Consider the following 242,770-nt stretch of genomic DNA (forward strand, 5'->3'; position numbering starts at 1 on the left):
TTTGACACATGTCATCGTACCCCAATTGCGTAGATCGACGTTCATGCTGTTGATCACTGGATTGTCTGGTCCAGACTCGATTATTTACAGACCGCCGATACATAGCTGGAATATTGCTGTGCGCGGCGTTAAACAATAAACCAAACAATACTGCGTGGTACGGTTGAATGTCACGGATTGCTGGGGCGGTGGGTAGCCTAATGGTTAAAGCTTCCACTCGTCACGTCGAAGGCCCGGGTTCGATTCCCCCAAGGGTACAATGTGTGTAACCCATTTTTGGTGTCCCCCCGCCGTGATATGCCGGAATATTGCTAAAAACGGCGTAAACCTAACTCACTCACTGACTGTTGCATCAAACAACAGCCAATCGCTTTCTTACAAATTGAGAGTGATCACAATCTGATGCGCACGTAAAATATTTCACTTCACCAAGACATTGCATGTTGGTCAAGACTGTCGTCGTCGAATACCACCCCCGTGTTGTCAACATGGACCGTCTTTTGTGTGGCATGGTGGGGGATCGAATTACCTGTCAGCTCTCACGACAGAAGTATTTTAATCGAAAATACAATTTTATACCAGATATTTCCCGGACTCACTGTAGTCATGTCAGCCATTTGGCTTTATATGGACGGGGCTGCTTACATAGATGAAATTTAAACGGGAACTTATACCGTGTTGGTGTAACTGTAGTTACCACATTCTTGTGAACCCGTGAAGATCCGGTTAGAACTGGTCTTCAGCAACCCACGGTTTTCCTAAGAGGCGACTAACGGGATCGGGTGGTCAGGCTTGCTGATGTGGTTGACACAAGTCATCGTTTCTCATTTGCGTAGATCGATGTTCATGCTGTTGATCATTAGATTGTCTGATCCAGACTTCATTATTTCCAGACCGCCGCCATATAGCTGGAATATTGCTGAGTGCGGCGTTAAACAGCTAACCGACCAAATGTCCATAACCGCGAACACCTCATCGTTCCAGTCGAAATAGGTTCTGGCTGGAGTTTTCTTCATATTTTGTGATCCTGGGAATAAGTGTATTTCTTTTAATGATCAGAACAGAGGCGTCAATCACACACTGGTCATATTTACGTCGAGACGAAAGTGTCTTGTGAAACGTCTTGCTTGAGGCGCTTGATTGACAGAAGAGACTATTCTTTGGGGACCCGTGGCTACCAAAACAACTATACTTTGTTCAAGGCGTCATCTAAAAAGGATTTTCTACCTGTATTGGACTGGATCAAATTGGCTCATCTAATGTGCTCATGATAGAGTCTGGAGCAGTCCAACTGGTTACTTATAAAATGGGGGCGGTGGGGTGACCTAGTGGTTAAAGCGTTCGCTCGTAACGCTCAATACCCGGGTACGATTCCACACATGGGTACAATGTGTGAAGCCTGTCCCCCTTCGTGATATTGCTGGAATATTACCGAAAGCGGCGTAAAACCATACTCACTCACTACTTGTATCCCTCTATGATGTCTCTAGAATGTCCACATCGTAACCGTTCAACTGATTTCTGTATCAAATGGATAGCGCACTAAAGTGTTTGGCCAAGAGTCCCTTTGGGTCTGTTTCTGTAAATTGTATTCATGAATCGGTAGATAATACAATAATGTAAAGCCATTGGTGTTCTTAGTGCGTCAGTAGAGTCACTTTACCAGCATGTCAACCTTAGCATTGCAAGTGATGTCTCGAATTGGATTTACACATTATATCCATGCGGGAACCGAACCTCGGTCTGGAGTTTGACGAGCAAAGGCTTTGACCTTTAGACTTACCAAACGCCCCATCAGGAAATGGATAGAAAGACACAATGAGAGAGCGAGTGTGGTTTTACGCCGCCTTTAACAATATTCCAGCAATATCACGTCGTGGGACACCAGAAATGGGTTCACACATTGTGGCTAATCAAACCGGGTCTTCGGCGTGACGAGCGAACGCTTTAACCTCTAGTCTACCCCACAGCCCCGGAACAAAACAGGGCACTTCCATAAACAATGTTGAACTTCCATCGACGAAGGAGGTATGTATTATTTATCATGAAATAACCTTCTCGATGACCTGTGGATCTCACCGCCGACCAGTTGCCTTCCTACTTAGGACGTCCTTCCCACCAGTCATCGCCTCCAACCGTGTACACAGTCCAGCATGAACCAGAAGCAGCTCAGGCTTTCGTTTCAGGTCTCCCAGAAGCTTCCCTAAACCTTTCGCCGTCCTCTCCACCTCATAGGTTTCTACATCTTTCAAAATGTTCACAGACGGAATGAGAAACGTCCGCAAGTACCTGCCAGAGAAGCATTTGGCCATATTGTCAAGTATGTCGAGAAGTAACGCATCCCGTGGACACCCCTCTTGCTGGAACCTAGGCATTGAGTTGAGGAGGCTCTGAAGGAGCACCTGCTTGGTCAGGGCAGACAAGGGAACAGAGCTGTTCTGGACGAAGCTCTCTACCAGAACCAGTAAATCTTTAGCGTAACAAGGGAATGAATTTTCGTTTATTAGTTTCAGAATCTCTCTGTCATATTTGACTGAACTCATCCTCCAATGAGATGCTTCATCGGATTCGGCGAGTTTGATCGCCTCCAGAACCAGGGCACATCTGTCTCTCTTACCAACTTTTTTAATCATCTCCTGTAGGTTCGTCTTCAGTCGGGGAAAAGGGTGGCACGGTGATGTTGGGAGGGTTATGTGTCCTGGCGGGACTTTCACCCAGTCTAAGCATGGGACGAACTTAATGTTGAAGCAGACAGGAGATAGCTGGGTGGAACCATCTTGTGGCTTGTCTTGTGATGGAGTTGCTGTGACACACATGATGATGACACCAGCGGCGGTGACGAGGTGCTGAACCTCCAGGTGATTCCAGCTGCCTGACGACGCCATGTCCTTAACAGCCCTCACCAAACCTGGCAGTAGAAACACGTGAGTGAGTGAGTGAGTTTTTGGGTGAGTGAGTGAGTGTATAAATGAGTGAGTGTCTAATATCTCACGTTTTGTCAACTGGTTTGGGGTGCCGATGGAGGTGTATGTTTGGCATTCTTTGACATTTACAGCTTACGACATGTAATACAACAGCCTTAATGCCACGTTGATGGCCGAAATATATTTTTAATATTCTAATTACTTGTTATTTGTTTTCGATTTTTTTTCGAAGTTTCGAGAATATAATTGAAATAACAAGTAAACAATCGAAGCATGGCCTTCTTCCATTTGTAATTGCGATATGCTCTCCATAGGCTATTCTAAACTATGCTCAAACCCTAAAAAAGGCATACATAATCTCGCTATTTTAGTATCAGTGGGTCATCCACCCATAGGTCTTTGTGCAAGGTGTTTCAAACAAAATCCACATATATCCTGTGTCAATACAGAATTCCTCAGTGACATATGTAGATCACAGCCTTTTGATGCTGCTCGGTGCCTTTCTTTACACGTATTAACGTCGACGGAAGATGCGTGCTATACAGGATGCTTAGGTAAACTTAAATTGATAAAATGTCGTACCCTGGAAATTACTCATACCTTTATTGAACCACTTCAAGACACAGTCCGATCTGAGATACCCCTCCTTGTCCACGCAATCCCGCCATTCCTGGAGCACAGACATCTGCTGTTCTTTGCTGTCGCGGGCACTGACCTTGACCTTTCCATAAATCGACGGCAGACGACTGCCTTCAAACTGGAAGAATATGCAAGTACGATAGCATGTCGCGGTGAACATGTCAAACCTCAGTCCAATTAATACTTTTAATCGGTACACTGCGTCTGTGACCTAATTAATATTTATACTGATAATACAGATAGCGAGTGTTCTTGTTTTTTAGCATTTGAGAAATATGCATACAGATTCCGTCTTTTTACTGGACGAAAATTGGGATACCCCCACTGCTGATAAGTTACATGGCATCTTATTTGTTGAAAATGAAAACTTAAAACGACGTTGCTGCATGGTGACTGACTGACTGACTGAGTTTGGTTTTACGCCGCTTTTAGCAATATTCCAGCAACATCACGGCGGGGGACACCAGAAATAGGCTTCACACATTGTACCAATGTGGGGCTTCGAACCTGGGTCTTCGGCGTGACGAGCCAACGCTTTAACCACTAGGCTACCCCACCGCCCCGCTGCATGGTGAGATATATATTTTTTTTCTTGGACGTCTGGGCTTAGTAATTCGCACAAATTGTAAACAATGTGTTACTGACCGCCTTGGGATCTAGTGGATACGGCATCTGAAAATCTGTCTCACAGTCCCTGAACCATATTATTTTCCCTTCGAAACACACACACACGCACGCACGCACGCACGCACGCACGCACGCACACATACATCGCTGAAAATTCCTGGATCCGCCTAAGCTCTTAGAGGTGTTCTGGGACCCATTTAGATTATATTTTGTAGATACACTTCCAAAAATAATGTTTCTGGGACTAAATGTTAGTTTTCTGAGATTATGAAAGTGGTAATCTGGGTTTTATTCCACTTACTACAAATGGAGAGAGTCGTGTTGGTCTCCTGAGGTGTACATGACAGACGAAGGAGCCAAAGTCTTCCTGAAACAGCACTGCCGTCTTTTCATATCTGTTAGGCGTTGCTACGTAACGCCTCCAAGAGGGACAAGACGCCATTACTCTCTCCACCAGCTGATTCGTAAAGGAAGCCGCCATTTTATATTTGAGGGCATTAACCGTCTTTAGTCGTGGCCCGTTTGTACAAACCACATGCTGTATGCATTCATCCAGAGTTGGTAAAGCTTTACCATCCTTATCCTGTATAGCATCTTCTAATAACGTTGACATCAGAACAGCGGTTTTGCTATCTCCGGTATCGTCTGCTCGACGCGCCATCTTGCTTGCACTGTCATCTGTCTCGTTTATCATGATTAAAACCGGATATTTCGCAACGAATGACGTTAGATCGATCTCTTTTAGATTCTACCTGGCAGACAGAGTTGTGAAAACACAAGTTAATCTGCTACGTCTAAGCCAGGCTATTAAATCTATACAGTGAATACCAGGATCGTCCTGATGACAAAGTGGCTTTAGAAGACACCACCACACAGGAATACAGTCTCAACTCTTCCCTAAACGATTTGTAAATAGATAGCACATGACATTCTTCCATTTGTAACAGCAGTTCCTCAATAGGTCAATCTTGAAATATCACCCGCGGCGTAAATCGATTTGTCTCCATTATCAACAAAATAATGTCTGTAAAGGTTCCTCCACAAGTGTTTACACCACCAACCATTCAGCTATATATGTGGGATCAGCGTATATGGCAGTTTTCTTTGATGCCTGAAACAGAATTACATAGATTTATACATCTCGAGATTAATCCACTGACGTTTTGAAATATACTTCAGTTTATAACATTTATAATAAACATTTAAATATTGAGTATATATTTTTATTATTAACCTTATGGGTGAGTGAGTGGGTGAGTTTAGTTTTACGCCGCAGTCAGCAATATTCCAGCTTTATGGCGGCGGTCTGTAAGTAATCGAGTCTGGACCAGATAATCCAGTGATCAACAGCATGAGTGAGTGAGTTTAGTTTTACGCCGCAGTCAGCAATATTCCAGCTATATGGCGGCGGTCTGTAATGAATCGAGTCTGGACCAGACAATCCAGTGATCAACAGCATGAGCATCGATCTGCGCAATTGGGAACCGATGACATGTGTCAACCAAGTCAGCGAGCCTGACCACCCGATCCCGTTAGTCGCCTCTTACGACAAGCATAGTCGCCTTTTTTGGCAAGCATGGGTTGCTGAAGACCTATTCTACCCCGGATCTTCACGGGTCATTAACCTTATGAAGTGCATTGAATGTATTCAAATACAAATGAAATTTAATTATATATCCTGTTAGTTTGTCCATATGGAAATCAGAAGACGATGTCCTCAGTTACTACTACATGAATCATCAAAAATATGTTTTAATCACTTGAATCATGTTAGCAACAAAAAGTGTAAAGCGCATAAAAACTATTGCTGTATGTTTGGATGTAAATCTACCTGTTTAATGCAATAAAATGTTGTTCTGAGGTATCATAATGTAGTACTGTTATCTTATGTTTTGTACTCTCGGCCATTGATCCTTTGAACAATTACCTGCAAGTAAAATGTTTGAGTGGCATTTTAGAAGTTGAGACGTACAATATAGAACAAATATTTCGCTTGACAACGGTACAAGAATCTGTATCGAAACGTCGCACTCACAAAATAAAGAAGTTGTTATCCATAAAAGTGTTCTATAAAATTACCTGCAAGTAAATGAATTTCAAATAAGGATTGGAAGCTACACATCCTCGTCGTTTTTCTAGGTTGACTGCATCTTCCGATGCTCTGTTGAGTGTCATGTTACAACTTTGTCTTATCCACCATCACTTGATGCCTCTTTGTGTTCTCGTAATTCGTCATTTCATATAGTATGACCAGAAATTATTGAGAATTTTAGGAATATGTTTAATTGGATTTCTAGTATAAACAACCTTGACCAGGTACCAAGTGCTTGGTTTCATTCAAGAGAGACAACACCGTTAATCCTTTTTCATTAGTTTGTGAAGAGTTATCCCCCTTTGTTTACTTGCTAGCAGACGACATTTTCAGTGATCCTCAGTATGGATGATTTAGAGAAGAGGAAGTTGATTTTAGAGTATTATAACAAGGACATCAGATCAGCTAAAGTGATTTCAAGTAGAACAGGCATCCCTTTGTCCACTATTTATCGTGTTTTGAAAAATATTGCAAATGGGTATGGCATTGAGCACCAGGGAGGCGCAGGTAGGCCCAGAAAATTGACTGTAGGTGGCAGGAGGCGGTTTGGTATTCTTGTTTCTAAAAACAAACGAAGGAGTTTAGAAAACTTAAGGCTGGATATGATTTATAGAGGAACTGTGGCTGTCTGTAAGGAGACAATTAGAACTGAGCTGCATGCAATGGGTTGGCAGAAAAGTCGAGGAATTCCATCACCGATCATGAAACCTGAACAAAAGGAGCGAAGGTTGAACTGGTGCTTACAGCATAGAAATTTTAACTGGGACAATGTGATTTTCTCGAATGAAAGTTCTGTTTCCTAATACACTGAAATTCTGGACCAAACAAACTGAAAAACCTATGTATCAGCGCCCAAAGTACAGTCCGAAATTTAACGTGTGGGGTGTCATATCTGTGTTAGGGGCAAAGCCCCTCTGTGTATTTGAAGGGAATATGAACAGTGAGCGGTACACAGATATTCTCGAGGGACATTTACTTCCATATGCTCACGTGTTCTATGGAAAGTTTTGGATTTTCCAGCATGACAACGACCCAAAACATCGTTCAAAGCATTCACAGGCCTGGTTTCGGACCAAAAATATGACATTATTAGATTGGCCAAGCCATAGCCCTGACATAAATCCAATAGAAAATGTTTGGGGACTTATGAAGGAAAGTGCCAATAAGAAAAATCTGACAAATATTGCTGAAATGAAAGAAGAGGTGGTCCGATATTGGGACAGCATGGACCACGACTTTCTAACGTCTTTGATCAGTAGTATGCCCCGCCGCATTGAAGCCTGCATTGCTGCCCATGGTGACTTGACAAAATACTAACTGTTCACATGTCTTTTGAGTTATGTTCTACTAATATTCACATTTCGAACTGTACACTTTATTATCAAGAAAATGTAACATTAAGCGAGTCATGACAGTTTGTGTTTTCTCGAGTTCCGCTCGTAGCCCCTGAGCAACACTAACTAAAATCACATGATCACGCATTGTCTTTAAGGAAAGTTTATATTTTAATGTTCTGCCACAGAGAGAAGGGGAAAACAAAATAAAGACATGATGGTCTCTCATAATTTGCATTTATACTTTTAGCACACGTACAGCAGTTTGTGTCAATATAATTCTGTGTATATTATCCACACCCCGTCTAAACGAAACACACAATAATCGACAAATCTATGTATAAGAACCTCTACATTCTGAAATGCTCCACAAACCACTGCTTCTGTTCGAAAATAGAACTACATTTGTGACAGCGTTCGTTTGACAGGGCATTGAATCACGTGATTCATGACTTATTTATTCTGTCAGAATACGTTTCAGTCGGTAACGACAAAATCTGAGTAATTGACCGATTCAGATAACATAAGGTAATTCATCGCTTATTGTTGTCAAATTCCAAGCTGGCACAAACCACGAACGGTTCTGAGTAGGTCGCCGATTACCGGGACGGTGATCGTGGAGATATACAAACGTGTGTGGAATTTGTCTGCAAGTATATCCAGCACCACAAGAGAGATATATGTATCTATACGTGTCAGGGTTCCTATAGACAAATTGAATAAACACTATACACTGACCTCGTAATAAGGCTGTCCTTTCGTTGTGGACAAAGCTTCGTGGCGTTATGAAAGGGTTGCATGGTGAGAATACACTGCTCCTTTATCATACTGTAGCCATCGGTATGTTTTAATGTAATCAAGATCATCACAGAATATATTTACCATTATTACGAAGTAAAGGTTATTCATTCAGGGTTTGCCCTGAACATGTAAAAGAGAAAAAAATAAAATGGATTAAAGACCAAAAGTCAATTTAAACATGAATACAGCTCTCTAGAAAAATTCATGATCAATATCCAAAAATGTAATGATCATGATGTAATAATGTAATAAACAGGAACGCACAGGCACTTGAATATAAACTTGAAAACTGGATTTGTTAAAACATTTGCAAACGTCATAATGTCTTCGGTTCCGAATTGCGTAGATCAATGCTCATGATGTTGATCACTGGATTGTCTGGACCAGGCTCGATTGTTTACAGACATCCGCCATATAGCTGGTGGTGTAGTGGTTAGCATGCTGGCCTCTCACGCCAAAGGCCCGCGTTCGAATCCCGGTGGAGACACCAAAATTTGTGACCTGGGTCTAATACTGTGTTGTGTCCCTGGGCAAGGCACTTCGTCCACATTGCACTTAGTCCACCCAGCTGTTCAAAATGGGTACCTGAAAAGCGGATGTACGGACCTATATGGTCGCGCTTAGCGCTTAGATAGCAGCTTTGAAAGGTTGAAATTCCGTCAGGGTAATAATGTAACGCCAGAGAACAGCATCGTGTTGGATTCTAGGCGCAAAAATTGGCAATATTATTATTATTATTAATATTGCTGAGTGCGGCGTAAAACAACCAACCAACCAACTAACCATCAACACGCCCCTAGTCTGGAAACAGTCACGGAAACGCGGTGAGAATTCTAAAACACAACTGTGAAACACGTATCAAATAAGACACAATTAACCTTTTCTTGTCACAGTTAAATAGATGTGTAGTTTCTTTTGACTGTCAGTTTAGATCCTTATATTTAACCTGTCATCGTGAAAGAAGAAAGATAACCAAGTACCTCTGAATCTGAACATGTTCGCAGTTGTGTTCCAGGATATATGATATCTGTAGGACTATGTGTTTATGTGAACTATACATATTTATAAAGTAAAACTTATGTAAGGAACATATGTCGGTAAGTACAAGTTTTGACATACGTAACTTCACGATCAACAGAAATCTTACTTGAAGCTCGACCTCGCGTCCCCGATGTGATCTCAGCACGAGCGGCGGTCTACCCTTGAATAGCGAGGTCCCAGTGCAGTAGTTTGTACAAGTGGATAAAGCACAGTGAATGTAATTATTGGCAAACGTCTCACTGTAAGGTTTGTTGACACCTGTACACGTGAGCACACAATGACCCCCCTTCATTGGCAGTGAGGTAATGCTGGTCTCTCTCGCGTCACTGAGCTATATAAATCAGGGAAATAAATAAGTACGAGGGTGGGCGTGGATGGGGTGGGGATAGAGGTATCTACATTACGAGGGTAGGCGTAGATTGGGGTAGGGTGGGCGTGCATGGGGTGGGGATAGAGGTACATGTATCTACATTACGAGGGTAGGCGTAGATGGGGATAGGGGTGGGCGTGCATGGGGTGGGGATAGAGGTATCTACACTTCGAGGGTGGGCGTAGATGGAGGTAGGGTGGACGTACATGGGGTGAGGATAGAGGTATCTACATTACGAGGATGGACGTGCATGGGGTGGGGATAGAGGTATCTACAGTACGAGGGTAGGCGTGCATGGGGTGGGGATAGAGGTATCTACAGTACGAGGGTAGGCGTAGATGGGGGTAGGGTGGACGTACATTGGGTGGGGATAGAGGTATCTACAGTACGAGGGTAGGCGTAGATGGGGGGAGGGGGACGCACATGGGGTGGGGATAGAGGTATCTACAGTACGATGAGGGGTGGGTGTGCATGGGGTGGGGATAGAGGTATCTACAGTACGAGGGTGGGCGTGCATGGGGTGGGGATAGAGGTATCTACAGTACGAGGGTGGGCGTGCATGGGGTGGGGATAGAGGTATATCTACAGTACGAGGGTGGGCGTAGATGGGGGTAGGGTGGACGCACATGGGGTGGGGATGGAGGTATCTAAAGTACGAGGATGGGCGTGGATGGGGTGAGGTGAGGGTTGGCTTACATGGGGTGGGGATAGAGGTATCTACAGTATAGAGGTGTCGACGCACATGGGTTGGGGATAGAGGTATCTACAGTACGAAGGGTGGGCGTGCATGGGGTGGGGATAGAGGTATCTAAAGTACGAGGGTGGACGCACATGGGGTGGGGATAGAGGTATCTACAGTACGAGGGTGGGTGGACGCACATGGGGGGATAGAGGTGTCTACAGTACGAGGGGTAGGCGTAGATGACACACATGGGGTGGGGGGTAGGGTGGACGCACATGGGGTGGGGATGGAGGTATCTACAGTACGAGGGTGGACGCACATGGGTTGGGGATAGAGGTGTCTACTGTACGAGGGTGGGTGTGCATGGGGTGGGGATAGAGGATGGAGGTATCTACAGTACGAGGGTGGACGTGCATGGGGTGGGGATAGAGGTATCTACAGTACGAGGGTGGGGTGTGGCGTAGATGGGGGTGGGGGTGGACGCACAGTGGGTGGGGATATAGGTATCTACAGTACGAGGGTAGGCGTAGATGGGGGGTAGGGTGGACGCAATGGGGTGGGGATAGAGGTATCTACAGTACGAAGGTGGGCGTGCATGGGGTGGGGATAGAGGTATCTACAGTACGAGGGTGGGCGTGCGTGGGGTGGGGATAGAGGTATCTACAGTACGAGGGTAGGCGTAGATGGGGGTAGGAGTGAACGAATATGGGGTGGGGATAGAGGTATCTACAGTACGAGGGTGGGTGTGCATGGGGTGTTGATAGAGGTATCTACAGTACGAGGGTGGGCGTAGATGGGGGTAGGGTGGACGCACATGGGGTGGGGATGGAGGTATCTAAAGTACGAGGGTGGGCGTGGATGGGGTGAGGTTGGCTTACATGGGGTGGGGATAGAGGTATCTACAGTACGAGTGTCGACGCACATGGGTTGGGGATAGAGGTATCTACAGTACAGTGTCGACGCACATGGGTTGGGGATAGAGGTATCTACAGTACGAGGGTGGACGCACATTGGGTGGGAATAGAGGTATCTACGGTACGAGGGTAGGCGTAGATGGGGGTAGGGTGGACGCACATGGGGTGAGGATAGAGGTATCTACAGTACGAGGGTGGACGCACATTGGGTGGGGATAGAGGTGTCTACAGTACGAGGGTGGGCGTGTATGGGGTGGGGATAGAGGTATCTACAGTACGAGGGTGGGCGTGGATGGGGGTAGGGTGAGCGCACATGGGGTGGGGATGGAGGTATCTACAGTACGAGGGTGGGTGTGCATGGGGTGGGGATAGAGGTATCTACAGTACGAGGGTGGGTGTGCATGGGGTGGGGATAGAGGTATCTACAGTACGAGGGTGGGTGTGCATGGGGTGGGGATAGAGGTATCTACAGTACGAGGGTGGGCGTGCATGGGTTGGGGATAGAGGTATCTACAGTACATTACAAATATTACAAAGTCTTTGGTGCCTCGGAACTCCATCAGTATTTTTATATATTGGAAGTGCACCGATTCGTAACATTGTTATTCGACGCCTCGCATCTTTAGATTTCAATAAAGTTAAATATGGTTCAATGCAAAAAACACTTTTGATACTTTTGATGAAGACCAATTCTAGCCTGGATCCACTAACTGATCATAATACATAGGTATGCCTTAAGCGAGATATAAAAAATACACAAACCCGAAATCATATAACTCATAACTGGTAAAGGTTAAAATTATGCTATGTACAAAGAACCCATTTATGAATTATCCTCTTATTTGCGGACAAATTTCTCAACGTACCCTCTTCCGTATGTAGAAGGAATTATCATCTAGAGCCCCGCGAATAAGGACAATAGTGATACAACAGCACCATGGCATGCGGAACGTGCTCGAATATCTCGCAAGGCAAACACGCACTGTTACCGTAGTCACCATAACATCCGAGCCCTTATTACCTGCCCTTGCCTGAAGGTGAGGTGAGGTGAAATTGGGTTTAAGAATATTTCGCTCATATGACGACGTGCATGCGTGTGTATGTGTATGTGCGGCTGCTTGTACTAGCCCAGACTGAAGCTGGTTTTATAGTGCTAGCCCACTGAGATACGATGCCGCAGTGAAGCATGAATACCCCACTCAGACACATTATACTGACTCCGAGCCGACCAGTCCTTGTTGTACCCATTAATGCCGAGCGCCAAACAGGGACCAACAAGTACCACATTTTAACGTCTTTTGGTATGACGCGGTCGGGGATCGAACCCGCGACCTTCCGCTCTCCGGGCGGACGCTCTAACCACTACACCACGGAGGCGGCCCCTTGCCTGAAGGACGTGTGTTGTGTGTCAACACTAGTGCATATAACCAACTTTAGTGCAGACAAACCCTTGGTTTATCACACAAGCACCATGCCATGATGTCGGGGTTCATTGTGGCTGGCAATCAACCAACAGCTGTGATTAGGATCGCATGCTCAAGACGGAATTCGTGCTTAATCTCAGAACTCAGAGTTTGAGTATGATTTTACACCGCTCTTAGCAACATTCCAGGAATATCACGGCAGGGGACACCAGACTTTACACACTGTACCCATGTGGGGAATCGAACCCGGATTTTCGGCCCGACGAGTGAACGCTTCAACCAGTCAGCTGCCTACCGCCCCACTCAGAACTCAACAGCCCACAAGGATACAATGTGTGAAGCCTATTTCTGCTGTCCCATGACGTGATAGTGCTGGCTGGAATATTGCTAAAAGCGGCAGAAACCATACTCAGTGGTAGGTTATAAATATCCTACGTTCGTTTTCGAACCACACTTGAGCATGGAGTGCATATGACTTCAAGCACTTGTTTGAGCAAACGTAGATTACCCAAAGAAGAGCACACGGCAAAGGCACTTCCTGGACCTACGGGAGGAAGGCCAACCCATGCACAGGGGAAACTGATCATACACAATTAATAGGTTTCAAGCGACTCCGTCACTGGCATATATCTAACAAACCATTTGATTTTTCTCCACTACAGTAAAATACATATTACGTCACATCAAGTGAGTGAGTATGGTTTTACGCCGCTTTTAGCAATATTCCAGCAATATCACGGCGGGGGGACACCTGAGAAGGGCTTCACACATTTTGTGTGGGGAATAGAACCCGGGTCTTCGGCGTGACAGCAGGCTACCCCACCAAGTCACATGAAGGTTAAATGACATTTGTTTGTTTCAATAACATGAATGTACGAAAAAACATCCGTCGACATTCTAGGATGTTGTTTATTATATCCACCCCTAGCCCATAGTCGCTTATGGATGAGTGAGTGAGTGAGTTTGGTTTTACGCCGCTTTTAGCAATATTCCAGCAACATCACAGCGGGGGACACCAGAAATGGGCTTCACACATTGTACCCATGTGGGGATTCGAACCCGGGTCTTCGGCGTGACGAGCCAACGCTTTACCCACTAGACTACCCCACCGCCCACTTATACACGAGCCGCCATCATACAGGTGGAATACTGCATTACACAGTAACCGGCAATAAACAGTAAACAAGTAGTCAGCTGTATACTGTTGCTAAACAGATTTATTGCATACATTACGGTATGATTAAGCCACAAATCCCAATGTTGTGTTATTTTTCCTGTCTACACAGCGGACAATTTGTAATTGCAACACGCTGAGTTCAAAGTCAACACTCACGCGCTACACTGAAGGCCAATTGCTGCGATCACAATATACGTCAAGCCAGGACTATAGTATGTCTGGGTCAAAATGATACCGATGAATCAGAATCTAAAATCGGTTCATGGTCAAACATTCATTTGAGGCTGTGAGTGAGTGAGTTCAGTTTTACGCCGCCTTTAGCAATATTCCAGCAATATCACGGCGGGGGGACACCAGAAATGGGCTTCACACATTTTACCCATGTGGGGAATCGAACCCGGGTCTTTGGCATGATGAGCGAACGCTTAAACACTAGGCTACCCCACCGCCCCCATCTGCATGGGTCCCTTCGAGAATTGAACATCGACCAAGAGAAAGTTGTCTTTGAGGCTGTTCCTGCAACAGTACAACTGTTACTTTACCCTCGTAAAACTTCACACGGAAAATCAAAACAAAATGATGATAGTTTGTTAAGTAACTTTTATATTTTGGCGACAAACGTCCTGAAACGTTTTTCCAGAGATGGTCTGATGTTTCCATTACATTCTGCGTTGAAATGAATGTTTGATCATGAACCCATTTGCAGTTAGATTGTGATTCATCGGTTTGACCCAAACACCATTGTAGTTCCAGTTTACAAGGGCAGATAATCCAAGCACTGCCTCATTTTTCGGTCGGCCTATTTCTGTTCACCTACCGTTTTTGATGTCTGGATGTCCCGATGGCAGGCTTACCAACATGTACAATTGAATGGGTGTTATTCAGAGATGTATCTGGGCTGTTTCATAGGTGTGATATCTGAGCCCCTTTCTACGAAAATATAAACATTGGGACACTATTTTCCAGAAAACTACTAATAAACATTTACATACTTCCGTAAACCAGAGTGGCTGACTGACTGAGTTTGATTTTACGCCGCTTTTAGCAATATTCCAGCAACATCACGGCGGGGGACACCAGAAATGGGCTTCACACATTGTGCCCATGTGGGGATTCGAACCCGTGTCTTCGGCGTGACGAGCGAACGCTTTAACCATCAGGCTACCCCACCGCCCCTTAAACCAGAGTAAGGCGAGTTGAGGTATACCAAGCAGTGCAGATCTGCCGTTATGATATCTAAGGCTACGTTTAAGGCGCGAGTGAGAGAGTGAGTGGATTGGGGTGTGGTGGTTTCAGTGGGTGGTCAGTGGATGGGTGAATCTGTGAGTGAGTTGGGTTTTAGTTCCAATCCAGACAAATCACGACAAATGACCTTGCTGTTTGGTTTTATTGCACCAAATCTTGGTCTGGACGAACAAAAACGTGACCCACACAGCTACCTGGTCGCCATTGTGAAACTGTACTCATATCATGACCTACAGTTCGGCGAAATGGTGAAAACAATGGCTGTTTGGGTTTGGCACTGTATTGTATTTTACATTGCATTACAAGGCAGTGTCCATTGTTCCGCATTTGTTTACAGTGATTTATAGGTGCTTAGAGCAAGACAAATGGCGTGGCTGTTCAATCATAAGTTATTACAATTCACAGTTTCATGAAAAGTTTAAATATATGGCGCTTTTAAAACCACAATCTGTAGACGGTAATCTGGGAACGCAGCACGTGTGTGGCAGGCAAAGTGTATGAACCCCGAACTTGATGATGTTATCTCCCAATGTTTTGTAATTAATTGTTCAACGCCTCAATCAGCAATACTCCAGCTATTTCATAGCGGCCAGTAAATAATTCAATCTAATTGAAATCAGATCTTAGTCATGGATGTACAGGTAAGGGTCACCATAAGATCTGCAGTTAATGAGCTACCGCATAAACTCTAAAAGGAGTAGGGTAACGAAGAGTATGACTGTTGTGACAGGCCGTCCTAGGAACGATCAGGAATGAAAAATGACTGTAACATTTAACGGACTTTGAGCAACTATTATTGATTTTCATTATCAACGTCATCACGTACGCCGTCTGCACCTGTTTTAAGAAATATTTGTGGTCAGATAACGAACACGTCCAGAAGGGTGATACACGCCTAAGGGATTGGGGAGGTAGATCTCAACGTGAGGTAGCCTATATTTTCAATGTGTCCCAGTTTGTAATTTGCAGACTTTGGATCTGGTTTCTGCAGACGCCAAATTTTATATTCAACCCTGCAGAGGGTACCTGAGTTCCTTAACACAAAACCAGGATCGATTAAACAGAAAATCAGAAACCAGGCCTAAACAAAAGGAGCTAAAACCGCCAATCAAATCGCTGTTGATATGGTCTAGGCCAAGTGACTGACCAGACGGAGGCGTGGAAGATTAAAAAAGTTTACATACATGTAATCGGCATGTTCGGCGACCACGTGGTGCACCACCGTCGACAAATCGACACATCATCCAAACGTGGACACTGTGGGAGTCGATGATTGTCTTATTGTTTCCTCACTGCCCAGATTCACTCAGGTCTTTTCTGGAAAGGTGTGGAAGTGTCTAGAGGTGCCCTAACGAACGTCGTGGGAACGTCAACCTGATCGAACATGATAGAATTGGGAGTTGGGTCTGTATTATGTCGGGCGGGGTCGCTATGACTGCCATACTGACATTGGATTGATCGATGGACATTACTACCGAAACAACACAGTTGTATCGTTAACGCGCCATGCTGGTCCAGGTTTAAAATTTCAAGATGGTGACGTTCGTGATGACCGTGTTTATGGTAACTAACGACTCCAGCAGCCAAACATCGCCAGAATACACCGGACTGGCATGGGTCCTATCATATAGCAGCGTTCGAAATACCTGCCTGCCCGACCGCCCGGGACGGGTTATTTTCAACAAGGACTGCCAGATTCTCAAATTCACCTGCCCGACGGTCGGGTTAAATTTAGGCATGTATATGAAGATATTCATCATATTTCAGGATAATAAATCATTATCAATTCACTCGTAAAAATGAAGATGAATTCCAATTGGATGATAAACTACGTCGCTTGTCAAACCTAAATGATTTGCGGACAGGTAAATTTTGGTCAGGGCTGGCAAGTTTTACATCTAACCAACCCTGTGGTTTGGCTGAAATGTTTGGGAGTTTCATAACCTGCATATAGGAAAGGCTTAACCCCTACTCGTCCCGACCCTATCCCCAACAGAACACGAGTGGGTCATCCAAGACAACGTCAGCCGAGTTGTGCCAGGCGCTACAAGGTTGCCAGGACTTCTTCATATCGTCGCTGGGAGATTGATGCGGGCCATACCGAATGGTACAAACGCATGTTTGATCAGGCGTGGGGGCATGATCCATTACTGATCTAAGCAACCATAACGCTACGACTGTCGAAAGTCCGAGTTAAAGTACGATATCCTTTAGAGCTAAGAACGCTTTGTACAACAGCATCCTGGTCGTCTTCATATTGTTTCCTTCACAACCGTGGTCTTCCTTGATTATTGGCACCCTTACATTACACTGCTAACAGCCATGTTACTCAAGTCCGTTTCCCTTAATCCTCCATTACCATCAACCGACACTTCATTATATTTCTGTGTTTAGCCACTAGTTTCGAAACTACAAAATTACAAAGTCTAAGTATTCATCATAGGTCTTGGGTGGTTACTGTAACAGTGTGAGGGAGTTTAGTTTTACGCCCAACTCGGCAATATTCCAGCTATATGGGGGCGGTCTGTAAATAATCGAGTCTAGACCAGACAATCCAATGATCAACAGCATAAGCATCCATCTATGCAACTGGGATACATAGACACCTGTCAACCAAGTCAGCGAGCCTGATCACCCGATCCTGTTAGTCGCCTCTTACGACAAGCATGGGTTACTGAAAATCAATTCTAACCCGGACCTTCACAGGTTACTGTAACAGAACACACATCCTGCTCACCAACGATGCTAGAGTATCACCAGATTGCAATAATCTTTGTTGGTCATCTTCAGTGTATACAGCAGCATGGTTCGTTTTGGTATTTTTCTTCCAGGTAATAAGGCAGCAAACACAGTTTTGTAGCATAAATGGTTTTATTAAATTCAGAAGAAAACATTTCAAGATAAAATCTCATATAGCATTTTGCAACATCGACATAACATTGACAAAGCAGCTGAAGGCACATACATGAAGCAGAGTTCCCTACCTTCTTCACCCAGGTACAGCCATCACTCACAGCTTGTACCTGGTTCCCTATCCTCTACACCCAGGTACAGCCACCACTCACAGCTTGTACCTGGTTCCCTACCCTCTACACCCAGGTACAGCCACCACTCACAGCTTGTACCTGGTTCCCTACCCTCTACACCCAGGTACAGCCACCACTCACAGCTTGTACCATTTTTCTCTACACAGCTTATCAGATCTAGACAGAGCCGTATTGCAGTCAGTACCTTGTTCCCTACACGTCTCTTCAAACCTGGGCAAAACAAGCAGTCAAGGCTTGCACTTGTTCCCAAAGCAATCCTTCTGACCGAGCACACGGACACAGTCATGTCTGGTGAGAGAGAGAGGGGTAACAGGAGGAGATGAGTTAATGTAAAATGGAGTTTAATGACACAGTAAATGAAAACGACCCCACCCTCCCCACCCTAAAACACACCCAAAAAACACCCCCAACTTATTTAACTACTCTCCCATGTCTATTCCACCTTAAAGTGACCATCTTCCTTTTTATCATCAATCCAATCCCCCGCCCCATGTAACCTGTAACTAACCACCCCTTTTACAATGTACAAGCTAACTGCCTAGCTCATCACCCGACAGTGAAGCAAGGACTATTTAGTCTATATATGTAAAAGAATCCACTAACTTCTTGATATTATTTATCAGATTCTCAAAATGCAAATTACGTATATGGAAACACCAACATATTAATATACATAAAGCTCAATTATATTGAAACTGTCACAAGTCATACACAAATATAAAACATCAAGTCACGTAAACGTCAGGCACTCAGTTGGTATCGTGAGTAATGAACTTTCCTAAAATAGTTATATGGACTTTGAGCATGTGTCAATGAAACGTCAAACTGACAGACTTGAGTCTACATTCTACAACGGAACTTCTAGACGAATCATTACACAAACCGTACGTCACATGGACACTTGTCAGTTTACAGAAAAAATCAATTAAATGCAGGATTTCAGTTTCTAGAAAATAGTTGTATAATAATCATTCTTTCTCACAATGATTATGAGGTTTTTTTTTACTACATTATGCAGTTACTCTTGTAATAACGACATCCATGTTTACTTCAGAAATACCAGGAAAACTATTGATAGTGGCAATGTTAGGCATGAGGTGGTGATTCTTTCAACCTATTTTTCATTACATCTAAACTAGTCACATGCATGCTTACACTTGCATAGCATCTGTCCCTGCATCAACAAGTACAATGTTTTATTGTCTTTAGCTTGACACTTGTCTCTCTATTCTCCGCGCAGATGTCCACTAGAAAAGTGGCTTGATTTGTAGGCTAAATACAGCACTGCATGTCAATCATATGTCTTCACTTGCAATACAGGAACATGGTGTAAACATGCCCGTGAAATGACGGTTCGTGTTAAAAGAGATTAAAACCAGAATTTTACAAAAGTGGAATAAAACCACAACAGTCATGTCAGTAGCTGTGTAGTTTTAAACAAAGATGTGATTATCATATTGGATGGTCAATTTGTCAACTGAACCTATAACTAACAAATAAAGTAGCAACAAACTAACGAAATCTGTGCAGTATATGGAAACATTGAAGCTGATTACATCACTATATACATCTAGAACACAAACTGAAAACACTCCTGAACACTACTGAGATGTCATGATTCTTGAAGGACATCTGGCTCAGGACACTGTCCATGATGAGGCAAGGACAGTCTCTTTGGAAAGTTAGTGAACAAAATTATTTATGAAAGTCAGCAACACTGAAGCAATACCACTACATCTCGGCTGGACAAATCAAAGATTGTTGCATGTAGTAATATTTTATATATCTGATTCTCACATTTCACCATGTTGACTGGAAATATTTTGTAAACAATATACATAATTACATCATCCATTGTTCATGTTCATGCATAACATTATATATGTCAATGTAGATAAGAAAGCCATGTTTGGGTGTACAGTGTGCAAGGCAATATTTCAATGTAGATATGTTCATAAGAAGCCATATTTGGACATTCAGTGCGCATGAAAACAATGTCTGGATATAGAGTGTTTAAAGCAACAATGTTTGAATGTATAGTATGCAAGACAACAATGTTTGGACATACAGTGTACAAGACTGCGATGTTTGGATATACAATGTACAAGACAGCAACGGATACAAGAAAAAAACAGATAAAGTGTATATAATTCAGTGATCACATGGGGTAAATATATAGCTATCAACTCCCTGTCTCCTCAACAGACATCACTATATCATCCTCCACACTTCCCATCATGACAACACAATGCTTCATCACTACAAGACACTGGTACATAGAATTCTGCTCTGGGCACATACATACCATTTTTAAATAACATCTTTACAGGCCTAATGAACAATTTGGGAAACAGAACATGAAATTTGGAAAACTATTATTACTCTGGACAAGAACTTGACAGATTCATTATGAAGATGTAATCATCTGAAACATCCTTATGAATATCACTTTTGAATTTACATAAAACACCTTGTGATTATATAACATAGAAATGATGCAAACATCAGACACGCCAGCCCCAAAGTGTTGCGAATAGTAGTTTCAAGGATCAAAATAGTAGTTTGACCATAAAATTAGTAGTCAACTAAATACTTAAAATCATGATGGATTCTGAGAAAGATAATATGACACTAATCAAGAGTGAAGCTTTAATTTCACATGCCTCCAACAGCAGATTTCCAAATTATCAGCATTACATTTCTTCTTGTCTCTTTTTGGGAAAAATGTATTTAGTCAACGAAAATATATGGTTTAATCTATATATCAGAAACTTAATAAATTTTCTTCTCATTTCGTAGAATTTTAAGTGCAATCGTATTGGCGTAGTTTGAGGCTAAAATTCGTAGCGACTATGATAAAATTGTAGAGGTTGGCATCTCTGAAATATTCATCCAAGCATACAATCCTATGTTGACAGTGACTTGCTGTGACATAGTGGGGAGATGAAAACAATGTAGACTATCACAATGTGCTACAACGTTGTCACATTTCAACACACCCAATGCAGCTTTAGCATTGCCTCAACATGCAATCACATTTTTGCATTGATAAAATATAAAATAATACTCAAGACTACTTAAAATATCTTGTCAAAACACAAGTGTGCAAGATACAAGTGCGTTCTGTTTAATGTCACCTTGATGTTACAGCTTAGCGATGCAGATTACTGTGGAGAAAAGCCAAACCATTACACACTCTCCTGGTTGCACAAGGCGATGTTAGGATTAAGGTAATCATAATCCCAGGGTGGAAATAACCCATTGGCCGACGTCCGAGTCCAGTGGTTATTTCTGTCCGGCAAGCAAATTTGTATATCACACTGTACCGGTGTCCAGTTGACTTTCCAATGTTAATTATGTTGTTTATTTAAACAATCAGCAAGAAAACGGTCAATATAGTGGACAAATTATCAGGGCAAGTGACTTTACATGTGCCACTGTACCAGAGTACACTATCAATTTTAAAGGTATTTCCACCCCTGATCCCCATACTTTAACATACACCTATGATGATCACAGCGCTAAGATCACAGCGCTAAGATCACTCTGTAGAATGGGTACCAGGTAGATGTATACAGAACACAAGCCTGAATCTGGCACTCAAGCCTCAACCAGCAGATCCTGGCTTCCTAGGGGATGCAACTTTACATATCACATTTCACTGACATATGTGTTTATATACTAAAGGTCTATGATCAATATTGAACAAATCTGGTATACAACAGGGTGATATGTTGACAAAATTGCGTAGAATCATAACCAGCTACAAAAGGACGCTTTGTATGCAGGATTCACAATAAGTTGTGTATATCACATTGCAAGCTGCTCCTTGTGGAATGTGCACATATCAGAATATTACAATCACGACATCACAGCTATGGTCTTTTAGCTACATGTCAATCACATACTGATACTACAGTCAACCCAACTGATCATTTTGCTCCCAAATGGAACATAATATTTATCAGATTATACTCTTGATGCAAGCCAGCACCTCCTGAAAGGTCTACATCCATCTTCAAATATATTTGTATTGGTGAGCCACTTCTATACTGGACCCTGATACAAGCAATTCATACATTGTTGCAAACATTAGAATAACTATCCTGGCATATAAGAGATCATTTCACTGATGGGGCAGAAATTCCCCATATTAGTGTTGATAAAATGATTTGCTAGACATAAAGATCAGTACTGGATGGATCATAAACATAGACATGGTAAACAGGATAAGCATATAATGGATAGTAAACATAGTAAACAGATCAGTACACAAAGGATAGTAAACACAGACATAGTAAACAGGATAAGCATATAATGGATAGTAAACATAGTAAACAGATCAGTACACAAAGGATAGTAAACACAGACATAGTAAACAGGATAAGCACTTGATGGAAAGTAGACATGGACAGAATAAACAAAATATTACAATAAACAAGTAAAGTGAATGACATCGCAGACAACCCAGTATGTTATGTCTCTGGTCTAATACTGTAAATACTTTGGGCTCATTCACTGCAATAGTCTTCCAATCAGTGAAGCTTAGTTTTACGCCGCTTTCAGCAATATTTCAGCAATATCACAGCAGGAAACACCAGAAATGGGCTTCACGCATTGCACCCATGTCAGGAATCAAATTGGGATCTTCAGCATGACAAGCGAACGCTTTAACTTCTAGGCTACCCCACCGCCTCATCTTCCAATCAAGTTACTCTCAAGAGATCTGTGAAGATCCGGGTTAGAATTGGTCTTCAGGAAACCATGCTTGTCACAATAGGCCACTAGTAACATTGGGTGGTCCGTCTTGCTCACTTGGTCAATGTATGTCATTGCATCCAGATTGTGCAGACCCATGCTCATGGTGTCAATCACTGGATTGTTTGGCAGATTATTTACAGACTGAAGTCATGTGACTGGAATATTGATGAGAGGGGTCCTTACACAACAAACAAGCCATCAAGACTGGACTTGATGCAAGGAGAAATGTCCTGTTGTCACTTCCAAAAGGAATTAATGGTGAATGGGTCGAGTGAGTGAGTTCAGTTTTATGCCGCACTCAGCAATATTCCAGCTACATGGCGGAGGTCTGTAAATAATCGAGTCTGGACCAGGCAATCCAGTGATCAACATCTTGAGCATCGATCTACGCAACTGGGATACGATGACGTGTCAACCAAGTCAATGAACCTGACCACTCGATCCCGTTAGTCACCTCTTACGACAAGCGTGGGTTACTGAAGGCCAATTCTAATCAGGATCTTTACGGGAGAATGGGTCCAAAAACTGTATTACAGTAGACACAGCAGAGACATCAACACTGAATAACCCAAGCTGACTAAAATATACATGCTAGAACATAGACACACCCAAAGCAATCCAGCTAAAATGGACAAAAGTCATGGATAAGCAATCAAGGATTTCACAAATGCAGTCAAACAGTCACACATATACATAAATGTACTGCATAGCATGAACAAAAATTTTCATCACCATGCTAAATGCCAGCATGGAGTTAAGACTTAATCATGAAGGGCGAGCTTGATTTGAGAGAAAGCCTGAACTTATGCAGGTCACAGACTTAAATCGCCAAAACCAGCTGTTTGTAAACCTAGACACATCATCACGACCATGTTTGATTTGAACTCACGATCGTGGAATCTTAATGAATGCAACTGTGGCATTTTAAGAACACATGGCTCTATGGGTATCTCACCCCCACAACCCTCCTATCTCTCTGCAACAGAGGACATTTGACCATTTGTCAACAAACTGTATCCTTCTCATCCCTTGCCAATGCAGGCCTACAGAAGTCTAAACTGCACTTTGCTACAAGTGTTGTGTGCGTTTCATGATATTTTTCTATGGGTCTGCACATTAATAAGTATGTCTGATACTACCTAAACACAAGAATGTTTACTATTTAAGAGACATGATGTGCCTGCCCAATGAAGGAGGCTGAAATGATTAAGCAATGGATTGGAGTACTGAGATATTGATTTCAATATGATACACGACAAGCTACATTCTCCATCATTCTGCACTATCTCACACATTATGTCTATTTTCACATATTTCATCACGGACACTGGTTTTGGTTGACTATTCTGTAACACAGCTGGTGATCTAGTGAACACAACATTTAGCAATTCTGCAAAATAAATCACCTCCTTTCCTCTTGCACTGTACATCAACATTAGACCAGTAAATATTGGTTACAACCAACTCAAAGGGACAGCTAGTTGGTCATAACGGGAGTTTGGTGTATGCAACTACAATATACAGTAAGCGGACAGTAACAAAACTACACTTCTCTATATGTTAGTTCACAATAAAGAATGTTCATCATAAGACCAGACCAATTTTATTTCTTGTTTTATGGATCCGCCGGTCATATTTTGTCAAGAATAAGGAGTGAGTATAGTTTTACGCCCTTTTTAAGCAATATTCCAGCAATATCACGGCGAGGGACACCAGAAATGGGCTTCACACATTGTACCCGTGTGGGCAATCAAACCCGGGTCTCCAGCATGACGAGCAAACGCTTTAACCACTAGGCTACCCAACCGCCCCTTTACAGACAAGAAACAAATATGAAAACCAAGAAACAGAAATCAGTGTTCTGTAGGTCATGTGTATATGTAATAGTTTGATTTTGAAGAGGAAAGTGACTTTCGTAAGTGTGTCAGATGTTTTGCTGTTATTAATGTGGTTGGCAAGAAAATGTCCAAAAACTCATAATATATCTATAAATATTTAAATGAATTTGTAAAATATTTATGACATTTGTGGTAGATTTGGGAAGAATTCTGGCCCCAGATAGATCCCTGTTTGTATCCAGTTTTGATTGCATGTGTACAATGTAACATCTACACGATCCATGATTACAAATAACAACAATACAAAATTGTTACCATAGAGATTAAACAAACAAAACATTGCCAAGGTAGTAAATTAAATTCAACCATATTTCATTACTGGCCTGACAGTTTTCAACTTTGGAGCCATATTCATAGATTTTCCTGTAAAAGAATATGACTGTGTCCATGTACACTTCATCTCATAATTTACAGCCACATCAACATTCTGACTATGATTGTTCTCTGGGAAAGAATTATCCTCAAGTAATATAGGAGAAAAGAATTCAGTCATGCAGTAAACTGTTGAAAACTTTGTTTTCATTTTGTTTCCTATCACTTTTGCCTAATTATGTATTTAAGGAAATTGATAATATTTCAGTCTGCCTTAGGAACAAATAATGTGTGTAAAAGTCTCCAAATATTTTACATCAAAGAGATAAAAAGTCATAAAAGTAAATAGACTGAGCTAGGGCTTATTCTATCTTTAATGAATTAACAAGTAGCTAACATTTATCTAACTTGCCCTGATTGTTTATAGATGTCAGAACGAATCAGTTTAGTGTGTTCCTACACCTAGCCTTACTATCCTTTAAGCAAAACTGTCAGCTGAGATCCCGATAAACAGAATTAACAAACTGAAGTAACCATGGTAACTAAAACCTTTATATTCCTATTGAATTACATACTAGAAAGAAGTGGTAAAGTTTATCAGTCTCTGTGAATCAGAATAAATAATTTTCTTCTCTCAGGTGATGTGAATACTGCATAAACTATACACTATAGACTTTTACCTTAAAAATGGTCAAGTACTGTGAAGAATTAACACGTTGAAGTAGTGTACTTACTGAAGTAGTGAATGAGTGTGTGAGTGAGTGAGTTGTGTTAAACGCCACTTTAGACCGAATATATCAGTTACAACATGTCACTTTGATGGTGGAGAAAAGTCAGGTTATCATGTATGATTAATTAACCCATGAACAAACCAATGATAATAATCAGAGTGAAGTTAGGATTTAATTCACTTATTGAAGAAGTAACATTTTCCACTTGATGTCAAAATGTCACTTACATGTAAAGTATAAGAAAACAATGAATAGCTCAGATTATTGAACACACTTGTAGTGTCATGATATATGATCTTTCCTTCTCCAGCAGTCTCAGATCTAATGGTTTTAGACAGTTATTTCAGACTTAAATAAAATACCTAAAATGTCCTAATCTAGACATGTCCAGTGTATCAAGTATCAAAATACCATGCTTCTCGACATGAACACTCCCAAGCCTAGAAAAGGAACTTGTGACCAGAAATTATTCAGGACATATAAAATAGTAATGGCCTTTACATTCTTTATTCTTATCATATTTACTGTCATGATATCTAACTACAGTACAGGGAAAGGAACCCTTCAAAATTTCCCTCTAGACCACAGGACCACTGAGTGGACAATAATTAGTGGTCCTGTCTGCACTTCACTGATCCAAAATAACATTCAAAGATTTACTTAACTATCAATACAAAATTCACTGGCCACCAGCACCACTGCAAACTTTAGTGGTCCTGATGAATTTTTACTAGCCAGGGACCACAGGACCACTGAAGTAATAGGAAAGAACTTGTTGGTCCTTAATGTTATAGTAGCATGTATGTGACAAGAAATCTCTGAAAAAATGATGAAGACCTGCCTTCATCTCTTGTCAGTACATGACTCATTATACAAATATCACGATGCAATATAATAATTAGAAAGGAAGACATAAAATACGGAACACAAATATGATATGAAGTAAAGCTATGAGATACTAGATACAGCCAACACACTGTTCAGCTGATTATGCAAGTAATGTCAAGCAAGTGCTTGCCTCAGCATGGCCCAACCCCTGGCGAATATTTATATTGTCAGAGTCTGGACATTTAAACCAAGCACCCTTACGTTCCTAAAAACTGGTACAGAAGCTAGCATCTCTTTTATGTAAAGTGGGAGACACCAGAAATGGGCTTTACACATTATACCCATGTGGGGAATCGAACCTGGGTCTTCAGCATGACAAGCGAACACATTAACCACTAGGCTACCCTACTGCCCCTTTAATGCTAGAGACCCAGCACCACTTTAAACTGACAGTCTAATACGTCTATAATTCTAGAATAGAGAATCTCGTAACACTAGAGCTGTGTACTTCTTTAACACTACAGTTGTAAACCTGTGAAGATCCTGGTTAGAATTGATCTTCAGTAACCCATGCTTGTCTTAAGAGGCGGCTAACGGGATCGGGTGGTCACGCTCGCCGACTTAGTTGACATCGTATCCCAATAGATCGATGCTGATGATATTGATCATAGGATTGTCTGGTCGAGACTCGATTGTTTACAGACTGACTACATATAGCTGGAATATTGCTGAGTGCGATGTTAAATACCAATCTACCATCTACAGTTGTGAACTCCTTCGACACTAGAGTTATGAACCTCTATAAAACTAGATCTGTGTACTTCCTTTAACACAAAATGGAATAAGTTTCTACATGAGTTACCATGGTCACATTAAAACAGGAATGTCTCAGCTGTGATGAACAAACCACATGTCAACTAAAAATGCAATTAATGACTACAACTTATTAAATGTCTACATAAAAATCAAAGTCTACATAAAAAGCACTAAACATGTCATGAAAATATCTGGTAAGGTCTCTCCCTCATGGGTCGGAAACATAACAAAATATACTGGTAGATATATCATCTAAAAAACACATATTTCTAACCTAGCAAACTTAAAATCTCTCATAACAAACACATAAATGATCCCAAGCTAACATTTCCAGAAAAAAAAACACAACATGAACAAGACATAAATTTGCAATCAGATTTTGTTCTTTTTCAGGGCAATATATTACTTCAACATTTCCAATAAAATATAAAATATCCAAACACATTTAATGAATGAGAGATATCCAATCTTATGCGGTTTATATGCTAACACAAATTGATAGTTTTGTATCTATATATCTTCACGTAGCTGAGAATAGCTGGACACACTCTTCCCGCTGGATTTTCCACGATGTTTTTCATAAAATTCTAAATCTTGGACATCAGCCGGGTTGTGCTGTTGGTATTCATGTCCGGGGACGGCACTGAAGTTGACGCCATCATGATCTTCCTTCAGCTCCACTGTCCAGAATGGTTTCCTTGGCGGGAAGATCTTCCAGCGCCGGTACACTGCAAACCCTACCACTGCACAAAGGGCCAGGATGACAGCAATGCAGATGGCGGCAATCAGACCTTTAGAAGGACCTGCATCCTGGGCTCCTGCTGATTCATCTAAAATATTCAAAATATAATTATCAAAAAAAACACCCTTACAGTTCATTTTCACGTTCACTTATTATAAATGCATCTTCCTAAATTTTGTCCAAAATTTACTTTAAGTATTATCTAAAAAGCTACTTTGCAAACTTTGATACAAGACAATTTTTTTAGCTTCAGTCAGCCCATAGTTTGGGGTTAGGTTTTATATCAACCCAGGGTATAAATTCAGGTTTGTAGCTCAACACTATAACAAGAGTCATCAGAAGATGACATATCCCCCCGGCCCCCACATATTTGAAAGAACAAATCATCTGACATTTATAAAAGACCAAATCATTTCCATGGAAATCATGAAAAATATAAATGCCAAAAATTTGTTAATAGCAAAAGGCACCACTTCAAGATCTGTCTCATACATCTGCCAAGTTCTGTTGAAAGATGTTGAACAGTTTCAGAGTTGTGCTCCGGAAACGATGCCCACCCCTCCCTTTTGAGACTAAGTCCGAATCGTTTCTATGGAAACTGGGAAAGATAAAAATGCCAAAAATTTGCAAATAGCAAAAGGCACCACTTTAGGTTCTGTTTGATATATCTACCAATTCTTGCAGAAAAAAATTGAACGGTTTTTGTGTTATGCTCCAGAAATGAAGCCCACCACTCCCTTTAAGACTAAGTCCAAAATGTTTCCATGGCAACCAAGAAAAATAAAAATGACAAAATTCTGTAAATAACAAAAGGCACTACCTTAGGTTCTGTTTGATATATCTACCAATTTTTGCTGAAAAATATTGAACGGTTTTGGAGTTATGCTTCGGAAACAAAATGATTACAGATGGACGGACAAGGCGTCGACTATATCCCCCCACATTACATGCCGGGGGGCATGTGATCAGTAAAATTAATTATCCTTATTTCTCTCAGGCACAAATAATAAGTTGGTGGATTCGTAAGCCAGGTTGTATATACGTCTGCCCAAGGCCTGACCATGATAGTAACCCCCATGTTCTACCCTCCAATGACTATCATCTGAAGTGGTACTCACGGTACAGAATGCAGTGTCTGTCCTGAGTTTTGTTCCTGACGAAGCCCGGGAGGCACTTCTCGCAGTTAAAGCCGGTGGTGTTGTAGGCACAGTGGGTGCATGCACCTGGGGAAGATATCACAAGCAGTCAGTCAGTTGGGTTGGAACGAATCTTTGAACAGAATTCAAAGATGAACATTCTGGTTCCACACATGAGCATGGCTACGTCACTGACAAAGCGTCATAATTGGGAAGTATCAAGGAACAAAACAACGAAAAAGCAGATCCTGGCACTACTAAGGGAAGAAACCTAAGATAGCTGAGCCACTTGAGTGAGTGAGTGAGCAATATTCCTGCAATAACACGGCGGAGGACACCAGAAATGGGCTTTACGCATTGTACCCATGTCTGGAATTGAACCCAGGCCTTCAGATTGAGGAGCGGACAATTTAACCTTTAGGCTATCCCACCGCCCCCTGCGCCACTTGAAGCAGAAGACACAGACACGCCGCTGGCACAAGAACATGATCTGTTAACATGGGAGTGAGGTCTGTTTTATGCTGCGGTCAGCTATAAGAATGTTGGTCATACGTTTTGTCGACCATGACACCTCTCCATTGCCAGCTGATTAAAATGTTCGTAATAATACAGTACGTTTTCATTGATTGTTGTTTAATGCCGCACTCAGCAATATTCCAGCTATATGGGGGCAGTCTGTAAAAAATCTAGTCTGGACCAGATAATCCAGTGATCAACAGCATGAGCATTGATCTACGCAATTGGGATACAATGACATGTGTCACCAAGTCAGAGAGCCTGACCACCTGCTGAATACTAATTCTAACCCGGATTTTCATGGGACAATAATACAGTAACAGTCAACCAACAGGTCTATTTGTCCATATCTCCTAAAGTATGGGAATATATGTATGCATTGGTCAACACACCTAAAAGGTATAGGCATATATATGGCATATAGTGTCATGCTTAAGTGCAATGGTCTACAAGGGGGTATAAATAATTTCTAGTTATCACCAAGACGTATTCAGGATAGAAACTTTATTTTGATTTCTTGTCCTTTAGACTTCTCTACATAATCACCATCCAGAGTGACACATTTCTCCCAACATTTCTTTACCTTGTGCAGACAGCTTAAATAGACCCCTGATTTCATGGAAAACCAACCCTCCACCTCTTCAATGACCTCATTGGTATCGTTAAAACGGAGTCAACATCTTGGCTCAACTGTGAGGGACATATGACCAGTTTGAAAATTCCTTTTCCATCTCACAACAATATCATAAGATGGACTATCTTCACCACAGATTTCATCTCCTCGTGAATGTGTCTGGCAGTGCAACCCTTCAAGTGCAAAAACTTGATAACGCTGCGTGCCTCAATTTACTCCATACATGGGGTTACTCATGTTTTGGATCAACTAGCACAAGATTGAATAAAGTGATGTAAATAGTTTTTGGTCCATCAACTAGATAAGGATCTCTGATGTTACCTGAAAATTTTCGTCATAATTTCTCAATAAATTCATGGTGATATAACTTTTTGATATCCCCTCATACAGGCCTTGAAAAGTATGGGTATATATGTAGGTGTATTGGTCAATAGACCTTGCAGAGCCTGGGCATACAGAAGGATGAGACAAGCCGTGGAGTCTCCACTGTACCTGTGTATGGGTCGCAGATTCTGTGTGCTGCAGGGTCGTTGTTGCCGTTGCAGTGGCAGGGAACACATTGGCCGTGGTAGCGGTAGTAGCCGTTGATGCACGACTGACAGAGATGCCCTGTGTAGTGGGGTTTACAAGCATTGCACACCAGGTAACCTTCACCTGAAACACAGCACACACCTGGTTACATTCACCTGAAACACACAGCACACACCTGGTTACATTCACCTGAAACACACAACACACACCAGGTAACCTTCACCTGAAACACACAGCACACACCTGGTTACATTCACCTGAAACACACAGCACACACCTGGTTACATTCACCTGAAACACACATTACACACCTGGTTACCTTCACCTGAAACACACAGCACACACCTGGTTACATTCACCTGGTTACATTCACCTGAAACACACATTACACACCAGGTTACATTCACCTGAAACACACAGCACACACCAGGTAACCTTCACCTGAAACACACAGCACACACCAGGTTATATTCACCTGAAACACACATTACACACCAGGTTACATTCAAATGAAACACACAGCACACACCAGGTTAGCTTCACCTGAAACACACATTACATGCCAGGTTACCTTCACCTGAAACACACATTACATGCCAGGTTACCTTCAGCTCAAACACACATTGCACGCCAGGTTGCCTTCACCTGAAACAAACATTACATGCCAGGTAACCTTCACCTCAAACACATATTACACACCAGGTAACCTTCACCTTAAACACACATTACACACCAGGCACCTGAAACACACATTACACACCAGGTTACCTTCACCTGAAACACACAATACACACCAGGTTACCTTTGCCTGAAACACACATTACACACCAGGTAACTGAAACACACATTACACACCAGGCAACCATCACCTGAAACACACAATACACACCAGGTTACATTCACCTGAAACACACAGCACACACCAGGTTACATTCACCTGAAACACACATTAAACACCAGGTTACATTCACCTGAAACACACAGCATACACCTGGTTACATTCACCTGAAACACACAACACATACCTGGTTACATTCACCTGAAACACACAACACATACCTGGTTACATTCACATGAAACACAGCACACACCAGGTTACATTCACCTGAAACACACAACACACACCAGGTAACCTTCACCTGAAACACACAGCACACACCAGGTTACATTCACCTGAAACACACATTACACACCAGGTTACATTCACCTGAAACACACAGCACGCACCAGGTTAGCTTCACCTGAAACACTCATTACATGCCAGGTTACCTTCAGCTCAAACACAGATCGCACGCCAGGTTGCCTTCACCTGAAACACACATTACATGCCAGGTAACCTTCACCTCAAACACATATTACACACCAGGTAACCTTCACCTTAAACACACATTACACACCAGGCACCTGAAACACACATTACACACCAGGTTACCTTCACCTGAAACACACAATACACACCAGGTTACCTTCGACTGAAACACACATTACACACCAGGTACCTGATACACACATTACACACCAGGCAACCATCACCTGAAACACACATTACACACCAGGTTACCTGAAACACACATTACACACCAGGTTACCTTCGCCTGAACACACATTACACACCAGGTAACCTTCACCTGAAACACACATTACACACAAGGTAACCTTCACCTGAAACACACATTACACACCAGGTAACCTTCACCTCAAGCTCACACATTACACACAAGGTAACCTTCACCTCACACATTACACACCAGGTAACCTTCACCTGAAACACACATTTTCACCTCAAGCTCACATTACACACCAGGTACCCTTCACCTCAAGCACACACATTACATGCCAGGTAACCTTCACCTTAAGCTCACATTACACACCAGGTAACCTTCACCTCACACATTACACACCAGGTAACCTTTACCTGAAACACACATTACACACCAGGTAACCTTCATCTCACACATTACACACAAGGTAACCTTCACCTCAAGCTCACATTACACACCAGGTAACCTTCACCTCAAGCTCACATTACACACCAGGTAACCTTCACCTCACACATAACACACCAGGTAACCTTCACCTCACACATTACACACCAGGTAACCTTCACCTCACACATAACACACCAGGTAACCTTCACCTGAAACACACATTACATGCCAGGTAACCTTCACCTCAAGCTCACATTACACACAAGGTAACCGTCACCTGAAACACACATTACATGCCAGGTAACCTTCACCTCAAGCTCACATTACACACCAGGTAACCTTCACTTCACACATTACACACAAGGTAACCTTGACCTTAAACACATATTACACACCAGGTAACCGTCACCTGAAACACACATTACACACCAGGTAACCTTCACCTTAAGCTCACATTACACACAAGGTAACCTTCACCTTAAACACACATTACACACAAGGTAACCTTCACCTGAAACACACAGCACACACCAGGTAACCTTCACCTGAAACACACATTACACACAAGGTAACCGTCACCTGAAACACACATTACACACCAGGTAACCTTCACCTCAGGCTAACATTACAAACAAGGTAACCTTCACCTTAAACACACATTACACACCAGGTAACCTTCACCTCAAGCTCACATTACACACAAGGTAACCTTCACCTCAAGCTCACATTACACACCAGGTAACCTTCACCTCAAGCTCACATTACACACCAGGTTACCTTCACCTCACACATTACACACAAGGTTACCTTCACCTCACACATTACACACCAGGTAACCTTCACCTCAAGCTCACATTACACACCAGGTAACCTTCACCTTAAACACACATTACACACCAGGTAACCTTCACCTCAAGCTCACATTACACACAAGGTAACCTTCACCTTAAACACACATTACACACCAGGTAACCTTCACCTCAAGCTCACATTACACACCAGGTTACCTTCACCTCACACATTACACACCAGGTAACCTTCACCTCAAGCTCACATTACACACCAGGTTACCTTCACCTCACACATTACACACCAGGTTACCTTCACCTGACACACACATTACACACCAGGTAACCTTCACCTCAAGCTCACATTACACACCAGGTTACCTTCACCTCACACATTACACACCAATTTTCCTTCACCTCACGCTTTACACAGCAGGTAACCTTCACCTCAAACACACATTACACACCAGGTAACCTTCACCTCAAGCTCACATTACACACAAGGTAACCTTCACCTGAAACACACATTACATGCCAGGTAACCTTCACCTCAAACACACATTACACACCAGGTTACCTTCACCTCACACATTACACACCAGGTAACCTTCACCTCAATCTCACATTACACGCCAGGTAACCTTCACCTCAAACACACATTACACGCCAGGTAACCATGGTTACTATTCCTTACGGTAGTAGCATGTTGGACCGTTGGTGGCCAGGGAGCTGCAAGGGCACCTGTTGCAGGGGAAGTAGGGGGCACTGCGGTAGTATCCGGGTCGACACATCTCACACAGGTAACCAGTGTACTGCCGACTACACTTGCACTTTCGGCCACTGGCAAAGTCACAAGAGGAATTCGGAACAGATCCCAAAAGGGAACAGCGACATTCTGAAAGAAATTTAAATCTGTCTTAAAACATGTCACTATTTTGTCCAGCATACTTTATTGTGGGGAGGGGTGGGGCTGGATGCATGTGTGGATGATGTATGAATAATTGTGAGGGTGCAGGTGTACGACCTAATTTACATGTTTACATAAGATATGTAAGATAAAATAGCAGCACGAGCTAGGATGTTTTTGAACGGACCTTTTTGAACACTGAAAGAGACAGTCCGTTTACAGAGGGTGAGTGAGTTTAGTTTTACGCCGCAGTCAGCAATATTCCAGCTTTATGGAGGCGGTCTGTAAATAATCGAGTCTGGACCAGACAATCAAGTGATCAGCAGCATGAGCATCGATCTGCACAACTGGGAACCGATGACATGTGTCAACCAAGTCAGCGAGCCTGACCACCCGATCCCGTTAGTCGCCTCTTATGACAAGCATGGTTTACTGAAGACCAATTCTAACCCGGATCCTCAATTTGTGTTGGAGATATACAAGGTGAACTTGTGTTGGAGATCTACAGGCTGTAATGTGTGCCTACTTGTGTTGGGAGACATACAAGGTGTAATGTGTGCCTACTTGTGTTGGGAGACATACAAGGTGTAATGTATGCCTACTTGTGTTGGGAGACATACAAGGTGTAATGTATGCCTACTTGTGTAGGAGATCTAAAGGCTGTAATGTGTGCCTACTTGTTTTGGGAGACATACAAGCTTTAATGTCTGTCTACTTGTATTGGAGATCTACAACCTGTAATGTGTGCCTACTTGCATTGGATGTCATAAGCTATAATGTGTGCCTACTTGTGTTGGAGATCTACAAGGTGAAATGTGTGCCTACTTGTGTTAGAGATATACAAGGTGTAATGTGTGCCTACTTGTGTTGGAGATCTACAAGGTGTAATGTGTGCCTACTTGTGTTGGGAGACATACAAGGTGTAATGTGTGCCTACTTGTGTTGGGAGACATACAAGGTGTAATGTGTGCCTACTTGTGTTGGACATATACAAGGTGTAATGTGTGCCTACTTGTGTTGGAGATCTACAAGGTGTAATATGTGCCTACTTGTGTTGGAAGATATACAAGGTGCAGAGATGCCAACCCATATGATTTTATCATATTCGTTACGAAAAAACAACACAAAATACGCGACTTTGATAGCAGTAAAAATATACAAATTTTAAAAAACCCACATTAAATGAAATTTTGAAGTAGCATATGTACCATACACAATAAATTTCGACCACATATTCAGTATCAAGCTATATGTAGATACTGACTACTGATTTAGGTGCATACAGTGTTAATTACAACATTACCTATATATTTCTTTATTAAATATGAAAATTCTTTAGAAAAGTTAATAGTAATTTTGGCCCATAAAATACTGATTATTGCATCAGTTTTGGCCAAAATACTAACTGGACTAAATTAGGGTTGGCATCTCTGAAGGTGTAACTTGTGCCTACTTGTGTTGGCTATTACAAGGTGTAACATGTGCCTACTTGTGTTGGAGATGTTGGTGGGGGTTGTCTCCTCTATGGTGGTGGAGTTGAGGATGTCTCCCGATGTGAAGTGTGCCGAGACAAAGATGCTATACGTGGCGCCAGTCTCCAGTTTTGTTAGGTTGTACTCCGTCTGATTGGCTGGCACGTCTACTGTCTTCACTTCTGCACCTGACGACAGAAACACACAGAGTGAGAGGGGATTCAGATCACATGGTTCCAGCTTAAACAACCTGTAAATAACAAGGCTGAAATTGAATGGTCTGCAGCTCCATGTTTTCAGTCTATTTATCAATAACATTAATATTGTAACATGTCACCAAATGTTACCAGCTATTTTCAGTTGCTATTAAGTAGCGCTGCAATGAATACACTATGTGGCGAATATGATACGTATCATGAATATTGGATAACGAATACGAATAATTATTCACGAATACAATATTGTAGTTAAGTGATTGATGTACAATATGGAACGCCCATGTTGACAGTTTTGATTTGTCACAGCAATAACCAGTGATCTCATGACACTCAAATTTGGTATATAATAGTTATAATTGACAGTACCGTGCGGCTTTGGCAAACTAACATGACTTGCACTACTGCAATGCTAGTACATGTTCCATTCTTGCATATCTCACTTTGGAAAAGGACATAGGGATTCAAGTAAAACATGCTCCCTTAAAAAAATCGTAAATATTTGTAGATATTCGGTTCTGGTGACCATGAATAACGAATTGAATTCATAAAGGGCTACTGTTCAATTCACCGAATATGCGAGTGAATCGTTACAGCCTTACTATCAATGTACTGACACATAGGTCATGGGGTGAGTGAGTGAGTTTAGTTTTATGTCTCTTTTATCAATATTCTAGCAATATCACGGCGGGGAACATCAGAAATGGGTTTCACATATTGTGTCCATGTGGGAATCGAACCCGGGTCTTCAGCGTGATGAGTGAACGCCTTAACCACTTGGCTACCCCACTGACCCATACGGTCATTGATATCAGGAAGCATTGATAGTTTTATTAGCATAGTTGTATCCTGCTTTGGACAGTATTTTCATTAAATCACCAGCGTGTCAGCTTGTTATGGGAAGAGAGCCAAACGTTAAGCAGGTCTTAGACATTTATCAGTGAGTGAGTGAGCTCAGCTTTACATCGTACTCAGCAATATTCCAGCTATATGGCAGCGATCTGTAAATAATCGAGTCTGGACCAGACAATCCAGTGATCAACATCATGAGCATCAATCTGCGCATTTGGGAACCAATGACATGTGTCAAGCCGATCACATGTCATTACATGACCACCCGATCCTGTTAGTCAATTGGGAGGAAACAATACACATGGTTTGTGTTATACTTATATATGACTTCAAACTAAGTGCCTTGATTACATAATGCCATTTAGAAAGTGGTCAAATACAACATATGTTATAAGTGCCTTGCTGTGCAAATTTGGAACAAACATCAGTTTCTTCAAAATCTTGTGGTTCTTTCTTTAATTGCATTTCAACACTGCATTTAATGAAAATATAAACCTGGGCCCTGTTTCACAAAGCTCTCGTAAGTCTAAGATCTCGTAACTTTTCTCGTATCATTCATACTCCCTATGTTACAGTATAGGAGGTATGAATTCTACGAGAAAAGTTACAAGATCTTAGGCTCACGAGAGTTTAGTGAAACGGGGCCCTAGAGAATAAAGTCTTCTCTGTGCAAAGTCATGGCATTATTAACTATTGTGAAAACATAAGATATGAAACTTCAAATTCCAGTTTGGGAACATTTACTAAATCTGCTGCAGACTTCGGTCAGTTAAATCCCTTCACTTATGGTGACAAAAAACAAGGGTCAAATTTTCTACCCATGATCTAGGTTCCTGGCATGGCAAAGGGAAGTCACTCTGCTCAGCCAGCTGTCTCCCACTGCCATCTTATATGATTGGACTTCCCATGCCCTTGCAATACACCCGTAGAGATCTGGGTTAGAATTTACCGTCAGCAACCCATGCTTGTCGTAAGAGGCGACTAACAGGGTTGGGTGGACAGGCTCGTTGACTTGGTTGACACATATAATTGTATCCCAGTTGCGTAGATCAATGCTCGTATTGTTAATCACTGAATTGTCTGGTCCAGACTCGATTATTTACAGACCGCCACCATACAGCTGGAATACTGCTGAGAGCGGCGTAAAGCTAATCCAGAGGTACAGATAAACTGCGTATCTGTGTAAATTACGCAAATATTTATGTAAAAACTCAATTCTCATTAAGTCAATTGTGTACAAGTACGCTTGAATGTTTGCAAATACTCAATAAATTTTATCTTACGAGCGTATACACAAAAATGTCAAATCTTAGCCTGCGTAGCGGTGCATAGATAAAATAACTGAGGTAAATTGAGAGGTTCTATTTCAACACATGAATTTGGCAAGTTGCAACTTCTTATCGTTTCTCATATTACAGATCCAATATAAATACCATTTAAACTTTGTTATATTTTAAAAATTATACCCAATTGAGTTTGAGCGAGGTGGGTACAATTTATTTGGTTACTCAAAGGAAAATTAGGATACCCAACTGAGATGAACACAAGCGAGTACATAACTCAATGACCCCAAAAGTTATCTGTAGCTCTGCTAAACCCACCCTTGAAATTAACACAAAATCCAGTATCTCAAAATGTCAGCATCCTGAAACACCAAAGGGACATAACTCTGCACAATGTATTGTCTACTCTACAATTAAGCCACCATTAACCTTAAGAATCAACACAAAAGACACAAGAAAGTAAAGTAGAAAAGAAATTTGCGACAACTAACCATCTTCTTTCTTGACGTAGCTGACAACATACTTCTCAACACAGCCTTGTTCAAAAGGAACATGTATCAAGTCTGTGGGGGCGTCGGAAGAATTAGTGTCAATTTTCTTATTTACAAAATTGACAATATTGTTGACAGTGTTCACTAGATGCTCCATTGTGTCAATGCTTTTAAAGGCTTCGTGTGACAGGCACTTTGGCTTGTACACCAGCAATTTACTCCCTGACGGCTGATCTGTCTTGGACGAGTCATTAACTGGCATAGACACTTCAACTGTTGCCGTGCTGACGTCCCCAGTAGGTGGCGCTAGGGTGGCAGTCACAGTCTCGTTGACTATATGGCTTGAGTTCCAGTATAAAACGTCTCTACTGTACCCAGTGGTGACATTGCTGTCAACTTCATGCACTGGGTACACGGCGGGTGCATCCCATTCAATGAAAATGTTTGTCCTTGATACAACCATGGCTGTCAGGTTCGCTGGGGGCTTTAACTGAACGCTGATCTGAGATTCATCTGCAACATACAATTACATAAAATTAGAAGTAGTAGTAGTTTTTGTTGTAGTAGTAGATGTAGTGGAAGTAGTAGTTATAGTAGTAGCAGTGGTGGTGGTGGTGGTGAGTGAGTGAATAATAGTAGTAGCAGCAGAGGTGGTGGTGGTGGTGGTGAGGAGTGAGTGAGTGAGTGAGTGAGTGAGTGAGTGAGTGAGTGAGTGAGTGAGTGAGTGAGTGAGTGAGTGAGTGAGTGAGTGAGTGAGTGGGAGTGAGTGAGTGAGTGAGTGAGTGAGTGAGTGAGTGAGTGAGTGAGTGAGTGAGTGAGTGAGTTTTATGCCGCACTCAGCAATATTCCAGCTATATGGCGGCGGTCTGTAAATAATTAAGTCCAGACCACACGATATGTCGTAGTAGGAGTAGTCACTAGTAGTAGTAGTAGACAATGAGGATGGCAGCATCAGCAGTGGCAGTGGTGATGAAGATGATGATGATGATGATGATGATGATGATGATGATGATGATGATGATGATGATGATGATGATTACAATGGACATGCGAGGGCCTAACATAAACCTTACATGAGTCAGAGACCAATAAACCTGACAAAAGGCATTGTTTTATTAACTTAGCATGCTAAATGTACTGTCTTATAAAGATTTCATACCCATTGGTTTAGATGGTTATGAGGTGTGATCTTATGCCTGCTTTCAGCCATGCTTGACGACCATGTGTACGTTAAATATGTAACAAGTTATTTCATTGGCTGATAAACTGCAAATCTGACGATGGATATACAACGCATCGAATCTGATAGGTCAAGAGTTAATGCATTCAAAAATGGCGTAAAACATCGTGGTTGTTGGTTTGTCGAAGTATTGCAGGCAAAAATAACTTTAATCTAATATTAATAAAATGTCAACTTTATGTGAAGGTAGGTTTCTTTAGAAATAGGACGGTTAAGACTTCCGCCCGTATTCCCCTTAAGTTTTAACGACGAGAAACATGGCATTTTTAGAAGTTGAAAATGTGTTTCAGTATGTTCAGATACAGTTGAAAACATGTTAAAACTCATCCTTATCAGGTGAGGAATATATGTTAGATTCTGGTGATATGATTTGAATGAAGTCTTTCCATAGGACGCGCCGATGAGGACGAGCTCTGAGAAATTTTATGGGCCATGTGAAAAATTATATTGGAGTGAGTGAGTGAATCAAGATTTTAAGTCACATTGACAGTACTGGAGCCACTGAATATGAAAATATGGTTATACATATTGTTTAAAGTAAAACTAGTTGCCATGGAAAAAATGCCAAGAAATATTTGGTAAAGTTTGGTAAAGAAATATTTAACGGTTTAAAGTTCTGTTCCAGAAAAGAGCACAACACCAATTTCACTATTTTCAGTCAAAGTTAAACTTGTTGCCATGGAAATGCAAAAAATATTATAATCAGAAATTCAAAACTACTAAAAGCACCAGTTCATCACCAGACCTATCTATGTGCCAAGTTTGGTGAAGAAATATTGAACGGTTTAAAAGTTCTGCTCCAGAAATGACAAATGTGCATGGATGCACGCATGGATGGACGGAGTGCATTTTAATATACACACCCCACCCCACCCCACCCCAAATTTCCAAACTTCGTTGCATGTTCATTTTCGGTGCGCTACGTGTGTTGGGATGAGTCATCTGGCACTTTTACAAGGGACCAGTCATTTCCTGATTTATTGAAAGAGAAGGTCAACAAGAATACAGGAAGGTCATCAAGAGTCATAACATGCCATATACAGTGGAAACCGCCTAAGTAAAGACTGCTTAACTAAACAGACCTGATAAGTAAACACTTTTGTTGGGTCCCGGCAAATTTCTTCATTAATTATCACTATTAGAGTCTGGTTAACTAAACTCGGATAAGTAAACAATACCGCTTAACTAAACGTCTTCTCATGGTCCCTGGAAGTAAATTACTTAACAAAAGAGACCGGATAACTAAATTAGCGATCACCACATAATCCGACATGAGGGGCAGTCGTGTCAGTCTCCAGTCAAACAAACATCCTACTTACAGCTCGCTGGCGTCAAGCAGTTGACAATACACTGCCAGCCCTGATTAGTTGTTCATTGTAACATATGCATACATATATATGCATACGGGTGTCATTTGCAGGTTTTGTAAGTTTGGATAAGTAAAATACCTGATAAGTAAACAATTTTGGCGAGTCCCTTGGAATTTTACTTATCAGGTTTCCACTGTATAATATGGATGCATTCGAAGAAGTAACAGAGCAATGTCTTACACTTGGGACATCTGGAAGTCTGTTCACAGGGTGAACAGCATGTGCTTATGCATATGCATACTTAAATCAACATCTAGATCCAGACAAGAAACATTTCTGAGCATACATACTTGTGATCACTGTTGCCACAGGTACACGTGAGTGAGTGAATATAGCTAAAGCATGGCAAGCCGCTATTTGCAGCTCTTTCAACAAAGATATGAAATACTAAGGGTCACTATTGAGGGGGAAACAACATTGCGATAGCGAAAGTCTATTGTGACCAACTATTGCAATAGTTTTTTTCTCCTTTGTCTCATTTAAAGTCATTTCCCAAATGAATGTATAGTTTGTATGAAATAAAAACAAGTTGAAGTAATTTCAGTCTCTTTAATATCTGACAAGAAACTTGAAACCCAGATCAAGTTAACAGTTAACATGGAACAGACGCGGATAACTCTAAATCAAAGTGAGCGAATCTGGAACTAACTGTATTTTGCGTTGCGCGCTGTGCACTTATCAACGGAAGTCAATTAATAAACTATCCATAGTCACACAAACTATCGATGCATCGATAGTTTTTCGTTTCTAGCATCGATTAATTGCTATCGGAGACTCAACAATTGCAATCCATCGATAGTTTGATGCATCGTTACAGTCCTATGAAATACTGCATGAACCAATACAGTCTAAGTAGCTGCTAGCAAGTATGATACAAAAAAAAATGAAAAAAGGATAAAATAGATAACAATCTGAATATTGTAACCATGGAAACAAAATAAATATTATATTTACATTAAAAAGACATTCATAAGAAACCAAGAAGGAAGGTTTTATGTCACAACAATCGCAAGGAATAGGCCTTTACCATGTTTACCTCCAGGGAGAAATAAACTCAAGAGTGAGGTGAAGTGAAAGTGGGTTTAACGTCGTGCTTGAGAATATTTCGCTCATATGACGACGTGCATGCGTGTGTGTGTGTGTGTGTGTGTATGTATGTGCGGCTGCTTGTACTAGCCCCGACTGAAGCTGGTTTTATAGTGCTAGCCCACTGAGATACCATGCCGCAGTGAAGCATGAATACCCCACTCAGACACATTATTCTGACTCCGAGCCAACCAGTCCTTGTTGTACCCATTAATGCCGAGCGCCAGGCAGGGACCAACAAGCACCACATTTTAACGTCTTATGGTATGACGCGGTCAGGGATCGAACCCGCGACCTTCCGCTCTCCGGGCGGACGCTCTAACCACTACACCACGGAGGCGGTATAAACTCAAGAAAAAATAATTCATCGATGAGTGTGTGAGTGAGTGAATGAATGAGCTTAGTTTTACACTGCTTGTAGCAACATTCCAGCAATGTCACAGTGGGGACACCAGAAATGGGCCACACACTTTGTACTCATGGAGGGAATCAAACCTGGGTCTTCAGCGTGACGAGTGAATGCTTTCACCACTTGGCTACGCGCCAAAACCCCAATTCATTGATGATACAAAATATACACTTAATACTGGCACCAATCCTGTTGACTTAAAACTGGATGATTAGTATCAGGGTATGAAATAAGTCCTGTCCGACCGTCCGTGACGGGCTAGATTTCTGCCGGACGGTCTAATTTTACAGCTAGCGGACGGGTGAAAAAAAATGTGTCCACTGGCACTGTCTATTAGTATTTAAGAAGGACTGGTTAAATCTCTTCTGGGCTTGTAAGTTTGTTAAGTTTGGCTGTTTTTTTGGCATATTTTATACACTGTTAGTATATTGTGATATTATACTACTCACACTTTGAAATTCTTATCACTATCCACCTGACGAAGGGGCTAGAACTAGCCCAGATACGTTGTGTAAAATAAATCAAGAAGTTGTCATCCATAAGATTTGTCTTGTATTACTCACACTTTGCTAAGGATCACAAAAATTCACAACTTTACTTAAACATAGAGTTATGATTTGAAATTGTATTCATTTAAAAATAGTTAAACGATAATATGGTAACCCCTCTTTAGGCAAACAGTCACTTTAATCTAACCTTATGCACCTGATACATGAGTAACCATAAAAAATGGTTTTCATGGCATCAATCAACCATTTTGCAAATCATGGAACGAGTCATTGACAAGTACACAACACCTGTCAATAGCAGGTATGGGATCCACAAGATGAAATGACACACTGTATGATCCAGGCTTACAATAAGCTTAGATATTTAAACCAAATTTGACCCAACATCATAGTTTTCTGATGAATCCATGATTTGATCCTTAGCAAAGTGTGAATAATGTACAACAGGGGTGGAAATAACTTTAAAATTGCTAGTGTACTCCGGTACAATGGCACATGTAAAATCACTTGCCCTGATAATTTTTCCACTATACCAGCCGTTTTCTTGTTGATTTTTTAAATAAACAACATAATTAATATTGGAAAGTCAACTGGACACCGGTACAGTGTGATATACAAATTTGCTTGCCCAACAGAAAAAAAACACTGGACTCGGGCGTCGGGCAATGGGATATTTCCACCCCTGTACAATACATTAGCTTAATGGGCCAAAGTTGAAGTCATAGCCTAAGTTTAGTCAGAAAAACGTGATGACACTTATTAAGCAGATCATGGCAATTAATAATACAAAGTAGACATAACTATCCTAACCATTGCTAACTATTGCTTTGTTGAATGGCATGTGTGGGAGATGGGATTTTGTACCTTAGGCTAGTATTTTATCTATAGCTATAAGTGAAACTAACATTTTACTTGTGCGTTTTCCCTAAATCCGGATATGTTACTTGTTGTGGATCTGTAAATGATAATGAAAATTTACATACATGCTAAAAATTGTCATTTCTCGAAACTATGATGATAATCGGCTACACTTTAGACACATCCGCTGCCATCAGAATATAAACCAAACAAAGTGTAGTGTCTTATATTACTGAACACTTCGCATGTCAGCTAGCTGTACCAGCATAACCCTAAGAGAGGGCCCTGACTGGGCATACTGTTTAAAGTAAAACATATTAAAAACATAAGAAGAGTCAAATATTTAACATACCAAAAATTAACATAAAATGTCAAAATAAAAATGCACTGTGTCAATTATATTTTTACTGTTGTCCATTATCATGCAAATATGTTGTAAATCTTACATGTATTTAGGTCTAACAACACGACAAAAACAACCTGCTTGTAATATTGGTAAAACACAAACGGTAAGGTAATGAAACACAAGCAGAACCATATGTCTCCATGATTCCCTATAGATAGACTGACAATCCACATTTGCATAGAAATGATTTTGCGTTTTAGTTTCAACTTGACAGCTTGCCCTCTAATCAAGTGTTTTAACCAAGTTGAGAAATGATGATTGACTAAAAGTCCCTAATTTTAGTGCTACTGACTGGAAACACCCCCCATCAAGACCCTCTCTAACACTGTCAACACGAAACGTAACTGTCAAGTTAGGAAACGTCATAATCCAACACACGGCACTAATCATGCTAATTACAACACCTACTACTAACGAACTAGATATTAACTGCAAACAGTCAATAAGCCATAGAAAGAGAGTCTAAAGTATATTGGCCATATTGGCTGAAGGAAGACTCCATGTTGTCACTCACAAACACCCATCAGAACTCGAGGCTCCGAATACTTTTGGAGCTATTGACTACTTCTATGTTTGATCCCCAGGGATTGAAACAGTGCTTAATTTGCATGCCATGGTATATTAAATATTGAAATGACACGGATGAAATATTTTAATGTGCCTCAAGGGCACAACTCAAAATTAAATGATAAAAATAGGTTCTCATCATGATTCATTTATTGGAAAATGCGATAAATTTCACCAAATGAAATCCTTCAAAACTTAATCGTGAGCCCCATCAACAAGAGGAAACTGTTTATCGGTGGCGCTCTCAATCTGACAATCCATTTTGATTGCCATTGTGCAGAAAAGGAAGTAAATGCTTGGATGAAAGCATAGTTTCTGGGTCCGGGACAAACAAAGCTGATCTATTCTTGCAGTCACAACAGTGTTCAGGAAATCAATCTTTTAAGTTTAAAGGTTCACATGATGCTAACTGATTTAATAAACAAACTGAAATGAATATATTAGTGTGATGTTCTAAGTCTAACTAGATCATCCACAGACATGGGCACACTTATTTTCACAAAGGTAAAACTAAACTATCTGGCCAGTGCCAAATGCAACCCATCAACATGATAAAGGAATTACATTTCTTTCCCTGCTCACAAATTATTGAAGCTGTTTAAAAATGTAATTTTTATGATAAAATGCTATTTCAGGTGACTTTATGTTTGTTGTTTGTGTGCTGCCCAAGTCTGTAACACATGGCATAAACTCGACCCAGCAATGTCTAGTTAACATAAAGCGAGATGTTGTAGCCATTATACACATTAGTCACCATAGCAGAGTTCATATATAATACCTTAAAATAGGATTTCATAAAAATACAGTATGCACATTGAAAACTCTACAATTCATCTAAAGCTATGTGAAATGATGCAGCTTCCAGATGACAGACCAAGTCATCACCATGTAGACAACTAAACATATATCACTACCCAACACAAATGGCCAATAAGGTCGTACAGAACAAGTTTCTGACACTAACAGAGAGGGTACATTTCTGTATTGTGATGTCAGAGGGAGAGGGTATATTTCTGTATTGTGATGTCAGAGGGAGAGGGTATATTTCTGTATTGTGATGTCAGAGAGGGTATATTTCTGTATTGTGATGTCAGAGGGAGAGGGTATATTTCTGTATTGTGATGTCAGAGGGAGAGGGTATATTTCTGTATTGTGATGTCAGAGAGGGTATATTTCTGTATTGTGATGTCAGAAAGAGTATATTTCTGTATTGTGATGTCAAAGAGTGTATATTTCTGTATTGATGTCAGAGAGTGTATATTTCTGTATTGTGATGTCAGGAAGAGTATATTTCTGCATCGTTATGTCAGAGAGGGTATATTTCTGTATTGTAATGTCAAAGAGTGTATATTACTGTATTGAGATGTCAGGAAGAGTATATTTCTGCATTGTTATGTCAGAGAGTGTATATTTCTGTATTGTAATGTCAAAGAGTGTATATTACTGTATTGTGATGTCAGGAAGAGTATATTTCTGTATTGTGATGTCAGGAAGAGTATATTTCTGTATTGTAATGTCAGAGAGTGTATATTTCTGTATTGTGATATCAGAAGGAGTATATATTTCTGCATCGTTATGTCAGGAAGAGTATATTTCTGCATCGTTATATCAGAGAGGGTACTTCCGTAGTATCTCATGGATTAGTCATCCACTCAGTCATCGCCATAGCCACGACAGGTCCTAAGGTCAAGGCATGACCCTATATCAGCATGATCAGGTCATGTCTTGACTGCAGGACCCCATCACTGCTCTCATGTAAGTCAGAGACACACAGGGTATACAAGTAAAGAGAAGACAACTTGCAGTTATTAGTCTCACTTGCACCAGGTGCAAGTCATTTTTTGAGAAATAAATCAACAATTAATCTAACAATATAAGCATAAATATGTCAGCTCCATTTTGTTCTAAACTTTGAATAGCTATGGCAACGAAACATTGCTATTCATAGACACGTCGCGGCTATGATAGCTCAAGATTGTAAACAGGGATCAGCTGTGTCTCTGCGTTGCTATGGTTTCAATGGTACTACATGACATAAATATGTTTATGTGCACCGAAACCCCTGATGTTTTAACACACTACGTTGCAACTGGAATTTGGCTGGTGCAACTAGGTTTTTATCTTAGGTTGCACCTGGTGCAAGTAGGTTAACATCTTTTAAATCAAGCCCTGTATTGTCAAGCGCCAAACATGATAAACATCAAGTCTACTTGATAACGAATATGAATATTGGGTTATGAGTACAAAAACAAGTATGCAGCTGAATCATTATTCATTATATTCAGTTAAGCAATAACAAAATATATTCTATGACAAGATTTGACCACAGTGACAGTGTAACATATGTTATATTTGGGACTACACTTTCTTAGTAAAGAACAGATTCTAGTACTTTTAGGGTTGAGTCCCATCCGGGATTCGAACCCACACCCTCAGAGTCAGGCACCTAATCACCAGCACACAAAGTCTGATGCCTAGACCGCTCAGCCACTGCGACTCCACAGATGGGTACACAAAGTCTGCAGTCAAGACTACCAGTTGCCCGACTTCCATTTTGTGGAAGCCGTGTGGCTGAGCTTGTGTTCCATACAAGATAATATACACACTAATGTTCCATACATGATAATATACATACAGGTGTTGAAATACCCCATATATTAGTGTGCCATGGCACGGTAAATATAGAAATGGCATGGCTAAAAAAAGTTCTCGGTGCCCTTTTGACACGACTAATTTTTTAAGAGACATAACTCACATTTAGTCATTTAATCCCCAAACAATTATTTTTTTCCAAATTGAATTATACCATACATATCTGAATGTTCATAAACCCATTTCTTTATTTAACAATAAATTTCAAATGATGATCATCATTGTCATTTATTCTAAAAACTTGTGGGCATACTCAATTTCAGAAAGGCACACCGAAAATATTTGTCTGGTGCCTTAAGGCACACTTAGAAAAAAATGTATTTCTATCCCTGACACAGTAATGTTCCTTACATAATTTACACACTTGTATGTACCATACATGACAAACACACTTAAGTCACAAATACATTACACACCTATGTCCCATTCATGAAAATACACACGTCTGTCGCAGGATAATCTACACACTTCTACTCCATACATGATAATTTAAACACTTATCTCTCATACAAGCTAATATAAACACTTATGTCCCCTACATGATAAGCATGATAATATAAGTATTACAATGAATGAAAACTTGTCACCTTATTCAAAATGGTATTCCAATCTACACCATAACATCAAATATATCGTAATTGAGAAAATGCATATCGATTATGTCCATAGAAGTACCTTCCTTGTTCACAAGACCAACTTCTAAATGCCAGTCAAAGACCAACACTTGTTTTGGTCATAAAATCCTCAAAAATGCCAGACAAGTTTTTTTCCATGCTATTCTTAAACATGATGCAACATTATCCTAAAACCATGTACAAGTAATCAACTGAATTCGTTAAAATATAATCCTCATTTCTCACAAGTGAGTAAATATCTTCATCGCCGTATATTTTAGCTATTGGGTTTTTATATGTTTCGTGGAAGTACAGGTAGGTAAGCCAAAGATCCTAATGATTAAAACATCATCCAATTCGACAATATTCAAGCATTAAGCTTTTTTAAAGCTGGTGAAAATGTAATTAACTGACAGGTATGTGACTATGCTAAACTTCGAGCTTACAAAAATCGTAGACCAATAATTCATGTTATCAAATACCGTGGACACAAATTTACCACCAGAAATTATCCATAAAATCGTCAATTTGAAGGCTACACACCTGTTCCGTTCGCTTTCACCTGGGGTTGCTCGGTGCTGACATCTCCCCGAACTGCCTGAAGACAACACAGTATCACCAACCAATATATTGTTGTCATTTTGTAATCACCAGGCGATCAAACGTATTCCGTATGTGACAACTTGATGATATTCTTGTGATTCATCTGTTCAATAGTTCAGCTGGTTTTCAATGGCGCACCTCGTTGTGAAAATCAAAGGGAGGTAATTCCGATTTACAACGGGAGGTAACCACTCAAATACAGCTGGACCTATGGGATTTGGATTTCATTGACTGTACAAGAGACCCGAGAAGATCCGGGTTAGAATTGGCCTTCAGTAACCCATGCTTGTCGTTAGAGGAGACTAACGGTTTTTAGGCTCGCTGACTTGGTTGCCACATGCTATCGTATTCCAGTTGCGTAGATTGATGCTCATGCTGTTGATCACTGGATTGTCTGGTCAAGACTCGATTATTTACAGACCGCCGCCATATAGCCGGGATATTACTGAGTGCAACAAACCAAATACTACATTGTTGTTCTTGATTCAGCAGCAGACATTGATGTACAAACTACTCGACGCGAAGACTTGCAGTAAAGAATCATTTGGAAGCTTCTAGGGGCGGTGGGGTAGACTAGTGGTTAAAGCGTTGGCTCGTCATGCTGAAGACCCGGGTTCGATTCCCCACATGGGCACAATGTGTTAAGCCCATTTCTGGTGTTCCCCGCCGTGATATTGCTGGAATATTGCTAAAAGCGGCGTAAAACTAAACTCAGTCAGTCAGTCAGTGGAAGCTTCTAGAGCGACCGGATTTTTTTTATTAAAATTAGCAAAGAAATATTTGGGTGATTCGGGTGGGCACGATCGCTGACTTAGTTGACACATGTCATCGGTTCCCAATTACGTAGATCGATGCTATTGCTGTTGATCACTGGATTGTCTGGTCCAGACATGATTATTTACAGACCGCTGCCGTATAGCTGGAATATTGCGGAGTGCGGCGTGAAACTCAATTATCATACATTGCTGCACGGGACCTGTGCTAATAATAGTCTGATTATATTTATAAGAATGTTTGTAAATACGGCTTCAAGCACTATTTTAGTTGAATCACCCCGTATAGACATGGCGGAGGACAAGTTTAGATGTGATCAAATGTGTCAGCATCTGATACATTTTAGCCAGTTGTCCGTAGAAATGGAATCGATAATATTCCATTATGAGGATTTCTGCAAATGAGTTTCCACAAATGATTTAATTAAAAACTTCAGTTCAAATATTAACATCAGAAATGTGAATATGTTGAATTATATTACAGTAGTCTATCAAGTGGTTCATTGCTTTTAGGTTCTGCGAACCGCCTCCGTGGTGTAGTGGTAAGAGCGTCCGCCCAGAGAGCGGAAGGTCGCGGGTTCGATCCCCGACCGCGTCATACCAAAAGACGTTAAAATATGGTACTTGTTGGTCCATGCCTGGCGCTCGGCATTAATGGGTACAACAAGGACTGGTTGGCTCGGAGTCAGTATACTGTGTCTGAGTGGGGTATTCATGCTTCACTGCGGCATGGTATCTCAGTGGGCTAGCAGAGATGCCAACCCTTACGCTTTGGGCGTAATTATTACGATTTTGACCATTAAATTACGCCATTACACTAAATCTGTGAAAATTACGCTTTTCTACCCGTTTTGCGAAAATCAATAAAGTGGTTAAAATTTCACAGGGAATATTTTTCGTAACGCACTAGTGCAGGGGTTCTGAATTGGCCTTACACCGATAGGAATCGCTTACTCTTAGCAATGCGCTCATTCAAATTAACTTGTAAGGAATTAAAGTATTTTGTGTCACCTGACCAACAATTTCTGATGTATGGAACTGTATAATGATTGGTCACGTGTATTTCTGTCTAGAATCTTTCCTATTCATGTGAATAAACCTTTTTAAAAGTAATTTTTATTAAGTTATCACCTTTCACTATGTAAGTGTTTTAAGTATTACACTTTTTAGGTCCAAATTACACTTTTTGACCTCCAGTATTACACTTAGGCCCAAAATAGTGTTGGCATCTCTTTATAAAACCAGCTTCAGTCTGAGCTAGTACAAGCAGGCTGGGTACACACGCATGCACGTCGTCATATGAAATATTCTCAAGCACGACGTTAAAGCCAATTTCACCTCACCTCACCTTAGGTTCTGCGAGGCAGATATAAAGAATGGAGATTTTCCTAAGTCTAATTTTACGATGAGTGTGAGGCTGGGTTTACTTTGCTGTATCACAAGTGGCAATTTTATATCAGAGAAGAGGCCTACACGTTGATGACACCCATGAAATCTGTGGGGCGGTGGGATAGCCTAGCGGTCAAAGCGTTCGCTCGTCACGCCAAGCGTGCCAAGAACAATTGCTCCAGCAGCCGTGACCTAGAACATGAGCTGAACCACCTGCAACATGTCTTCACGAGCCTCACCCAGTATCCCACCAACATAGTCAAAAGGACCATCTCCACCACCCTCCATGACAAACCCAAACTGACCAAGCCAGAATCAGCCCCCATCAGAATCACCCTATACCCTTCATCGGCAAGACCTCCCATCAAATCAGCAGACTACTAAAGCACCAAGCAGGCACAGACACCATCTTCAATGGCTCTGCAACCCTCAGGACCATCCTCCAAGCCAATGGCCGCAACCTACCCTCCAAAAAGCAGCCCCCCAAAAGAGTGATCTACAAACTTAATTGTGAATGTGGTGACTCCTATATTGGTGAAACCTCCCGTCCCGTTGATATCTGCATTAAAGAACATAAAACCTCGACAGCAAAATCAGACAGCAAATCAGCCCTCTCCGATCACCAACAGAAATTCCCTACCCATCAAATCAAGTTTGACAAATTTGAAATCCTATTAACCAAGAATCAGGACTTCACAAAAAGAAAACTCTTGGAAGCAATCGAAATACGCCGCCACAAACCTTTGATCAACAGAGACCAAGGATACTACATACTAACGGCCTATGAAGAACTAATCCAATCAGCTTCTTAATCCCCCTTGTTTATTGGCTTCGTTCCCAGTCTCATTTGTTGTTCTTAGTCTCCCACTGGCCTCTCATAATTATGTACCAGTTGTTATTCAATTACATGTTGTTGTTAATGTTAATCTGCTGTTGTCAAAACATACTCTGTATATACAGTGAGACCTCGGATATCCGGACACAATCGGTTTTACGTAAATCGTCCGGATAATTGAATATCCGGATATCTGGATTTTTGGTTTTCATACACCTCAAGGAAAATCCAAAACGTTTATGATCATCAAGCGTTTATTGTACATGAATAGACATTCAAAAACAGCATCACAACATAACAATCATACCTTTACAATTATTCAGTTTTGAAAAAGTCTTTCATTGAGGACTGCTTACACTGGGTGCGGTTCCTTTGCAACACGACGGACAACATTTTGTCCAGGTTTTGTACCTGTATACTCCTCTACACCTGGTTGTATTCACTTTTAGCTTGATAACATGTAAGAATCTACATCGAAACGTCGCTTTTTGCAATAAATAAGAAGTTGTCATCCATAAAGTTGTATGTTTCATTTCCGGGTTCGATTCCCTACATGGGTGCGATGTGTGAAGCCCATTTCGTGTGTCCCCCCGCCGTGATATTGCTGGAATATTGCTAAAAGTGGCGTAAAACCCAACTCACACTCACTCACCCATGAAATCTGTACGAATCTGGAATGACAACCATGATATCGGGTCCGGTCACTGCTATAAGGGAAACAACTCTCCACATTGACGTTCTCTTTCGCGACAATCAGACCCGTTTATCCATTTATATACTTGGCTGAATAGAAGTGGCTGAAGGAGTAATGCATTTGCAGTAATTATATTTGACGTGACTGGAGTGACTGGTCGAACCTGGATACCCTGTGTGGCCAAGAACTTCGTATGAATCACCGGATTATCTACCAAATCATGTAACAACCTATTGTCCGTTACCGTGTTCACTGCCACGATGAGTTACCTCCCTTTGTTAAGGACAACCAACAACGTGAATCGTTCTTGTTTGTTTTCTATTTATGCTCAATATATTATTTATACTTTCATCGGAAGACGTCTGTTAACATGAGATGTTTATTCAACGGACTGTTATTTTAGTCAGCTACGTCCGGATCTCAAAGCATTGTTCTCATAGCAAGTTGATTGTCGGGACTGTTATTTTAATCTGTAATCCGTAATTGAGAGAGTCCGGATTGTAAAGTACGCTTCAATGATAAATTAAGAACAATTTTGCCATAACTCAGAGAGTAGTCCGGATTATGGAGAAAACCGGATTACACAGAGTCCGGATTTGACAGATTCCACTGTACCTCGTTTTCTATATACTTCCTAACAATCAGAACGTAATATCTTAGATGATGGATTCTTGGGTTTAGACAACGCAACTCCAACTAGACAGTTCTGTGTCGTCTCCATGTTCCAACACAACGCAGTCGGCGGCAGTATCAACACGACACAGCTGTCTGACAACACCGTCAGTACACAGTCACACAGGACCGCTGAGGACAGCCAGCGTGCAGCTGCAAGCATGAATAATTGATGCTCCGCGACAGGGAGCCTGGAGTCATGTGACCGTGGCGTGTCAGTACAACCAACCACAGTGTTGGCGGAGGAATATTGATGATGGTTTTCAAGCACACGGATGTTGTGCGGTTACACATTGAGACCACTGTGGTGGTGGACAAATCACATCTGGCGATGGCTGATATGAAGTATATATTACACCTCAAACACTGAGACTGTTGTTGTGGTGTGTACATAAACCCCACATCTGGAGACTGTTGTGGTGGTGTGTACATAAACCCCACACCTGGAGACTGTTGTTAAGGTGTGTACATAAACCCCACACCTGGAGACTGTTGTTGTGGTGTGTACATAAACCCCACACCTGGAGACTGTTGTTGTGGTGTGTACATAAACATCCCACACCTACATAAACCCCACACTGTGGTGTGTACATAGACCTCACACCCGGAGACTGTTGTTGTGGTGTGTACATAAACCCCACACCTGGAGACTGTTGTTGTGGTGTGTACATAAACCCCACACCTGGAGACTGTTGTTGTGGTGTGTGGAAACTGTTGTGGTGTGTACATAAACCCACACCCAAACTGTTGTTGTGGTGTGTACATAAACCCCACACCTGGAGACTGTTGTTGTGGTGTGTACCACCTGGAGACTGTTGTTGTGGTGTGTACATAAACCCCACACCTGGAGACTGTTGTTGTGGTGTGTACATAAACCCCACACCTGGAGTTGTTGTACATAAATCCCACACCTGGAGACTGTTGTTGTGGTGTGTACATAAACCCCACACCTGGAGACTGTTGTTGTGGTGTGTACATAAATCCCACACCTGGAGACTGTTGTTGTGGTGTGTACATAAACTCCCACACCTGGAGACTGTTGTTGTGGTGTGTACATAAACCCCACACCTGGAGACTGTTGTTGTGGTGTGTACATAAATCCCACACCTGGAGACTGTTGTTGTGAGACTGTTGTTGTGGTGTGTACATAAATCCTACACCTGGAGACTGTTGTTGTGGTGTGTACATAAACTCTACACCAGGAGACTGTTGTTGTGGTGTGTACATAAACTCTACACCTGGATACTGTTGTTGTTGTGTGTACATAAACTCTACACCTGGAGACTGTTGTTGTGGTGTGTACATAAACTCTACACCAGGAGACTGTTGTTGTTGTGTGTACATAAACTCTACACGTGGAGACTGTTGTTGTGGTGTGTACATAAACCCCACACCTGGAGTACATAAACTCTACACCTGGAGACTGTTGTTGTGGTGTGTACATAAACCCCACACCTGGAGACTGTTGTGGTGTGTACATAAACCCCACACCTGGAGACTGTTGTTATGTGTACATAAACCCCACACCTGGAGACTGTTGTTATGTATACGTAAACCCCACACCAGGAGACTGTTGTTGTGGTGTGTGCATAAACCCCACACCTGGAGACTGTTGTTGTGGTGTGTACATAAACCCCACACCTGGAGACTGTTGTTGTGTGTACATAAACCCAACACCTGGAGACTGTTGTAGTGTTGTGTACATAAACCTTACACCTGGAGACTGTTGTTGTGTGTACATAAACCCCACACCCGGAGACTGTTGTTGTGGTGTGTACATAAACCCCACACCCGGAGACTGTTGTTGTGGTGTGTACATAAACCCCACACCTGGAGACTGTTGTTGTGTATACATAAACCTTACACCTGGAGAGTACCCGTGAAGGTCCGGGTTAGAATATTGATCTTCATTAACCAATGCTTGTCGTAAGAGGCAACTAACGGGATCGGGTGGTCAGGCTCGTAGACTTGGTTGACACGTCATCGGTTCCTAATTGTGCAGATTGATGCTCGTGCTGTTGATCACTGGATGGTCTTGTCCAGATTCGATTATTAACAGACCGCCGCCATATTGCTGAATGGGGCGTAAAACTAAACTCACTCACTCACTCACTACACTTGGAGACTGTTTTTATGGTGTGTACATAAACCCTACACCTGCAGACTGTTTTTATGGTGTGTACATACACCCCACACCTGGAGACTGTTGTTATGGTGTATATATCACAGCATACACATTGATTCTACTATCATGGTGTGTACATCAAACCTTCCACCTGGTGTAATTACCATCATAACAAATGGACAAACATTCAAGAATCACCCTTTCACCCTACCCTCATCAATTTGCTCACTTAGTGAGTGCGTTTATTTCTATTTATTTTTTATTTCAGCAATATCACGACAGGTGACAGCTGAACTGGGCTTCACAAATTGTACCCATGTGAGGAATCGAATCCACTAGTTGGCATGACGACCAAATGGTTTAACCACTAGGCTACCGCACCACCCACATTCAGGTTTGAGACTAAAGCCTTGCTTACATGCACCACATTTACCCCCATGGGTATTTTGCCCCTGGGGGTTAATTTACCCGCAAGGGCAAATGGCAAAATTGTGCCTGCGTTACATGGTGGGAGGTATTGATATTTCTTGTCACTTCTCTATAACCATGGATGAATATAGACGTTTGTCCAAATCTAGAAAACGGAAGAGATTCGTCCAAACTTTGTGCGTGGGTTCATCACTAGAGAACGCCTTGTTTTGGAAAGGAGTAGATATTGGTGGGAAGTAAATGTACCACGTTTTGATGAAACTCAGTGTAAAGAAAACGTCAGAATGTCAAGGGACATGTGCCAGCGCTTCTGTGAAAAGTTCCAGCTTCACATTCAAAAAGATTCGAGTAGCAGTGACAATATACTACTTGGCCACAACAGTAGAATATCGCATTGTTGGTAATCTGTTTAGGATTCACAGGTCAACAGTTTCTTGTGTAGTACATGAAGTGTGTTATGCCACTTGTACACACGTGTTTCCAGATGTTGTGAAGTTTCCTATAGGCGAGGAAAGCTTCAAAGCTTACCACAGACTGGAAGGAAAGAGTGGGTAGTGCTAATGATGGTGACATGCCTGGCGTCATCATTGCAGATCCGGCCTGACACGTCTCACTAGCTCTTTACACTTTACGGCAACGGAGGAACCCAATCGGATGAGAAGTCTTACTTCAACTTCCGCTTCATAAGTGCCCGGATGGTCATTGAAATACATTTGGACGCTTCCAAAGGAAGATGTAGGCGCATAACATGTGTGAATCAGACCACATGTTCAACCCTGACTGCCTGGATGAGGTTGATGAGATACATGATGGCGACCAAGGACCACAAGGTCAAGTTGATACCACTTGACAAGAATGTTGGACATTGGATGGATGATGGATTGGCATATGGTTGAGGAGTGTTCATGATGAACTGTAGCATACGCAATTGGTGTTCTCTGTCAGAAGCTTTCTGTCTTTCTCCTTTATCCAGTTTCCTGAGTGCAAGCTCTCTATTTTCTTTCTCTCGTCATTTTTCTCATTTCCAGCTCAATTTGTTTCTTTTCCAACTCAATCTGCCTTGCTTCAATATCTTCATTAGGTTTAGCAAACTAGTCCATGACAGTTTTCAAAGTTGTTTGCAGTTTGGGTTTTCTTTGTTTTCCTTTTTGTTTGTTTTCATATGACCATTTTGTTGGCCATTTTTAACACATTCATAATCTCCTGGCTCAGCAAGTTCGACATCATCAGCAATGTTGTCGGTAACATGATCATCAGTAACTTCAAGATCAGATATGTCTGTATCTGATGCAACTGACTGCTGGAGACTTTGAATGCCCGTTCCAGGTGATGTCGCAAAATTTCATTTAGCTGTTCATAAAATGTGCAGAATTTTCGGGTCTGTCCACTCCTCTTAAGTGAATCCCTACACTGTCTATATGATTTTTAAGTGTTTTCGTTCGTTCTGTGCATTGTATGGCCGTTTTCTCAAAGCCCAGTTCATGCATTACTTTGTTCACCTTTGAATAAACAGCTGTATCAGCTTTTGAGGGGCTGTCCAGTTAGGACTGGATGGGCATGTCTCCGCAGATACTAAGCAGACCCTTTGTCTCATCATCTGTCCAGGCTTAACCACGTCGTAAACGCTTGTTTATCGGAGGCATGTTGTTTCCAGTGTAGAGCTACAGATTAATGACAGGGTGGGTAGTGCATACCAACAACATACATTCCAACAAAATGCATGTCTAGATTTCCTGGAAAACCATTCCATTATAAGCAGGGATGGATGGTTCCACAAATGTACTCCTGTGGCCGTATGCACATGTCGGGCGTAAATTCTAGTCCGGGCGTAAGTCAGATGTGCGCCCGGGCGTAACGTTAAAACGGTATGCATATCTTAGACGTAGCTAAAGTTACGCCAAGCGTAGTGCTCTATATTTACGCCACCTACCCAGCAGGCGTAGCCTTGTAATGGCGGCACTGGATGCCGAGTTTTTTATCATGCGCACATTTTCAAAAGTTTTTAAAAGTGAACGTTGTGCGAGAATTGCGCTCGCGTGGTCCTGGATCTGCGTACGGCTATAAAATTACACAGAAATTTAGAATATTTAATTTCATATCCGTTGGTATAAATATAAGTGCGACTACCTCGGCGGTTTGAGAAATAGACACTGCTAAATGTTGTCTAAAGTTTTGTTACGCGTTAAGAAACTGTCAATTTCTCCGCTTTTTGTTGTGCACCGATAAAAGCACTCTGCTACGATTTTTTTAATTTGGCATCTTTACAGAAAGTGTGAGCGAAGAAAATACAGCCTTATATCTGAACGACATAAGTGTATATGAATTGGGTTTATGTGCTAATGCATAACGTTAGACGCTCAACATTAAAAATGACTCGCAATAAGTGTCAAAAATGGATTTTCTTCTATGACGTCAACTGACGACAGAGAGGTCATACACGTATAAAAGATAAGGGGGCATAACTGAGTTATGCTTAACACTAGGTCAATGTTACTCAGATCACTTGAAGAAAAGTTGTTGTGGATACTTACGCTATATTTTCGTTATGTTGTGTTCTCGGTGAACCAACCTATTCCATTACAAATGTCCCCAATGTGAGCGGATACGTTTTGGTAGTTTCACAATTTATAAGAAAAGATGGCAAGGTACTACTTGAGAAAGCAGAATAGCGATAAGGATGGCCCTATCCGATATGTAAGTTAGTTTTAGATTCCCATATTGACTAATTTTGCATCATTATTACATATCTTCAAATGTACTGAAATTACTGATAATAATACAACACTTTAGTTGACGTCATGGCCTGTTTTATGCATTTTGCGACGTCGGAAAAAGACGACATTGGTTTGCTGATAAGTATATATCTTACCTAAATTCCATTAATTGTATGAAAGGTCTCGGCTTCTATGTCAGAATTTAACACTCTTTAGACCAAACATAAAATGAATAATTTTACCAATTAGATAGTGTCCTGAATATATCAACAATTAGACGGTTTGACTGCGTATCTTATTGTGAGCAACACGCGCACCTGTTTGGCATCAATTTAACGTAAATGAAAAATAATATTTCACAACACCCAAATATTTTGCAGTTATGGCTACGTGTGCCAATTTCTTATGTAAATATTATTCAAACAATCAAAAAACTTTCAAAGAATAAAAAAACGCCTACCCTATATCCAGGTATAATATGGTATTGAACAAGGCTAAATGTATATACTGATAATAGTTTGATGAAAAACATATCTGAACGATACGCAAAGTATACATCATAATACTGAAAGTGTAATCGGAAGGATAGGGCGAATGTGTTTACACTTGTTCAACCGACCTTCACCTCAAAGAAATTGTCTAACATGTACAACAATGTTGACGTATGACATCACTACCGCCGACCGATTTCTTATAAAATGGTGGCCACGCTGACAAGAGTACACAGGATTTCGCGAGGACCCTTCCCTTGATTCAGGGATCGTTTGTACATAAATATGAGATGTAAGTAATCAGAATAATTCTAACTATATGTATATTGTTATATGTTTTATCGTTTTCATTGTTAGTAAGAGAAGAAGCCAGGAATTCTGATAAAAACCTTTGTCGTTCTGCGTCAGTCATGGCGTCACGCTGCACGGACACTTCGACAATTTCTTATCAAATATCAAATGATTGCATTGCTTCTGTTTTTAATTTCCCATTTCTTGCTACGATACTCTTTCCATGCATATTCTAAAGCTATTGAGCCATTGCAAGCAATGAATAGACGGCTGCATGTCGGAAAATTTCAGAAAATGCTACGTAGTATAAAATCGGAATTTTTCTTTCTTTACAAGCGCAGCCTTTCGAGCACAACGTTCGTTTGGACTTTTGACCACAGGGGCTTGTAACGCTAAAAACTGCCATCAAGGTATATACTGTCACTGACGGGGTCTTAGTACTATATAAAAGGATAGTACTAAGACCCCGTCAGTGACAGTATATACCTTGATGGCAGTTTTTAGCGTTACAAGCCCCTGTGCTTTTGACACTCAATATCTATCGTTTCATTTTATCAAGACAGTTGATATTGGTGACAAAGACCATTTGTAATTTGATTCTAAAATGTATTGGGAATTCAGTGATGCATTTGTCGCAGGTAAATGTGATATAAACGTGATGTAATTGGCGTCTCAATACCGGCCTCCGCGAAACGTGATTTTGTAAACACTATCCAATATGACGGAAAGCGCACTTCGTGTGTATTTTCAGAATTATCATTAGTGATTTCATGAAAACCTGATATCAGTGATCATTAATATGCTATTTTTGAAATGCAATACATCTGAGTAGTAATTATCCGATTTGAACATTTGAAAACATACACCAAATAACGCTGTGAATCGTGATTTCGTAATGTGTCAAATATGGCGACATTTATGGTGAAGCCCATTTTGAAAGTCCATGTTATTTCTCCATCAGGATCCATCGGTAAAGTTGGGTTTTCTCGGTTTTCTTTGGCTTTCCGTGATTACGGCTGAAAGGGATGTACCGCGAAGTTGTTTCGCGCCTTTTACCGGTGGTTTAAAAACGTTCGAAAATCTAAAAATAGCACACTGCGCCTTGACGTAAATCCGTTAAGCTGGGCGTAGTAACGCCTAGGCTTAACCGACGTTGTGCATGACGTGTAAGAGGAGGGCGCTGCTAAGCCCGACGTAGTGTGTTACGCCTGACGTTAGCTACGCCCAACATGTGCATACGGCCACTGGTTGTATTTAGCTTGATAGACCGTTTACATGACACTTTTACCCCCAGGGGGTAGAATATCCCCGGGGGTAACTGAAGCTGCGTTTACATGACACCTATTTGCCCCCGGGGTATTTTACCCCCCGTGGGCTAATTTACCCCAAGGGGTAAAGGGCAAACGAATTTGCGTTTACATGGGTTTTAAGACAGGGGTGGGTATTCATCATTCTCATTTCAATCTGACCATGGACAGGTACAGGCGGCTGTCAAAGAAAAGGAGAAGAAACAGAATTTTGCAAGTTATGGTGTTATGTGTGACATCCACATTACACAGTGAGCGAAGTGTATGGGAACGAGAAAGAAGTCGACACTGGTGGGAAGTGACAGTACAGACATTTGATGATGATCGGTGGAGAGAGAACTTCCGGATGTCAAAGGCAATGTTCAATCTTCTCTGTCAAAACATCTTGAAAAACAATCAAGAATTCGCCAAGCTCTTTGTCTTGAACACAGAGTCGCAGTTGCAGTATATTTTCTCGCTACAACAGGAGAATATCGCACCATCGCCAATCTTTTTTGGAATACACAAGTCCACTGTGTGCTGCATTGTGCATGAGGTGTGTAATGCCATTTACACACACATATTCCCAGCTGTGGTCAAGTTTCCTCAAGATGAAGAAGTTATTAAAGTTATTAAAAGAGTTATTTCAGGGTTCCAACAGAAATGGAACTTTCCAAATTGTGGAGGTGCTATAGATGCAACACACATTCCAATTGTGGCTCCGCAGCAGTTCCACTCTGATTATGTGAATAGAAAAGGGTTCTATTCAATTATCATGCAAGCTGTTTGCGATGATAAGTACAGGTTCACTGATGTCTGCATAGGCTGGCCAGGTAGAGTTCACGATGCGCAGGTGTTCTCAAACTCTAAGCTGAGGGCTTTGGCAGATAGTGGTGAGATATTACCGCAAACAGCAGAGATGATGGACAGTGTAGGCCCTGCTGATCATAAAGTGGATATGCCCGTTGTCATCATCGCAGACCCTGCGTACCCTATGTGTCCTTTGCTACTGAAACCATATAGCAAAAGAGGGGCTCTCACAGAAGAACAATCTTACTTCAACTACAGATTGAGCAGTGCACGCATGACTATTGAAAACACATTTGGCCGCTTTCAGGGGCGATGGAGACGTTTCTCTAAGCGCATTGATGTACATGTGGAGTTTGTACCAGTACTTACTGCAGCTTCAGTTGCCTTGCACAACATGTGCGAAAATGAGCACGAGTTATTTGACCCAGACTGGCTGCAGGACGTAGATGTTGGAGCAGGAGTGTGTGGACAACAAGTTCATCCAGATCCAGTCACTGGATCAGCTCTTCGAGAAGCACTGACTTCCAGTGAAAGACAGTGACGCTTTTCTGATGAGCATTTGAGACAGTGATTTCTCTATTCTTGTTCATTCAATTAACAAATAGATGTCATCAAAACATTTCTTTATTTGAAGCTTTTAAAAGAACATTACATGACTTGAGAACAAGAGTTTTGTTTTGCAAACATAATTAAATTTAAGAAATAAACTGCAACCTGCAAACAGAACACTGTTATTATTTGTTCTTAAACATTAAAGTAAGTGAAAAAGTCAGTCACAAAGTATTATTAAAAAACTACTGACATTAGTTATATAGATAGTATTTTCCCAATTCAGTCAAACAGTGGATAGGTAAAGTCGACTTTCGCAGCTTGAAACATACGAATTCCTTGTTTACCAGAATTCAAAATTAAGTTGTGATCCAAACATTACTTCAGCCTTCATTTGAAAACAAGAGTTAAGTTGCATTCGGAACAAACAGAAATAAAATCTAACTTGCATAAACACACTGCATTCTTAGCATTTTTCTAAAAATTCACACTCAGTGAGCAAGTCAGTCACAGGTTATAAAAACTGCTGCCTTCAGTGTTGTGGGTAACACTACCACGGCTTCTCCTGGGACCTTGGATGGGGGTTATGTCTACCTCTGAGTAATCTGATATGCGGTCGCCTGGTGGAGTTGCAGTGCTTGTGCTGGGCACTGGCTGCTTGTAGTCATCCGAACCCTGGCTGTAAGATGGCACTGGGTGGACTGAAGCTTGACCTGGAAGCATAGCTGCCTGCAGAGGAACTGTGGTCTGCTACTCATGATCAGTTGGAGCATTCGCAGTTGGTGGTCTCTGTCTGCTGTTCGCTGTTTCTCCTCTCTGTCAAGTTTCTTTAGTTCAAACTCTCTCCTGTGAGCCTCGTCATGTATTTTCTTCATTTCAAGTTCAATCCTTTTCTTTTCTAATTCAACTTGACTCGCTTCAATACTTTCATTTGACTTATTGAATCTGTCCATTACAGTCTCTAAAGATGCTTGAAAGCGGCTTTTTCTTTGTTTTCCCTTCTGCTTTGTTGTTTTAGTTTCGATTATTGCCTCTTCTTTCGTTTGTGGTTCAGCATATGATTTATCATCCTTGTTTTCGATTCCTATGACATCTATGTCCAAATCCTCACCCTCGAAAGCAGAGGTATGACATCTTCCATCTCCTCAGAAGCAGGATCACCACCATCAGCAGCAGCATCAGAGTCTTCTGCATCTGATACTGGTGGTTTAAGACTCTGGATCACCTTTCCAGGAGAGGTGGCTGGCCTTATCTCCAGTATTTCATTCATTTCCCTTGTAGAATTTACACGTTCGCTCTATGATTGTCCACTTTTCTTCAGTGCATCACGGCATTGTCTGTAACGACTTTTGAAAGTTTTCATCCCTCTCCTTACACTGAAACCTCGCTCTCTCATAACCCATGTCATGTAAAGCATTGCTGATTTTGCTGTATACAGCATTGTCTGCTTTCGAGGGACTATCCAGTTGGGATTGTGCTTTCAAATCACTCCAAATACTTAGAAGGCACTTTGTGCTATCATCGCACTAATGAAGTTACCCCCTGAAAGTACTTCTTCTTTGGTGGCATTTTCACTTCCTCAAAGTGCACAAGAGCGTTGGTAATGAAGCAACCTATTGCATAAGTGCTAAAAATAGATTTCCAAGAAAAAAGAGTCCATTTTCTGTACAGGGGTGTTAGATATTTGTCATTTGCCCCGTGAAAAAATATAAAAGCTGCTTAGATGACATAAGTTTACTCCCGGGGTATATTTACCCCTCGAGGTAAACAGATTTGCCCTACCTTTGACCTGGGGCAAATTTTGCCTCAATACCCCCCATCGGGTAAATATTTACCCCCTGCATGTACCGTTTACATGATGAAATTTACCCCCTGGAGGCACATTTGCCCCTGGGGGTATTTTACCCCCGGGGGTAAACGGTGCATGTAAACGCGGCTTGAATTTGCTCCACCTCTTGACCAGGGGCAGAATACCCCCTGGGGGTATAATTTACCCCCCCTGTTAGACCCGTTTATACGACAAAATTTGCCTCTCAGGGGTATTTTAACCCCATGTGGTATTTTACCCCCGGGGGCAAAGGGGTGCATGTAAACAAGGCTTAAGTGAAACATTCAAAACACTTCTACAAGGTGTAAGAGGATCCCACATTCCTTCATCATTATTAAAACACAACAAATAATCCATTGTACATCTATATTTAATTCATAATAAGATGATGTAAATTGCTCACAAATTGTAAGAAATTGGAAAATATGACATTTCTGTAGTCAACATACACACAAAAGAGGTATACATATTTGAAAAACATAAGAAGGAAAACATTCAAAGCTGTTGCCCACATGGCTGGTTTCAGAGAGGAACTGTGAAGCATTATGGTGCCATCAGAACTGGAGCCAAATTGTAAGAAAATTCACAAATGGTTAAGAAATACATTTCTAAAATTTAACAAATAACTAAAGTGCATTGATTGTATTTAACACACCACTTTACAGGAGATATTGTAGATAATAAAGCTGTGTAATTGGCGTAATTAATTGATTGCCAGCTGCGAATGTTAAGTCTCAGGCCTATTTACTGGATCCATGTACAAGTCAAGGGAGACAACTAAATGTGACCTTGATTTGTGAAAAGTGTCTCTTTGGTGGTATTCAGAGTTACTCCCAGCCATTAGCTACTTGTACCTGTTCAGGGTTCAAATGATTAATACTGAACCACACACTGTGTAGTCAGCAAATAGTTTCATACAGACTTAGTTAATTACTTGTCTCAAGATCTGCCTGTGTGTCTGTAGCCAATCAACAACCCCCTTCAAAACTGTTACAGGGAATTGCATGTTGTCAACCTATGAACATCAACACTTATATATCTATTTGAATGAATTCCCTTATGGAAATGAAAATACTTTTTGAATGATTTAACTGTTTTTTACTATTTAACTGTTGTCCATGTTTTTCTGAATCTGTATTATACATGTGAAAATACCAACTGTTTTGGGTTTTGAGTTTAGTATATAAACATTACCTGCAGACTGAATTAGATGTTGGTCTGGGGAAGCATTTTGGAATTGGATGCTTAATATAGTGACAACAACATTCCATTTAGACATGGATTTCATTATTCTGAACCAATATTGAAAGTTCAACTCTTTCACTCACTGTCTTGGGAGACAAATCTGTGGAAAACAAGTAATAAATTTGGTCTGCTTGTACATGGTTTTAATGAATACACCTTCCAGATCACCAGGCACGATGCCATGTCATCCTGCTACACCAGTCAGCTGTATAATCTGTGGCGATCATACAAACAACATCCCATACCTCATCACTCCTACAGTTTCATCATATGAAATATAACCATCCTACTGACTGTCACAGTCAGTACTGCGTAGACATAAATTGTATAATTAATTAAAAATGATTAAAAATGAATCATGAAAATAGAAAACATATATCCACATGACATGAATAAAAATCTGCTGAAAATGAGTCAAAATGGACTGAAATCTTGAGAGTTGTTGATATGATGTGATATGATTTACCATTAAACACTGATAGAGTAAGCTAGTAAATCAGCCAGTCCTTGTAATATCTACAGCTAATTAAAGGATAATAAAATTATTAATAACTTGTCAAAGATGAATTTTTTTCAATGCAGTGTAATCTGCAGTTGTAATTACTCAAAATATCATAAAATCCCAAACTATTTAGTTCGTGTAGGTGGAGACACTAAACCCTATCAGTATTTTCAGGCTAAATTTAGATTCGGATGCAAATGTATTATGATAAAGATGCCATGGCTGACCAATTGCTTTGATGAAACTCAGATTCCATGGAAATAATCTTGTTAAACACATAACAACATGGAATGCATGTTGAGCAGGTGAATGTTGTTTTATGCCAGTCAGCAATATTCCAGCTACACTATGGTTGCACAAGCATGTTGCAAGTTCCATGTTTCAATCGACAATGAATAAAAATAAAATAAATTAAAGTGTGCCACCAAAATGACATATGCCAGAAGCACTAACAAAATATAACTGCTGATTTGTCCCAAATATGAACTATATATATATACATACATAACAGTTGTTATACATACATAATCCTGTTAACAGAAATAAAAATTCTTTTGAGTACTAACAAAATAAAACATATTTTATAACAGTTCTACAATATAAACAACATATAAATTTCAATATCAACAACTGATCGAATCAAGAAAACAAAACATAAACACTATTACGCACCCACATTGTATGATATGAACAGAACACAAACAATACATGCCAAGACTATGCAGGATATATCCCTTAGCAACAATACCACAGAAAAAACATATCAAACAGTAGCTGTGGAAATTGTATCTGTTCCCTACGAACAATTTTGATTTTTCTTACACGAACAAAGACAATGGTTTGTTTTCCCTTTATATGTATTAACACATTGTAACTATCTTAAAAAAAAAAATCTTGTGATTCTCCGTGATTCCATTTCATATGGCAAATACTATACATCTAATTCATCCTTAGCTACTTCCTAATTTTATTTGGAATCAAATCAACAATGACTTCTAGCAAATGAAAACACAAAATAATATATTCATCACTTTCATTTTCAGCAACAAGCGTGCATCACACCAAAACTGCTTTGCAATAGCTCTCAAAACTAAGAAATACTTAAAATTAAGACAAAAAAAATAGAAGCAGACAAATACAACCTTCCTATGGCTTCTTTCTAAATTTCAGTACAGACATTGAACAATTTGAACTCAAATCCCCAAATTCATTGAGCTTAATCACTGTGATAGGATATCTTCATCTGAATATCAAATTGAGATTGTGCATCTTTCTAAACCTCTACATCATAGTCAAATGCATGATCTGATATGAAATGTGAAAAGATAAAACCACAAAACATCAGCTGATGTCATCCCAAATGGGAAACCCTCAAGCTGGAATATACAAAAAAGTGGGACATTATCAAAACAGTTCATATGACAACTTCACGGTCTCATTGTGCTTATCTAGCTAGATTGTAAAATATATTTATGAAAAAAATCACAGACATTACACTTTATGCAGTAAGGAATGCAGATTAAAAATAAACACAGTAGATTTATGCTCATGAAAGACAAATAAACGTGTTTTTCAGAGATGGCAAGAGATTCCATGGATATACAAATTTGAAGGGATATAGATTTTAATCATATTTCACCCACAAACATCCTCAAACTCCATAACTTTATGCGCAGCTGCAGAATATACTGATGGAAATAAATAAAGGAACATCTAGCAGCATTTGTATCAAATTCATAACACCAATGTTATTTCTAACAATCAAAACTGCATGAAATTCATTTTCTGTTCCTTGGGGGAGTACACAACCAAGTTGGTTGCCTTGGCAACAAAATAGGTCAAGAAGATGTTTATATCAAGCACAAAAGACATTCCCTAAACTTTTGGGATACACATAGAACATCATAGGTAAATAAACTTTCCATCAAATGTTCCCTTATTTCTAGCCCTCAGTATATATATATGAATCATGTTGGTAATTAGCTGTTACTGACATCAAATTGGAATCATTTACTGAATCAATGTTTTTTAAAAGTATTTAAAAACATTTTTTTGTTCAGTGAAAGGGAATGTTTGGGCGTAGTCAGGGACTGTGTTGATGGAGTGGTTGCCACCTCTGAAGCACCAATCAGCATACTTCACAAGAAAGGCAAAGGTCACAGGGATAACATATGTCCACTGGCTTCAGTTCACATGAAAAATGTTCTAGAACCACTCACTCACAATACACTATTTATGGTGCACTGGCAAATTGAATGAATATAGGTGTTAAGAGTAAAAATTAACACAGAAGAAGAACACTTGATCATAAATCCATATTATAAATTCATATTATGCTGCACACGTGTCTCAAACGGCCATTACGAGGTACCATCCTCTTTTCACCATCTGGATGCTGTGTCTTGTCTCGGAGACATGATCCTGCCCTTTCATTTCAAACACTAGCGACCACAATATTATGATAACTTTCATCAAGCAGAGAATGCTGTAAAACACAGCTATTCCATGGCAATAATACTGAGATATATCCACTTAAACTCAGGCAACATATAAAGTCATTAGAGAAGGGTTGACATACATCAAAGATACAATACTGTAGCATCCATACCATAACATCAAATCGTAATAGCAGTTAAACAACAAGCAACATGTAAAGGAATGCTATATTTGTTCAACAAGTGTAAACACATTCATTTATTCAAGCCACTCATGCATAAATAATATATATGTATAATGGGTAACAAAAAATGTAACACCTCAAAGATATGTAACTACACCCTAGTACAAATATGCAGACTAACACACTCCCTTGAGTAGTTGTCAGGCAAACTGTATGAAAGATGGCTGAGCAAATTGGCTTGATTCATACATTCTTATAAGTACTTTCAAAAGTTACCTGCACAAACCGATACATTGTGACCTGATAACTTGAGGTCATCAACTTGATAGTGACACAGTAATACCATAAACTCACACACATTTTGTTTTATCACTGCATCAAAATAATTCATCACCATTCAACTGATGAGAGATTACCCTGATCTGTCGGTGACGCGTATAATATCATCCTCACTATGAGATATCACTAACATTGAGTTTATCAGGTATTTAGAACTTAACTATTGGGTAGTAAAGCATATGGTATTATCTATGAACAAGGAATCGGTTCTGGTTTCGCTAATTATCCAAACTATTTACATGAAAACTACTTAACAGTCAAACAACAAACAGGAAACGTACAATTCATGGAGGAGCTATCTACATATCTTTCATGAACTAAATCAATATCACCCATGACTTAACCACACAATTAACATCCCTCAAATGTAAAATTCATATTTCCAAAACATGTCAACACTTTGAAAGAACACAATCTCTCCAGAGCAAAGCGAGTAACAATCCTGAGTGTGGGGATGTCAACGCTCTGTCAGGACGTCAACAGAAAGACACACTCATGACCAGACAGACCTACCCATCCTGCCTCTATCATGCTCACAGACACAGGTAGCTATCACATGGTACATGCTATGGAGGAAGGGGGTACCACCACTACATCATGTAACTCCTATAACAATGGATAACTTGCCACCAATAGATCCAGATGATTCCATACTGAGGCACTGAGTGAGCTTGATAAAAAGCCACTCTGAACATTAATAGTTATTAGTATTATTATTATTACTATATGGGTATTCATATAGTGCTATATAGTTTCTCTCGATCATTGGATGTCAATATCAACAGCACATCATATTTTTCAATCTCAACTACGTAGGGATCATACAACTCGTGCAGCCACTAGGCGCACCAAGTTAATGTCACTTTCTCATCCTAACGAGGTACCCATTCACAGCTGGGTGGACCTGGACACATAGTCACAGTACTTTGTCCAAGTTCACTGCACGTTGCTGTACCCACAACTAGGTGTTTGCACGTATTCATGTGGCCACCATCTGGTCATTTACCAATGGATTTGTCGGTTCTTTTAAGTGCACAGGGTTGTGTACTGTACACTAGGGGTTGTAACAACACTGAAAGAGTCTGCACACAAAGCTGACTCCAAGGTTTTTACACCCGGTCACAGGTGGGCTCTATCCCGGCACCTCAAGCTCGCTAGATCACTAGCCTGGCGCCTTAGCCAGCTCGCCCACCACCACCCCAATTACCAGTATGTTAGGGTCTGTGGAAGTATGGTGATGCAGGTCTCACACCTTTACCACTGTGGTGAAACCCATGATCATGGTGCTGACTAAACAAGTAACAACCATGGTGAACAGGGATTCTAACCTCCAGCCACAGGTTTCTGAAGCACTTAGGGGGCTAACTCATGTCAGGAATTCCAGAATTGGTGAACTATGCTGAAATCTCAAAAGTGATTACCCCATTCTTTGAAAGGCAATTTTTAAAAACCTGACAGTTCTGTCAAATGTGATATACAGGGCTCCAGATAACTTTTGGGTGTGGGAGTGTACTTACACATCATATTGCAAGTGGAGGTGTATTGAGAATTTTGAAGGAGTACTGACATGTTTTTGTGTGAGCGAGTTGATGTGGTTTGTCTGGACGATTCATCAATCACTATTTCCAACCATGTATTTGTATTTGAAGACGCTAACGCGTGAGAAATAACTGGCGACTGTGTAATCAAGACGTGAGAAATAACTGCGTAATGCGCGTAATGTCGGGTCCGACTGGATATAAATAGGAACAGTGTAGTTTTTAGCCAATCGAAAAACAGTGACGCATATCGTTGCATGGCAACGCAAGGGATTCCTACTGTCAGGCTTTCCTTATGTGTCAAATCGTGTTTCTTAAGGAAACTCTTGACAACAAGTATTTATCCGAAATAGATTTCAATTTGCACGATATGCACAGAAATTAAATGTTAGACGTACGAAAGTATTTATGTGCGTACAAGATACGCTTGAAATCTTATATTGTGTCGTACTAAACTGATTTTGAGGCGTACATTACGCCTGTACGCCCGTTATCTGTAGCCCTGTGATATACCTAGCCTCAAGGAGTTACAGAATGATTTCACTAAAGGGGAACAAACTTCACAAAGTATCCTTCAGGATTGGACTTAAATGTAAATATGATGTAGCAATGGTCTACCCAGACACGGTAGAAACATAACAAAACACAAACATCAACATTCAAAGTAACTTGTGTACCCTAGTAGTATCTGTTTAAAAATGTGATCTTGGTGCCATGATTGTCTCTCCCACTCTTTATAGAGAATAAAGGCAGCCTCAGCACCAAGATTGCTTTGTGGAATAGGTACCAGGGACCTGTCATTGAGTGTGAAGAAGAGTAAAGCTATTACAACCCCACAGTCTCTGTATGGGTGGAACTTGGTAAAGTAATAACCATTGTTGACTGGAAACCCAGTGTTCACGAATAGCGTCTGACCGTTGACAAATCCGGCAGATTCGCCAACGGTCAGACAGAAGTCTACAACCCTCCGCCCCCATTGTCTGACTGTACATTTCACAATGACTTTGACTGAAGTTGTTTTATGTGACATGTGACACTTGTTTGCTGTTTATAAATCTTATGTTTGTTAATAATTTCAATGTCAATTATAAGAAATATTAAATCTGAAATGTGTGTTTAATTTTATTCTATGGGTCCTGTGCATTTTTAATGGGTCAGACAGACATCTGAAACTTACAGGACCCAATGTCTTGTGACTTTGAAACACCATTCGTGAACACTGGAAACCATCATCAACAATTACATTTTATCGTCCTCCAATGCAAGGTGTCATTAACAGTCTTCCAAAAAGAAATGAAATCACTTCTTCAAGGTGTTGCTAGCCATTTTGTCATACTATACAAGGTGAGTTTAAAAGCATTTTATAAGATTAGATTATCATTAGCAGTTTATCATACTATGCGAGGTGAGTTTATCATCCATCTGGAAGACAGATGATCACTTCTTCAATGTGGATCCTGCCATTGTATCATACTATACATTGGGAGTCTATCTCACCCAAGAAATAAATTATCACTTCTCAAAAACATACCAGGCATTTTACCGTACTATGCAAGGTGAGTTTATCATCCATCCAAAAGACAGATGACCACTTCTTCAATATGGATCTTGCCATTTTATCATACTATGCATTGGGAGTTTATTATCCAATAAATTATCACTTCCCAATAACATACCATGTATTTTATTATACTATGCATAGTGAGTTTATCATCTGTCCAAAAGATAGATTATCACTTTTTCAATACGCTTGACATTTTATCACACATGCCCAACTCCGGGAAATTGCTTTAACAGAGTATAACACTCAACCAACAGTTCCCATGTTATTGAACCTTTTGATGGTGAAATTTATCTTCTCATTTCATCATGGACTTAACGAATAACATATTATCCCTTAAGGGAATGTTCATTCATCATTTGGTCTACCGATCAAGCAACCCAGCATTTCACAAAAGAGGCATTATTTAAACATTGTTTTCCCCTGCTTATGCTGCCTACGTAAGGGATGTAACTCAGTTCCTCCTTCACTGAAAGGGAAGTAACTCAGTTCCTCCTTTATTGGAAGGGAAGTAACTCTGGATCTTGTTGGAGAAGAAACACTTAAAGTTATATATTTCATTATTCCATTCAAGCAAATCTACCGTAAGAGATTACTATGCAACACATGCTGTGTAAACTAAGTTATAAAAACACTCTGTCATTTACCCATCAATTCAAATAAACAGGTCAAAACAATGAACACATATAACCAAGTTTTCCAAACAACCATACTTGAGGTCATTACGGACACAATGGTTGGGACATACGAGAGTCAGATTGACCTGCCAGAACTGAACTTGGCTGAGAGATGGTGGTTACTGTCTAAACAGCTTGAACATTACAGAAGCACTCGTCAGTCTAGTCAAGCTGCTGAAACAGATGAAAGATTGTTGAGGCAGACGTCACGTCACACTTCTGGAACAGACTGAAGATGGTTGAGTGAGTCTCGTCACACATCTGGAACAGACTGAAAATGGTTGAGAGAGTCCGGTCACATATCTGGAACAGGCTGAAAGTGGTTATGAGCCTGTTCACACATCTGGAACAGACAGATGATGGTTGACAGAATCTGGTCCCACTGGCAGAACAGACTGAAGTTGTTTGAGAGAGTCACGTCACACTGAGTATTGTAGAGAACTGAGATCAGATATACAGCCTAGGACCCTGTCATGCAACAATGTCCACTTCCCCAGGCTCAGCAAACAGGCCTCGAACCTCCAGAATGCTTGCCAGGTCAAGGACTATTTTGTACAATGCTGGGTGCTCGAGGATCTCGTCAGTCGGCAGTGGGGGGTGGGACATCGGATAGTAGCTTGGGCCCTGTAACATGGACACACAGTTAAACTTACTTACTGTAGACTGTCCTCCACAGTCAGATTAGTAATCAGTCAAGATATTCACTTCCAGCTGAGGTGTTGTCTGGTTATGAACCACCTTAATACTGACAAATCTAGCATGGTTTAGAAACTTCAGTCATTACGTTTGCTGCAAGAGTGAGTCAGTAATTTTTAACACTGCTTTTTGCAATATTCCAGCCATTTGATGACAAGGGACAACACACTTTTGCCCTACACACATTGTACTCATGAGGAGAATCAAACCTGACCTGAATATGGCATGAACTTATCACATACAATCTAGCTGAATTGGATCTAGTTGAGTTGAATTGTTATTTACTTAAGTTGTCTGGAAAAATATTAAATCACCTCTTAATCTCACAAATGTTAATCTCCACTTGCAGCTGTTCACCATGAAGCCTCCAAATATCTCATTCTGATCCTACTGTCAAGCTTTTTCAAAGATTGTCTTACCTTGAAACCTCTGTGGAGGATGAGAACAATATAACAGAAGACGAATCTCAGCAGAATCAACCGGAGGAAGTCATCCCCAAAGAACTGCATGTAGGAGTGATCTGAAAACACACATGAAATACATAACTTCAAAAATTTTGGAGTATTAATCTTGCAACTGATTGTTATTGCAAGGCTATTGCTAAATGCAATACTCAGCAAAAAAATGAAGTCAATTTGAAACAAGCGCTTTTCATTTCAATTAAATGAGCTCTGACATGTCTGTTAATGTCCTGATATTACATGGAGTGTTGATAAATAATTGACCAGCACGTTACATCTGCAACATTACTTGCAGCTACATTCTCATGACTAATTTGGATGGAGTTTTAGTGAAAGAGAAAGGCACAGATTCACTGTTACTAAAATTACCCAGTTTCCGGGCCCTGACAAACAGCTTGCTGGACTCGGACATGAACTTGTCTATCTGGGCCTGGCACTTGTCCCACAGCGTGATGGGGATGTCGATGATGTTGCACACGTGACACAGAGCCATCAGCGGCGAGTGCATGAACAGCGTGAACAGGTTCCCTTTCTGGTGCTGGTCTGTGGAGACAAACACCACTAGTCAACGTGTTGATATTCTTGCTGTGTGGTGCAGTGAGATGCATGTTTCAGTGTTGTTAAATGGGTGACCCAACAATGTTTCTTATGCATCTCAAAACCCATCATACAACGGCATGTACAGTGAAAACTAGTGTTGGGAATTGGTTGAAATTTCTCAATTGATGATTGCTTCATTACCAACGAACAATCATCGAAAAAAATTGGTTAGCATCATTTTTCAGATTTGCCTATCCAGGTTGTTATTGCTGATATGTATAACATGATGCAACTTGCTACTTTAAAGTGATGACTAATATATCATGGACATAAACTTCCTGGAGTCTTAGAGAAATATTCAGTCATGACTTTTCAGTTAGTGAAGTCAGTTTTCTAAGAATTAAACACGTTTTCAGGCCCTGACAACTTCTAAGATATGTTCCATTGTCAAGTCTTGCAAAGACTAAACAGTAGTTCCAAAATCGTTTAATATCGATTATGAGAAAATGTGATCGATTGCTTGGTCGTTTGGTCACTGCGACCAATCTTCGATTATTTCAATTAATCGGAACACCACTAGTGAAAACTGTTTTCAATCCGCACTGAATGTCGCTAGTTTACAATACAACAAGCATTGTCGCTAAGGTGACATAATCCCCCGCTGCAAATTATCAAATCAAACTTAAAAAGTAATGAAAGTTTAAGATGAAGTTAAATGTCAACAAAAACATGACCAGTCAACCTGTCTTGATATCTTGCTCTTTAGTTGTTCAAACACACAAATATTTTCAAGACTGACTTTGACCTTGACATGAATGTCATAGTGTATGAAATATGCCAAAATGGTACTAAAGAAATTGCTTATTGAAAATGTAATTTTTTGAGTAAAATTGATATTTTATACTTATCCTGACTCATGCTCTTTTGCTTGTCTCCTTCCTCTTGCGAACATAGTGGAACACTTGTATCTCCCTAATTGAAGTTCTCTTCAATGTAAAATCACTAATTAGTACACCACGAGTTACCTCCCTTCCACAAGCGCGGGAACGAGGGCGCCACCTCTACCCATGTGCCTCACTCTCTCCTCATATACTGAGCCCAACATTTGAATTTACAGGGAAATCCAAAGTGTTATTTGGGGAGGATGGGAGGGCTGACCTCATGAGTCAGGATAAGTATAAAATATCAATTTTACTCAAAAATTACATATTTTTTCCTTATCCTGACTCATGCTCTTTGTTTGTAGAATCCAACAGAGCGGAGGTGGGAATATATAATACTTTGGATTTTAATAATTAGTGATTTGAACTGTGATGATTGTAATAACCCTATGAGAACTTCATAAAGGCATTGAACTGATGAATTCCTGCTGCCAGCTTATCAGCTGCCATATAGAGGTTATTACAATGTACTTATTATGATAAGTATATATAATATTAATACAATGCTTAAGACTAATAGACTTAAGCTTGTTAATATGCTAGTATAAACTCCTTAGAGTTTGTTAGCTAAAATACTTTAAGATATAAACATAGCACTAAGCTTAAAATATGATTAATTTTAAGCTAATTATATAATAACAAACCTCTTTAGGGTTTGTTAGTTAAAATATTTATATGATATAGACAGTGCTGAGCTTAAGATATGAATAAGCTTAGCTATATATATAACAGCAAACTTTGTAAAGTTTGTTAGCTAATACACATTTTACAATATGAGTATAGTATTGTGCTTAAGATATAATTATCTTAAGCTACATATATAATAGCCAAACTTAGTAGAGTTTGTTAGCTAATATATTTTACAATATGAGTATAATACTGTGCTTAAGATATAATTAACTTAAGCTACATATATAATAGCCAAACTTAGTATAGTTTGTTAGCTAATATATTTTTACAATATGAGTATAGTACTGTGCTTAAGATATAATTAACTTAAGCTACATATATAATAGCCAAACTTAGTAAAGTTTGTTAGCTAATATATTTTTACAATATGAGTATAGTACTGTGCTTAAGATATAATTAACTTAAGCTACATATATAATAGCCAAACTTAGTAAAGTTTGTTAGCTAATATATTTTTACAATATGAGTATAGTACTGTGCTTAAGATATAATTAACTTAAGCTACATATACAATAGCCAAAAACTCTGTAGAGCTTATTAGCTAATAGATTTATAATGTAACCATAGTACTAAGCTTAAGATATGATTAGACTTAAGCTAAATGTATATAGCAAAAACTCCTTAGAGTTTATTAACTAATATACTTTTATGTTATAAACATAGTACTGAGCTTAAGATATGATTAAACTTAAGCTATATATATATAATAGTAAAACTCCGTAGAGTTTGATAGCTAATACATTTTATTATGTTGATTTAGACCTAGTATTGAGCTTAAGATATGAAGTAAACCTTAAGCTAAATATATAATAGCAAAAAACCTTTTAGAGTTTTAATAGCTAATATACTTATATGGTATCAACATAGTATTGAGCTTAAGATATGAAGAAACCTTAAGCTACATATGTATAGCAAAAACTCCGTAGAGTTTGTTAGCTAATACATGATATAATGTAACCATAAAGCTTAAAATATGATGAAACTTAAGCCAAATAGCAAAAGCTCTTTAGAGTTTGTTAGCTAATATAGTTATATGATATAAACATAGTACTGAGCTTAAGATATGAATGAGCTTAAGCTACCTATATAATAGCAAAACTCCGTAGAGTTTGTTAGCTAATGTATTTTTACAATATGAGTATAGTACTATGCTTAAAATATACTTGACTTAAGCTACAGTATATAATAGCCAAAAAAAACTCTGTAGAGTTTGTTAGCTAATGCATTTATCATGTAACCACTGTGATGATAAAAAACGAGCTTAAGCAAATTATATATAGCATGAAGCTATTTAGTACTGTTATAAGATAAGTAAAAATCTGTAAGATTGACTTATCTTCTCCGAGGAACTGTCAACTGTTGTGCAAGGACCATGGGATCGAATTGGTGGATACCTGAGATGTCCTCGGTGGTGATATCTCTCAGATAATGGTTGGCAACCACCATATCGGATCTACAGTAATAAACCCTCCATTATTTCAAATAACATTTGTGTAGATGAAATTGTAGAAGTTAGGGCTCTAATATCAAGAGTATTAAAGCTCATGGAGGGTCGGATTAGGTCCATCTGTCTTGTATGCACGTAGTATGACAGTTCTGATCCAAACGGAGATATAGTACATTGAGACTACACTCTGCGTGAAGTTGATGATAGAGGAAAAAATCTGTTGTATTTTTCTTCCTGTTTGGTTTGGTGGAGATAAATTTACAGTGCTCTTGCTGGCCAGCGTGATAGCATCATCGTATCATGGAGTCCAAGTATGTCATCCAGGCATGTTCATAACCCTCACTTGTGAGGTGTTGTAGCACTATATTCATATCCCCAAGTTGGTAATGCATTGAAACTTCCGTTTATTCTCCAAACAGAAACTTAGTAGGTTTACTAACCATCTAGTTGTGTTAGTAGCTTGATGATGAAATTCAGGTGTAGTCTGAAACGCTGTGGATTTCGATCCACTTGTATCACGTCGTCTAGGTAAATCGCTGCGATGTCCTTGACGATGTATGTGCACAACCGGAGTTTGTGTCCTCGATGAACTTTATGTAAAATCGCCTGACTGCTGTGCCCTTGTCTAAACTTGACAGGGGAGGTCTCTAACCTGAAGAAAGCAGCCTAATCATGAAGGTTCAGGTTAACTGGGCTGTAAGGAGGCTTGCTCGCTCATTGATATAAAGTTGTCACTTGCAACCTATGTCTTGAACTGTGAACTATGCTCGACCTCTGTGTAGGCGTTGTTCATCGGGTCCAATCAGAATAAGGCATTTTGATTCTGTAGAGTACCGCTGTGATGTCACCGTGTAGCAGGAAAAGGAACCTTGTATAATATAGTGCCGTCGTTGATATTAGAACAATCATCGGTCTTCATCGTAACTTCGAAGTTACCCGAGTGACCACGGTTTCGAGGATTAATGGTAAACGCTTGAAAGCTTGGTAGCAAAAAATACCTTGCTCTGTAATATTAATGCTGGGTAGGTTATTTTCCTGGCTGTCGTGAAAGTACTTCAGTTTTGAATATAATTCGACTTCTTTTATATATAAAGGTACAATAACTTGTAAGTTGTCAGCTTGTAGACTGTATACATGAATGTATCGTCATAATTGTAGAATTAAAGCTGAATTTGTTGTACATATTTCTTCTCAGAAATGTTGACGATTATGAGTTATACTCGCTGTAACAAGGCTGCTGTTCAATTTCGATATTGAATTGTCTGCAGATATGCGTAATGGTCACGCATGTAGATAATCGTGATCGTCGTCCGGGATTGCATATACTAGCAATTTATAACGGAATAGTTGATTTCTGTGAAGATCTATGAAACGCCGTTGACAAATTAATACAGCGACGTTCTGTGTTGTAAATAGCCTGTGCAATTGTCTTCGTGAGGGCTTATAGGCGGCATCTGGCATACAGTTGATAGACAACTTATGCGATGTCTTGAACGGACTGAGGAGTAGCTATATATGACGAAAGTGGCTAGTATATGGAGACCTTGGAGGAGACTTCCTCGGTGAACGCCGGAGACTTCACTTTAAGCTCTCAAGTATCCCTTCTAGATCTACTGGTGAAGTAGACTTGGAGCCACTTAGCCTTCGCGACCTTCGCGAAGGTATCGAATCAAAGTCCGATTAGAATATATATATATATATATATATATATATATATATATATATAAGAGCGCTTTTGCTTCGCGAATGGCCTCTGTGTTTAACAGGATGTGGGGTCGGCGAAGCGCTACTCCTCCGCCGACGCCCCTTGTAGCTGGTGAGGCTCTAGCTCCTTCAAGGAGGCTGCCCGGGACTTGCTGGTTCTGCATAAGTAGGGCCGAGTGGATCATCTTATCATTTTCAGAAGTCGCGTGTTACGAAATCTGGTGATAAGTGTCTCAATGATCGCTCTAGATCTATTAGGCCAACGCAACATACGCCTCGGCCATGGATTCAACTGAACCAATTCTACGATTGTAGTTCTTATTGTTGATATCGATGATCAACTTGTAGTTTTCATCGATGTCTTAAGCCTTGAAGAAGGGGTCCATGTTGTGCGTGGAAAACTTCTAGGCTGGAAAGTTCGGCAATTATGGTGTCTGAACTTTGTGGCTTTATGGGATGCTATGTCTAGATTCTGTGCTACCGCAGCAATCGGGTCGATCGGAGGTAGGGTGATAGCATCTGGCGCCGCCTTCCTTCATCAGGTATGTCTGCGTCGTACTGCCACTCTAGGAAGGTGATGTAGACTTGTGTGCAGACTTGTGTGGTAACCTGTGAGGCGATCGATGTGGTGATGTAATGAGGAGATCGGAGACTATTGACAGCTTCGCGAAGCTCTTGAGTAGTCCCTTGACTCTGTTAAATGACGATCTATATTCGGTGTCCTTCCTCGAGTGCCTTCGCTGAATGCCTTCGGCGAATGCCTTCACTAACGCATCGAACGCCGTGAAGCTTCCTTCCGCGCTCGTGCTGGGGAACGGCGATTTGAGCTTCGCGAAGGCTTCCGTGAGGTCTGGTGGCTGAGTCTGCATCTAAGGATGAAGCCGAGGAATGTGATGATCTATCCCGCCTTCGCGAAGGCTGTACATCTGGGTCCTTCGTCAAGGTGGTCTGCGACTTCCTTCGCGAAGGCTGCATCGTCTTGGCTGCTACGTTGACTGGAGGTGCCTCTAGAGTGTTGTCTAAGTTGGAGCCTTCGCGAAGGCTCGTACTCTGGGCTGGCTGCTTCTCCAGTCTGTAGTGACCCTCCATCACGACCATGATTTGCCGTAGTAGCTCGTCTGGGATGGTCTGCGACGAAGTAGTCGGTGCCATCTCTGCGCTGTTAGTGGTGGGGCCCTCAGGTAAGTCGTCTGACATCAGTGTAGAGACATCAGGCTGCATGACGCATCTCTGCTGATGTCATTGTAGCTGTCACCGGTCGCTACTTGTCTCATACGCCGAGGATGATGATCGGCTGATCATCGTAGAGGCCAAGTTCAGCGGCTGGAACAATCTCGCTGAGAAAGTCCTAGTAGACTTCGTTGAATTCCCTCAGAGGTCGATGTAGCTGCCCTGGGGTGCGAAGTCTGGCGTTGAGTGTTGGTAGCGACGGGACCCTCAGGAAGATCATCGAATGTTGATCTGCGCGCTGACATCACTGTTACCCGACATCAGTCATTCTTTGATGTACATCAGGAATGATGATCGGCTGATCATCATACCCGCCCAAATCTCGCGATGAGAACAATCTCGGCGAGAAAGTTCTAGTAGACTTCGCTGAATACCCCTCAGTGCGACGAAGGGATGTCTGGGGAAGCAGGATGCTTCTTGGAGGCGGCGGACTACGCCCCACGCTCCACCATTCTAGCGAAACCCAGACGGGGAGGGGGTCGACCAACAGCAGTAGACTGGCTTAGGGGTTCAGGTGTATCAGTCATGCTAGACTCTGCATACGTGACCTATCTGCTGCGCTGCGTCTCAAACGCCAAAAGTAATTATTTATTAAAGGTAGAATTGGATAAATTAGTATCGCAACTGCAACGCGTGAATCACATGAAACATGGCAGTACAGCTAGGGCATATTAAATGCGGATCAGCAGCAGAATAAAACGTAATGTGCAACAGTACAGAATTTTATCAACGTAATCCACTGCAACAGCACGGGCCCGATGCATAAACAGTAGAAAAACGCGACTAAATATCAATATATAATTGTTGAAAGATACTAGCTAAACCTCTATAGATCTCTATACGAGGTAACTAACTAAATATAATCAAAGGATATAGTGTGTCGGGAGACACAGGCGCTCTCACGTCCAGCTCACTGGGCGAAGAAGGAGAGAGTGAGGCACATGGGTAGAGGTGGCGCCCTCGTTCCCGCGCTTGTGGAAGGGAGGTAACTCGTGGTGTACTAATTAGTGATTTTACATTGAAGAGAACTTCAATTAGGGAGATACAAGTGTTCCACTATGTTCGCAAGAGGAAGGAGACAAGCAAAAGAGCATGAGTCAGGATAAGGAAAAATAATTATTCACGGGAAGTATTGAAAGACTATATGAAGAAAATCCAGTGAATTCAGGTTAACATGTTGAAATCTTGAAAACTATGTGAAGGTCACCAAAATCAACTGGGTTCTGCGCCTTCCCTGGATGAAGCTTGGTGTCATATATGAAGAAAATCCAGTGAATAGTTCTTGAGGTATCTCACTGACATGCATAACATGTAGGTTATTATGCTGATATCTTCAAAGTGTCGCCCTGACCTTGAAAATTAGGTGAAGGTCACCAAAATCAACTGGCCCATGCGCCTTCCCTAGATAAAGCTTGGTGTTGAACATGAAGAAAATCTAGTCAACGGTTCTCGAGATATCTCGCTGAAAAGGGTAAAACGTTACCCTTGTGACCTTGAAATTAAGGACAAAGTCACCAAACCTGACTTGGACCTTTCTTATACTGTGATGAACCTAGGTACCAAATATGAAAAGAATCTAGTCAACAGTTCTTAAGATATTCCAATTCATACATACGTACGTACAGACAGACGGACGGACGGAGCCTAATACTATATCCCCCGCTTCGCGCTAAACACGCGGCAGGGGATAAGTAATCTGCGCCAAAACAGCCGATTTGTTGATATGCTATTTCTGATCATGTGAGTGAATGGTGGACAACTTTGTTTTATGGGAACCACAGATTACCTTGTGGTTTAACCGAATCCTCGTTATTGCAAGGCATGACTATCTGCTGAGTGAGTGAATATTGCTTTACGCTGCATCAGCAATTTTGGAGCTGTTTGCAGCAAATGTATGCTGTTAAAGTACTGTAAAGTGTCTACAGTTTATAAATGAATGTGGAAACATGCACATTTTGTGGAACCAAATATTGGATACCTTTGCAAGCTTGTGCAAACCGTGTATCATTAGGTTACTAAAAATTGGCTTCAACAGTTTTTAATTCATGGACGTATAAATGTACACTGTGTAAAAAAGCTTAACTGATACCTCTATAAATGCTAAATTTAACTGAAATCAATCCGTAAATAAATAAATCAATCAATCAATCTATTCTTAAATCAATTCTTAAATAAATAAATAAATAAATAAATAAAATAAATAAATAAATAAATAAATAAATAAATAAATAAATAAATAAATAAATAAATAAATAAATAAATAAATAAATAAATAAATAAATAAATAAATAAATAAATAAATAAATAAATAAATAAATGATTCCCCTTAGATCATCAGCCATTAAGAAGACAGTACTTCATTAGTTGGTTGGCCAACAAACTTTCAGCATATGCAAAAACAATTGTTTGGTAAGCAAATCAAATGCTACAGAATCAATTCAAAATTGTCTTTTCTGCAATAGGAAGTGTGTGGAAATAAGTACCCTGCATTGTAGTGGGCACTTGTTCTGGGGAGAGGAGGCACACCATCGGTTGTCCAAACAAGTTGGGGAAATTCTGAAACAAGTTTCACATATGTCCCTAGATCACAGTGCAAAACATAGTATGTGATACAAACCCTATACAAATACAATACAGCCCATGCACGTCTAGAATAGGTAGCAGGTCTAATTACTGCAGGGTCTGAAGATGAAGGTTATATCACAGCTCAATTTTAATCTATTATATTGAGATAACTTAACAGCTGTTTTTTCTCTAAAACATTTTGGTTTGTGTTGTTTGTTGTTGAACGCCGCACTCAGTAATATTTCAGCTATATGGCAGTGGTCAGTAAATAATTGAGTCTGGACCAAACAATCCAGTGATCAACATCATTAGCATTGACCTACCATGTGTTAACCATGGCAACAACCTGACCACACGATACCGTTACTCACTTCTTAAGCATGGGTTGCTGAAGACCAATTCTAACCCTGATCTCCACACTATATTCTTTTCTTCAATTCAGAGACTAAATGTAAGTCTTCAAAAAACATATAGTTGGAGTACTAAGATTTTTACCATCACCTGGTTAAATACAGAGCTATACCAAGGAGTCCTATCTTATGACTGACGATCAACAAGGGACAAACACATTATATGTAGGTCATCATAATTTTTTCGGACAGAGAAGAGTGAGCACTATAAACCCGACTCACGGGGAGGTGCTGACATGAGAAAGAAAATCTCTTTTATAATTCATCCAGTTCAAACAATTTCATGTCTGCAAGGGATTCACCATTAAAGGAAGGAGGATGGAGATATTATTTTATATTTTGGTCAGTGCTTATAGACAATGTTTTTATTTTGGTTATTACTATTAGGACACAAATCATATGCAGTCTCAGTATGTTTTGAACCCATGTTCATCACTTGTCTTAACACTACTTCACATTATTTTTCTTGGTACTGTCTGAACTGAACCAACATGAACTGGTTGGTCACTATGAAAGTTCAGGTCATTGACCTACCTGGAAGGCTGAGCTGTTATCACTGTCGATAATAAGGAAGAGAGGCTTTCTTGTGTAGGGGTAAAGGTCACCGGGGTGAAGGCTGCAACACATGGAATAACGGTTTTACATGACAGACACAAGACATAGTTGCTGTCTGTAGAGACATTTAAAACACTTAGATTTCACTTCAGACAATAATTAAAGTTACTTCTTGAACAGTACTGCCAGCAATCTGGAGCAAATGGCAGATGGACCTGGTTTTGTTATTAAGGGACCGTTCATAATTTATGGCTAGGGGGGTGATGATGATTTTTATGGAGAAGCATGTACAATGTGAATGACACCCCCTAAAACTTATGTACAAAGTAAGTGGCCCATGCATGTCATGTACAAACTCAATGACCCCCTTTCCTATTATTTTTAAGCCTAATTTTTTGAGTATATTTAAGTACCCCCACCCCCCAGTACATATGTACAAAACTGTTGATCCCCATACATACATAAGTATTAGCATGCATAAGTATTTTGTGATACGTGTGAGACTTACCAGTGCATCTCTTTCAGCAAGCCTGGTCTTTTTCCTTTAATGGGGGCGTCACCCTCTCGTCTACTGTTGGTGATCACACCTCCAAGGTCATATGCAGCTACAAGCAACATCCCAGTTAGCAAAGGTAGTTATTGGATTCATTACCCAACATTCATGATATGTATCATATTCACCTAATCGAGGATTTGCTGCAGTCCTACTGTTCAGTCTAGTAGTGAGTCAGTGAGTTTGGTTTTACGCCGTATTTGGCAATGTTCCAGCAATATCATGGTGGGGAACACCAGAAATGGGCTTCACACATTGTACCCAAATGGAGAATTGAACTTGGGTCTTCAGCGTGGCAAGCGAATGCTTTAACCACTAGACTACCCCACCGCCCCAGTCTTGTAGAACCAAATGCACCCTACTTCTGACACATGAAACCTATATTATAGCACATCTGCTTGATATTCATAGGAACAAAGCATGAAGCAGGATTTCAAGTTACAGATGAAATGTGCCAAACGGCTCATTTTGAAAGCTTTTAATGTTTTTCAAATATCTGAACATTGGAATCTTCTTTCTAATATTTCAAAGTTTTACACAAGCAAAATTTTATATTTCCAGTGGGCACAAAGGGCCCATATCCTACCCCTTCTTTAAGAAAACAGTTTTCAGCTGAAAAGTAGTATAAAGATTACAAACCAACTCTCTTTGTTGAAAAATTAAATAATCTATAAAACAGTCACCATCATCTGTGTGTTTAGCATTTCCATGGCAACCATCAGCAGATATGTACAAGAGACTGGCACCATTAGGAGGCAGTTCTTTAAACGCAGATGCGAGAAAGGTGTTCAGCTGTCCGTATGTTGGTTTGTACAACAGGTACTTGTGAGGGTTCTCATGGCGCCGGTCACCATTTTCCTGAAGAAAAGACCCTCCTTGTCACGAGTAAAGTGATATTTTTCACAAATAAAATACAAAACTTGATTAGATGATGATGGAATTAATAAAACAACTAAATAGGTAACATATAGACATTGTATCTGAATGTATACAACAAATACATAACTAAGGCTAACAATACATTGATCATGTTCAACAAAAATATTACGGAATATAAAGAAGTAATGTTTTCATTTTAAATATGGATCAATTTAGATATAGTTGGCAAGTGAGCCAAAGGTTTAAAGCAAACAAACTGTATATATTTGTAAATATCTCTTGTCCCCAAAAGATACATTTGTTGTGGTAATTGTGATAAACAACACAATGTTGCTCACATACAAAGCAGTGTAACAGAAAACAATACAGGCTACTTACAAACAATGTTACTTGTTAACCATACCATGTTACATCAAACAATGCCTTTGACGAAGAATACAATCACTATGAACAATCACACTACTGCATATGATGCACTGAGTTTCAAGACATGCCACGCCATGTATAATATAGGTATAATACCAGAAATACATTCACTATTATTCTAGGCTCTAAATCATAGATAACTGACTAACAGGTAGTTCAAGGTTTTGCTTTGTTCATGGATCTGTCAATCATAAAATTGAAAATTCAAAAGACCACAAATTTGGCTAAAGCTAAAAGCAGCCTGACAAGAAAACAATTCAAAGGGATTTTTGTATAAACTGCAGAATTTTACCAAAGATAAATCATCATCAGATGCCAGACGATAGATTCATAAGGAATATTCCTAATCACCTACAAATCCAAATCAAACTTCAAAATTATCAAAACATCCTGTAAGAGTGAGTGAGTGAGTTTAGTTTTACGCCGCACTCAGCAATATTCCAGCTATATGGCAGTGGTCTGTAAACAATCGAGTCTGGACCAGACAATCCAGTGATCAACAGCATGAGCATTGATATGCGCAATTGGGAACCGATGACATGTGTCAACCAAGTCAGTGAGCCTGACCACCCGATCCCGTTAGTCGCCTCTTATGACAAGCCTGTGTTACTAAAGATCAATATTCTAACCTGGACCTTCACGGATAACATCCTGAAAGAGCTTAGGCTGCCTGTTTAATGCCACACTAGGCTGTGTTCCAGCTATATGGACCAAAGAGCTTAGGCTGCTTGTTTAATGCCACACTAGGCTGTGTTCCAGCTATATGGAGTGATATTAGAATAAATTTTATGGAAAGAGCTTAGGCTGCTTGTTTAATGCCACACTAGGCTGTGTTCCAGCTATATGGACCAAAGAGCTTAGGCTGCTTGTTTAATGCCACACTAGGCTGTGTTCCAGCTATATGGATATCAAGGCAAGGACACCAGAAATGGGCTTCATACATTGTACCCATGTAGGGAATCGAACCCATATTTCGGCGTGATGGGCGAACTAAGCTACCCTACCACCCACAATGTACTCAGATCTCAGATACAAGGTACCAGTGAAGATCCGGATCAGAATTAATCTTCAGAAACCCATGCTTGCCGCAGGCAACTAACAGGATCGGGTGGTTGGACTCACTGACTTGGTTGACACATTTGTGTAGATTGATGCTCATGTTGCTGATCACTGGATTGTCTGGTCCAGACTCGATTATTTACAGACCGCCGACACATAGCTGGCACATTGCTGAGTGCCGCGTTAAACACCAACCAACTCAGAAACATGGACACAAACTCAGCTAAGACACCGGGCCTGACCATCCAATGAATCATTTCTTACCACATGATGTTGTTTGTTTGGTGTTTGTCGTTTGTTCAATGTATAACTCAGCAATGTCACAGCTATGTGGTGGTGGCATATACAAAATCAATTTCAGACCAGAGATCCAGGGGTTGATATTATGAGCAATAACCAACACCATTACGGTATCGTGACAACCAATCATGTTTCTTGGGGAAAACAACTCTACAGGGTTGATCGTGGCACTTTACGCGGTAAGATCAAAAGAATTTGCATCAGGTAAAAAGACCAGTGTAGTTGATTGGTAAGTTTTGAGCCTCTCTCAGAAAAAAGTGCATAACATCTTAGAATGCTTTCACTATGATGCAATACATTTTAAGCGAGGTTCAGAAGTTTTCAATCAATCCTTGCATGTTTGGCGAGGGGCAGACATGGACACATCATGCAAGAGCCATGCTAAGCTACAGAAGGCTACTACTACAGGCTACATCCACAGTCCAAGGTGGCAGGACCATGCTATAACATGTTCTTTAACTAGTTGCTAGGCAACCTTACAGATTCTATTTAATATATAGATACTGTTCCCAAAAATATTCACATTACTGGAATGTGTCAAACCCTCACTGTGGAATGTTTCATCAGAATATTATACTTTTTTCATATTCTGATATAATTCTTGAGCAAAATAGGCTTCATTACTGCAGGGTTGAACTTGAGATCAAAACATATAAGGCTGTGCTGGCAGAATCATGTAAGTTATCACAGCAATGCAAATGTAAGATTAATACATCTGACTTGAGATTATTGCTTGGCCAGTACTGTTTTACTTGTTGGAACACGGATCATCCTACCCAATATTTTCTACGAAATATTGGATAAACAAATACAAATTAACAAAGACAAGATACAAATTACCACTGATTGTTTTGTTGACAATTCAAACATACAAAAATTGTTAAAGGTTATGATGTGTTTACATAAAATCATCTATAAAACGCATGATGCTCAAACTAACATTTTGTTCATTCAGTGAGCCATAGTAACAATCCTTGCACAATAAATAAGAGTTATGATGAAAAATTTACTCCCTTGTCACCCGTGGAAAATGTGATCCAGATAACAATTTCATTCTTTTTTTGTGTTGCCATCATTCCCACCTTCTCCAGAAAATATTTGTAAAGAAAAAACTCCAGGTAAAAAGAATCTGAAGTCTCAAATAAAGAATAGTTTTTATTACCCTTCTGCTATTAACCAAAAGAATCTGTGATCCAACAAATAGAAATATAATGGCCTTATAGGTGTTATAGAGTTAGTTTGCTTAGGCAAGTACATCATGATCATGCGATTAATATCTGCTGCAATGCCGAGATATAGGATGGCATCTTGCAGAAGAGAAGACCTCTCCCAAGAGATAAGAGTAATAGAGTTACCTCCCCTACAGCTCGTGGTCTTGGCATAGGCATCTAAAAATAATTTAAACAACTAATCTGAATGTCACCTAAATAACGAACATTTAAAAAAGTTAATGCAGTCTTACTATTTTTGTGATTACCTACAAAATATATCTGTTCTGCCATGCCTTGCCTGCAGCATCTGTTTAGAAGAACATAGGCTTTTTCAAATGCATATATGTGAGTGTACCAAATTGTTTCATATCAACATTACCACTGGTAAGAAAAGTCTTAATAATAAACCAAAACATAAAGCATAAATGTGACAAGTTAATCGCTTAAGAAGCCAGGAAATCTGTATTTGATCAAGTGTATTTTGGGGGATGGCAGGCAGGCAGGCAAGGCAAACAGATAATTTACTTCTCAATGATAAAAAACATTATTGTGGAAGCAGAAAGCAATGTCATTGAACACCTTAACATGTGTATAATTGGAAAGCACAATAGCAAGATTCAATCATCCTCTGTATATCTCGGACTCACATTTCAGTAAACCTACAATAACCTCTTGATCAATTCCTAGGGTTCCTGCAATCTCAAATTATCTCCCCTTGATTTCCATTTACCTGTTTCATCAGCTATACAACTACATCTAATGTAGCAATCTGAATGTCAGTTTAAAATCAGTCTCAGTATTGGGTTGCTAAGATCGAGTTTGCAACAAATTCAATTATAAAAAAGTTACAAAGTTACCAACATAGAACAGGAAGCCCTTAAAAACCCTTTCAAAATAAATGACCTTTGCAAGTCCACTAAACAGTGGCTTTGGTTCCAAGGGGATAGGGATTACCTCCCTTATCCTCGACTGACTGACTGAGTTTTGGTTTTACTCGCTTTTAGCAATATTCCAGCAACATCACGGCAGGGGACACCAGAAATGGGCTTCACACATTGTACCCATGTGGGGATTCGAACCCAGGTCTTCGGCTTGACGAGCCAACGCTTTAACCACTATGCTACCCCACCGCCCCTCCCTTATCCTTGAAGTTGATTGGTTGGTAAAATGTTAATGAAACTCAAGGGTATATAATTTGCAATGACAAGAACCCTTGGAAGGGATCCAAGGGTTGTGTTGGTTTACTGAAAGTTGAGCCTTGGAGGTGTAGAGGATTGATTCAACTGAACACTGATGATAATTCATGACAGAGTGGTACACTTGCATCACAGAAACAGAGTTTAACACAAACATGGCTGCCACAGCACTGAAGCAGAAGAAGAAGTAAAAAAGGGGTGGATGGTTGGGAATGGTTTGCATAACACACAAGCTTTACTTTCTTTGCTAACCCTTTGTCAAACCAGGATACATCAGCCTCACTAAATTCATCACCTCCAAACCTTCATAACACATTAGCTTATCTCTACCTTACTCCAACACCCAGGAGCTTCACTTAATGCCTTCTATTAACATTCCTGCCTCACACCCAGGAGATTCAACAAGCCCTGCCCAGCCTCAACCCTTTGTAACACAGATTTCATCTCAACATTCCTGCCTCACCCAGGGAGATTCAGTTAACCCTGGCCCAGCCCAACCCTTTGCAACACCCCAGCTTTCATCTCAACATTCCTGCCTCACCCAGGGAGATTCAGTTAACCCTGGCCCAGCCCAACCCTTTGTAACACCCAGCTTTCATCTCAACATTCCTGCCTCACCCAGGGAGATTCAGTTAACCCTGGCCCAGCCCAACCCTTTGTAACACCCAGCTTTCATCTCAACATTCCTGCCTCACCCAGGGAGATTCAGTTAGCCCTGGCCCAGCCCAACCCTTTGTAACACCCAGCTTTCATCTCAACATTCCTGCCTCACCCAGGGAGATTCAGTTAACCCTAGCCCAGCCCAACCTTTTGTAACACCCCAGCTTTCATCTCAACATTCCTGCCTCACCCAGGGAGATTCAGTTAACCCTAGCCCAGCCCAACCCTTTGTAACACCCCAGCTTTCATCTCAACATTCCTGCCTCACCCAGAGAGATTCAACCCTCAAACCCTGGCCCATTCCAACCCTTTGTAGCACCCAGCTTTCATCTCAACATTCCTGCCTCACCCAGAGGAGATTCAGTTAACCCTGGCCCAGCCCAACCCTTTGCTCAAGCCTGGAACCTCTTTGTAAACACCCATCTCAATTTCATCTCAACATTCCTGCCTCACCCAGGGAGATTCACCAAGCCCTGGCCCAGCCCAACCCTTTGTAACACCCCAGCTTTCATCTCAACATTCCTGCCTCACCCAGGGAGATTCAGTTAACCCTGGCCCAGCCCAACCCTTTGTAACACCCAGCTTTCATCTCAACATTCCTGCCTCACCCAGGGAGATTCAGTTAACCCTAGCCCAGCCCAACCCTTTGTAACACCCCAGCTTTCATCTCAACATTCCTGCCTCACCCAGGGAGATTCAGTTAACCCTGGCCCAGCCCAACCCTTTGTAACACCCAGCTTTCATCTCAACATTCCTGCCTCACCCAGGGAGATTCAGTTAACCCTAGCCCAGCCCAACCCTTTGTAACACCCCAGCTTTCATCTTAACATTCCTGCCTCACCCAGGGAGATTCAGTTAACCCTAGCCCAGCCCAACCCTTTGTAACACCCCAGCTTTCATCTCAACATTCCCGCCTCACCCAGGGAGATTCAGTTAACCCTGGCCCAGCCTAAGCCTTCGTAACACATCATATCCCAATTGCGTAGATTGATGCTCATGATGTTGATCCCGGATTGTCTGGTCAACAGACCGCTGCGATATAGCTTGAATATTGTTGAGTGCAGCGTTAAACAACAAACCAACCAACCTTCATAATACGATGTCTTGAACTCAAATTTCATGCCCCCAAGGAGCTTCAGTTAACCCTAGAACTACCCATCCCTTTATAACACACCAGATTCTACTTGTAAATCATGACATTAATGAATTTGGCATAGAAAATCTCAACTTTCCTTCTACATCTGAAAATATCAAAACCTATGAAGGCACATTTGGGATAAACTGGTTTGATTCAAATGACCACAAAGAAAATGCAGCTCCAAACTGATGTGTTATGAATATCAAAGGCTGAAAAACAATACACCTGGGGTCTCAAGGAGTTCCTGTTACCATGGTTACCCACAGAAAACTGACATAAAAAGATTACAGTGTATTGTCTGATTTGATATGAAAAACTCTTTTTTCAAATTTCTGTGAACAAAATCTAAATTTTTCTTCGTTGTGATGTAAGCGTAACTCTGTTTCAGAAACCTACAAATGGAAACAGTCCTAAATTTGGATTACTGAATTGAAACAGACTTAAGAACAGTATATTAAGGGCAGAAATATGCATAAGATTTTAATATGAGTAAATATACCTTTTTCATTCTCACTATGGTTGTCAAAAATACACAGATTGAAATCAAACTGGTAATTATTGTATTATATAAATCATAAATTATAAAGGCAAAGAGTTGGTAATTAAAACCAAACATGAAGATGAATGGTTGTAAAGATAAGTCAAGTGAAACAGGTGGGGTAAGGATGTACTCACAAATGGCTGTCGTCCTGGGGCAGGGGAAGCATCATAGATCTGGTTGGTGAGATCCTCCTGGGGCTCTCGCTCCAGGGTTTGAAGCATGCGGAACATGTCTAGTGTCAGCTCACTGAACTTTACCTGGAGGAAGACATTGACATTGATTGATTGATTGATTATGTCAGTGATTGTTATGTTTAACGTGTCAACTAACTGAAATCTGTAGCAACACATAGTATTTTTGTTAGGCAGTGTTTGCCCTTGACATAAAAATTTAGGAGTCACAGGGGTGGAAATAACCCATTGCCCGATGCCCGAGTCCAGTGTTTTTTTCTGTCGGGCAAGCAAATTTGTATATCACACTGTACCGGTGTCCAGTTGATATTCCAATGTTAATTATGTTGTTTATTTAAAAAATCAACAAGAAAATGGCCGGTATAGTGGAAAAATTATCAGGGCAAGTGATTTTACATGTGCCACTATACCGGAGAGCACTAGCAATTTTAAAGTTATTTCCACCCCTGAGTCATCATGACTCCCTGGTGTCATGAGAGGTAGTCATGGAAGTTTTTGGGAGTCAACTTCAGTTTGGAACAATCATCAAGACATCATCTGTGATTGTTTAATAACGACAAGAAACAAAGTAAGGCAGGTCAGGTATTTAATCAGCATAGAGCTGTTAACTGGCAAACATTTAGTTTTAGAAGTTTAGCTTATCTGAACTAAGGGCCCAGTAGCATAGTGTCAACAATGATGCAAGCTTCTAAATTCACGGCGTATTTGAGATAATTTGAGCATCAAACATGCAGGTTTTCTGCGTCATGGCAAATGCTGTTAGGATTGTTTAAATCTGTGCTGAGTCATGTCCCAGCTGTAGGCAATCAAGTACCGGTAAGTCTTGCAGCCAGATACATTCACACCAAGAATCTCTACCAGTCAGATACCTGATGGAGGAATCGGTGTCATCATAACACTGTGTTTGCTATCATTTCTGAGGTCCCTTCACACTTGCAATGGCTACATGGCCTTAATTCATATAATTTATCAGTGATGTGTCTGACTGTGGGATGCAAATCTGCTCAACAAATTGCAACAACTTAGAACAATTTGCCCTTGTGTACTCAAAGATTACTATCAAAATAACAGAGGAAGTGGGTGGATTTGTGCAAGGGAAGGGTACTGAGGGCAGTGGCAGGGGTGGGGTAGTTACTGAATAGTGAGATATTGGGTCACAAGTAGGGGTGAAATGGTATACAGCGGTATTAGTAGAACTGCGGTATTTTGCCTTCAGTTCGGTACACCATAATGCAATCCAAAAAATCAGTAATTTTGGTTTTCGTACAGTCATTTTATTAACCTTTTTAAACCTTTTCCAAAATGTCTAGAAATTGAATCATTTTGTCAAATTCCATGCGTTTCTTTTCTTTTCTGTATTATGATCATATCTCATATACCGAACCGAAACGGACCGAACCGAAGACCTTGTACTGCAATACGTACCATACCGTGGAAAGAGCGTACTGTTTCACCCCTAGTCACAAGGTGGGCAGAATTTTTTTGAGGTTTTTAAGTGGATGGAGAGTTCAAGGAATGGGGTAATAAGGAAGTGGGGAATCATGGGATTGGATTAAAAGTGGCAGAATATTCGGGAGCTTGCTTTTGGGGCGGAGTGAGTGAATGAGTATGGTTTTACGCCGCTTTTAGCAATATTCCAGCAACATCACCACGGACGACACCAGAAATGGGCTTCACATATTGTACCCATGTGGGGAATCGAACCTGTGTCTGCAGCGTGACAAGCGAACGCTTTAACTATTAGTCTACCCCACCGCCCCTAGTATCATTTAACCTTTGTAAGACCCTTTTGGGCGGATTGTGGAAGGAAAGTTGATGAGACAGGCTCCTGAGGGGTTTGAGTGTTGAAGAAGGGAGTTGTGTAAGACTGCTTACCTGTTCGTGACAGTTGCCGACGATGAGGATCTCCTGTAGGGTGAGATACGTGGGGGCGCATTTGTCCAGGGGAGGGGTATTGAGGGGGGTGAGTCGATGTGACAGAACGATCGTTGATGAGTCCACATCAACTACATTGATGATGTTGTCAGCCTGTGAAGAAGCAACATCATAATTTTCTACACTGAATTCCAATGATCATTTCACGATGGAAACAGACATCTCAGTTCATTTAAAATAAGCTGTCATCTAGAAATTGGTCATAAGATAAGAAAACTTACAACTTTATGGATAACAACTTGTAGTTTATTGGATAGGCATCGGTTCAAGGTAGATTCTGACACCAGTTTCATAACTGTGCAAGTATCTACAGCAACATCTCTCAGTGTTCAACAAACCTGAGGTTGTTATCTATGAAGTAGTATGTAATCTGTTATAACTTCCTGTCAGCTTAGTGAGTGAGTTGAGTTTTACGCCGCACTCAGCAATATTCCAGCTATATGGCGACGGTCTGTTACAATCCAGTCTGGACCAGACAACCAGTGATCAACAGCATGAACATCAATCATAATTGGGATACGATGACGTGTCATCCCAGTCAGCGAGCCTGACCACCCGATCCCGTTAGTCGCCTCTTAGGAACAAGCATGGGTTACTGAAGATCAATTCTGTCACTGTCCACTGTTAGCTTAATCTGGAAGTAAAGCCAGTGTGAAGCTGGTCTTAGGTGTTTGAAACGGTCAAAACTTGTTGAACACTGTAAGGTGTTGACAAACTGATAATCACTGCCAAACCTTGGACTAAAACCCAACATCATTTGGTTCTCACAAACACAAACTGAAGGGAAGCAACTCTGCAAGTGGATTACAGCACTAGGACAAATGAGCCACCTCAACATGAACATAAACATGGCTGTGGAAGATTTTACACGAGTGCTTGTTTTCTGATGCAGTTTGAACATAACAACTCCCTAAATCTTTCATCAGTTAGTGGCCTCACCTTAATTTTGAACACAGGATATAACATTCTAATGGGATGTATAAAATTTTTCATGTAACTAAAAACTTATCAAAACTCATTGGGGTTTAAATCTCTTTTGCAGTCCATATTGGCAAAGGTGCAAACATTCCTGAAAAAAGTATTTGAATTGCTTTGATAACAAGACAAAGCTTCTTTCTCATTTTTCTCGAAGACAAGATAGGCACAATTATGGTCAACACAAGGAAGAAATATTCATGCAAACAGGAAACAATGGCACACTTTCTGACAGGTCACAGAACAGGTTGTAACCAACCTATCATCATGTCTGTCAGCAATGAAACAAAGCAAGGGGTGGAAAAACATAATACCTCAATGAAAGCCTTAATTTCACCAAGAACTAGCGTCCACTCCAGCTGATCGTCTGGTTCGTATGCACTAGTGTAGTCATCTATCTGTTTGGCCAATTCCTGTCAAAAGAGGTAACAATAATAGATGCCAGGGGAAATCCAATGACCATTGTCACATAACTATATAAGAGGTTTAAGCAAAAAGACGCTGAAGGTTTTGAATAATTGCAACGTCAAATAGTGTTTCAAAATGAAAATCAAAATGGCCATGAAATGATCAAATTAAAATGCTTCCAGAAAAAGCCAATTTTGGCGTTTAGCCAGTCGCCTGAATTACAAACTGTGGTTAGATGTGTGAGGAGAGGGCCAGGTGTTTAACACTGGAGCTACAGTCAAAAACAGGTAATTATTTGACATTGGCGCTGTACAGAAAACCATTATTTCTTAATTAAAACATTCTTCATACATCTCTAACATATCTTCAAAGTATTCCGGAAATTTTTATTACTTATGCTGGGGTAGAAAATGTTTGTAAGTGAGTGAGTATAGTTTTACGCCGCTTTTAGCAATATTCCAGCAATATCACGGTGTGGCACACCAGATATGGGCTTCACACATTGTACCCATGTGGGGAATCGAACTTGGGTCGCGATAGTGACGAGAGGAAGCTTTAACCACTAGGCTACCCCACCACACCTCGATAATGTTTATATCACTCGACTCAATGTTTCAGCCTTACCCGAACCAAGTCTCGCACAAGCTTCATCTTCTTCAGCAACAAGCATACAACAATAAACCTTGCATAGTAGCGGAGTTTCTTCACCATCAGGTCTGGCCTGCAACATCACATGACCTTCATGAAGGTTGCTACATCGTGTACATCACTGGCACACGCATGTCACACCTATACACCATACATACGCAAGCATCCTACTGAAACCGTTATATATCAATACCAAAATCTATTAGTTAATCTGAAAACAAATAAAATATTTTTTAAATATGGATGAACACTAATCAACTTTTGATACAGTATGTTGGCTGAGGAAGGTCGAGAGTGTGAAGCAATTTTCAAATTATATCACAGTGCAGTCTTTTTTCCAAAATGACTAGAGTCCACCATGAGCAAGTTTTACGTCACTTTCAGCCATATTCCAGCAACATCACACCAGACATGGGCTTCACACATTGTACCCATGTGTGGAATCGAACCCAGGTCTTTGGTTTGACGAGCCAATGCTTTAACCACTAGGCTACCCTACTGCCTCTTTGTGTCGACAAGCTAGGTCTTAGTATCATTTTTAGCAGATTTCACAGGGTTCGACACTCATGCTTGTCCGCTTGCCCGTGGCAAGTACTAATTAATCAGGGCAAGTAAAATTGCTAAAAGGCTTGCCCGAGTGGCAAGTACATATTTTGTCAACTTCTAACCTCAATTCACTGTGTGGTAGTGTTTACAAATTGCCAAAAGCAACGGCAGACTTCATTGGCTGGGACTGATTTCCTTTTACCATCACGAGCAACGTGGTTGGTTGTTTAGTTTCAATGCAAACTCCTTGTCTCGCTAACGCGTAACATGGGGCAAGTAGTATCTGTGATGGGCATGTAGTTTAACTTTTATACTTGCCCTCTTGGCAAGTGGGAGAAATCAGTGAGTGTCAAACCCTGATTTCAGTGTTCTTATGTGTTGGCTAAGTGGCTATAATCACAGACTGATGCAGTCCTGTATATAATCAAGTCTGGCAAACCATGGTTGACTGTGAAAGTAGATCAGATTACAATTATCTATCTTGTCACACACAGACCAACTGATTGTCGTAAGTTATAATTATATAAACACGATGCCTCTTTTAGCCTAGAATTACTTTGTGTCTTTGAATTGAAAGTGATGGATTGCACGGACGGAGATCTTGACATTTGAATAATATTTCATACATCCATGGGACTAACTATTTTCTGCTTATGTCAAACATGATTGTAAATACACAGTTTCCGATTATCTTTTAACACAATATAACAACCATATCAAAAGTTGGCTAGTGTACGTGTAATATGAGTAAATTATGTACAACATCATCAACATCTGGCTAAGTATGAAAGATCATGATAATTTATGTAACCAGGGTATCAAGTTTTCACACCTGCATATTTCCCAGTATCCAGCCGGTGTTTGACTGATTACTACAGCATGTTTCTCATCATCATCTGGCCATGTTCCATAACTCACTCAAAGCAAGACCTCTTGTAGAACAACTTATTTTTACTTCTTGGATTTTGAATTTTATTGTGGAAAATTCTGGTTGGTAGGTGGTAATAATAATGGCCAAAAAAAATGAAAAATACATACAGAATTTTTTTTTCTGGAGTTTGGGAGCAAAATCCGAACAAAACTATTTGTCCTCCATGTTGACTGATCCTTTGACAGTCAAGGGACAATGTGCGGTGCAGCACCTTAGACAATCTGGTCCTTGTTTGAAGTGTGCAATACGGAACAAAGCCTGAATCCCTTTTCTATCACTGTGATCACAAAAGCCAAACTGTCACAGTCACATAATGAAGATTCACAAAGTCAGCCCTGTTATTCAGTAAAAAAGAGATGAGAGATTAAAAAGGCAATCTTAAATTTCCTTTTTGAAAATGATGCCCAATTTAAAAATGATTCTTTAGGAGATAAATACCTGGCCTCAATATCCTCACTTGGGGCCAGTAATGTGTAAGAGTTGGCCCTGAATGTGAATAAGTAAGCTGATAGTGTAACAGCTGCAGTAATCAGTCTAACACTGACCAGGCATCACCAACATGTTAACTGAACATGCAAGGAAACTGTGTGTTTCATCAGTACCCATCACCTGTGCTAACATCCACTCAACCCACCATCCAAGCAAGTTGACAATTCAGGAGATTCACATCAGAACATTCAACACTTAGAAAATATCTCCCCATCATGACAAAAGCTGTCCCAAGTGGAACCGTGACACCCATTACCATAGAAACCGTAACGGCGTTGTCGAGTGTTGACATGTTACAGAGTGTGCGATTGGTACAATATTCAGTCTACAGTAGAGAGAAGAGGAAGAGACACAGGTCACTGCAGGGCACAGCAAACACTCAAAGCAGCACGACCATATACCACCGTATATCACACAGATGTGTTATATGATGCATATAGCATGGCTATCCATTGTATAAATCATCCTTCATGTCAAGCCAGTGACCCAGTCTCACACACCGATGCAGGGAATGAAATTTGATTAAAAAGAACATTACAGTCCATCAACAGTGTTAGGGCAACCTTGCTTGTTTCATTGATCTTGCTGCAAGAATTATGGCTGTTATCATTATTATAGTTAATCTGCGAGTTGCAATATGTGTTTAGATAATCAGATACATTTATAGCAAGGATTCTACTGTATGCCTCATGTACACTGAACAGTATGTACCAGTGCTTCTGACAGAATACAACAATATTATCAAAGACAGTAGTTGGTGTAATGAGCCATGTTTGTCACTGGAACATGTCAAGTGGTAACGACATCCTGCAGAAATCTAACACAGAAGCATGTGACAATGATAAGCTGCACACACTAGTCTTCATGTCACTAATGTCAGTGTGTTTGGTATAGGAGTCACTTTGCTGCTGTGATGTAACCTGTGTATATGTTACTGGCCGATACAATGTGACTGGTATGATTCCTGGAACATGTTACTTGTATGATTCCTTGAACATGTTACTATATGATTCCTTGAACATGTTACTTGTGTGCTTCCATGAACATGTTACTGGTATGATTCCCTGAACATGTTACTTGTATGATTCCTTGAACATGTTACTTGTATGATTCCTTGAACATGTTACTTGTATGATTCCCTGAACATGTTACTTGTATGATTCCTTGAACATGTTACTTGTATGATTCCTTGTACATGTTACTGGTATGATCCCTGGAACATGTTACTTGTATGATTCCTTGAACATGTTACTTGTATGATTCCTTGAACATGTTACTTGTATGATTCCTTGTACATGTTACTGGTATGATTCCCTGAACATGTTACTTGTATGATTCCTTGAACATGTTACTTGTATGATTCCTTGTATATGTTACTTGTATGATTCCTTGTATATGTTACTGGTATGATTCCCTGAACATGTTACTTGTATGATTCCTTGTATGTTACTTGTATGATTCCCTGAACATGTTACTTGTATGATTCCTTGTATGTTACTTGTATGATTCCCTGAACATGTTACTTGTATGATTCCTTGTATATGTTACTTGTATGATTCCTTGAACATGTTACTTGTATGATTCCTTGTATATGTTACTTGTATGATTCCCTGAACATGTTACTGGTATGATTCCCTGAACATGTTACTGGTATGATTCCTTGAACACATTACTGGTATGATTCCTAGAACACGGTACTGGTATGATTCCTTGAACATGTTACTGGTATGATTCCTTGAACATTATACTGCCTAACTGGTATGATTCCGTGAACATGTTAATGATATGATTACTGATATGCAAGTTACTGGTATGCAAATTACTGATATGCATCTCACTGGTATGTAAGTTACTGATATGCAAGTTACTGGTGTGCATGTCAAAGGTATGCCTAACTTGATCTCTACTTACTGCCACAGGTAGCTGGTAATGCAGCTGTCTAACAACACAGCGTTACAGTACAGGGACCACAGATTGTACATAATGGCGTCATCTAAGCCAAGGAGGACATCATAAGCTGGTGAGGACTAAAGCGGAAGGGTTGAGGACACAACAGTTATGGGGGTTGGCAGCTACTTTCAAAATATTACACATTTTTCCTAAATACAGGAGACTTTAATGAAGGAGGCCTTGTCAGTAGGATATAAAGGATATTTTAGCTCAATGAACATAATGCCTATGGAAGTAGGGAATACTTTTCAGGTACTGTTTGGGTATACTAGTAACTTTGGAAGAAGGTCCTTGCAGTATTTACTTTGAGAGGGCATATCTGGATTTCTTTCTTTTTGTCTGGCTATAACTGTTGGATAATAATGGACATCATTAACTACTTAAGGATTTAGGAATTACTTTCTGAAATATGGAAAATATCAGACTTTCAATAAAAGCTTTTAAATTGTTAGCTACCTATTCTTGTAAATCCAGAACAGGGAATAAACAAAGTGTGTCCCAATTCTAATCAAAAGTAATAACATTCTGAAAAACATACAATATAGAAAATGCAATGATGTTATATATGTATAATCTTACTATAGTCCCTGCAAGTGAAAGTTGTCCTGACGTGTCTACTACAGCTAAGACTGTCTCTAACACCCTACAATATAATGAGCAGCGAGAACTAGATCACCAATGGAAGGAATGACGGACGCGGGACTGAGCCATGCATGCACATGTAGAAACGATGACTATAGGAGACACTGTCACCAGGGTCGACTTAGACTGACCTGTCATGGGAGATAACTAGTGACTTTCCTATGTCATGTAGTGTACTGTGGAGTAGAATAGGAAAACATCTAGCACTAAACAATGGCATTGCAGCTAGAAACCACCAAGACCTTTTTCACCCTTTGGTTTAAAGATTCAATCTATGTGGAATGAAATCAAAGATTATTTTTATCACTGAAATATGTTGAAATACTAGACGGGTAGCCTGTCACCTCATCTTTTAACAAATTTCAATGATGAAAACATTCTCCACATGTAGATTTATAAAGGATGGAACAAGTTTTTGATTTTTAATCATTGATAAACTTTGTCAAAACAGCAATTTTCATTTTTGCTTTCATCAAAATAATTTCAATTGATCATTTTAACGAATATTGTAATTTTGACCACAAACAGTATTATTTTGTAAAAGATCTGTAAACCAATGAATAAAATAAGGCCAACTGTGTCTAAAATTCTAGGCACAAAGAGCCAGTATAAACAAAACTGCAGTTGTTCAACTGGTATTTAAACACAATGGTAGAAATAAATATCAGGTAAGTTTCAATAGTGAATTATTAGTTGGGACAATCTGTAAATTTGCATTTCAACAACTATTCATTTTGAGGACATATGGGAAAGTTTCTTCAGTAATCTCATTGAACAAAGACCATGTGACAAAACCAGCCATGGTAACATGGAAATTCAATATATGTAAATCAACTAATTCCGATGGTTATTTATTTATCAGATATGTTATTGTCATGCTCGTAGATAAATTTGCAAAAAGTAATTCTTCATAGCATTTTATGTCAACATGGTAACCATGGTAACAGCACTACAAAAATACGTTTAGTGCTGGCAAAACTTCAGAAGTTCTTGGAGAAACATATACTACACAAAAGAAGTTAGGGAACATCCAATTCTTCCTTATTACTATGGCTGGCATAGTGATATGAAAAGAATTGTTTGTTCTTTAACTTGTTTGGAATAATATACATAACTTCATAAATATTCTCTGTGAACACTGTTATTAAACCTTATAGTTTTCTAAGATAATTGATGACATGAATCTTTCTCCGCTGACATTACATATAACCGTAAAGAGAATTACAGGTTGTGAAGCTACTTGTGGTTTTTCATATTTGTTACGAGGGAGGAGTGCAGAGAAAGGGACAGCCAGGTGTGCGAGAAAGGATGGAGACGGCACAGCACAGGCTAATGAATCAATAACTTGGTGGGCACTTGTGCACGTGCTTCTCGCACACCTGGCTGTCCCTTTCTCTGCACTCCTCCCTCGTAACAAATAGTGAGCTGTGTCAAAATTTTAATGATAGTTTCTTAAAGAACTTTTTTGGTGGAGTCCGGAAAATTTTCAAATATAAGAAAGCTGTTGGGTATTAGTAAATGATAAACGTGTACTATTTATATTTATGTGGCAATTTTGTACAATGATAAAATTTGCAATTCATCGGTCCGTTTCTGACTCAAACGGACTGTAGATGGTGTAAGGTTCCTCAAAGTCGAATCTTCTACACTGATTCAATACCTCTCTCTGTCAACATCTTGCAACCCACCCAAATAGCAGGTCAGGTAAAATTCAAATCAGGGTATTAGTTTGAAATTACAGGTACAAGTGAGCTCATCATTCCGAGGAACATGTCTGATTTCTACATCATGAAATCAAACACAAACAGGTACCTCTGAATGAGTGAGTGAGTATGGTTTTACGCCTCCTTTAGCAATATTCCAACAATATCATTTTGGGGGACACCAGAAATGGGCTTCACACATTGTACCCATGTGGGGAATCGAACCCAGGTGTTCAGCATGATGAGCGAACACTTTAACCACTAGGCTACCCCACCACCCCTCTGAATGAAGAAGAATATGCTGTGTCATGGATAGTTCACAGCCTTTCATTTTGGAGCGTTATGTGGGTTTGTGTTTTGTCAGACAGGCTTTTAGACCAAGAAGAAATTGCTTCTGACAAAGGGCAAAAAATATCATTTCAGACAGATCTAACCTGCTCAAAAAGCCATGTGATTTCTTTGGGTGGTCATAGTTGGATCAGGGTTATGTAACCTATGGCTACCTAAATACTAAGAGTGAGTGAGGTGGGTTTAATGCCAGTTTGAACAGTATTCCAGTTATACTACTCACACTTTGCAAAGGATCACAAAAATTCACAACTTTACTAAAACATAGATTTATAATTTGAAATTGTATCCATTTAAAACTGGATAAATAATAATATGGTAACCCCACTTTAGGCAAACAGTCACTTTAATCTAACCTTATGCACTTGAGACATGAGTAACCATAAACATGGTTTTCATGGCACCAATCAACCATTTTGCAAATCATGGAACGAGTCATTGACAAGTACACAACACCTGTCAATAGCAGGTATGGGTTCCACAAGATGAAATGACATACTGAAACCTAGGATCCATGCTTACAATAAACTTAGATATTTAAACCAAATTTGACCTCACATCATAGTTTTCTGTAGAATCCATGATTTGGTCCTTAGCAAAGTGTGACTAGTATATATGGAAGTATGTGAGATCAATGTGGAAGGAAAGCTAGAAGTGATCCATGTCTCAGACATATACCATTCTGGTAAACCCACACCCATGGTACTGGCAAACCTAGAAGCATAATGTTCTTGACATTGGGATTTGAACCCTTAATCATAGGTTCCTGGCACATCCAAGGGATGCAACTCTGCACAGTGAACTACAATGCCTTAGATGACTGTTCCACCTGTGAACCCTGACCCATGGAAGGTTGTCAGGTGTTGACCGAGTGAGGTATTGAATTGAGGGTAAAAGATCTGAGCAAAAGCTACAAAGCAAGCTTAATGTTACATCCATCAAGAGTCTATGTGGAAGCATAAGAGATATTTTGCATTCAGCAATATTTCAGCTATATGGCAGCGGTCTGTAAATAATCGAGACTGGACCAGACAATCCATTGATCAACAACATGAGCATCGTTCTACACAATTGGGATATGATGACATGTGTCAACCAAGTCAGCGAGCCTGACCACCCGATCCCATTGTAGGAGATATAATCACTTTAGCACTGACATTGCTTTGAGGAACAACGCCAGATTTTAATGATGCTGTTTTCTTCATCAGAACACTATCAGTAAAATATGTTGCTTCATCTACCCCAACAATGTTTATGTACAACTAACGCATTGACTACAATGGCAGCATGACTAGCATGGCAGCATGACCATGGCATGCTGACAGCATCTACTCAACCTGATATCCCTGGCATGAAGACGGGGTCCAAAATAGGGGGGCATATACAATGCAATTTGTATCTCCCAAGGATTTATAAGGAAATCCGAACTTAGTGCCCTTGCAGGCAAATTTTTTAAAACGTCACATAATTTTTTAATTTTCATAACTCAGAGACATTTCATCTTGGATTTTAACTCTGAAATAAATATTGATGAACTTGGCAATAATGTCTCTTCTTCAAGACAGGTCCTGTTATTGGTGACACAGAAGTTACCTTGCAAGGCCATAACACTACTTATATACATAACAGCATGAACTGGGAAATGTTCAATCTAACCTGGAAGTTTTTAGTTGACATTTCCTTAGACATGGAGTCAAATATCTGATGAATCTGTCCAGATAAGTCCCTGATCCCTTATCATTTCTTCAGGTTGGGAAAATTTGAATCGGGAAAAACCTTCATGGTCAGTGACATCTGGTTCAGTAGTGAATTATTCAGGAAGAATGAGATCATGTTGAGTTTGCGTTCAGCGATATTCCAGCCACGCTGTAATTAATCTAACCTGAGCCAGGCAAACAAGTGGCTGATATCATGAGCAACACTCCATTAGGTTATGATTGGTTTGTTTGTTGATGCCTAACGCTCCACACAGCAATATTCCAGCTATAAGGCAGCGGTCTGTAAATAATCTGAACCACACAATGCAGTTATCAACAGGATGAGAATCGATTTATGCAAATGGGATACGATGACATGTGTCTACCAAGTCAGCGAGGCTGACCACCCGACCCCGTTAGTCGCCTCTTACGACAAGCATGGGTTGCTGAAGATCAATTCTAACCCGCATTAGGTTTTGAAGACACACAATCAGCATTATCAGGAATGGCTATACCTTATTTAATCAACTCTTTGGATACGATGAACAAGAATGCTGGGGGCCTATACTGCACTAGAAATCTTATTTGGAATCAGAGAATGAAAGGTGAGTTATCTACAGATAAATGTTAACACTGAATAAATGCTAAAGGTAAATATTTATCAAAGTTGTGTTTCAAATATGAGATACTTGAAATATCGATGAGAGTTCTGACAGTGAAATACAGACAAGATGAGAATGGATGGATGAAGAGATGGAGAAAAAGGTGCACCGAGTAACATATCAGAAACGAATTGAAATTCACTGTCTATCATAATTTATGATGAGATTTGATGAAAAGGTGGTGAGGGAATTATAATGATGGGCAATTCCGAGTAAGATCTGGGCAATTTCATTACCTCTTACATTCATGCCATTTAGAAACATGTAAAAATAACATTTAAGAAAAAGTTCTTTTGTGAGAAATAATCGTGTCTGTAATAATATTATCGACAAATTTAGAATTACATTGAAATATCAACTATGTTTGTTATCTTCCCATCACTGCTACTGAAGCAAAAAGCACAGCTACCCCAACCAGAGGACTGACTAACTGAGTGTGGTTTTATGCCACTTTTAGCACTATTCCAGCAATATCATGGCAGGGGGCACCAGAAATGGGCTTCACACATTGTACCCATGTGGGGAATCGAACCCGGGTCTTCAGCGTGACGGGCAAACGCCTTAACCACTAGGCTACCTAATAAACATGAAGAGGTGTATTATACACACATATGTATGTTAACATGCAAACTTTGTCATTGATTTGATGACTGCCTTTTGAAACTTATAACAGTGATCTTCATGATATTATCATTCCCTTGTACCTTCAGTTATTTTTAGATAAAATTCCATGAAACAAGTCCATAACATCAACATCGGCATGTACTTAATCTGTTTATGCTCATCAATAAATATATAAAATTTCGCAGAAAAAACATTTTTACATATTTTCATAACCTGTTTACCTATAATAGTTCAGCGAATTAATCTGTCACTAGTAGACAAGCAATGTGGCTAAGATAAGATCGAGATTCTATCAATCTGAGAGTCTACACATAAAAACTCAATAAACACAGATATATAGCAGGGGATTAGATGAGAATGTGACAGAGGAAGGAGAGACCAATTTTGTATGTTCTGTATGTAAGTCAATGAGAGTTGGGTTTCACACTGCTCTGTACAGTATCTCAGTTCAATTATATCAGATTAAATTATGAAAATAGCCCAAAGTGACTCAGGTCGTAGACGTTAAAACTTTGGCAAAACTCATAACACGGACCATGCCCAAAGGTTCATACTCTGGCTTTGTCCCAGCAGATCATGTAACGGCTAAGGGACACAACTCTGCACAGCTTATTGTGACTCTTAGACCCCACATGCCCAGGTACAGAGTGGACCAACAAGGAATGGCGGACCATGGAGCCACCTGGACTAAGCATTCTACCTCTCCTCTTTGGTTGCCTTGGAGTAGTAAGCTCTCATTCGTATCGCAGAGTAGAAAGAGAAAGACTCATTCAAGTAGTTCGTCTCACTGGTTCGCAAACTGGAAAAGAAAGAAGTAAATATATCAAAAATACATACACCAGTATCATAGCAAGTCAGAGTTGAAACAGGCAACAGCTTTTAAGGAATTGTTACAGAGCTTGGATAAGAGAACCATGTGTCTGTCCACTGGTCTATCCATCCAACCACCTATCCATATCCATCTATCCCTGCCTCCACCCCTCCCTCCATCCACCCACTCATCCATATCCATCCATCTCTCCATCCATACATCCGACCACCCATGCATCCGTCTATCCATCCTTCCTGCATCCATCCTTTCACCCACCCATCCATCCATCCTTTCACCCACCCATCCATCCTTTCACCCACCCATCCATCCTTTCACCCACCCTCCCATGCATCCATCTATCCATCCTTCCTGCATCCATCCTTTCACCCACCCATCCATCCATCCTTTCACCCACCCATCCATCCTTTCACCCACCCATCCATCCTTTCACCAACCCATCCATCCTTTCACCCACCCTCCCATGCATCCATCTATCCATCCTTCCTGCATTTATCCTTTCACCCACCCATCCATCCATCCTTTCACCCACCCATCCTTTCACCCACCCATCCATCCATCCTTTTTCACCCACCCATCCATCCATCCTTTCACCCACCCATCCATCCATCCTTTCACCCACCCATCCATCCAACCTTTCACCCACCCATCCATCCATCCTTTCACCCACCCACCCATCTATCCATCCTTCCTGCATCCATCCTTTCACCCATCCATCCACTCACCCACCATACCGTCTATTGATATAACCATAAGGTTTAGATATGAGAAGTGAAGCAACTGAAACCATAACTTACTAGTAATGGTAGTAAAGCTGTCCTATCTTAGAAGCAATTTCTCCAATCTGCCATCTCTTCAGCCCGTACTTGGAATCAAGTATTTGTCTGAAAACGGAAAATCGTGTAAGAAAGTCCTCTAGTATAGTCAACATTCAGTACTTAACAACAATATCAAGGATATCTCTGTGTGAGTGAGTGTGTGTGTGTGCATGTGTGTGCCTCCTTACATGTATGTCTCCGTGTGAGTGTGTGTCTGTGCTTGCATGCATGTGTGCGCATGTCATTCTACAAATAAACTGGAAATAAATAATTGTTCACTGAACATGACAGGTAGTTTTGTGGAAAAGATCATCATCATTTTGCAGACAACTTTCTTCATGTTTTGAAGCAGTGACAGGTTATTTTCACTTTTGATAAATAGACAATAAAATGTTTCAGTTTAATGTACTGAAACATAACAGTACCAATACACATTCACAGGGATAACTAGCTTAATCAACTGGCTTAATCAGTCTTGGTTATCACATCCAGCACTGATGACAGTAATACCTGTGTTGCTGCTGAAACTTCCAGAGTTTTGTGTACACATCGAATGTGCGGCCAAAGTAGGACTGCCATTGTTTGTGACCATATTGGGGTAAGTCTCTGCAAGAGGACAACATTTCATCAGTAACATGGCAAACATTCTTATTACAGCATGTGGATGGAACATTCAGGGAGTTATCTGGGATCAAAAACATAGTGGGTAACAGAAAACTTGGGAAAATAGTAGTGTAGGCTATTGATATTGAGCATAAAGATCTCAGTGATCAAATTACAGATGAATAAAGGGGAAGTAACTTCGAGCAAATACACCAAAAGCATATTTCACATTAATGGTGAGCCGTGACACAATGATTCATGCATTATTCTGTGGACATTTCTCTATTAAACAAAAAAGGTTGCTTTCCATCTTCATCAATTCCTAAAAACTAATTTGTTTCAGTATATAAAAAATTGTTAATATTTCTTTCAATCTATTATCTTCAATCGTTTTTGCAATCAACCCTAGAAAAGAATATTAAATGTTGGCATTTTCTAAAATCATAATCATTTTCCTAAATAAATTATGCATCTGTGATCCCAAACCAAGTATTCCTGGCAAGTAAGTTGGGAAAAATACTTTTTTAGCACATTGTTTCTTTTATTTTACTTAACACAGTTAAGAATAATTTAGCATTGTTAATGCTGCTATATCAGCCAATGAGAAGATTTATATAAAACAGCTGATATTATTTTAGGACATATACTTCTCATTGTATATTTTTCAGTTGAAAAAATATGACTCTATTTGCCATACTAATGAACCACTAAAAATTTTGTACAGGTTATTGAACGAGTACAAGATTATCAAACCTAGGTCTGTTCCATCCCACATCACCATGACAACCTGTTCAGTTGAAATATCCTGATTCAGTCCCTTGGTATTTACAAACATCAAAATGAATTCATTTGATGTCCCAGGTGATTAACCTGTTAGGTAACCATAGCAACTGTACTTCATATTACATCATGATCATTAAGAGAATCAATACATTCTGGGAACACATCCTCACACATTGGCACCCACAGCACTACTGAAAGAGACACAATTTCACAAAAGGCCAATTTCAAAAGAACTGTTGATCAGTGTGAGCTGTTTTTCACTCTGCATTTTGCAATATTCCAATATATCAATACAGGGGACATCAAGATTTGACTTCACATGTGGAACCCCTTTTGGGAATTGACGCGGTGTGAATAGCAAACTCTTAACCACCTGGCTACCGCACCACCCAAAAGGCTGTCCTGATCAGGCTTCTGTATCAACATGATCAAATCGCTTTTCTTGTATGGGAACATAGATGGGGTTTGAAAAAGAAATCCTCAAGTGTATAAAAAATTTCGATTGCTTTAGTTTTAACCATATACATGCTGTTGGCAGCAGCAGCATCTCTGTGTATGTCATTCTATGCATCCCACATTCAATTTTATACCCTAATTATGGACCAGACAATCTAGTGATTGACATCATGAGCATCGATTACATGCATCAACCAAGTCAGCATGTCTGACCATCAGATCCCTTTAGTCGCTTCTTAGACGATCATTGGTTGCTGAAGACCAGTTCTACCTCCGATGTTCACAAGGCTAAGTTGAACATGGACCAGACAATCTAGTGATTGACATCATCAACATTGATGACATGCATCAACCAAGTCAGCAAGTCTGACCATCAGATCCCTTTAGTCACCTCTTAGACAATCATTGGCTGCTGAAGACCAGAGACCACAGATGTTCACAAGGTGACATTTAACATGGACCAGACAATCCAGTGATTGACATCATGAACATTGATGACATGCATCAACCAAGTCAGCAAGTCTGACTATCAGATCCCTTTAGTCGCCTCTTAGACAATCATTGGCTGCTGAAGACCAGTTCTACCTCCGATGTTCACAAGGTGAAATTGAATATGGACCAGACAATCCAGTGATTGACATCATGAGCATTGATCTTCACAGGTGGTATATGATGACATGTATCAACCAAGTCAACAAGTCGGACTGCCACATGTCTTCAGTTGTGCCTCATGACAAGCAAAGACCAGTTCTACCCCAGATTTTCAGGGTGAAGATATTGAAACTCACAATATAATGTTGATCTAAAATCAGTGACTGACTTTTCCGTCTATATTCAGTGATACAGACAGCCTTCTTGGTGAGTACTCAGTCATGCTGCCTGGCCACATTGTTGAACCAGCCAGCTGGGTGACAACCAACCGCACAACAGATTAATAATTCATAGACTACAGACAAACATGGCTAATATCAAGCATTGATTATTTAACTCCATTAGCTGGGCTGACTCTTCCAGTGGGATAAACACGAATGATCTTATGACAGTTCACTTCTACTTGCAATAAACAGGTCTAGTATTTCACAGCTGTTAATTGTGATAAGAGCAAAATGGTACAGAATTATACATTTGTGAAAATATTAGAGGCCTCTAAATTTCAAAATCTACATTTGCTATAATCAGAATTATAATATAACTTCACTCAAAGATCAGTTTCAACAGACCCTTACCACCGATCTATCGGAAATTTCAAACATAAGCTCTGAGATAAAAAAATTATCCGTAGCTCACCTTCAAATTTGGATGTTTGCAATTATCCCCAACCATAGATCATCTTGATTACATGTATTGCATGCAGAGTGCAAAATTTGCAAAGACATCCCCCCAAGTTATTGTGACAAATGGACTATTTGTTAATGTCACAAAAACAATATTGTTGTTTTTTAGAAAAGGTGGTAGATTAGGAATAAAAGAAGTTTGGTTTTGCAAGGGATAGAGAGAAAGTTGAAGTTGTCTCTCATTTTAAGTACCTTGGTATTGTACTTTCATCAACAGGTAGCTTTTCAGAAGCATTGGCTGAACAAAGTATGAAAGCTCTTGTCTCTTATGTCAGGTTCTTAATAACAAACATATCCAAGTTTCTGATAAGTATCAGTTATTTAAATCTTCTATAGTACCTAGTTCTGAGTTTTGGCTGTGAAGTTTGGGGATTCATAGAAGCGAAAGCAATCAAAGAGTTCATCTCTGATTCCTGATCTTAGGTGTGAAATAAACAACCCCATCTGCATATGTCTATGGAGAGTTGGGTGTATTATTACCATTGTTATTCGAAGATTAATATGAATTGTAAAATACTGGCTGTAGGTAAAATCTTGCAAAGACAGATATATATCTATTATTTACAGATTGTTATTAAAAATCTCAGATGCACAACCTACATTTGAACATTGGGCTCTTTTAGTTAAAAATATTTTTTTTGATTAATACGGAATTGGCCATGTGTGGCTCTCACAATATGTATCGGAATTTATCTAGATTTATATCTGAATTTATCCAAAGAATAACTGATATTCATAAACTGTTGAAATCAAATCTCTTCAGTCTTAGTGAAACTAGAAGTTATCTCTATATTAAGGAGTCTTTGTATTTTGAAAAATATCTAACTGTTGCTAATATTTCTAAATATAGACTTGCACTGTCCCACTTCAGTTTAAGTTCACACATATTTATGATAGAAAGAAGACGATGAAGCAATATGAAACTTCCCCTTGATAGGCAACTTTGTCATTACTGTGATAATGATGTTGAAGACGAATACCATGTTATTAGTATGCCTGCTCTTTGTCAAATACCGTGTACGTTATTTGTCAATCTATAATATATAATTCACCTCCTAGTATGGTTAAGTATGTCCAGTCTATGAATAATCCATGCTCAAATGTTATATAAGTTCATCTAAGTGTATTTACCACATCACGAGTGTATATAAACAAAATGTAACTTCTTGATTCAACTATTATGTGCTTAGGCTATTGAAATATGGCTGTTTCATGGCAGTAAATTATTTGGTGAATCCACCAACCACCCATGATTGTGAATTGTAATATTATGCTTTGTTTTGTTTTGGCCATTGGCCTGTGAATAAAGAATTTAAACTTGAACTTGCTAGGTGTGATAAGAGCACAATGGTACAGAATCATATGTTTGGGAAAATATTAGAGGCCTCTGAGACCTACCTAAAGTCTACATTTTGCCATCATCAGAATTAAAATATAACGGCAATGGAAATATCAAAAATGAGTTCCGAGATAAAAAACAATCCATAGCTCACCTTCAATTTTGGATGTTTGCAACATTATCCACACACACACACACACACCTCACACAAACAGTTATGTGGCTAATTAGCTAACCTGAATGTTTTTGCAATAGTTTCCAATAATAATGAAGTTACACTGTATACTATCCTCATTTTACACTGATAGTCTACATGATCTCTAATCTAATCATCTAATCAATGACATTTGACGCAAACTGTGACATTTGAAGTTATACTGTACATTATCCTCATTTTACACTGATAGTCTACATGATCTATAATCTTTACAGCTCTGGTTCCAAATAGGATGGGGCGGTGGGGTAGCCTAATGGTTAAAGCGTTGGCTCGTCACGCCAGGTTCAAATCCCCACATGGGCACAATGTGTGAAGCCCATTTCTGGTGTCCTCCCCCGTGATGTTGCTGGAATATTGCTAAAAGCAGCGTAAAAAAAAACAACTGTCAGTCAGTCCAAACAGGCAACTTCCTTTAGAAATTACACTTTGAAAATATTTTTACAAAGCTCTTGATCAGTTATTTAAAAGTTTGAAAACTGAACAAAAGAAAATTCTGGAATGTCTGCTAGATCGCCTGATTGTATGGCAGTTGTTCCCATGGGCTCAGGTAAGTCCTCTGTTCACATGTTGTCCTATTACTAAAAACTACATTGACAGAACATGTCGCACAGCCTGTACCTGTCAACCAGAAGGCCTTGTTCACGGATAATTCTGAAGCTGACTATGTTGATGTTCTGCCTAAAGTCTATATACATAACAATATATACAAAACAAGCACCAGTTGAACCTATTATAAAAAGATACAACGTAATATTTGTTTAGATGCAGAAAAGTCTTCCAGATTTGTGTCTAACCTTACATGTCCACAAAATATTGATCTTTGAACACATTCAATACCTTTAAGATATATTGATCATACTAATCAATAATAACTGTGTTATGTATGATATATCAAGCATGATAAGTGGCTCGACATCAAACTGTGGGTAGCAAGTCAAATCAACTACCTCATGCCAAGCCTTGACAATTAACCTCAACATAAGCTTGGAGTCAAGTGAAAAATAAATCAGTCTGTAATCATAAACATGACAAAATAGACTAAAATGATTCCAAAAGACAGTGATCATGGCACTGACAGACAATGTCTGGGTTTCTAACTGAAACGTTTTTCGTACAGCATGCCCATAGAGAAATTTCATGTCTCAAGAGTTGCAGAACATTTTGTATATAATAAGGCTTAATAGTGTTTCTTGTACAATCCCACCAAATCCTAGAGTCCAGAGTTGGTAAAAATTAAGTCATAACTGTTTGGAAGGAAATACAGTACCAATTGCAAAAGAGCCAAAGGCACTAGTTTAGCTAATAAGAAAAGCACATACAAATTTGATGTTTCTGAAGGGGTAGCTCAGAATAGATGGGAACAAAAACATCTGAGTCGATGCCCGTGTCATGGCCAGCAGGGACCTAACCAAAAATAATGTCTCCCTTCCCCTTCTGTCTGGGGGAGAGACATATGGTAACGTTTAAGACATCTTTGGTGTAATGAATAACAGCAAACATGGTACAAGGAATGATCAGATATGTAAACATGAACTGCCTTACAAATTAATTCAGCAAGAAATGGAGAGCAGAAGAAAAAACAACAGTAATTCTGAAATTGAGATCTTGCAAGGATTTTCATGTGTGATATGCAAGAATGTACACTTATTACACAATAGCCCTTTACCATGGAATGAAAAACAAATAGCCAGCAAACATCACTGAATTAACACGATTCAGCTTTTGATCAGACAGGTATATATCTGTAATTTATCTTGCTGAACATATCATAAGACAGAGGGTGAGGGTAACACCATTTTCCGTGTTTTTGACAGCTGCCATTTTCATGTGATTACAATTTCTAAATGCAAAGGAACAAGCTTGTCTGTTTATAAACAATTTTCCTGATAACATGTCTATTGTCTCTACCTCAAAGCTGATTTGAGCCCTGTGGTACACATTAATGCATAAAGCACAAAACTGCACAATGTGACATCAACAATACTATATTATTATGATTTCACTTATTTAGTGCAATCTCACTAATGTATCCAGTACTGAACCAATGTATGAAATAAGCCAAAACCCAGCCAGACATCAGGTGTGGTAACTTCAAAATGTTACCAGCCTGAAATGGATTTAACCAGACAAGATATCAAGATATTGTGAATTCACTCAGATGTATGGAACATCTAAAAAAATTACCAGACTAGCGGACTGGCTAGCTGTACATTTAGACCATCTGTCAGAAATGACACTGACTGAACAGATAACCCATGATAGAAGGTTGTGGCTTAAATAGCCCCAGACAAAAGCATCCTTAGCAAGGTGTAGATTATTTAACATTCATAATAAGAATTGAAATGAAATGGCAGCATTCGATTAATAGATGTTCGACACTCTCAAAAAGATCTGAAATTATTGGAATAAATTGAAAGCTATTTCTAGATTAATCCTCGTATTTGTCCCATTGTTAAGCCTGTTAAGACTTAAGATTACAAAAACGACAGATATGAATATTTTGAAAATAATTTTTATATTAAGTAATATATATATATTAATATCTTAAGTAATAAGTCTGTTTTCACCAGTGAAGAGTGGAGTCATTTTTGTCAAACTGGGAACGTTTTCTTCAGTGATTTGGCTAAGGGCAGTTTTAGTCTTCACATACGAAAGCAATATATTGAATCTAGATCACACAAAAAACCCATGATCACACATGAATCTAAACTCTGACCAACAGGCCCCAGTTTGTATAAGAAGGACTACAATGTGAACCTGTGGTCATTCACTCTCTGATCGTCCTCACGTAAAGTTTAACGCGAAAGAACTGTAAAATATAACGTATTTTTCAAAGATTCATAGTACAAGTTGATTCTGAGATAGCAAGATTACATACGAGGGATTATCATATAACATAACCAGTACAGAAACATAAGACCCTCCTGCTTTCGTTCAGTAAACAAATATTACATTTACCAATACCAATCACCAATGGCATTTACCACCGGCATGTTTATGCAGGAATTACGAATTATTAATGTGTGAAGAAATCGTAATATTACAACACAATCGTTCAAAACTGGAAGATGGAGTAGAATAATAAAATATGCACCTAAGGCCATTAAAGAGCTGTTTCGATTTTTCCAACAGGTGGCAGAATTCGTTGACGACTTTTCTCTCGTTTTCATCCATGGTCGGTACTTCGTCCGCCATATTTGTTTTTGTGGTTGCCATACTCTCTACTCTATTTATGTTATATTTACTTGAGTGGGATTTTTTACCATTGCCAAAAGTATAGTTTCCGAATAAAAATAATTATTTGCGAAATTGTCAATAATTAACAATAGGTTTGTCGTGATTATTAATTAGAGACTACAGGTGAATACGCATGTCTAGTGTGACCGGAAGCATGTGCGGATTGTGGTGAAATCAACGGAGATCAACAACATTGCAAGGTTTAGAGTTCATCGCTTCTTTTCACTGATTTACTTCATAACAGTTCGGGATCACCGTTCAGTGTAAGTACTACATGTATGCTCGAACAAAATAAAAGACTAGAATGCAGTTAATCTGGCTCTAAGCCGGCGAAGCCCGCTGGCGGAGCAGTTATCGCACTATAGCGCGCCGACTGTCTCGTTATATCGCTGCCTGCCTCAAGAAGTGCTCACTGGCATGTCTTTTGAATCAAACAACCTTTTAAGATACTTAGGGGAGCTGTGACGATAACTTGTTTATTAACGGCGTGAGAACCTACACCAAACATCCAATTCACTCGGCAATTGTAATATTGGAAGTTGTTTATCCATATCATTCTTGTCCATCTTTAGTACTTCCAAGTGCCTCTCAAATACGTCATTCCTAAATTTTACTATTCTTGGGTTTGTGGAATGATGTTAATTTTGAACTCTGTAAAACATCCATTTACAGTTGTACGACAGACAATTCAAGCACCTCAAAATGGATAATCTTCCCCCATCTGTGGCCACTGAGGCTGTTCTGGTGAAGAGCTCCCCCATGCCAGATGGCACCCCCACTGTCAAGGGATATGATTTCAATGAAGGCATCAACTACCACAAGCTGATGGAATCCTACAGGAGAAGTGGTTTCCAGGCAACTAATTTTGGCAAGGCAGTGGAAGAAATAAATAGAATGGTAAGATTGGCACCAACAATGAACAGTGCTATGGAGGGACTATGCTCCAAGCTATGGCGCGCCCATTTCCAAATGGTTAACTGTTACCCTATCAGCTAATAACAGGGTGATAATGCATCTGTTTTACACATGGCCCCAATCATAATGTATCTTAAGATTTCTGGTCCTTGTCCTCAAGACAGATTTTGCTGAAATTAACACACAAAAAACAACCTCCTATATCGTCTGAGAAGAGTCTGCATTTAACTTATGTTTTCATGCTTTTAAAGTAAAACTTTAAGGGTTCCTAGGTCATATGTCATAATCTTGAGGTTTCAATGTTTAGATATCTGAACATCAACTCAATTACCCCTGCACATCGAACAACACACAAATTATAAACGCAACATTCCAATTCAACTTAGTATGTAACATGAGTTCTGATTGGTCAATGCTATAAATTTCAGACCATATAATCAGCATATACGGTCGCATTTTGAAAACCGATTCACCCAAACCTTTGAATGTATCCCTACACCATTGGGGTATAGCTGTTTTTCAGGGCATTGTCATTTGCAGAAGCCCTCGGTCAGTTACCTCCCCTATCCTGCTAAAATGGATGGAATTTGTGTTAAAAAAGACAAAACAACTTATTCACCTCAGGCTGTTGACCCAACACTCTTACATCATGAAACAAGATTTGTGACGTCATTATGGAGCATGACGTCACCTGTTCTGACGTCATTTGACAACAGATCAGAACTGTGCATCCCCCTTTCTCAAAAAGCTGTATCCGCCACTGTATTCCGAGACTAGGCATGAGTCTACTCATCCCACATTTGTTACATCCTTCACTGACTACAGAGTTTATGGTAACTGTGGTGCAGTGTATACAGACTGACTGTTGGGTAGTCTAGTGGTTAAAGCGTTTGCTGGTCACGCCAAAGACCTGGGTTCGATTCCCAATGTACAATGTATGAAGCTCTTTTCTGGTGTCCCCTGTCGTGATATTGCTGGAATATTTCTAAAAGTGGCATAAAACTAAACTCACTCACTCACAGATTGACTGTAAGCTGCAGCCGATGTCGCCTGAAGATCAATACCACACTAACCTCAACCCCTGTGGAAGAGAGAGGTCAAACTGCACAATCTTCCTCAGTTACACATCCAACCTCGTCTCCTCTGGTGTCCGAGAAGTGATCCGCTATCTCGTGCAACACAACATGGTGAGTTCCTAGCGTACCGTCACTTCAGCAAGGATCCATTTACTTCATAAAGAGGCCTGATCAGACATTGAGAAGAGGGATTTGTTTTAGAAATTTTATACCACACGCAAATTATTTGCAGATTCGAAAAAATTCGTTAGATTTGTTTATTTAAATTTGAATTTAAGTGGTACATTGAAAAGAGCCACAGACAGTATGTCCAGTATTTATAGAACCTAAGGTCATCAATTCTTGCTGGCCCAGAACCAGAAGGTCGATAGTGCGAGCAAGATTTGAGTTGTTTTGTATGTTGCTGAGTGTGGCGTTAAATGACAAACAAATGCATTCTTGGTACTGTCAACCTTGTGGTTCAGGTCCAATGGTATCCTATCTATAGTTCTCATCCCATGCTAAGTCTAATAAATACTACATTAGTCTAGTAAAGGTTCTAAATGAAAGAAAGCACAAAGATCTGCTGAAAATGATGTCAAGTAACGAGTTAGTGCTGGTAGATACAAGTTTACAGCACTAAGTGATTCAGTTGACCCTGAGTGCTAACTATTGACCTTGACCATAGGTTGATGTGGTGGTGACAACAGCAGGAGGGATAGAGGAAGACTTCATCAAGTGTATGGCCCCCACATTCCTTGGCGACTTCGCGCTGAGCGGTAGAGACCTGAGGGACAAAGGCATCAACCGTATCGGCAATCTGCTGGTGCCAAATGAGAACTACTGCTTCTTCGAGGACTGGGTCATGCCCATCCTTGACAAGATGGTGGCAGAACAGAAAGAAGAAGTGAGTTTCTGAGAATACAGTGTTACGATGTTTCTATTAATTGCTTCAAAATTCCCTTATTGATCAAAGTTTGGCAATATTTCCAGTATTCTGTGTTCATGCTTTTTCATTAAATTTCAACATGAAAGACTTTTGTTGTTTAGTTTAACAGTTCAGTGTTTATGTTGTTTCTTTCTGTTGTTGTTTAATGCCACACTCAGCAATATTCCAGCTGGTGGCGGTTTGAAAATAATTACGTCTGGACCAGACAAACCAGTGATCGATCAATCGATCTACACAATTGGGATACGATGACATGTGTCACCCAAGTGAGCGAGCCTGACCACCCGATCCCTTAGTTGCCTATAACGACCAGCCTGGTTGCTGAACACCAATTCTAACCCTGATCTTCACGAGTGACAATGCATGTTGCTTTAAGAGCTCAGTGTTTATAGTGATTCCTGTTTGACTGTTGTAGGGAATCATATGGAGTCCTTCCAAGATGATCGCACGTTTGGGGAAGGAGATCAACAACACTGACTCAATCTACTACTGGGCCTACAAGGTCAGTGAAATGTTCCAGCCATACACTTTGTCCATACACCACACTTACTGAACTTGGCTATCCTCGATAATCTCCAGGTTATACGTTCTGAAAAAATCTCCACAAGTACCCTGGATGCATCTACTGCTCAGCTCGATAAATGTATTACCTCCCTTTGCTGGCTTTTTATCCAATCAGGTGCCTACGCTGGGAAGTTGAGCGTACCAATCACAAGGCTTCTATCATAACTCACTTTCTAAGCTATTAAATCTGGCAACACAATCTGGCAATTGTTACCCTGAAAGAGGTAGAAGGAGTTCTTGCATATATTTTTACGGTTTCAGACCTGTCAATTGGTCTGTATGATTTTTTGCCTTTATCTGAGTTGAACAGTGAGCAAACCTTCGCGGCAGTGGCCGCCATCTTTGTTAACACTGGCAAGCTTGATTGTAACAGCTTATCTGATTGGCTACTGTGAGGAGGCTGAGCCAGCAAAGGGCCGTGGATGCATCCAGGGTACTAGTGGAGATTTATTGGAACGTATACCCTGGAGACTATTGAGGATCTGAACTTGGCATAGTCTTGTGTTTGTTATTTAACACACTGCAATTTTCAAGTGATACAAAAGCAGTGAATAATCTCTTTCACATCAGATAATCCAGAAAGAGTTATCAAGAGTATTGATCTATGCTGTTTGGAACCGTGACATGTGTCCGCCTAGTCAACGAGTCTGATCACCCAATCTCAATCTCCATGGGGTTCTTGTTGACAAGGGCTGATGGCATCTGTTTTGAATGATTGTTTTCTGCATTAGCAAAAACTTGCAAGAGTATCTTCTCTGGTGTTTCTTGACTTCTATATTTTTGTTAAATATCTTTATCAGGCATGTTCGCGATCTATAGCCTGTTAATAAATTGTATTGTCATCCATAGTTAAATTTAATTACTAGTTTTAAGTTTATATCTGTGATAATCTAGTTGCTTTACTGTCCATCGTTGACAGGTTTTTTATAATTTACCTTTACTTATTATAAATCTACAACTTGATTTTGATATGGCTGAAATACTGCCGATGTGACTTAAATCTTAACTCACTCACTTTAGCAGGCACCCTTATAAAACTACCTGATGAGACATGAGGACAGTCACTGTCTTGACTCTTTAAAGGACTCAAGTGCTTTAAGTTTGAAATTGAATTTTAGGTATGTTCTGATGGTGTTTTTCCTGTTACTGTAACTCGTGTTTCCATCTGTCTAGAACAACATTCCAGTCTTCTGTCCAGCGCTGACCGACGGCTCTCTGGGGGACATGATCTACTTCCACTCCTTCAAGAACCCTGGGCTTGTCCTGGACCTTGTTGAAGGTAGGGCAACATCTAATATCACTTTATTAAGTGTCTATTAGCTCTCCAGACTGGTTAACTCACTTAGCAAGGTGGAAGCATGGTTGAATTATCACATCACATAGCCAGTGCTGTTAGCTCACCTTACCTTGGTGGAAGGTGAGTGAGTGAGTGGGTTTAGTTTTACACCGCTTTTGTCAATATTCCAGCAATATCATGGTTGGGAACACCAGACATGGGCTTTACACATTGTATCAATGTGGGGAATCGAACCCGGGCCCTCGGCATGATGAGGCTAGCCCACCGCCCCTAGGTGGATGGGAGGGTTCCACATAACCATCACTTCATTAAGTAGCAGTAGTGTCTGTTAGTTTATCTTAGCATGGTGGGAGGCAGGGATACTTTGAAACATCACGTTGTATAGCCAGAGCTGTTAGCTCACCTTACCTTCGTGGAAGGACGAGTTCACATAACCATCACATCATTAAGTAGCGCATCCTAGCATGGTGGGAGGTAAGAATACTTGGAATTATCACATCATATTGCCAAGGCTGTTAGCTCACCTTACCTTGGAGGAAGGGAGGAATACTTGGAAAATTCACATAATTAAGTAGCAATATCAATTGTTAGCTCACCATAGCATGATGGATAGATACTCTCCCTGGATTGCATCATCATTATGTAGTCATAGCAGCCGTTAGCTCACCATAGCATGATGGATGGATACTGTCCCTGGATTGCATCATCATTATGTAGTCAAAGCAGCCGTTAGCTCACCTTACCATGATGGATGGATACTCTCCCTGGATTGCATCATCATTATGTAGTCATAGCAGCCGTTAGCTCACCTTACCATGATGCAATCTTGTCTCCATGGATGATGGAAGGTAACACTCTAGGAACTTTTTCATCATCAGTTAGCTCAAATTTCCGTTGGTTTCTGTAAGTGGGGATTAATGACGCTGTGTGTTTCAGACATTCGACGGGTCAACAGCCAGGCGGTGTACTCTGTCAACACTGGCATGATCATCCTTGGTGGAGGCGTCGTCAAACACCACACCGCCAACGCCAACCTCATGGTGAGAGCTATACTAACAGCAGATTTGCACCACATTTTGACTATAACCTCTTTTCCACTCTTCAGAATGCAGATACGAAGCTTGAAAAATAAAAAAATGATGAAACTTTAAAATTATGATATATGTTAGCTCAGTAGCGAGGTTTCTGTTCATTTGACAACACCTGTGTACGTAGATGTAACTAGGTAAGGTGTTCTCCTCTCAAGACTTATGGTTATGGGAACCAGGTAAATAGCCCACAAGAAGTCCTAATGGATGAGGTTTGTATGTTCTATTGAGTGTATGATCTATTGTATGTTCCTATTCTTCATAATGAAATTTCATTTGACCTCATAATCAACATTTGACCAGAATGCTTGAGATATTTCTGTAATGATTTCAGCGTAATGGTGCTGATTTCTCTGTGTACCTCAACACAGCATCTGAGTTCGATGGAAGTGATTCTGGAGCCAGCCCTGATGAGGCTATATCGTGGGGCAAGATCAGGAAGACAGCCAACCCTGTCAAGGTGAGGTTAACTACTTCAGTACATAGGTAGCTTGTTGTTTAACGCCGCACTCAGCAATATTCCAGCTATATGGTGGTGGTCTGTAAATTAGCAAATCTGGACCAGACAATCCAGTGATCAACAGCATGAGCATTCATCTATGCAATTGGGATGCAATGACGTGCCAACCAAGTAAGAGAGCCTGACCACCTGATCCTGTTAGTCAACATTGTACGACAAGCATTGGTAGTGGTCCCACTGAGAGTGATATAGAATAATGTTGTTTATTCCCCAGGTGTGTGATGAGTTGAGTGTAGTGGTCCCACTGAGAGTGATATAGAATAATGTTGTTTATTCCCCAGGTGTGTGGTGAGGCAAGTGTAGTGGTCCCACTGAGAGTGATATAGAATAATGTTGTTTATTCCCCAGGTGTGTGATGAGTTGAGTGTAGTGGTCCCACTGAGAGTGATATAGAATAGTTGTTTATTCCCCAGGTGTGTGGTGAGGCAAGTGTAGTGGTCCCACTGAGTGATATAGAATAATGTTGTTTATTCCCCAGGTGTGTGGTGAGGCAAGTGTAGTGGTCCCACTGAGAGTGATATAGAATAATGTTGTTTATTCCCCAGGTGTGTGATGAGTTGAGTGTAGTGGTCCCACTGAGAGTGATATAGAATAGTTGTTTATTCCCAGGTGTGTGTGGTGAGGCAAGTGTAGTGGTCCCACTGAGTGATATAGAATAATGTTGTTTATTCCCAGGTGTGTGGTGAGGCAAGTGTAGTGGTCCCACTGAGAGTGATATAGAATAATGTTGTTTATTCCCCAGGTGTGTGATGAGTTGAGTGTAGTGGTCCCACTGAGAGTGATATAGAATAGTTGTTTATTCCCCAGGTGTGTGGTGAGGCAAGTGTAGTGGTCCCACTGAGAGTGATATAGAATAATGTTGTTTATTCCCCAGGTGTGTGGCGAGGCAAGTGTAGTGGTCCCACTGAGAGTGATATAGAATAGTTGTTTATTCCCCAGGTGTGTGGTGAGGCAAGTGTAGTGGTCCCACAGAGAGTGATATAGAATAACGTTGTTTATTCCCCAGGTGTGTGGTGAGGCCAGTCTTGTGTTCCCATTGATGGTGGCTGAAACATTTGCAAGAAGGGAAAAGCAATATGAAGAATTCTACAAGAATCGACCATGACGTGTAGATTTCAGGCAACCCACATCCTGCTTGTTGCCATGGTTACATTGCCATCTGAGACTTGGCATGATGGGCTTGGATGTATGTACCACTGCTGATCCATAATTGCCATGGTTATCTCACCATATCTGCATGATGGGCAGGATCTATGTGGCACAGCTAAACTGAGGTTTTGTTTCCATGGTTATACATCTCTGAGACCCTCTTTAATGGGCCTAGATATATCAAGCACCACTAATCCACTGTGACCATAGTTACATCACCATCTCTCAGGCCCTGCATGATGGGCCTGTATCTGTTGAAGCACTACTGAACTAATGCTTGTTACCATGGTTACATCACCATCTGTCAGACACAGCATGAAAAGGCCTGGATCTATGAAGCACAACTAAACTAGTACTTGTTACCATGGTTACATCACCATCTCTCAGACTTTGCAGGAAGGGCCTGGATATATGAAGCACGACTAAACTAATGCTTGTTACCATGGTTACATCACCATCTCACAGACCTTGCAGGAAGGGCCTGGATCCATGAAGCAGGATTAAAGTAATGCTTGTTACCATGGTTACATCACCATCTCAGACCCTGCATGAAGGGCCTGGATCTATGAAGCAGTACTGAACTAATGCTTGTTACCATGGTTACATCACCATCTCTCAGACTTTGAATGGATGTGACATATCCAAATGATATCATGTTTGATGCTGGGAAAGGTTGATATCAACACCTGATACTGACCGTGTCTTGACTGTGATATACTGTAGGTTAAAGAACCACTAAACTTTGTTTTTGTTACTCTTTTAACCATTACATATGAAGATTTGTGGTTAGTCTTATGCGGAACACCAAATTTATTCTTTAAAAACTTGTGGTTAATTAATACCGGCGATTAAAAGTGGCCAAAAAGTAAGCCTGCTTCCTCTCGCCCGCCATGCGAAACCACAGACAGGTTACGTAACTCTGTCGCCAGAGCACTGCAGTGGCGTCATATGAGGAGCGATTTTCAGTTAGTTGTATAGAAAGTGTGTATGCGCTCATCATTTGATGATTTCTCGACATGAACGACGACATGCGAATCGTTGCTTTGTCGTCAATTGCTCCTAGGGGTCGGGTGATGGTGTCACCATGCACAGATTTCCACAGGACCCCGCAGTTTGTGCTAAATGGGTTATGTTTGTGAGTCTTGGCGGCGTTGTGGAAGCCTGAAGCGATATCTTACTTGTGTTCAGATCGGCTTCACGGAAGTTAAAGAATCAAAACTACTTACTAGTTATAGTAAAATATGTATATGATTGATGACCATAAAGATTTTCCATAACACAACTTGTAACATAGCGATTTCTTCCTCGGAAGTGAGGTTGTGGTCGAAGTAACAATAATATTGTAAGTAGTATTATATTGACACCCACCTAAGCTGCTTCCAGAGAAATTGTTATGTTATCGGCTATGTCATGCAAAATCCTATTGGCCATCAATAAAATACATATTTTACTACCAGTAGAAAGTAGTTTTGATTTTGTAACTTCGGTGAAAACAAACCTAAATAGCATTTATCCACAGACTGGCGGATGTTCCCGACAGAGTAGCCGCCATTTTGAAAATCGTAAAGTCTGTTAGAATTAATGAGATTATAGTTTGTTTTCATCAAGTTAGAAAATCAAAACTACTTTCTACTAAATAGTTAAATATGTATTGGAATCATAACCAAAAGGATTTTGCATGACACAACTTATAACATAGCGATTTCTTCCACGGAGGCGAGGTGGAAGTCGAAGTCACAATACTCTTAGCGATAAATTTCTTGCTACATTCACATGGTTAATGTCCACTCACCAGTATGTAGATACTAGTCAGTAATGCGTCTTTATATTTGGTCTTATAATCCTAATTAGTTTATTATCATACTTTTATGCATTTTGAAACTAAATAAAAGCTGGCGATCTGCTGATACTTATAGTGAATTTATAACAGAACTGTAATATCTAGACATTTTATAGTTTGCCAATGTGAATCATAATTCGCACACACACCTAGTGTATGTTGTCTGTCTCATTACACTTCACTGGGTGAAAACAATGATTCTGTTGAATGCTACGACAAATGAATAAAAACAAAATGCAAATATTAAAATTAAAACAGATTAAAGTTATAGGAACAATATCAGGCCATTACCTTGTTTGAGGAATGTATCCATCAATATCCACAAAACTGTTCCAAATGATGTGTCTTTTAACAGTTTAATATATCTGAAAAAGTGATAAATCTTTTCAGGTATTGGTGTATAGTCTCATTGGTCACCCAAGATAGCACACCTGGCAACTAATTGCATAATGTCCGCCTTTCATTAAAAACAGTAATTTAGTTAGCCAATAATGGGCAATCAATCAATGTATTGCGGTTAATCCTTTGAAAGAAGGGCGTTGTTTTTACATGAACACCGACACGGCAGAGTGTATTCAGTATAGATTAGTAAATCTACATACATAAACACTACCTTTTGACAAATCCGGCTGTGTAAGATAAAAGTAATTAATCAATCAGCGTGTTATCGGTTAATCCTTTGATCGATGTTTATAATGTTGAATATTTACTCCAGACACAAGAAATGCCAAATGGGAACCTTTGCCGGGTAATCTAAGTGTGTTACCACTAATTATACCTGTTATAAATTCATTAACTGACCATCAAGTGAATGATGACAAATAACATGTGTAGGTTTATACCACCTAACACGGGTTACAACAAGGGAGTATTAATTGCTGTATTGCATGTGAAAACTTATGGGCCGACACTGTTTTGAGAATACAAACAGATTTTTACATGACATGATTAAATATCGAGGTAAAAAAAAACACAGAAATGGGATCAATTTGGATCAGTCATTATACAAATAGGGCCTAACGACACCAATCAATTGTGACAGAAGCGTCTATGAAAACAAGTTGTAACTTCGGAAACTAGGCAAAGCAGGAGACAAAATTAAATGCCAGTAGATTGTGAGAACATATAGCTTTCATTTTCCACAACAATTGTCGCGATTTCAGGTTTATACAAGCCTGTAAACAAGATAATTTACCCCCTAAAATGTAGATGAATTCTGCATCGGCCCTCAAAGCTATTCCTCATATGGCGTCACAGAGGTTTCATTTATCGGCAGCTCTGATTGGTTGAAATTTAGTTCGCGGGTGAGAATTGTGCACTGTTGTCAAAAGGTCGATTTAAGTCAATTAAAGGTCGAAATGAGTAGTTTTAATGGCGGGGTTTCATTTATAGCGATGCCAGTTAGTGATTTATGTATTTTTACCCCTAGGGTTTATGTGACCTTTAAAAATGTATTTTCCAAATTTTAAGGTGGGGTATCCTAGTCAATTATAGCGTTGCTCGTCACGCCGAAGACCCGGGGTCGATTCCCAACATGGGTTTGATGAAGTGTGAACCCCAGCTGTGGCCAACAAGTAGGTAAGGTTGACTCACTATCCTTGTGGGGAATTGTACAGGTTCTCATGTCAGATGAGTCCTTGCTAAAACCACCTGCCAGCTCCACTACCTGGTACCCAGCACATGGCAATGGGAATGTTTGGTATATGTGAGAGTGACAGATGCCGGTATAGGCAAATATATATCCAATTTATTAGCATCCATCAAGGAGAATTCTCAAACAAAACTGGCAGATACGCCAAGGAAATTTGGTTTGTACACTGCTCTGGTGAGTAAAGTTTTATTTATAATGTAACATGAAAACTTACATATGTGCTATGTACTTAAAGTTTGCATTTTTTACTCACTCAAAATACCTTTGTAAGTGAAAATATATTTGAAGAGTATATTAATAAATATTCTTACCTGTTTGATTGGCATTTTAGAAGTTGATGAATAAGAAAGGTATGAAACGTTATGGATAACACTGTTGCTTGACAACAGTATAGGAATCTGTACCCAAACGTCCATCACAATATAATAGAGAAGTTGTTATCCATAAAGCAATATACCCTTCTTAAATATTCTTACGGTTTCGTAGAGGAAATTATAGGTGCTGTGCAGAGTTACGTCCCTTGGCTGGCAGGATCTGCTTGTGTACCCCGTCCCATTATGATCCCTGATTTTAGCACCATGAGAACTTTCAGCTGATATAATTTGTTTGAGTGGCATTCTAGAAGTTGGTGGTATAGAGATGACAAGACTTTATGGATGATCAAAAACAGGGGTGCCCATAGGTAAACCATGGATTTGTTCATAAAGGTCATCACCCCCTGGTAAAGTAGGTGGAGGTGATGGAGTTAGAAATGAGCTGAATGAATGGAGAGGGGTGTCAAGGCTGTCAATGCTTGAAAACGGAAATACCCATGAAGGTCCGGGTTAGAATATTCATCTTCAGAAACCCATGCTTGTAAGAGGCGACTAACGTGATTGGATGGTCAGGCTCGCTGACTTGGTTGACAAGTCATCGGTTCCCAGTTGCGCAGATCGATGCTCATGCTGTTGATTACTGGATTGTCTGGTCCAGACTGGATTATTTACGGACCACCGCCATATAGCTGGAATATTGCTGAGTGCGGCCTAAAACTAAACTCACTCACTTGAAAACGGAAACGTCCCTATTGTGGAAATAAAGAAGTTGATCATCCATCTTTGTCATCTTTCAACTGATAAACCAACTGACTCCACACACCACATATAACAGCAGGAAACAACGCCTGTGGGAATGATAGTGTGAACGGGTATTTGTATCCTCTTCATACATAGTATGGGAATGATGACGCCACTTTAGCCTCGGAAGGCCTCTCGACTCACCATCTCAACTCTCCTGGCCAAGGTCACCAAGACTATTGTTTAAAACAACTTAAATGGCCCAGTTGTCCATACTGTTGAAAATTGAGAGTTACCTCCCTTTGTCGTGTCCATATCCGATTGTGATCCCACAGTGCTAAACGGCCTCTAAGACTTCAGAACTTTCTTCCACATTAATGTAACACGACACGGTATAACCGAAATAATATGCTAAAACCACACGAACGCATGCACTCATGCCCTCACTCACTCACTCAGTAGCACTACGTTTGTTCCTGAAGGGAGGTGAGAATGAGAATCGAGTGCTGACTGATTCATTGAAGAGTTGAAGCAATGTGAGTGTGTGCATGTTTAACCTGGGGTGTAGGGGCTGTATTTCGATCACAATTTTATGGAGGGCATTCCCATAGAATGAATCCTGGAAGGGATACTGTCTTGTTTACAAAATTCATGTTGTTTCATATTTGATGTTTTCGTTGATGGCGTCTGCAACTAGCGTTAGACCACATTCTTTCAAGGCTTCTTTCAGTTTGGTTATGGTCGCCTTCTTTGATTCACGTTTTTTCCATAGCATAAGTGCCTGTAGGGCCTGCTCATGAAGGTTGCCATGGTGACGGTATTCCAGGTTTTCCAGGTCTGAGTGAGTCAGGCCGAGTATCAGTGCTACCCTCTTCCAGGAATGACCCAGTTCAAGAGAGACGCCTTCTAGAATAGAGTTTTGTATAGCTGGAAGGGAAGGTGAGATAATCGGTTATTGTTCAAAGTATCGACATGCAGCTCACCCAATCCGGGTTAGAATTGATCTTCAGCAACCTATGCTTGTCGTAAGAGGCGACAAATGGGATCGGGTGGTCAGGCTCGATGACTTGGTTGACACATGTCATCCTATCTCAATTGTGTAGATCGATGCTCATGCCAGACTCGATTATTTACAGACCGCTGCCATATAGCTGGAATACTGCTGAGTGCGGTGTAAAACAACAAAGAAACAAACAAACGACATGCAGGCATTCATGATAAATAAAGATGAATAAACGAAAGACGTTTAAAGGTGGAATTTGTTATTTCCCTTTCCTGCGAATAAAACAAATTAAGCCAAAGAAAGAAGGAGTGGTCGGCCCCGAGTGATAGTCCGCTTATATGGCGCTCATATCTAGGCATATTTCCTGCTAACTGGGCTACGACAGAGTCTGACCGGGGTAGTCATGTTGAAATGGTGGCGTAGTATTTCAACGAGATAGCTCTTTAAACCTGAATCTGGTAATCTAGATTCTGATAATTCCTGAATCTTGTTGTGTTTGGCACTGTGTTTGATGTAGACATGATTAGGGAAATATGGGAATCTCAGACAACAATTGAAATATTGGTTTAACAATTACAACAGTCTCGATCCGACTACTGTGTAATATTGGTTACACCGTCAAAGTGGCAGTCGTCATATAGTATATGTACTGCCCAAAAGAAGTTTAATGAAACACTGATCTTTTCACATGACAATAATTCTTATCATGGCACAACTGACCAACTCTAGTTATGACAAATTCATTTCATACCTACTTTTGAGTAATATACATACATTATATAGGGATTGGTACTGTGGCATACCTTGTGGCGGAAACAGAAGACTCGGCGATCGGAACACCTTGGGAGAAGCAGTGTCGGACACGTCTGGGGACGTGGGGTCGACCATTTGCTCCGAAGAAGGGAATCGTTTTTGGGAGCCACCTTGAGACACATCTTCCTCGTACAAGGACGACTCGCGGAACATGACCTTATCCCCTTCCTGTGCAAGCTCTTTACACAAGGTGAACCGTTTTTTGACTCTGCTGTCAGGTTCTGAATGTTGGCCAGGGAGGATGAGTTTCAGGGAAGGACGATTCAGGATCCTCGTGGACGTGTCAGGACTACTGTGGTTTTGTTTGCAACGTAATGACTCGGTGAGACTTGATTCAGACTCGGTTGAAGCCTCAACAAATGTTCTGAAGCTCTGCTGTAGGGACTGGATGCTGGAGGAAGACTCTCTTGGTGATGACCGTGACAACTCTATGGATCCTAGCATCAGTCCTTGTGACCAGTTCCTGTTGCATCTCAAGGTAGATAACTCTTCAATATCGGGGAGTGGGATGCTCTCAGGTGCTGAAATATCAAGTTTAAAAGTTGAATTAGAAGAAGTTATTACCTTTACAATACGGTTGTGATACAGGGCAGAAAAGCACTCTTCTTGTATAAGTGTCGCGTAAAATTATGTGTGTGTATATAAATTGATAATATATTGATTATGTTCCATGTGTGTGTGTGTGTGCGTGTGTATATGCACACACATAAAACACACCATGCTTATATCATTATGTTCCTCGGAACTTCGGTATAACCGTGAGAATTCCGGTATAAAGTTGATGAGGCAACTATTAAAATGTTCAGTGTTCCCAAAACGTTTCTTATCGTATTTCAGTTCAGTATTTCTCTTACCATAAAACGTTATGCCTCCTTTGAGGACTGCCATCGTGACTCGGACTGTTCCATCACACGTTGAAACGAAGACTCTTTTCATCCCCTCTACCCTGTAATCGTCTTTGATGACTCTTGGAATCAACAGCGTGTCCCCCGAACACAACCCAGCGTCCGCAAGGCTAATGTCCTCAATTAAGCATTTTCCCCTGTGAATGATATTCACATTCTCGCGGTTTGTCTGCAGGACCTGTGCAAGAAACATCTTAACTTTTTTAACTTTGCACTGTCTGAACTTCTCCACAGTCAAACAAGATGGCGGCATACCAGGTTGGCGAATCATGAGATGGATGGAATCCTTGAAGTGCACAGCAAACAGTGTGTCGCCATCTCTTATGCGATAGTCCATCAACTGTCTGTCATTGATGACTTCCTTGTCCTCAAAGAACATCTGGAGATCTGCCGGATCAACATGTGTTTGCCTTGAGACAAGCCTCTTCAGATCAGAGACTGTGTCAAGTTTGTACAAGTTCACCTGTACGTTCTGAAGACTTGACATGCCCATATTTACGCATATGTTAACAACAATTTTCTCCGCAACTCTAACACTTACAGCGCAATTTGGAACAAACCCATTTTCTTCTATCATCGCTGGCTTTCTTAGTTTTTTATTGTTCATGAGCAAACGAAGAGCGTTTGGAGGATGTTCAACCAGAACGGAAGCCTCGGACCTAAACTGGGAGGATGTTATATTAGGAGGCACAATCAGGACATGGTAGACAGCCTCTTTTGAGTTCGAACCAAGGAATTTGATCACAACGGGGAAACACGTTGGTGGCTTTACGTGAACCATCATCCTCCCCCTATCGTTCAGCCCTTGCCGAAGTGAAGTTGTGATGAACAGGAAGTCCTCGTCTTTTAGGACATTCTTACCCTGTGTGAACCAGATGTCCTCAGCTCCATTTTGAAGTCCGGGAAAGTCCTCCTGGAATGTGTCCCTGAATCTGTTCTTCATCTCCCTTACATTTAAAGTATTTAGACAGTCCAGTCTGTATTGATTCTCAATTTTCCGTCTCGGACGATGGAAGCAAGAAACCTGTAATTTTACTTCATCAACACAAAGCAAATGATCCCCAAATTTCACACAAGCCCCAATAGCTGCTTCGTCATCTAGACGTATTTTCCTATAAAACAAACCAACGTTTTCACCAATTTGAAAATTTTCACTTTGACAGATCAGTTCCTTCAAAAAGGCAACGCTCATTTTGGGATCAATGCCCACACAGCCTTGTTCTGTGTAGTTGGATGAAGGAGCCCGGTAGTTCTGAGATCTGACATCAATGAACACAACATGAAGGTCAAGGTCGTTATAAATCACAGCCTCTTTCTCCTTCCGGTCAGTGTAGACGGAGCCCAGTGGTACTCCATACCTGTCTGCTATGGCCTGGGTGCGTGATGTGCTGCAGCAGGAGCTCCTGTCGACGGGGAAAGACTCGTACTTTGCCGGGACGATCTGGCTGGTGTTCCTGATGTCGTACACCTGGACGGTGAAGATCTGGTCTGGTTCTGCTCCGGGTCGGTAGTGGCGCCCCAGTAACTGCCCTGTGTGGACAAGGTTTCACATTGTGTCACCACGGTGTATATTCTATGGATGTTTAATATCATTAAATATTCAAATACCATCGATTCCACTATTTATTTAAATTCTCTTGTTGCTTTGCGCCGCATGCATCAGTATTACAGCAGTGTATGAAATAAGGCCCGTCCGGCCGCCCGAGACGGTCTAGATTTCTGACGGACGGTCTAAATTTACAGCTAGCCATCCCGATGGTCAGGTAAATTTTTAGATGTTCCATACATCTGAGTAAATTCACCATATTTGGTCTGGTTAAATCCATTTTGGGCTGGTAACATTTTAAAGTTACCGGCCCTGATGTCTGGCTATGTTTTTGGCTTATTTCATACACTGATTACAGCTATGTCAGGGCAGGTCAGGCGATCTAAGGCGCCGCAGTTCGCATCGCAGAACACCTTCCAAAATGGCGTGTGGTTCACTCTACGTATATCCAAACCAGGCAAAGTCCCAAAGTCCCCCACACGCTCACATACTTTCGTCTCTACCCATGGTCAAGGCATTTGCATACAAAACCCATGCTTGTCGTAAGAGGCGACTTACGGGATCGGGTGGTTGGGCTCGCTGACTTGGTTGACACATGTCATCGTATCCCAAACGTAATGCTCAAGTTGTTCAGACTTGATTATTTACAGACCGCCGCCATGTAGCTGGAACATTGCTGAGTGGGGCGTCAAACAACAAACAAACAAACAAACAACATCACAGCATTCTGCAACTTCTTCCTAAATCAACATCCGCTCACTCATTTCTTAGTCTCATTGTGCTGGTGCCCTGTGCCCTTGGTGAGATACGCAAGCACATACCGTATTTCCTCTAATAAGCGCCCTGGGGCTTAGTTTTTTCATCGGACTTCCATACCTGGTGCTTACTAGAGGCCCGGCGCATATTGGAGACCCGCCCCTTAAAATTTCAACGGGAATAAATATAGATCCTCCATTGGTATATATTTGAAAACTCCACTGTAAACATGTGGCACATCCGGCGCTTATTAGAGACACGGCGCTTATTGCAGACTCGTCGCTTATTTCTTGAATAGTTGCTTTACCCCAGCCGCTTATCAGTCTAAGTCTCAGTATTATTCGTTACACTCCTACACTGAGTCTAACAAACCCTAGTAGGAGGTCGCGTCAGGTAATCTTTGGGCGACCTATGACAGTCCAATCAAACGAGAGAAGGCCGAACGGATTTAACCAGTCAGACGACGACTACTGTTTAGGGTTCGGCGGGACTTACAAAATTCCCCAGTCACTGACACTGATCTCTCAACAAACGATAATCCGCATAAAACACAGATAGTTGACCTGCAGTATATATGCTTAGGGTTTTCTGATGACATGGTTACCATTAGCTAATATTTCCGCAAGCTGACATCCTTGAATATTGACAAAAACGCTATTTTCAGCGACTGTTTACTCACTGTTGACAGTGTTGTAGCGTGCTCCATGTGCGTCCGGATGCGATCGTACGGAAAACAGCATTCGGAATCGTTCGGGTACAAACCTTTTCGGGGTAAGTAAAAATTCAAAAGGTATGTGCGAATGTCCACCTTCGCGATTTGGTAAGCTGTGTTCTGATTGGTCAATCTCAAATGTTACCTGACGCGACCTCCTACTAGGGTTTGTTAGACTCAGTAGAGTATGGTGGCTGATTAGGGCCATCGCTTTCTCGGCTTAAAATTCGGAGGCGAGAAAGCGGTAGAGGAGTGTAACGAATAGTACTGAGACTAAGTTTACTTAGACTGGCCGCTTATATGGGAGGCCGACGGTTATCAGAGACCGGGCGCTTATTAGAGGAGATACTGTATGTACACTTCCTGTTTCATCGTTTGCCTGTAAATATGACAAAACACCTACTTACTTTGTTGCACTGACTGCAGTGAGTTCCACGGATCATCGTCACTGTCGTCGCTGTCGGGGAAGCAGATCATGTCTGCCACCTTCACACCAGCTTATAACGCCTAGACGGAGCGAATTTATCACGAATGTACAAATATCACAGGAGTGTAGGGAGGTATGCACAGCTACTGTATCGCTGCTGCTGTCAAGCGAAATGAGAACACGCTAATTGCTTATCGTAATTGCACAGTTTATCCTGTGCATTTTCACATTGTTCAATTACGTTCAGCCGTATATCGGAATGTCAAATGTACACTGTACATAACATAAAAGACGATTGATACAGCGTCTCGTTACTTGACTCGGTACGTGAAGGTCCGGGTTAGAATATTGATCTTCAGTAACCCATGCTTGTCGTAAGAGGCGACTAACGGGATAGGGTGGTCAGGCTCGCTGACTTGGTTGCCACATGTCATCGGTTCCCAATTGCGCAGATCGATGCTCCTGCTGTTGATCACTGGATTGTCTAGTCCAGACTCGATTATTTACAAACCGCCGCCATATAGCTGGAATATTGCTGGATGCGGCGTAAAACTAATCTCACTCACTCACTCGTTACTTGACTCGATATTTTACTTCTGAGTTAAATATGGTATGCATTGCTTTGTGTTGTAAAACAAATTTATTTCCCAAAGGTTTTTTCTATAGGGAATCTCGTCGGAATATCTGTCCTTCTACACAGTATTCGTACTTTAGAATTATTAAACTGCATATTCCGGCTCATTCCATTTTTAGGCATATTTTTTGACGGGTGCTACCAGTCGGGCAGAACATGCTTACCCCTTTCGCGAACACCTGGTGTTATCACTGATTTTTAGAGATCCATTCAAATATTTTTCATAGCTAATTTTCACTTAACACCAAGCGGAATTTGTTTCTGAGGATTGTCAAGAGTGGGTATTCTTTTGCACAGACGTTATGTATTGAAAAGGAGCAGTGGGGTAGCCTAGTGGTTAAAGTGTTCGCTCGTCACGCCGAACACTCGGGTTCGATTCCCCACATGGTCACAATGTGTGAAGCCCATTTCTGGTGTCCCCCCGCCGTGATATTGCTGGAATATTGCTAAAAGAGGCGTAAAACCCAACTCACTCACTCTATATTGTAAGTATGAATATTTGATCTCTGGGGTGTTTCTTGTCCCCTGTTTCCTTCTTTACCGCCATATAGCTGGAATATTGCTGAGTGTGGCTTTAAACAGCAACCAACGAAGCCTTTTTTCAAAGATAAACAACTGAAGGATGCTGTCCTTCGGTTCCCTAACAGCATTTTCAGTTATGTAAAAGTAAAACCAATTTAAGATATGATCTACAGAATGGCACTACCATTACATCGGGAAAGTCCTAATGCAGCACGGTTAGTCTTAGATTTGCACAAGTCTCTATGGTGAAATTCAATAGTTTAAATGATAATTTCCAACAAATGATAACAACAGACTATCCTATCTAGACTTGCCTCTTCGAGGAATATAATTACTGTACATCCATGGGCTCACCATTCAGTGCAGCCTTGGAGCAAGGCTAGGTTAGTCAATAAAACCTGTCTTTCTCAGTTTGGTACGGTCGATGGAGTAGAAATGAATAAAGCAACGAAAATAAGGATAATAATATTCATAATGATAAATATTTATATCATTTGACAGCAATGTGATTGGAAAGATTAAGGAAAAGCATGATAAACATGCGGAACTCGCCTTTGAAATGTCTCGCTTGGATCCCAAGTATACTGTCGTCAGGCTCCCCATTTTTCTCGGAGCCCTAGGTTTGCTACCTCGTGATCTCTTGGCGCAGATCAGGAAAGTGCCCGGGTTCTCCACCGGGAGTACAGCCCTTCTGACACTCTGGGTAATGCAAAAGGCTGCAGTGTTGAGGAGTCTACATATTCTCCGAAAAGTTCTTGGTGGGTTCGACTAGGCAGCGTTTCCTGGGAGAAGTCCCATTCGCTGTCTGGGCTGCGTGTAGAGGGGGCAAGGGCCCTGATCTGATGATGAGCCTTACCAGCCTGACTGTGCTAGGATCACCCGAACCCTCTCTGCTGCATTTTCATCATATTCTGTATAAGAAAATAGTCATGCAAGTATCAAAGTATTAAATATTTAGTGGACAGAGAAGGGTTCTTTATCCAACCACGCGCACCTTATGGTAACCACCGTCAGTAATTGTATCATTACTTTTTGCAATGCATAAGTTAGTCAACATTTTATTAATCAATGTTCCTCATATCTTTCTAACTGCACCAAAAGAAATGTGACATAAGATTAACATAACATTATTATTTCAAAACCAGCTCTATGGTAAGAGTGCTATTTGCAAGAGTATTATCTTTTCAAAGAACAATTAGTTACACTGATTGACTACACACAAGGAACATACCCATCACATTAAAGGTAGTCCTACTTAGCCTGCATTTAAGCTTCTCTCAATCTGTCAGGAGGTTTAGTATCATCAGAGACCTTATGATAAATATGTTTTACGGCCTCGTGTGTCATTCACGCTGTCCGGGACATGATGACGTAAGAAGTGACAAGGAGTTACTTCCCCTGATTAGGACATTCCTACTTTCTCTTTCCTGCTCTGCCAGAATCTTCTTTTCCAGCCATCGCTCTTTTCAAGTTTATTGGTAAGCAGACATTGTTTTCTTCATTCCGTCAATCCTTGCACTGATGTTATAACGTCATAATATACAGAGAATAATCTTATTACGTGTAATGATTATGAGGTACAAATATGAGCTGTTCGGAACGTGTCACAATAATATTGTCAATCTAACAATATGTTGTTATCATAATTTATTCTAATAACTAGCAACTGTTGAAGGAATCTTTGGTCAGTAGGTGATTTAAAGATAAATATCATGGTCCTTATAAATGTTTTAAACTCTGACAGCAGTTTTTCAATGCGACCTTTATCGTCCGTGACATGGCCAAACCATAGGCCCCCACTGCGGGTAAGAAAATCGATTAACTTAACCCAGCCCCCCAGTAAACCGGGGTTAAGTTAATCGATTTTCTGACCCGCAGTTGGGGCCTATGGGAGGGCCAAACCCTGAAAATTCTGATTTATTTCTCTTTCAGAGTTTTATATTGTTAAGTTCAGTAATATAACACCTCACTGCCTTTTGTAAGTAATCATCTATGATTATACTTTAATCAGATACGGATGTGCATGCATGGGCCTTTTATTAGGACTGACCATCGATTTATATCATAGAGATCGATTTTCGTTAACTAAATATTGATCGATTATCGATAAATATCGGAGAAGTAACTTTGAGCAAGATATGTCTGAAAGAAATGAATATATTTCACACTACTCACATGTTTATGCGTGGATTACTAACAAAACAGCGTCCTGAACATGATTTAGAAGCAACCCATGAATAAAAACCTAGCTTTGTGTATTGTGTGAGTAAATTTAAACTTTATTCTCTCACTAAAGTTCATGTATGATATTATTGATAACTCTATTTTCATTTCCTCTTGACGATATCTCCGATTATCGATCTTTCTTCGATCCAGCCCTACCTATTACCGTATAACATTGTATTCATTCAGTTTGGGCTCAGCATTTGATGAACAGTTTTCATTGACAAGAACTGATCAGCATCAATGTGGTGATACAGTTTATGCAGTTTATTATTTAGGCTTCATGGTTACCTGATTGAACAAATAGTTTTACCACATATGTTTATGCTTTTGCTTATCATAATTATATATGGAAGAACAGATGCTATTTAAATACAGAAGTACCAAGTATATGTTCTATGAGTGTTTGTGTTAAGCCATCTACGTTTGACTAAGCCTATTCAGTGTGTCAGATATACCCGACCTCGTAGTATGTGTACGGGTATATAGTATCTTTAATTCGATGTAAACCTGAAGTGCAAGTCTATACGTAATCACTTATTGACTTATACAGTTTAGTTTACATATACAGGGTACCTTTAAGTTAATTGTAAGTGTACCTTTAAGTTAATTATAACTCCAGAAAATAGAGTCTTGTGCAAGTATTATTTACTCACTTGCTTTTGTGTAAAGAAGGGGCGGTGAGGTAACCTAGTTGTTATAGCGTTAGCTGAGCACGTCAAAGACACGGGTTCGATTCCTACCATGGGTACAATGTATGAAGCCCATTTCTGGTGGCCCCGCCGTGATATTGCTGGAATATTGCTAAAAGCGGCTTAAAACTAAACTCACTCATTGTAAAGAATGTCTGTTAATCTCCAACAAATATACCCGAAATGGTGAGGTAATGTTGAATGATTGTGTTCGTTGTTTAATGCTGCACTGATCAGTGTGCTGAATTAAATGGAGTCTGGACCAGACAATCCAGAGATAACATGAGTAAAGATCAACCAAAGTACTTACCGGAATTACCATAAGCGTGAAAATGTAGTGTAGCAAATGTTCATACAAGCTGTCCCCCCAAAATATCAGTGAATACGTCACTGTATCCTATTGTTACATCTAGTTAGTCACATTCCCACCACTAGATACTTTGATTATCAGTTAAAGAACATTAATTATAAGTTAAACCTACAAAATTAAGATAGACTATATCTTGTCCAAGATATTTTTATGGATTAAACGTCTATATAATTTCCCTCACGACGTATATTATAAAGAAGTTAAATCCTTAAAATTACTTGGACATCAATGTACAACTTCTAAATGCCACTGAAAGACTCATATGTTCTTGGTGAAGCTGCCCTGACGACCATGCTTCCATGATTTTGTGTAAACCATCAAATACGAAATAAATATTTTCTTGCAGAAAATGTCTTTCCTGTCACTTAAAGCAGGAATGCCTTCAATAACGGGCAACGTGGATAGTGACGATGACGAGATACCCCCTCCTGAGGTTTTTGCAAGAGGTAATTTCTTCACATTTGTGGCTATATATCCCGTATGTAGTGTGTGTGTGTGCTCGCGCGCGTGCGTGCGTGCGTGCGTCTGTGCGTACATGCATATGGATGCATGCCACAGGGTACCATAAGGTGTAATGAACACATATTCAATGTTCAGTGAGAAATGCTTATGGAAGCATTCTAAATTTGTAAATTTTTCAAACATTTACATCCTTTTGAAAATTATGTATCATATATAAAAACAAGGGTATATGTTTTCATATGCTCATGGTACTGGTATAAGTAAAATATATTTCCACCATGTGAATTATCGCATGATATACCAAACCTTGAATGCCTGTGATTTTATGAATAACGCCCTATGAGAGTGGATTAAAATGTCCTTGGGTTTGCAATATGCAGCGGATACTGAGCTGCTACTTAATTCACGAAAATGCTACTGGCAACTACCCGTTGCCATTGCGATAAATAGCTATTGCAGTACGGCCCTGACAGAACACATAATTACAAGCAAAGCTACCGTTATTTGGCGACTACCGCTCTGCCATAGGCATTTCGCTGCCACCACTTCTGCCCTGATGGAACTACCACTGCCCAACACAGATAGCAAAGGTGCCTACGATCGCTGCGGACCCCTATTGTGACAACTACTTCTGTGGACCTAAATGTCAATAACCGCTGGCAATATATGTGGCAATTGGTTGCCAATGTAAACTATTTTATGTTAGGTTATGTTTATGTTATTATTCCACGACTGAAAAGTCGTGAAAGACCAGTTTTCCAATGCAGGTAACCTTACATGTGAGTATTAATTTGAAAGTAAGTAATTTGTCACAAGCAACGCTACCCTAACCCACAGCCTCATAGGACGCAGAGATAGTATAGGAGCCCAGCTAGAATAAGGGAAAGATGCTAACCTGCAGCATCCATTGTCTGTAAAAGTACATAGTGTTTTTTTTTTTATCCCCCAACGCGTGTTTAGCGTCCATCCGTACGTACGTACGAATTGGAATATCTTAAGAACCGTTCACTGGATTCTTTTCATATTTGGTACCTAGGTTTATCACAGTAAAAGAAAGGTCCCAGTCAGGTTTGGTGACCTTGACCTTCATTTCAAGGTCACAAGGGGACTTTAATGTTTTACCATTGTCAGCGAGATATCTCAACAACCGTTCACTGGATTTTCTTCATATTCAAGACCAAGCTTTATCTAGGGAAGGCGCAGGGCCCAGTCGATTTTGGTGACCTTCACTTAATTTTCAAGGTCACGGCAACACTTTGAAGATTTCAGCACGTTAAACAGCATGTTAAGCTTGTCAGCGAGATAATCAAGAACCGTTCACTGGATTTTGTTCATATTGGACATCACGCTATATTGAGGAATGGCCCAGGGCCAGTCGATTTTGCTGACCTTCACATAATGTTCAAGGTCTCAGTGGCACTTTAAAGATTTCAGCATGTTAACCTGCATTCAAGATTGTCAGCGAGATATCTCAAGAACCATTCACTGGACTTTCTTCTTATTTGACATCAAGCTTCATCTGGGGAAGGTGCAAGGCCCAGTCGATTTTGCTGACCTTCAAATAATGTTCAAGGTCTCAGTGACACTTTAAAGATTTCAGCATGTTAACCTGCATGTAAGAATTGTCAGCAAGATATTTCAAGAACAGTTCACTGGATTTTCTTCATAGACTTTTAAGACTTTCCTTGAATGTTTTTCAATAAGCAATTTCTTTATTACTATTTTTGCATATTTCATACACTAAGACATTCATGTCAAGGTCAAAGTGAGTCTTGAAAATATTTGTGCGTTTGAAAAACTAAAGAGTAAGATATCAAGAGCGGTTGACTGGTTATATTTTTGTTGACATTTAACTTCATCTTAAATAAAGACCTTCACGTTCATTACTTTTTACGTTTGATTTAATAATATGCGGCGGGGGATTATGTCACCTTAGTGACAATGCTTGTTCTCTGTGATGGACACCTCGCCAATACCATGATATAGGGATGTGGCACAAACTTTTTCGTATGGTTGCATCCACTTGATCTTGATTGGATCCATAACATCGTGCAACTAGCGCTCGGGCAGCTTTGCCAACACATTAAATTCATTGGTAGCTGGAATTGCAGCAATCTGACTTCAACCGGCCCCATTGTTGTATGAGGTGCTCTGCTACCCAGGACATCGCTGCAGGTGTGGTTCAGATGGCACTGATTGCCCTTGGAGAGTAGTTGGAGCTGCTGTTGGTTACGAGAAATACTGACATTATGGATGGAGGAATCTGGTTGGAGGGACCAGTGTGGACCTACCTTAAAGAACCTAAAGAAAGTTAAGCCATATAATGTGGTCGTGAAAAAGACATACGCCTTCAAGTTTCTTGGTTACTACCTGCAGCAGATTAGATAGGTTTCCTGTGCCCCATTTGTTTGGAGGTATTGTTACAGTAGTCTACTATGTTCCTGCCTCAGATCAGCCATGCGTTGAATCGGAAAGATTTTGGTACCGTTCCGCGTCTGATGCTGCAGCCTGAAAGCAGTTCTGATGAAACTTCATCACTCTGGGGGCTTTGGTAGACTGTTTATTATTGCAACCACTGCTTGATTGTCGCAGTGGAAGAGGAGATTCTTGTTTGCAAGTTGCTGGTCCTTGTGTTGGATGGCCAGTGTAATGGAGAACAGATCCAAGAGTCATGTCACGTATTGTTGCCTCAACCATTCGTTAGACCAACAGCTGTTAAACTATTTGCCCTGGTGAAATTGTTGCTTACCTTTGCTGAGCAGGTTGATTAGCCAGCGACTTAAATTTGCCGTTAGTAAAGGCTTGCACGTAAAGTTCAACTTGTCCATGGGGACTGAGATGCACTTTTGTCACCTTTGTGTTACCAATTAACAAGATGTCTTGGCCATTTCTGCTGCCACCTCCTTGCTCTTGGACTCTGGCATCCTGATCTGCATTGCATTAATGTCAATGTCCAGCCCTAAGAATGTAAGTTGAGTTTTGGTGGTCTTGTCACTGGCAACACATTGTGCAAATGCACCTGTTCAAGCATTGACTGATGCCTGCTCTGCTCTCTTCTGTTAGAAAGTAGTCAAGGTAATGAACTTGACGCATCGATGTGGGATTGCATGCATCATTGCAAGAAGGTACTAAATTGTTCAAAGATATGGAACAGCTGAAGGGAGTGCATTTATGGAGATACCTGAAGGTAGTCCAGGGTCCCGGCTAGGGACACCTTTCTTTTATACACTGTTTTCTGCTGAACCTGCTGTTTCTTGATGCATTACTGACTACAGATTTTGAAACCTGTACTAACACTTCCTAACACATTATTTACTTTGATAGATTGGATATCGCCAGGATACCATTTCATTATGTTCAATGGAGGAAGGAGCCATTGAAATTACCTCCCAACTGGTTTCCTGTCCCGGAAGGATACTTTGAGTTCATATGGAGTTTGTTTGACTGATTCCCTGGCATACTGCATTTGTCGGAGGGTTCTTATAGTTGTGCTTGCTACAACCAGTTCCCTGATCACTGTGCCCTGTCCGCCCGACTCTTGGTGCCTTACCAGTTGCGTGACCAAATTTACTAAACAATTCCGCTAATGTAGTAGCCAAATTTGATTGTCCTCGGCATGTGGCACCACACATGTCTGTCTTGACCTGGGCAATCAAACATCTCATGACATGACACAGCCACAACAGACTGGCCAACCTGGAGCATGCCAATTGCACATTCACATTCAACATTTTTAAGGCGTGGCATAAGGATTGATTATCAAGGATTGTAAATATGTTTTGATAATCACCAGCACATTCTGCGCACGGTGGTGGTTAAACACATGAAAGGTCACGTGACCCGCACATTTGCGTGGTCGTGTTTTTACAAAGTAGCTTGCTGCATGCACCCCGCGTGGTTCACCACAGTTGAACTGGTCAAATTCGTCAGGTTAGACCTGGCCATCATGGCATGCGCCTATATTGACCACCTTGTACTACACATATTCAATATGTTTCATTTCCCCAAGTGTTAAGATTCTTTGTTTGTTCAGTATACTTCAGCCACAGCTAACTGTCCATGTTATCCAAGTGGCATGTAGGGTCATTTGACATTCTGTGCCAAAATTGCTGGCTGTATGTTGAAAACGCACCCCACCCCCATCCACCACAACTGAGCATTATCGTCCTGATTGTTTCCATGCATTGTGAAGCAATTCACAATGCATGCATTCGATTCCCCACATGGGCACAATGTGTGAAGCCCATTTCTGGTGTCCCCCGCCGTGATATTGCTGGAATAGTGCTTAAAACGGCGTAAAACCATACTCACTCACTCCATGCATTGTGTGAACTTCGAAATGCCTGCTAAGTGCTAACACATTCATGTGACCATTAATTAAGCACAACCCTGAATCAAAGGGCAATTTATTTTAGATTGGTCCAAACAGGTGATCTTACCATAGCATACAGGCATGCACATGCAAAACATCTCAAACGCTATTGGTGGCATGTTCATGAGGCCACAAAGCACATTGGGGTATACATTTCTTAATTGTGGTATCCTACAGGTTTTTTTAACTGATTCAAAATACAACAGCAGTAAAAATGGACTTTCAGATAACACACAATTTATTGGCATGTATGGTGCACGGCTGTCCTGTTGCAACATCCGTCCTCACTTTATCATTAGCCACACGGCTATTTGTCCACTTGTGAGGAAGCACGTGGACAATGGTGAAATAAAGGATTGTACAAGACCTGGAAGACATAGTAATGCAGGAACGTCTACCAACGTCGTGCAGGCTCCGAGAAAACAGCAACCTCAGAACATGTGTTTATTGGTTTGCTGAAAGTTGCTATCTTCCGTTGTGGCAAATAGACACGTCGTAATGAGGCCTATCATCAGGAGATGATCCATGCAACTGGACCCCCGAATGATGGTGTGGCGTTGTGTTTCGTATGACTGCAGTTTGGATCTCATCACAGTACCTATGGCACGCAGTGGTCAACATTATGCCATCATGTCACGCTCTTATAACCACCCCTTGCCAGCTGTCCGATGTTCATGAATGACAATGCAAGACTTCACTGGCAGAACAAAGTCATCAAAACATTACCATGGCCCAAAAGTGTCCTGATATGAACCCCATCAAACAACAAGTTCGAATTAGAAACTCTCTTGATGCAGGAACTCCATGAGGGAGCTTGTTCGACACATATTCTGTCAGTGTTGGCAGACATCCACTCATCCGCTGTTCTGTTTATCTGCATGATCATGACAGCTGTCTCATGAGGTATTCCTTGATGCTGATTGATTAATTGTTTCAGAAATACAGCTCACTCTACCCCCATATATACTAGGCGTCATTAATAACGGGCCAAATGATATATAGCACATGTAAAGAAATATTTCTCAGAAATAATAGAACTAAGAGTGTCATCATAATGTTTAATGTATTGACAAGGTGAAACATCGTGACATACAGACAAAAAGTTTAAACAGCACTAGCAAACATCAGTTGTATAGAACCCCTACCCCCCAAAAAATGAAAATGACAAAGAGTGAAGCACTCGGTCATTCAATATCTTGTGTACCCTCCAAGACACAGGTGCACCTTGTTCTCATGCTCCTTGTCAAGGTCATAAAGAAAGCTTGCGGAAACACATTCCATTCCTCTACTAGAGCGACTTGCACGTGCAAATCCTTGACATTAAGTGGCAGGTGGATTTCATATTAACAATTTGGAATAAATGTGTCATTTGTAACAGAATGGATCGGACGTTAAAGAACGCAATAATGACGTTTCAACGGCCTGATGTGTTTTTTGTAAATCATTCAGTTGTATATATACTGGACAAAATAAGTTATTGGTATTTTTATGATTGATATTTTATCAGTGTGTCAATGATGTGGTGTAATGATTTTAGGGGGTGGGGTGGGTTTTTTTTGTTAAATGAATTTTGTACCTTACATGCGGTGAGGGGGAGGGTGTGTGTTGTCACTTACCTTCCACATACATTTTAGGGGGGTCATTCACATTGTACATGCTTTTCCATTAAAATCATCATCACCCCCACTAGCCATAAATATGAACGGCCCCTAAGGTACTGTTGGCACCTTAGAAGTGACAATTTAAAGGTAGCCGTAAACCCGAATTTAGATTTTACCATTAGAGTTTGCAAAAGAAATTACATTTATTTTCATATTTTTCACGCTTCCAAGTAATTCCTTTGTACTTTTAGATATTCAAATTGAATCCATCTTTGATTGGATGCAGTTGCTTCTTCTGATATCAAATTTCGAGTGTAAATGTGAAAACTGTTTGTATTCAGTGATATGAAGTGGATCTCGGTTCAGTTACTATATTCCACCTGTCTTCGTGTTGAATGAAACTTCGTTTTTTGTTTTTCCTAAGGGGCATTGCCACCTAGAATCAGGATGAGAAACAACTCGGTCCTTCAAATGGCTATTAGTGTTTATGACATCAGAGAAAAGAATGCAGTTGTTCAAAGCAAAGAAGAATATGTGGACATTGCTATTGATCCTACCACTGGTATTCCAGACAAAAACAAATTAGATCTGGCTGCACGTTATGGCCTGAATGAAGAATTTGTCTATTCTTCCCCGAATAAGGATTGTTTAGTCCTACATGACAACACAGACTTACTGATATTTTTTATAAATTTCCACATGAATCAGGAAGAGGATTTTGCATTTCCACTTGGTCAGTTTCCTCCAGTTCCGCAATCAAGACACTCTGTAGGATGTATTGGTCTTGTTCCAAACACCTCCATCGGTACACTGAAAACAGTCATACGTGATGATAAACTGTTTAATAAAGACAAATTCCCATGTCTGTTTCTTAAAGGAAAACGGTGTGATGAAGAGTCATCAATGGTCGGTTCACACTTTACAAATGGAGATGTTGTTGCATGTTATGCCAAATCAGATGTGATGATACAATGTTTCCATATGCCAAGGTTAAATGTGGAACACAAGTATGAGTTTGCATGTTTCAATACAGATAATGTTGGGGAGATGAAACAAGCATTCAAAAAATCTTTCTGCAGTGAGTTTCCAGGCCTTGCTACTGGCATTGATGATGTCTGGTTTTCTGTTGGCAAACAACTGTTGAAAGACGAAGAGTATTTCTCCCTTAATCATCAGAGAAGAAGGCTAGTGTTACAGATGGGACGGCTAGTTTTGCATGTTAAACAAGCAAGTTCATTTCCGCTTACATTGAAAATGAATTCCCATGAACATTCATCTCAGATCATGCTGATCTCAGCTCCCGTCACGACAGCTGAACTCCGACAAGAAGTTTCGCTATTGATCAAACAGCCACCTAATGCCCTGCATCTGTACACACAAAAAAAGAAACTGAAAGAAATGTTGTTAACGGAATCTGTTGGTATCCATCCTATGGGTGTAGTGTTGGTAAAGGTTGCAAAGAAAATACAGGTCTTGGTCTCATTGAATTCTGATGGATCAACACAGAAAATTGCTCTTCAACTGTTCAAGCTTGACTCTGTACTGCGACTAAAGGAGATACTACAGGAGCATGCATATGCAACAGTCTCACAGTTACAGTTGTTCTTCAATCAAAATGAACTTGAAAATGAAAGGTTGATGCAAGATTACCGCATAAGGGAAGATGACATCATTTCTGCATGTGTATTTTCAAAGCCAGAATTTATCCTGGTGCGACAGCCTGGGAGGGAACCTCTTCACCTCACCATTGATGGATTACAATATACCATTGGGAGACTAAAGCAATACCTTGCACATGTACTGGGATGCAGTTATGTCATGATAAACATGATTCACAGAGGTAGATGTCTTCCGGATGATGACACTTTAGAACACTGTGGACTTGTATCTGGAAGCACTGTACTGATCCCAAGACTTGCCAAACAAGATCAGTCAACAAATGAAAGAATACTTGAAGTGTTTATTTCGCAAGCAGATGGCACTTTCCAAAAAGCATTCGCCAAAGAAGCAGCAGGAATTTTGTTTTATGGTAAGTTGTTCTATTCCTTGTTAATCTTGCAATATAATCATCATTATTATATTTTTTTTATTCTTCATACACACGCGCACACGCACGCACACACACACTAGGACAGGTTATATTGCTGAAAGATTCATACATCATTCCTTTGAAAATCCGAGAAGGTCGGGTATGAATTGGTCTTCAGTAATATATGCTTGTCGTAAGAGGCGACTAACCGGAACTTTAGGTATAACTACATCTATTTCCTTGTTTTTCACACTCTTTTCTTTTTTTTTTTTTGGTTTTTTTGTAAAGCAAAAATGTTCCCATCTGTTACGCTTGTTACACACTACATTTACCATTCATCAAATTGCAGAGGTTTAGCTGATAAAAACAAGAGAAATGAAGTTTTGAACTTGTCAAGAAAAAAAATACTAAATTATTTGTCTACAAGACATTCATATTTCACCCGAAAATGTGAATACTATGAAAAGTGAGTGGGGTCTGCAATGTATAATTGCTTCCTATAAATCTAACGCAAGAGGCGTCGCAATACTTTCTAATAATGATATTGACTACACTATCCATAGAACAATTATCGATGAAAATGGAAATTATATCATTGCAGATCTAACTGTAGAAGATAAAAGAATTACACTTACCAATCTCTATGCACCTAATAACGATAACCCAAATTTCTATAAAGACATATTTGAAAATATTCATGATTTTGGAAATGAATCAGTTGTCATTGTGGGTGATTGGAACTTAGTCCTAGACCCATCAATAGACTTAGAGAATTACAGACACATAAATAACCCCAAATCTAGATAAGAGGTATTGAACTCTCTGGAATATAACAACCTTTTCGATATTTGGAGAGAATTAAATCAAAGTGAAAAGAAATATACGTGGTGGAAATAAAATCCAGATACTAAAGTAGATTAGATCTTTTCATTATTTCACAAGACATATGTGACTGGAGTCCAATATTTTACCAGGTTATAAATGTGATCATTCTACTACAATTTCCCTATTTTGTTTCAAACTCTATTAATCAAGAAAGAGGGAGAGGTTATTGGAAATTTAATAATTCCTTGCTTCTAAACCCAGATTATGGAAACTTAGTTAGAAATATAATAAAAGAAACCATTGATGAAAACACAATATCCGAACCAGTCAATTATGATAATCAAAGGAATTACAGCTTAAGATTGATGATAGCTTATTTCTAGAAACCCTGCTAATGAAAATAAGGGGTAAGAGTATATCTTATTCTACATATCTTAAAAAAATTAAAAAAGAATATAGAACTGATGAACTAGAATCTACAATAAAGGCTCTTGAGCAAGATATAAGAACAGATTTTCAAAGCATCAGTGAAAATTTGCTAGGTGAACTTTTAAAACACAAAACTGAACTTGAACAAATAAGAGAAGAAGAAATGAGAGGAATATCAAAGAGAAATAGACTGCTCTGGTATGAGGAAGGTGAAAAACCAACAAAATATTTTTGTCACTTGGAAAACAGAAACTATGTTAATAATTCTATTAATAAACTTCGGTCAAGCAACAATGAGGAGTTAACAGATAGTGATTCTATACTTAATGAAGTAAAATCCTTCCATAAAAAACTTTATTCTGCTGATAAACAAGACGAAAAATACTTTACCGCCCTAGATCATTGTAACACCAACCCTCAATGATGAATTAAGAAACAATTTGGAAAAAGAAATTGATATGAATGAAATTTCCTATGCAGTTAAGAGTATGAATAATAACAAAAGCCCCGGGAATTAATGGATTCCCAATTAATTTTTTTAAATTCTTTTGGAAGGAACTCAAAATTTGGATCTTAAGATTTGTCAAAAATATTTCAGAAAAAAAATCAAATGTCTATAACTTTGAAAAGAGGAGTTATAACTTGCATACTTAAAGCTAACAGAGATAAAACACTTTTGAAAAATTGGAGACCTATTACTTTATAGAATGCACTCTATGAAATTATTAGCACTTGTATGACTAACCGTTTGAAGAAAACCCTAGATTCCCTAGTACATGCTAACCAAACAGGCTTTATCCCAGGTAGAACTCTTAGTGAAAACACAAGATTACTATATGATATAATGTTTGAAACTAATAAAAGAAATATGTCAGGGCTAATTCTCCTAATAGATTTTGAGAAAGCTTTCGATACAGTGTCCAAAGAGTTCTTGAATATTGTTTTAGCTAAAATTGGTTTTGGGCCTTAAAAAAAGTTGGATAAATATACTCACATATGAAACAACATCAAGTGCCATCCAACATGGTAAACTCTCTGATTGTTTCGTAAATGAACGTAAATGCAAGCAAGGGGACCCTCTGCCACCGTACCTCTTTATTTTTGTCGCTGAAATACTTGGTTGTATGATTAGAAGTAATGAAAACATAAAAGGTATTGTTATTGACAATAATGACTATAAATTAAACCAATATGCAGATGATACGGAACTATTTTTTTGATTGAAATGAACAAACTTAAAGATTGCTATTGATGAAATTAATACATTTTATAAACTGTCAGGACTTAAAATAAACATCGATAAGACAAAAGCAATATGGATTGGCTCAAAGAGAAATAGTATGGATATACTATGTAAAGACATTAAAATAGAATGGCAAAAGGGTGTGTTTGAAGTCTTGGGAATTAAATTCCACACAGATCTTAACAGCTTATGGGTAATCAATACAAGAAAAAGACTAGATGAGATAAACAGATTGCTTTCACAGTGGAGGAAAAGACACTGACTGGTAAAATAACTGTCATAAAAACTTTGGCTTTGTCAAAACTTGTTCATATATTCAATACTCTGCCTAATCCACCTAAAGACTTCATTACTTCATTAAAAATAGCTTTTTCAAATTCATATGGAATGACAAACCTGATAAAATCAAAAGGAACAATTTGAAGAGATTTGGTTGACACTGTAACTATTTGTGAAGCTTTGAAACTAGCTAACCTGAGATCACATTGTAGAAAAACAACAGTTGAAAATACCTGTAATATATCGTTTTGATGTCATTTTAAAATCTGGTGCAAATGTTGATCAAGTAACTCACATCGATAACCCTTATTGGGAGGATGTTTTGAAAGCTTGGAACAAATATTGCAAAAAAAGTCATTTGAATTCTGGTAATATTTATGAAATCCTAGCCCAACCACTATGGTTTAACCATAATTATAAAAACCCAACACATTACAATAAACACTGGGCAAGTAAAGGCATTCTTACAATTAAGGTCTCTTTATCTTTTGACAAATTAAAGGAAATGTATGGCATTAAAGGCACATAAGTGGACTATTTGCATGTTTTGAATATACTACCTTATTCTTGGAAATATACTATTAGACACTCTAGAACATCCCAGTTTTTTATTTACTCATAACTGAGTGTCATTTGACTTTATTGAATCATGCAAAGGCTCTAGAATATTTTATGACGCCATGATTTCCGATGAAGATTTACCTAAAATGTGTCTTAAAAGGCAAGAATCTTTCGCTAATGTTACTTTTGATTGGAATAAGATTTTTACGACTTATAGAAATGGTTTGAAAGATATCAAACTACTTGATTTCCAATACAAGTTTATACATGGTATTATCTATGCTAAAAATGAAACTTGTTGACAATACTGTTTGCAGTTTTTGTTATGAGCTGAATGAGAATATTTGTCATGTTTATTGGGAATCTCAACTTAATGTAGGAAGGACTGATATCATAATATCAATACTGTGTATGTGTTTCTTATGCATTTAGCTCCAGGGTCCGTCCATTCTGACAGATTTGAGAAACATGCCATGAAGAGCGTTGCTCAAGATGAAGATTATCGACGGGGCATCATGTTACGGAGGTTGTGTGAAGGCATCCACTCCGAGTCTTATAATCCCAAGCCCATTCACAAGAGTGAACTGCTTCATCAGCATGGTTCTGGACCATTAACATCAACATTTGATTCTCTTGCAAAAAGGATAAGCTCATGTACTGATCAAAGTCCACGTGTACGTGTACATCCAGACATAACTGGTTACCATTCTAACCCAGAATCACTTCCATTGAAGAGATTCACCTACTGTAAAGAGCTGAGCGAGCACAGTGGACGTTACTTTCTACGAGAAGAGTCAACATTAGCTGTTTCCAAGTCTAATGCTGATGAAGTATTTGCTCATACTCCAAGTGTCATGTCTCCAGTCATGTCTGGTTCCCCGGAACATGCGTTTCACAGGTTGCCAAGTCTACAGAGTCCTGTTGAAGGTAAGTTCAAGTCTATAAATCTCCTATCCCTTGGGTATTTGGGGGTAAAATTGTCAATTCATGTGTGTCCTGATCTCTGGGGCTGGTTGTTCATCATGCTGGTGGCTCGATTATTTTTTTGTGTGTGCTGCAGTTGGAGTTAATGGATTTTGCAGTGGAAAACAACTTACCCCTTCTCTTTATTGCTGTCCGGAGAGCGGAAGGTCGCGGGTTCGATCCCCGACCGCGTCATACCAAAAGACGTTAAAATATGGTACTTGTTGGTCCCTGCCTGCTGCTCGGCATTAATGGGTACAGCAAGGACTAGTCGGCTCGGAGTCAGTATAATGTGTCTGAGTGGGGTATTCATGCTTCACTGCGGCATGGTATCTCAGTGGGCTAGCACTATAAAACCAGCTCCAGTCTGGGCTAGTACAAACAGCCGCACCTACACATACACACGCATGCACGTCGTCATATGAGCGAAATATTCTCAAGCACGACGTTAAACCCAATTTCACCTCACCATATCGCCTTTATTGCTGTTCACCGGGAACAGGGCTTGCTACGACAAGTTAAAGTTGGTTGTGAGCATCTATTAATATAACTAATACACATCATTCTGGCTGCTTTCAAACATTGCCATAACACATAGCTACTATAATTAACAACACCATAGTTGAAGCTGATGTATAAACTATTTATCTGATTCACCTGTAACGTTGGAATAATTACTTCCGGGAATGAAAGTTATCTCCCTTACACCACTGCCTGCTGTATATCGAACCCATTAACATTCTAGTTTTGTGAAATGAAGGGTTTAAGAAGATACAGAAACATATTAATAAAGACAAGGCATACATTGAAAGATTATATTCAATGAAGTCGTTTCGTGGATGTCAAGTGAGCATGTACTTGTGAATAGAAACCTTCCTGAACGTAGACACTGAGACTGACGCATTCGGTGAGGGAGTGACTTCTTATATGCCACTTTTAGCAATATTCCAGCAATATCACGGCGGGGGACACCAGAAATGGGCCTCACACTTTGTACCCATGTGGGGAATCAAACTTGGCCCTCGGCATGACAAGCGAAACTTTAACCACTGGGCTACCCCACCACCTCACGTTCAGTATGAAGGGTCATAATAATATATACATTACATACAGCATAGAACAATCTCATACTATGGCATATTGTTTTACTGGATGAATACACCAACGTATAGCAGATTTCATGTGTCATGACGATTTGCACATATTTTTCAGAAGTTTTGCACGAATGTCAATGTAGTATGATTTAAATATTGTTATCGTAATGGAGTGGTGTTCATTTTTACGTTGTTATTGTTTTCATGACATAATTTTCAGTGACAGTTTTCATGACGGGGAACGTTGAAATATCTCCAAAACTCTGCTCAAAAGTTGGCGAATTGTCTTAAGTAATAACACACTTGATGTTTCAGCTATATCCTTAATGGAATAGCACTTGACGGTGTTTGGTTTGCAATTCATCACGTGGCACCCAACATCAGAAGGACTGGTATAATGTGATTGGGGATCCAGTTCAACCTGTTATAGCACATACTGATTAGAAAATAATATTCATACGGATGTTTGTAATATGTTTTCTTAATTTTGCCTCTAATTTCATTCAATCTCACCATTTTTCAATGAACCGTTGTAGAGTGTAGATAGGGGAGGTAGCTGACAACGGATTAAGATCACAGGCCCTCTTGCCTTTGTTAGGATTAAAGATTAAAACATGTTTTTAGATGTCCCCCCAATACAAATGCTACACAGTACAATACATCACGACAAGGCCGGACACTTCGGTGTACCCCACCGGCCTGCTTTGCCGATCGCTACGCTACCATCGCATGCAATCGATTAAAACTTTATGTGAACATAATCATGGATGATTGACCTATCGATCACTTATGACACCTATCAGTTCTCTATTGTTATTTCTGCAAGTAGATTTAAACCCAATTTTGACCATTAACTAAACGATCTAGTCACAAATGGATGACAATATGTCCGCACAAAACGGGTGTGTGTGGTCGAAGCAAGCCCTCTGATTGGTCAACGCTTGTAAATGTGCACATTCTAAATAAATTCGCGGGAATTTGTACTTTCATCGATTGCTTGACTTGGAAATGTAAGAATTTTTTTCCAGCAAGGCTTCTCAAAACAAAGCATCAGTTGTAAATGTATCCTGAACAAGCATCGTTTTGTGCGGACATGAGTGGTGATCGATAGGCCAATCATCCATGATTAAATCTAAATTTTAACAATCTGAACGTCAACTCGTTGATAACAACGAATAAGCAAATAAGTGTCATGAAAAGGTGCCAACATGCAGGGCATAGCAAGACACTTAATTGATTCCCCAACCCCAGTATATTAAAGTTGGAAAGGGGAAAAGGAAGTATGAAGAAAAAGTAAAATATCTGGGTGAGTCATTAATAATCTATTCAAAGATAGGAATGTTAACATGGTAAGCCATTGCCAAAAACGTTTAGTGCTTTCATCTAACGCTGAGAACTAAACTCTAGGTACCTGAAGTATGCTGAGCTTTTCCAAAAGCCTATGTCCTGAATAGGTTCTCCTGGCATATATTCCAACATTAAATGGCCAACTGGCACCACCGCGCCTGAATGAGTGTCCAGTTTTGTTCACAGTGACACCATGTGAATGTAGTATTTCGCGCAGTGTTTTAAGAAAGACATAGAAGGACAAAGGCGTCCTGTCATTATTACACAACAGCGGCTGTGTAGCAGTGACGTGCCTGTGGTGCTGCAAGAGACATCTCATGGCTGCAGCTGGGTTGAGAGGATGACTGCCAGTGTCCGGCAGGAAAACATCAAGTAATGTCTCTCGGAATTGCAATGGTTTTGTCTATTTCAAAGAAACACGTTAACCTGTGTGCATAGGGCAAACATCAAACCCAGTTATATGCTTATTTGGATCGAATTTTGACCCGTACAAAATATTTCCCGGACGCAAGTTTCCGTAGAATCCAAGGCAACATTCCACTAATATAGATGAGCTAAACAAAGATTTGAAGTCCAGACTTCCTTTCAAGAGAAGTAGGTTTTCAGGGGTGATCGGAGTAGCGTAAGACTGAGAAGTTCACGCTTGACTCCCTTCAAGAGATCGTTTAAATGCCAATTGGCCTTTAATGGATCATCAAAACCATTAGCCTTGTGTACATTACTAACAGCATTCAAATATTGGATGAATATTTCATCTTCTTGAAGTCAACTAGGTATGCAACGTATAGAGCAATTGTATCAGAGGACATTGGTACCAGATTCCCTCCAGTTAAGTCACAAAAGTCCACGAGACATTTCACCTGGGACTTATATGTGCGCTTCGTTGACTCCGACCACCCTTGAGACAAAATTCTGGTTACAGTCTGCTGACTGGACATTGCCTCCACCTGGAATTGATGAACGCAAGTGACATGTGAAAGCATGAAACCTCTTACTTCAAATTACAATGGTGTAGCATATCATATGCACTGCACCAGCTTCCTGGTTCATATAATCTAGAAATACAATCAGGTAGTCTATTCTCGCGCCAGGGAATGTATTCAGCTCTAAGAGCAAAGTTAAAACAAGCTTTTAACCACCAGAGGTACATCAACCACTCCATAACTAATGGAATCCAACATGACCTTTTGTTAATAAAACCCATTGCTACCTGATTGTCAGTTCTTACAACTTTTCTCTGTTTTTTCCACAGATGACACCACCTACAGGCGGTCAGTATAATGGCCAAAGTATCATTAATATTTAAATACAGTTATAACGTTAAAAAAAAAACACAGCCACCACTGGATATCCACACTGAAACTTTCATCAAGTTTGCATCGTCCCTGTGTTGATTGGATAGAATTATTTAGATCAATAACCCTTCGTAAAAACTACGCAACTGCAAGTTTGGAACAGGTTATCACATACTTACACAGATCTGGTTCCTCACAAATTTGTTTCTCAGTTTTTTACCATGGTAGGAGTTATGATTTTTAATAAACACATCCAATAAAGTAACGTTATCATGTTCCACTAATTTGAATCCATGCTTTATTCCTTTATTCTCTGTCTGGGTCCCCCCTTGGTAACCATTTATGCCAAGCCCCTTTCTTTAGTGATTTTGTGTCATGGGGCTCGGGTAGACTGCCAGGTCCAGCACTCCTGTTGACTGGAACCTGGGGGTTGTGTTGATGGGTCGAGTGTCCTTCCTGGCGACACACCAGAAAAAAAGAGCAAGTCTACATAACTCAGGCCGGCTGCAGCTGACATAGTTGAAGCAGCAACAGATTTCTCTCCCATCACCTATGAACGGACCACGTGACCTTTGACGCTTTGAGTTACCGTCCTGTTCCATATGACGCAGTGCTTTCGCGGTGGTAGAATTAGGCCTGGGTACAGGTTGAAAGTCTCTGATTTCCTGGTAGGGTTTTCCGCATGGAACCCCTCCTCGTGCTGCCTCTGACGATATTCATTGTCATACAATAGCACGCTGCCCCACACATACCTGGACGGTAAACGTACCGCATCCTGCATGTATCTCAAATAGTCTAACCCCCTGCGAGATCAGCCTCCTTCTTCTGAATCATGTCCTTCAACACACCAATGCTCGCATGTGTCCACATTTCTTGTGTCATCTTCCCTATATTCAAAGTAATACCCTCGCCAAGATCTATTGTTTTCCCCTGAACGTCTAAAGTATCTTCCCACGTATAATTGGCAAGTTTTCTTAGTTTCCCTGACTTCTTACTCACATCATTTGTCACACACCGCGAGCACCGTCAAGCACATCCTACTCCGAGGCGCCATTTTTACCATCTTCAACACGTGGGCTAGATTGACCAACCACTAACTCCTTTTTAAGGCGCCCCACCTCCCTTCCGAGTTTCATCTGCTCGGTTTCCATCATGTTTAAGTCCTGCATTCCTGCGTTTTGGCTTCACATCGGCAATCACAAACCACTTGGTGACCGTAAACAAACAATTGACAAAATAGCAAACGCTGGACGACAAACACCATGCGAGCGCGAAACCAACGTGACTGAAATGCGAAAGGGAGGTAACTCTAATAAAACTAGCGTGATAATGGAAAGGGAGGTCACTCGTGACTAAAGTATCAAAATATATCTTACTGAGGTAAAACATTACTAAGTTTTAATCGATTGCATGCGATGGTAGCGAAGTGTCATGATTTATTGTACTGTGAAGCATTTCCAGTTGGAGTCATTTCAATTTTATTATATGTTTTTTAAATATTTAATCCTCGCAAAAACATGAGGGCCTCTGATTAAGATCTCCATCAATACATTAATTCTGAAAATATTTGAGAAAGTTCAAGTGCCTCAACTGTATGTTGTTGAAAATTGAGATTTTGATTTGTGCCAGCCCTGCAAAAGGTCATCTGCAAGTCTTAGTTGAAATTCATACTGAAATGTGTTAACTTCACTAAGGTTGTGTCCACATTGTCCCAAATCCTAAACAGATGTTTTTGACTGATGTTTCCCCTGATAAAGTAGTGTTTCAATAATTGATAATATATAAGGTGTATTCTTTTTGCAGCAATTCGGGACACTGTACTACTTGCAGTTGCAAAAGAACTTGGCAATGACTGGAAACAAGTTGCCCTGATGCTGGGACTGGAAAACAGCGACATTGTGGATGTAGAATACAGACACAGTGGTCAACTACGTGAGCAAGCATTGCAGGCACTCATACTGTGGAAAAAAAGAAATTCTAGAAATGCAACAATTGCCAGCTTGAAAAACGCACTACATGCTTGTCGTCTGGCTTCGATTGCAGATTCAATTGATGAGAGTATCAAATATGAAACCGTTTAAGCCACTTAGATGAATAGCAGAATTGCTTCTAGTCTGTGGTATATTTAGGTCTAAGTGGATACTAGAAAATGACTTGCAATTTTTCCAAAATTTAATTACTTCAGTAATAGTTGTATTGTAATAATGGGATAACTAACTGGGAACAAATGACAAGTGGTATGTGGATAGATATTATGACGCCAATGATCTTGAAGGTTGGTAGGGATAAAAGTCGAAATTTCACAGTTGATGTTTTAGATCGAAAATGCACAATATTGCAACGATTTGCCAAAGATTAATCTGTCAATGAGACATATTGCAAGTGAGTATCCCATAGGCTATTACAGGCACTCTATCTTGCTCCTCTTGCAGCACTCGACCAAGTTCAGCCAATTTCGCTTTATGCCCTAAACATGTTCAAGTGAGGAAAAGGTCCAGACTGCCCATGCATTGGCTATGGTCCTTGGGTCCATTTCACAAAGTTGTCGTCAGGCTACTACTATTGCATCTGTTACTATGTGACATGGACTAACGACAGTCTTAGTGCTTAGTTGTCAGTCTTGAAATTACATATGTTTTACTTGCCAAACATTCAGGAAACGTTAGATATAGCCTATTCTTTCCTTTAATATGAAGATGTGTATTCCATGTCAATCCCAGTTTACCATGAAACATACTTTTAGACTGTGGATACTGAATTGGTGCGTTGAATATATCATATGTTTCTACTATACTGAATTGGTGTGTTGAATATATCATATGTTTCTACTATAAAACATGTTACTAAGTTCACGGATAAAAAATGCTATCGGTTTTATTTAAAGAAATTGATCTTTATGACAACTATAGATTTGAGCAAAATTGTCATTTTTTAAATTTACTATACAATAACTGATATGTTGTATGATATTTGATGTTATACTTTTACGATTGCTTTTCATGTACATATTATGAATTTATGGTAACTGGTTCTACCTGCGAATAGCAGGGAAGTTGATGATGCAATGTAAAGAAATATTTATTAATTCACTTCTAAGATGCTATCTGTCATTTGAGGAGCCATTTAGTTCTCTTTCTCACCTGCCGCCCTCATGCATTCTGCATTGAATTTTGAATTTTCAGTAAGGGTCTCGTAGCTTCTATTTTCAGCAAATATTATATATCTAATTTAAATAGTTGGCAGTCTACTCTTTTTTTCTTTTTTTATAACAGTTATTGAGCTCATGGCATTGAAACATAACCTGCCAATATATATTTACATATTTTCTTTTGAATTGATTAAACTACATTCATTCTGCATGAACTCATCTAAAGGGCGGTATCTTCTGTCTAACCATCTGTACACCCATCAAGTAAATTCAATAAAAATGGGTGGGAACTACTTTCAGTGTTTACGAACATGGCGTCGCCCATGTCAATATGGGTGATAGTGACAACGTCTTGATGCTTAATGTTCCCGACGTCTTATTTTGGAGTAGCATACCTAAGAACAGAGACCCATTACAGGTGTGGGCAGCATTGGAAACCTAGGCATTAGTCTCTTCCCTTTTGTATTTCTCGAACCTGTTAGAATCCGTCTTCAGCAACCTATGCTTGTAAGAGTTGACGAACGAGATCAGGTGGTCAGGCTCGCTGACTTGATGCACGCCATATAATCCCAGTTGTGGAGATGTTAACTGGATTGTCTGGTCAAGAATCGATTTCCAAAAGACCGCGGTCATGTGCCTGGAAAATTGCTTAGAAAACAAAAACGAAAAAACTTTATTCGGAGAAGCAAACATGGGAAAATATTGTCTCATTTTATAGTGCTGATAACTATGGTTGTATGATGTTAATGAGTGCGGTCATGTTTATTAAGATTCTGGCATACAATCCTCACAAACATCACATAACTATCAATAGCCGAGCACAGTGTTAATATATGGTGAAACCTAGGACAACTGCAATGATATCCCCGACCCTCGTCTTCCCTGACTGTATCAGATGTTGAATATGCTGAATATGCTAGTCAGATCAAAGGCTAAATTGATAGAACAGGGCGAAAAACCAACAAAATACTTTTTGAAGCTTGAAGCCAGAATTTTTAAAAATAAATCCTTTGTAGAATTAGAAAAAGGTGATGGAACAGTGCTAAATGACCTTGGCACTTTATCAAAAGAGGTGAAATCTTTTTATGAAAAACTATATACACAACAAGATGTAAGTCCTATAGATCTAGGTGAACTTTTAAAAGATATTACCATACAAAAACTAAGTCACGAACAAACAACTAGTATGGAAGGCGAATTAACAAGAGGTGAAGTCTTGACAGCCTTAAAAAATATGAAAAATGATAAAAGCCCAGTTCCTGACGGTTTTACAGCCGAAATTTAAATTTTTGGGGGGAATGATCTTGGCGAATTCTTGATTAAATCTCCGAATTTTTCTTTTCGAACTGGGAATATATCTGTCTCCCAGAAACAGGGACTTATAACATGTATTCCTAAAGGAAATAAGCCCAAAAGGTTTTTAAAGAAGTGGCGACCCATTTCGCTTCTAAATATCTCATATAAAATTGCTGCTGCAGCCTGCAGCCATTGCCAACAGAATTAAGCCTATTCTTCCAAGTATCATCAGTGAAGACCAAAAGGGCTTTATCATTGGAAGATACAAAGGAGAAGTAACTAGACTAATTTATGACCTGATGCAACATACCGAAACATATCAAATCCTGGACTACTCCTATTGATTGACTTTGAGAAAGCTTTTGACTCGGTTGACTTGAAATATATTCTCAATTTCTATCACTTTGGACCAGATTTGATTCAATGGGTAAACCTTTTCTATCATGATATTGAATCCAGTGTATTGGTTAATGACTTTGCATCACCCTTCTTTAAAATAACCCGGGGCTGTCGTCAAGGGGATCCTCTATAGCCATATATTTCTTTGGTTTGTGTAGACATTTTGGCCTTAATGATAAAAAATAATAAGTATATAAGAGGAATAAAAATTGATAATATTGAATACATTATGTCACAATTTGCTGATGATACGACGATGACACTGGATGGTTCTGAAAGATGTCTTTATGCTGCTTTAAATACATTACAATTCTTTGCAAGATTCTCTGGGCTAAAAATTAATATTGAAAAAAAAGCTAATTTGGATAGGATACAAAAAGAGATCAAGACTAAAATTATGCAAAGACTGGAATTTCGACTGGCCTCATACTGAATTTACACTTTTAGGTATTCATTTTGACATAGATTTAGAAAGTATGGTTGAAAACAACCCCGTCTGGAATGTCAGTGACGTAACGTTGTCCATTCAGATTATGCCTGAGCGTCACAACGTCAACTTTACAGTCATGTTAGGGACACTCCGACACAATCGATGAATCCCCGTTAAACGGTGTGTGGTCCATGATATTCCGTTGTGCATATGCATTGTTTCTGTGTCAAACACAGGCTCGGCAATCAGTCTTATACAAACGAAATCGACTTTCGTCCGACCAGTGGACCCTTCTCTTGACGTCAAATCCCAGTGACGTCGATCTTGACATCAAGTCAGTCGTGTTGCGTTGTGTCCTGGGGATAACAATGGACATCTGGCTCAAAACCCGGCCGATTTTAGAGTATTGCGGACCGTACTGTGGGACAAACGACTATGAGGGCGCCTTTGACACGAGTGGATGAAGCCTTGTGATTCTGATAAAGGCTTTACCCTCCTCACTATTTGTCACGTGTGGTTGCCCAAAATGTCGAGAGTCATGTCGATTCCAAACACGAGCTCGGCCATCAGTCATTCCAGTTAGCTTGAAACGATTTTATCGATATTGATATTGTACCTGTCTCGTGTGATGTACTGACATTCTAGATAATTTCATATCTTCGTAAAGACTCAGCCTTCACTAGGATCGTTTTTCGACAAACGTTACCCATATGTACACAATCCTGTGTAGATATTATAAATCGTGTGTGACTAAACTCGAGTTCTGACCCGGATCTTCGGGGTTTTGAACATTGAACAATTTGGAAAGAATGTTTAAAACTCACGACAATGACCATACTTTATTAACATATGTTTATTACAACAATAGATTCACAAATTCAAATCCTCCCTGAACTGAAACTGTTTCCAGAGTCGTCGAAGTAAACGAAAACACACAAAGCATGAACGCCTCGTCAAGCGTAGTCACTTGCTTCACCATATAATGACACTGTCTCATCACAAAGGTTCCCGACAAGCGGGGCCCTGTTTAACATCACTGCATTGCAACATGTATATTGTAGTGGATTCAAAGCTGTATTTTGATGTATAATAAAGTTACATGCACAGTGTGTTGTCTGATTTGTGAAGGAATGTATTGATGGGAGAAAAGATATATTACTGGGATACATGTGGATGTATTGAAATGAAATCTGACTACAATATAAGGATACTTATATATATATATACTCGTATAATGTACTTGCCTGTTGGATCCTGTGACCACAAGAGCAGAATACGCCAGTAATATTTTGAATTACTTCAGTGATGAAATCTAAAATCGTTTCGTCATCTTATCGATCAGGTCGTTTTCTATGGTAGTGATCTTTGTGAGGCCATTAAAAAACGAACAGAGACTGGATATCCTGTTTTCATCACAAGGGAGGCAACTGTTCCTCTAAACGGAAGGCACCATGCTCAAACCCCAAAACGCAGGCTTGAAATGGCAAGGTCTGAAACTACTCTTGATATAGGCTAGTGGATACTTTTGTCTCGGGAAGAAGAAGGTATGACTGGTAAAAGCTGATAGAATTCCGTGCCTAGAAGCCATGGCAGGGTGGTTTGATTGTATGTAGGATAAAGATCAAGGTCTGAATTAAAAGCCAGATGGTCAAGTTCAACACCAAGCACACACGAGGCGATCTAAATCGCCTTTGATGTTCACCCCAACAAGGGTCACCTTCCGTTTCTTGATCTTTCTGGTTACACCATACACAGGCGTCTTGCACAAACGACATTGCTGCAAATTCTTCTTCAATCTTTGTCTTGTGAAATGTGATCAGTTGGTGGCTGCGTCTAGTATGACTATTATGTAGCCTGCTGGCGTCTTTCAACGCCGATATAAAGATTGTTCTCTGGTCTAACGAAACCTCCCTTTTCCAGTTTGACAGACGCCTGAAACCAGAAATACCTTTCAGGAAAAGTTACCAACAACACTCACCACAGAATATACGTCACTGTTTGTCAAACCCATACCGTGGTTAAGGTGAAGCGATTCCACGACCATAACTGAGCGAATGAATGTTTGAATTGGACGCTGGAGGATGTCATCTACAAGAGCCTGGGGGCGGTGGGGTAGCCTGGTGGTTAAAGTGTTCGCTTGTCACGCCGAAGACCCGGGTCGATTCCCCAGATGGGTACAATGTGTGAAGCCCATTTCTGGTGACCCCGCCGTCATTTTGCTTTAATATCATTAAAATCGGTGTAAAACTCAAACCCCACTCACAAAAGCGTGTATATACCTGTATATAAAAAGTCTGGGACAGACAGGACAGCGCTGTATTTCATAAGAAGGGCACTATAAACTTGATTTGGAACCAACTGAATTGTAAAACAAAGATTTACTGTCGTCAGAGGGAAAATGTTTACAGGTTACCATAACGGATGACTGGTAAGACAGATGACAGGTGTTCTAGTCAGGTGAGCTAAAGAAAGAACTGACTACAGAGGTAAAGCAACTGACCTCTGTCTCCGGGCTCACAACAAACCGGAAGTTCTGCACTAACGCTACTATCGCCATCTTGGCTTCCAGCAAGGCGAGCCTCATCCCCAGACAGTTCCGCGGCCCGACGCCAAACGGCATCCACATGTAGTTGTGTAGCTCATGCTTATTCTCAGGAAGAAACCTTGATGTTGAAAAATATAATTTTGGAACCAAAAATGTAAGTTATATGACTGTCTGTCATCTTGAATTGGCAGAAAGCTGGAACTAAAACCCACGCGCACAGGCATGGTGCTGACAAAACTAGACAATAATCGGGGAAAACTGGGATTCGAACCCACGATCTTGGTTTCTTGAATGCCTACTGCACGCTACTCAGCATAGTGAATTCCCGCATGTCCCCGGGGGCGGTGGGGTAGTCTAGTTGTTAAAGCGTTCGCTCGTCACGCCGAAGACCCGGGTTCGATTCCGAACTTTGGTACAATGTGAAACTTGGTTCTTCTTTAGACCTAATATTACAACAACAAATAACAACCCAACACAGCCGACAATGAAATAACTAACAAGAGTGAGTGGTAGAAATTCGACACGTGTGCAGGAATATTCGTGTAAAAGACCATGTAGCTGGAAGAGACTCCTATATATGAATTATGAATGTCATATTACCTGTCAGGGTCGAATTTTTCCGGGTCGGACCAGAATTCTGGATCATGCTGTATGGCGTACACGGGTATGATGATGGGCAGGCCGGCGGGGATGTGGTAGCCGTTGATGTTGGTGCTCTTGGCGGGAACTCGTGTGATCCTGGAAGAGACAGGGTTTGTAAACGGGCTGACATATATGAATGCTATCCTTCCCACTTCATCCATAGGGGCGGTTGGGTAGAAAAGTTGTTAAAGCGTTCGCCCGTTACACTGAAGACCCGGGTTCGATTCCCCACATTGGTAAAATATGTGAAGCAAATTTCTGGTTCCCCCCGCCATAATATCATTCATTCACTCACCCAAAGCTTCAAGAGATACGGACCGCCTCCGTGGTGTAGTGGTTAGAGCGTCCGCCCAGAGAGCGGAAGGTCGCGGGTTCGATCCCTGACCGCGTCATACCAAAAGACGTTAAAATGTGGTACTTGTTGGTCCCTGCCTGGCGCTCGGCATTAATGGGTACAACAAGGACTGGTCGGCGCGGAGTCAGTATAATGTGTCTGAGTGGGGTATTCATGCTTCACTGCGGCATGGTATCTCAGTGGGCTAGCACTATAAAACCAGCTTAAGTCTGGGCTAGTACAAGCAGCCGCACATACACATACACACGCATGCACGTCGTCATATAAGCGAAATATTCTCAAGCACGACGTTAAACCCAATTTCACCTCACCTCACCTCAAGAGATACGCCATAATGATCAAGAAGGTTCTTTATCAAAAAGGCGTTTTTTGTATTTCTATCGAGTTCTAGTTACTAGAGGTACTACCATTGCGTGTACATGAACTATGTATACGTAGGTTTAGTGAGGGTCTGGCTGGAGCTCCACCGACCTGGTTGCCGGGGGATAGAGTCTCAGAGTTTCCAGGAACACGTTCTCCAAGTACTGAAGCTTCGTCACGTCGGCGTACGTGGGCTTCTTCTACACAAACACAACACACACGATGATGAAAAACATTACTTGATGTAAATACAGATCTTTGTTTTTTCTCATATAGATCTGGTCTACGAGGGTGTGGACATCGTTGTTGAAATGTATGTGGATATTTCCATGCCCATATTATCCTCGGAAATACTCGGAAGCAATTCTACAAGCTCTTCAACGTATCTTCAGCTGATATCAGTCAGTCGTATCCACTCGTCTTTACCGTTGCTTACATAATACCTCGGGTAGCAATGGTGTAGTGATACTGCATGAAGTATCTCTAAACCGTGTAACGCCAAATCCGTTTACTCTTTTAACAGGGAGGACCTTTTTGAATAAATTTTGATAGGAAGACAAAACGGAAAGCAAGTGTATGTAATGCGACCGACAGGTGCCCCCCGGTTGTGTCTTGGCATGGTGCAGGATTTCGGACAAAATCCTCAGCGTGTGCAAAATACGCCTCATGTCGGAGAGCGTACGTTAAATCTCCAAATCATCATCATCATCAATTTCTGACAGTCCTATTTGACGAGCCGACTGGGACACTTCCATATTATTTGTGATTAGCTACGGGTCAGCCTGAATACACACTGAAGTGTGTTTATTTACATCACTAAAGTGTGTCCTTATCGACTGGTATACCCTCTTCCCAGTCTCATTCTGGGTACTTACATCGCCAATGTGTGTCCTTATCGACTGGTACAACTTCTCCTGGATCTCTGGGTGTTTTGCTAAGAGATAGGCGGTGAAGGTCAAGGCGTTGGAGGTGGTGTCGTAGCCGGCAAGGAGGAAGATGTGGGAGTTGCAGAAGATCTCATAGTTTGTCAGACCTGAAATATATAGACGATACTCCTGCACGTCCGGCTAAATCCACTCACTAACACGGCTTGTCCTAGTACTGGCACTTGAAGGTGGTGGCTTTGTGTGCTCCGTGGACACTTTGGCACAGGGGTCTACACGATGTATCTCTGATATCTGGCCTTTGTATTCAAACAGTACGCTATGATGCCAATGACAACCATTGCCGGAAAAGGTCCCTGATGCTGGATATTTCGATACGTTTTTACCGTGTTTTCTGCACGTTTAAAGAATATGGCTTATAGTGTGTACGTTCTGTATACGGTGACTACCTCGCTTCTTGAAGTACTTGAAGTCAAGCTTGGTCTCCGTGTCGTCATCAGAATCATCATCCGGGTCTTGTGAAGACTCCTCCTTGTGGGTGTCCAACATCGCCTGCAGGATGTCACTGTGATCCTGTGCGGAAGTGTAAATGAGTGAGTGCGTGAGTCATTCAGTAAGGTTTTACGCCACTTTTAACAATATTCCAGCAATATCACGGCTGGGCACATCAGACATGGCCTTAACACATTGTGAACATGTGGGGAATCGAACCTGGGTCATCAGCATAGTGAGCGGACGCTTTACCACTAGGCCATCCCACCGCTCCCATTAGGTATATGAGCCAGGGTGTAAGATTCATGACTACTGGTGAACCATTCTGTGATATATACGTGATATATAGTTCTTCTGTTTGTAATCAGCCGTGTTTCATATTATAAAGTGTCATATAAGCATCTCAGTGACATTGAGACCCGTGAAGATCCGAGTTAGAAAGAATATTGATCTTCAGTAACCCAAACTTGTCGTAAGAGGCGACTAACAGGATCGGGTGGTCAAGCTCCCTGACTTGGTTGACACATGTCATAGGTTCCCAATTGCGTGGATCGATGCTCATGCTGTTGATCACTGGATTGTCTGGTCCAGACTCGATTATTTACAGACCGACGCCATATAGCTGGAATATTGCTGAGTGCAGCGTAAAACTGAACTCACTCACTCACTTAAACATTGATGTTTCGTCGGCATTATTTCCGCAATATTGTGTCCAGAAAAAGTGCTGCTTTCATATCTTATTAAACCAATGACCATATGGCATCATATCACAGGTGTCACATAAAGATATTTTGTTGGTCCTTAAGTATCCCCCCTCTAAGAATAATTTTGTTCACATTTCAACAAGTGTAGAAATGCTGATTACTGCCACTCAGGGATTGGACAATGAAGAAGACTTACTCCAACGAGTGAGAGATTTCAATTTTATGCTGCTTTCAGGAAAATATTCCAGCAATATCACTGAGGGGGCCCAATATGCCAAACAATAAGTGAAGCTTCATATTATAAAATTACCTCATATTTGGAGTGTGTGACTTAATAAGCCGCAAACATTTCGACGTCGTAGTAAGTGTGAACTGGTCACTTGTGTTATGAGGGTGTGTTTTTGTCTTGAACTCGCATCTTGCTTAGGCCAGAGACCATCTATTATATGGTCTCTGCTTAGGCTATGTAATTCAGCCTGTTGAGAGTGGGCTGAGAAGCTGCGCTCGGGAGTTACCTCCTCGGTGTTATACTCCCGGTTTGCTGCTTACTATGGCATTCATTCGAGTGAGTTCTACATGATGGTAGTGTGATCTAAATGCCGTAGTGAGGCGTAGCTACTGCTAGAATTCCGGAGAACTGTGTGATAGGTATATAAGGATTGGTTGCTGACATGTTCGACACGACTTTGAGGACTTCTTTGGATTTACGCTCATCTGTCTGCTAACATAATCCGCTCTCCTCGTCTCAAATGCCGTCTACAACCTTCATCGACAAGAATCAAGACTGTAGTAACTACAGATTTTAGTTGATATGTTAGATTTGTGAACCAATATTTAAGATTTGAGACTCAATAGTATAGTATTAGAAATCTGTATCGTCATTCATTGTAACCTTGCTCATTTTTTATTCAATATATTATTGAATAGCATAGATTTCGTCGTACTGTTCAGATCGCTTTCTACAAGTGTCGTTCCGACCTGACCCGTAATGGGAATTCTTCTCGGTCCCTATCAATGAAGCATAACTCTATAGTTTACCTTAGGCTTACGAATGTCGTAGAGCTATGAACGCTTTTTGGATCAGGGACGTGGTCTTTGTTTATCGGTAGCGAGAACTATGATGATTATAAAGACAACCTCGACCCAATGACGATTTGATGGACTACTTACCGAGTCGGGATTATTCTTCCTGTCCTCGATCACCTGTTTGATCATAGAACGGAACTTCGCCTTGTCTTTGTCCGTGTCCAGAATCTGGAAGTCCACCTTCTCAAACACGGACTTGGTGAATGGAAACAGCACTGAAGGTTACAACAACAACCATTAATGTAAAACGTCAGTGCAAAAGTAGAAATCTTGACAATCTACATAACAGATTCCGATTTGTGTTAAGGACAAAAATCTGGGAACATTATTTTAATGGACCGCTGAAAATTAATGACACTGGGTGTTCGCGAAAAGGGTAAGCGTGTATGTACAAAATTATTGGTGGTTATTTTTAGATTTAATATTCGATACGGTATACCCCTTAAATATTAGGAAATACGGTTTCTTATACGAGCGTCCTCTACAAAGATCGTGTCAACAGTAAGAATTTGGTAACAGAGCCGTTTAATGATGGTTGGAGAAGCTGCAGCTAATGAATCAGCTAATAATATTTAACTGCATAACTTTGTCGAAACAAAACCCCGCTTTCCTCCTCGTTAAATGATATTGGGTTCTTCTTTGAACAACGGTCCCAGTCCCTAACTTGTTGAAATACGGCCGCATATGGCGAAGCTGATGGCAAACTATGTCCGTTTATGATGAAGAACGGCCAAATATTGCATCTCGGTTAAAAATACGTTTAGTCTGGAAATAGGCGGAAATGATCCATATCCTATGACACCTGCCCCAATCTACACAAGGTGCTTACGAGATCTCGCGTGATTGCGTGATGTAACGAGCTGTGACTCACGTGTAACAAGGAAGATAAATGGGAAGGTGAGCTTCATGGCCTTCCGGCAGTAGGTGACGAAGACGTTGTCGGAGTTGGACTGGCTGTCGAGGTCGATGCTGAAGCCGGTGTTGGCGATCACGTCCATGGTGTAGCAGCCCATCAGACTGTAACAAGAATCACCAGGAATTGGCGTTTTGTTTTGGTTTGTTTACGTATTGTTGTTGTTTAAGGATGCCCCTAGCAGTATTTCTGTTACATGACGACGTCCGTGATTAACAACCAGCTATACCGGTGTTTGATATTAGGAGCAGCCCTCACGCCCACGTTGAAACCTAATCTCATCCTTGACCCTCACTACTTAATCATTAAGTCGGCTTTTACGTGCCTGTTTGCATTTTTTTAATATCCAGAATAACCATAAAAATACTTAGAGATTAATTGAGAAGTCCGGTTTTGATGATTTCACTGTTGTTTCCAGTGTAAACACTTTATCACATGATTCCAAGCGTCCGCCCTGATAGGGTCTTACTGTTTCAGTTCAATGTTTTTCTTCTCTTCTGCGAGTTTATCCACGTTCCTGACTAACAAATGTGTACATCTTTCGATCAGAACCATCATCTGCGCAAACAAAATAAGAAACATTCAATTGGACACCACTCACAGTCAGTGCACAGCACTCATAAACATTGAAACAAAGGTTGTCTTAAAGCGAAATTAAATCAAACACAGTTACGCCCCTTGATAGCTACAGGAGCTTTTCATGAGTTTGAAGTCCTCATTCTCGCATTTAGATACAACCTTCGAAATTCACCTTAGGTCAAGACTACTACATTGTACCCAGGGCCAGCAGCCCTTCAGGGTTATCAGAGTGAGTGAGTGAGTGAGTGAGAGAGTGATATTAGTTTTACGTCGCTTTTAGAAATATTCCATCAACATCACGCTGGGGGACAACAGAAATAGGCTTCACACACTGTGCCCATGTTTGGAATCGAACCTAGGTTCGGTGTGACGAGCGAACGCTTTAACCATTAGGCTACACCAACGCCCCATGAACAAATGATTTTGAGCGGGTTAATGTTACATGTAAACCAATCTAGAAATTACACTGGTAATCTTAAACAGAAAAATACGATGTACATTTGAACTTATATACACTTATATATAACTTATGTTATATAGAGAGGTATATAACTAACGTTATACGGATCCAGTTCGTTCGTACAGTGGTAAATATTACGATTACAATATCGATCAAAATGGTTTTACGCCTCGTTTAGCAATATTCCAGTAGTAAACTAAACTCATAATTTTGAAATCAGAGATTACTATTTACCTGTTTGAGTTTACCTGTACTGAAAGTAGGACTGAGGACACACCGCATGAACTTCCAGTGTTCGTCATAGATCTCTGCGATGCAGTCCATCACTATCTTTGGCACTGGGCCGAATGTCTGGGAACAACATACAAATAAACAACTAAACTGACGTACAAAACAAAGTACACACCTGGTGTTTGGGAATTAGTTCCCCTAAAACGACATAAACATTGTGTTTGATTGTGACTTACAAGTCATGTTGCATCTTATAATGTAACGTAATGTAATGTAATGAAATGTAATATAATATAATATAATTGAATGTGACGTAATGTAATGTACCATAATGTAACGTAATGTAACATAATGTAATGTAATGTAACATAATGTAATGTAATGTAACATAATGAAATGTAACATAATGTAATGTAACATAACGTAACGTAATGTAATGTAATGTAACATAATGTTATATAATGTAATGTAATGTAACATGATGTTATGTAATGTAAAATAATGTAATGTAACATAATGTAATGTAACATAATGTAACGTAATGTAACATAATGTAATGTAACATAATGTAACGTAATGTAACATAATGTAATGTAACATAATGTAATGTAACATAATGTAACGTAATGTAATGTAACATAATGTAATGTAATGTAACATAATGTAATGTAACATAATGTAACGTAATGTAACATAATGTAATGTAACATAATGTAATGTAACATAATGTAACGTAATGTAATGTAACATAATGTTATGTAATGTAACATAATGTAATGTAATGTAACATAATGTAACGTAAAGTAACATAATGAAATGTAATGTAATATCATGTAATGTAATGTAACATAATGTTATGTAATGTAACATAATGTAATGTAATGTAACATAATGTAACGTAATGTAATGTAATGTAACATAATGTTATGTAATGTAATATAATGTAATGTAATGTAACATAATGTAATGTAACATAATGTAACGTAATGTAACATAATGTAACGTAATGTAATGTAACATAATGTAACGTAATGTAATGTAACATAATGTTATGTAATGTAACATAATGTAACGTAATGTAACATAATGTAATGTAATGTAACATAATGTAATGTAATGTAACATAATGTAACGTAACATAGTGTAATGTAATGTAACATAATGTAACGTAATGTAACATAATGTAATGTAATGTAACATAATGTAATGTAATGTAACGTAATGTAATGTAACATAATGTAATGTAATGTAACATAATGTAACGTAATGTAATGTAACATAATGTAACATAATGTAATGTAACATAATGTAACGTAATGTAACATAATGTAATGTAATGTAACATAATGTAATGTAATGTAACATAATGTAATGTAATGTAATGTAACATAATGTAATGTAACATAATGTAATGTAATGTAACATAATGTAATGTAATGTAACATAATGTAATGTAATGTAATGTAACATTTTATTATTATTATTATTATGTAATGTAATGTAATGTAACATAATGTAATGTAATGTAACATAATGTAATGTAATGTAACATAATGTAATGTAATGTACCATAATGTAACGTAATGTAACATAATGTAATGTAATGTAACATAATGTAATGTAACATAATGTAACATAATGTTATGTTATTTAACATAATGTAATGAAACATAATGTAATGTAACATAACGTAACGATACGTAATGTAATATGTCACGTAACGCAATAAAACCTAATAAATTATATAATGTAATGCAATGTAACATAATGAAACGCAATGTAATGTAAGGTAAAATATAAGGGATATAAACAGGTCCATCCGTGATGTATCCTACCTTTCTTAAATACACAATGAGCGGAAAACAGGCTCAGAAATCACAAGAATAGCATTGAGTAGAGTTTCAGAATGAAACAAAATGAGGCGAATGATGGCCGACACGGCTTGGGTAATAATCAATTAAAGCTATAAATGTCATAATATGAATTGATGTGTTAAATAAATTGCACAGTTGACGGCTGTTATGCATGGATTACAGCATGTGAAACAGACTAGATTTCCAGGACCTAGATTTTCGAAGCTCTCTTAGCGCTAAGATAGTCGTAAGTTAATGTTAATGTATGGCACTTACGACTATCTTAGCGCTAAGAAAGCTTCGAAAATCTAGGCCCTGAACGATATCTTTCGCCATTTTGTGAAATAGTTCAAAAGCTATATAATAACAGTTAACACGTTGTCAAGACACAGTGCTATTAATTCCCTCTGTGGCACCCTCTGAGGAGTCGCTATGACAACTCTGTAAAGCATTGGTTTATTAGGACCTGACACGATTATTTACATGCTGGCGTCGTTTAGACTGTTTTAATTCTGTCAGTGGCGTAAAACAACATTCATTCACAATCAAGATCTACAACACTCACCGATCTGTTGACGAAGTTAGAGAAGTCCTTCACACAAATCTGTTTGATCATCGCGGGATCTGACACGAGCAAAGAAGGGATACGACCGTGAAAGACGCTGAAATAGGAATCAGTTTGGCGTTAACGTTTGGTTTAGCGCATCCTTTATTATATCACACGTTCCTTCATTTGGAGGAAGTTTCAGTGATGCAGGAAGTAGACTACTGCCATGTCCACTGAAACCAGTAAAGACATATCTAGAGCTGATAATTTCATTATATTTAATGAAACTGGACTCAAACAGACCATCAGGTTTAATGGCATCCTAAAGGACACAATGTTTCATCTCGGGTTATTCATTTTAGGAGAGGGGTACATTTCCTATAATAGAGAGAGGTGAGAGAGAGAGAGAGAGAGAAATTTCGTAAGTGCCATAAATAACATTAACCCGACATCTTGGCGCTAAGAGAGCTCCTTTATAAGACGCAGGTCACTTCTTTTGCATACATTTTAGGGATGGCCTACCAAAATACACACGAAACTTTAGTTCCTATTATAAGTTTAATCAATTTGCGTGTGATATACTTACCCTACAACCCGGCCATGTGCTTTATAAGACGCTGGTCACAGCCAGCTAGGCCCTGATGAACCCCCTATTGAGTTTCGTTAGTTATTGTATGTGTGCAGTTAAAGATCCCACGCCTCCCTAACATCCTCGCTATTTATTGAATGTAGCAAAGGAGAGTTCCTTGCGTAGCATGGAATGAGTGACTATGGTTTTACGCCGCTTTTAGCAATATTCCAGCAATATCAAGGCGTCGGACACCAGAAATGGGCTTCACACATTGTACCCATGTGGGGATCCCCACCGGGTCTCCGGCAAGTAGATGGATCTTTAACTGGGCGCTTAATTATTCAGTTCTAAAGTACTGTCTGGATTACCAGGGTTTCTCGGCAAAACAGGCCTAGTCTATAGAAGTTTAGTACTCGTGGTTGTCATAATGACATTATATCTCGGTACACCGTATCAATGAAAAATGTTATATTTGAATCGGTCGTGTGTGATTCGTATTAATACGAATTTTTTTAAACATTATATCTTATCGTATTACAATTTCGAAGATCGATGCTCAAGTGGATCACTTGATTGTCTGGTCTCGATCATTTATAGCTGGAGTATTGCTGAGTGGGGCGTTAAACAACAACAACAATCAAAACTTTCTAACATATCTTGTGGTAAATTCACTCAGTTGTGGATCGGTTGGCCAGCTTCTCTCCCGATTGCGTTCATATTTAAATGGCATGTATCCTTGCATATGTGATCCCTGAAGATCCGAGTTAGAATTGATCTTCAGTAACCCATGCTTGTCGTAAGAGGCAACTAACGGGACCGGGTGGTCAGGCCCGCTGACTTTGTTGACACATGTCATCGTATCCCAATTGCGTAGATCGATGCTCATGATGTTGATCACTGGATTGTCTGGTCCAGACTCGATTATTTACAGACCGCCGCCATATAGCTGGAATATTGCTGAGTGCGGCATTAACCAATTAACCAACCAACCAACCAACCAACCGTGCACATGTTGTAGTGACTGGTTTCCCTCGGTGTCACTGGAATATCCACCGACCAACTCGAAATAGGTAGATACCGTGGCTGTGGCGTTATAGAGCATTCACTCGCTCACATTTAGTACAGATGTGAGAAGAAATACAATACACAGTAAATTAACCAAGTATTGTATATCTAGTTTATATTATAGGGTTTAATACCCGGCCCTTGTTGTTGCCGTTTAGTGGAAATGTGTATACCTCAGTCTTGTAGCGAGTCACTATCCCCAGCAAGCCTGGTTCCGGCGCGGGGATTCCCATCAGCTTGAACATGTCGTGTGTCCATGTGGCGTATCTGGGAACAAACAACACGCTTCCTACAAGGATTACAAGATTCAAGGAGTCAATGTGCAAGTGAGTTGTAGCAATAATGCAGCAATATTAAGCGCGCGTGTATATATATGTGTGGGGAGAGGGCGGTATAATGGGAGGGGATTTGGGCTGCCAATGGGGAACTTAACCTGGTTCTTCGGCGTGACGAGCGAACACGTTTCATGAAAAGAAAGATTCAAGAATTTAACGTTCCAATGACTCGATGATTCAATATTTCAAAGTTACAGTGTGTCAAAATGTATAGGACTGAAAGATTTATTGTTTCAATGGCAAGGTTTCATGGATTCAATGCTACAGTTATTCCAGGTACCAAAGATTGTCAAATTCAGTTGGACACTTGTCCAATGCCTCAATGATTCTATGATAAAGATGGTGCTTTCAAAACAGGGAGTTTTTCCTTTGATTGCTATACTGCCATTTCACTGCATTTCAGATGCACAATTGACTTGCCTTTGCAGGTGTTTGTGACGGGGGCCACCGGCTTACAAGAATAGAGGTAATTAAGGTAATTACTTTATGCATGACATCTTCATTATTATATTATGGTGCGACGTTACGGCATACATTCCTACACCATTGTCAAGCAACTATTTTGCTTTTATTCTAAAATGCCAGTCATAAAAATCATAGATTATAAAACCTTCAGGTCACAGTGACACGGTGAATAATCTCCCTCGAGTACTAGTATCCTCGGCTATTTCCGCTGAGCTACGCCATGTCACCCACAGTGGACCGAGCAGTCGCTTGTGCACAGTGCAGTGGATGTTGTGCTATATTACCTACTGTGATATCAAGCAGTTTGTGAGTAATCAATATGGTCGAAATACTCACATATAGCCCAACACGATGACACACAGGACAGCCCCAGCTGCGATTAGTAGCAGTGTTGAGACGTCCATGGTTGTTGAACGAGACTTGAACGTTATCTCATCACGAGGTGACAGCCGGCTACAAGCCTTATATACACAGTGGAAGTAGGTCAGCTTTATTGCACCACGGTGGCCAACACTGATTTGTGACCCAGAATATTTGTGTATCGGGGAAGATGTTAAAACTTGTTATCGGAGTGAGTGAGTTGGGTTTTACGCCGCTTTTAGCAATATTCCAGCAATATCACGACGGGGGACACCAGAAATGGGCTTCTCACACTGTACCCATGTTAGGAATCGAACCCGAGCGATCGCTTTAACCACGAGGCTACCCCACCTCCCCATTTGCAAATATAAAGTGAACTGCTGGTAATAATTACATTAGAATATGTTCAAATAAATGGTCCTCATCAGTGGATAAAACAGGTTAAACTCTATAGAAATCTGCAATATGCTAGTGCTTCAATAATATGTAATAGTGCTGAAATAGAGGTTGATCACTGGATTGTCTGGTCCAGACACGATTATTTACAGACCACCGCCATATAGCTGAATATTGCTGAGCGCGGCGTAAAACTAAACTCACTCACTCACTGACAGAAATAGAGCTGTCGTTGTTGTTTGAAGTAGTTCTTCCAATGAAAATCCTTCCAACGGGGCAAGAGTCGCTATTCGTGGCGAGTGTTACGGAAAGGACTGACTGACTGAGTTTGGTTTTACGCCGCTTTTAGCAATATTCCAGCAACATCACGGCGGGGGACACCAGAAATGGGCTTCACACATTGTGCCCATGTGGGGATTCGAACTTGGGTCTTCGGCGTGACGAGCCAACGCTTTAACCATTAGGCTACCCCACCGCCCCGGTTACGGAAAGGAGCGAGTGGTGACAAATGCGAATATATTAAGCAATCTTACGCGGTGTTATTGGTTTATTGAAGTATATTCTTTCCACACTACACGTGAAAATTTCATTTTTAATGCTCGGTATATGGGTGATTTCAGAGAGGGATATAATAGATAGATAGACAGACAGACAGACAGACTGATAGATAGATAGCCATGTGGGTTAAAGCCGTAACACTAGACGATTATGAAAAGCCAACATACCACTGTGATGAGACACATTGTTTGATATCCGTAAAGGAGTCACTATAATAAATCAGTGTATTTGTGTACCTAAAGTAGCAGTTTTATATCATTGCAATGCGTTCTTTTTCTAATATTTTCCCTCAGACATAAAATGTGATCAGAACGCAAAATGGAGCAACCAATATCGCAAATATGTACCGTTACCTCATATAGAAGAGATTTCAGTAATGTTCTAAAACATTAAAATATTATATCTAAGGGTGTGGCAGTGAAGGAGCGTAGATATGTAGATGTTGCAACAAGTTTTTAGACCCGTAGAATGTGGCTGCCGATCGAATTTAGTCCTACATAGGTGCTGTCAACGTGCCTGGAATTCATAAACGAGTTTTCGCTGTCTTGGGTGATCCATGATTTGGGCTTGGAATTGTGGAGGTAGCTGTTTTCGGCAAGTCGTGGCGTATAACGTTTGAAATAATGATCCGACTGTGACCATTGATAGCTCATTTTGTAGGGAAATCATCTAGCTTTCGATCCGTAGGCCACGACGGGGCCTTAAAAGTATTTTACGTGGTGAAACCTTGATTGAAGAGAGGGTGGTTTCGTCGTTACATCCGTACGATGTTTGCAGAAATATTGGGGCAGAAATTGATTTCTGAGGGCATTTAGTGCTGGACAGTGTAACAAAAAGTGAAGTTCATCACAGACATCTAAATTTACACTATGTTCCATTCTTTACAATACTGGTCAAACACATTCAAACTTTTTTGTAATACATTACTTGTTTCAGCTGATATGACAGTATCGTCAGCGTAAAGTAATATACTCATGCCAATAATGGTTGTCACCCCCTTCAATTTTTTTAATTGAGAGAGGGGTTGTGGGGTGTGAGGTGTGAGTGTGTGGGGGTATGGGTGGGGAGGTGGGGTGGTCCTCAATAGGCTTATTTACATGTTGTTGAATTAGTTTTTGCAAATAACTGGAGAACAGGATGTTTTTATTACTGAAGATGAAAGTGAAATAGTATTTATAAAATTCAGTATAAACATGTTTTATAATAGTTAATTTCCCCATGACTTTATTTCCGTGACTTTTTTCCGATCACCCTTCTAGATGGCTACCTGTATGCCAAGAGCAAGGTGAAAGGAGAAAATGATGATGTTCAAGTGACTTTCTAATAAGTGTTATCTGTGCTCTTATCTGACATGTGATGTAAAATAATATGGTGCTTGGTCTCATATGTTTGATAGGTACATTAATATAAATTATTGTTCTTGATAATATTCACCAGTAAATGTGATCTGGCAAATAGATGTTGATGTACATATGTGTTGATGCAATATGTCTTAATTTAAAAATCATAATTCATTACATCAATTGATAAAACTATAGTTAATACCTAATGTTGTCTTTTATCTGGGCACATACCATTATTATCAAGGGTACAGCTTAATTAAGCCTTATGCAGCCAACCATAAAATGTGTTGTTTTAAGCGGTCTGTCTTTTGGGAGGTCTGTCTTATGGGAAGATACCGCATGATGTGTTTGAGTGGGCTATGGGCGAGTTCAGGTACCCACAGACACACATTTACATGTGGTACATATATACGCGTTATTATGTTATGCCATCACAGTCGACGTTAACTCCCAGTGTGTCAGTGAAAGACGTAATGATGTATCATTCAGTGAGGGAAGAAAGCCTAAAGAGTGGTTTACCCCAACATTCAACCCCAACATTCAACCCACGCCACAATGTGGTGCGTGCAATCCAAGGATTGAAATCACCAGATTTGCAGATACGTCGTATACCCAATTTACATCAATTCGGTCGGGAGGAGGAAATCGGGGTGGATAAATATCGGCTTTAGTGAAATGGGGGTATTAAACATATTTATTACCCACGTGGTCAACGTATGGGTAGTTGCATATTAATCTCGTACGTCACACGAGTGTCGTATCGCGTTGACCTGTGTCGTAACGACTTGACCTGAAATTCTAACGATTTGATTGGATAACTGATGACCTCTCAATTAGGTCACATTCTGACGTAAGTATTTTTTCATTCATAACAAACACGTGAATTCATTCATTCTACAACTTACATGCATTGTGGGAATGTAAACATTGCGAACGTTGCCGTGTCGCTGTTTAATTGTGAGTCGAACTGAGACATTATATCTGTCGAAAAACATAAACGCAATGTTTCCACCAGTGATGTCAGCCGAATGAAGCAACTGGAAACCAAGAAACGAGGTGCAACGGAGTAGTTTACTGTAGGAGGCTGTACGAGGCGATGACGACTGACATGCATCGTGACGTCGATTACCATGGCAGTGACGTCATTAGTGTGACGTCATGCAAATATTGTACTACAGTACAAAACTCTTCCGCAGCCTCTTTATGAAACCGGTTTCGGTTTGAAACCAAAAACATAACAAAAATACGCTATTTTGTCAATTTAAATGCATGTAAGACGTGGGTAATAAATAAAATACCACACTCGGTCTCATTACATACGAATTATACGAAACTCGTGACCTTCCTATGCTATCTGACCTCGCTTTCGCTCGGTCAGATACCATAGGAAGGACACTCGTTTCGTATAATTCGTATGTAATGAGACCGAGTGTAGTATTCTCTATTTATTAACCATACGGTGAAACATAGCCAGTGTCATATATATCATATGTGCACATCTGCACATATCACTTTTGCCGAGCAACCATTGTTTCTGTATTTCGTCGTCTGTGACGTCATTAAACAATTGAACGTGACGTCTATGATGAGGGCCGTCACATTTGCTTACCGTGTTTTACTGCACAAATGTACGTGAATAAAATCAGATCGATGTTCATGCTGTTGATCACTGGATTGTCTGGTCCGGACTCGATTATTTACAGACCGCCGCCAATTAGCTGGAATATTGCTGAGTGCGGCGTAGAACTAAACTCACTCACTCACATGAATACAATAGATAATAAAGCAATTATTACACTCGAGCAAGTGTGTCATAACTTTCACCACAATCGCAATAATCTTATTTCAATTTTATTGTATGCTTTCATTTGATAATTGTAGCTATAGTTAATACGATGTCATGTCGTAAGAAAACCAAGGTGTCTCACGTCCTCACTATATTGCAGGTGGTACTGAAACACCCAGTAGCTGTCTTCCCTGTCGCCCACGTGGGAGCACCGTTCCAGCGTCAGCACCATCATACCGTTCATTTGTCTCGGCACCACACAATACACCAACTTGTGGCCAATCCTAAATTCTATATGCCCCCCTGCAGGACCCGGATTCAGCATCCACAAATTTCTACTTCCGTTACAAGAACACACAGTTTCCCTCAAGATGAACCTCTCAGTCGCTGGCACAATGCACTTTCCGTCATGTAGAAACTGGCCGTGCTTGTCAATGGTGAACTGATTCTCTGGAAGGATTCTATGGCGAAAGCATCTGGAGGTGAGAGTCAACACGCCGCTAGGTGTCGCTGTTACACATGTACCGGTTAAAGCGTTTTCAATCTCACCATAATTAACAGCATCTTTAGTTGGGATTTTCATATTAGGTGTTATGACTTTCAGAAACCATCGGAAAGGTTTTGACCTTAAACGCTGTCGTAAACGCTTTCTCCTTCGATAGATTCTAGATCGGATACGGTGAAATTTGGCAATGTCGTTCCATGTCGCTGAGTTGCCAGGAATATTTCCCTGTACTCATCCATCCAAACCTCGGCAACTCGCATCAAATTTTTACGTAATATGTCTTGAAAATCAGAATCGAAGTGAAACGTTCCTGATTTGAAAACATGTCCGACCTTCGAGCAGGGAACTGTGAGTATTCTCCCTCCTGTCATCCACGTCTTGAAGGACAGTTCCAGGTGCTCGCCACCCCAGATCTGCAGTTCAGTGTCGAATCCACCAGTGGACATAAAATGTTCCCTCCAGACCGCAACTGCACATCCAACCAAAACAGGTGTGGGGATTGGATCTGCCATGGTCCTCAACACTTGCTTTAAATAGTCGGGCTTGAAAAACCAGGAGTATCTGTAGAGTGTAAACATGAATTGTTTTAAGTTCGCAAACGGTAATAATAAGAGCGTTAAGACCTACTTAAACTATTGAGCTAGTTATCATTAAAACTCGGTACTGAAGAAAAAAGTAAACAAAAGGTTATTGTTACTTTTGGATAAACATTACATCGCGTGTAACCATTAAACTCATAATAAGAGTCTAGGAATGAAGTTTGCTTATCACGACAAGGTATATCTGTATCCAGTCACAAAGGTGGTGAGTGGTTTTACGCCGCTTTTAGCAATATTCCAGCAACATCACGGCGGGGGACACCAGAAATGGGCTTCACACATTGTGCCAATGTCAGAATCGAACCCGGGCCTTCGGCGTGACGAGCGAACGCTTTACCCACTAGGCTACCCCACCGCCCCCACAAAGGTAGGTGCAATATCACAGATCATACTGCTCACTGGAAATGTATGAGGAACTATTGTACATTCTTTAAAGAAGGTGATGATGCAGACGGCCATGCTATTGCAGCAATTATGAACATGTGAATATGGTTTTACGCCGATTTGAGGAATATTCCAGCAATATTACGGCGGGGGACATCAGACATATGCTTCACACATTGTACCCGTGTGCGGAATCGAACATGGTCTTCAGCGTGACAGATCTTCGCCATTAGGCAACCCCACCACCCTTTTAGCAATTATGAGATAACATATGTTATATTTTGTTAAGTTGAGTACTTTGTGTACCGTTCTGACAGTGTAATGACCATGGCTCCCGCAGCCGAAAGCTATGAGTACACAAAGCCATTTAGACCGCAGTGCTGGTGATGAGGAGCTTCACTCTGAGCGAGTGAGTGAGTTTAGTTTTACGCCACACGCAGCAATATTCCAGCTATACGGCGGCGGCCTGTAAATAATCAAGTCTGGACCAGACAATCCAGTGATCAACAGCATGAACATCCATCTGCGCAATTGGGAACCGATGACATGTGTCAACAAAGTCAGGGAGCCTGACCACCCGATCCTGTTAGTAGCCTCTTACGATAAGCATGGGTTACTGAAGATCAATTCTAACCCGGACCTTCACGGTCTTCACTCTGAGAGTGATGGGACTCAACCTAACAAGAGTAGTAGAATCTGTACGTTAATGAGAAGTGTTATCCCAAATATAAGATATGTTACACTTTCTAAATGACATTGTGTATTATGAGGCAATCCAAAGGACGATCTTAATTAACTAGTTAGTAGTATGTCATCGAACGGCTTTTTGGGTCAGTTTGGTTTGATGCCGTTTTCAGTTATATTACACCGTGTCGGGGAGGAGGAAATCCCGAAGCAATGCGAGTCTCATGATGGACGGTTTCGTGTCATGAGTGCAGAAAATAATTATTATTTTGTAAAAATAAAACATTCGGTCATACAAAAGTGTAATCTTTTAATGTACTGTACTGAAATTCGTCTTACCGTAAATCCCATCCAAATCCTCCTACAAAGGTGGCCTCCTTTGCTTCTGAGAAGTCAAATGTTTTGGAATCTACAGAAACGACATCAGGCTGTACTACTGTGGTTGGTCCACCTTTCAGCAGTTCTTCTAACAAGGGCTCAAGCCACCCAACGTTCACCTCCATGTGGCTGTCTAGAAATATGATTACTTCCCCTGTCGCAACTGAAGCTCCTTTCATCCTCGACCATGACAGACCCTGCCGTTGAGTATTTCTAATTATGTTAACTCTGGAATCGAGAATCCTGAAATAATCGTCCAGACGTTTGTCGAGATAGGCGTGTTCACTTTTGTCATCTACAATAATGATTTCTTTCAGTAGTTCATTTGGCGTCCGAGCAAGAAGGAGTGGACGTGGCGTAATAATGTCGAAAGACCTTCGTTATACATCGGAGACACAATTGATACTGTCGGAAAGGTAGACAAGTTGTATCCGCTTTTCTTGCAGTCATCTGGTCGCGTGTCCGGTAGTTGTCGCAAAACGGGTATACTGTCGCTTACATCAACGTTAAAGCCAAAACTGTCAGAAGATGATAAGTTGTTAGTCTTTAAGAGGTAGTGTCGTGTTCGCCGCAATAACTCTTCCTTGTGGCTTGGGTTGGAATCCAGCAGTGCCCTGTAGTGCATTTGGGCATTGCCGTTATTCTTGCCCTGAGTGGTAGAAGCGGCACCACTGTGAACAAGATAAAAAAGCGTCAGCTATCATTAACTCAAACACAAAGACAACCAGCACAAAAGATTAAAATAGCAGTTGATTTCAGATGTTTGATGAATGAACTGTTATCCGACAATGAAACGGTTGTGCCACAGAATGAGTATCCAAGCAGTTCAATTATCAGAACCAGGGTTGTACACGACGCGCAAATGTGCGTCCAGTACGCGCAAATCTAGACTCTGAGAATGGACGCAGAGGAGCACACAGTATTATTCCTTGTACCCACAACACATCTATCACTTTGCTAAATGTTTGGTTATTCCTTTCAGAGCAGTTGCGTGCATCATTTCATTCATTAGTCCTCATGATCAATGGTTCATCCAGGCTCTAAAGACATTATCCAAACGTACAGTTCCCTACACTTCACAGGATCCCCATATTGCCTGTAAGGACCCTTAGAACTAATAATTTGGGATCCCCGGGACCACCATGTTTGTGAGTGGAGGTAAACACTGTAGAACGCCATATGTAACGTAGGCCATGACGTACATTCCACTACTTATGACTGCCAAGATTCATCCAACTGTCACCAACCGGTAGGTCATGTAATCACAGGTGACTGCTATATCACTGACTGTAAAAGTCGTCGTCATTTATTCAAATATTGACCCAAACACGGTGAGCAGCCTCCTACTAAAAGAATGCCAATTTATACCATTATGAATGATGTCGAAGCATATACCCAGATATGGAACAGATGAGAAGAACCTGTTGAAGGTCTTTCAGTGCGGATGGGTCGGTGTGTGATGCTGTCATTGGTAGAATGTACGAACAGAAAACGAGGAATCAGATTTGGGAAGGAAACCATTCCGTCCCAGCCACCTCCCATCAAAACTCTGAAAGTTTGGCTGCCCATGATGAATGTTATGTGGTGGTTCCACTGACAAGGGCTCAACACTGCCGTTATACATAAGCATCACTACATGACTGGTCTGATTCAAGATCTTGGAGGGTCGGTGGGGTAGCCTAGTGGTTAAAGCGTTCGCTCGTCACGCTGAGGACCCGGGTTCGATTCCACATGGGTACAATGTGTGAAGCCCATTTCTGGTGTCACCCGCCGTGATATTGCTGGAATACTGCTAAAATTGGCGTAAAACTAAACCCACTCACTCACAAGATCTTGGTACAAGTGACATATAAAGTAAAGCCACAAATGAGGCCAGAATGTGAACTGCGGAAGCAATCTGCCGAAACCTTTCATCAGTTCAGTCAAATTTTGACTGAAGTCTAAAACGTTCTGTCCATTCATCTTTTGTACTGAATCCCAAAGCTCCATTTAAAGTCCATGCAAAGAGAGATACATTGCTGGGTTCAGCAAATGTAACACCCCAACACACACATATAACACCGACCCCAACCAACCAAATACAGGGAATTGAAAACACTAAAGCACTTAGATGTTAATAGCAAGATACTAAATTCCAAGCTTCACTATCATCAGTTCTGTTTGGCATCATCAGTTTTAGTATCTCACTCTTACCTTATTTGGTGTGGTTGATCAGCACGAACATTTTTTGTTTCCCGGTGATGTTTTCCTTTCCTCTGTTCGAGCCAGTCGTCAGAAACAGAAATAAACAGAAGATATAGAAGGCAAACCAAAACACAACAAAACTCGTCCACAAAAATATTGCCCCCTGACGAGCCATGGTTCAGCTGTTCAATTACACATATGGACTGTCCACGGGGAGTTTCACTTTCACAGTGTCGAGCTCCCGGTTTTATGTAATTCCACCTGTGACTATGAAGGTGTTTAATTAATTTTATCAACGACATTTTAGACTGTATCCTACAGAATAGCAGCCTGATTAATAGTACTAGTTCTCTGATTGGTCAATAAAAGCTGAAATCAGTTTCCGGCATTATCTGATGCGAGACCCACCCGTTTTGCGACAACTACCGGACACGCGACCAGATGACAGCTAAAAAGCGGTTACATATTGTCTACCTTTCCCACAGTGTTTTGAACACAGTGTTAGCCCTGGCCCTCCGCTGATACACATTCAACAAGGGACAAAAGGCAAAACTCCGATGAAAACCATATGAATGGCATAAACTTCGCGGAAAGGCTTAAGATGGTCGAATCTGACAGGTAGCACCCGATTGAGATTAGGTTTTACATTATGTCGAGTTTATGAGCATATCTTGATCTCTGACATATTTATAGCCCATTGTATGGGTGAACGGTGTCTTGTTTTGATCAAAAGCAGTAATATGTGATGTACAACATGCAACGATGTGTACTTGCGATATCATGTCACTGTTTTTTTTCTGGAACATTGTTTAAGGCCTCGCTCGGCAATTTCCCAGATAAATGATGAGGTTATGGCCTGGGAAAGTGAAATCTGGACCAAACCTCCTCAATTTAGGTGTCGCTTTCGCGGGAACGGTCAAGCTACAGTGAACACTGAATTTAGCGTTCCCGGGACTCTCAAATACACAAGAAAAACAAAGAAATATGGGTCGTCGTCTGATACCGTAGTCATGGTAGAAAAAATAAAATAAAAATAAACAATAAATAAATAAAACAATAAATAAAACAATAAAACAATAAATAAAACAATAAATAAAACAATAAATAAAACAATAAAACAATAAAACAATAAATAAATAAATAAATAAATAAATAAATAAATAAATAAATAAATAAATAAATAAATAACAAAGGAGTACATACTACATACAAACTGTACAACAAAATGACTAAATGATACATCAATTCAAGTGTTTACAAACAATCTTAAAAAGAACTTTGATACATTTTCAGAGTAGATATTTTACTTGATAAAAGTTGTCGGAACTTTGACAAATTCGCCCAGGAACAAAAAGATTCTTTGAACAATGATCATAATTCATTACATGAATTAATAAAACTATAGTTAAGTAGGGTCAGTTAGGAGGCTCACAGATCGAGTATTGGGGTCGCGCGCTAATCTGAAGTACGGTAATCCGATGTTCTCATAGCAATTCGCTTTCGCAACACTTCTAGCACAACTTTGGTTTTCGCTTTACCGGGAATATGGAATATTCCCGGGCTGACACCAATGATGGTGATCTGCAATTAACACTCATTCTGTTCTATTGCGTTGTCGCATGGTTGTAAGTGCAAAAATATTGAACTTCTTCACAAAATGTAGTTTGGAACTAAAGATACAATGGGTATTCTGTGTTAATTTACCATTATTATTTCTATAATACATAAAAAAAATATTCTTACGATATGTAAAACATCACATTTTAGTTAAATATTGCATGTCGCCAGCAACGCTATAAATATTTGTTGCATCAAAAATAACACTATTGACAGTACATGTTATCTCTTGCATCATGTGGAAAGTATCATGCTGAATTTTACTGTGAGGTAGTCATTTAACCTAATATTTGCGGAAATTAGTCAAATTTTAATGAAATTCCATTGTCGCCAATTCCTTGGTATTTTACGTTATGGTTCAAAGGAAAGAAAACAACATCAAAAGAGAAAAGGTACACCCAGTAACTTTAGGAAGGTAATCGCTCATGCTTTATTGAAGACACTGAACATCAAGACCTTTTGTTGTAATAACTTGTTAAACTATAAATATGTTGGGAAGATACAATACATATACAGTATAGATAAGGGTGTAATTTACGTTACGACGATATAAGACCTTATACATAACCTGAGCGCATCTATATGATCACCTGGTAAGGCAGTGGCGGATTCAGGGGGGGAGGTTCAGACCACCCCCGACCCTTTTCAAAATTTCTGGATCCGCCCATGTAAGGAGTATGCAACCTAGATCCTTTTCCCGTCTCCTATATTCGCACTATATCATTTGTTTAACTTGCGTGGCTCATAATAATGACTGAAGTATTTTACGTTACGTATTCTACGTAAGGATATTTTACGTTAAAGTTCCATGTATGGTTATCTAACAGCACATAATGTGCATACGTCACTAACAAATTTGATGACGCCATGAAAACATGTAGTTGCTGTCATGCATGCTGACGTGAGTACTGCTCATCTGAAGCTCTGACGGGTTAAACCATCGGTATGTAAGTACTGAACTTTCAACCTTATGATTCCTGTATATGTGTACAAGTCAAACTGTTCAACGTTCATCAATGCGTGTAATGAAGATATTCTAATGAGAAGTATCATGTATAATCATGCTGGGTAATGAAAAACATACTGAAATTACAACGTGGTTTCTTAACGTAAAATACAGTTGCTGTAACGTAAAATACAATTAGATTGTACTACCGTTAAATGAACACAAATGCCTATATAAACCAACGTTTGTTACTAAACGTTTGTTAAATATATGTAATTAATTCATTGGTATTTGCTGTGTTCTGAAAACGACTGCAGAGTGAGCAATAGAATTGTTACGATTACCAAATCGTGATCTAATATATATTTTAAAACTACAGGGAATCACTATGTCATTTCTGAAACGAAACAACTCATTCATTAAAAGCAAATTAGGCGAATAATAAAATAAAAACGGTACTATGCAACCTAGAGAGCCGAAACTGGGGTAGTTGCAAAGGCACCTGTGCAAATTCGCAAGTACTGTTTGAGAACCTGGTCATATTTATGTAGTGAGATTTTGAAGCTGACATAAAATACCTGACGGTCATAGTCATGGCGTGAAAATAGTGATGCTTTAAAAAGTTATTACACTGAGGTTGTCTCAGCAACCAACTTTGCTTTGGTGATCTACGTCAAATAAAATCTCCTGAGGTAATCTAATTCAGAAATCCATATTGGCATTCTTGAGTTTTGAATTCATGAAGAGATCTGAACGAGAAATCCGATTGTTAACAAGAAATCATGCATTAGTAAAGATACAATGTCAACTCAAGTGAAGAAGGAAGAAAATGTTAACATTTAAAATTGATTAATCACTTATCGGATTTTAAATAAATTTATTGAACAAAGTAAGAGCCATGATTGAACAAAATGGCAAGAAATTCTCAACAGTTACCTTGAGGGCTTGAGAAATATGCTCATATTCACATGCGTGTGTATGCGTATGTGCGGCCCTTAGATGTCAGCCCACTGAGGGCAGTGATGTAGCATTAGGTGGTTTGCTCGTCACGCCGAAGATGTTATAGGGCAGGTTCGATTCCCCACATGGGTACACTGTGTGATTCGCCCATTTCTGGTGTCTCCCCAGTGATGTGGAATATTGCTAAAGCGAGGTAAAGCCATACTCACCCACACCTTCACATGACTAATATGATTTGGATGTTGATGCATATCAGATCTCCGTCCCATATAGCTTTCAAAAGGTTTTATGGTAGACATACAGTGGACATTTCCTAATCTGATGCATCAGTGACAAAAATGATGTCCAATGCAATTCCTTATTTTGACTTGTACCATACGTTCCCGAATTATTTTAGGTGAACAATTGACTAGACTTAGCATATGTTTATGAGTGAGTGAGTATGGTTTTACGCCGCTTTTAGCAATATTCCAGCAATATCACGGTGGGGGACACCAGAAATGGGTTTCACACATTGGGCCCATGTGGGGAATCGAACCCGGGTCTTCAGCGTGACGAGCCAACGCTTTACCCATCAGGCTACCCCACCTCCCCCATATGTTTATGACGGGTGCCAAGGGTAAGAGATCTGATACCTGCTGATATCCAAGTTAGAATTGATATTCTGGAACCTATGCCTGTCACAAGACAGGCATAAGACAGACCAGTGACTCGCCGACTTGGTTGATGCATGTCATCGTATACCAATAGCGTGATCAATGCTCTTACAATCAAACAATCACCGTATTATCTGGCCCAGGCTCGATTACAGACAGTCGCCATACAGCTGGTCTATTGCTGATAACTTGTTCGCGTGTCGAATCGGGTATACCAACTCTCGGTACTATTAATCAAACCACTAACGACACAGCTGAAACTGTTCTAGATAACATTAATTAAACACCTTGATGTCCACAGATGGGGCCACGAACAGTAAACATCGTTCCTGCATATTTCATTCTGGACACTGTGTTCAACACATTGACTAGTTACGGGTCGAACTGGGTGTATGTTGCATAGCTTGGCAGTGGTCAGTGTCTCCATGAGTATGTGTATATAGACCATATAGTGGGAGGACACTCAACGAAATGAAATGTTTCATGCTTGAAAAGCCCACCGGGAACCAAGAATCCCTTTGGATCATTTTATATTATGAAATGTTATATAATCTTTGCAGAAATATATTCAGATACCATTTGAACAAAAGTCACAACATTGGTGTTTTTTCATCTAACTCGTACACATTTCATTTACACTTAATAGTAAACTATTATAATTCTTTGCTATTTATATTACGTTTTCTAGGGATTGTGGGTAAACAACCAAAATGAATCCGGTGGTTAGACGCTGTTGATATCTCTTCTCGAAATGTACGTGTGCATGTGCGTGCGTGCGTGCGTGCGTGCGTGCGTGTGTTACTTTACAATAGCCATCTATCCCTTCTGGTAGCATTCCAGCAGTTCCAGAACGTTCATTTTACAAGTTTCGAGGCACAATCACACATTTTACGATGATAAAAAGAGCTTCATACGTCTCTGGCTAAATATAGGCCAAGACTACAATTTTCAAGGCACCAGTAAAGATTTCAAAAGGTTTTATAGCAAGAGGTACCAGTTCATTCCTTTATGCGGAATTTCAGAATAGATTTTGTATTGAACAGCTTGTGAACCAAGTTCCGGAAACCAACCCTACACTCAATTCAACATTAGACCGATACTCTACACTCAATTCAACATTAGACCGATACTCAATTCAACATTAGACCGATACTCTACACTCAATTCAACATTAGACCGATACTCTACACTCAATTCAACATTACACCGATACTCTACACTCAATTCAACATTAGACCGATATTCTACACTCAATTCAACATTAGACCGATACTCTACACTCAATTCAACATTAGACCGATACTCTACACTCAATTCAACATTAGACCGATACCCTACACTCAATTCAACATTAGACCGATTCAACATTAGACCGATACTCTACACTCAATTCAACATTAGACCGATACTCTACACTCAATTCAACATTAGACCGATACTCTACATTCAATTCAACATTAGACCGATACTCTACACTCAATTCAACATTAGACCGATACCTTTCTTTGAAAATGTAAAAATGTGAACTGCAAAATTAATACCAAAGTTTAGCTCTTCCGACACGTGTTCACAGTTTCACGAATATTAAGCATTTTATTTCTACTATTTCCAGAAATGGAGTCAACCATGATTTCAGAGTCAGATATGCTGACTTGGAAATCTAAATATTCCTGAACTCCAAAAGGCACTTTGAACCTATATTGGTGTGAATACTTTCTCGCCCTGCCCTGCCCTGCCCTGCCCTGCCCTGCCCTGCCCTGTATTTGTCGCAACATGGGATCATGGGGCGCCATTTGGAACAAAACTAGGAAAATAAATCCCAAAACACGATATAAAACTGTGACCAGCTTCGATTATCCGACGAAAAAGATTTCATCGGGCGGAAATGACAAATGCCCCTTTAGTCACAGAACGATGTGTAATTGGTGGGGGATATGTATAAGATATACGTGTATATTATGCACTTGGTAATAGATCCATCCGTCTGTGCGTGCGTTCGTTCGTTCGTACGTGCGTGCGTGCCTACCTACCTAGGCACACATCCATCCATCCAACAATGAATTCTAGAAGAAATATCAACAGCATCCCATTGAACGTTATCGAGCCTAACCACCAGATTCAATTTTGGTTATTATTTACCCACAATCCCCCCACCCCCACTCAAAAAATAAATGAAATAAAAATAAATAAATAGCAAAGAGTTATAACAGTTTACTATAAACTGTAAATGAAATATGTACAACAAAGATGAAAAAGTCCAATGATGATTTTTATTCGAATGGCACATGAACATAATTCCGCAAAGGATATATTATAATTCTTATATAATTTATATACATGTATATTCATGTATCACCAGCCCAACTACCAGAATATATTTCGACTAGTCCATTTATATATGATAACTATCAGAACTAAAGGATTTCTTTCAATATTGACGTTTTTTGTACATCCGTCACAGATGGTTTCAGTGCTTCATCATTGTCCGTATCATTTGTGTTGGTCTGTCATATCAGCCAAGATGCGGACTCGAGTACTGTTGATATGGAGTGTGTTGACAATACTTTGTTTTTTATTCACTATAGTGGTGCTGCTTGGAACTCTGTCAACAATGGGCCCTCATGTCAGTAATAATGATCATCGTCTGAACGTTAGGAACGCTGCTTATTCTGAGCCGTAAGTATCCAGACTTTTAACGGATTAAATATAATTAAGGAAGCTTTTAAGAATGCGTGTTGTTATACGCGTTCATCAATAACTCTGCTGTACAGAGGTTGCCTGTAAACAATCAAGTCTGGTCCAATGATTGATATTATACACTTGGATGCTATTTTTTTCGACAGACTGTAGTTTTATTTATCTCTTCACTTCCCGTTTTTACTTTTAATGAGTGAAAGAACGTATAGTCCGTTTGGCTCAAAAGCGGACCGATGAATTGCAATCTAACTCGAAAACTAATAAACATATAATACTCAATGAAACGCTGATCATAATCAAAACATCATACCCACTCTGTGAGGTTTTTGCAGAATTTCTGTCCTAAAAAAAAGGTGTTTAAAGGGGTTTATCATTAAAATATTGACACAGTTCACTATTTGTTACGAGGGAGGAGTGCAGAGAAAGGGACAGCCAGGTGTTCGAGAACGGATGGAGACGGCACAGCACAGGTTAATGAATAAATAACTTTGTCTGTGAACGTGCTTCGCGAACACCTGGCTGTCCCTTTCTCTGCACTCCTCCCTCGTAACAAACAGTGAACTGTATCAATATTTTAATGATAGTTTGTTAAACAACTTTATTATTTTTATGACAAAAATTCTGCAAAAACCTCACAGAGTGGGTATGATGTTTTGATTATGATCAGCGTTTCATTGAGTATGTTATGTTTATTAGTTTTCGAGTTAGATTGCAATTCATCGGTCCGCTTTTGAGCTAAACGGACTGTAGTTACTATTGTTTACTCAAAACACATTAACGTGAGGACATACAGAACGACTATTCATTTATACAATACCCATGGAGATCCGGGTTAGTATTGGTCCTCTGCAACCCATGCTTGTAGTAAGAGGCAACAACGGGTCCGACTCTCTGACTTGGTTCATACATGTCATCGTATCCCAATTGCTCCTCGAATATTTACAGACCGACGCCATATAACTTGAATATTGAAGAGTGCGGACTTGAACAAACAAACAGACAATTACATAATCATCATTTATACAAAGCACGATGCTTTTTCGAAGTTTTTCAAGAAGGTTTATTCTCATTTTATAAATGATTGCATGGACGGTTCACATCTCAGTGTGAGTGAGTGACTTGTATTTTATGCCTCTTTCAGCAATATTCCAGCAATGTTTAGATACAAGAAATGGGATTCACACATTGGAATAGAACCAGGGATTTTGGCAATTAGAGGAAATACTGTAACCAGCGAGACACCCAACCACCCCTTCTTAATGTATCTGAATTAATAATGGGCACAGAATTCTTTAGTAACTAATTAAATGCATAATGTTTTCCAGCTGAGCAGTTTCCACCGAGCCTGACCTTTAAACACAATTATTACGATTTGATCCACACTTAATCACTTTATTTAACTAAACCTTTCTATTTGAATAGATAAATTAGCATATCGAAAGGAGGACTCGATTAATTCATTCACTGTTATGTATTACATTTCCATTCAGCAATGTACCCGTGAAGATCCGGGTTAGAACTGATCTTCAGCAACCCATGCTTGCCGTAAGAGGCGAGTAACGGGATCGGGTGGTCAGGCTCGCTGATATTCCATTTTTATGGCGGCGGTCTGTAAAAAAAATCGAGTCTGGACCAGATAATCCAGTGATCAACAGTATGAACGTCGATCTACGCAACTGGGATACGATGACATGTATCAACCAGGTCAGCGAGCCTGACCACCCGATCCCGTTAGTCGCCAATTATGACAAGCATGGGTTACTGAAGGTACATTCTAACCCGGACCTCCACGGGTCTTCACTGTGACCTAACAAGAGTACTAGAATATGTACGTTAATGAGAAGTGTAATCCCAAATATAAGATATGTTGCACTTTCTAAATGACATTGTGAACCCGGATCTTCACGAGTCTGTTATTATTATTCAGAAGACTATATGCACTGGGTAATACAGGTTGTGGTTACATATATATCATATTTTTGTAGTTAAAACGAACCACTTTTTTACAGCAATTATTTGCGAAATTAATTACTGTAATGTTTGTTTCTTTGTGAAGGCAAAAAGAACCAGTGACGCAAAACCCCGATCACATGCAAGAAACACTTGACATTAAAAAATCACAGAGACTTCAACATCTACTACAAACAATGTTGAAAACTCATGAAAGACCATCAGATGATTATTTCGGATATAATGTCACGAGAAGTGACGAGATCTCGGTGACGAGAGAGGTGCCTGATGCAAGGTCCATTGAATGCAAAAACCGAATTTTCAACTACTCTTCTCTGCCTACATTGTCAATCGTCACTCCATTCCACAACGAGGCTCTGACGCCATTTCTACGCCATGTTCATGCCATTGTGTCCCGAACACCGCCACAGCTCCTAATGGATGTAATTCTGGTGGATGATAACAGCACCTTTTCATATCTAGGCGAAGACCTACAGGAATATTTCAGAATCCTGGACTCTAGAATTCGAATAATACGTAACAAAGAGCGAAAAGGTTTGATACTTTCCAGACTGCAAGGGGCAGAAGAAGCACGTGGAGACGTGGTAGTGTTCCTGGATGCTCACATGGAGGTTTGTGAGGGTTGGGCAGAACCACTACTGGAGAAGATTAACAGTCAGCCAGCCATTGTGCTTCAAGCAGACGTCTCTCCGATCAATGACCAGACCATTCGTTTAGACACTGGGGAACCCATAGGTATAAGAGGAGGTTTTACATGGGATTTGAGGTAAGATTGGGATGTCATTTTTGGAGAAACAAATTCGTATGTAATCAGTATCCTTGCCTTGTCCACTAAAAGCGTTCGCTCGTCACGCCGAATACCCGGGTTCGATTCCCCACATGGGTACATTGTGTGAAGCCCATTTCTGGAGTCCCCCGCCGTGATATTGCTGGAATATTGCTAAAAGCGGCGTAAAACCCCACTCACTCACTCAGTAATATACCTTGTCAATGTGATGAGTAATAATGTTACTGCAACCGATCTGCTTTAATAGTATCGTCATGCTGAGGCAAGTAAATGAGTATTTACGTTACATAATGTTGTGTCAAGTAAATTTGGAAAGAAGGAAAATAGCAATGCATTTCAAAGATATGTTCCTCAATGATGAAAATCTTTATAGTTGAATGTGGTATTGTTAACAATTCCTAATAAGAGTCAATCAGGGGATTTAAAACTGTTATCAGCCTATTATGTTCTGAGGGATGTGTACACATGATCATTATTCAAGCATCACCATATACATATTAAGTACGAACACACTACACGTTGGTGTATGTGCATTGAAAAGCAAATTCAGCGTATTAAGATGATAACACAGTTTGCTCTGATTAAAACCAACTTCAGCGTGTTAAGATGATAACACAGTTTGCTCTGATTAAAACCAAATTCAACGTATTAAGATGGTAACACAGTTTGCTCTGATTAAAACCAAATTCAGCGTATTAAGATGATAACACAGTTTGCTCTGATTAAAACCAACTTCAGCGTATTAAGATGATAACACAGTTTGCTCTGATTAAAACCAAATTCAACGTATTAAGATGGTAACACAGTTTGCTCTGATTAAAACCAAATTCAACGTATTAAGATGGTAACACAGTTTGCTCTGATTAAAACCAACTTCAGCGAATTAAGATGGTAACACAGTTTGCTCTGATTAAAACCAAATTCAGCGTATTAAGATGGTAACACAGTTTGCTCTGATTAAAACCAACTTCAGCGTATTAAGATGGTAACACAGTTTGCTCTGATTAAAACCAACTTCAGCGTATTAAGATGGTAACACAGTTTGCTCTGATTAAAACCAAATTCAGCGTATTAAGATGGTAATACAGTTTGCTCTGATTAAAACCAACTTCAGCGTATTAAGATGGTAACACAGTTTGCTCTGATTAAAACCAACTTCAGCGTATTAAGATGGTAACACAGTTTGCTCTGATTAAAACCAAATTCAACGTATTAAGATGGTAACACAGTTTGCTCTGATTAAAGCCAAATTCAACGTATTAAGATGGTAACACAGTTTGCTCTGATTAAAACCAAATTCAACGTATTAAGATGGTAACACAGTTTGCTCTGATTAAAACCAAATTCAGCGAATTAAGATGGTAACACAGTTTGCTCTGATTAAAACCAAATTCAACGTATTAAGATGGTAACACAGTTTGCTCTGATTAAAACCAACTTCAGCGTATTAAGATGGTAACACAGTTTGCTCTGATTAAAACCAACTTCAGCGTATTAAGATGGTAACACAGTTTGGTCTGATTAAAACCAAATTCAGCGTATTAAGATGGTAATACAGTTTGCTCTGATTAAAACCAACTTCAGCGTATTAAGATGGTAACACAGTTTGCTCTGATTAAAACCAACTTCAGCGTATTAAGATGGTAACACAGTTTGCTCTGATTAAAACCAAATTCAACGTATTAAGATGGTAACACAGTTTGCTCTGATTAAAACCAAATTCAACGTATTAAGATGGTAACACAGTTTGCTCTGATTAAAACCAAATTCAACGTATTAAGATGGTAACACAGTTTGCTCTGATTAAAACCAAAGCAAAACTGAAATTGAAATATGGTAACAATCTACTTGCAATCTCAGAAGAAAACACAAAAACGCCAATATCAAGAATGACGGTATTTATGGCCACCATGACTATGTCACCGATCTGATAGCTCTCAATTCATGATTGTTGTGATCGTATGAATCACCACTAGCCGCCACATCAGTACATACCTCGCATTTACCAGTGTCTTAATGTCACACACGCATGGACTTTTCAGCATCATTCTTCATGGATTGTCGACCCGTGAAGATCCGGGTTAGAATTGATCTTCAGTAACCCACGCTTATCGTAGGAGGCGACTAACGGGATCGGGTGGGAACGCCCGCTGACTTGGCTGACACATGTTATCATATCCCAGTTGCGTAGATCGATGCTTATGCTGTTGATCACTGGATTGTCTGATCCAGACTCGATTATTTACAGCCCGCGGCCATATAGCCGGAATATTGCTGAGTGCGGCGTAATACTCAACTCACTCACACACTCACTCGTTCATGGAGAATGTCTGGAACAATTCCTGCAGATTTTGAACAGGAGGAGTACTAGCGCGAACTTGGCGTGCCAGATAGTCCTAAAGATGTTCGATCAGGTTAATATCGGTGCTCCTTGCGGTTAATGGTAAGGTTCCGATGGCAAGGTAATGCAAATTGTCGAAAAAGTGCTTGACAACGATGGGATCTGGCGTTGTCATCATGAGGAAGTCATACCGGACAACTGACACAAAGATGGTTATCAAAATGAGGTATGACGGCAGCAGCCAGTAGTACCCGGTGACAACGTTTACCATCCACGACGTCTCGGTAACGTGTAGAAGATTGTGTTTCAGCAGACCAATGAACCTTACACCATGTCCACAAGTTCTGGTTTTTTTCAGAGCCTGTCTCATGTCAAGTTAGTTTTTATTACTGTTATGCTCTAAATTGGTTCATGAAACTATAGTGCACACGCTGCAGTTATGAACTGTATACCCAAATGTGCTGGCGCCTCCGCCCATGTGGGGAATCGATATGAGATATTGAGATATTGAGTAAAGCACAATTTTTTTCATGTGAATTCCAGTATGCAATGGTGTAATCGCCTGTTTGGACCCTAGAACATTAAAACTGCCCTAGGATTCAAGCAGGGCTTAATTAATGTTCATGTGTACTATTGAATTTGATTTGTGACCACAAAGTTTATGAATAAAGACAGTGCTTCTTGTGTTTGGAAACCGTCCTGGGTTTCGACTGATACCTTTTGTTACAAAGCAATAGAATGCATGTACACCTGTCATGTTTATTTTTACAGTTACATCTGGCATCCTGTACCCAAATATCTCGACCAGTTTCGGAACTCCGACTGGGAACCATTTCCTACCCCGGTACTACAAGGGTCCTGTATTGCTGTCAGAAAGTCCTACTTTAATGCTATCGGACAATTCGATCCAGGCCTAGAGATCTGGGGAGGTGAGCAGATTGATCTATCCTTCAATGTCTGGATGACTGGAGGAAGAATTGAAACAGTGCCTTGTTCAAGAATTGGTCACGTCTACAAACAAAACAAGTACACTTTTGGTTCAAGTTCTGCTGCAAGTACAATTCTGAAAAATAATCTACGTGTAGCAGAGGTGTGGATGGACGAATATAAATATTTTGTTCGTGCTGCAATCTCTCACATACGTAGTCCACTTCCAGTGTTTACGGAAGCCGAATGGAGTTCTTTACAGGAAAGGAAAAGGCAACGACAAGAGCGCAGTAGTAAGTCATTTGCTTGGTTCTTGGAGAGTGTCCATACTGAACAGATAGTTCCATCGAAGGAAGATGTGTCTTTTGGAGAAATAAAGAACACCGAGAGTGGGCAGTGCTGGTTTGTATTTGAGGACGATTACATAGGCTCAGATGGACGTTGCGGCTTCATACTTAAAGAAACAACCTTTTCTTTAGATAAGTATGGGAGACTGAAATATCTGGACAGGTGTGTTGGATATGATGAATCAACGTTTCTTCTGATGATCAAGGATTGTCCATTCAAGTCTGAGTCGATAATATGGGTACATGCGGATTACAACTTGATGACGGCCTTGCGTTCAGAATATATTTGTGCTACTCGAGTTAGATCCAGATTTCCTATCCACACAGGACAGGAAGTGGTGCAATTGCAGACGTGTGACAAACAAAACCAGTTTCAAAGATTGACGTTCATGCATAATTTTCAATGGCAAAATGTCTTTGAATGACTCTTTGTTAAATGTTTGAATAAATGTGGATAGGTAATCGTCTTCTTCGTGACCTTTTGAGTGAACTTTAGAAAAATGCCAGATATATTCTTAATGGTCAATGAGTTCACTCTAACAATTATTTTTGAAGTTGTCTGAAAGAAATGTTGAATGCATTACACCGAAACCTCACCGAGCCTAAAGACCTGATCTGTTCAAGCCACTTTGAAGTAATTCAAACCCACAATTCCTAGAGGATACAAAAGATAATGCGTACATATTGTATGTGCTTTACTGTAAACTATATATATTTGAATTGTGTACAATAAAAAAGAAAGAAAACAAAGATGTTTGGACACTTGCATGATATCTGGACATATTAAAATGTCCTATTATAATTGACATATTGCAATAAATGTATATAATAAATGAATGGTATAATTAGCAACGACCCAGGCTATTCAATTTTACCGGAATATAAAATTTAAAACCAGCCCCCTGTACTTTAACATCTGTTGATGTATCCGAACAAAATAATTAATTCAAAATGGATTTTATTTTACCTGTGTGACCATGTCATTGTGCACCAGGTGTTTTTAATACATCATTATCGGAAATTGCAGTCAACTGGCTTGTCAAACCGAGATGAGACGTCGAGTGCTATGGGTATTGAGTGCGGTGACTATCATTTGTTTCCAACTCACAATGGTAATTCTTCTTGGAAGACTGTCAAAAGAGGGTCCTTATGCCAGCAATACTTATCATCATTTCAAGGCTACGAACGTTTTGTATTCTGAACCGTGAGTACTTGCAGTTTTAATTAGAGTGATTGAGGATAAGATCAAACTCTTAAGAATGCACATTGTTTTACGTCGCAATACTCAAGCTATACAGAGGTTGGCTGTAAACAATCGAGTCTGTTCCAATGATTGATGTTATGGATTTGGGTGTTAATTTTAGACAGGTTGTTGTTTAAATCAGCTCTTAAGGACATACACTTCTTTTTTTTATTTGTAATAATTGAAAGGGTCTAGTCACTATTATTTACTCAAAACACATTAACGTTAGGACACACAACATGTCTTGTGTAAGATACTTGATGTAAAACACAGATCTTTTTCAATATGCCCTGATCTCAGTGTGAGTGAGTGAGTTGAGTTTCATGCCGCTTTTAGCAATAGGAAGGATCAAGTTAGGGCATCACACATTGTTCCCATGTTTGGAAGCGAACTAGGGCCCCAGGCATGTGGAACGAACACTTAATCTGTACGATACCCTACAACCCTTATTCAGTCTGAATATATAATTGTTTAGGAACTAAATATATGACGTTTTAGTTGATCTCTTGTTAACTGAGTATTGACCAGGGAAACCCAAAACAGAGTGTTAATTTGAACCAATGTATTTGGACCGATATGGCCAGCATCAGGCCATGAGTGGGTTGGTTGTTCCACGACGGCACCGACCCATACCCATCACTACAAATTATTCACTCACTATAAACAAGGAGAGCTAATGAAGGTCAAGGTCATACTCCATTAACCAGGGAATTACATTTGCATTCTGCAATGGAGTCAATTCGCAGGCTGACTGAAAACAAGCATTCATATTACAAGTTAATAATAATAATAATAATAATAATAATAATAATAATAATAAGGGCCTGATGATGTACGCCTCTCCGTGGTGGGCCTAGATAGGGGAATTATATTCCGTGAACTGAACGTACATCACCCAGTTAGGGCTGACCCCCCGAAGCTGGGAAATTACTGGGTTACAGAAAACCAAGAAGAATTCAATCTTTCACTTCCGCAGCCCAGTCAGCCTTCCTCCGGTAAAGAAACAAACCATACTGGAGATGGGACTTGCCCCAGGGGAAGGCACAGAACCCGACCAAGAATATCTTGGTCAAACCATCTCAAATCCACACTACTTGAGTGTGCGAAAGCGACAGGGTGGCCTGATAATCCACGCATTAATGGCAAGTCGCTTAAGCTGCATTGGGACAATGCCATGCCCATGTATGCTTACCTGACGGAACAAAATCTCCGCGACCAATTCCGGCGTCTTAAAAATCTCATACGCCGTGAGCCAGTTCAACCCACAACTGGTGCCCGTCAGGACCCTTTGCATGAGCAGAATGCTCAAGTGGCAGCAGACCCAAAACTTGTAATGGATGTCCGTGTCAACCTCTTTCCTCTTTCTGATGGAAACTCTTCTGGCATAGAGCCAATTGGCCCCGAAATGTCGGACCCTCACTCTTCCTCTTCTTCAGTTGCAGAACTTTCAGAAAATCCTGTGTATATTTTGTTTCATTCTATTTATGATGAAATTTCTGCTATACCTTTAGAAAAACGGAGGCCAATTCAACAAACGAATTTATCTTTTCCAAAACATGAAATTGATTTATTAAATGATATTATTTCTATGAAACTTTCTACGGACTGTTCATTACATGAAGTTAATTGTTGTGTCTACGCTGCTGCTCGAACCTTGGAGGAACTTCACACAGTTTCCAAAGAAAAAACATCTAATACTAAGAAGACTACACCAAAGAAAAACCGGTTTCAAGTAAAACTAACAGAAACTAGAAAATACGTTTCCTGGATAGAGCTGTGCCTGAAACTAAGATCATCAGGGAGTCCAATGTCAAAACGGCAAAAGTCAATTTGGAGAAAATTGAAATTGCAGTACAAGACAACAAAAGAAAAGGTACTTCTCCAAATTGTCGATTCCCTTAAGGCAAAAATAAAAGTTTGGACTGAAAGAAAGAAAAAATGGGAAAAGAAAAATAAATTTATCAAACAAAATAAACTGTTTAGAAATAATGAAAAGCACTTCTACAGGCAACTGAAAACAAAGGGTGATGGTGAGCATGATAAACGGCCTTCCATGGATGCCAATGAAAGGTTCTGGAAACAGTTGTGGTCTATACCCGGCGACTGTAACCTTGAGGCACCATGGGTCCGTGATTATGACCATGCAATGCATGAGAAAGTAAATAGGTCGTTTGTCTGTTACATCTCCCCAGATTGCCTGAAAAGTGTCATTAAAAAGTCCAAATCGAATACAGCTCCAGGGCCTGATGGCATTCGAAATCGGTATTGGAAACTGTTCCCCTGTGTCCAAACACCATTACTTCACTGTTTCAATTCTCTTGTGGACACAGGTGATGTTCCTCCATGGTTCTGCAAAGGTCGCACAATACTTCTCCCCAAGAAAGGAGACTTGACTGATCCCAAAAACTTCCGCCCTATCACATGTTTGAATACTCAGTATAAAATATTCACAGGGTGTTTGACAAACCTCGTGTCATCTTACTGCTCTTCCAATGATATAATTTACAGAGAGCAGAAGGGGGCGAGAAAGGAATGTTGGGGGTGCAAGGATCAACTTCTTGTACAGAAAATGATTTTGGAAGAGGCTAAAACTTATCACCGCAACCTCTCCATGTGCTGGATTGATTACAAAAAAGCATATGACTCTGTTCCTCACGAATGGATTCTGAAGTCTCTTCATTGTATTGACCTCCCGGAGCGACTACTTGATTTACTCAAGTCTTTAATGAGTTGCTGGTCGACTCAACTTGAGATGTACTCGCAAGGGCAGGTGCAGACTTCGGAATCTATTCCAATCAGAAGGGGAATTTTCCAAGGGGACTCCTTTAGTCCTTTGCTTTTTTGTTTGTCTCTAAATCCTTTGAGCTTTCTGCTCAACAGAGAGGAGGGTTACCATCCCGGACCTCCTCAGCACAGATCCCCAACACCTGTTACTCATCTCCTTTACATGGATGACATCGAGCTCCTTGCCAAAGGAGAATTCAATTTGAAAGAACAGGTTCTCCTTGTCGAGTCCTTTTCTAATGATATTGGTATGACATTTGGACTCGACAAATGTAATACTCTTCATTTGAAACGTGGCAAGGTAGTTAATGATGGATCGGTCAAGTTACAAGGGGGAGGAGTTATTGAGCATCTTGTGGAAGATCAGGCCTACACTTATCTTGGAATGCAAGTTCGAGACAAGCTCCAGAATGCCCAGATTCAAGACAAACTTCGGGCCGAGTACAAATCTCGTTTAAAGAAAATCTGGAGTTCAGAGCTAAATGCTCGAAACAAGGTCAAAGCCACCAATACTTTTGCTGTGCCAGTCCTTTCCTATTCCTTTGGAGTAGTTGATTGGACAAAACAAGACATCCAGAGTCTTGACCGTCTGACCAGAAGGATCATGTCTGACAACAGAGCCCACCACCCTCGTTCCTCTCTTAACCGTTTATACATGCCAATCAATTCTGGAGGTCGGGGTTTGATTAATGTGGAGGCTCTTCATGACAGAATTTTATTGTGTACTTTTGCACATATTTATTTATCGGATGATCCTCTGGTGATGCATGTGAAGACTCATGATGAAAGCAAGGAATTCCACAGCTATTTTAAGCGTGCCAAAGTTGTTGGACAGAATCTGAGATTTCAGGTAGATTTTGTTGATGGCGATTTACTGCTGGACGGTACAGCGATGGGAGTAAACCAGGTGAAGTCCTTCACCAAGTCTGCCCAGAGTCGGTCCTTTGTGGAGAAGCTTTCTGAGAAGCCATTGCATCGTGTGTACATGCAGTGTGTTGAACAGAATAGCAATCCCACCGACTCCTTCGCCTGGATGAAGTCGGCTGGTCTTAAATGTGAAACTGAGGGCTTCCTTTTTGCTGCTCAGGACCAGTCACTTCCCACTCGCAATCGCCTAAATGTGATTCTTAAAGAGAATATTAATATGAAATGTCGACTTTGCAATGAATTTACAGAGACTGTCCAACACCTTGTCAGTGGATGCCCTTCCTTGGCACAAACAGCATATCTTAAACGACATGATGGCATGGCTCGTTGCTTTTACTACCGTCTCCGACATGCCTGTGGCTTTGACTCCGAGGTCCATCCATGGTACAACCCTGAACATGTCCAGGGCGTCATGGAAAATGATGCTTTCAAACTTCTGTGGAATAGGCCCATATACAGCCTCAGAAGAATTCCAGCTAACAAACCTGATCTTGTCCTTTTTGATAAAGCCAATGAATTTATTTATATCCTTGAATTTTCTGTCCCTTTTGACACCAATGTGATTGGCAAGATTAAGGAAAAGCATGATAAATATGCGGACCTCGCCTTTGAAATGTCTCTCGCTTGCATCCCAAGTACACTGTCGTCAGGCTCCCCATTGTTCTCGGTGCCCTTGGTTTGGTACCTCCTGATCTCTTGGCGCAGATCAGGAGGGTGCCTGGGTTCTCCACCGGGAGTACAGCCCTTCTGACACTCTGGGTAATGCAGAAGGCTGCAGTGTTGGGGAGCCTTCATATTCTCCGGAAAGTTCTTGGTGGGTTCGACTAGGCAGCGTTTCCTGGGAGAAGTCCCATTCGCTGTCTGGGCTGCGTGTAGAGGGGGCAAGGGCCCTGAGCTGATGATGAGCCTTACAAGCCTGACTGTGCCAGGATCACCCGAACCCTCTCTGCTGCATACAATTTTTAATCTGTAAAACATAATAATAATAATAATAATAATAATAATAATAATCTACTTCTATAGCGCAGAGTTCCAGCTAGGCTGCTCACAGGCGCTTGTGCAGATCAGTCTATTTCATTTCAAATAGATGTGTCTTTAAATGTTTTCGAAAAGTTGGTAGACTTGGGGCGGATTTTAGCGACATAGGGAGGTTGTTCCATAGCATGGGAGCTGCACATTCAAAGCAGCGGTCCCCGTATTTGGTCCTGGATGGTCTGGTGATAAGCAGATCTTTATCTTGTGATGTAAGAGTTCTTGTTGATCTATGGTTGTTTAGAAGAGATGACAAGTAAGATGGAGCAGTGTTGGTCTTCAGGCACTTGTAGATAATGGTAAGCACCTTGAATTTTATGCGTCTGGCAACGGGTAGCCAATGCAGTTCTCTTAACTTGGGGTGATGTGGTCTCTTCGAGGACAACGAGTTATTATCCTGGCGGCTGTGTTTTGTATAACCTGGAGTCGATGAACCAGGGGAAGCTGTTATCCCAAACAAAAGTGAATTGGCATAGTCAAGGCGAGATATGACTGTTGCTTGAGTGAGAGTTTTGGCGGTTTCATCTGAAAGATATCGTCTTAGTTTACCAATCTGATGAAGATGATAGTGAGAAGACTGGCACATTTGGGTGACCTGCTTGTTCATGGTCATGTGGGAGTCAAAAACAACTCCTAGATTCTTCACTTGGGAAGAGGCAGGCACATTCACAGGTCCAATATTGACTGAGAATTCTGTCATACGTTCCTGTAAGTGCTTTGGCCCAGCAATGAATACTTCCGTTTTGTTGTCATTTAGTTTGAGAAAGTTAATTCTCATCCAAGTTCTGATGTCACTGATGCAGCTTTCCAGCTTCGTTATCTTGTCCTGAAGTGATACAATCCTGGAGGCGATACAGCTCTGGGTGTCATCTGCAAAGCACTGAAAGTCAATGCAGTGGTTCCGGAAAACATCACCTAGTGGCAACATATAGATGGTAAACAAGAGTGGTCCAAGGACTGAACCCTGTGGAACGCCATATGATAACCACCTTTCTTCTGACACGGCCTCACCCACTTTCACTGACTGAGTTCTGTTTTTTAGATATGACTCAAGCCACATCAATGCTGGTCCGGTGATACCAACAGTCTTCTCAAGTCGAGACAGAAGGATACTGTGGTCTATTGTATCGAAGGCTGCTGACAGGTCTAGTAGAACAAGAAGTACTACTCTCTGATTGGCGAGATGAGAAAGGATGTCATTTTGCGCACGAAGGAGTGCTGTTTCTGTACTGTGGTGTTCTCTATAGGCAGACTGGAACTCTTCCATCAGGTTGTTTTTTTTCCAGATGTTCTTTGATTTGGATTGCTACAATCTTCTCAAGTACCTTTGATAGAAATGGTAGGTTAGACACCGGCCTATAATTTCTAATGTCATTTGGATCAAGTGAAGTTTTCTTGATAAGTGGACGAATAAGAGCCATTTTGAAAGTGCTTGGTACTTCAGATGCAGCCAGCGATGTATTGAACATGGCCACTAACGTAGGTGAGATAGAGTCCAATGCAGATTGTAAGATCCATGTTGGGATCGGATCTAATTCACATGACTTTGATGGACTCTTCTTTATTATGCGTGCTATCTCACTTTCTGATGTTGGTCTGATGGTACTAAGGCACTGTCCATTGAACTTTTTATCTGGAGTTATTATGTTCGGTTGGTTCTGTTGTAGGTCGACACGGATGTTCTCAATCTTGGTAGTGAAGAAATCAGCAAAACGATTCGCAAGATCCAGTTCACTGGTATGATTAGGCAGAATGTCTGTCTTTTTTATGTAACAGATTATTCAACTCTTTGAACAGAGCCTTCGGATTGGAAGAAGATTGAGCTATGCGGGAGTTAATATGTTGCGTACGAGTTTGAACTAGGAGGGCATTGTTTCTGTTTGTAGTGTATCGTCTCATTTACAACTTTTCCCAAGCATTTTCTATTGAAACTTAGGTAAAAAATATTTCACCATTTTGAATGTGAATGTGTGTCGACCTTTAGAGGGGCATTTTGATGGTTCGTTTCAGTGTTATCACTATTTTGTAAAGGGTCGTCCAACCATTGTACAGCGATGATAGTGATGTATCTCGCAATGTTAAGTGATAAATGTCCTCTTGATACAGAATATGTTTGTCTTCGTAGTTTGTTTTGTGGATTAGTGTTTGAAAAATAATGTTTTGACAAAATTGAGACTATATTCAATTCACGCTTACATAAACAATAATTTGATTCGAAATACAATGCATTATTATTTTGTTTCTTTCTAAGGAAAACAGAATCACTGAAGCAAAACCCAACTCATATTCAAGAAACACTTGGTAATAACAACTCACCGGTATCTGCATCTCTATTACGGAAAATATTGAAAATTCACGAAAGACCTACAGATGATTATTTTGGATTTAATATCACGAGAAGTGACGAGAGAGGTGCCTGATGCAAGGCCCAAGGAATGCAAAATCCGAATTTTCAACTACTCAACGAGGCTCTGACGCCATTTCTACGCCATGTTCAGTTCCTAATGGATGTAATTCTGGTGGATGATAACAGCACCTTTTCATATCTAGGCGAAGACCTACAGGAATATTTCAGAATCCTGGACTCTAGAATTCGAATAATACGAAACAAAGAGCGAAAAGGTCTGATACTTTCCAGACTCCATGGGGCAGGAGAAGCACGTGGAGACGTGGTAGTGTTCCTGGATGCTCACATGGAGGTTTGTGAGGGTTGGGCAGAACCACTACTGGAGAAGATTAACAGTCAGCCAGCCATTGTGGTCCAAGCAGACGTCTCTCCGATCAATGACCAGACCATTCGTTTAGACATTGGGGAACCCATAGGCATAAGAGGAGGTTTTACAACGTTTCTTTAGATGATCAAGGATTGTCCATCCGAGTCTTGAGTCAAAAATATTGATGACATGGGTACATGCGGATTACAACTTGATGACGGCCTTCCGTTCAGAATATACTGTGCTACTCGAGTTAGATCCAGATTTCCGATCCACACAGGACAGGAAGTGGTGCAATTACAGACGTGTGACAAACAAAACCAGTATCAAAGATGAACGTTCACGTTTGAATTTTAATGGCAAAGGGATTTTGGGTGACCAAGAGCGATAAATTACTGTATCAATAATTTTAACAGTTAAAGTTTGCAGACATTTATAAAGCAGTCTGAAATTGATATCGCTATAAAATTTGAAACTTTTGCGAATGGAGTAAGGTTTAATTCCACACTCTAAATGTTGAAACGACAAAGGAAATGATGATAGATTTTATCTGGACAACATGATAGATTTTATCAAGACAACTTATATTCAAGACACACACGCACACACGCAAACGCGCGCACACCTATACGTATGTTAATAAAGTCGTGTCTTACCTTACCTTGTTTATCCATACTCCTTTTGTGAAATATATGTACATGTATATGAACAGTATGAATGAGTGAGTGGGTTTACGCCGCTTTTAGCAATAGTCCAGCAATATCACCAGAAATGGGCTTCACACATAGTATACATGTGGGGATCGAACCCGGGTCTTCCGCGTGACGAGCGAACGCTGTAACCACTAGGCTACTCCACCAACCCCCGAACAATATGGTCAAGTGGTCATATAAATGGTCTCTCAGTACTGAAATGCAGTGGTATGAACCTACTGTTTCTACCTACCTGACGATTTCATTCAAAATCGAGGACGGGGTTTCAAATTTGACATCAATTACACACAATATAACCCCCTGGTTCAGATATTCTGTAAACAAACTACAAACTGCGAGGACAAAATGACGCATCCCTTACTGACTGACTGACTGACTGAGTTTAGTTTTACGCCGCTTTTGGCAATATTCCTGCAATATCACGGCGGGGGACACCAGAAATGGGCTTCAAACATTGTGCCCATGTCGGGAATCGAACCCGGGTCTTCGGCGTGAGCATCCCTTACTCGTGTACATACCGCTACTATGACGTCATAGTGTTATACAAACAGGAAATTCCAAAACAATTCATGACAACCGCACTTGCCAGAGAAACTCATATTCGCGTAGTTGTTAAATGATATGGGGACGGGTGGACATCCCTTCAAAAGGCTTCCTACATTTTATCAATAAGGAGAATGAAAATATATCTGAAGTTTAGCGAAACGTAATCACATCTATCACATTCTGTCCAACCCCGTGAAGGTCCGGGTTAGAATATTGGCCTTCAGTAACCCACGCTTGTCGTAAGAGGCGACAAACGGGATCGGGTGGTCAGGCTCGCTGACCTGGTTAACACATGTCATCGGTTCCCAATTGCACAGATCGATGCTCATGCTGTTGATCACTGGATTGTCTAGTCCAGACTCGATTATTTACAGACCGCCGCCATATATACTCCTCACAAAAAAGTTAAGCAACAAGTATTTTTTTCCACATATTTTCTTCATGGGTATATGAAGTTATTACTTGGCATATAAGCCATGCAGGAGAACCCTTTACGATTGATGAACTTAAAGCATTTCCCATATTGTTTTTCTGATAACATTGTTAGCACCGCCTGAACGCAACCACCCTCAAAACTCACATGCAAAATGCATGGAAAACATGTGCTATACACGTCGCACATGCGTTCTGATTGCGTTAAAACTGCCAGCAACGACAAATTGTTGACAGTAACATTTGAGAAATGGCTAGGCGTCACTTGACACCAATTGAAGTTGCTCAAATTGTTGGAATGGTGCAGGGGGGTCAGACCCAGAGTGCTGTTGCCAACCATTTCAATGTTCATCGAAGCGTCATCTCCAGAGCGATCACTCGTCACCAACAGACCGGATTGATGACTGAGAGACCACGCTCAGGTCGTCCAAGGGTGACAACTCCCAGAGAGGACCGATACTTGGCCACCCTAGCCCGGCGGAACAGGTTCACCACAGCCAGATCTCTCCAGAATGACCTCCAGAGAGTTGCTGGGAACAGAATCTCCACACAGACAGTGAGGAACAGACTCCATGCTGAAGGTCTCAGGTCCCGAAGACCAGTGCAACGTATCCCACTGCCTGCACACCATCGTCAACAGAGACTGAATTGGGCTAACCAACGACGTAACTGGAGAGTCAATCGCTGGCGTAATGTTCTCTTCACAGATGAGTCAAGATTCTGTCTGGACTTCAATGATGGTAGGGCTCGTGTGTGGAGAAACCGTAACGAACGATACGCCAACTGTACGATTGCTGAACATGATCAGTATGGAGGTGGGAGTTTGATGATCTGGGCAGGAATCCAAGTTGGACGACGAACTGATCTTGTGGTCATCAGACGAGGTACCATGACAGGTGTGAGGTACCGAGACGAAATTGTCACACCTGTGATCATTCCGTGGGCTCAGCAAGCAGGTCCTAACTTCATCTTCATGGATGACAATGCCCGTCCACATCGAGCAAGAGTTGTCACTGATGTTCTTCAGACCAACAACATCACCCATATGGACTGGCCTGCAAGGTCTCCTGACCTGAATCCTATTGAACATGCTTGGGACATCCTCGGAAGGCGTGTGTACGGCCTCCACGTTCGTCCTCAGACTCTGGATCAGCTTGAACAGGCATTGCGGAGAGAATGGCAGAACATTCCACAACAGACTCTAGACAGACTCATCTGGTCAATGCCTAGACGTCTTGAAGCGTGTATTCAGGTCAATGGTGGCCATACACGTTATTAAACTTTGGATCAGTGCTCAAAACTGACAGTAAAAGTGTTTTCAGACATTTTCATACCCTGATGCAACACATTTTGCACGGCTTTTTCAGTGACACTGTTTTTGATGATTTGCAAGTCAGTTATTGTTCAATGAATTTTGATTTCTTTGTTGGAAAAGTGTGTGGATATGCTTTATCTTTGTTATGTTTGATTCAGTTGTAATGATCATGAGTAAAGGCATATGTACTGACCAAAAATACACTTGTTGCTTAATTTTTTGTGAGGAGTATAGCTGGAATATTGCTGAGTGCGGCGTAAAACTCAACTCTCTCACTCAGTCAATCTGCCCAATATAGAACACCAACCGCAATGAATACCCGGCATCGATTTGCCATGGGACCAGATTCCAAATTATGTCAGGGAACATCATTATTGACACCAGGTGTTCGAGAAAAGGGTCAGCATGTCATGCTCTCCTGGTAGAATCCACCGCCCACAAAAGGTTAATAAGGAAATAAGCTCGTATGTCACATGGCCTGCAAGCGACCTGCAAGCTATTGAGTCGACACCAGACAATCAAGTGATGGACAAAATAAGACGCATTTACTGATTTTTCTTGAAACTAAACACGATATGGAAATTTTGAATTATGTCTGCTGTCTACAGGGTCTGAGAGTTGTCATAGACGTGGAAACGGTCTTGTCGCTTAGAGTGAGTGAGTAAGTATGGTTTTATGCCGATTTTAGCAATATTCCAGCAATATAATTTCGGAGGGTTCACTGTGAAGTGTATGGAATGGTTTGAATGGAATACTTGGTAAATAAAACCGATAAAGCACTTTCCATAACCATAGGAAGACTTAGAACAGTGTCAATAGCATGAATCACTTTGAGTGAGTGAGTGAGTGAGTATAGTTTTACACCGCTTTGAGCAATATTCCAGCGGAGTACACCAGAAATTGGCTTCACACATTTAACCAATGTGGGGAATCGAACCCGGGTCCTCGGTGTGACGAGCGAACGTTTTAACCACTTGGCTACTCCGCCGCCCCTTGCTGCTTATAATCATGAAATGCTATACAGTCAAACATCGTTATCTCGAACCTTTCATGTGTTGAAATTACAGTAAAATCATGGTCCCTTGGCATCCTTTCATTTCATCTAATTTCCGGTTGGGACAAACTTGGATAACTCGAAGTATTTAGGCAGGTGCCTTCGACTGTTTGAGTGTAAAATGAAACTGTCATGTCTGCATCAGCTACGATAAACGAAGTTTAATGCCTCCAAAGAGCGTCCGGAACAAATCTAGAATAACCTAGAATAGTGGGATGATAATGCGTCACTGTATGAGCTATGTCTCAGAGATTCTTTTAATATTAGTACTAGGAAATTATTAAAACGCTTGAATCTTTGTTTCTATGATGCAATAGAACGTCACCGATGTCGATATTTTGAGTGAGTGAGTGAGTTTTAGTTTTACGCCACTATTAGCAATATTCCAGTAATATCACGGCGGGGACACCAGAAATGGGTTTCACACATTGTACCCATGTGGGGATTCGTATGGGTCTTTACAGCGTGACGAGCGAACGCTTTAACCACTAGACTACCCCACCACCCCTTGGTGTTTTTTACACACCTGGAGAAAATATATCTAGCGTCAGTGAGTCAGACACGAAACGGTCTGGCTCAGGGTTCATATCACATACTTTGCACCTGTCCTTTTCACAATATAATTTACACTGACAAATGTTCAAATAATCCATAGATACATTGGTGTTGACCATACTTCTTGTTGATTTGTCCATTTCTTTTGTGACAAAAGGGAATTCATACGTATATGATGTGTCAGTGTTGAGTAGTCATCAGTAATAGCCTTCTAACGTGACTCACACTTTAGGCTTAATTCACTGCACATGGTACACCTTTGATGAAGTCCTAAGCTAGGAAATCGAATAGAAATCGCGTATCGTGGGTGATTTATCTATTCCATTTCACTATCTTATGCAAAACACGTCAGCTGTAACACATATGTTCCTCTACTTTCCAAGTACTGAAGTCATCTTTGCTCTTGCATTAACCTCCCCCCTTGTCACTGTCAAGTGTACGCTCGTTACTGTAAATCATCGCCATGCCCTAGCCGACCCAAAAGTTTAAATCGTAAACGCACGAGCAAAACCAGTATCGATTATCGGACGTAAATCGTCATAAGACGTAAAAGAGAAAGGAACACTATAGGAGAGGATCGCTGAACATCATTAAGGACACCAGCAGGTGTTCTGCCCTAACAGTAGCACCCAACAAACCAAGGATCGATTTTCCGTCGAAACAGATGTCATTAGAAATGAAGACAAAATTGATGGGAAAATGATAGGAGAGGATAGCTGAAACCGCATTAATGTCACCTGGTGTTGGCAGGAGGGTCAACCCGTCCTGCCCTCCCATTAGCACCCAAGACACCCGTCATACCACTCGGGTTCACTGTGAAGTGTACCGGAATGGTTTGAATGGTTTACATGGTAAATATAACTTACAAAAGGCTTTCCAAAACCATAGAAATATTTAGAGCAGAGTTAACAGTAGGAATCACTTTTGAGTGAGTGAGTGAGTTTAGTTTTACGCTGCTTTTAGCAATATTCCAGCAATGTCACGGCGGGGGACACCAGAAATGGGCTTCACACATTGTGTCAATGTGGGGATTCGAACCCGGGTCTTCGGCATGACGAGCAAACGCTTTAACCATTAGGCTACCCCACCGCCCCTGGAAGATATATTTTACCCCTGGGCCATGACGCCACTATATATTGCAAATGTGACAAATGTTCATGGTACAGTTGGTCACTGGTGTACTGAGTGAGTCGTTTTAGTCTTTCGCCGTCATCGGCAATACACCAACAGCATCACGGCGAAGACACCAGAAATGTGCTTTACACATTGTACCAACCGAACCGTGAGTGAGTGTGGTTTTACGCCGCTTTTAGCAATATTCCAGCAATATCACGGCGGGGGACACCTGAAATGGGCTTCACACATTGTACCAACCGAACGGAACCAGTGGCCCGTACCATAAGCGATCGTAGCCCTAAGGTGATCGTAACTACAACTGTCATAGCACTAAGGTGATCGTAACTCCCATACTTTAACATAGACTAACGACTGTCATATCATTAAGGTGATCGTAACTCCCATAATGTAACATAGACTTACAGCTGTTTTAATGACTACGATCCCTTTGTGGAACGGAATCTTGGACTTTCGATGTTACAAGCAAACATTTAACCACATAGCAATCCCACCGCCGGTATATTGAGAACAGTGGTCAGACTTGATTTTTTAATCAAGTTACTAGTGAAAATATTTACAACGGAAATGTGAACCACACCAAACATACGCTTGCAAATACACGAACATTGTCCATTTTCACATCTTATCCTAAAATAGTTAAAACAACAATCACAATGTACTTCGAGTCGTTCCCTTTGAGCTCACGGTGATCCAATGATCAGTCACGTGTGTGTGACAGGTGGCGGAAGTTAGCCGTTGCTAATAGCCATATCATTCATTCACGTTTTACTCAGGAATATGACCGGACGGAACTCTTGCAGAGAAGTGGCTATTTCAGTGTTTTTCCATCTTGTTACTACACTATTCCTTCTGGAAATATTGGCGGCTGTGATATTTCCAGAACAAATGTACATACCCCCTCGCAGGAGAAGGAAAATGACATCAGACATGTAAGTATACGTGTCTTTATTTGCAAGTTCTTCATTTGAATGCACTTGTATCAAGGTAGAACAGATACCCCGGAGATGAAAGGTAGTTTATCGCCCTTAGTATCATTTAGTGAGTGTGTACTGCATTTGGAGATACGATGACGTGTGTCAACCAAGTCAGTGAGTCTGACCTCCCAATCCCGTTAGTCGTCTCTTACGACAAAAAAGGGTTGCTGAAGATCAATTCTAACCCGGAACTTCACGGGTCTAACCCATCAGAATGTGACGGTAGTGTGACTATTAACCTTCCAGCGTCTGACAGGCAGCTTGAGTTGTATACTCGCCAGGGAGCTGAGAATGAATCTTCAGCAACAATAATGCAACTGTTCGAATACACACTGTCTATAGCACTGTCCAAATAGGCAGTTTTTAATATTTTTACAGATTAAAAACAGTATGCAGCAGAGGGAGGTCGGTGGGTCCTGGCCCAGTCAGTCTGGTAAGGATCAGCATCAGTTCAGATACCCTTGCCCCCTCTGCACGCAGCATAGAGAATGGGGCTTTTTCCTGGAAGCGCTGCCCAGTCGAACTGTAATTAATTTAATCGTTACCGGTGTCACAATCCCGACAAGGTTCTGTGTCAATTTCTAATGCATATTTGTATCATTTCAGGCAATCCAGACCAAGACAAGAAAATGATATTTCAAACCTCTATCGCTACCAGTCGCTCTTGTATAGCGTTGGAAAACTACACACACTTGACGCACAGTTACAAAAGCTTTTGAAAAAACACGAAAGGCCAGGTGATGACTACTACGGTTTCAATGTGACGAGAAGTGACGAGATCTCTGTCACACGACACGTGATGGACGAGAGGCCATATGAATGTAAAAACAAGTATTTCGAATACTATTCTCTGCCTACATTATCAATCGTCACCCCATTCCACAACGAGGCTCTGACGCCATTTCTACGCCATGTTCATGCCATTGTGTCTCGAACACCGCCACAGCTCCTAATGGATGTAATTCTGGTGGATGATAACAGCACCTTTTCATATCTAGGCGAAGACCTACAGGAATATTTCAGAATCCTGGACTCCAGAATTCGAATAATACGTAACAAAGAGCGAAAAGGTTTGATACTTTCCAGACTCCAAGGGGCAGAAGTAGCACGTGGAGAAGTGGTAGTGTTCCTGGATGCTCACATGGAGGTTTGTGAGGGTTGGGCAGAACCACTACTGGAGAAGATTAACAGTCAGCCAGACATTGTGGTCCAAGCAGACATAACTCAAATTGATGAAAATACTCTGGATCTGAAAACGGATGACAGCGCGGAGTACAGAGGAGGTTTTGGATGGGATATGAGGTAAAAAAATTACAACAGCACCGTTTCAGAAACCTTTACATATATTTTACGTATTGTAAAGTGAGTGAGTGAGTGAATTTAGTTTTACGCCACTGTTAGCAATATTCCAGCAATATCACGGTGGGGGACACCAGAAATGGGCTTCACACATTGTACCCACTCGAACCCGGGTCTTCGGCGTGACGAGCGAACGCCTTAACCACTCGGGTTGTCAGGTTCGCTGACTTGGTAGGCACATGTCATCGGTTCCCAATTGAGCAGATCGATGCTCATGCTGTTGATCACTGGATTGTCTGGTCCAGACTCGATTATTTACAGGCCGCCGCCATATAGCTGGAATATTGCTGAGTGCGGCGTAAAACTAAACTCACTCACTCACTCATCCATATATTTTGCCAACAGGTACATGTGGTTTCCCCTACCCCCATATTTGAGGCAGTTTCGAGACTCCGACTGGAAACCATTCAGCACCCCGGTACTACAAGGTTCCTGTATCGCTGTCAGAAAAGACTACTTTAATGTCATCGGACAATTCGATCCAGGCCTAGAGATCTCGGGAGGTGAACACTTTGATCTATCCTTCAATGTCTGGATGACAGGTGGAAGAATTGAGACAGTGCCATGTTCAAAAGTTGGTCACATATATATAAACAATACTTACAGTTTTGGTTCAAGAGACAAGATGTATACTATTACCAAGAATGTTCTCCGAGTGGCAGAGATATGGATGGACGAATACAAACATGTCGTCCAATCAGCAGTCTTTGGGCATTTACAAAACCGTTTTCCAGGGCTGAACGAAGCTGAATTGAAGTCATACATTCCAGTGTTTACCGAAGCGGAGAAAACATCCTTACGGGAGAGGCAATATTTACGAAAGGAGCACAACAGTCAGCCGTTTGCTTGGTTCTTGAAGGCAGTCATGCCTGAACAAAAGATACCATGGAGGGAGTATCTACATTCGGGCGAAATAATAAACGAAAAGACCAGAGACTCATTTTTCGTTTTTGCTGACGGTTACATAGGCGCAACAACCACTGAAGCTGGTGTTCTTGTTCCAGACAATACGTTTGCTCTGGATAGGCATGGGAGACTGAAGTATGAAGGCAGATGTGTTGGATATGATGAGTGGAATCTTCTGGTGATCAACCCGTGTCAATTTGAATATGACGAGAAAGGAATTATTATCTGGAAATATGACAATAACAAGCTGGTCATCGTCCAGAAGTCAACGCACCTTTGTGCTACTCAAACAACATCAAGGTTTCCGTTCCACACAGAGAAGGAAGTCGTACAATTACAGAAGTGTGATGAAAAGAACCAGTACCAGAAGTGGACGTTTACGTTTACATACAAATGACATTGAAAGCAATGCTTTGCTTTGACGTCATTTGTAATGAATTCACTGGCGTACTATTTACTATTTAACAAAACAATTGCGGGTTTGGGAGCTTTGACAAACTTCCCGTCTGCAACATAACCAAACAGCACCCCGATATCCGAATATCGAAGGATAGTTGTTCCCAATGTGGATGTTAGTGTTAATTATATGTGTTAGAAAATAAACAAATACATACTATCTTCTTATTTCTGTTTTAATTATTTAACATTATTTTTACGAAAATGTGTACAATTAAGAACGCTTTCATGTCTTCAACAGTAGATCATTGTTTGTTGCCTGACACTGCACACAGCGATGTTCCAGTTATGTGAGGGTGTTCTCATAAATATACACACAGTGATTTCTGCAGGTGTATAAGCAATACATATATAAAATATGAGTCCATCTGAAGAATCGTTGAACGGCGAAATATCTTCTGCAGATATAAAGGAGATTTGACAAGAAGAAATATCTGGACTCATAACATCAGAAAACGTGTTAACATGACATATACATACGCGAGTAAACACACACACACACACACACACACACACACACACACACATATATATATATATATATGCACGCACGTACGTATACATATATATCTATACACACGTATATACATAGTTAACATATACATCATAACAATTCATGCCGTTTAGCGTCCGCCCGGAGAGCGGAAGGTCGCGGGTTCGATCCCCGACCGCCTCATACCAAAAGACGTTAAAATATGGTACTTGCTGGTCCCCGCCTGGCGCTCGGCATTAATGGGTACAACAAGGACTGGTCGGCTCGGAGTCAGTATAATGTGTCTGAGTGGGGTATTAATTCTTCACTGCGGCATGGTATCTCAGTGGGCTAGCACTATAAAACCAGCTGAAGTCTTGGCTAGTACAAGCAGCCGCACATACTCATACACAAGCATGCTCGTCGTCATATGAGCGAAATATTCTCAAGTACGACGTTAAACCCAATTTCACCTCACCTCACCTCATGCCGTTTAAATCACATCAATTCACTGTAGCCTATAACCGATTAAACTCCACAACCATCTTGTCAAGAAGCTGAATGTCAGCTCTACGGGTCGATTCCAAACTCCTTATACCCAAGAAATATGTGCATTGTAAGTACCAACCAAAGTCTAACTACGGAATGATAAATCTGATGTCTTTAACACCTGGCGAAAAGGTCACGCTACCTGAAACCCATCTACACTGAAACCATGAATTTCGAATGAAACATGAAAACTTTACAATAAGTACTGGGCGATGATTTATGGATACTGCTACAGTTAGTCATATCAGCGCAACTGCGGTCTTGTGAGGCCAACGCATGGCAGGGGTATCAGATTGGGAGTGATTACACGACAACAGCTGTCATGAAAACTTGTTACTTAGGGAATGTTTTCGTTTCAGATGTGTTAATGAGAGTAAAATATTGTAACGAATTGTCAAAATGCAGTTGCGAGTGATTTAGAACAGAGAGTCTCCAGTATTTCAGGCATATTGTGACAAGAACATGTTACACATTAATAGCTTATATTTAATAAAAGCCTAATTCTGGTATCCCCTGCCGTGTTGTTGCTGGAACATTGCTAAAAGCGTCGTAAAGCCATACCAACTCACTCAAAAAACAACATATTAAAGTCGGTTCAATAACTAGCAAAATATATTACATTTATTTTTCGATAATCAGTTTGGGTACATTTACAGTAGAGGACATTATCACAAAATTTAAATGTTGTATAGCACGCCAATGAATAAGAAAGTACAAAAGACCTACACAGTAATTGTTATACATCCTTGTATTTAACAACTTCAACTATCAAGTTGTATTCTCCCAAATACAGTATTGCAATGGTTTTAGTGATAATGGTTTCCTACAACACTAACTCACCATGAAATAATTTGAATTAAATTTTCGCTTATTATTTTTTATAAAACCTAAACAAACACAAAACCCACTTATACACTTGCGGAATACTTTAGCAGTTTGACACATGCTTGTCATTTATAACAGCGGCGTAAAACCATACTCACTCCACCATGCTGACATAGAGACAAACGGCTTACACCAGATAATCAACACAGTGTCCTGAGTTATCGGGTATTGTACAGCGTTACCAATACACATTATCACTGTTGGCATGCAATTCATCAAATAATTCATGAATATAGATCGTGACGACCTTATCACAGATGCAACACAATACGTAATATGCCGATGAATATCACAGCTACGGATGGCTCATAAAAGTCTGTATACTGAACCCATAACAGTTTGCAAGTATTAATTAAAATACTTTCAATGTTTTAAGGCCGCATTGGAACCATATACACAACCAGGCAGCATATCTCTGCAAGGATAAGTGTCACTAGTTGCTCTCTGTGGTGAAAGTGGACATTAGGGGTTATTCATTACATATTTACAACCAAACTCTTCTTGCTGGTTGCGGAAAGCAATGGTTGGTGACCAACTATTTGAATCAGGGATCATGATTTACCTCAGATACCCAAAATGTTATCTCTTTTATATTCTTTAAAATGAACTGGCAAAAATATAAAAAGTATAAAGTATGAAAATGATTTGCATGTCTTTGATCGAATAACGTTGTTAAAATGCACTACAGGTATGTTTTAATCACAGAGAATATAAACTTTTACTCTTCATGGGGGGGGTGGGGTAGCCAAGTGGTTAAAGCGTTACGCTGAAGACCCGGGTTCGATTCCCCACATGGGTACAATGTTTGAAGCCAATTTTTGGTGTCCCCGCTGGGAATTTGCTGGAATGTTGCTAAAAACGTCGTAAAACCTTATTCACTCTAATCAGTAAGGAAACGGATTTTTTTTATTTAATTTGGAAATTAGATGAACGTTAGACCGAATTGATAGTCTCTAAATTAATCATTTGAAACCTCACCGTGATTGCCGCACAACTAGGGATAGATAGGGATGTATTTTGTATTTTTTACAAGGTTTTCTGATTTATATGTTAGATATTGTTTGTTTATGTTTGGGGCTGTGTATTGTACTTGAGTTTGAATATTTTTATAATAGAAGGTAATAATTATGATAGTGAGGTTCCCTAATAATTGTGAAGGAGACATCGTATAATTGTATTTTTTGAGTTTTCATAAATGTTTCATCAGCATTTCCATCACGTCTGTTGTCTTGATATTAGTCATGTTGGTGGCTAAGCTGAAGTAGTGCGGCAGTGTTGTATACGTGCGCAGTGAAGTGCCGTGAAATCAGACGCATTTTCAATCCAAATTGATTATCGTCCTATTTTATGGCTTGACCAATCAAATTCGATCATTTCACGTAGCCATGGTAGAATTCAGTTTGACCTCGTCTGTGAGACTTCTATTTATACATCTATGGTAATATAGGAAGAGCATGGGATTATAGATTGTGAAATTGTAGTAGGCTTTCTTGTATTTTGTTATGGTTTTTGTTCAGGAATTCTATTGTGTACCATTACAGCTAATGGCCAAGTCCATTGTTATATGTCGGTTTCCAAGTTGAAACAACCCAATATCTGTACCTAACAGAATCTCATGTGAAACCAAACAAAGAATATATGCTATAAATTAACAACTGAATTCTAAATATCAACGAGGTTTATAAATCAATAACGCTTCTGCAAGGAGACTGCAATGACAGTTCCAAATAGAGTGGCAGTGCACATACAATGACAATGTGACATAAAAGCAATGATAATGGATCACTCAGGATCCCTAGGTTTATAAATCAATAACGCTTCTGCAAGGAGACTGCAATGACAGTTCCAAATAGAGTGGCAGTGCACATACAATGACAATGTGACATAAAAGCAATGATAATGGATCACTCAGGATCTTGAAGGTCAAAAGAGGCCTAGGCAAAAAGGGTAAAAAGAAACGATCTCTATATTGTTAGTGACTTCTCGTCTTGATGCTTGGACACTGTCCGAAAACAACCTTATTTTGAAATGTCGGTGGTCGGGGGTGGGGGTGGACAATAGCCCCAATCTTGTGAAGTGAGTGGCATCATTGCATATATTTGAGCAGTAAATGCCTTGTCCAGAAGAAAGGGAGAATAGACTATCAGTATACAAATTATATATATTTTTATTGAAAACTAAAATGGTTGGGATGCACGTTTGCTTAAATGTACTTGTTCAGATTTAAACAAATACCAACTTTCTACATATTTACCGCACAAACATACTGCAGAGGTTGACACTGTTTCAATAGAATCCTATCCAAGTGATCCCCCCATTTTTTCTGACCCCAGTGAAGAGACGGTAACTGTGTTAGGTGTGCATTGTCACAAATCAGGTATGGATTTGAACACATTTTCGCCGAGTTCGGACTAAGAGCTGTTGCAGACCTTGTCTTCAGTGAACAGTGAGTGAATGTAGCTTTACGCCGCACTCAGCAATATTCCAGCTATATGACGGCGGCCTATAAATAATCGAGTCTAGACCAGACAATCCAGCGATCAGCAACATGAGCATCGATCCACGCAGTTGAGATACGATGACATGTGGGAACCAAGTCAGAGAACCTGACCACCCGATCCCGTTAGTCAGTGAACAGAAGTATCTAAATACTGCAGAACTTGTGTGTGTTTCTGGAGCGTTCATGAGTGGTACTGTAACAGTTGGAATATACCATAACTACACCTTCAGCACTCTCATCTGAGTGATATTACACTTGGAAGCAAGGTCCAGAAAGCAGGAGAATAACCCTCATTGACAAGACACTATAAAAAGTCGTAAAAAACTTGTCGAAGCTGGCCAATACTCAGGAAACTGCTGCTTGTACATCTGCCCTGTCTCTTATATTTGAGTAGACAAGGACTGGCGATCCGTGGACAAACTGGTGAGGAATCAAACCTTCTTCAGCTTATGACATTTCAAGCATGTCAGAGACAAGAACTATATGTATCCAGTTAATGAGCAGATGACATTTGAGCAGAGGTGTTTAATTGAATATCTTGCACGGGAATCACACTACAAAGTACTTTGTCATTTTGGCAAATGACGTGTCACACAGAGAACAACTGGTAATTTGCATAAATGATTTTACAGTAATTGAAGATGCTATCGTCTAAGCCAAGTTCCCTGTACCACGTCAGTAACACTGACAAAGGTAATAAAGGACAACCTGGCATTAAAGATAATAAAGGACAACCTGGCATGAAAGATAATAAAGGACAACCTGGCATTAAAGATAATAGAGGACAACCTGGCATAAATGATAATAGAGGACAACCTGGTATTAAAGGTAATAAAGGACAACCTGGCATTAAAGATAATAAAGGACAACCTGGCATTAAAGATAATAGAGGACAACCTGGTATAAATGATAATAGAGGACAACCTGGTATTAAAGGTAATAAAGGACAACCTGGCATTAAAGATAATAAAGCACAACCTGGCATTAAAGATAATAGAGGACAACCTGGCATTAAAGATAATAAAGGACAACCTGGCATTAAAGATAATAGAGGACAACCTGCCATTAAAGGTAATAAAGGACAACCTGGCATTAAAGATAATAGAGGACAACGTGGCATTAAGGTAATAAAAGACAGCCTGGCATTAAAGATAATAGAGGACAACCTGGCATTAAAGATAATAAAGGACAACCTGGCATTAAGGTAATAAAGGACAACCTGGCATTAAAGATAATAGAGGACAACCTGGCATTAAAGATAATAAAGGACAACCTGGCATTAAGGTAATAAAGGACAACCTGGCATTAAAGATAATAGAGGACAACCTGGCATTAAAGGTAATAAAGGACAACCTGGCTTTAAAGATAATAAAGGACAACCTGGCATCAAAGGTAATACAGGACAACCTGGCATTAAAGATAATAGAGGACAACCTGGCATTAAAGGTAATAAAGGACAACCTGGCATTAAAGATAAGAAAGGACAACCTGGCATTAAAGATAATAAAGGACAACGTGGCATTAAAGATAATAAAGGACAACCTGGCATTAAAGGTAATACAGGACAACCTGGCATTAAAGGTAATAAAGGACAATCTGGCATTAAAGATAATAGAGGACAACCTGGCATTAAAGGTAATAAAGGACAACGTGGCATTAAATATAGTAAAGGACAACCTGGCATTAAAGATAATAAAGGACAACCTGGCATTAAAGGTAATAAAGGACAACCTGGCATTAAAGATAATAGAGGACAACCTGGCATAAATGATAATAAAGGACAACCTGGCATTAAAGGTAATAAAGGACAACCTGGCATTAAAGATAATAAAGGACAACCTGGCATTAAAGATAATAAAGGACAACCTGGCATTAAAGATAACAAAAGGACAACGTGTCATTAAAGATAATAAAGGACAACCTGGCATTAAAGGTAATAAAGGACAACCTGGCATTCAAGGTCATAAAGCACAACCTGGCATTAAAGGTCATAAAGGACAACCTGGCATTAAAGATAATAAAGGACAACCTGGCATTAAAGATAATAAAGGACAACCTGGCATTAAAGATAATAAAGGACAACCTGGCATTAAAGGTAATACAGGACAACCTGGCATTAAAGATAATAAAGGACAACCTGGCATTAAAGATAATAAAGGACAACCTGGCATTAAAGAAAATAAAGGACAAAAGCTGGTGGATTAACTCTCTCATACTGTCGATTACAAGGTCATTATGGAACCTGGAACTGCACTGGGCATATATGTGAAATTGCTGCCCAACACCAACGTGATGAACCAAAGGCATTACACATCCATTGCCTTAACCTTGCACTTCAAGAAGCAAGGGGAACAACCCTTTGAGGGATGCTCCTCATGTAACAGTGGAGATTACACAATAGTAATCAAAAATTCCACAAAGTGATAAAACCACTTTTTAAATTTCTAAAAAGCTCCTGCAAAAGAGACGCGAGAAGAAATTGGTTTTGAAAGTACATACAAGGCACATGGTCAAACGCTACTTTGTGCTACGAGCGGAGGGGTAGCCAAGTGGTTAAAGTGTTCGTTCGTCACGCCGAAGACCCGGGTTCGAGTCCCCGCATGCGCACATTTCTGGTTTCCCCGCCGTGATATTGCTGCATTGTTGCTTAAACTCACTCACTCACTTTGTCCTACACAATTGACTGTGAGGACACTGTTCTGAAAAACTATGATGTTCTTCAAAGACAAGTGAAATACCACTGACTGAAAGTGGCTTCTCAGCTGTTTCCTAGACTGGTTCAGACTCAACTGTTTACAGACCGCCATTATATACTACCCATCAAAAGTTTAGACTCACTTAAAGCACTCACTATATGTTATGTATATGTATGTGGTTACATCGAAGATGAATTTCTCCACCAACTTGGGGGAACCAACTGAAAACCTTATGCAGATGAATTGCACAAGGATGATGCTTCAAATTGCGAAAGGCATGAGCAAATGTCGTGCATGTGAACAGATGCGTTTTGGTGTAAAGTTTTGTTAAGAATTCGCCAATTTTCACAGATTTTAATCATTTACTGAACTCATGACAATAATCTTTTCAATGTTACGAATATGTTTTACAATACACCAGTTCATAACTAAACAGTACCTTTAAACAGTATGGAATATTTTGCAAAAAGCTAGTTTAGAACAGTGGACAAGTAAGTTGCTACATTTACACTAGTGAGTCTAAACTTTTGATGGGTAGTATATGTGAACAGTATTTAAAAGAAACCGCATCTAGTCACACACATGCATAATAATATGTTAGCGTACGAAACATATGAAACATTATGAAAATATTTTCAATTATTTCCTGTAATTTATTACACTATCCACTATGTTGTATTCGGAGAAAATAATAAAGCTTTATCATTGGGATATGCAGTAAATGTGGACCCAGGTGCTGACAACGTTGTTGGTAACAATTTTAAATGTTTCCAGTGACGTCGTTCATTATAAGTAAAAAAATCAATGCATAACATTGAAATGATTAATTATTAAAATATCGATAACTTTACCACTGCAGATATAGAAATGTCACAGCATTTTTTTTAAACATAACACATTGTGTTTTGTCGAGTCAGCACTCTTCATTAAACGATGTTAACCATTAATATTGTGTCCACTTCAATACTCTTGTTCCTCGATAACAATAACAAGTGTTTGAGCTGATTGTAACAGAGATTTTCTATGAATATTGGAAGATGAACATGAGTTGTGTACGACTTTGAGTTTTATCTCGAATATTTCTCAAAGGGACATTAGATGCTTCATGCAGTGAACTTCCACATTTATGACGGTGAAGTAAGCATTATGGAACATGAAAGGCTCTGAAACCAGATTATAATCATACAACTGGTTCTGAAGATACATACTTAAACCTAAACCATGGCAACACGATTATTTATCACTTTGGTTTTACCAGCTTGGTAAATATGTTCTTCTACGTAACTTGAAGCTCCAGAAGAAAAGCCAAGCATATACATTTTAACAGACTGGGTGTTTTTATTGCTCACTGCAGTAAGGCGCCAGAATGTGTGTTATCATTTATCAGAGCTACAAAACCACTTGCTTGACATTTTATATATCCCTGTGATGAACCTCACCAGTTTGATTGAGCCAGGATAACCCGAATCCCCTTTGCTGCATATATTGATTTTATTGTGTGTAATACCAATTAAGGTTCATCGACGGTGCCATCCAGAATATGTGGGGTGCATCATCGAAAAACATTTATGTAGCTGCGTGTGAAAGACTGAGATTTCGCAGTTTGGGAAAAGTGACATGTTCACTATAGTAACATAAATTGGATATGTTGGCTGCAGTAAAAATATCACTTTGCCGGAACTACGCCATCTTGTCACACAACACAATAAATGGACAACTTAAACATAACTGTCTCAAGAATATGCCCGTTTGTAGTCTCAGAAGACTCCAGGCCCCGATTTCCCGAAACAAACTTAAGTCTGAGTTTTGACTTAAGTTAGAGTTTTTACTCAAATTTGAGAAAATGCATTTCCCAGAATAAACTGAAAGAGATATTAAACTCAAACATAGTAAACAATTTGAGGTTGGTGGATAGATTACTTAAGTTCTTTGGGCTTTTTTATTATAAAAATGCAGTTGAGTTTAAAATTCAGGTGTTTCAAATTGTCAAAATCAGTTTGAAATTTGAGTAAAAACTTAAGTTTGTTTCGAGAAATCGGAGCCTGGTTAACAAGCCTGACTTTCTCTGAGTTTTTTAACAAAAATAATGACCTTTCCATCTGTAGAAGAAATCTCTACTACAAGTAGTCACTTGTACAATCCAAGAAATCTTCCTTTTGTAACTGAAGACGTATGTGAGCTCGTCTGTGGTCATTCGAATGGGTGGGCTCTATCGAAGCTGCATTTAAGATAAACCTGCCTTGCGACGTCATCAGTGCAGTATATACCAAAGCATCTGTTGGTAGAGTACTTCATCCCTGGCGACGGTGGACGGGGAGATTTCGTGCAGTCAGCCAGCATGCTCATGCTATGTCTGTCCACTCTGCAACTCCTTTGTATCATTCAAGGTAAGGCTAGCATGTTTCGGAATCTGGAAACGATATTCTCATATCAATGATATGCTTCCTTTCGAATGTCATCAGAAGAATTGAATAATTCTCCTTCATTTACCATTGAAATTAATGAAATAATGTTACATTTGAAGAAATACTTACAATTATACCATGTAATTTCAATGAAATAATTGCTAAAGAATTGTAAGAGTATTTATATATTTATACTATGTCTATGGCGTCAAAGTCAGTACTTTGTATGGCCACCATTGGCTGCAATTAATGGTCGGCACCGTCAAGTCACTCTTGCGGAATTCTTCCCCTCTCTTCTTACAATGCAGGGGCGGTGGGGTAGCCTAATGACTAAAGCGTTGGCTCGTCACGCCGAAGACCCGGGTTCGAATCCCCACATGGGCACAATGTGTGAAGCCCATTTCTGGTGTCCACCGCCGTGATGTTGCTGGAATATTGCTAAAATAGGCGTAAAACCAAACTCAGTCAGTCAGTCAGTCAGTCTTACAATGCGATGGAAAGTTGTGGAAGTATCTAAACCTGAGTTAAGATCTGGTGATCGGGAAGGCCGATGGCAAGACTTTGACGTTAGAATTGACAAGGTAGCGGACCGTGGCGAGTGCTGTATGTGAAGTAGCGTTGTCATGCTGGACCAACTTATCATCATCATACTAACATTTGTATAGTGCTAATATCCAGCTCACCTGCTCAAAGGCACTTTGGTTTTCCCTTGATCACTGGATGTCAATCTCAACGGCACGTCGTATTATCAATCACAACATACAATTCTTGCAGCCACTAGGCGCACCGAGTTAAAGTGACTTTCCCATCCTTACGAAGTACCCATTCACAGCTGGGTGGACTGGGTCACATGGTCACAGTACTTTGTCCAAGTTTACTGCACGTTGCTGTACCCGCAACTATAGTCTGTTTGCAGTGAAAACGTACCGATGAATTTCGCTTTAAACAAAAAAGTAAATCAAATAAAGTGAAATTAAGATTGCGAATCCTCGGAATTTTACCTTGCCAATTGAACATTTAAATCTCAGAATTTTATTCAGCTTAGGATAAAAGTTGTTTAACAAACGATCATAGATTCAAATCGCTATTATTGGTTTGTATTGCAAGGGAGTAAGCGTAGTAGTTGGAACAGTGAAACAAATGCCCGTGCGGTACGTGATGAGCGTTAACTTAGACCAACCATACTTGTTCTAGGTGTTTCATCTAATGTGCATAACCCCTTGTGATACAAACCAATAGTAGCGGTTTGAAACCATGATCGTTTGTTAAACAACTTTTATCCTAAGTTGAATAAAATTCAGAGATTTAAATGTTCAATTGGCAAGGTACAATTATGAGGATTCGCAATCGTATTTTCACTTCATTCGATTTACTTTTTTGTTTAAAGTGAAATTCATCGGTACGTTTTCACTGCAAACAGACCATAGGTGTTTGCATGTATTCATGTGGCCACCATCTGGTCATTTATCGACGGATTCACAGGGTTGTGTACTGTACACTAGGGGTTGTGACAACACTGAAAGAGTCTGCACACAAAGTTGACTCTAAGGTTTTTACACCCGGTCAGAGGTGGGCTCGATCCCGTCACCGAATCTGTCGACGTGTCGAATGCAATTTTAGGGGCAAAACGTTCATTTCTCCAACGGTAAACACGCTGTCTTCCATCTCGCCGGTGAAGTAGAAATCGTGATTCATCACTGAACCAGACTCGCCTCGAGTTTTTTATGGTTCCAGTTCTGGACTCTACGACATCACCGCAAGCGATTGCTCCGATGTCTCTCAAAACAGGGGCGACAACTGGCATTCTTGGTCGAATCCCCACTTCACGCAATCGATTCGTGACAGTTTGGTCGGAAATTCTTCTCAAACCAGGGATGCGTTGTGCAGTCTCCACAGAAGTGAGCAGCCCGGATGTAGCGTTCCTAGGCTTGGGTAGTGACTCTTGGACGGCCACTTCTCGGGCGATTTGGGGCGGAATTGGTCTGCAGGAAACGATCCCAAAGGCGAGATATGGTGTTCTGATGAACGTTGAAATGTCGGGCAACTGAGGACTGAGACTCCCTAGCATCAAGGCGGCCTATGTTTCGATTGGCGGCACTCAGTCGTGGCATGATGATTTCCTCTTCTCCAGGCAAATACGAAATACAAAATTAAGCACAACGTTTGCCTTTTCATGCTGTTCCGCTTAATTGCACGTGCATTTTGCTTCGCTTTGTTTTTCTTGGTTACGTTTGGCGAATATTTCTTCAAACGCTTCTAAACAAAGGGAAAAGTTAAAATTGCCGCGTTTTGGCGCTGAAGCTGTTTACAATCAAACAAAGATGACGTGTAGGAAAGAAATAGTATGTTTGTATTGTTTTTGCCGCAGCTACATGAGTCCAATGTTCTCAAAATCACCTATGCGTTTCTTTCTTGTTCTTATTTTTTAAGTGAGTGAGTGAGTTTTGTTTTACGCTGCTTTTAACAATATTCCAGTACCAGAAATGGGGGACACCAGAAATGGGCTTCACACATTGTACCCATGTGGGGAATCGAACCCCGGGTCTTCGACGTGACGAGCGAACACCTTAACCACTAAGCTACCCTGCCGCCCGCGGACACAATGATAAGCTCTGTCATAACGTTGGAAACTCGGACCTTGGTGCCGACGACAGAATCCACACTTTTACCTCTGCAGATATAGAAATGTTAACAACATAATTCACACGCCACTTCTATCTATAAACACGACACCTGGTGTTTCCTGGAGTCAGCATTGTTCTATTTCACTCTGAGTATCACGTGAACCACTAGCGTTGTGCATAAATCTCAAATCTCTTTATTCCATTACTGAAGAGGCCACAGGCCTATAGTAAAAATATAAAAACAATAATGGCATACAATCACAATGTTTGCAAACGTTATTTTCTTTGTTCAAAAGCATGGTGCATAAATCATACCCCTTGTTCTTCGATAATAATAACAAATGTTTTAGCAGATTGTAACAGATTTTCTATGAATATTGAATGGGTTTTGAACATCTTTGTAAGTTCAAAGATTACTTTCAGTTTTATCTGGATTATTTCTCAAAGATGCGTGATGCATGATGCAACGAGTGTTATCTTCTCCGTATTCTTATGAATTAATTATCCATTAAGATAAAGTTAAAATATCATCAACGATTACAAATGGCTACGCGTCACAGGTATTTTAGAGCCACTTGATGCGATACCGCAACTTCCACATTTGTTGAAGTGAGTGAGTGAGTGAGTTTTGTTTTACGCCGCTTTTAGCAATATTCCAGTACCAGAAATGGGGACACCAGAAATGGGCTTCACACATTGGTACCCATGTGGGTAACAAACGATCAAACACCTTAACCACAAAGCTACCCTGCCGCCCGCGGACACAATGATAAGCTTTGTCATAACGTGGGAAACTCGGACCTTGGTGCCGACGACAAAATCCACACCTTTACCTCTGCAGATATAGAAATGTTGACAACATAATTCACACGCCACTTCTATTTATAAATACGACACCTGGTGTTTTCTGGAGTCAGCATTGTTCTATTTCACTCTGAGTATCGTGTGAACCACTAGCGTTGTGCATAAATCTCAAATCTCTTTATTCCATTACTGAAAGAGGCCACAGGCCTATAGTAAAATATAAAACAATAATGGCATACAATCACAATGTTTGCAGCGTTATTTTCTTTGTTCAAAAGCATGGTGCATAAATCATACCCCTTGTTCTTCGATAATAATAACAAATGTTTTAGCAGATTGTAACAGATTTTCTATGAATATTGAATGGGTTTTGAACATCTTTGTAAGTTCAAAGATTACTTTCAGTTTTATCTGGATTATTTCTCAAAGATGCGTGATGCATGATGCAACGAGTGTTATCTTCTCCGTATTCTTATGAATTAATTATCCATTAAGATAAAGTTAAAATATCATCAACGATTACAAATGGCTACGCGTCACGGGTATTTTAGAGCCACTTGATGCGATACCGCAACTTCCACATTTGTTGAAGTGAGTGAGTGAGTGAGTGAGTTTAGTTTTACGCCGCACTCAGCAATATTCCAGCCACATGGCGGCGGTCTGTAAATACTCGAGTCTGGACCAGACAATCCAGTGATCAACAGCATGAGCATCGATCTGCGCAATTGGGAACCGATGACATGTGTCAACCAAGTCAGCGAGTCTGACCACCCGATCCCATTAGTCAGCTCTTACTGTTCAAGTAAGCATATTATACAACTGGTTCTGAATATAAACATACTTAAAACCAAATCATGGCAACACGAATATTTATCCCTTTTGTTTTACTTCACAATTCACACAAAACCCACATTTATTTATTTCGATTTAACTTGGAAATATGGTCTACAATAAAATCCAAACATATATACTGAACCGCAAAGAAACGCCACACCGATAGAGGTTTCTTAAAGCACACACTTTAATTCGCTGTAATCAACAATCAAAACGGAGGTTCAAACTTGACAACACATTTTCGGGAATCACATTTAGAGTTCACACAAACAAAATCACTAAAAATGGTACCATTAGGATGCCTCAAAGTCAATATCGTCAGTAGCCTCCATGGGCATCGATGACGGCGTTGCATCGTCTGTACATGGAATGAATTAGCCGGTTGATGAAGGCCACAGGCACTTCATACTCATACTCTGTGGAATGCATGATCGTGTCCTGCATGGACCCAAGCTGGATTTACACCATCCCTTCAGAGACTGGCAATTTTACACCAATCTAACCATAAATTAAACTAATATATATACTACGATTAAAAACTAGTAAATATATAAATATTGGGGTGATATGGATCTGCATATCCTTTCGGGGGGACGATAATTTTATTTCAACCCACGTCGAGTCATATCCTTAAATTTATAAAATATTTAGCTATATACATCTAACTTTATTCATATAGATCAATTCCCTTTACAAAGTCAATACTTATAAGAGAACTGATACTTCTAAAAAGTTCGTTCATTGATGATAATCTAAAATATTGATCCCTTGTGATGGCATTTCTAAAGTCAGAACGAATCAGCAGTGAAGACATTCATGACGTAGGTAGTTGTTCTTTACGAGGTACACTTATCCGTCTTCCTATGTTAGATGAAAATTATGATTACATATATACAAGAAACGTTGATAATATGTATGTATGTATGTATGCATGTATGTAAGCATGTATGTATGCATGTGTATTAACTATGTATATACGTGAGTATATATGCATATGTAAGTGCGCGCGCGCGCGTGCGTGCGTGTGTGTGAGAGTGAGTGAGTGTGTGTGTGTTTTGTGAGTTCCGGATACGGAATACTACACAGAGTACTCAATGTATCACAATTAAATGTCAATTTAGAAGAAGGTGACTTTCCACCTGTTGTATTGATGCAGGTCAGGGACCTTCTCACTGAGGCCACTTCACCTCGACGAAAATTGTGTAAATATAATCATCTTTTCTAGACTTTTACACAGTCATCCTACGAGAACCCTACCGAAACCATAAAATATGCAAGTTTCCTACCGCGTATTATATCTATCTATCTGTATGTATATACATATATATGTGTGTGTGCGTCCGGGCGCGCGCGTGTGTGTATATATTGAAAAGACTTTTCTTCTTTCAGCTACCAAGTACCTCTACATAGCTGAGGAAGCCTCCTACGACGATGCTCGCCGTCTCTGTCAAAAACTTGGCTGTGACCTTGTAAAAGTGACTTCTAAAGACGATCAACAGGACCTTAACGACTTTTACAGAAACGAAGAGTGAGTTGAAACATCATGCCATCTTGTTTCAGAAACACTCCGAAATATACTTCAGCCAGAACGATCATCATACTAGAATTGACAAAACCCTTTCCACATTCATATGAAATCTCTACCAAAAGGAGAGTCGGTTGTACAATTGTGACTGTATCATGAGCAGATAATTGTATCAACTGGATTACAGCTGTATCACGTTGTTTGTTAACAATCTGGTCTGAACCAGACAATCCAGTGATTGTCACCATGCGATACGATGACAGAGCATGTGTTTATGAATCGCTATGAAATAGTGATGTTCACAAAAAGGGGAGCGTATCCTGCCCCATCGGTGGCACCAGTCATAAACACATGCTAAGTCTAGTCATTTCTTCATCTGAAATAATTGGGGAACGTATGGTATAAGTCAAAATAGGGATTTGCATTGGACATCATTTTTGCCACTAATGTATCAAATTTGGAAATTTCCTCCACATGTCTACCAAAAACTTCTTGAAAGCTTTGCTGAGACCTGGGATGTTGTAACCTTGATCAACCAACTTTTGAGCAAGTCTGACGCTCTTTAAACTCCTGATGAAAAGAACACGATCGATTGTACCTCAAACGTTGTGGAATGTGTACACCAAAGGAACACTTAGTAACAATAATTTGTTGATGACGTTGTCAAGAACGAGTCTCAATCACCTCTTTTGTTATCTTCATGTGAACAACAGCTGCCGTTCATGTTGTTTTCGTTTTCGGGAATAACTATATGGTGTTTTCAAAGAAGCATCCCCACCCTTTCCTTAATGTACATAATTACCTACGAGCGCGAAAATATCGGGGTTCATATTTTTCATACGATGCCCAGGGGCAAAATATGACTTTGTCATGGTGACGTGACGTCATAAACAATGCTATGACGTCAAATTCCTTCTATGACGTTGCGTTCTACATGCGGCGACGGCGGGTAGATTTGGGTTTATTTTCCTCAATTTGACGACTTCGGTAATAAATAGAATATTATATTCGTTCCCATATCATACTATGTTTACGACACTCGTGCCTAAATATCGGTATATCAGTCGCTCTCGTTTGGGAAATACCATTTAGGCACTCGTGTCGTAAACATAGTATGACATCGGCACTCATATAATATCCTCTACATATACTCATGCCAATAATGGTTGTCACCCCCCTTCCCAACCCAACCCCCTCTCCAATAAAAAAATTGAAGGGGGTGACAACCATTATTGGCATGAGTATATTTACCCGTCTGCGACATGTCTCATATAGCATTTTGACTCATAACTTTGTCATTAAGGTAGCTAGGGGTATATGCCTTTCTGTTTCAGGGTATAGTGTTTCAATGAGCATTTTGGGCAATTTCTTGAGAATTTGTGTAAGGGAGTGTATGCTCTACACAGTCAGTAATTGAGAATACAGATGGCATTCATTTTGAAAATAAGCATACAATGTACACTGCCACAGATCTGAAGTTGCTTGGCTGGGGGTGCATTACAACGGGGAGCGCCATGGCTACTCTGACGGGACAGCGTTGCGGTATGAACATCCAGTTTGGTACCCCGGGGAACCGAATCACCTCGACACGGATCATTGTGTTGTCCTAAAGAATCAAGACTTCATGTGGAAAACTCGACATTGTGAAGAACGATATGCATCGCTATGTGGGCCATACCAGTCTGCTGGTAATGTTATACTTACTGAAATTTTCAAATATGGTTGAGCTAAGGCCACATATAAAAATATTCCTGTTTCTCGTAAAAGAAATAGGGTCGGGTGGGCGGATTTTTTTTTTATATCATATTATATACACATTTTCTCCGATAGAAATTCAAAACTTAGTAGTGTGAAAAGTTTTGAGGGTAAAAATTCTCTTGTGTACAACATATAGAAAATCTTAGGGTTGGGTCGAATTTCGGGGTCGGGCGGTAATGAGAAACAAGAGTTTTTATATATGGCCTTAGACTCAAGCAAATTATCATTCCTTGCCAGTCAGTTAGAATGTCTTTAAAAAACTGCTGTTACAGTTTGGTGCTGAATTATAGTCTAACAGTCTTAAATTGTTCCCTTACTATGATACAATATTGCTTATGTCTTTTCTGATGATTTTAAAGGGAAAATGTTAAAATCCGATTAAGTTATTGATTATATTGATATATCCATTTCATAAAATATAATTATGAAGTGTACTTTTAACAGATGCATACAAAGTAAAGGTCTTCGCATCCAAAAGATGGCACCAAGAGGAGGAATTTACCAGAGATCCGACATATGTTGCACCACGAACCTCCCTCCGATCATGCGCCAAGGACTGTGCCATATTGAAGTGCCATTACTTCTCCCTGGATGGCAAACATTGCAAGATATACACTGACGATCCTGACCTTAAAACAAAGCCCAAGAAGGGGTCGACGATCTGGAAAAGAAACTGAAGACACAGACAGCAAACTCTGATGCCTTAGAATCAGGATGAATGAACATGTAGTTCTTGGAGGAAATTATGACAAACGCTTTATTTCTTGTGTAATTTCGTTTTGACTTGTTGGAGAATCACTTATGTATTGATTGTACGGTAAAGTTGGGTATGTTAAAGGTAGTTTGTTACCCGTGAAGGTCTGGGTTAGAATTTTGATCTTCATTAACTCATGCTTGTCTCTACCCGTGAAGATCCGGGTTAGAATATTGATCTTCAGTAACTCATGTTTGTCGTAAGAGGCGACTAACGGGATCGGGTGGTCTGGCGCGCTGTCTTGGTTGACACATGTCATCGGTTCCCAGTTGGGCAGATCGATGCTCATGCTGTTGATCACTGGGTTATCTGGTCCACACTCGATTGTTTACAGACCGCCGCCATATAGCTGGAATATATCCTGTTTATATTATTGTCAAGATCAGTAGATTGTTGTTATTATCGTTTCTGAACATGTATCGGATCGACAAAACTCCACCGGGGTCACGGAGTGCATGTGATGTCGAGTTGATATGACGGGTGATTGGAGTGAGCTGGTAAGCGTGAGCTATGTTTAAATATAGTTAATACCTTAACTTTGTCATAGATAGGTTATTCGTGTTGAAATTTTGGTGCTGTGTATACTGTATCTACATATATTTTTGTGAGTGCAGCCTATAAAATATACTGTGTAGTTTTGTTGCTGTGACATGCATTTCATTGTGTGGATATATTTCTGGAAAAGTATTTGCTAATATTTTAGAAATGCGTTTACGTGACTAGGTTGATCTAAACGAGCTACTGGACGAAGCTCCAGCTGGTTTTAGACCCGATTATAGCACATCTGATAACTTATTTATATTACAAGCATTATGTACAAAAAACTATGCAGGCCCAAAGGGAGATTCTATTGCGCTTTCATCGATTTTAAGAAGGCCTTTGATTTTGTTGACCGTAAGAAATTGTTATTTATGTTACATACCAAGGGATGCCACAGCAAAATGTATAATATTTTAAGACGCATGTATGACTCTGTTGCAGCCTGTGTTAGAACTAATTCTGGCAACACTGAAACGTTTAATACTTCCGCTGGTGTGAGACAAGGCTGTGTCGTAAGCCCCTTACTGTTCATCTTTTTTATTAATGAACTTGTAGATAATATGTATAAATCATGAAATAATGCAATATTTGTTACTCCCCAAATCAAGGATTTACTTTTACTTCTGTTTGCAGACGACATTATTACATTTTCATTTATGGTAAACGGTTTGCAGAGACAGCTGAATATTCTTCAAACATTTTGTGACACATGGAGATTAGAGTTGAATTTGGAAAAATCTAGTATAGTTGCTTTTAGAAACGGGGGTATAGTGGCACATTCTGAAAAATCATTCCGTGGCAAAAATATGAATGTTGTTTCATATTATAAATATTTGGGTCTTTTATTTTGCAGTCGATTAAATTGGTCCATGACATGTAAAACCCTCGCAGCACAAGCTAAGAAGGCATTATTTTCTATTTTAAAACTTTTTAAAGTTAATAAGTTTATTTCATTTGATTCTGCTTGCTTACTTTTTGACACTAAAATAGCACCAATTTTGTTATACGGATCAGAAATTTGGGGAGCAAACTATTTCGAAGCCATTGAAAATGTCCATGCATCATATTATAAAAGATTTATTACAGTAGGTAAATTTGCTTCCAATAAAGCCATACTTGGCCAAACAGGTCGTTATAACATGCATATTGAGAGTTAAATGAGAGTTATTAGATACTTGATTAAACTTATAAGAGTGCCTGGTTATCGCTACCCCCACCAAGGCTATCAACTATTGTTATCACTAGATAATTGTGGAAAACATTCATGGGCTTCAGATGTGAGAAATATGTTATTTTCAAGCGGGTTTTCTTATGTTTTGTCAAGCAAGATGTTGGTGATATACAAATATTTGTTCAACATTTAAACAACGAATAAATATATTTATCCATCAGTAAATTCATCCAGTTTTCTTAGTCATTACTCACAAAGTAAATCGATGTTCGGACCTGAAAAATATGTCAGTGTTCTTAATGATAAGTCCCTTTTAAGAATATTTTTAAAATTTAGAATTTCTCTACATGCCTTGGTGGTGGTCAGCCGGATGAACTGACGCAGTACAATGATCAGTTTGGCTGAAGCAGGGCAGTGGTTTGTCGGATGGACTGATGGATTGAAGTAAGAGGGGTCAGTCGGGTGGACTGAAGCAGGGCAGTGGTTTGTCGGATGGACTGATGCATTGAAGTAAGAGGGTCAGTCGGATGGACTGAAGCAGGGCAGTGGTTTGTCGGATTGACTGATGCATTGAAGTAAGAGGACAGTGGGTCGGTCAGTCGGGTGGACTGGAGAAGCAGGACAGTGGTCTGTCGGATGGACTGAAGTGGTGAAGGTGGTGGTCAGTCGGGTGGACTGAAGCAGGGCAGTGGTCTGTCGGGTGGACTGAAGCAGGACAGTGGTCTGTCGGGTGGACTGAAGCAGGACAGTGGTCAGTCGGATGGACTGAAGTGGTGAAGGTGGTGGTCAGTCGGGTGGACTGGAAGCAGGACAGTGGTCTGTCGGATGGACGGATGGATTGAAGTAAGAGGGTGGCCAGTCGGGTGGACTGAAGCAGGACACAGTGGTCTGTCGGATGGACTGATGGATTGAAGTAAGAAGGGTCAGTCGGATGGACTGAAGCAGGACAGTGGTCTGTCGGATGGACTGAAGCAGGGCAGTGGTCTGTCGGGTGGACTGAAGCAGGACAGTGGTCTGTCGGGTGGACTGAAGCAGGACAGTGGTCTGTCGGGTGGACTGAAGCAGGACAGTGGTCTGTCGGATGGACTGAAGTGGTGAAGGTGGTGGTCAGTCGGATGGACTGAAAGCAGGACAGTGGTCAGTCCGGTGGACTGAAGCAGGACAGTGGTCTGTCGGATGGACTGGAAGTGGTGAAGGTGGTGGTCAGTCAGGGTGGACTGAAGCAGGACAGTGGTCTGTCGGATGGACGGATGGATTGAAGTGAAAGAGGGTCAGTCGGATGGACTGAAGCAGGACAGTGGTCTGTCGGATGGACTGAAGCAGGACAGTGGTCTGTCGGATGGACTGAAGCAGGACAGTGGTCAGTCGGGTGGACTGAAGTGGTGAAGGTGGTGGTCAGTTGGATGGACTGAGCGGGAAAGTGCAGACAGTTGGACTGATATTCCTGTTACTGATTAATAGCTGAAGTTAATTTGTTGTAGTTGTGTGTGTGTGTGTGCGTGCGCGCATGTGTGATTGTTGTGACAGGTAGGGTTTTAAGTACATTCTTCTAGTAATCCTGTTTGTGACAATGATCAACATTTTATATGGAATGAGTTCTTACTTTTCAGAAATGAAGCAGGGATTGCTTGCGGTTTTAAGAATTAAACTATATCATGAAGCACGTTTGTTAATTATCTCACTTCCATTAATCATTTTGCTTTTGCTTGAGATCGTTCGATGTGTTGGACACAAATAGACCTTCAATGGTCCAAGTCCACTGACAGTAGGGGTGACTACTGCGATAGCGATAGTCTATTGCAACATACTATTGCGAAAGCCATAGTCTATTGCAACATACTACTGCGATAGCCAGTCTATTGCAACATACTACTGCGATAGCCATAGTCTATTGCAACATACTATTGCGATAGCCATAGTCTATTGCAACATACTATTGCGATAGCTATAGTCTATTGCATACATGTACTACATAGCCATAGTCTACTGTACAACAATCTACTGCGATAGCCATAGTCTATTGCAACAATCTACTGCGATAGCGATGGCGATTGCAGTCTACTGCGATAGCCAAATCTATTGCAGCATACTACTGCGATAGCCATAGTCTATTGCAACATACTACTGCGATAGCCATAGTCTATTGCAACATACTACTGCGATAGCCATAGTCTATTGCAACATACTACGATAGCGATAGCTATAGTCTGCATGCAACATACTATAGCTACTGGTCTATTGCAGCGATAGCTATAGTCTATTCTATTGCAACATACTACTGCGATAGCCATAGTCTATTGCAGCATGCTACTGGCGATAGTCTATTGCGAAATACTACTGCGATAGCTATGGTCTATTGCAACAATCTACTGCGATGGCCATAGTCTATTGCAACAATCTACGATGGCTATAGTCTATTGCGATAGCTGCGATAGCTATAGTCTATTGCAACAATCTACTGCGATAGCCATAGTCTATTGCAACATACTACTGCGATAGCTATAGTCTATTGCAACATACTACTGCGATAGCCATAGTCTATTGCAACATATCTGGCTGCGATAGCTATAGTCTATTGCAGCAATCTGCGATAGCTATAGTCTATTGCAACATGCTACTGCGATAGCTATAGTCTATTGCTGACATACTGCTGCGATAGCCATAGTCTATTACGGCAATCTACTGCGATAGCTATAGTCTATTGCAACATACTACTGCGATGGCTATAGTCTATTGCAGCAATCTACTGCGATAGCTATAGTCTATTACGGCAATCTACTGCGATGGCGATAGTCTATTGCAACATACTACTGCGATGGCTATAGTCTATTGCAACATACTGCTGCGATAGCCATAGTCTATTGCAACATACTACTGCGATGGCTATAGTCTATTGCATGGCTGTAATTGTATACTGCGATATGTTACGTCTATACTGCGATGGCCATAGTCTATGCAGCTACTCTGCGATAGCTATAGTCTATTGCAACAATCTGTCTGCGATAGCCATAGTCTATTGCAACATATTGCAACCGTCATTGCGATAGCCGGGTCTATAGTCTATTGCAACATATTACTAGCGATAGCCATAGTCTATTGCTATTGCAATCTACTGCGATAGCTATAGTCTATTGCAACATACTACTGCGATAGCTATAATCTATTGCAACATACTGCTGCGATAGCCATAGTCTATTGCAACATACTACTGCGATAGCGATAGTCTATTGCAACATACTACTGCGATAGCTATAGTCTATTGCAACAATCTACTGCGATAGCTATAGTCTATTGCAACAATCTACTGCGATAGCTATAGTCTATTGCATTACATACTACTGCGATAGCTATAGTCTATTGCAACAATCTACAGCGATAGCCAGTCTATTGCAACATACTACTGCGATAGCTATAGTCTATTGCAACATACTACTGCTATAGCCATAGTCTATTGCAACAATCTACTGCGATAGCTATAGTCTATTGCAACAATCTACTGCGATAGCTATAGTCTATTGCAACATACTACTGCGATAGCTATAGTCTATTGCAACATACTACTGCGATAGCCATAGTCTATTGCAACAATCTACTGCGATGGCTATAGTCTATTGCAACATACTATTGCGATAGCTATAATCTATTGCAACATACTACTGCGATAGCTATAGTCTATTGCAACATACTACTGCGATAGCGATAGTCTATTGCAACATACTACTGCGATAGCTATAGTCTATTGCAACATACTACTGCGATAGCCATAGTCTATTGCAACATACTACTGCGATAGCTATAGTCTATTGCAACATACATGTACTACTGCGATAGCCATAGTCTATTGCAACAATCTACTGCGATAGCTATAGTCTATTGCAACAATCTACTGCGATAGCCAGTCTATTGCAACATATTACTGCGATAGCCATAGTCTATTGCAACATACTACTGCGATAGCCATAGTCTATTGCAGCAATCTACTGCGATAGCTATAGTCTATTGCAACATACTACTGCGATAGCTATAATCTATTGCAACATACTACTGCGATAGCCATAGTCTATTGCAACATACTACTGCGATAGCGATAGTCTACTGCAACATACCACTGCGATGGCTATAGTCTATTGCAACATACTACTGCGATAGCCATAGTCTATTGCAACATACTACTGCGATAGCTATAGTCTATTGCAACATACATGTACTACTGCGATAGCCATGGTCTATTGCAACAATACTGCGATAGCTATAGTCTATTGCAGCAATCTGCTGCGATAGCCATAGTCTATTGCAAGCATACTACTGCGATAGCTATAGTCTATTGCAAGCATACGTACTCATTGCAGCATATACTGCGATAGCCGGTCTATTGCAACATACTACTGCGATAGCTATAGTCTATTGCAACATACTACTCTGATAGCCATGGTCTACTGCAACATACTGCACTGCGATGGCTACATAGTCTATTGCATACATACCTGCGATAGCTATAGTCTATTGCAACATACATGTAACTACTGCGATAGCCAGTCTATTGCAACATACTACTGCGATAGCTATAGTCTATTGCAACATACTACTGCGATAGCCATAGTCTATTGCAACATGCTACTGCGATAGCTATAGTCTATTGCAACATACTACTCCTGATAGCCATAGTCTATTGCAACGTACTACTGCGATAGCCATAGTCTACTGCGAACATACTACTGCGATAGCTATAGTCTATTGCAACATACATGTACTACTGCGATAGCCAGTCTATTGCAACATACTACTGCGATAGCTATAGTCTATTGCAACATACTACTGCGATAGCCATAGTCTATTACAGCATACTACTGCGATAGCTATAGTCTATTGCAACATACATGTACTACTGCGATAGCCAGTCTATTGCAACATACTACTGCGATAGCTATAGTCTATTGCAACATACTACTCTGATAGCCATAGTCTATTGCAACATACTACTGCGATAGCTATAGTCTATTGCAACATACTACTGCGATAGCCATAGTCTATTGCAACAATCTACTGCGATAGCTATAGTCTATTGCAACATACTACTGCGATAGCTATAATCTATTGCAACATACTATTGCGATAGCCATAGTCTATTGCAACATACTACTGCGATAGCCATAGTCTATTGCAACATACTACTGCGATAGCCATAGTCTATTGCAACATACTACTGCGATAGCCATAGTCTATTGCAACATACTACTGCGATAGCCATAGTCTATTGCAACATACTACTGCGATAGCCATAGTCTATTGCAACATACTATTGCGATAGCCATAGTCTATTGCAACATACTACTGCGAAAGCCATAGTCTATTGCAACATACTTTTGCGATAGCCATAGTCTATTGCAACATACTATTGCGATAGCGATAGTCTATTGCGACCAACTAATGCAATACTATTGCAATAGGTTTTTCTCCTTGAATTGTGTCATTTGAGATCATTTCCCAAATGACTGTATAGTTTTATATGAAATGAACAAGTACTTCCGGTAACGCTCATGTCCACAGGGCGTGTGTAAGAGACCTATCCGCCAAATCCATCTGAATCCGTCTTAAATGGCCACAAATGGTCTCAAAGAAGACCACACATGAAAATAAAGGTAAAAACAAGGAACAGGGATACAATTTAGACAACTTTATTGTTACAAGAAGTAAAACTGCATCAAAGACAGCGGCCATGTCGGTAAGCCACTTTGAAGAAATGAAAGCTTTCATTGAAAAATCTCTCCGGGACCAAACGCTCGAGTTGGGTAGCAAAATAGACAATATTAATACTGAACTTACTACACTTCAGAAGAAAACGGACGAAATTATGAATTCAGTTGAATTTAACGCTTCACAAATTGAAGAAAATACGTCCGAGATCGAGAAGTTGAGATTCGAGTTGAAACAGCTTCGACAAGAAACCGAAGACAAACTTCTATCACAGGAACTCTACCACCGTAAGAACAACCTGCTCTTTTATGGTATTCAGGATTCCCTTGATCCGGAGCCGGCGTGTCGAGAGCTATTAAAGTCGCTAGGTGTGCCACACAGCAAGGACATGAAGTTTGTTAACATTCACAGACTCCCACGGCAGAGTACGAACCCTCGAACAGCGAACTCCCCAAAACCCATAGTGATCAAATTCGTCGAGATGAACGACTGACAACAGACCCTGAACGCAAGCTTCAGACAAGGTGCGCTTGTGAGTGAAAAATATCTCCATCAGGACAGATTTACCTGTGCCTCTGAAGAAGCTCCGAGGAAAACTTGCAGCAAGAGCCTACACCATGAGACAAACGCTGAAAGTTCATCCAGGAGCGAGGACTGGACATCACACTTCAATATCGGAAGAGTGCGTCCCACCCCTGGAAAACTACGGATCTTGAAGAGGATATCGACAAAATTGTGATCTGAACGAGGTATCTCATCTGTGTATTTTGTTTATGTTTTGATACTATTTTTTACATCTCTGATCACGTGACGCGGTATTGACACTAAACATGTAACTTTCGTGCTCACGATATTAGTCACGCTGTTATTCCCTCTCTTTCCTGCTGTTTCTTTGTGAAAATACGAGAACAAATTAAATTGTGACGTTAGTGTTCTTTTTAATAATACCAGAACACTCTGAGACGAATTATGGAAAGAAGTTTAACTTAGACCAGGTTTAAGGCTAGTCTGGGTTTTGGTAAATCCAGACCCCGGGTCTGAAATAAACGGTATTATAGAAAGCAGGTCTGGCAAAACCCTTGGTTTAAAGCTAGACTAGGGGTTTAATGTTTTTTCCGCTTTAAAAATGTTTCAAATATTATATTAGACCGTTTTTGCGCATAATCAGTGTCCTATTTCCGTTTTTGACTCAGCGTTTTTATACGTTGCATCGCGGTACATGACGGTAGCGTTTCAAACGTCAAGGTAATACAATATGGCATCTAGAATACAAAACTTTACTGAGGAACACAAGCTGTACATTCTCCAGTGTATTGAGGATAATATTTCAATCATTGAAGACAAGAGGTGTGACGCCCATGCGTTAAAAAACAAATCGACAGCATGGCGAAGAATCAAGTTATCTTTTCAAGGTCGTTTTGGCATCTACATTGAAACCGATAAATTGAAGTAATCATGGAAACGACTAAAGTTTCCTGCCAAAAGAGAACTACGGAACTACGAAAAGGAACTTTAAAAAACTGGAGGGGGGCAACCCAAGGACGTGTCTAATGTATCGCATAGAATAATCAGTATGATCCCCAGGGAGTTTGAACAACTGACCAACCCATACGACGACGACGCTGACGACCATGACGAACAGGGAGATATCTCAGCGGAAGGCGATAATTTGAGGTATATAAAGATGAATATGTGACCGCGTCTGACGAAATAGGGCCAGATGGGGCACAAGCAATTTTGAGTAATTTATAACGTCATTCGCCTTTCACAAAACCCCAGAAAAACATGCTGTAACTTCAACAGGAAGTGAGGTACCTCTATAAAGTTTTGTGTGTGTGTCATTAAGATGATGCTGATTTCAAATCACCAAAAGTCTCAAATATTTAATTTGGTCATTTCACCCTATTTTGTCAGACGCGGTCACATAAAATTATGTAGATTTCTTCATCCTCATAATATCAAGTACAAAATAATTTAGTAAAAGAAAAATCACGCTTTTTTTCAACTGATGTTTAACCAGAAAATAATTATTGTCTTAAATTTCAATATTCAGTAACAAATCTAGCATTTATAGCACACAAAATGAAGATTAGAAAGACATCATCAGAGAAAAATATTAGAGTGATCTCCCCTTACAATTCACGTCTTTCCCGTTGTATAATATGATACACATCACTTGTCACACATGTAAATATTAAACTAGAGTGGTTTATGTGTAAATAACATAATATACAGATGCATGGTAATTCATGAACACGGAAAATATTAAAAATAAAACTTAATTTCACCTGTACCAGCGTATAATATCCGATCAATGTCTGAGTGCACACAGACATGTGTTTTTGATGGAGGCCGCTGTCTTGGATGACCTTTCTGCACTAAGCATGCAGAGCTAATATCTGTTCGAAACTACTGAATGACTTGCAAAATTGCATGGATCAAGGCCCTATAAGGGAGATAACTCCAATTACTCTATGGGGCACACTAGATACCAGGAAGTACAATTATCATATATGATAGAGGGTTAACGCAGTCAAGCGCTCCTAAAATCAGACATGCGTAAGTCCACACATTGATGCCTTCAGATCTTTCAGAACAACCAATCAGAATCGAGGATTTTCTTGATTCATGGTAGAATAGTTATTACATAAATAGTTCCCCTTCAAAAGTGTCCGTTAAGTCAGTTTAGTAAGATTGGAGCATGTATGCTCAACGTTATAGATTATCTACCTGTCAACTCTCACGCCTCAAATAATAATCTCACGCATATCTGGTAGCAAAACTAATTTCAAAATTAATACGCATTTTCGTTCGTTTTTGCGTAAAATTGAACATTGAAAGAACGCCTGAATGAACGAAGTACTAAAACGATGTTCATGCGAATGATTCGGCTTATTCCGTGACTTACATATGAAACGAGCGCAGCGATTGGACATCCCTTCTGGCTATAGCCAATCACAACAGCTTTTTCTTAAACTTTCTATTTACGCGGTTCTTTTGTTCGAGACGAAAACATGGACAGTGGATCTGATT

The 242,770-nt window shown here is 40.1% G+C and overlaps 9 protein-coding genes and 1 long non-coding RNA gene across 13 annotated transcripts; 3 read left to right on the plus strand and 7 right to left on the minus strand.

Moving 5' to 3' along the window:
* Window positions 1-955: 955 nt before the first annotated feature.
* LOC124256902 lies at window positions 956-5,044 on the minus strand. Its single transcript, XM_046690874.1, has 3 exons — window positions 4,492-5,044; window positions 3,525-3,681; window positions 956-2,908 (listed from the first exon to the last, which is right to left on the minus strand). The coding sequence occupies exons 1-3, from the start codon at window positions 4,882-4,884 to the stop codon at window positions 2,076-2,078; spliced, it is 1,383 nt and encodes a 460-aa protein (XP_046546830.1). The 5' UTR covers window positions 4,885-5,044; the 3' UTR covers window positions 956-2,075.
* Window positions 5,045-27,517: 22,473 nt separating this feature from the next.
* Window positions 27,518-49,616, minus strand: LOC124256888. Its single transcript, XM_046690858.1, has 7 exons — window positions 49,413-49,616; window positions 39,159-39,671; window positions 36,335-36,505; window positions 34,633-34,833; window positions 31,184-31,345; window positions 29,524-29,628; window positions 27,518-28,493 (listed from the first exon to the last, which is right to left on the minus strand). Exons 1-7 carry the CDS (start codon window positions 49,507-49,509, stop codon window positions 28,174-28,176), a joined length of 1,569 nt encoding a protein of 522 aa, XP_046546814.1. The 5' UTR covers window positions 49,510-49,616; the 3' UTR covers window positions 27,518-28,173.
* Window positions 49,617-53,935: 4,319 nt separating this feature from the next.
* Window positions 53,936-54,849, minus strand: LOC124256906. 2 transcript variants are annotated; one of them, XR_006893125.1, is made up of 3 exons: window positions 54,747-54,849; window positions 54,440-54,517; window positions 53,936-54,356 (listed from the first exon to the last, which is right to left on the minus strand). It is a non-coding gene; the product is annotated as an uncharacterized LOC124256906 (long non-coding RNA). The 2 variants fall into 2 exon arrangements; XR_006893124.1 differs by lacking the exon at window positions 54,747-54,849 and adding an exon at window positions 54,641-54,724.
* Window positions 54,850-61,355: 6,506 nt separating this feature from the next.
* LOC124256893 (protein ANTAGONIST OF LIKE HETEROCHROMATIN PROTEIN 1-like) lies at window positions 61,356-62,522 on the plus strand. Its single transcript, XM_046690862.1, has one exon. It carries the CDS (start codon window positions 61,356-61,358, stop codon window positions 62,520-62,522), a length of 1,167 nt encoding a protein of 388 aa, XP_046546818.1.
* Window positions 62,523-71,990: 9,468 nt separating this feature from the next.
* LOC124256901 (protein SCAI-like) lies at window positions 71,991-115,386 on the minus strand. 3 transcript variants are annotated; one of them, XM_046690871.1, is made up of 17 exons: window positions 115,265-115,370; window positions 107,949-108,044; window positions 107,418-107,504; window positions 106,492-106,590; window positions 100,889-100,933; window positions 96,176-96,272; window positions 95,458-95,556; window positions 94,109-94,261; window positions 92,177-92,299; window positions 88,652-88,684; window positions 85,316-85,490; window positions 84,588-84,684; window positions 84,059-84,140; window positions 83,033-83,105; window positions 74,367-74,540; window positions 73,956-74,056; window positions 71,991-73,464 (listed from the first exon to the last, which is right to left on the minus strand). In XM_046690871.1, exons 1-17 carry the CDS (start codon window positions 115,363-115,365, stop codon window positions 73,312-73,314), a joined length of 1,788 nt encoding a protein of 595 aa, XP_046546827.1. In that variant the 5' UTR covers window positions 115,366-115,370; the 3' UTR covers window positions 71,991-73,311. The 3 variants fall into 3 exon arrangements, with proteins under 3 accessions (XP_046546827.1, XP_046546828.1, XP_046546829.1); XM_046690872.1 differs by lacking the exon at window positions 100,889-100,933; XM_046690873.1 differs by lacking the exons at window positions 88,652-88,684; window positions 100,889-100,933 and having other exon boundaries at window positions 115,265-115,386.
* A 163-nt stretch (window positions 115,387-115,549) lies between these two features.
* LOC124256903 (deoxyhypusine synthase-like) lies at window positions 115,550-123,089 on the plus strand. Its single transcript, XM_046690875.1, has 9 exons — window positions 115,550-115,670; window positions 116,080-116,304; window positions 117,345-117,509; window positions 118,066-118,284; window positions 118,742-118,828; window positions 120,064-120,169; window positions 121,124-121,227; window positions 121,610-121,735; window positions 122,802-123,089. The coding sequence occupies exons 2-9, from the start codon at window positions 116,110-116,112 to the stop codon at window positions 122,898-122,900; spliced, it is 1,101 nt and encodes a 366-aa protein (XP_046546831.1). The 5' UTR covers window positions 115,550-115,670; window positions 116,080-116,109; the 3' UTR covers window positions 122,901-123,089.
* A 4,982-nt stretch (window positions 123,090-128,071) lies between these two features.
* Window positions 128,072-133,921, minus strand: LOC124256894. The gene is made up of 4 exons (XM_046690863.1): window positions 133,633-133,921; window positions 130,161-131,741; window positions 129,297-129,827; window positions 128,072-128,417 (listed from the first exon to the last, which is right to left on the minus strand). The coding sequence occupies exons 1-4, from the start codon at window positions 133,700-133,702 to the stop codon at window positions 128,140-128,142; spliced, it is 2,460 nt and encodes an 819-aa protein (XP_046546819.1). The 5' UTR covers window positions 133,703-133,921; the 3' UTR covers window positions 128,072-128,139.
* A 2,220-nt stretch (window positions 133,922-136,141) lies between these two features.
* Window positions 136,142-160,972, plus strand: LOC124256899. The gene is made up of 5 exons (XM_046690869.1): window positions 136,142-136,286; window positions 138,440-138,539; window positions 144,953-146,557; window positions 150,327-150,821; window positions 156,397-160,972. Exons 2-5 carry the CDS (start codon window positions 138,443-138,445, stop codon window positions 156,672-156,674), a joined length of 2,475 nt encoding a protein of 824 aa, XP_046546825.1. The 5' UTR covers window positions 136,142-136,286; window positions 138,440-138,442; the 3' UTR covers window positions 156,675-160,972.
* LOC124256900 (cytochrome P450 3A41-like) lies at window positions 160,692-174,398 on the minus strand. The gene is made up of 14 exons (XM_046690870.1): window positions 174,290-174,398; window positions 173,327-173,420; window positions 172,104-172,155; window positions 171,536-171,632; window positions 169,121-169,237; window positions 168,317-168,405; window positions 167,806-167,951; window positions 167,019-167,149; window positions 165,102-165,225; window positions 164,644-164,801; window positions 163,880-163,968; window positions 163,012-163,149; window positions 162,367-162,529; window positions 160,692-161,798 (listed from the first exon to the last, which is right to left on the minus strand). The coding sequence occupies exons 4-14, from the start codon at window positions 171,584-171,586 to the stop codon at window positions 161,712-161,714; spliced, it is 1,293 nt and encodes a 430-aa protein (XP_046546826.1). The 5' UTR covers window positions 171,587-171,632; window positions 172,104-172,155; window positions 173,327-173,420; window positions 174,290-174,398; the 3' UTR covers window positions 160,692-161,711.
* A 4,625-nt stretch (window positions 174,399-179,023) lies between these two features.
* Window positions 179,024-181,571, minus strand: LOC124256895 (polypeptide N-acetylgalactosaminyltransferase 10-like). Its single transcript, XM_046690864.1, is given in 3 exon segments — window positions 179,024-179,462; window positions 180,908-181,283; window positions 181,286-181,571. Coding segments are annotated over 3 exon segments (1,101 nt in total).
* Window positions 181,572-242,770: the final 61,199 nt, after the last annotated feature.

This window comes from Haliotis rubra, unplaced genomic scaffold (assembly GCF_003918875.1).
Source record: "Haliotis rubra isolate DU_JTF1 unplaced genomic scaffold, ASM391887v1 Scf642, whole genome shotgun sequence".
NCBI lineage: Eukaryota > Metazoa > Mollusca > Gastropoda > Lepetellida > Haliotidae > Haliotis > Haliotis rubra.

What these genes read in the sequence shown, in the direction of transcription:
- LOC124256903 (XM_046690875.1), top strand. Translation starts at nt 116,110, where the DNA reads ATGGATAATCTTCCCCCATCTGTGGCCACTGAGGCTGTTCTGGTGAAG. An exon ending in TGGCAGAACAGAAAGAAGAA is followed by an intron (nt 118,285 to 118,741) that starts GTGAGTTTCTGA and finishes TGACTGTTGTAG; the next exon opens with GGAATCATATGGAGTCCTTC. An exon ending in TCTACTACTGGGCCTACAAG is followed by an intron (nt 118,829 to 120,063) that starts GTCAGTGAAATG and finishes CCATCTGTCTAG; the next exon opens with AACAACATTCCAGTCTTCTG.
- LOC124256901 (XM_046690871.1), bottom strand. Translation starts at nt 115,365, where the DNA reads ATGGCGGACGAAGTACCGACCATGGATGAAAACGAGAGAAAAGTCGTC. An exon ending in ATAACAGCTCAGCCTTCCAG is followed by an intron (nt 83,106 to 84,058) that starts GTAGGTCAATGA and finishes AACTTGTTTCAG; the next exon opens with AATTTCCCCAACTTGTTTGG. An exon ending in TGTCAGGGCCCGGAAACTGG is followed by an intron (nt 74,057 to 74,366) that starts GTAATTTTAGTA and finishes GTGTGTTTTCAG; the next exon opens with ATCACTCCTACATGCAGTTC.
- LOC124256888 (XM_046690858.1), bottom strand. Translation starts at nt 49,509, where the DNA reads ATGACAACAATATATTGGTTGGTGATACTGTGTTGTCTTCAGGCAGTT. An exon ending in CTACGTCAAGAAAGAAGATG is followed by an intron (nt 36,506 to 39,158) that starts GTTAGTTGTCGC and finishes TTCTGTCGTCAG; the next exon opens with GTGCAGAAGTGAAGACAGTA. An exon ending in CGGTCCAACATGCTACTACC is followed by an intron (nt 31,346 to 34,632) that starts GTAAGGAATAGT and finishes GCTGTGTTTCAG; the next exon opens with GTGAAGGTTACCTGGTGTGC.
- LOC124256899 (XM_046690869.1), top strand. Translation starts at nt 138,443, where the DNA reads ATGTCTTTCCTGTCACTTAAAGCAGGAATGCCTTCAATAACGGGCAAC. An exon ending in AGCAGGAATTTTGTTTTATG is followed by an intron (nt 146,558 to 150,326) that starts GTAAGTTGTTCT and finishes TTATGCATTTAG; the next exon opens with CTCCAGGGTCCGTCCATTCT. An exon ending in TCTACAGAGTCCTGTTGAAG is followed by an intron (nt 150,822 to 156,396) that starts GTAAGTTCAAGT and finishes TTCTTTTTGCAG; the next exon opens with CAATTCGGGACACTGTACTA.
- LOC124256900 (XM_046690870.1), bottom strand. Translation starts at nt 171,586, where the DNA reads ATGATCAAACAGATTTGTGTGAAGGACTTCTCTAACTTCGTCAACAGA. An exon ending in GTACAGGTAAACTCAAACAG is followed by an intron (nt 168,406 to 169,120) that starts GTAAATAGTAAT and finishes TTGTTTGCGCAG; the next exon opens with ATGATGGTTCTGATCGAAAG. An exon ending in GAAAAATTCGACCCTGACAG is followed by an intron (nt 162,530 to 163,011) that starts GTAATATGACAT and finishes TTCAACATCAAG; the next exon opens with GTTTCTTCCTGAGAATAAGC.
- LOC124256894 (XM_046690863.1), bottom strand. Translation starts at nt 133,702, where the DNA reads ATGATCTGCTTCCCCGACAGCGACGACAGTGACGATGATCCGTGGAAC. An exon ending in AGGAGGCATAACGTTTTATG is followed by an intron (nt 129,828 to 130,160) that starts GTAAGAGAAATA and finishes TTGATATTTCAG; the next exon opens with CACCTGAGAGCATCCCACTC. An exon ending in TCTTCTGTTTCCGCCACAAG is followed by an intron (nt 128,418 to 129,296) that starts GTATGCCACAGT and finishes CTTCCCTTCCAG; the next exon opens with CTATACAAAACTCTATTCTA.
- LOC124256902 (XM_046690874.1), bottom strand. Translation starts at nt 4,884, where the DNA reads ATGATAAACGAGACAGATGACAGTGCAAGCAAGATGGCGCGTCGAGCA. An exon ending in CACGACTCTCTCCATTTGTA is followed by an intron (nt 3,682 to 4,491) that starts GTAAGTGGAATA and finishes ATATTCTTCCAG; the next exon opens with TTTGAAGGCAGTCGTCTGCC. An exon ending in CTTGAAGTGGTTCAATAAAG is followed by an intron (nt 2,909 to 3,524) that starts GTATGAGTAATT and finishes TTCTACTGCCAG; the next exon opens with GTTTGGTGAGGGCTGTTAAG.
- LOC124256893 (XM_046690862.1), top strand. Translation starts at nt 61,356, where the DNA reads ATGGACAGGTACAGGCGGCTGTCAAAGAAAAGGAGAAGAAACAGAATT.